The sequence below is a fragment of the Lepidochelys kempii genome, chromosome 8 (assembly GCF_965140285.1).
Source record: "Lepidochelys kempii isolate rLepKem1 chromosome 8, rLepKem1.hap1, whole genome shotgun sequence".
NCBI classification, from domain to species: Eukaryota; Metazoa; Chordata; order Testudines; family Cheloniidae; genus Lepidochelys; species Lepidochelys kempii.
Window position 1 is genome coordinate 41933217 of NC_136387.1, and position 231843 is coordinate 42165059.

Here is a 231843-nt window from a genome sequence, read left to right on the forward strand (position 1 = left end):
GTTGATGGGATCTGGAGCAGGCTACAGCCAGCCCTGCAGTCCTCACTCAAAGGGGAAGTAATGGTTTTTGCTCCCTGCTGCAAAGCACACAGGTCTCTGTGCTGGTCTCAGTCAGTGAAGGGCAGCGCATGAGAATGGGACTCCCCCCACTTACACACACACCAACGCGTGACTTGGACCATCCTGCAGTTTGCACAGACATAACACGGGCAGCAGCCTGGGTTTTTAAAGATGATTGTTATTTACAATTGATCATTTTACAGAAGTACAATTCAGAGTGTTCTTACAGAGAATAAATTAGGAACTACAGAAAACTATACATGTGTATCATGTCTCCTTTTCAAATACAGAGCACTTGTAGAGAGCAGTTTTGGTATGAGTACTGGAGTTAGACACTGTGATTAGATCAAGTACTATGTGTTAGGAATGGAAGACGCTATTTGACGTGCTCTGCACTAGGTTGAGCTATACAGCACAAGGACCCGTTAGCTCCAGCAACGGGGTCACAACGTTGTTTCAGAGACATACTTTCTGCAGTTGGGGAGGGCAGGAAAACAGACATGAAGGTTCATTAAACAGATACGCTTGGTATTTACAACACAGGCACAGAGCAATAAACCATCCACATCAGTTAGATACGGGCAACATTCTTCTCCTTCTCACCTCATTCAAGTCAGTAGATTTACACTGATGATGACTTACTGCTGGGAGAGGAAATCTGACCTGTTGCCCCTTATGGACCTGCTTTGCAAAGATACTGATCATGCTGAACTACACGTGGAGTCAATGGGAGCTACAGGTGCACCACACCTCTTAAAGGCAAGCTCTTTTATAAAACTCTCCGTGCTTCACCAATTCAAATTTGGGGCACATTGCCAAGTCGCACGAGGGAAGTCTACGGCCCAATTTCCCACTACTGTGCACCTTGTGTCAGTATTTACATCTGCAACGTATGTGCAGAATGCCACCAACTCCCAATGGTTGTATTTCACACCCTCTTTGCACACAATTAGCACTGGCGTAAGTGACAAAACAAGGTGCAGCTTTGCACCTGCTGTGTGCAATAGGCTTTTGTTCCATGTTATGAGAAAGGAGGCTTTTGCACCTGTGGTTGCTAGGAAGCTTAACAATTATCAATAATACCTACTATATCATACACTTTTATAGCATCTTTTATCCCAAAGAACCCAAAGAGTTTTACAAACATCTTTACAAACTGTATATACACATGAGTCAGGGAAAGGCAGCAAGTTCTGGGGCAGAATGCAGCCAATAATCACATCAACACTACAAAACAGTTTAGGACAATATTCAAGTGAAATTGAAGAGGGAATTTAGGGAGGCAAAATGTTAAGATTTAGCTATTAGAGAGACAAGATGGATGAGGTAATATCATAGATATTACCTCACCTTGTCTCTCTAATATCCTGGGATTGACATGTCTACAACTACACTGCACACAAGATTTAGCTATGCTATCAAATCCAGAAATCCCTTTTGTTTACTCCCTTGAAAATGCACCAATATTGCTGGTGATAGCATAGCACAACTTTTCAATTTTGGGCCCAATCCTCTTGCCATGGAGTTTTGCCATTGACTTCAATGGCCAAGATTTTTTATGAAAGGGGAGAGGGGGCTAAAGTTAGTATCTTAAATCCATATTTAGGTGCCTAAAGAAGTGGTCTGGTTTTGAGAAATGCTACACTGCAGCCAGCAGTTCCACTGTTTTCAGTGATTGCTGCTGGGTCCTTGACACTTTGGGGGGAAAAAATCCATCCACTACTTTAGGTGCCCAGAATGGATTTAGGAACTCAAGTGTGACAAGCCATTTTTAAAAACCTTAGTCCATAAGTGATGATTGGAGTCCAATGTTTGCTACTTCATGACTGGGAGCCCCAAACATTGCTTGGGCTAGGTCAGTCTGACACAGAGGGTCTGCTTGTTTTCATATTAATATTTTGCAAATAGCTCAGCGTATCGTTGATCCTGTAACAAGTTCATGGCTACTTAGCACATTACAGTAGTCACTTTGCTGCAAACCCTGGTCTCCTGCAGCTTGATGGGAACAGAACTCAGACCCTAGGAGAGGAGGAAAAGTAGACTTCCTGTTATTGGAGCTACTGGAGAGTCTCCATTAACTTTCAGCAGTGTCAAGTATATGACACCTAGTGAATCGGTTTTGATTCTAGGCAGCCGAGGGCAGTGGTGCCGCATACATACTAGCAAATTCATTATGATACTCATTTAGAATTGAGACATTCTCCAGCAATTTAAAGATGATGGAGGTCAGTTTGGGGCAGAAGTAACTGGACAGTTTCCTAATTAGCTGCTTTAACTTTATCTATTTTCTAGAAGAGTTGGTCTGAGCTGCAAGAGAAACACCAGAGGGGGAAAAATGTCATTTAATTTGCCAACATCTTATTGGTGTCAATGGAAACAACTGTACACATCTAAATCTATGCATCTAAGCATGGGACCTGACCTGGCTCTGACAGTGAAACCAGTCCTGGAGGCAGTTGCACGGGTTTGAATTCTACATCACTAACCCCCATCCAAGGTGCAGGATTTGTTGGGTCTAAACCATCCAGGACAGATGGCTCTCCAGCCTCCTTTTGAAAACCTCCAGTGAAGGAGCTTCCACAGGAAGTCTGTTCTATTGTCCGACTGTTCGTACAGCTAGGAAGTTTTTCCTGGGATTTAATCTAAATCTGCTGTGCTGTAGTTTGAACCCATTGCCTCTTTTCCGGCCCTCTGTGGCAAGAGAGAACAACTTTTCTCCATCTTTTTTATGGCAGCCTTTTAAGTATTTGAGGACCGCTGTCATATCCCCCTTAATCTCCTCTTTTCCAAACTAAACATAGCCAGTTCGTTCAGCCTCTGCTCAGCCTTTGCATTCCATCCCTTGGATCATCTTTGTCGCTCACCTCTGGATCCTTTCCAGTTTCTCTACATCCTTTCTATACATTGGTGACCAAAATTAGACACAGTACTCTGCTGGTCAGAATTTTTCAGCTCTGTTGGCAAGCTTTGCTCTTGAATACTGCTCTGCAGATGAGCTCCTTTTTCCAAAACTGGACCAAAAAAAAGCCCAGCTTGGCTTTCTGAAAGCAAACTCCAACATGATTTTGTTCCCTCTCTTTGGTTGATTTTTTTTAAGTGCCTGTAAAACTAAAGATATCTAGCTTGCTGAAACCAAATGCAATGCCCTGCTCAGAGATGGTTCCAGGCTGCAGAGTTTGAATTCCACAGCAGATTTGGAATCATAGTTCCATTGTGGGCCCTATCTTTACCTTCATCAGTCTGTGATGCAGATAGCTGTAAAAAAGGGAGTCATCAGATGTGTTAAGAGTTTCTGATATGACATTTGTCTTGTGTTTGGGTTTGTTTCACAGGTGTGCATGTGTTGGGGCGAGGTACAGACATTGAGTGGATTCCAGCGCCTTGGGCATATGGTTTGCAGAACCAAGCTTTCCCTTCTGTCCAGCCCATTCTGAATACTATAACATAAGAATGGCCATATTGGGTCAGACCAAAGGTTCATCTAGCCCAGTATCCTGTCTTCCAACAGTGGCCAATGCCAGGTGCCCCAGAGGGAATGAACAGAACAGGTAATCATCAAGTGATCCATCCCCTGCCGCCCATTCCCAGCTTCTGGCAAACAGAGGGTAGGGACATCATCCCTGACCATCCTGGCTGATAGCCATTTGTGATAAATGAAGGGGTGGGGGAAGTTTCCTTTTATGGACAACCAGCCAGCCAGTTAGCTATAAAATCCCTCTTGGTAGCTGTTCTCTACTTGCTTTACCTATAAAGAGTTTAAAAAGCCCATAGATAAAAAGAAGGGAGTGGGCACCTGACTAAAAGAGCCAATGGGAGGGCTAGAACTTTTTAAAACTGGGAAAAAACTTTCCCTTTGTCTGTCTGTTGTTGTTCGCTGGAGAGAGGAGATGCAGAACAGAAACAGGGCTGAACTATGATGTAAGAAGCTTTAAGCCAGGTATGAAGAACCATCAGATCATACCTAGAAATTGCTTATCTGAAAACCCAGATATATAAATAAGTCAGGGAAGGTCTAGGAAGACACGATTAAGGTTATTTCTTTTATTTCTTATTGGCTTGTGGACTCCTCTGTGCTAACCCCAGGTGCTTTTGTTTTGCTTGTAACCTTTAAGTTGAACCTCAAGAGAGCTACCTTGATGCTTAATTTTTGTGGTTTGGTTTTTTTCAATCTAGCAAAAAGCCTAACTTCCAGATGTATTTTCTTTCCTTTTGTTTTTAATAAAATTTACCTTTCTTAAGAAGAGGATTGAATTTTTATGTCCCTAAGAGGTTTGTGCATGTTGTTTAATTAGCTGGGGGTAACAGCTAATTTCCTTTGTTTTTCTTTCTCAGCTCTTCCCTGGAGTGGGAGTGAAAGGGTTTGAGGGTACCCCACAGGAAGGAATTCCCAAGTGCTCCTTTCTGGATTCTCAAAAGGGGTTTTTTTTTGCATTTGGGTATTGGCAGCATCTACCCATCCAAGGTTAGAGAGAAGCTGTAACGTTGGGAGTTTAATACAAGCCTGGAATGGCCAGTATTCATTTTTATAATCCTTGCGGGCCCCCACCTTCTGCATTCAAAGTGCCAGAGTAGGGAATCAGCCTTGACACCACTGATGATTGATTGATGAGCCATTGATCCCTCATGAACTTACCTAGTTCTTTTTTTAATCCTGTTATAGTCTTGGCCTTCACAACATCCTCTGGCAAGGAGTTCCACAGGTTGACAATGTTGTGTGAAAAAATACTTCCTTTTGTTTGTTTTAAACCTGATGCCTGTTAAAACCTCCTCCTCTGACCCCACACCAACCCATCCCACACCTAGTGGCCCACCAATCTGCTATCAATTCCTTCTCTGCACCATCCACTGGCTCCCCCTTCTCTATCACAGCCAAGACTGATCTCCCCACAAACTTGCACCAAAATAATCCAAAGGCTTTTAATTTACATCTTCTGTTATTTCGTGGCAGGTCACTGTGGGAACATTCATATTTCAAAAGAAAAGTGTTTTGTTAGAATTTGCTGAAGTTGATCAGAAAGGTGTGAACTGAAACGGACAGGCTATTTCGGTGCAAGTTTGTGTGAAGAAACAAAAGTCACACAAACTAGGTTAAGTCTGCTGTCATTGCCTTCAAGTTCATCTGAGCTGGGCCTGACTGCCCTGGAGACAACCACTAGGATGTGTGGTCATCACATGCCTGTTAAGTGAGTGCTAAGTGGATGTACAATCCTACCAAACCAGAATGAAAACAGTTCACATGCCCTGTGCACAGAGGCATGTAAGCAAACCAGATTTCAGCCATATGGACTCAAATAGAGGTAGAAGGGTGCCCTGCAGGCAGCCGGAGCATCCTCATCAGCCAGCTCCTTTGTGGGATCTTATTGTCACTTGGTGGTAAATGTAAGTACTCCCAAGTTACCCTCCTTATGTATTTCTCCTACACACAGACTTGTAGCCATTTAACCGTATGGTGTTAAACCAGTGCGACTGCTTGTTTCACAGGGGGGAGTGGAAGATTAAGGAATTTCCACTGATTTCACTGTGAATTTCTCCAGTCCATGTCCAGAATTGCTCTAACTCTAGATCCAGCACCAGGTGACTGTGCTGTAGCAAATCAGCATCAATGGGGGTGATGCATTTCTCAGGATTATTTCTGTAGCACTAAATGTGCAGATCAAATACAGGACAAGGTCCCTCCCCCAGAGAGCTCACAGACAGATGCACAGATCCTGGGCTGGACCTGATGGGTTCACAGTGCAGCTCAGGAGCTCGGTGCAAAGGTGGCTGGAGTCAGTGAGTACTGAGCTGGTCCCTAGGCACAACCCAGAGCACCCCTGCCTGAAAATCTAGGCTCAGCTCTGCCACACTATTTAGCAGAAATACCGGGCGGCTGAGAAACCGTCCACTAAAATGAAAAGACGTAACATGGACACAGATATGAGGTGGCATGATTAAGGCACACAAAACAATGAATGGTATAAAGAAGGTAGACCAGGCATTTCTAGTTTCCCTTTTAAACTGCAGACCTCATTGCCATAAGAGAACAAAAGCTTACAAGGAATATAAAAGGGCTGGACATTAACATAAATCTTAAGAACATCTAAAATTACATTATACGGGTTTAAAATGGCTAAGGGATAAAATGCCTCCTGTTTCAGGATATAAGCCAACCACTACCTGCGAGTGCTAGGAAGAAACTTCCCCTATAGGCACCAATACCACCTGCTTTTATCACACCTGGTGATACAGCAATTGCCTCAGTTTCCCCTTCCAACTCTGCCTTGACTTCTCTCTCACCTGGCTGAATAGTTTAACTTAGCTCTGCCTCTAAGTTAGGAAAACACCAGCCCTTCTAGAGCAAACAAGTTCAGTGAGAGTCCAAATACCAAGAGCTCCAGTAAGCTAACTGCACCTGCATGGAGCCACAGCCTTCCCTCAGGTCTCAGCTATCTCCTACTCTTGACACAGTGAAATAAGGGGAGACTTTCTCCCACCCTGACCCACAAAGCCCTCCACAACAGCATGACAAAAAGCAGATGCTCACCCTAGGCTTCCTTCAAGCCCTGTGCCAATGTTCAGCATCGATTTCTTCGCCCTCTGAAAAGCTCTCTGAACAAACTCTCAGGTAAATGAACTCCCTTGTCCTGGGGTACCTCCCTCTCACCTTTAGCCATGGCCTCCACTCTGTCCCAGAGACCCACCAGCCATTTCTGTGTTCTCCATGTTTCTTTCTTTCTCTCTGTGGCAAGGCCCACACAAGTTTGATCTCAGAGATCGTAAGGCCAGAAGAGACCACTATGAGCATCTACTCCAAACCCCAGCACATCACAAGCCGTCCATCCCCCAACCCTGGGCAATACAGAACTCCTTTATTTCCCTTTCCCAGCATACACTGCAGCCCCACTACAATTCCCATGTGCCCGTGCCCCTCCCCCTCTTCCCGACTGCCAGTCCCACAATCCCTTGGTTCTTGAGAAGGGTTGTGCCAAACCATACATTTGCTGTACATGGGGCCAGAGCGCTTTGGTAAAGGTGAAATGTCCCACTCCATGTTCCTTGCACCTTCCTCTGAAGCAGCTGGTACTGGCCCCACCTGGAGACAGGATCCTGAACTAGATGGATCCTGTTGTGCTCTAGTCTCCTGACTCCCAGGCTAGTGCCCTAAACACTGGCCCATCCCTCGTCCTTCTTCCTGCCACTGATCCTCCACCATCTTTTCTGCACCGTCCTCCCTCCATCATGTCCATCTCTCCTCTTTCCCTTTATCACATCCCTTTCTAATCTGTCCAGCCACTCTCACTATAGGACATTTTTGCACATGCCTATTGCCTTCAACTCCCACTGTTGGCCTCCCCATCTCTTCATGAGATGATTCTCCATGGCTGACTGGTGCCAGCACTTACTACATTCACCCCCACAGGTCCTTGTCCTCCTTGCACTTGGTTCAGATGCTGTCCTCTGCTCGGATTCCCTTCCCTCCATTCCCAGGAGTCACATGCAGGAAGAGATCTCACGGCCTCTTGTCTCTGCTGTGAGAGCACCTCACGAGATCACTGAGTTTGATTTGTAGAGCAGAAGCTGCTGGAGGAATTGGCTCAGTGATGGGAGAGCAGTCACACTTAAAAGCAGTGTTTGCAAATCTTTCCTAGTCCCTGAGTTACTTAGAGCTGAGGCCCGGCTATACTAATGTAAGGCAGAGTTTACAATTCAGGCCTCAGCACCATTTAAATGATGTGAGTGGGGCTCTAACACAGATTGGTGAGCCAGTGGGGATGGGAGGAAACTTCCTGAATTCTTTGATATCAAAAAATTCCCCGAGATTCCATTTTGTATTCCTACCCCCCATTCGGTGTCTCTGGCTTCCCTCTGGAATAAGCAGGTGTCACTTCACCAACTGTAAGCTGCAGGTCATTTACCATTGAACATTGTAAGTCACATGACCAGACCTGAGAGTAAAATGAGGTATGGCCACAAAGTAGGCTAGATCTGGAGTCTGGGCACTAAGGTTGAATTAAGTGATTGTGTCTCTAAGGTAGAAATAATGCAAGTGAGCATGTGCAGTATAAGGGTAAGGAACAGTCAAGCAGCGCCAGTCTGGGCTAGCTTGGGGCTACTTCTCCTGGTAGCTAAGGATGAGGGAATGTTTGATGATGAGCATGCTCAGCAGAGGTTAAAAATAAATAGTACAAAAGAAAGTTTGGATAGGACAGTATAAAAGGGAGACGATCAGCAGGCAAAGTCAGGAGCCAGCGAGAAGAGCTGCTGGAAGGACTGCTAGATAGAGAGAAGGAGAGAGAGAATTTCAAAGGAACATTCTAAACTGGCAGGTAACCAGAGCTGACCCAGCAGCATCTGACAACACAGTGGACTCAGTAGTGTAGGACTGTTAGTTTTAATTATAGTAGAGCATAAGTGTAGTTTAGTATTAGTATGTATATGCTTAAGATGTGTGTATGTGTTTTCATTGTAATTTACCTATGTAAAATGTAAAGTGTAAACTAAGAACTGCTGTCAGCGATCTGTCACAGACTGGCCATCTGTGGCAGAGTGCATCATTTAGACCAGAGGTGGGCAAACTACAGCCCGCAGACCACATGCGGCCCACGGGACCGTCCTGCGCGGCCCTTGAGCTCCCGGCTGGGGAGCTTAGCCGCCCTCCCCCACAACCTCATCTCGCCGTGCTGCCAGGACTCTGGGTGGTGGGGCTGCGAGCTCCTGTGAGAGCCACCGGTGTTGTGTATTAAATTGCTCCCCATAGGAATGCACTACTTACGGCTGCCAGTCCTGGTGCTCTGAGCAGCATGATAAGGGGGCAGGGAGCTGGGGTGGGGGCTTGGATAGGGGGCCGGGGATCCCGGGCGGCAGTCAGGGGACAGTGAGCAGGGGGCAATTGGATGGGGTGGAGGTTCTGGGGGGGGCAATCAGGGGACAGAGAGCAGGGGGCGGTTGGATAGTCATGGGAGTCCTGGGGGGCCTGTCAGGGAGCAGGTGTGTGGTTAGTGGTCGGGGCAATGAAGGGACAGGGAGCAGGGGAGGGAGGTCTTGGGGGGGCGGTTAGGGGTGGGGGATCCCGGGAGGGGGAAGGTCAGGGGACAAGGAGCAGGGGGGTTGGATGGGTCGGAGGTTCTGAAGGAGACAGTCAGGGAGCGGGAAGTGGGAGGGGACGAATAGAGGGCAAGGGCCAGGCTGTTTGGGGTGGCACAGCCTTCCCTACCCGGCCCACCATACAGTTTTGGAACCCCAATGTGACCCTCAGGCCAAAAAGTTTGCGCACCCCTGATTTAGACTGTATACTACTGCAGTTTAAATTCCCTTCAACTTGCAACAAGGGATTTGTCTCTGATTTTTATTCTTAGAATACCCTGTAGCAGGGATTATTAGTTATCTTAATAAAATAATTTAATCGGAAGGTTATATCTGTGTCCTTTAGTGTTTTCCTTAACGGCCTTGGAAACTCATACCTTGGGAGGCATAGAGTAAGGGGGTGATAAGCAGGTTATTCTTTGGGTGCCCAAATCCAACTTTCAGGGTAACACCTCCATTCCCTAGCCTAGGAAGGGCCCTGCCTATGTTACCTGACCAACCAAATCATGTTAGAATCCAATTTGGCTACAATCACATTTAAACTGTGCTTAAGCATGATTTTTAAACGATAGTTCCTACAGTATAGAAGGGGGCTAGGACACTCTGGGTCGTGTCTGGCACCAAAATGAGGGAGGTTTTTGATGAAAACTGTGAACACTTAAGCAATGAAAGAAAATACTCTATGTTAGTAGTTTAGGATGACCAACCCTTGCAGGGAAACCCTGCTAGAACTCTCGACCCAGCAAGTCAAATTAGCCTTTGACAGAAATCCGTTAAGTCTCGCCCTTTGTCATTCCTGAGCCTAGTCTCAGTCCCATGCTGATCAGAGATTCCAGAAAGGTCCTTTTCATGGGAGAGATTAAACAGCTTTTAGCATGACTAAAGCTTTGCCATTTGCCTTAACCTGCCCAAGACTGGAAGTGCTTTGTGCACAGAGACTGATTTTATGGCCATGGGGCCTGGGATCGCAGCTACGACTGAATGACAGATTTCATTTTCATAGGAAAGAAAAGTGCCAAGGAACTTCTCTATTTTTTCTGAATTTCAGGGAATACAGGAATGACAAATTCTGCTCTTGATGCAATTTGAATTATTTTCCTATCATTTCTTTGATGGTACTTACTATTTGTATGGAGAAAAATAAACAGAATATAGTGCTGAGCGCTCTTTATGTATAGGCTCAGAACCTGTCTCCTCCCATCATCATGCACAAAGGCCAGTCTATACTAGCTAAGAATATGTCACCACTAACTGTTGCTTGGAATGCATTAAGCTTGCAACAGCTTAGGACTGCAAACAACAGCCATCCCAAGTGATGGTTCTACTGGCTGTTTGCAGTGTCTGCAATGAAGCTGTTAGCTTAGCGTTGGCTGCACCAGTGCAGTCTGCAATATTTGGATCCCTGTGTAGTTGGGAATGCACAAGCACTGAACATGCCCAGGTTCAGCCCAACCTCCCCACTCCACCCCAAAATGCATAATTTCACTCAGGGAAATTACCCACACTCCCAGCAACATTGTGAGCCCCCAGAGGAATCCTAGAAAGTAAGAGTGTAACACTGGCAGACCAGGTGCCAGCTCATGGTGAGTGCCCAGGCCTCACTGAACACTGACAAATACAGAGTTGGAAACCAGTCTGGCTCACCTGTATGTTAGTATGGTTAAAACAGATATTAGAGTTATCAGAAAGTGTTTAGTTTATACTTTATGAAATGCTTGTAGGATGCTGCATGTATTATTCCACTTATAATATCTGTATCCCATGTTATAAGGTAATATTTAAGTATTTGTTCTGTAACTATGAAAGTGTTTGCTATGAAACTGGGATACGCCCACCACTGTCAGGAGAGAAGCATTACCAAAGTGTGAAATACTAGTGTACCACAAGAAGTGTCATCTCCTGCCCAACAAAAGATCTACAGACACAAGACAAGCCACTGTGGTACATCAGTGGACAAAAAACTTGTTGATTTCTCCCCCCACACCCATGAAGAGGTGACGTGCACAAATGTTTGTCCCATCAGTTTGAACTCAGGGGCAAAGGGAATAAAAATGCTGTGTGGACTTTGAGGGGCAAAGATTCCTAAACATAAGCAAAGAACATATAAAGCTTGCATATTATAGCAGCTATCATAATCTTTTGGCACCTGCTTTAACCCCGTAAATAACTCTTATTTCTTTTAATAAACCTTTCGGTAGTTTATTATAGGATTGACTACAAACATTGTCTTTAGTGAGAAATCTAGGGTGCACTTGACCTGGGCTAAGTGAGTGGTACTTTGGGACTTGTATAACCTGAATATTGCTGTGATTTTTGGTGTAAGGGACCATCTATCACAGAGGCAGGCTTGTCTGGGTGACAAGACATCCCTGAGTGCCTGAGCCACGTTAAGGCTGTTACAATGGTTGAGGAGTTCACACTTGTTACTTGGTTGGTGAAATCTAAGTACAGAACATACAACCAGTTTGGGGTTCGTGCCTCGTTTCTTAACAGCCTGCCCTGAGGTTGGCACCCACGTTCACGAGTCATTCCAGCCACCTTGGCAACTGGTACAACTGCAATTGTAAGTCTTGCTAGGTGGTGATAGCCAAGGTGGTTCTGATGCAAATAGAGCTGCTGTGTTGACATACCAGCTGCTGTCAGGATGAGTGAGGCAGCCAACTATTTCACACAGCTCACGTCCCTGCAATGGTTTGCTCACTTAGCACAGGCACAGCGCCCGTATACGCATGCCCTATCCATGCTAGGTTATAGTATACTGGAAACAGTGCTATGGGTTTGCGTATCTCAGGATGAGCATATCAGACCAACTGTGTTCTCTGTTGCATTTCAAGGGCTGATGTGTATGCAAACAACAGGCATCCTTGTAGGGAACAAAGGTGTATTCCATACTGTAAGGGTCTCACTTTCACACCCATTGCATCAGCAAGCCCCTTTGTGTACATTGACTGGAAACTGACAGAGCAAACAGGACCAGTAGGGACACTGCCCAAATCATTCATGCATGCAACAGCCAAATCTAGGGGATGCCAGGGGAGCACATTCATTCTCACAGAAGCTCCAACCATGGCTAGATTGGTCCCAAGTACTTTTGGCTGGAAATCCTGCCAGACCACAGCTGGGGGTCAGACCAAGCCCTAGAATAGAACATGACATGCCAAGAGAGCTTCTGTGTCAAGATGGGGTAGGCAGGAGAGGAGCTATCGTTAGTGGTAACTCCAGGCATTATATTCACAACAAACAATGTTATCATGGTGCTCAAGGTTACTACAAGCAGGAGTGGCAGCCCTCGGTGCTGGTGGATGTCCAGAGCAGTACAACATCCTGTTCCTTTACTTATTAAAGCTCAAGAAGGTGGGGGAGGGGGTTATACATGGGGAGGGAACTGGGTGATTATGGCCACTACCCTTTGAAATTAAATGTTTGATCTAAAACGTCTCTCTAACTCTGATTCTCAGGAAATGCAGAGCTAGCACCTACCCCACTAATCTGCTGGCTGTAGGATTTCCCTACCTTGACAACATGAACAGCAGATGCGGAATGCATTTCTCAAGGACATAAGGCCCGCTCAAGAGGCCGTGCCTGGATCAAAGGAGGGCACTTCTGCTGTCCTCTAGATGGGTGGCTTGTCATTCCTCATTGGTCCTGCAGCAGATGCAGTAAACCATATGCTCCTCAGAAAGCAATGCCTCCATGGCAGTGGGAATGTTCACCTACCAAGCAGAATGCACATTCCAGCCCAGCAGCTGGCACATTGTACTACACAATGTGTTTGGGCTTTCTCCTGTCTAACGGACTATAACCAAGCAAGGATGGGAGGAATCCTAACCAGGCGAATGCTAAATCCGTTGAGCCTGTCTGAAACCTAAAAGTGTCCAGACAGGTTCAGTTTTCACTTTGTAATTGCACAGCCCACTCTGCTTTAGTGGCAACTCCTGCATTACTGTGTTCCTTACCTGCATTCCCTGCACTAGGCACATCCCCCAACTACCCTCCTTTTACCAGGCACTTTCCTGGTGTGTGCTCCCGTCCACAGATGCATTTCCAGCACACGCTCCCTGCACAAGGAGCTTCCTCATGGAGAATATGGACCTTACATTTCCCCTTCCAAAATGGGAAAACAGAATCCTCTTTGACTGAATCCACTGATAAACAGGAACATGCCACATCTATCAGTAACCCTTGTTCATCCTTTGTCATTCCAGAGTTAGCTTGTCATATGAGCTATGGATTTGGTCTGATCTAGGCTTGCTTCCTTCTCACTTTTTTCTCCGCTTATGGTGATTATTTAATGTGCAGTAGAAGAAGCACCACTGCCCAGGTTTTGTTGTGAGTCCAGGTGAAGTGGCTTCAGTTTTTACAGGTGGATCTTCCGGGGTGGGATGAGGACCAGGACGTGTGAGGGAAGCAAAGTGTCATTCTTCGCTGGCTGGTGGTTGGAGGAGGCGGTGAATTTCCTGGAAGGAGGGGCGATCTTTCGTGTCTCGTCTCCAGCAGCTGAGCATTAGCTTGTAGACAGGATCAGGGCAGAGAGCAGGCTGAGGAAGGTATGTCTTCAAAACAAGACAGACATTACAAAAGCAGAGAGTTAATGGCATACTTAGCCTGGAAGAAGAGCAAACTCACCCCAGGGAACTTGATTTCTCATTATGGAGGGGCTGGTGCCCCATTGTAGTAAAAGAAAGCCAAAGGTCCCAGATTTATTGTGAACTGAATAATGTATTGGGCTCAAGAAATGGGACATTGAATGCAGACGTTTGATTGTATCCCATTACCCAGCTAATTACTACTGTCCTCTGAACACTGGGAGCAGTCAGAGCAGTTGGGATCATGCTAGGGCTCAATCCTGCGCAATTCAGAGGGTTCAGACCCAATCCGGCAAAGTGCCTCAAACACAGAAAACACGAGCCACCAAAAGCAGCTAGGGTACAATGGTGATGAAGCCTTTTGCTCCCCACCTATTTACCCTCCGGCTCACTCTCTAGCTCAGGCTGGGTCTGGGCTGCCAGTGCTGCAGGAGAAGGTTACACTGAATGAAAAAGTTTGCACTGGAATTTTAAAAAAATATGATGAAAGCAACTTTGCAAATGGAGCTGCAATGGGCACTCAGGAATAAAGTCGGAACCTCCCATTCCATTAGAATCCTGATTCTAATACACATACAACACAACTCCCCACACACACACACATGCTAACTTCACCAAACCTTAACCCAGTTGCCTGAAATCATCATAAGATGTATGCAGCTGCAGCAACAAAGAGCTGGGCAGAAAATGGAATTTCCATTCTGCAGGAAATTCCAACATTTCAATATTTCTTTTCTTTCCAAATTGAAATGAAAGTCTAAATTTTCCACCGAATGGAAATTCCAAAACATCAAAATGTTTTTATTAAAATGAAATAATTTTACCTTATTGAATGTCAAAACAATATAAACTATTTAATATATTATATTTAATAGCAGATAATATTACTTTTAATATAATATAAAAGTCAAAACAGTAAAGTTGAAACAAAACATTTTGACATTATTGAAATTAAATGAGAAAGCTGAAATGATTCACTTAGAGATTTTTCCAGTGAAATTTCATCAAAATCAAACACATTCCTGTGAAAAGTTCTGATTTTAATGAAACTGCATTTTCCAAAGGAAACCTATTAGTCAAAACATTTTCAAACAACTCTAGCAACAAAGTTTCACCAAAAAGATGTTTGCCTGAAGCTGCAGAGAGGCTGAAACTGACTCTGATGGGTGTGAATCATGCTGAAAATACTCAGCAATGTATGTCATGCCAATGGGTGTTTCCAACGCCAAGCCATGCTGTGCATGTCGGGTAGGAATGAAGCACACTGAATGCAGACAGAGCACATTAGCAGTGTGCCAGAATGCAGGATACGGAATTTGGGTACAATATACCTGACTGTCTAGTGATACTTTGCTACTGTAGACTGGAAACAAGGGGCATATATTTTTGACAACGAGGGGATTAACCAGTGGAACAATTTGCCAAGGGCTGTGGTAGATTCTCCACCACTGACCATTCTGAAATCAAGATGGGATGTTTTTTCTACGAGATCTGATCCAGGAATTATTGTGGGGAAGTTCTGTGGCCTGTGCTATACAGGAGATCAGACTAGACGATCAGAATGGTCCATTCTGGCCTTTGAATCTATGAAAAACTAGTGTGCCTGGCAGAGCAATGAAGTATAACTGCTCCTAGAAAAGGCACTTGGCAGTGCGGATTGCGATGGCTTTGAGAAGTCAGGAGCCAGGGGAGTTTCTATTGCCAACACAGGTGTAGCTCAGTCTAAGGAATCTGATGGGGGGAGCTGCCAAGGTTGTCTAGAAAATTGTGCTCTTGATTTTGAAAGCTACTGACGACGTAACCCTGTGTGTGCTAGAAGTAGGGTGACCAGATGTCCAGATTTTACCAGGACTGTCCCAATATTAGGGGCTTTGTCTTCTTTAGGACCCTATTACCCCCCCCCCCATCCCATCCCAATTTTTCACCCTTGCTTTCTGGTCACCCTAGCCTTTACGTTCCTCTACGTTTCTGGACATTCTCAAAGAACCTAGGCAAAGAGAGGGCTCTGCAGGAACCTGCACTGGACATTTCCAAACTCTCCTTTTTCATCTTTAAAGTGAGACCGACCTTAACGCTGAATTTTCAGCCTCTCTAACATTGTATTTCTGTTTACATTGGAAATTGAAAGTTTATGGAGCTCTTTCTTTAAAGGTTTTGATAGAAATTGCACTTTCAAGCTTAATTTATCCTTAACCAAGCTTTTCATGGGCTGATTATGTTGAATAAGTACCTCCCCACCCCACCCTGAATTAATTATTTTCTGTCTCTTCCTTGGATGTACTTTCCCACCGCTTTTCCTACCTGCTGCCCCTGATCCCTGAAGAATTCTCCAGTATTCTCAATGACCTGTTCATCTGACAGCTGGGAATATGGCTGCTCTCGGCAAAAAGTGAAGGTCTCCCATAGTGTCACCCCAAAAGCCCAGACATCACTGGCTGTAGTGAATTTGCCCTATGGGAGAAAACAGAGATAGGAAGCTCAGGATTACAGATGCGTATGCACACACTCTCTCTCCCTCCCCACCCCCACAGCCAATCCTTCTTCCCTCATCTCAGCAAAAACATTCAGATGGCAACAACAGAAACCACTGGAGGCACCAAGATATGTTTCCTGATCTTGTTCACATTCATATTTATTCATGATCTGTGTCTTGCTGTCTGGTGTAGCCACAGGCACCGACTTTCCAAAGTGCTGGGGAGTGCTCGATCCCCCGGCTCTGCCCCAGGCCCTTCCCCCTCTCCACCCCTTCCCCGCAAGGCCCCACCCTTGCCCCACCTCTTCCCCCACCTCTTCCCACCCAGTTCCGCCCCCTCCCCAAGCATGTTACATCCTCATTTCTCCCCCCGCCCTCCCAGCCTCCTGAACACCACAAAACAGCTGTTTGCAGTGGGGAGGCGGCATAGCAGGGGGTGGGGGGAAGGCGCTGATCCACAGGGCCTGCTGGCAGGTGGAAGGTGCTGGCAGGGGGAAGCTAATGGGGGGCTGCCGGTAGGTGCTCAGCAACCACCATATTTTTCCCCATTGGTGCTCCAACCCTGGAGCACCCATGGAGTTGGTGCCTATGGGCATAGCTCACAGCTGAGAGTGCTGATCTCAAGGCAGACCCCTGAACTGGTGGTTTGTTCCATAATTAGATTTCACCAAGCCAGTAACAAATGTGAACTCCCGGATCACTATCCTAGTCTTACCATGGAATCACAGACAGTCCCCTTAGACTATCCTGTCTATCTTGCCACCCAAACTGAATTTGTGATAAAAGGTCACAAACTTAAAATCCCACCACATCAGGTTTCTCCCAATCCCAAGAGGCCAGTCACTTACCCCAGATCAATTGGTACCCTGGATTTTACACCAAAGACAATGTTGGCAGTCTATTATATAGTAAACTAATTATAGGTTTATTAGCCAAGAAAAGGAAATGAGAGCTGAGAGGTTAAAGCAGGTAAAATATAATAACAGATGAGTCACAGTTTGTAATTCCAAATGGTAACAGAGATATAGTAATCTGCCAATTTCCCAAAAATTTCTCAGGGCTACCCAGAATAACTCTGGGGATCTCTGTCTTCTCGTTCAGTTATTCTGCCCTGTTAAAATCCAAACTATCCAGAGATAAAAGGATCTTTCTTTGAATCCATATTTATAGTTTCTTCACACCAGAAAGCAAGATCATAGAATCATACGACTGGAAGGAACCTTGAGAGGTCATCTAGTCCAGTCTCCTGCCCTCATGGCATGACTCAGTATTATCTAAACGATTCCTGACAGGTGTTTGTCTAACCTGCTCTTAAAAATCTCCAATGATGGAGACTCTACAACCTCCCTAAGCAAATTATTCCAGTGCTTAACCACCCTGACAGTTAGGAAGTTTTTCCTAATATCCAACCTAAACCACTGTTGCTCCAATTTAAGCCCATTGCTTCTTGTCCTATTCTCAGAGGTTAAGAAAAACAGTTTTTCTCCCTCCTCCTTGTAACAACCTTTTACGTACTTGAAAATTGTTAACATGTCCCCTCTCAGTCTTCTCTTTTCCAGACTAAACAAACCCAATTTTTTCAGTCATCCCTCATAGGCCATGTTGTCTAGATCTTTAATCATTTTTGTCGCTCTTCTCTGGACTCTCTCCAGTTTGTCCATATCTTTCCTGAAATGTGGCTACCAGAGCCGGACACAATACTTCAGTTGAGGCCTAATCAGCGCAGAGTAGAGTGGAAGAATTACTTCTTGTGTCTTGCTTGCAAGATGACAGCATCTCTACCCATGTGGGCTTTTCCTCTGATGAGGATGAGTGAAAAATGACTTAGCTTTTTGACCTCCAACCATCATGCATAATTTGCTTTGAAATTAGCATTTTCTGTTAAAGTCCTTAAATCCTTCATTAGCATTTCACAAGATTTCTTGGGTGGGTTATTTATTCTCAGGATATATACCATGTAAATGTTTGCTTTTACATTATAACAGGAACAGATAAGTGCAAATGATACACGGAACATTCCACTAGTTTTCATTAAGTTTAAAATCTGAGGACACATTTAACACTTTGATCTACTAACACACAAGTGAACTGGCCTGGGGTTCTGACCTGAGCTGACACCTGGCTTGCCAGCATCACAATCTGCATGTGGAACTCCTATTTGCAGAGGGAGAGAGAGCTTAGAGCACCTGTCTGACAGAATTATATTTTTCTCCAACTCTCAGCTCTTCCATCCCTCTCCCTCTTTTCACAGATTTTTGGGCAAGGAGGGCCCATCATGACCCAACTCATCTGAGCTTCTGCATAGCACAGGTGAGAGATCCTTGCCTGGAGTTCCATAGCCTGTGACTGAGCTACAGCAGATCTTTTGGAATGAGACCCATTTACAACAGCCCTAGGTGAGCTGCTCCAGTGGTCAATCACCCTGAGCATTAGAAATCACACCTTGTTTTGCTCCATGTCACATGAACTGGGCATCTCTCTCCTGGTCCAGAGGTTTCAGCTCTCTAGGGCTGGTGACATTAAATTGCTCAGGGAGGGCTCATGCCTTGTGAACCCACTCCCACCAGCAACTCATCAGAGCTAGGGTCTGGCGAGCTTCAGGACACGTGTTTCGCCAGGCTTTCATTAACCTTTACAATGGGGAGTGCGCGGGAACTAGAAGGTGAGTCTGCTACAGTCTCTTGAATTGTACTCGTGTTGGCAAAGGGAGCCTTATGCACAAGTCTTAATAGATAGTAGTAGGGTCTTTGATGGGCTGGCTGGCCTACTGGTTAGCATCCATTCAGTCATAGGGTAGTGATAGGGGAGCTCAGACCCACCCACTCCACTGGTCTCTGACCCAGGGCCCTAGGAGGGTCAGCTGCATTGACCCGGGAGGTGGGAGGGGGGCGCAAGTTACCCTCCCTGGGGCCACTTTCTGCCACTGCTCCCTTTGCTTCTGATCCTGGGTAAGGAAAAATAAAAAAGGAAGCTGAACTGTCAGCCCCAGCCGGGCTCAGCACACAGTCCTGTTATTTCGGGGAGGCGTCTCCAGTCCTTTTTGGCAGGCGCCAGCAGGGTAGGTCAGTACTCCTTCCCAGCTGGGCTGTCTCCAGTTGGAGGGGTGGAGCTAGCCAGGCCCAGCACTGTCCTTTATCCTCTTTCGTGCCCGTCTGGGATTTGTATACCCATCACACAGATAAACACAAGCACTGAATGAGAAATGCCAGGATCTGCCTGTCAGCCTGTGATAAATGAAGTGGGGGGTGGGGGGAAGCTCCCTTTGATGGACATCCAGGCAGCCTGTTAGCTGTAAAATCCCTCTTGGTAGCTGTTCTCTGCTTGCTTTACGTGTAAAGCATTAGGGGGAGAGAGATAGCTCAGTGGTTTGAGCATTAGCCTACTAAACCCAGGATTATGAGTTCAATCCTTGAGGGGGCCATTTAAGGATCTGGGGCAAAAACTGGGGATTGGTCCTGCTTTGAGCAGAGGGCTGGACTAGATGACCTCCTGAGGTCCCTTCCAACCCTGATATTCTATGAACAAGCCCACAGGTAAAAGAAAAGGAGTGGGCACCCGACTAAAAGAACCAATGGGAAGGCTAGAACTTTTAAATTTGGGAAAGAAACTTTCCCTTTGTCTGTTGTTCTCTGGGCTGCAGGGACACGGAGCAGCAATGCTATAAGCAGAAATGAGGTGTAAGGTTTGAACCAGGTATGAAAAAGTATCTTACATACCTAGAAGAAATAATTTGGGATAGGGAATGTTTAGACGCATGCTGTCAGGTTTATTTCTTATTTTGGCTTGTGAATCTCCTCTGTGCTAACTCCAGATGCTTTTGTTTGCTTGTAACCTTTAAGCTGAATCCCCATTCTGTCACTCTGAGTACAGGAAGTGGGGGCCCGCAAGGATTTTAAAAATTAATACTTGCCACTCCAGGCTTGTATTAAACTCCCAAGGTTACAGCGTCTCTCTGACCTTGGCTTGGTAAACACTGCCACCACCCAAATGCAAAAAAAAAAAATCCCAAACCTTTGAACCCAGGAAGGAGCACTTGGGAATTCCTCCTTGTGTGGTACCCTTTCATCCCCTCTCTTGGGAAGAACGGAGAAAGAAAACAAAGGAAATTAGCTGTCCCTATCCGCTAATCAAACAACATACATAAACCTCATAGGACTCCAAAAAGGTAAATTTTATTAAAAACAAAAAGGAAAACAATACATCTGGAATTTAGGCTTTTTGCTAGATCTTAAAAGAAACAATTACAAAAATTAAGCACCCAAAATAGCTTTCTTGGGGGTTCAGCTTAAAGGTTACAAGCAAACAAAAGCATCTGGGGTTAGCACAGAGGAGATCCACAAGCCAAAATAAGAAATAAACCTGACAGTGTTTAACTAAACATTCCCTATCCCAAATTATTTCTTCTAGGTATGTAAGATACTTTTTCATACCTCATTCAAACCTTACACAGCATTTCTGCTTATAGCATTGCTGCTCTGTGTCCCTGCAGTCCAGAGAACAACAGACAAAGGGAAAGTTTCTTTCCCAAATTTAAAAGTTCTAGCCTTCCCATTGGCTCTTTTGGTCAGGTGCCCACTCCTTTTCTTTTACCTGTGGGCTTGTTAACCCTTTACAGGTAAAGCAAGCAGAGAACAGCTACCAAAAGGGATTTTACAACTAACTGGCTGGCTCGGTGTCTATCAAAGGGTGTTCCGCCCCCCACACACTTCATTTATTACACAGGCTGAGGGGAGATTTGGATCACTTGGGCATGGGCAGCTAAAGCTTCAGGTCTGGTTGTCTGACAAAAGCGTATGGTGGCTGCCCACTTTTCAGGCTGTGCTTTTGCAATAAATACCATTGCTGCTGTTACGGTCTGCTGGGGTCAGTCTGCTCTCTCTGGTCTGGACTGGAGCACCCCAGGTCCCATTGCTGTTCTCTTGTTCAGAACACATGTCCATCTGGACTCACATGTTTACTTTTGTCCTGTTTTTATGTAAATTATAGAGCTGCTGCTGCCTCCACTCTGAGACCGTGAGTCAGAACTGAGACTTTATTTAAAATTCAAGTACCAATTTTAATCCCTTGATCCAACCCCTGATAACATCCATCTGCTTGAGATCCAGACCTGACATACAAACTACACACACCCTCCCACTAGTGCTGTGTTCTGCTGCTGCTAAGTGCTCAGTGCAGCTCTGTCCACAAGTGGGTTTGTTCCTTGTCCTCCACCAGGCAAACAGAGAATAGATGGATGGGGCTGAAAAACATCTAGGCTTGGGCCATTCATGTGTGTCTGCCTGGAGTGGGCTTTACTGCAGATGTGGGGGGGGGGGAAGGGGGGTTAGGATTAAGTACACTGGTGGGGTGGAGGGAAGAAACATTCTCCCAAAAACAGAGCCACAAAACTGACAGGATAGTTCTACCCTGAGCAAGCGGCCTAGTGGCTGGAACTTTGTTATGCATGCCTAGGTCCTGTCATTGAGGGAGGCATAGCTCAGTGGTTTGAGCATTGGCCTGCTAAACCCAGGGTTGTGAGTTCAATCCTTGAGGGGGCCATTTAGGGATGTGGGGCAAAAATTGGGGATTGGTCCTGCTTTGAGCAGGGGGTTGGACTAGATGACCTCCTGAGGTCCCTTCCAACCCTGATATTCTATGATTTGTTGTTTGTGGATGGCAGTGATGTCCCTTTTCACCCTCTGTGGCTAGTCAGAGTTCATCATTTTCTATGATGCACTTTTGTTTATTTACAAGGAATGTACAAAGTCCTGCTTCTCTGAGCACAGGAGTCAAGACTAAGAGGAGCAGTTTCTCAGCTTACAGCCCCAAGCCTCTTTAGCTAGCAGACCCAAAAGCTCCCTTGCTAGCTTTTTGCAGGTCAAATTGGGCTCACCAGCTATTGCTTGGATTTCTTGTTTTTTGCCTGTGCCTGCCTCTCTCTTTGTCCTTATTTGTTCTCAGTTTCTGTGTGTTCTGCCTTCCCTCCCACACCCAAAACAATACTTTGCAAAAGCCTCTACCCACCAGTCCAAACTCCTGTGGGGGTTCACAATCCCCTGCTGCCTTGGGGAGTGGGGCTTCTGATTAGCTCATCCTGACAGTTCTGGTAACTGCAGGCTGTGGTAACACCCCAGCTCAGAGGGGTTTGTAATCAAAGCAGTCACTGGTCCCTCTCAACATAACGCTATTGAAGTGCAGCCAATTGACCCAGGGCATTCTCCTTTTCCTCCTCACTCAGTGCCCGTATAAAGATGTCCATTTCTATGTGACACCTCCCACCCCCACCCATCAGACAGTCCCTTTCTCTCACGAGGTTGCAATATGGAGACAAAGCCATGCAAATGCAGACTGCTGTCACCCAGTAAACCTGCTGTCCACGGGCTAAACTCTCAGCAGCATTGGACACACACTCAGTGCAGCACAACTGTGTGTGGAAGGCAAATGGGACTTTATCCCAAGTTGGTGCATGTTAGAATAGCTCTTAATGAGGGGCTAATCTCCTAGGGGCCAAGAGACCAGTGAGAATGGACAGAGTGCAGTGCACTCCAGATCCCCTTCCCCCAGCACTCTCATACCTCCAACAGGCTATGGCTGGTGTAGATGCCTATTATCTTCCATTGCTTCTGGGTGACTAGAGAGGAGATCTGATTGGCTCCACATAAAATAGTCTCCACGCTTCCCAGGTAGCTGTCAGAGAGCCAAGGAGCGGGAGGGCTGGGATTAAGTGGGAGGTGACCTCAAGTAACCGAGCTCACTTGGCAAGGTCCTTGCTACAGGCAAAATGCTCCGCAGTAGGCAACTAGCTGCAGCATTCGCATGGCAGCCCAAACAGTTAAAGTACCATCGAACTGCTGTAATTATCAAGCTAGGCCTTTAGCTGCACCCACTTATTGACAATACAAATCTACAGAAAAGCAGCCCCACTCTCATTCAGATCTAAGCAACACACCAAGAGAAGATACTGAACATCTCTCACACAGGGACCCAGACGTGCTTCAGTCCTTCTGTAAAGAAACACTAGGCTCATGGGATAGGCCCAGCCACAACTCCATCTTCCCCTTTTCTGCCCCCCACTGCAGTGCCTCCCCATGCCGGGACTGTCACTAGATTACAGATGTCACTAGATTACAGCAGCAATGGAGCGAATGCCCTGGACAACGCATGTAAACACAGAGCCCCCAATTCCATCCTGCCCCTTGATCAATCAGGAGATGGCTGCAGGCAGGGAGCACTGAAACTCTTTCCCCGTGATCACCCAGTGCTACGGGAAGGGGCCAGCTCCCCACAATCTCTCTCACTGGTTCCCCTGGCAGTTGCAAAGTCTCCACTTACTAATAAAATACTTTCCCAGGACATCCAGCGAATAGGAAGCACGGCCCGCCCCTGGATTCGGTAGTAGTCTCCACTGTACAGGTTCCTGCTCATGCCGAAGTCTGCTATCTTGATGGTGTAGTTCTTACCCACCAAGCAGTTGCGTGTGGCCAGGTCCCGATGCACAAAATTCAGAGAGGACAGGTACTTCATGCCAGAGGCAATTTGAGTGGCCATGAACTTCAGGTCAGTGTAGCTGCGGAGACAGGGAAGGCCAAAGGAGGGGTGAGGCTGCTGAGCTGGCCTTGAGCCACCTGGGTGTGATGTCACCTAACCAGGAGCAGTTGGACCTCATCCTCGGCAACTCAGAGAAGCCTACCCTTGTAAGATGCAAACCCTGAGGCAACAACCTGGACACCAACAGCCTACAGCAGAAGCTCCCATGGTTACTGATGGATGTATCATGGAGTGCAGACCCTGGCTAGATACTGCTGAAAGGGCCAGTCAGGGAAGGAGTGCTCCTATAGTACGTCACTGGCATGGCAGTAAGAAACGAACATGGCATGGATGGCAGAGTGGCCTGGCCAGATTCCTACAGAGCAGCAGCTCCTGCTTGTCCAAGCCCAGCTACCCAAAGGTTTGGCACATCCCCAAAACAGGGCAACAGCACAGAATGCTGGAGACGCCAGGAGGAGCCCAAGAAATGACAATGAAATAGGCATTTCCTCCTGCTTGTGCTTTCACCACCTCTACCTGGTCACACTCGCTCTCCCTACCCCCACCCAGCCGCCCCCCACTCTGCCTCATCCCCATACAGTCCCCCTGCTCTCCTTACCTCCACCCAGACCCTCCTCTCACTGCCCCTGTCTGGTCACACCTGCTCTCATCACCCCACTCAGTCACACCTGCCTCACTTTCCTCACACCCAACCACACCCACTTTGCCCCCACACCTATCTAGCAACACCATTACTCCTCACCAAGTTGCATCCGTTCTCACAACCCCACTCCCACCCAGCCACATCTGCTCTCGTGTCCCCTCCCCCACCCATCACACCTGCTCTCCCTGCCCCTACCCAGTCATATCCTCCCCTTTCTGCATCCTCCATGAAGTCCCATATGCTCTTGGCCTTCTGCCCCACCATGCTCTGAGAGTGGTAGAGTCCTGTGTAGCTGAGGAGTCCCATGCAGGAGTGGAAGGGCTACCTGACAATGGGTCCATTGCTGGCAGGGGGGAGCTGGGGCTCGTGGCGGGATAGGAACTGGTTGAGGTCTCCGTTCTCCATGTACTCGGTAATCATACAGAGAGGGTCGTCAGTGATGCACACTGCCAGCAGCCGGATGATATTAGGGTCCTTGAGCCGTGACATGATCTTAATCTCCTTCAGAAAGTCATTCCTTTCAGAAACAAAACCACACAGACACACGTTGGCCCACAGGGACAGGTATATGACACATGTGGGCATACATGGACAACCCCAGAGACACAGACCCACAGGGATAGATGGACAGAGCCAAAACATGCAGGGCACTGGAGTTAATGATACAATGTACAACAGGGGAAAGTACCACAGAGAGCAATTTGCACAGCAAAGTACACTAATACTAGTGACAGACGTTAATGGGAAGATTTTGCTGAGCCTTTGCCACATAGAATCATAGAATATCAGGGTTGGAAGGTGTTAGGGGGCTTATTCCTTCACCCACTTATTTCCCTGGTCCTTCTCGCATGAACGGAGAGCAACAATCCCCGAAGTCCAAAGGTGTTTAATAAATAAAGGTTTCAGAGTAACAGCCGTGTTAGTCTGTATTTGCAAAAAGAAAAGGAGTACTTGTGGCACCTTAGAGACTAACCAATTTATTTGAGCATGAGCTTTCGTGAGCTACAGCTCACTTCATCGGATGCATGCCGTGGAAACTGTAGCAGACTTTATATATACACAGAGAATATGATAAAAATACCTCCTCCCACCCCACTGTCCAGCTGGTAATAGCTGGGAGGAGGTATTTTTACATACATATTCTCTGTGTATATATAAAGTCTGCTACAGTTTCCACGGCATGCATCCGATGAAGTGAGCTGTAGCTCACGAAAGCTCATGCTCAAATAAATTGGTTAGTCTCTAAGGTGCCACAAGTACTCCTTTTCTTTTTAATAAATAAAGGTGTTTAATAAATTCGATGTTTATTGGGGTGAACTTCCAGCAAGCATGATTCTAGTTTCCTTCCTTAGTGTACCCCTTCCCAGCTCTGACACCACAGAGCCTTACACCTGTGTCCCTGTTCCCATTCCTGCCCTTAGCCAAACATGATTCCAATTTCCCCACCCCCATTCTCTGTTCCCATTTCCCCCTTTAGCAGAACATGATTCCAATTTCCCCATTCCCTGTTCCCATTTCCCCTCCCCACACCACCCACTCAGTTTCTGATTGACTGCAGACCATATAGTAAAACTTGAGTTCTGCTTACTATACCTTAACCAATCATTTTCCTGAAATTTAACTAACCAATCCTAACATATTGTAACATGATCCCCAATTTGATTTAATTGGGGATTGGTCCTGCTTTGAGCAGGGGGTTGGACTAGATGACCTCCTGAGGTCCCTTCCAACCCTGATATTCTATGATTCTATGATTATGTAACCAATTATATCCCACCACCTTAATTAGTTTACACCCAGCAAAATTAATTATACAGCAGACAGGAACAATCACAGAACCAGACAGAGATTATACAGACAAACAATAGCAAAGTGGGAACTGTAATGACAAAACAATACAGAAGTGAGGATTTCACATCTCAGCTATTGATAAGTGAGTTCTTGCCAGACAGGATGCTATCAAACTAAGTTTCCTTTTACATTTTCTAGGCACTATCAGGACAGGATTGTATTCCTAACAGCCCAATAGCACCTTATTTCAATATGACTAGTTTGGTATGTGAGGATGTGACCGGTCGCTTCCAAGCTTATGGCTGCCTCTGCTGCTTAGCCAAAGATCTTAGCCTAAGAACAGGGCCTCAAACTGTCACAGTAAGAGAAGGACCTTACACCAGCAGACAGTGATTTTGATTCTTTCTTTTATACCTCTATAACTAGCCAAGTGATAAGAATACACCTAAATTCTTAGAGTACAGGCCTGAATATTTATATCCTAACAGAAGGGACCTCATGAGATCTTCTAGTCTCCCTGCTCAAAGCAGGACCAATCCCCAATTTTTGCCCCAGATCCCTAAATGGCCCCCTCAAGGATTGAACTCACAACCTTGGGTTTAGGAGGCCAATGCGCAAACCACTGAGCTATCTCTCCCTTCAGGGCCTGGCAGGTCCATCTGGAGCAGCAATCGGTGGTGCATACTTAGGGATCTTCCCATGCAAGTTGGTTATTCACAGAATGGCTCAGGTCAGAGGTGGTAACAAATGGCACACAGGCAATTTGCTCTTCCCAGAAACCTCAGCTAAAGCATCATGGTTCTGACACCAAAAGGCAGCTCTCTCAGGCTGGCGTCTCTTGTGGACTATCCTGGAGTCTCACTAACTAGCACTCTGTTCCCTGTTCCTGCCTCAGTCCCTGGGGTTTACACCTGGGAAATCACTTAGGCCTGGCTGCTCCCCTAGGATCACATGGGTTTGGAAGATGACCTGGCCATTACTCCCCAAACCCAACCCCACCCCTTCAGGCAGCTGCTCTGGAACACAAAGGAAGCTCTATACAGTTTGGCTGCCCATTGGACAAAGAAGAGTGCTCTGACCTCCACAGCCCCTCCATGGCTGCCACTGGACAGGTTCTGCATGGGTCCCATCAGTAAGGCTAAGACTGAGTCATGAGTATTTTTGGTAAAAGTCATGGACAGGTCACGGGCAATAAATAAAAATTCATGGCCCGTGATCTGTCCATGACTTTTACCCAAAATACCCATGTCTAAATCTCTACTTCTGGGGCCCTGCTGCTCCAGGGGGCCCCTGATGGGGGCGGGGGGAGTGGCCTGCTCCAGTGCTGGGGGTTGGCAGCCCCCCAGCAGCTGCTCCCAGGGACTGCTCTCTGGATGGCCTCTGGGCGCCCCTGGGGCCACTGCTCCAGCCGCCCCGGGACCACTGCTGCTTGGGCAATCCCCAGGGCACCCCCAGGACCGCTGCTCGGGAGCTTCCCAGAGCCAGCCACATAGGTCACTGTTCCAGCAGTCCCTGGAGCCAGCTGCCCAGGCTGCCCTGAAATCAGCCACACCAACCACTGTGGAAGTCACGGAGGTCCCCAAAAGTCACAGAATCTGTGACTTCTTGGACCTCCATGAAAGAATCGCAGCCGAACTCATCAGTCCCATGAGCCAAGCACTAAGAAGCCAGCCTGATCTCCGGCATATCTCCCAACATTTGCACGGGCTGAAGTGGGACAGGTGCTGCCCCCTGGGGGTTGAGAGCAAGCCTGCCTCCTACTTATCCCACACAATGGTGGCTCCTCTCCTGCAGGGCTTGTTGGGTTCAGCTCCCTATGAAGGACATTGTGAGCTGGTTCCTGGCACACAGGGTCACCATGCCACTCGCTCGTATGTGGCCTGGCCCCTCGATGAGGCGGGGAGCCAAGCCCAGCTAGACCTGTGAGACAGGAGCTGCTTCACCTGGGGCTGGAGGGTCACAGTAGGACAGTCCTGTGAAACCCAGGACTGCTGGGAGGTCTGCTGCAGAGCATTTGGGTACAGCTACGTTGAGAGGTGTAATCCCCAGCTTGGGTAGGTGTATACATGCTAGCTCTGCTCAAGCTCACTCACTAAGAGATAGCTATATGGTCATAGCAGTACAGGCAGTGCTTGAGATAGCCCCTCAAGTGTGATCCCGTCCTCAATCCTAGCCATGTACTCAGGAAGCTAGCTTGAGCTACCATCCATGCTGCCATGGCAACATTGCTACTAACACGCTAGCATGTAGCTGTCTATCTGAGCTAGGAATTTCACCTCCAGCTGCTGTGTATATGTGCCCTGAGAGCCCTCGTGATCCAAAATAACTCATTGCACAACAGAAGTGCCTGGGCCAGCAAACCTGTCTGGGCCCTAGGAACAAAAGGAACAAAGATGGGAAGAAGAGAGGCTAGCCTCACTAAGGAGGCAGAGTTAAGGTTATGTGGGTGTCTTAACTGGGCATTTCGAGACTTCCAAGTGTTTGGGAGCTTTAGAAGTTTCACCTTAACTACAAATTTCCTGGATTTCTATTTTAAAAAGTCTTTTGATTTTATTAACTACAACATTCTTGTGTTTTCCCCTTACTTGCTGATCCATGTTCTCAACCCTAAGTTCAGCTTCACAGCGTTTTGGTCTAGGTAAGATACATATGCATGCAGCAAGGACCTCACATTGCATGACCTCAGATTTTTGTCTGTTATTTGTAACACACATTTGTGGCTGCCTAGAACTACCTGGCTTTCCCTGTGTTGAAGCCCATGACTACTTGGGATTTCATGGCAACAACGGGGACAGCACTCAGGTTCACCTGCTCTAAATGCATAGCCCCCTACCACTTGAGCTAAAGGAGACTCTCCAGTTGCTGTATAAGGCCTTTGACAGGTCTGACTGCAAACTGAGCGGTCCTGATTCTAAAGTAGAAGACAATGGTGACAACCGCACACTAGTCAGATACATAATAAATAATAGTAATAAAAGTTAGTATTTGAAAAGTTCCTCTAATTCCCATGCGGTTGAATAGTCCTTCTTTGGTGAATGCTTTCAACCCAATACCATACAGGACTTGCTGTAGTGAATAAGGTCACTGGCCCAACTAGATTAGACCTCCGTCAGGTGGCAGGGGGCATTTCAAGCCACTCAGAGGTGCCCCCATCCCAGACACATGGCCAAGGATGCCATGAGCCACTCAGCCCCCCTCCCCCATGACTGAGGGTGGGGCCTGTGAACTGCTTAGAGCTTGGCCTTACCTGACCTTACCTGATTTAACTGGGAATTGGTCCTGCTTTGAGCAGGGGGTTGGACTAGATGACCTTCTGGGGTCCCTTCCAACCCTGATATTCTATGATTCTATGACCAGACTGTGCTTTTTGGCACTGAGAGCAGATCCTATTGCTGAGGGTGGCAGGGCTCTTGGCAGAAGCCCAATGGGGTGGACATGTGTAGTGTTTTAATCAAACCTGCAAATGTCGAACCATGGACAGCTAGGGAACAGCAGAGATGGGGGACCAGAGTCAGGAGCTGGGTGCAGAGAGGCAGGTGGGGCACTGACCCAGGAGTGGGTGTAACAGGAATGATTGATTCTCATAACCATGTAATCAAGTATCAGAGGGGTAGCCATGTTAGTCTGTATCCACAAAAACAACAAGGAGTCCGGTGGCACCTAAAGACTAACAGATTTATTTGGGCATAAGTGGGTAAAAAATGCCACTTCTTCAGATGCTTGGAGTGAAAATTACAGATGCAGGTATAAATATACTGAAACATGAGGAGAAGTTCTAAGCTAGTGAGGAGGGCTTTAAACTAGGTTAGCTGGGGGATAGTGACCTAAGCCCAGAGGTAAGTGGGGGAGTGGGATACCAGGAGGAAATGCAAGGAGGAGGGTACAAGACAGAAAGCCTCCTGATTCATATTGAGAAAGTAGGGCAATCGGCTAGTTTTCTTAGGTGCATGTACATGAATGCAAGAAGCCTGGGAAACAAGCAGGAAGAATTGGAAGTCCTGGCACAATCAAGGAACTATGATGTGATTGGAATAACAGAAACTTGGGTGGGGCAGTTCACATGACTGGAGCTCTGTCATGGATGGGTATAAACTGTTCAGGAAGGACAGGCATGGGCGGAAAGGTGGAGCCGTTGCATTGTATGTAAAAGAGCTGTATGATTGCTCAGAGCTCCAGTTTGAAACTGGAGAAAAGCCTGTTGAGAGTCTTTGGGTTAAGTTTAGAGGCAAGAGCAACAAGGGTGATGTCGTGGTGGGCGTGTGCTGTAGACCACCAGATCAGAAGGATGAGGTAGACGAGGCTTTCTTTGGACAACTAATTGAAGTCTCCAGATCACAGGACCTGGTTCTAATGAGGGACTTCAATCACCCTGACAACTGCTGGGAGAGCAATACAGCAATGCACAGACAATCCAGGAAGTTTTTGGAGAGTGCTGGGGACAACTTCCTGGTACAAGAGCTGGAAGAACCAACTAGGGGCTGTGCTCCTCATGACCTGTTGCTCACAAACAGGGAAGAATTAGTAGGGGAAATAGAAGTGGGTGGCAACCTAGGCAGCAGTGACCATGAGATGGTTGAGGTCAGGATCCTGACAAAAGGAAGAAAGGAGAGTAGCAAAATATGGACCCTGGACTTCAGAAAAGCAGACTCCCTTAGGGAACTGATGGGCAGGATCCCCTGGGATGCTAATATGAGGGGGAAAGGAGTCCAGGAGAGCTGGCTGTATTTTAAAGAAGCCTTATTGAGGGCGCAGGAAAAAGCCATCCCGAAGTGCAGAAAGAATAGCAAATATGGCAGGCAACCAGCTTGGCTTAGCAGGGAAATCTTTGGGTAGCTTAAACTCAAAAAGGAAGCTTACAAGAAGTGGAAATTTGGACAGATGACTAGGGAGGAGTATAAAAATATTGCAAGAGCATGCAGGGGTGTAATCAGGAAGGCCAAGGCACGATTGGAGTTGCAGCTAGCAAGGGATGTGAAGGGTAACAAGAAGGGTTTCTACAGGTATGCAGGGAAAGTGTGGGACCCTTACTGAATGGGGGAGGCAACATAGTGACAGATGATGTGGAGAAAGCTGAAGTACTCGATGCTTTTTTTGCCTCGGTCTTCACAGACAAGGTCAGCTCCCAGACTGCTGCACTGGGCAACACAGCATGGGGAGAAGGTAAGCAGCCCTTAGTGGTGAAAGAACAGGTTAAGGACTATTTAGAAAAGCTGGACATGCACAAGTCCATGGGACCAGATGCACTGCATCCAAGGGTGCTGAGGGAGTTGGCTGATCTGATTGTAGAGTCATTGGCCATTATCTTTGAAAATTTGTGGCAATCGGGGGAGGTATCCGACGATCGGAAAAAGGCAAATATAGTGCCCATATTTTAAAAAGTAAGAAGGAACCTGGGGAACTACAGACCAGTCAGCCTTACTTTCGTCCCTGGCAAAATCATGGAGCAGGTCCTCAAGGTCCTCAGGAAGTTTTTGGAAAATGTAGGGGACAATTTCCTGGTGCAAGTGCTAGAGAAGCCAACTGGGGGGGAGCTTTTCTTGACCTGCTGCTCACAAACCGGGAAGAATTAGTGGGGGAAGCAAAAGTGGATGGGACTCTCGGAGGCAGTGACCATGAGTTGGTTGAGTTCAGGATCCTGACACAGGGAAGAAAGGTAAGCAGCAGAATATGGACCCCGGACTTCAGGAAAGCAGAATTCGACTCCCTCAGGGAACTGATGGGTAGGATCCCCTGGGGGAATAACATGAAGGGGAAAGGAGTCCAGGAGAGCTGGCTGTATTTCAAGGAATCCCTATTGAGGTTACAGGGACAAACCATCCCGATGTGTCGAAAGAATAGTAAATATGGCAGGCGACCAGCTTGGCTTAACGGTGAAATCCTTGCGGATCTTAAACATAAAAAAGAAGCTTACAAGAAGTGGAAGATTGGACAAATGACCAGGGAAGAGTATAAAAATATTGCTCGGGCATGTAGGAACGAAATCAGGAGAGCCAAATCACACCTGGAGCTGCAGCTAGCAAGAGATGTTATGAGTAACAAGAAGGGTTTCTTCAGGTATGTTGGCAACAAGAAGAAAGTCAAGGAAAGTGTGGGCCCCTTACCGAATGAGGGAGGCAACCTAGTGACAGACGATGTGGAAAAAACTAATGTACTCAATGCTTTTTTTGCCTCCGTTTTCACGAACAAGGTCAGCTCCCAGACTGCTGCGCTGGGCATCACAGCATAGGGAGTAGGTGGCCAGCCCTCTGTGGAGATAGAGGTGGTTAGGGACTATTTAGAAAAGCTGGACGTGCACAAGTCCATGGGGCCGGACGCATTGCATCCGAGAGTGCTAAAGGAGTTGGCGGCTGTGATTGCAGAGCCATTGGCCATTATCTTTGAAAACTCGTGGCGAACGGGGGAAGTCCCGGATGACTGGAAAAAGGCTAATGTAGTGCCAATCTTTAAAAAAGGGAAGAAGGAGGATCCTGGGAGCTACAGGCCAGTCAGCCTCACCTCAGTCCCTGGAAAAATCATGGAGCAGGTCCTCAAGGAATCAATCCTGAAGCACTTACACGAGAGGAAAGTGATCAGGAACAGTCAGCATGGATTCACCAAGGGAAGGTCATGCCTGACTAATCTAATCGCCTTTTATGATGAGATTACTGGTTCTGTGGATGAAGGGAAAGCAGTGGATGTATTGTTTCTTGACTTTAGCAAAGCTTTTGACACGAAGTGAGCTGTAGCTCACGAAAGCTCATGCTCAAATAAATTGGTTAGTCTCTAAGGTGCCACAAGTACTCCTTTCCTTTTGACACGGTCTCCCACAGTATTCTTGTCAGCAAGTTAAAGAAGTATGGGCTGGATGAATGCACTATAAGGTGGGTAGAAAGCTGGCTAGATTGTCGGGCTCAACGGGTAGTGATCAATGGCTCCATGTCTAGTTGGCAGCCGGTATCAAGTGGAGTGCCCCAAGGGTTGGTCCTGGGGCCGTTTTTTTTTTCAATATCTTCATAAATGATCTGGAGGATGGTGTGGATTGCACTCTCAGCAAATTTGCGGATGATACTAAACTAGGAGGAGTGGTAGATATGCTGGAGGGCAGGGATAGGATACAGAGGGTCCTAGACAAATTGGAGGATTGGGCCAAAAGAAATCTGATGAGGTTCAACAAGGACAAGTGCAGAGTCCTGCACTTAGGACGGAAGAATCCCATGCTCCGCTACAGACTAGGGACCGAATGGCTCGGCAGCTGTTCTGCAGAAAAGGACCTAGGGGTGACAGTGGACAAGAAGCTGGATATGAGTCAACAGTGTGCCTTTGTTGCCAAGAAGGCCAATGGCATTTTGGGATGTATAAGTAGGGGCATAGCGAGCAGATGGAGGGACGTGATCGTTCCCCTCTATTCGACATTGGTGAGGCCTCATCTGGAGTACTGTGTCCAGTTTTGGGCCCCGCACTACAAGAAGGATGTGGAAAAATTGGAAAGATTCCACCGGAGGGCAACAAAAATGATTAGGGGTCTGGAACACATGACTTATGAGGAGAGGCTGAGGGAACTGGATTGTTTAGTCTGCAGAAGAGAAGAATTAGGGGGGATTTGATAGCTGCTTTCAACTACCTGAGAGGTGGTTCCAAAGAGGATGGTTCTAGACTATTCTCAGTGGTAGAAGAGGACAGGACAAGGAGTAAAGGTCTCAAGTTGCAGTGGGGGAGGTTTAGGTTGGATATTAGGAAAAACTTTTTCACTAGGAGGGTGGTGAAACACTGGAATGCGTTACCTAGGGAGGTGGTAGAATCTCCTTCCTTAGATGTTTTTAAGGTCAGGCTTGATGATTTAATTGGGGATTGGTCCTGCTTTGAGCAGGGGGTTGGACTAGATGACCTCCTGAGGTCCCTTCCAACCCTGATATTCTATGATTTTCTATTAATCCATTTTGAAGCACTTGGAGGAGAGGAAGGTGATCAGGAACAGTCAACATGGATTCACCAAATGCAAGTCATGCCTGACCAACCTGATTGCCTTCTATGATGAGATGACAGGAACACAATTCTAAGCAGGGCTTGTAAATACAACCAGGACCCTTCAGCCAGGTCTCTCTGGGGGGCAAGGAGCTTAGACCCCAGACTTGGGGTTCCCTGCGTTTCGCAGCCAGCCCAAAACTGAAACTCCACTCCCGCAGTCTCGCTCCTCCTCCAGCCTTTGCCCAGTTTCTCGGGCAAAGGTGTCACCTGGTCCCATCCCCCTCCTGGCTCAGGTTACAGGCTCAGGTATCGTCCCTCAAGTCAAGTCAGCCCCTGCTATTCCATCCCCCGTGCAGACAGTCCCAGTAAAATTCCCCTGCAACATTCCCAGGTCAGTCCGCCCCACTCCCTGCTTCGTCACATACCCACGAAAGCTTATGCCCAAATAAATCTGTTAGTCTTTAAGGTGCCACCGGACTCCTCATAACTATGTAATGAAAGGCTGCACAGTTACACCCACCCACAAGGGGGCCACATGCAATCCCATCTCCTGACTCCTCAGTGCATTCTCCTAATGCTGCTTTTGAATGGAATTCCCTAGAGTTTTAAAAAAGAAATATTGTTCCATATGCCGTAAGTCTTTGGTGTCACCAGAATGCCCTGTGCCATGCAAGGGGAATGCTCAGAGCAAAGCCTTTGCTGCCTCCATTGTGTCCCTTGATAAACTATGTATGGATCACATTTCAAAAGGGTCTAGGGAACACAGGAGACTTGAGTTGCTTTTGAAAATGGGACTTAGTCTCCTGTTACCCAGGGCTTGTATGAATTTTTTTGAGTGAGGCTCAAGCTTCCAGTACATACTGAGTTGTCAAACTCCACATGACCCCAATACCTGGCATTCTTGTTGGCATCTGCTCGCAGCATTTTCACAGCCACCAGGACAGGTTGGTTGGAGCTGACATCCAAAGCAAAATCTTTGTCCATGAACTTTTCCATCCCCTCCACTTCGCAGAGATGAACCTAGAGGGGGGTAATGGGTAGGGTTTACCTTTGCCATCTGGTTCTCTATTTCCAGAACCTGGGACTTCCTCGGGGGTCAAATCAGAGCAACTCATTCTTACCCTCAAACCTGAACTAAATCAGACCCTTTGAAAATTCTGTTAGTGCAATTATTTTCAGTTCTAATAATTCCCATGGCTGCTTTGCCAGCTCTAGGTCCGAACAATAATAACACCTGTCAAAGAGTTACTGATTGATTTTGTTTTATTACACTACAAGCCCCTATGCACTCACCCTGGGCACTCCCTATGCCCAGAAAAACAAGGATCTTGTACAGTGCTCTAAGCAAAAGCATGGATGACAGTAGCTGCATCTGCAAGAAAAGGCGATACAACCGTCTCAAAAGTTGACCTCTGCTGCTACCTGATCCTGAGAATGCAACCATGGAGCTAATATGACCCATAAGTTGTAAGGTGGAATAAGAAATGGTGGGAGCAGACCCGAGCCAAGGCACCACCACATATGGCAGCAGCAGCATAGTCCTCTTCTGGAAACTGGATCTGACACAATGGGGCCACCTCACTCTGCAGATCTGCTCCCCAAAAGTGTTACATGCCGACTGATGTCCAAAATAAATCTTTACTGCCTGTCACTCCTGTCTGTGCCAACACAATCAAGGCTGAGTGAGCCAGAACCAGCAACAGAACTGTTTACTCAGATCCAATCAGTGACAACTGCATCACCCTCCCTGAAAACAATGGGATTCCATAGCTGTCCCCATGGGCATAATTTAGTCTGAAGAACTAGTGATAATTTGGAAATGGAAAGAACCCAGCTTGACTGGAAGGGCCCAGGCTGAGTTTGCATGAGGTGTATGATCTCTGTGCTTCCCGATCACAAAAAGAACTCTTTTGCTAGTTTTGACAAGGCCTTGTGGGAGCTATACACTTTCAGATAGCATCGACTGTCGGTAACTCTATTGCACTGCTACATAGCTTTGTTCTGCTGAAGCAAAATGGTGTCTGTGGAACCATGTGCCTAGTACGTTCGTCTCAGCTTTCACAACATGAATTAAACACGTTTGAAATAACATCCATCTTCTGGGCTCTGTTCTGTCATTGGCACAGATGTCCTGTGCTAGGGCTGTGCAATGCAGAGAGACTACAAAGGGAGGCCATGCAGAGAGGGGCTTCAGGCCCGGTGGTGCACAGGGGATGATGTATGTGGAGTCATCAGGCTCAAATCCCATTGCAGGACATGTAAGCAGCACACAGTTCCCAAGAAATACAAAGAGGGATTCATTCCTATCTTAAATGTGTCCCACACACACTTTGGAGCAACATCAGCATTAGACATGGTCATAACTGTTAGAATCGCTACTCTAGGCATAAAGTGAAAGGAACGCGAGCCTGCCTTCCAAGTGAGATCACTGGAATTGCTCTACCTCAGGCTGAGTCTGAAGGGACGTTTTCTAATTTCCAGCAATCACAGCAATCTGTGTCAGATCAGGACAAGCCCCACCCAAGGCCCCTGCTACCAGTGTTGACAGAAGCACAGTCAAATCTTGAGAGCTCATTGGAAAATGGAATTTCTGTCCCTAGGGAAATTCCAAAATGTGTTTTGATCCTGAATCAGGACAAATAGTCAAAATTTTGACATATTCTAAAACATCAAAAGAACCTTATCAAAACATTTCATTGTGATCATATAAAAAATGAAACAGAACAAGGAAGTTGGAATGAAATGAAACGAGGAAGTTGAACAAAATGCCTCCTTTTGAGTTTGAATCATTTTGAAAATTTCTGATTGAAAAATCTCATCAGAATTGACACATTCCCTCAAAACGTTTTGATTTTGACAAAAGTGCATTTTCCAACAGAAATCTGTTCCAGCAAAACTTTTCTGATCTGCTCTGGAAATCTTGCTTTGGCAGAAGCCGTGGAGAAAATAATTTTTGGCAAATGCGCTGGAAAATAGTGCTTTGATAGAAAAGGAAGCTATTTGGGAGAAAAAAACAAAATGATGAAGTGAAATCCTAAAGAAACTTTAGCACTATTCTCATTTTTATATTTGAAATTGAATATTCATGGTATTGCTACTGAGTATAATTAGATAATTTCACAAAAAATGTGGAATTAAATGCAACATTTTATATGAGTAAAAAATGTAACAGATTCATAGATCTTAGAATCATAGGGTTAGAAGGGACGGAAAGGGTCATCTCTTAACTCCCTGCCATGATGCAGAATTTGTTGTGTCTAAACCATCCAAGACAGATAGCTATTTGGCCTCCTTTTGAAAACTTCCAGTGAAGGAGCTTCCACAATCTCCCTAGGCAGTCTGTTCCATTGTCCTGCTGCTCTTACAGATAGAAATTTTTTCCTGAGATTTAATCTAAATCTGCTGTGCTGTAATTTGAACCCATTGCCTCTTGTCCTGCCCTTGTTAGCAAGAGAAAAACTTTTCTCCATCTTTATGATAACCTTTCAAGTATCTGAAAACTAGTCATGTCCCCCCTTAATCTCCTCTTTTCCAAACTAAACATAGCCAGTTCCTTCAGCCTTTGCTCATATGACTTGCATTCCATCCCTTTGATCATCTTTGTTGCTTGCCTCTGGATCCTTTCCAGTTTCTACATCTTTTCTATACATTGGTGACCAAAATTGGACACCATACTCCAGCTGAGGCCTAACAGCATCGAGTAGAGCGGTACTATCACCTCCCGTGATTTGTATGCTATGTCTCTATTAATACACCCTAAAATTGCATTTGCTTTTTTTGCAACAGCTTCACATTGCTGACTCGTGTTGAGGTTTTGATCCACCACTACTCCCAGATCCTTCTCAGCAGTGCTGCTGCCAAGCCAGTTTTCCCCCATTCTGTATTTGTGCATTTGATATTTTTCCCTTAAGTGTATCACCTTACATTGGTCTTTGTTGAATTTCATTTTGTTGTCAACTGCCCAGTTCTCCAATTTACCAAGATCCCTCTGAATTTTAGCTCTATTCTCCAAAGTATTGGCAACCCTCCCCTCCTGCCCAGCTTTGTGTCATCTGCAAATTTGATCAGGATGCTTTCTATTCCTATATCCAGGTCATTAATAAAGATGTTAAACTACACTGGGCCCAGAACAGATCCCTGGGGAACCCCACTTGAGACCTCCCCCATCATTCCATTGATAGTTACTCTTTGTTTGCGGTTGTTTAACCAACTATGTATCCACTTAATGGTAGTTCTGTCGAACCTGCATTTCTCCAGCTTAGCTATCAGGATGTGACATGGGACCGTGTCAAAAGCCTTGCTAAAGCCCAGGTATATGATGTCCACCGCATTCCCCCTATCCACTAAATCAGTTACCCTGTCAAAGAAGGACATCAAGCTGGTTTGGCATGATTTGTTTTTGGTAAATCCTGCTGGCTGCTAGCGATCACCCTTCATCCCCCAGGTATTTGCAAATTGAATGTTTCACACATTGCTCTAGTAGTTTCGCAGGGATCAAGGTCAGGCTGACTGGTCTCTAGTTCCTCGGCACGTCTTTTCCCCCTTTTTAAAGATGGGCACTACGTTAGTTCTTCTCCAGACTTCCAGAACATCTCTTGTCATCCAAGAGTTTGTAAATATTATTGCCAGTGGCTCAGAGACTTCTTCAACTAATTCCTTCAGTACCCTCTGGCCCTGCTCATTTGAATTCATTCAAATTGGCAAGAAGATCTCTGATGTGTTCTTTACTTATCTTGATCTGCATCCCTTTCCCTTTATTGTCTATGGTAACTTGGCTAGTCATCCAGTCACATGTTATTTTCTGAGAAACAACTGAAGGCGTTGAAGCTCTGCCTTCCTATCATCTTCTGTTACCAGCTCAAGTTCTCCATTGAGCAGCAGACCAACACCATCCCTGATCTTTCTTTTTTGTCTGACATATTTGAAGAACCTCTTTCTGTTGTCTCTAACATTTTTTGCCAGCTGTAACTCATTCTTTGCCTTGGCTTTCCTGATTTTGCTCCTACATGCTCGTGCTATTCGCATGTATACTTCCTTGGTGATGTGCCCCTCCTGCCATATCCTGTATGTATCCCTTTTGGTTTTTAGACAGCTGAAAAACTTCTTGTGCAGCCACATTGGCTTCCTGTGGCTCTTATCTTTCCTCTGACCGAATAGTTCGATGTTGAGCCACTAGTATTACATCTTTTAAGAACTGCCAACCCCCTTCAACTCCTTTTCTTCCTAATTGGTCTTTCCATGGGACCTTGCTGACTATTTCTCTGAGTCAGATGAAATCCACTTTTTTGAAGTCCGGTGTCCCTGTTTTGATGTTCTCATGTCCTCCTTTCCATAGGATCTTGAATTCTATCAGATCATGATCACTTCCTCCCAACTTCCCAACCCCCTTCACGTTTGCAATTCATTCATCCCTGTTCATGAAAACCAGATAAAAAATGGATGACCCCTAGTTGTTTCTTCAGAAAGCTGTCGCCTACACACTAAGAATTTGCAGGACATACTATGTTTTGCTACAATAGTCTTCCAAGAGATATCAGGGAAGTTAAAATCCCCATACTAGGTTATGTGTGTTAGCTAATCTTATTACCTGCTTGTAAAAGGACTCATCCACTTCCTCTTCCTGATTTGATGGTCTATAATTAAAGCTAGGAGTATGTTATGGAGGTCGTGGAAGTCACGGATTCTGTGACTTTCCATGACTTCTGTGACATTGGGGCCTCAGCAGCCCAGCCGCTGGAACAGCAGGGGACCCACCCCAGCTCACCGCCCTGCAGCGGGGGTGGGGGGGGGAAAAGGATCCCCTGGACCTCCCCAGCTCCCAGACCTCCCCAGTCCCTGCAGGCAGCGGGGGATCACCGGAGCTCCCCAGTTGCCGCCTCCAGCAGGGACCCCAGAGATCCCAGCCCCAGCCGGTGAAAGGAGGGAACCCGCAGTTCCCAGTCGGTGTAAGCCATCGGGGACCCTTCCCCCAGCTCGTAGCCCCACGGTCAGGGGTACCTCCCAACTCCAGCCACTGGGCAGGGGGCCGCAGCAATGGAGAATCCACCATAACTCTTGGTAAGTTGTTCCAGTGGTTAATTCCTTTCACTGTTCCAATGTGTCTTATTTCTTCTTTGAATTTGTCTAACTTATGCTTTGAACTATGGGTTCTCATTATGTTAATTAAAGTGCTGTCTGCTGTCAGAAATCTCTTTCCCATCTCAGTACTTATAGACTGGTCATGTCACTGCCTCACTTTCTCTTGGATATGCTACTAGATTACACTTCTTTAGTCTCTCAGGCCTGGTCTACAGTACGCGGTTATTTTGGAATTAGCCGAGTTACCTCGAAATAAAACTGATTCCGTCCACACGACCAAACCAGACTTTTTGATTTAAAGGGCTCTTTACTCCAATTTCTGTACTCCACCTTGGCAAATGGAGTAGCACTAAAATCAAGATCGCAGTTCCGGGTTACAGTACTGTGGACGCAATTCGACAATATTGGCCTCCGGGAGCTATCCCAGAATGCTCCCGTGTGACCGCTCTGGACAACATTCTGAACTCCAATGCACTAGTCAGGTAGGCAGTAAAAGCCCCGGGAACTTTTGAATTTCCTGTTTGGTCACCATCAGCACAGATGACCATCAGCACAGTCCACCATCACAGGCGACCATGCAGAGTCCACCATCACAAGAGACCACGCAGTCCCGGATTCGCAGACAAGCTCCCAGCATGGTCCGAACAGGAGGTACTAGATCTCATTGCATGTTGGGGAGACGAATCTGTTATGGCAGAACTACATTCCAAAAAAAGGAACGCAAATACATATGCCAAAGTCTCCAGGGCCATGACGGAAAGAGGCTACTCCAGGGACACAGAACAGTGTCGTACAAAAATCAAGGAGCTCAGGCAAGCGTACCAAAATGCCAGGGAGGCGAATGGGCGCTCTGGGTCACAGCCCCATACATGCCGCTTCTACCGTGAGCAGCATGCAATTATGGGGGGTGATGACACCACTACCCCACCACTGCCCGTGGACACCTGAAAGGGGAGAGTAGCACGGAGCGAGGAGAATGAGTTTTTGGAGAATGAAGAGGAGGAGGAGGAGGATGAGGAGGACAGTGCACAGGTAGCAAGTGGGGAATCTGATTTCCCCCCCAGCCAGGAACTATTCTTAACGCTGGAGCTAATAGCCTCCCCCTACTCCCAAAGCATGCTCCCGAACCATGACCCTGGAGAAGGCACTTCTGGTGATTGAGAACTTGATCAGAGCCATGTGGTGGGGAGTGGAGGGAAACCCAGCTGTGCTGGGCTGTTCGTGTTTAGTTTAAAGGGCTCATCCCTGCTCAGATCCTCATTGGAGCCCCGCGGTGGGTGGGTGTGTGTATTGTGGAGGAGGGTGTTGTGTGAAGCGATCATCCCAGAGAGCCCTCAGGCTGCCTGCAAGATGAATTCTGTTGCCTGGCCACATGTGGTGGCTTACTCACACCAAAGTGGCAGGCCCTTCAGTATCGGAGGCAAAATGCGACCTTGTACAGAAAGAACATGTGCTGTGTACTATGAATTGCCTGTTTCACTGAGAAAGAGTGTCCCCTTTGTTCTCTAAAATGTATCTTTTAAAATACTACCCTCCCTTTTTCTCCTCCCACAGCAGGTGCAAATGTTTCAATGCAGCCCCTATCTACTCTGTCCCAGAGGCTGGTCCAGATTAGAAGGTAGAAAAAACGAACTTGGGACGATATGTTTGCCGAGCTCATGTAGTCCTCCCGCACTGATAGGACCCAGTTGAATGAGTGAAGGCAAACAATTGCGGATCACCATGAGTTTTCAACGATAATGGCCAATGGCTCTGCAATGACATCCGCCAACTCCTTTAGCACTCTCGGATGCAACGCATCCGGCCCCATGGACTTGTGCTCGTCCAGCTTTTCTAAATAGTCCCTAACCACTTCTTTCTCCACAGAGGGCTGGTCACCTCCTCCCCATGCTGTGCTGCCCAGTGCAGTAGTCTGGGAGCTGACCTTGTGTGTGAAGACAGAGGCAAAAAAAGCATGGAGTCCATTAGCTTTTTCACATCCTCTGTTACTAGGTTGCCTCCCTCATTCAGTAAGGGGCCCACACTTTCCTTGACTTTCTTCTTGTTGCTAACATACCTGAAAAAACCCTTCTTGTTACTCTTAACATCTCTTGCTAGCTGCAACTCCAGGTGTGATTTGGCCTTCCTGATTTCACTCCTGCATGCCCAAGCAATATTTTTATACTCTTCCCTGGTCATTTGTCCAATCTTCCACTTTTGAAAGCGTCTTTTTTGTGTTTATGATCAGCAAGGATTTCACTGTTAAGCCAAGCTGGTCACCTGCCATATTTACTATTCTTTCTACACATTGGGATGGTTTGTCCCTGTAACCTCAATAAGGATTCTTTAAAATACAGCCAGCTCTCCTGGACTCCTTTCCCCCTCATGTTATTCTCCCAAGGGATCCTGCCCATCAATTCCCTGAGGGAGTCAAAGTTTGCTTTTCTGAAGTCCAAGGTCCGTATTCTGCTGCTCTCCTTTCTTCCTTTGTGTCAGGATCCTGAACTCGACCATCTCATGGTCACTGCCTCCCAGGTTCCCATCCACTTTAGCTTCCCCTACTAAATCTTCCTGGTTTGTGAGCAGCAGGTCAAGAAGAGCTCTGCCCCTAGTTGGTTCCTCCAGCACTTGCGCCAGGAAATTGTCCCCTACACTTTCCGAAAACTTCCTGGATTTTCTGTGCACCACTGTATTGCTCTCCCAGCAGATATCAGGGTGATTGAAGTCTCCCATGAGAACCAGGGTCTGCGATCTAGTAACTTCCGTGAGTTGCCGGAAGAAAGCCTCGTCCACCTCATCCCCCTGGTCTGGGATGAGTTGCGTAAAGCGTTACATGAATTCAAAGAGAGGAGGGCATGCGCAATGAGAGCAGGCAGGATGCTATGGTCAAGCTCATGGGGAAGCAAACTGACATGCTCCATTGTATGGTGGATCTAATGCGGGAAAGGCAGCAAGACCACAGACTGCCGCTGCAGCCCCTGAATAACCACTCTCCCTCCTTCCCAAGTTCCATAGCCTCCTCACCCAGACGCCCAATAACATGAGGGGGGACCCACACAGTCAACCCCAGAGGATTGCACAAGCAGCAGAAAGCTGGCATATCCTAAATTTTGATTTGGTTTCTGGACTTGTCCTTCCCTCCTCCTCCACCCCCCTAAACCAATACCCCTCCTCCCACATCTAGCTCCTGATTTCTCTCAATGTTTTGTGCAACAAATAATAAGGAATGTTTTTTAAACAATTGTGACTTTATTTCCTTTCATATATATATAGGGGGTGGGTAACTTTAAGAGGAACAAACACAACTGTCACACCATACCTTGGCCAGGCATGAAACTGACTTTCAAAGCTTCTCTGATGTGCAGCACGCCCTGCTGCGCTCTTCTAATCGCCCCGTTGTCTGGCTGTGTGAAACTGGCCGCCAGGCGAGTTGCCTCCACCTCCCACCCTGCCATAAATGTCTCCCCTTACTCTCAGAGATATTGTGGAGCACACAACGAGCAGCAATTACAATTGGAATATTGGTTGTGCTGAGACCTAACTGAGTCAGTAAACTGCGCCAGCGCGCTTTCAAACATCCCAACACACAATCTACCACCATTCTGCACTTGCTCAGCCTATAGTTGAACTGCTCCTTACTACTGTCCAGGGTGCCTGGGTACAGCTTCATGAGCCATGGCATTAAGGGGCAGGCTGGGTCCCCGAGAATAACTATAGGCATTTCAACATCCCCAACAGTAATTTTCTGGTCTGGGAAGTAAGTCCCTTCCTGCAGCTGTTCAAACAGACCAGAGTTCCTGAAGATGCGAGCGTCATGCACCTTTCCCAGCCATCCCACGTTGATGTCAGTGAAACGTCCCTTGTGATCCACCAGTGCTTGCAGCACTTTTGAAAAGTACCCCTTGCGGTTTACGTACTCGCCGGCTTGGTGTTCCGGTGCCAAGATAGGGATATGGGTTCTGTCCATGGCCCCACCACAGTTAGGGAATCCCATTGCAGCAAAGCCATCCGCTATGACCTGCACATTTCCCAAAGTCACTACCCTTGATAGCAGCTGGTCAATCATTGCATTGGCTACTTGCAGCACAGCAGCCCCCACAGTAGATTTGCCCACTCCAAACTGGTTCCCGACTGACTGGTAGCTGTCGGGCATTGCAAGCTTCCACAGGGCTATGGCCACTCGCATCTCAACTGTAAGGGCTGCTCTCATTTTGATGTCTTTGTGCTTCTGGGCAGGGGACAGCAAGTCACAAAGTTCCATGAAAGTGGCCCTATGCATACGAAAGTTTCTCAGCCACTGGAAATCATCCAATACCTGCAACACTATGCGGTCTCACCAGTCTGTGCTTGTTTCCCGGGCCCAGAATCGGCGTTCCATGGCACGAACATGGCCCAACACCACCATGATCTCCCAATCGCCACATGCCATGCCGTCTGTGGCCATGTCCTCATCATTACCATAATCGCGTTGTTGTCGCTTCTTCGCCCGGTTTTGCAGTTTTGCACATAGTGCTGGATAATGTGCGAGGTATTTACAATGGTAAAAACTGCAGCAGAGATCTGATCAGGCTCCATGGCTATGGCGCCTGCACAGGTAATCCTGGAAAAAGGGCGCGAAACATAGGAGAGCAGAGTGGCAGCGGAAGCTGAGCTGTTCAGTTCACGGTAGCCGAACAAAGTCTGAAAATGGTTGTCTTCTGTAGCTTTCACGGAGGTGGGAGCCCAGGACAGACAGCATGGAGAAGCTTGGAAGCATGGCAATAGCGGGAGAGCAGAGTTGGCAGCAGAAGCTGTGCTGTTCGGTTCATGATGGCCGAGCAGGGTTGGCAGCGGAAGAATTCGATGAGGAAGAGAAAGAGTAGATAGTAGAGATTATATAGGAAGATGAGTGGAAATGAGAGGTGGATTCATAGTAGCAGGAGAGCAGTGGTGCACCACCTGCTGAAAGCAGTATGGCGTCTGCACGCCAAAAAGGTGCGAAACGATTGTCTGCCGTAGCTTTCTGATGACGCACACCCAGAAACACCCGCGAGAATGTTTTTGCCCAAACATACACTGGGAGTTTAACCCAGAATTCCAATGGGCGACAAGGACTGTGGGATAGCTACCCACAGTGCACCAATACGACATTCGATGCTAGCCTTGGTACTGTGGACGCACTCTGCCGAATTCACGCGCTTTAGTGGGGACACAGAAGATCGAATGTATAAAATGGCTTCCAAAAATTCGAATAGAATAATTTTTTTGAAATAATTTTGTACTGTAGACATACCCTCAATGTAAAGCATGAAGAGTTAACAGTTTTCTGCCAAAGGATGTTTATTCACCTCTCTCTGTGGGTCCACATGTAATTTAAGGATTGTAGGTTAATGCAATGGTAGTCATTGACATACCAAGTTGGGGGGAGGGGAGGGATGTGAAGTCAGCGGGAAGGCAGCACACTGGAGAGCAAGCTACAGGGGTTATCATGACTCATGGTACAAACAATGAACTTTGGGGATATAATTAGAAGGCAAAGACAACACCCCTTTATCCTGCACCTAGGAAATAATTGGGCAGCACATTTTACAGTCATGGGCATTTGTTCAGCACTTACTTAAAGGGACCAATACCACCTTTTGAACAACAATACATCACTTCTTGCAGCATCGAGCTGGGCCCTGGAGATCCCCCATCCCAGGTACTGACTGAGGCTCATTCAGCTTAGCTTTCAAGAAACAACCCCACCGCACCCCAAAGTGGTTCTGCTGCAGGCTACCTGCATACAGCAGGTGACTCACCAGAGATCCCCTTATCTCCTTCAGCACCAGGGTGTACTTTTCTCTGGTGGTGGAAGAACACTGTTGTCATTGGCTGTGTTCCAGCAGGACTCTGGTCCATCCTAACAACTGCACAAAGGAGCAGACAGGACTTGGAGAGAATGTAAGAGCCCATGACAAGACACTCACCTCCCCAAACTGGCCTTCTCCAAGCTTCTCCTTGAAGGTTAGCAGTTTTCTAGGGAACTCTTCCACAGCCACATCCTTGCCAGAGAGCAGGTCCATAGTGATGGCAGGCACGGAGTAGGTGTTGCTGCCTGTAACCCCCTGCAGATTCACAATGTCAGCCTCCGCGTAATGGGGGACTCCCTCGGGGCCACTTGGCTGGGCGGGTTTGAGGACTCCACTGCAGCCTGGGAAGAAAAGAGCACAAGAGCACCTCAGATACTCAGCACTTTTCCCCTGGAGCCCAAGTCACATAGAGAATGCTCTGGGCCATCTGCTTTCCCAGATGCCAGGTGAGGACAGACCAGGCTTTGGGGGAGCTTAAAGGGGTCTGAGACCTGTACAGTCTTCTCAGCTCCCTGAAACTTCACTCCAAGTTTCCAGGCCCAGTTATGATTGTTGCCATGGGTGACAAGGGGAGAGAGGGGAAGCCAGTAGCATCCTCATCCAGAACTTGTGCCCCGTGTTCAGAAGGCATCAGCAAACTCTTCAAATCCACGGCTGGGAGCAGTTCTAATTGTTCCTTCCTATGCAACTGACTTTGCATTTGTCAATATTAAATTTCAGTCTGACATCATGCTGCCCGTTCCCCCAGCCTGGTTAAATCCCTGGGAAGTTCCTCCTCCAGTCCTGGCTAATCTGAAAAGGGGCAGTGTGGGCTATCAGACAGGACACTGTGATGCAGGAAACATGTTCTATGCCTGGCTCTGCTGCTGGGTGATCTTGGGAGAGTCACTGCCCTACTCTGTCCCTCAGTTTCCCCAAGTGTAAAATGAAGATAATGAATGATACTGAACTGCTTGGTAAAATGCTTTGAGGTCTCCAGATGGAAAGTCCTAGCTATGAGCTATGTATTACTATTAAATAATTTTATCATTTGCACATTTTGCCACTTCACTTTTCCAGATCTTTGATAAACAGGTAACTAACCAACACAGCACAAATGTCAAATTCCATATTAAGCTGAAATACTTGCAGTCTGAACTGTCTTAGTCACAGACTTATTTCACTAAAAACAGACTGCACATGGCAAGGGCAAATTCAAATTTTGTAATGAAATAAAATACACAGCTCATCTTAACACGGCTCAGGGAGACTGGGCCTAGGACTGGGATAGGGGACTGGGACCTCTAGGCTGTTGGTTCAAATTTACCCCAGGTTGGTATTGGTCTAAAGTCACTCCCACTGGGATGGCTGTTGTGTGATACGATTCCCATGTGATGTGAAATGGTTTCACTCCATTTCCCAGTGGATGCATGACTAGTCCTGGTTGAAATGTTTCTGTCTAAACTGTTGATGTAATCCAACCAAAAAGACCACCCTATAGAGGAGGCACACTCAACAACAACTCCCATGAGGCACTACGGCAGTATTTTCAAGCCAAAATGTTTTGGCTGAAAATTTTCAATTTTTGAGTTTGCACAGAAAAAAATACACATTTTCTGCAAGGGAACTTTTTTGTTTGTGCCCAACTATACACATGACCCTAAAAATGGCTCCACCACAAGTGTCAGTGTGAGCACGTGCTCCTTGCTAGCAGATCAAGGATGGAGTGAGACTGAATGCCACTACTACCCCCGACTGAATGCCTCCGGAGCAGGCATAGCAGGGTATTGCAGGAGCACTCTGCTGCTCATTGTTTGCTCAAACAACGCTGTGTTAGCCATAGAACTTGCTTGTTAATTCTCACCTGCCTCTTCGTCTCCTGGGGCAAACTCTGGCAGTTTGCGGATCAACCGCGAGGGCTCCTGGTAGTCTGGGCCCAGGGGGAAGATACGGTCATAGGTGGAGTTGGACTCCTGCTCACTGGACGAGGAGGAGTGGTTGTGGTTGAACATACTGGATTCGCTAGGCAGGGAGAGGCTGACGGTCATTTCATCGTCCAGCATCCGACGAGACGCCTGAGAGATGGGGACGCAGAAGGAGAAAGTACAGGGACACAGCAAAGGACATTCCTCACTCTGGACAAACAGTGGACCAAAGCAGCAAGACAAATCATGTGGGCCAAAAGGTCCTGTTTGGCAGCCCTGCCTGGTTAACCTTCCTGTTAACCAGGCAGGGCTGCCGAATCCAGGGGCGGCTGGGGAACAGTCCCCTGAACCATGGGGGAGGGGAGAGGAGGAGGGAGCTGCCAGGGGACCCCACGAGGAGGGAGGCGCCCAGGGCCCAGGCCCCAGCCCAAGCCTGAATGTCTACACAACAATTTTACAGCCATGAACCCCGTGTCCTGCAAGCCCAAGTCATCTGATCTGGGCCAGCTGTGGCCATGTCATGGATCTTTTATTCCAGTGTAGAAGCACCCTCAGTGGCTAGATGAAATTAGCCTGCACAAGCAGGTCCATGCGCTTGACTGTGAGCTTCAGGGGGGATGCATGTGGTGCACATCCCCAGCTAGGCCTCACCCTGAACAAACTCCATTACTGTCAGGGCTGTGCTGACGTCACCAGAGGGGCTGATGTGCAGCCGCAAGACTGAACCTAGTACTGGCAGAGCCCTTACAAAGAAGTCTCCAGGATCTGCTCACCTTCTCCAGCATTTTTTGCCAGAACTGCCTCCACAGGATGATGACTATGATGGCCACCAGGATGAAGATGATTGCCACCAGGCAGCCAATCAGGATGCGTGTGTTGCTGTCATCCACCTTGAGGGTTGGATCTGCCAGCAGACAGGAGAGAGCAGAAGTTGGTGATGTTGGGAGGCTGGGTTTAACTTGGATTCTCATTGGAAACATATATCTCAGTCACTGGCAAGTCTATTTGGCTGTTAATTCCGGGCTCACCATCCCTACAGGGGCAATGATGAGTTTACCTCTGTCCACAGCCAGAAGCAGTGCATAACTGCACCACCCCAAAGTACTCTGCACTTCACTGCGTCCTTGGTTCCCTGTTTGCCAGCCTATCCTTGCCAGGAGCAGACAACAGCAGCACAGCTCTGTTGGCCAGCATCCTGGGGGTTACCGCCAATGCTTTGTCCATTTTCCATCCCTCTGTGCAAGAGGAGGCACAGCTGGGTGGAGCCTGCTCTCCGCCCTGTACATTGACTGGGGATGTGAGTGCAGGGATGCATAGGGCCAGAGACAGTCCTGCCCTCTAGGAGGCACTTCTGTGCTGGCCCCTGCTGCACTAGTGCAGCTCATCCCTTCTGTGGCCATGGAGCCTGGGACACGCAGGATTGCGAGACCGTAACTAACAATTCGAGACTCCCCATCACCACACTCATGTGACTCTCTCACATGGTCAAAGCCCAGGGTACACACTGCTCTTCATTTTGCAGCCACAACCCTGGACTCTGTAACATCCTGACATAACAGACTAGAAAGTCTGTGAAAACTTCATTTTAACGAAAAAGGAGGCAATTAATGAACTGACTATGGAAATAACTGCACTGACTGTGCCCATTATGCCCTGTGCTATTCTTGTTGATATTACATTCGTTGCTTCAGACGGTTCCCACATCTTTATTGTTCAACGTGCCACTGCATTAACACCACATAACTGCAGCGCAGAGGGTGTCTGAAGAAGAGCTGGAAGCAGAATGGGTTGAAACCCAGAACTTCTGTTCTGCAGGAAAATTTGACATTCAAAAAAAATTATAAACAGAAGTTGAAATGAGATTATATATAAAGAGTAGAAAAGTTGAAAATGTTTTGACTATTATGATGCCATGTCATAATAGGTCATTTGCAATATTGTTGTAGCAGCTGTGTTAGTCCCAGGAAATGAGAGAAACAAAGGGATGAGATAAGAGGAGGTTACTTACATGTAACTGGAGGTTCTTCGAGATGTGTGTGGTCCTTATCTGTATTCCAAATGTGGGTGCGTATGCGCGCCATGCACCAGAGCTGGAAGCTTTTCTTAGCAGTGTCCATTGACCCACATGTTCATTGTGCATCCCTTTGTGCTCACAGACAAGGGTCTAAGAGGCCATACAGGTCGACGCCCCTCCAGTGACCCTATTAGCTCTGAGTAGTCCAGTCCACAGCAGAGGGGATGGAGGGTGGGTATTGGAATACAAACTGGGACCACACATCCCAAAGAACCTCCAATTACAGGTAAGTAACCTCCTCTTCTTTGAGTGATGGTCCCTATATGTATTCCAACTGTGGAGGAGTAGTGATCAGTGTGGAGGTGGGTGCAAGGAAGAGAGGAAATGCAGCCTGTAGTACAGTACGGCCCACTGCAGTGTCCTCAGCCACCCTTTGAGTGATGGCACAGTGGGATGTGAACGTGTGTACAGAGCGCCATGTCACTACAGGAAATGTCTTGCCACAAGATGTCCACCAGGCAGGTTGATGTGGTTGCTTGTGCTCACACAGAGTGCGTTGTAACTCTATCAAGCAGCAGTACGATGGCTAGCAGGTGCATCCGTGAATGCTGCATGGAGACCCATTTGGAGATTCCTTAGAGGCAAGGGCTTGGCCCTTGGACTGGTCAGCGATGGCCACAAACAGTTTCATCGATTCATGAAAGGCGGAAGTCCCTGTTGAGGTAGAATGCTACTGCACAGTGGATGTCGAGGGAGTGCAGGATCCTGTCTGCATGGGAGAGAGTGGCTTGGGACAGAAGACAAGGAGGTGGACGGCCTGATTGAGGTGGAACTCCACCACCACCTTTGGGAGGAACTTAGGGTGAAGCCATAAGGACACTTTATCCTTCTGGAATACAGTGTAAGGGGGGCAGTTAGCCATCAGGGCTGCCAGTTCACTGACTCATCTAGTTGAGGTAATGGCCACTAGGAACATCACCTTCATGGAGTGATAGGAGAGGGAGCACGTTGCCATTTGTGAGGACGGACAAAACGAGATTGAGGTCCCATGTAGGTGTGGGCTGGAGTACTGGCAGGAAGGTATTGAGGAGACCCTTCATGAAATGGACAGTGGAGGGGTACATAACAGAGGTGCCATCCACAGAGGGAGAAAGACATTAAGTGCTGCCAGGTGGACCCGTGTAGAGCTGAGGGCAAGGCTCATCATTTTGAGCCCAAGGAGGTAAACGAGGATGATAGCTATGGATATCGTACTCAGTGGGTGGTGATGGCAGTAAGTTCTATGGCCCCCTTGAGGAGCAGAGCATCCACTTGTTGTTGGAGGATGGGTTCCCAGGGGAAGTCTGGCCTGGGGAGCGATGAGGGGGAAAACAAGAGGAATTCTATGGGAGTATCCATGATGGATAATCTCCAGTACCTGACTGTCCATGGTGATTTTGCATCAGTTGTGGCAGAACAGAGCAAGACAGTCCCCAAAGATAATATTGGGCACTCTGGAAGGCATCGGGGGGAGGTTCGCAGTTCTTGACCTGCATGTCAAAACTGCTGTTTTGACTGCTGCTTGTTTGGGGTCAAGGTGGTGGTTGTGGTGGAGGCGGGGAGTGTTATGTGCGGTGCTGTCTATGTGGTACCACCTGTTGGCACTGGTAGTAGGGCAGGTAGGGGGAGGGTGGTCAGGGATGGAACGGTTGCTGTAGCTGCCTGCATCTTGGGACCGGGATGTAAATGCCAAGGGACCTGAGTGTGGCCTGAGAGTCCTTCAGGGAATGGAGGGAACTGTCAATCTGGTCAGTGACTAGTTTGTGCTCCTCAAAGGGGAGGTCCTCAATAGTGTTTTGGGCCTCCCTGAAGAATCCGGACAGTTGCGGCCAGTCGTCAGAGAGTGAGAGGACATGTTGGCCACATCCACAGTGGCCTAGAGGCCCTTTGTACACCAGTCACCCCTTGTCCACCAGGCCTGGAATTGCTGCTGTTGGCGTGGTGGCAGCTTGTCCTTGAACTCTGCTAGCCTATTACAGCTGAAGTCCTATTTGGCTAGCAAAGCCTGATAACTGGCAATGCAGAACTGCAGTCCCACTGTGGAGTTGATTTTCCTGCTGCTTTGTCTGGGGGAGTAGGTTTTTGTAGGTGCTGTTGTGCCCACTTTGCTGCTGCACAAGAGAGTTGGGGAAGGCGGTAAAATCATCCGGAGCAAGTCCTGGTATTGGTCATCAATCCGGGAGAATAAGCGCCTTGTTCAATGAGGAAGCAGCAGCAGTGTGGACCAGCAGTACTGGTTCTACATCTTCCTCCTCCTCCTCATAAAAGGCCATCCTCAGTAGAGATCCCAGGGCACCCAGAATGGCCAAAACAAAGGGTCCCTGGGCATAAGTGGGTGTCATGGCTAACGGTACCAGGCCTCCGCAGGGGGATCATAAGCCAGGGGGTATGGCAGTCTTGGTTGTGATTCTGGGCTCAGATGGGGTATAAGCGAGAACAAGGGTTCTGACTCTGAGAGGCCCTCAGACTCCAAAGATGGTTCCAGGAACAGGGGGGACCATGGGTACCACAGGCCTGTGATGCACCAATGGGGTGTGTGTGACGTTATTAATATGAACTGTGACCAAATAGATCGTTGTTGCAACCAAGGTCCTATAGTGGCACCAAATCGTGTACAAAGGAGGTCAAGTAAGGTGTCTATGACAAGGCTATGATTTACTGGTTATGATGATTTACTGGCTATGATTTACTGGTTATGGGGGTTCCACGACCACCACCCCCAAGAGGAGAAGGCGGGTGGTGGTGGTCGGGGACTTTCTCCTCCGGGGGACTGAGTCATCTATCTGCCGCCCTGACCGGGAAAACCGAGAAGTCTGCTGCTTGCCAGGGGCTAAGATTCGTGATGTGACGGAGAGACTGCCGAGACTCATCAAGCCCTCGGATCGCTACCCCTTCCTGCTTCTCCACGTGGGCACCAATGATACTGCCAAGAATGACCTTGAGCGGATCACTGCGGACTATGTGGCTCTAGGAAGAAGAATAAAGGAGTTGGAGGCGCAAGTGGTGTTCTCGTCCATCCTCCCCGTGGAAGGAAAAGGCCTAGGTAGGGAGCGTCGAATCGTGGAAGTCAACGAATGGCTACGCAGATGGTGTCGGAGAGAAGGCTTTGGTTTCTTTGACCATGGGATGGTGTTCCATGAAGGAGGAGTGCTGGGTAGAGACGGGCTCCATCTTACGAAGAGAGGGAAGAGCATCTTTGCCAGCAGGCTGGCTAACCTAGTGAGGAGGGCTTTAAACTAGGTTCACCGGGGAAAGGAGACCAAAGCCCTGAGGTAAGTGGGAAAGCGGGATACCGGGAGGAAGCACAGGCAGGAATGTCTGTGAGGGGAGGGCTCCTGCCTCATACTGGCAATGAGGGGCGATCAACAGGTTATCTCAAGTGCTTATATACAAATGCACAAAGCCTTGGAAACAAGCAGGGAGAACTGGAGGTCCTGGTGATGTCAAGGAACTATGACGTGATCGGAATAACAGAGACTTGGTGGGATAACTCATATGACTGGAGTACTGTCATGGATGGTTATAAACTGTTCAGGAAGGACAGGCAGGGCAGAAAAGGTGGGGGAGTAGCACTGTATGTAAGGGAGCAGTATGACTGCTCAGAGCTCCGGTACGAAACTGCAGAAAAACCTGAGTGTCTCTGGATTAAGTTTAGAAGTGTGTGCAACAAGAGTGATGTAGTGGTAGGAGTCTGCTATAGACCACCGGACCAGGGGGATGAGGTGGATGAGGCTTTCTTCCGGCAGCTCACGGAAGCTACTAGATCGCATGCCCTGATTCTCATGGGTGACTTTAATTTTCCTGATATCTGCTGGGAGAGCAATACAGCGGTGCATAGACAATCCAGGAAGTTTTTGGAAAGCGTAGGGGACAATTTCCTGGCGCAAGTGCTAGAGGAGCCAACTAGGGGGGGTGCTTTTCTTGACCTGCTGCTCACAAACCGGGTAGAATTAGTGGGGGAAGCAAAAGTGGATGGGAATCTGGGAGGCAGTGACCATGAGTTGGTTGAGTTCAGGATCCTGACGCAGGGAAGAAAGGTAAGCAGCAGGATACGGACCCTGGACTTCAGGAAAGCAGACTTCGACTCCCTCAGGGAACGGATGGCCAGGATCCCCTGGGGGACTAACTTGAAGGGGAAAGGAGTCCAGGAGAGCTGGCTGTATTTCAAGGAATCCCTGTTGAGGTTACAGGGACAAACCATCCCGATGAGTCGAAAGAATAGTAAATATGGCAGGCGACCAACTTGGCTTAATGGTGAAATCCTAGCGGATCTTAAACATAAAAAAGAAGCTTACAAGAAGTGGAAGGTTGGACATATGACCAGGGAAGAGTATAAAAATATTGCTCGGGCATGTAGGAATGTTATCAGGAGGGCCAAATCGCACCTGGAGCTGCAGCTAGCCAGAGATGTCAAGAGTAACAAGAAGGGTTTCTTCAGGTATGTTGGCAACAAGAAGAAAGCCAAGGAATGTGTGGGCCCCTTACTGAATGAGGGAGGCAACCTAGTGACAGAGGATGTGGAAAAAGCTAAGGTACTCAATGCTTTTTTTGCCTCTGTTTTCACTAACAAGGTCAGCTCCCAGACTACTGCGCTGGGCATCACAAAATGCGGAAGAGATGGCCAGCCCTCTGTGGAGATAGAGGCGGTTAGGGACTATTTAGAAAAGCTGGACGTGCACAAGTCCATGGGGCCGGACGAGTTGCATCCGAGAGTGCTGAAGGAATTGGCGGCTGTGATTGCAGAGCCATTGGCCATTATCTTTGAAAACTCGTGGCGAACCGGGGAAGTCCCGGATGACTGGAAAAAGGCTAATGTAGTGCCAATCTTTAAAAAAGGGAAGAAGGAAGATCCTGGGAACTACAGGCCAGTCAGCCTCACCTCAGTCCCTGGAAAAATCATGGAGCAGGTCCTCAAAGAATCAATCCTGAAGCACTTGCATGAGAGGAAAGTGATCAGGAACAGCCAGCATGGATTCACCAAGGGAAGGTCATGCCTGACTAATCTAATCGCCTTTTATGATGAGATTACTGGTTCTGTGGATGAAGGGAAAGCAGTGGATGTATTGTTTCTTGACTTTAGCAAAGCTTTTGACACGGTCTCCCATAGTATTCTTGTCAGCAAGTTAAGGAAGTATGGGCTGGATGAATGCACTATAAGGTGGGTAGAAAGCTGGCTAAATTGTCGGGCTCAACGGGTAGTGATCAATGGCTCCATGTCTAGTTGGCAGCCGGTATCAAGTGGAGTGCCCCAAGGGTCGGTCCTGGGGCCGGTTTTATTCAATATCTTCATAAATGATCTGGAGGATGGTGTGGATTGCACTCTCAGCAAATTTGCGGATGATACTAAACTGGGAGGAGTGGTAGATACGCTGGAGGGGAGGGATAGGATACAGAAGGACCTAGACCAATTGGAAGATTGGGCCAAAAGGAATCTGATGAGGTTCAATAAGGATAAGTGCAGGGTCCTGCACTTAGGACGGAAGAACCCAATGCACAGCTACAGACTAGGGACCGAATGGCTAGGCAGCAGTTCTGCAGAAAAGGACCTAGGGGTGACAGTGGACGAGAAGCTGGATATGAGTCAGCAGTGTGCCCTTGTTGCCAAGAAGGCCAATGGCATTTTGGGATGTATAAGTAGGGGCATAGCGAGCAGATCGAGGGACGTGATCGTTCCCCTCTATTCGACATTGGTGAGGCCTCATCTGGAGTACTGTGTCCAGTTTTGGGCCCCACACTTCAAGAAGGATGTGGATAAATTGGAGAGAGTCCAGCGAAGGGCAACAAAAATGATTAGGGGACTGGAACACATGAGTTATGAGGAGAGGCTGAGCGAGCTGGGATTGTTTAGCCTGCAGAAGAGAAGAATGAGGGGGGATTTGATAGCTGCTTTCAACTACCTGAAAGGGGGTTCCAAAGAGGATGGCTCTAGACTGTTCTCAATGGTAGCAGATGACAGAACGAGGAGTAATGGTCTCAAGTTGCAGTGGGGGAGGTTTAGATTGGATATTAGGAAAAACTTTTTCACTAAGAGGGTGGTGAAACACTGGAATGCGTTACCTAGGGAGGTGGTAGAATCTCCTTCCTTAGAGGTTTTTAAGGTCAGGCTTGACAAAGCCCTGGCTGGGATGATTTAACTGGGAATTGGTCCTGCTTTGAGCAGGGGGTTGGACTAGATGACCTTCTGGGGTCCCTTCCAACCCTGATATTCTATGATTCTATGATTCTATGATGTTATCTGAATGCATGTATCATTTTGTATTTAAAGTACTGGCTCTACACTACCTGTATTTCAAACTTGTGCTGTGCTTCTGGGTGACACCCCGGACAATTTGGCATCAGCACAGCCTAGCCTGCTTGATGGCCTATTAAGAACCATCAGCTATACAACTGACCCATTGAGAGAAGGCAGAGACACCTTGTGACTCAGCCAGAGATGCAGAGACATGCCTATGGACAGAACTCTGAGGCTTTTCATGTCATGTGCTGGGTAGCTTGTGTTTGGAACAAAGGAAGCACAAACCACAGGGCAAAAGGACTATAAAAGGCAGCTGCATCATCTCCATTTTGTTTTCAATCCTGCTTCTTACTTCTGGAGGAACTTTGCTACAAACTGAAGCTCTGAAGAAAGGACTGAATGACCCATCCCAGCTCTGGATGTACTCCAGAGACTTGATTTGAACCTGAAGTTTATTCCATCACTGCTACAAGCCTGAACGAAGAACTTTGCCATTACTGTATGTAACGGATTCCATTTAACCAGTTTTAACTCTCATGTATATTTCTTTCTTTTTATGAATAAACCTTTAGACTCTAAAGGATTGGCAACAGCGTGATTTGTGGGTGAGCTCTGACTGGTATATTGAGCTGGGTCTAAGGCTTGGGCCTTTGGGATCGGGAGAACCTTTTTTTTTTCCCCCCCAGTTTACTGGGATATTGGTTTTCATAACCAATCATCTCCATAAGGAGTGGTGCTGGTGGTGATACTGGGAAAGAAAGAATTAGTAGGGGAAGCAAAAGTGGATGGGAACCTGGGAGGCAGGGACCATGCGATGGTCAAGTTCAGGATCCTGACACAAGGAAGAAAGGAGAGCAGCAGAATGCGGACCCTGGACTTCAGAAAAGCAGACTTTGACTCCCTCAGGGAACTGATGGGCAGGTTCCCCTGGGAGAATAACATGAGGGGGAAAAGGAGTCCAGGAGAGCTAGCTGTATTTTAAAGAATCCTTGTTGAGGTTACAGGGACAAACCATCCCGATGTGTAGAAAGAATAGTAATATGGCAGGCGACCAGCTTGGCTTAACAGTGAAATCCTTGCTGATCTTAAACACAAAAAAAGACGCTTACAAGAAGTGGAAGATTGGACAAAGGGCCAGGGAAGAGTATAAAAATATTGCTTGGGCATGCAGGAGTGATATCAGGAAGGCCAAATCAGACCTGGAGTTGCAGCTAGCAAGAGATGTTAAGAGTAACAAGAAGGGTTTCTTCAGGTATGTTGGCAACAAGAAGAAAGTCAAGGAAAGTGTGGGCCCCTTACTGAATGAGGGAGGCAACCTAGTGACAGAGGATGTGGAAAAAGCTAATGGACTCAATGCTTTTTTTGCCTCTGCTTTCATGAACAAAGTCAGCTCCCAGACTGCTGCACTGGGCAGCACAGCATGGGTAGGAGGTGACCAGCCCTCTGTGAAGAAAGAAGTGGTTCAGGACTATTTAGAAAAGCTGGACAAGCACAAGTCCATGAGGCTGGATGCGCTGCATCCAAGAGTGCTAAAGGAGTTGGCGGATGTGACTGCTTAGCCATTGGCCATTATCGTTGAAAACTCATTGTGATCGGGGGAGGTCCCGGATGACTGGAAAAAGGCTACTGTAGTGCCCATCTTTAAAAAAGGGAAGAAGGAGGATCCTGGGAACTACAGGCTAGCCAGCCTCACCTCAGTCCCTAGAAAAATCATGGAGCAGGTCCTCAAGGAATCAATTCTGAAGCACTTAAAGAAGAGGAAAGTGATCAGGAACAGTCAGCATGGATTCACCAAGGGCAAGTCATGCCTGACTAATCTAATTGCCTTCTTTGACAAGATAACTGGCTCTGTGGATGAGGGGAAAGCAGTGGACATCTTATTCCTTGACTTTAGCAAAGCTTTTGACTCAGTCTCCCACAGTATTCTTGCCAGCAAGTTAAAGAAGTATGGGCTGGATGAATGGACTATAAAGTAGATAGAAAGCTGGCTAGATTGTCGGGCTCAATGGGTAGTGATCAATGGCTCCATGTCTAGTTGGCAGCCAGTATCAATTGGAGTGCCCCAAGTGTCGGTCCTGGGGCCGGTTTTGTTCAATATCTTCATTAATGATCTGGAGGATGGTGTGGATTGCACCCTCAGCAAGTTTGCAGATGACACTAAACTGGGAGGAGAGGTAGATACGCTGGAGGGTAGGGACAGGATACAGAGGGCCCTAGACAAATTAGAGGATTTGGCTAAAAGAAATCTGATGAGGTTCAACAAGGACAAGTGCAGAGTCCTGCACTTAGGATGGAAGAATCCCATGCACCGCTACAGACTAGGGACCGAATGGCTAGGCAGCAGTTCTGCGGAAAAGGAGTTACAGTGGAAAAAAAACTGGATATGAGTCAACAGTGTGTCCTTGTTGCCAAGAAGGCCAATGGTATTTTGGGCTGTTTAAGTAGGGGCATTGCCAGCAAATCGAGGGACGTGATCGTTCCTCTCTCTTTGAGGTTGGTGAGGCCTCATCTGGAGTACTGTGTCCAGTTTTGGGCCCCACACCACAAGAAAGATGTGGAAAAATTGGAAAGCAGCCAGCGGAGAGCAACAAAAATTATTAGGGTACTGGAACACATGACTTATGAGGAGATGCCGAGGGAACTGGGATTGTTTAGTCTGCGGAAGAGAAGAATGTGGGGGGATTGGATCGCTGCTTTCAACTACCTGAAAGGGGGTTCCAAAGAGGATGGATCTAGACTATTCTCAGTAGTAGCAGACGACAGAACGAGGAGTAATGGTCTCACATTGCAGTAGGGGAGGTTTAGGTTGGATATTAGGAAAAACTTTTTCACTAGGAGGGTGGTGAAACACTGGAATGCGTTACCTAGGGAGGTGGTAGAAACTCCTTCCTTAGAAGTTTTTAGGGTCAGGCTTGACAAAGCTCTGGCTGGGATGATTTAGTTGGGGATTGGTCCTGCGTTGAGCAGGTGGTTGGACTAAATGACCTCCTGAGGTCCCTTCCAACCCTGATAGTCTATGAAACTGAGGGAATTGCTTATATGACTTCTGGTTAGCCAGTAGGGTAAAACTGAAGTCCTCTCTGTTTGGGTGGATTGGTGTGTAAAGGTCCCCCAGTCTTGGACTGTAACTGCCGTGTTCTAAGCAATTTGTCCTGAATGGATACTCTCAGCGTCCTGCCAGAGGCTGCATCGTTACAATGTGCTTCTCCAGTAGCAGCAACAAAGGCTCGTCCACCGGAGAGGGGAGTACGGTGGTGGTTGGAGGTCTGGAAAGGGGTGCAGAATGTGGGTGCGGGAGGAGCGGCTCCTTCATCAAGAGGAGCAGCTCCAAGCATCCAGGAGTGCATGACGCCCCTCTGGGCATGCCCGAGGGCCCAGGCATTGTCCGCAGTGCCAGTCAATCTGAGGAGCTCCCAGACACTGAAGGGATGGGTGGTGCATGTGCCAGCGAGGGTATCACTGGATCCTGTTTGTGTTTTGCCTTGCCCTCAACATGGGGCAGGTTGGGTGCTGGGCAGGTGGGATTCGCATGTGACCTCTCACTCTATCTGGTCTGGGGAGGAAAAGCTGCACTTATGAGTGGTCAGGGCTGGGGATCTACTCTTATACCCATGTCCATGTTTTTTACCCTCATGGCGGGGCTTGTCTGTCGCCTTTGGTACTGACGGATCCAGGGCCTGGGAGGTACGTGGAGGGGAGCTCACCGCCAGTGACCGTCTCTATACTGGTGGTTCCAGATACGAGTGTACCCTTGGGCGCATGACTGCATCCACTGAGAACTTCCTGAGGCAAAGCTCTCATGCCTTCTGCGTTCAGGGCGGAAAAGACTTACAAACCGAACAGCGGGCTGTGAGGCAGTACAGGCAACACCGGTGCTCATTGCTCGCAGAAAATAAGCATGGGCAAGGGGCACAGTTCTCAAAGCCTGGAATCCCGGCCATAGTCCCAAGGGGAGGTTCTCCAAGGGGGGGGGGGGAGAATCTACACTAACAATTATCTATGAAGAACAATTATGAAACACTAAATACAGCTACGTACAACTATATACAGGAATGGAAAGTAGATCACTCTCTTAGCAAGCTAAGAGTGCACAGGAACAGTGGTTCCAACTCAGGCCATGCAGTGGTAATAGAGACCTGGAGAGGCATCAACCCACATGGCCTATTATACCCTCTGTTGACCCCCTCATGCTCACAGCTAACACTACTAAGAAAACCTTCCAACTCCAGTGCATGGCGCACATGTGCTCCCACATTTGGAATACATACAGCGACCATCACTTGAAGAATATCTTTTAATTGGACCAACTTAGATCTTACTTGGCCAAGACCGAATGGTAGGCTCTTCAGAAGTTGGTCCAACAACAGATATTACCTCACCCACCTTTGCTCTCTCACAATGTGTGATATCATTAATATTATAACATTTATAAAATATATTGTTTTTGTAATTTGTTTGGTAACTGGTATTTCCTATGTTAATGAATATGATATAATACAATGCATTATAAAAATTTGAAATAAGTCTTTTTGAAATTAAAATGTTGAAAATTTTCTAAACTTTTTCTAAATGAAATTTACTCAAACTTGAAAAGTTCTGATAGAAAAATGAGTCCATCGGAAAATTTCCAATCTGCTTTAGCTGGAGGTTTAAGCAATTTGTGATTGTGAAACAATCACATTAGCTGGATGGTTCTGATAAAATGATCAGCCATGAAAGAGTAAACGATGTTGTGTTAAAACCCCATTGAAGTGACTAGGGCAGTTCACACCTCTCCAAGCTATTGTTTCAAGATGCCTGCAGACTCAGGAAGACATTGCTTGGTTTGGGCCTGGAAGGTTACCTTTACAACCATTAGGGATGGAAACATTTTTTTTCCCCACTGAATCTCAGACTTAGGAGGACTGGTCCACAGTACGAGGCTCGCTGCACTACACATTTTGCATCTGTGGACTTATGGACTACATGGGGCCCTGGCCATGGAAGGCATTTCGATCCCATGGCAACGGATGACATCATACACATCTAGACAGACACCAGGGACTCATAAGCCACGTAATCATGTGAAAGGTGTTTCTATGCCCATGTCATCATGAAGTAGCACTTTGCCATATCGGAGTAATCTCTGGGTACTGCAGCAGCTGTTACTCTCAGACTGGAGGTGGTTTCTGGTGCCCTTATTCTAATAGGGTGGCATGTGTTTCAGGAATTCAGGGGGTCTATAGGAGGGCTGCATTTTATCCAGTGGCCAATCCTTCTTCGCAGGAATATGCCACCTCTGCAGACCTGATGGGGACCAGGCTCTTGAGCACACAGAATGTCCACATACCACATACCGTAAGTGGTGGGTGCTATGGGTGACTCAGGAGGGGCTCCAGAGTTGTTGTACATGGCTGCATCTAAGAAACAGAATTGAGAACAAGTCAGTGACGCTCACATGCCTGTGATAGCTGTTGTGAGGGCAGAATGGATTTTTCCCTGTGGCACTTAATTCATGTCACAGAACACCTGCTCGACTCTACCTGGCCCTGAAAAAGTTCCTAGCCCTCTCCAGCCCAGGTTACCACAACTCAGCCAAGTCTGAATTCTAAAGCCTCCAAGCACAAACCCACCATTAGGGGATTCCCACTGTATGGTGCTGCTCTCCTCAAAACCCTGTTCCTCCACAGGATGAATGCTTTAGCTACTGGTACCACAGTAGTCCCAGTACCCACTTTCCTTGGGTAAATAGGAAACTACTCTTCTCACTGCCTTGTAACACAGGAACAAGTGGATATCCCATGGAATTGAAAGGTGAGAAATTCCAAGCCAATAAAAAGAAATACCTTCCCCCCCCCCACACACACACACACCACATGATTAGATTGTGGAACTCACTGCCACAGGAAATCATTGGGGCAAAAAAATTTAACAAGATTCAAAAAGAGAGACTGGACATTTATATGGCTATCAAAAATATGCAGAATTACCATAATTCATTATAAACATTTGGGAAGGGACACTGAACCTCCTGCTTCTGGGCTTAAGCCTGTCTGTTAGTGACCAGGATGAGCCCTAATGTGGGTGCACATTATCCCCCATCAGCTACTACAGGGTTCTCATACCTTCCCCTTCAGCAGCTGTTTCTGGCTACTGTCAGGTACAGGAGACTAGATTAGAACCACCTGAGGTGCGATCCAGTCTGGCAGTTCCTACATTTCTATGGTCTAGAACAAATGGCACATCGCTTGGTACTCCCTAGACCTATACCTCCCTTGCTCCCTGACATGGATGCTGTGGCTTCCAGGTCCCCCATCCTCCCGCCTTTTGCCAGTACCTGACTGGAATGTAATCTCACTGAACATCATCCAGGTGTCAGCAAAGTAATACTGGCACTTGATGGCGCTGGCCATGCGATGAAGCAAGGGCACAGTGACGAACCGCGCACTGGGGTTGACGTCATCCAGCACCAGCACTGAGGAGATGGTGTTGGGCTCCCATTCATTGGCATCGGAGCGGAAATAGCACTGAACCTCCTTGAAGATCTTCACCCCCTTGGCAAACATGTTGTTGCAGTGCACCTGCATGGCAGCAACAGAGTCCCAGGTGAGCTCGACACCAGCACAGGCTGGCAACACCCACTGCCCAGGGCAACTCCATAGGATTCAGAGACCCTGGGATAGCCATGCAGGGAACCCTGTGCTCATTGCGGCCTGCCCTTGGTGGCACCCTCACCTAGAACCCTAGCTGGTCAAGGGGGCCCAGGAGGAAGGGGTGGGGGACATTTCCTTAGCATTTCATCATAGGAAACTTGTTACTGTCTGAGGTCACAAATGGAGTGAGTCTTTGGTCTCATTCCAGTCACTGGCTGACAGGTCATAGAAATATAGTGATTACAGACAGAAGTGGCCCTTTAGTCACCCACAGGCAGGGATAGTAAGTGGGGCAGCAGAGCAGGGCTGAGCAGAGCAGGAGCTGGTGGCTAGGGCCGAGGAGGCATGGTGCAGCTGAGAGGGCAGTGTAACATGCATAGAAGCTACAGCCAACATGTCTAGCTTTTCCTCACTCATGTTCACTATCCCTGACACAGCCCCCCGCCCAAAATGTAGGGCAGACTGTGTCCTAGACCCTAAGGCCTTGCATTGGCATTTTGTAAGGCACATGACAAAGTCACAGCCCTAGTGCCTTTCTAGAACGTGCCTTCTACAGCCGGGCCCATGTTCAGAGAGACAAGGCCACAAAAAGCCCTCACTGATGTTACCAAGAAAGGTGCCCCTGGAGCCACATACCTTCATGGTGGTGAAGTTTCTGATCCGATCAAATTCGAACATGATTTCAATGTAGCCCCCAGCAGCGCTTTCATTGCGCCACCCTACGTAGTCATAGCCAGGCCACATGTGGTACTCATGGGTCTGTGTGAAGTCATCCAGGCCAGAAACACCGTCCGTCAGCTGGCCCAGTCCCTCAGTCATGCTGGAAAGATACAAGGGGGCGTGAATCTTTTTTGGAGTCCACCCAAAAATCTTCCCGCTCTCTGCCTCCCACCTGTCGCCCCATCCCACCAGCAACTGGGGAGTGTAGAATGGATGGCCATTGTTCATAAATGCTTTAAAAAACTGGAGGCCTTTTTTCATTATAGCTTCTTAAAATCATTAAACTAACTCTTTCCTCACTGAGTCCCCTGAGAGCCATTGCAGCCTGTTTTAAACACAGCACTGGGCAACCTTCAGTGGTTTAGTAGAGTACTTGGCCTCACGTGCTCGTTTGTGTGCCATTAAAGAACCTGGATGGACAGAGGGAGGCAAGAAGGGTGGGACAGACAGACTAAAATGTTCAAACCTGGAAGTCTAAAGTTAGGCCCCTAAATAAAGAGGGCCTGATTTTGCAAGGTGCTCAGCACTTGCTGCTCCCATTAGGTCCACAGATCCCACTGTTAGTGGATTTGGGGTGGTTCTGTTATTGTAGGGTTGCTGCTAAACACTGGACTGTGCATCCTGTATGCAGGAGTGGGTTCTCACTAGCATGGATGTTGATGGCACTGGTGTCTTAGCTTTAGAGAAGGGAGCACCAATGTATTGGTTGGGGCCGCAAAGAGTCCATTTCAAGAATTACACTGACTTTGTGACCTGATGAGGGCTAGGAGGTGACAAGCATCCTTTGGTATGTGGAGTAAACTCCCAGGAGGAATCACAGGAGCTGCTTGACTTTAAGGGACCCCATACTGTGGGGAAACAACTATTAACTCCACATCAGAGAGATCTCAGTGGGCTGCCTCAGTCACACAGCCCCCAACACCCCTTCCAGGGGCTTTCCACAGCATCCCAGCATGTCCGATGACCTGGGCTGAACTCATAATGTCCAGAGCAATGGCTATTTTCTCAGAAAGAGGCAGCAACTTGCCCCTTTGTTGGCCAAGTGGCTCCTTCCTTCTGTGCTTATGGCAAGGAAAACACGGTCTTGTTTAAATGGGCAAATGAGCATATCTCCAGTTCTCCTGTCTGTAGGGGCACAATCCCTGCTGGAGTGGGGTTGCTATTAGTTAGTTCGCTGAGTACTGATGATGTGCTCAGGGATGTACAGAACTGGAGGAGCTGACAAGTCAAGCAGCTTAAACAGGTGACCTTAAACTGTTTGGTAGAAACCTGGTTTAATCACAGGACAACACTGGGGGATCATTTTTGTGGAGCCCTTGGTAGAACATTGGCAGCTTGTCATTACCAAGCCCTGACCTGCCCGAAAAACCCCGCCCCCACCTTCCTAGGCAAGGAGCTCTCTGGGGACTTACCTGTAGCCAAAAGCGCCATCATACACAGAATCGTTGAGGTAAATGACTGTGCCGCTGGGAAGGACGAACTGTTGTCCAGCAGGTGCGTTGTAGGAAACCAGCCCATCTGCCAGAGCAATCGGTGTGCAATTAGTGTGGGCCCAAACAAGCATCCCCCCCAGACAGGTTTGCAGCAACTCTCCAGGATAAACAAAAAGGAGAGCACAATGCAACATCCACCTGGGCCAAGAGGCTCCAGATTGCAGCACAGACCAGGGATGAGCTCAGAAACAGACTGGGCTCCGCTGTATGAGTGTCACACAAAAATAGAGGGAGAATGGCTGGATGGAGAACTGGCCAGGCTGACAAATAGGGCAGTGAAAATGTCATGCCAGCAGAGATATGGGTATAGGCTAAGAAGTTGCAACCTGCCTTTGCCAGTCACGTCCCCTCACACACAACCATTGCTGCCATGTCCTCTCACAAACTCCCATTGCTAGCCATGGACCTTGCCACATTCCCACTTCCAGGCATGGCCTGTCACCTTCCTCCGCCCTGCTGTCAGCCATATTCTCTATCAAACCTCCATTGCTGCCCCCTCCTCACTGCCACCAATAGCCCCTCGCGAACCCCCACTGTGGGCCATGGCCCCTCACAAACACCCATCACTCTCATGGCCTCTCACAACCCCACATTGCCAGCTGACCCCATGCCAAACCCCACCACCAAACACAACCCCTAGCAACCCCCCACTGAAAGCCATAGACCCTCACAAACCAGGGCACTGACACAATGTGGCCTCACAAACTCCCACTGGCAGCCAAGGCCCCGCAAACACCTCCATTGCCGTTAAGGAGCCCTCGCAAAGCCCCATTGCCAGCCCCGTCCCCTCACACACCTCCATGGCCAGCCCTGGCCCCTTGCAAACCCGAGTTGCCAGTGACAGCCCTGTGTACACCCATATTGCCAGACATGGCCCCTCGCAAACACCCCTTGCCAGCTACAGCTCCGCACACACACCCACTGTCCCTCGGACACACCCATTACTGCCATGTTCCCAAGGCAACCAGCATTGCCAGACACAACCTTTTCCGCACCCCCACTGCTGCCACATCCCCTCATATACCCCCATTGGTACCACATCCCCTTGCGCATCCCCATGGGCAGCCGGCCCCTTGCCAACCCCCACTACCACCCATATTCCCTGTCAAACCTCTACTGTGTCATGGCTCCATTGCCGCCATGCACACCTATATTGCCAGACACGGCCTCTCGCAAACACCCCATGCCAGCCACAGCTCCGCACACAGACCCATTGCCAGCAATGGGTGCATCTGAAGGTCCATTACTGCCATGTCCTCTCCCACCCCTCATTGCCAGGCACGGCCCCTCGCAACCCTACATTGCCAGGCACGGCCTCTTCCACACTCCCATTGCTGACACAGCCCCTTGCAATGCCCCCAGCCATGGCCCCTCGCCAAGCCCCATGAACTGCCACATACCCTCAAACCCCCACTGCCAGCCATGGTCCCTCATAAACCCCCATTATGGCCATGGTCTCTCACAAACCTCCATTCCTAGACATGGCCCTTCGCATGCCCCCGTTGCTGCCACATCCCCTAGCAAACCCCCATTTCCAGTCTTGTTGCCAGCCATGTTCCCCTGCAAACCCCCAGTGCAAGCCACAGACCCATTACTGCCCTGACTCCTCACAAATCCCCACTGGCAGCCATACCCTTCACAAAGCTTCATTATATTATGGCCCCCTCACATAGCCCCACAGCCAGCCATGCCCCCCACAACCTCCCCTCCCCCACACATATCACTTTCACGGCCTCTCACAAACCCCCATTGCCAGTCAAGCCCCTGAAAAGCTCCCATTGCCAGCCAGCCCCTCACCAAACCCCACTATTAGTCACATCTCCTATCAAACCGACGTTGCCAACAGCCCCGGCAAACCCCCATGGCCACCAACAGCCCCTCGCAAACCCCCATTGCTGTCTTATTCCCTCACACAAACACATTAGCCACCATGGCCCCTCATGAACCCCCACTGCCACCAACAGCCCTTTGAGGGCCCTCACTGCCAGGCACTTGGCTGAGTGCACATGCTGGCACTGTCTCTGATTGCAGAAGGTCTTCAGTGACTCAGCCCGCCCGCCGGGCACACAGTCTGTACACGTGATAGGACCCTGTTGGACTGCTTGTTTCAATACCCCACTTTGGAACATCTCTTGCTGCAGCCCTTCCCGGGCTCAATTCCTGGAGAGACTGTGGGACTGCTTAACAGTCCCGACCCTGCAAAAGGGCTGTACCTCCACCCCTGGGCTTTTTCCCTGGAGCCAATGCTTTCACCCTGCTGGGATTTTCTGGCTCCAGCTTTCCAACTAAACTGTTCAGATCCCCTGCCAGGGGCGTATCCCAGTTCCATACTCAGGCCACTTCCCCAGTGGCAGGGACCTGGGCCTGCCCACTACTCCAGGTCCTGACCTAGGGAACCTACGAATAGCAGCCACATGCCACTGCATCCCCTTTGAGTCTGCTACCATTTTTACTGCTCCCTGGGACATTTTCCCACAGCTCCTTCATGAATATCACAGGGCATTCAGCTACCCAGCTGTCAGCCAGGAGCTCCTTCTCCCCCCCCAAGTCCCTGCCATCAATTTCTCTGTCTTGAGAGCCTGCCGCTCCTTCAGCCAGCTAGGAACAACCTCCTTGCTCCTCCAGCTCCAGGCAGCAACTAACTCCTGTTCTGTACAGCAGCCCCTTTTGTATGGGCCTGCTGGGCCCTGATTGGGCTGACTCCCGTGCAGCCTCTCTAGGCTACTTGGAGGACTCACCTTCACCGCTCCTTTTCTATCAGGGCACCTCTGGGCCTGGTATGCCCCATCATTCCTCCATTGCTTGCCTCGGCCCCTTGCAAACCCTCATTGCTTGCCACAGTTCCTCACATAGCCCCATTGCCAGAAACAGCCCCTTGCATGCCCCCATGGCCAGAAACAACCGCTCGCAAACCCCATTGTCAGCCACATACCTGACAACCCCCAATTTCCAGCCACATACCCTCACAAACTCCCATTACTGTTATGGCCTCTCACAAACCCCCATTGTAGCCAAGGGCCCTGTCAAACCCTCATTGCCAGCCACAGCCTCTTGCAAAACCCCCACTGCCAGCCAAGGGCCCTCGCAAACCCACACTGCCAGCCACGGCCTCTCTCAAACTCCCATTATGGCCATGGCCTCTCACAAACCTCCATTCCTAGACATGGCCCTACTCATGCCCCCATTGCTGCCACATCCCCTAGCAAACGCCCATTTCCAGTCATGAGCCCCCATACCATTGCTGCCCCATTCCCTCGCAAACCCCCCTTGCTACATCCACATTGCAAGCCATGGCCCCTCACACAGACCCATTAGTGCCATTTTTCACTAAGAGGGTGGTGATTTTTCACTAAGAGGGTGGTGAAACACTGGAATGCGTTACCTAGGGAGGTGGTAGAATCTCCTTCCTTAGAGGTTTTTAAGGTCAGGCTTGACAAAGCCCTGGCTGGGATGATTTAACTGGGAATTGGTCCTGCTTCGAGCAGGGGGTTGGACTAGATGACCTTCTGGGGTCCCTTCCAACCCTGATATTCTATGATTCTATGTCTCTTTGCAAATCCTCAATGCTGCCACGGATCCTCACCAACCCTATTACCCACCAGAGCCCCCTCACACCCCCACTGTGAGCCACACACCTCCATTACTGCCACAGCCACTCACAAATCCACACTGCTGGACACATCCCCTTGCACATGCTCATTGCTGTCACGGCCCTTTGCACAACCCCATTGCTGCCACTTTTCCTCGCAAACCCTAGTAGCCAGCCACGGCTCCTTGCACACACCCATTGCCAACCATGGCCCCTCACACAGCCCTGGACCCTCAAAAACCTCCATTGCCAGCCATGGCTTCTCGCAAACCCCCATTACTGAAACGGCCCCTAGCAAACCCCCATTGCCAGCCATGGATCATTGCACACCCAAGGTGCCAGACATGGCTCCTTGCAAACCTCCATTATTGCCATGTCCTCTTACAACCCCCCATTGCCAGGCACAGTTGCTTGCAACCCCCCATTGCTGACACAGCCCCTAGCAAACCCCCATTTCCAGTCTTGAGCCCTCACAAGCCCCCATTGCTGCCAAAGCCCGTCACACAATCATGTTGCCAGCCTGTGCCAGGGTGTATAAACCCCACACTGGAGAACAAGAGGTAAAGGAGCTGGCAGAAGCTGGACTGGGGGCTTAAAAGGGGAAGCAGAGCAGCTGAGTAGGGGGCAGGCAGTGGACAAGAGAAGACCTGTGGTACAAGCTCCTGGGAAGGCATCTCCCAGGAAAGCTTACAGCCTGAGGCTTGGATACTGACCTGCTCAAGCCTGCAAAGGAGGGACTGGGGACTTCTGAAGGTCACAGACTTTAATTTTGTGTTTGGTTCTTTATTTTACCCTGTGGGGAGAGGGGACACTGGTAGGCAGGGAGGCAGCCGCATAGTGCCCCAAGGTGCCAATCTCAGCTGCCTACCATTGGGCCCTGGATCCCCTACCAGCCCCTAAAGAGGGGACAATGACAGAAGCCTGTCCCTTGGTGGGGAATCTAGTTGGGAGACCCTGAAGGTGCAAGGGTCCAGACCCCAACACATGGGGGAAGCCCCGAAGCTCTTGCTGACTTCTGAAGATTTCCACATCATTGGGTTCAAACATGTGACCTAGCCGGAGGGCTGAGTCGCTAAGAGAACAGATCCCCAAACAGAGGATTTACTGTGAGAAAGGGAAACCCCTGGGAGGAAGACAACCTACCACACCCTAGCCTGATCAGAAGGCAGCACTTCTGGTGAGTGTTCCCCTTCCAAGCCCCATTGCCAGCCATAGCCCCTTGCAAGCCCCCACTGCCTAGAGATCCATGCAGACAGATGCATTTCCATGTCAGACCCCCAAACACAACACAGGGTCCCGCTGCCACAGCAAGAGCCCTTGTACTTGCAGTTCATCTGGTCCCCTGATCCATGGCACTGGAAATGGGTGTGACTGGTGCCCTTGCAGAGCCCCTGCTCACCTAGCCACGTGCAGCCGTAGAGCTCCACTCGCAAGCATACATTCATGGAGTGGTCGGTGATGGGAATAAAGCGTATGAAGCGAGCTATGATGGGAGGCTCCAGGTCCTTGAGGACAATGTCATAAGGGTTGGTGTTTCCATCCAGCACCTAAGGACGACAGATACTAGGAGCAAAGAGCGCTGATGCTGTGCAGCTGAGAGAGTCAGAGGGCAGCTCACACATCCCACAGGCCTCCAAGTGTGGCTCACGGCTGCTGCACCTCACCATACCCTGCTACCACCACCCGGCACTTCTCTGCCACCAGGGGCAGGGAGATCACTGTTTTTGCATCAGTCTCAGCATCTGTGTGGTGGGCACAATCCCCCCAGTGCATGGGGCTTTGTCATTGTTACGGGCCCAGGGCATGGCAGTAGATATGCTTGTATTCCCTGCAGTGAACTTCCATCCAGCACTACAGCTGTGGCAGCCTGGATGGTGCTAATGTGCATCTCCTGTCTACATTGCACTGGGAGAGGTGGATTGGCACGAATGGGCATGGAGGGTAAAGCCTGCACTTCAACTCACACCTCCCTGCGCACTGCATGGCAGGTATCATCAGCATCTTCACTAGCATTTTCCAATACTCCAGTGACCAAGCCCCAACTGCCCCAGAAATGGATTGCTGACACCCTTCATTGTCAGTACCCTAGCCAGGCAAAGGCATTCTCTGTCCTAGGAGCTGGTGTTCTGCTCGTTGGCCAGGCACTGCTTCAGCCCGGAATGCCTGTAACTCGAGGTGGCAGCTACAGAGATACCTGGCCCACCTGATACTGGATTTGCAGTATATGCCAGATCAGCAACACTTGGTTAGGGTGCCAGTCTGAGCATGGTGACACATCCCACATACAGGGCCCCCCTTCCCATCTCTAGGGCAGTGGGATCCTAGCAGGGAAGATTTATTAATTTCCCCACCTCCTTACCTGCTTCCCATGCCGGTTCCTCCAGGAAATCCAACGGGTGCCATCCCGGCTGTAATTGATCTTGTACATTGGTGCAAACTCATTGCCATGGCCGCCAGCGTGTCGCCCCTGGGTCCCCACCAGGGTGATAAAGTGCAGGGCGTGCAGGTCAATCTGAAGGAACTCCTTGAGGTCATCCGGCTCAACTGGGATCTCTGGACACCAAGCCCCATCACCCTCTTCTGAATCAAGCCTGGGGCAGTGCAGGGTGGGGTAGGAGTGCAGAGGAAGAGAGAGAGTCACTTCCAAAAAGACTTCCTATGAGAGCCTATTATGGCACCCTGCTCCCCAGGCGTCAGACCCCACCCTGCCTTCCCCACAGCCCACCCCACTTGCCCCTGGGCTGGCCTAGCACTGACCAGGAATCTTCTAACCAGCAGTAACAAAGTAGAAAAGTCTCAGCTCCTCAGCCTCCAACCCTTAACTCACCTGCAGCACAAGGAGGACCTGTCCTTCCCCTCACAAAGAGCTGGGATATGGGGGTGGATTCACAGATTTGGGGCCCTGCAGTAGGGAGGGCTCACCAGCCAAGCTTAGGCCTGAAGCCCTGAGGTCTCAATTCTCTCATTATAAAATGCTGGAGGAGCGTTCCCCGAGCCCCTTTGAGTTCTGAGCTTTGGCCTTGGGCCCCCCATAGGGACACCAGTCCCATGGCCAGTGTGGAGCTGGGCAAGGAGCAGCATAATCAGAATTTCTCCCTCCCACGGGCCATCTCATGTTCCCCTAGCAGCTCACACTGGATATGGAGTGCTGGTGCTGGGTGCCGTTTCTGAGCATGACCCATACCCACCCATCATGGCCACCCGGCTCTCCTTGCCTGCTGTCTTGTGGGGGTGTTTCCTTGCCTCCCCACTCACAAATTGTGTGCTCCCCTGCTCTGACCCTGGCTCCAGCAGGGGGCAGGGTCTGTATCTGACCCATCAGAAATCCCACCAGAACCAGGCCTGAGGGCCAGTGTGGGCCCTGGGGCTCTGTGGGCCCAGAGGAGGGGAATACAGCACCACTGCCCCCAGATCCTGCTCACCAGGGGCCCCTACTGCAGTCCCTGCTCTCACCAGTCCTCACTTGTGGGTACCTGTTGGGCACTAGCTACCCAAAGTGGGGGAGGGCAGAAAGCACATGGGACTGCACTGGGCCAGGCAGACGGCACCAGGATAATATATAGCAGGAGCTGGAGGGTATCACCATGGGCATGTTCCCTGGAGAGTGTTCCTCACTGCCTCTGACGTGGGGCTGGCCCTTCAACAGCAGCATGGCATGTATGCAAAACTGGCCCCTGCCTCAAGCCCGACAGGAGCCCTCACAGCTGGGTCAGGGACCAGGCACTAGAGGCAGAAACACAACGTGCAGGGCCTGCCACGTGAGAAGCTGTGGGTAACCAAGGTGGCAGGGCAGAGCCCCAGATGGAGAGGTGAGATGGGAGGGGTCAGGAGGAAACGTCTCCCTCCAATCACCAGAGATGATGCATGACTTTCCCTCAGCACCAGGTGAGGAAGAGCTGTCAGTACCACAGGAAGGAACAGTGGAAGAGCACCATGCTGTAGACTGTATCCTGCTACCAACTCCCCATGCAGAGCGACAGGCTGCCACAAGGTCAAACCCCAGCCCTGGGGCAGCCTCTGCTGGGCACATGCTGGGTGTAGCCTCTCTCTTGCAGCTGCCTCTCACACTCAGGCAACTTCCGAGGAGCGGGCTGGGCCAGCAGAGAAAGTGAGGCCAACAGGGCTGTTCTGGGTGGGTTTCTCTCGCCCTGCCTGCAGGAGTTAAGATGACCATGGGTGGGAGGAGAGGAGACCCGGCGTGAGCGCCACCCGTCAGGAACTCCTCGCTGGCTCAGGGTCACTGCTCCAGCTGAGGGAACGTTCATGACAGTGTTCCTAGCACAAGGGACCCTCCCCAGCATGCGTTCACAAATGAACACACGCATTCTTGCAGCATCCTTTACTGAGCCCAGAGTGAAGGAGGGAACTCCCAGAGAGCGCTGTGATGGCTAATGCTGGCTTCAGGGAGGCCCCTTGACATGCAGCTGAGCTCCAGGGCCACACGCCCTTCCTGGGTCTGCAGACATCACACAGCCCATTGGGTCTAGTCTCCTGGGGAAAGGTCTAGGTTAGAAAGCTCATGGCTGCATGTCTTTCACTACAAAACTCTTGGGCAAATCTGCCCTGTCTTCTGACACACAGCATGCCCTTTTCACCCCAAGAATCCCTGGGTCTGAGCCCAGGTCCCCAGCCCCATTGTCCACTTGGCACCTTCCTCATGCTCCCATCTCCGCTCTGCTCCCCTCTGTGGCTGGCTGGACTCTTCCTCACTCTGGTACCTGGCAGGAGACTGCTAGGGGCAGAGGGCTGCAGCTTCCCTCTTGCTGTTGAACATGCCCTCAGCCTGCATTTGCAGGGGCCTCAACCTGTGACCAAGCTGTCAGCCACCATGGCACCTGGCAACTGCTGCAGGGGCTGGCCCCGTGCAGGCTAGCCATGGCCCCACAAAGTTGCCCCCAGGAACACATTCCAGGAACCCTATCTTGGGCCAGCCCCAGTGGTGAGCTGGAACCGGTTCGCACCGGTTCACAAGAACCGGTGCTTAAATTTAGAAGCCCTTTTAGAACCGGTTGTCCTGCGAGGGACAACCAGTTCTAAAAGGGCTACTAAATTTAACCAGCCTAAAGTGGTGCCTTAGGTGCTGACTCCGTGGGTGCTCCGGGGCTGGAGCACCCATGGGGAAAATTTGGTGGGTGCAGAGCCCCCACCGGCAGCTCCCCGCCCCGCACCTGGCCCCAGCTCACCTCTGCTCCACCTCTGCCTCCTCCCCTGAACGCGCCACCCCACTCTGCTTCTCCGCACGCCCCCCGCCAGCTTCCCGCAAATCAGCTGTTCGCGAGGGAAGGGCTGAGAAGCAAGTGGTGGCTTCACGCTCAGGCCCAGGGAGGTGGAGGCGGAGCGGAGGTGAGCTGGGGAGGGGGGGGCGCGAGGAGGGCTGCCCGCACCGTAGCAGGTAACCCAGGGGGTGCAGGGGAGCCGCTCCCCGCCCCAGCTCACCTCTTCCTCCCTGGGCCTGAGCACGAAGTTGCCGCTTGCTTCTCAGCCCTCCCAGGCTTCCTGCGCGAACAGCTGATTCGCGGGAAGCGGGGGCAGGGGGTGGAGAAGCAGAGCGGGGTGGTGCGTTCTGGGGAGGAGGCGGAGGTGATCTGGGGCTGGGCGCGGGGTGGGAATTTTCCCCGTGGGAGCTGTAGCCCCGGACCAACCATGGAGTCGGCGCCTAGGGAACCACTTTTGATGTGATCAGTGGGGGAAGCAGCCGCTCCTCCTAGCTATGCTACCCTGCCCCTAGAAGCCAGAGGGACCTGCTGGATGCTTCCCAGGAGCGCCCCAGGTAAGCACTGCCAGGACTCCCCACCTCGCCCCCCGGCAGGTCCCTCTGGCTCTTAGGGGCTGGGCGGGGTGGGCACCCACTACAGTGGCCCATGAGACCCTCCTGCCCGGATCTGGGGGCAGTCAGGGGACAGAGGAGGGGGGTGGATGGGGCAGGGGTCCGGGGGGGGGGGGAACGGGACAGGCCACGACCCCCTCGTGGGGTGAGGAGGGAACGGGTTGTTAAGATTTTGGAAGCTCATCACTGGCCAGCCCCACAGCTGCCATGGAACCACAGCCCCACTGCTTGCTTCTGGGAAGTGCTCTCCACCTCCCTACAGCTGCAGCAGAGCCTGCCTCGTCCTGTGCTGGGCCCAGGAGCAGTGGTGGCTGGCAGAGGAGTCTGGAAGAGCGGCAGCCACTGAGGTATGCTGCACACGCAGGATGACACTGGCAGAGCGAGACTCTGCAGGTTCATGGAACACGCCCTGGGCCCCAGCACAGGATCCTCGCCCAGCAATAGCCAGTCACAAAACAGGAACACTAGTGAAATCCTGCTATGGCCATTGAGAACATCAGTGACGCAGCTCTCCCCTGCCATAGGTCAAGTGTGATACCACACAGCCAATCACCCCATGTGAAAGGCACACGGCTCCCTTGCATCGCTTGCCCTCACCTTCCATACTTGGCTGCTGTGGATTCAGACCACTGACTGGAAGCGGAGATGTCCTCGTCTGGGATGTGGCCGCCTGACATGCCCAGAGGATAACGGCATACAGCTGAAACGAGACACACCATTGGCTGCTCCTTCGGTTTGCTCCAGTGAGTGTGGAGAATGCTCAGTGCCTCCGAGGAACTCAGAACTGGCCCTCAGGAGAAGGTCAGGCATGGCGCAGGTAGCTCTGGACAAGCTCCCCCCACTTCACGCCAGCCCTGCTCCACCACACTACATGCTAGCTCAGCCCTGGAACCTCCCCAAAGCTATGCCAGTGCACCACAGATACCACAGTGATAGGCTTGGTATAAGAAAGAGGCCCATCCGCAGATCTCTAGTAGCACCTCCTGCTCTTCTAGGCTTTGGCTTCGCACCCCACACAAATACGGGTGTCTGGTATCTGGTGTAGACTCATAGACCCCCCCTGCTATGCAAACCTTGGGACCTCCACACAGCCTGGCTGATGTAGCCACTCTTGATACATCCCGGCAGCCCCTTCTCCTGCCTGTGCCCTCCACTTAGCTCCAGATACACTTCTGTCCCAGCCCGCAGCACCACCTGCTACTCTAGTGCCTGGCCCCTACCCCCACAGTAACATCTCTGCAAATGCACCTGCCGCAGCCCCTCCTGGACTCACACACAGATCTGCCAATGCCCCTCACCCAAACCCTGCTATCCCAGACCCAGACCCCATCAACACAGCTTGATCACTGCACCTCAGCAGGTCATGCCTGTGCACCTTCCATGCTGCCATCCTGCATGAGGGAAAGTGACTCCCCTCAGCAGGGTGGGGCAGGGAGGTAATTGACTTGTAGTTGGCAGCGGGGGTGTCTCTGGTATCCAGGAGGAGTCCCCAGGCTTGGCAGGAGTCCCCAGTAGCAGCCAGTGTCACACAGAGACTGCTGCAATTCTGGAGTAAGTGTCCTGAGCTCCTCTGGGCCAAAAGACTTACCATGCCCTAACGGAGAGGTTCATGCTCACTCTAGCCTTGCTCACTGAACAGGGGATGGTGACTGATGCCCAAGCCCTGTGGAAATCAGAGGGGGTGGGCACACGTGTTCCTATTGGGGTGTGTGGATTCTATTGAAAGAGTCCTAGATACCATTTGACTCTCCCACTCCCGTGGTGAAGGACACAGCTGGTCAGGCTCATTTGAGTGTCCTGGCTTCTTCCTCACATGGGCCCTGATTCCAAGAGCTGCCCCACGTTGACTCAGTCCTCCACCACCTGGCCTCCATGAGACCGGCAGGGGCCCAGCCACACAGGGCTACCTGGAGGATGAGAGCCGGAGATTGCTGTTCTCAGGGGAGGCAGAGCTCCCTCTCTGTGGAGAGTCAGTCCACACAGTGCTCTGAGGAGGCATGTGGGGGCAGCTGCAGCCTCTCACTCAGCACCGTGGAAGGGTATCTCAGCGACTGGCCAAAATGGGATGTGCCAGAGCTCTGCATGTGGCTCTCGGCTCCAGCTGCTGATGGAGGCTCCTCTTTTTGCTCACCAGACAGAGGTGGCGGGTGTGAACTGCAACCAGGAGCTACATTTCCAATGATGCATGCGGATGGATGGTTGATACCTGGGCAGCTTTGACAGCTACGAGTGCCCATAGCAGCCCAGGGCTTCATGGGGTTAGCCCCTCTCAGGGAGCCAGCCTAGGACTGTCAGGGCATACTTCCTGCAACCACCTGCCCATGATAACACAATACCATGCTTAGCAGGGTGCATTATTAACAGCAGGAATTGAACCTGGGCCCTTTAGATCCTAAAGCAGGAGCCTCTAGTGCCTGAGCTAAATGACCCAGCTCTGTTTGCTAAGGCTGTAGCAGACTCATTAAACTCCATCAGTAGAGGGGGCCAGAGCCCCACAGAGCATAGTATGGGTTACAATAGTTCACAAGAACACAGTACACTGTGCTTTAAGTGAGAAGAGACTTGGTCAGCATTCAAACCCAGCTGCTCACCCATGGTGGGGATGGGCCTTCTGGTTTCATGGGCTAACATACGTGTTGCAGATGACTGATACGGGACTCTAGCAATAAAGAGCTAAAGGCTGGAAATATAATCGATACCAGCAGACATGGTTTCATGGAAAATAGGTTGTGTCAAACAAATGTGATATTGTTCCGGGAGCAAATTACAAATCTGTCTGATAAAGGTAACTATGATGACATAATAAACTTAGATTCTGTAATGGATGTGACTTAGTCCCAAGTGACATTTTGATTTAAAAACTGGCACTATACAAATATCAATATGGCCCATGTTAGTGGCTTCAAAACTGGCTCACTGATAGATCTCACAGTATAGTTGTTAATGGGAAACTAGAATCTAATGGGATTATTTCTAGTAGGCTCTTGCAGGGATCTGTTCTCACCCTATTCTTTTATCGATAATTGGAAAGAAAATATAAAATGACTGCTGATAAAGTTTACCAATGACACAAAGTCTAGTATTGTGGCCTATAGCAAAGAGGACAGGCCATTGATACAGAGCGATCTGGGTAACTAGGTAAGCTTGGTGCACTGATCTTTCATCATACATCTACGAACAAAGAATGTGGCCACACTTATAGGATGGGGGACTCTATCCTGGAAAATAGTGACTCTGGAAGCGACATAGAGGTCATGGTGGATACCACCTGAACATAAAGTCCCAGTGCAACACTGCAGCAAAGAGGACTAGTCTACTCCTAGGATGGATAACTAGAGAAACACTGAGCAGGCAGAGAAAAGTGATGTTACCTCTTGTGATGGGGTGTGCAAACCCCACACTGGAGAACAAAGGGTTAGAGAGCAGCTCTGGGCCCAAACAACCCCATATGGAGAGAGGTAAATAGTGGTGTCCCCCAAGGGTCCATTCTGGGATCAATCCTATTCAACATATTCATAAATGATCTGTAAAAAGGGGTAAACAGTGAGGTGGCAAACTTTGCAGATGATACAAAATTACTAAAGATAGTTAAGACCCATGCAGACTGCAAAGTGCTACAAAAGGATCTCTCAGAACTGGGTGACTTGGCAACAAAATGGCAGATGATATTTAACCTTGATAAATGCAAAGTAATGCACATTGGAAAGCATAATCCCAACTATACATATAAAATGATGGGGTCTAAATTAGCTGTTACCACTCAAGAAAGAGACCTTAGAGTCATTGTGGATAATTCTCTGAAAACATCCACTCAATGTGCAGAGGCAGTCAAAAAAGTGAACAGAATGCTGGGAATAATTAAGAAAGGGATAGATAATAGGACAGAAAATATCATGTTGCCTCTATATAAATCCATGGTACGCCCACATTTTGAATACTGTGTGCAGATGTGGTCGCCCCATCTCAAAAAAGATATATTTGAATTGGAAAAGGTTCAGAAAAGGGCAACAAAAATGATTAGGGGTATGGAATGGCTTCTTTATGAGGAGAGATTAAAAAGACTGGGACTTTTCAGCTTGGAAAAGAAATGGCTAAACAGAGATATGATTGACGTCTATAAAATCATGACTGGTGTAGAGAAAGTAGATAAGGAAGTGTTGTTTACTACTTCTCATAACACAAGAACTAGGGGTCACCAAATGAAATTAATAGGCAGCAGGTTTAAAACAAATAAAAGGAAGTATTTCTTCACACAACACACAGTCAACCTGTGGAACTCCTTGCCAGAGGATGTTGTGATGTCCAAGATCATAACAGGGTTCAAAAAAGAACTAGATAAATTCATGGAGGATAGGTCCATCAATGGCTATTAGCCAGGATGGGCAGGAATGGTGTCCCTGCCCTCTGTTTGCCAGAAGCTGGGAATGAGCGACAGGGGATGGATCACTTGATGATTACCTGTTCTGTTCATTCCCTCTGGGACACCTGGCACTGGCCACTGTCAGAAGACAGGGTACTGGGCTAGCTGGACTTTTGGTCTGACCTAGTAGGGCCATTCTTATGTTCTTATGTTCTTATATGCAAAGCCAGCACAAACAGGAGGTGGAGTTTAAAAGGGGAAGCAGAGCAGGTCAGAAGGACTGAGCCACAAACAAAGGGACAGATCCCACAGGATGGAGTGGTAGAAGAAAGAGGACCATCAGGGAGGAGGACAACATAACCACTAGGCAGCACTGCTGGGGAAGGTCACCTTTCACACCTCTATATATGGCACTGGTGAGCATAGGAATTGCCATTGTGAGCCATCCAGGATCCTGTCTCTGACTGTGGCCAGTGCATCAGAGAAAGGTGCAAGAAATGTTGCAGTAGACAGTTTATAGGATACTTACCAGGGAGGAAACTTCCTTCTGAGCTCCAGTAGGTAGATGATTTAAATCCCTTTAAAAACTCTTGGAGGGTCAGCAGTTCTAACTCTGATGTTACAATTCTAACTCTGATGTTCTCTTTATCTATATAAGTGCCCAATCCTTTTTCTGAACTTTGCTAAGCTCTTGGTGTCAAAATAATCGTATGGCAGAGAACACCACAGGCTAACTGCATACTGTGCCTTTTATCAGGTTTGAATCAGCCCTGGTCCACACTAGGAGCTGAGGTCGAATTTAGCAGCGTTAAATCGATTTAACCCTGCACCCGTCCACACGATGAAGCCCTTTTTTTGACTTAAAGGGCTCTTAAAATCAATTTCCTGACTCCACCCCCAACAAGGGGATTAGCGCTGAAATCAGCCTTGCTGGGTCGAATTTGGGGTACTGTGGATGCAATTAGACAGTATTGGCCTCCGGGAGCTATCCCAGAGTGCTCCATTGTGACTGCTCTGGACAGCACTCTCAACTCAGATGCACTGGCCAGGTAGACAGGAAAAGGTCCGCAAACTTTTGAATTTCAATTTCCTGTTTGGCCAGCGTGGCAAGCTGCAGGTGACCATGCAGAGCTCATCAGCAGAGGTGACCATGATGGAGTCCCAGAATCGCAAAAGAGCTCCAGCATGGACTGAACGGGAGGTACGGGATCTGATCGCTGTATGGAGAGAGGAATCCGTGCTATCAGAACTCTGTTCCAGTTTTCGAAATGCCAAAACGTTTGTCAAAATCTCCCAGGGCATGAAGGACAGAGGCCATAACAGGGACCCGAAGAAGTGCCACGTGAAACTTAAGGAGCTGAGGCAAGCCTACCAGAAAATCAGAGAGGCGAACGGCCGCTCCGGATCAGATCCCCAAACATGCCGCTTCTATGATGAGCTGCATGCCATTTTAGGGGGTTCAGCCACCACTACCCCAGCCGTGTTCTTTGACTCCTTCAATGGAGATGGAGGCAACACGGAAGCAGGTTTTGGGGACGAGGAAGATGATGATGATGAGGTTGTAGATAGCTCACAGCAAGCAAGCAGAGAAACCATTTTTCCTGACAGCCAGGAACTGTTTCTCACCCTGGACCTGGAGCCAGTACCCCCCAAGGATCACAGGTTCTTCCCTTCCCAGAGGCTAGTGAAGATTAGAAGGCAAAAAAAATGCAATCGTGATGAAATGTTCTCTGAATCATAGAATATCAGGGTTGGAAGGGACCTCAGGAGGTCATCTAGTCCAACCCCCTGCTCAAAGCAGGACCAATCCCCAATTTTTGCCCCGATCCCTAAATGGCCCCCTCAAGGATTGAACTCACAACCCTGGGTTTAGCAGGCCAGTGCTCAAACCACTGAGCTATCCCTCCACAGCTCTGAGCTCATGCTGTCCTCCCACACTGACAGAGCACAGACGAATGCGTGGAGGCAGACAGTGTCAGAGTGCAGGAAAGCACAAAATGACCAGGAGGAGAGGTGGCAGGCTGAAGAGAGTAAGTGGTGGGCTGAAGAGAGGGGTGAAGCTGAAAGGTGGCGGTAGCGTGATGAGAGGAGGCAGGATTCAATGCTGAGGCTGCTGGAGGATCAAACCAGTACGCTCCAGCACATGGTTGAGCTGCAAGAAAGGCAGCAGGAGCACAGACTGCCGCTACAGCCCCTGTGTAACCAACTGCCCTCCTCCCCAAGTTCCATAGCCTCCTCACCCAGATGCCCAAGAACGCGGTGGGGGAGCCTCTGGCCACCCAGCCACTCCACCCCAGAGGATTGCCCAAGCAACAGAAGGCTGGCATTCAATAAGTTTTAAAGTTTTAATCTTTTAAAGTGCTGTGTGGCCTTGTCCTTCCCTCCTCCACCACCCCTCCTGGGCTACCTTGGTAGTTATCCCCCCATTTGTGTGATGAATGAATAAAGAATGCATGACTGTGAAGCAGCAATGACTTTATTGCCTCTGCAAGCAATGATTAAAGGGAGGAGGGGAGGGTGGTTAGCTTACAGGGAAGTAGAGTGAACCAAGGGGTGGGGGGTTTCATCAAGGAGAAACAAACAGAACTTTCACACCGTAGCCTGGCCAGTCATGAAACTGGTTTTCAAAGCTTCTCTGATGCGTACCGCGCCCTCCTGTGCTCTTCTAATGCCCTGGTGTCTGGCTGCGCATAACCAGCAGCCAGGCGATTTGCCTCAACCTCCCACCCTCTCATAAACGTCTCCCCCTTACTCTCACAGATATTGTGGAGCACACAGCAAGCAGTAATAACAGTGGGAATATTGGTTTCGCTGAGGTCTAAGCGAGTCAGTAAACTGCGCCAGCGCGCCTTTAAACGTCCAAATGCACATTCTACCACCATTCTGCACTTGCTCAGCCTGTAGTTGAACAGCTCCTGACTACTGTCCGGGCTGCCTGTGTACAGCTTCATGAGCCATGGCATTAAGGGGTAGGCTGGGTCCCCAAGGATACATATAGGCATTTCAACATCCCCAACGGTTATTTTCTGGTCTGGGAATAAAGTCCCTTCCTGCAGCTTTTGAAACAGACCAGAGTTCCTGAAGATGCGAGCGTCATGTACCTTTCCCGGCCATCCCACATTGATGTCAGTGAAACGTCCCTTGTGATCCACCAGAGCTTGCAGCACTATTGAAAAGTACCCCTTGCGGTTTATGTACTCGCCGGCTTGGTGCTCTGGTGCCAAGATAGGGATATGGATTCCGTCTATAGCCCCACCACAGTTAGGGAATCCCATTGCAGCAAAGCCATCCACCATGACCTGCACATTTCCCAGGGTCACTAACCTTGATGTCAGCAGATCTTTGATTGTGTTGGCTACTTTCATCACAGCAGCCCCAACAGTAGATTTGCCCACTCCAAATTGATTCCTGACTGACCAGTAGCTGTGTGATGTTGCAGGCTTCCACAGAGCTATTGCCACTCGCTTCTCAACTGTGGGGGCTGCTCTCATCTTGGTATTCATGCGCCTCAGGGCAGGGGAAGGCAAGTCACAAAGTTCCATGACAGTGCCCTTACGCATGCAAAATTTTCGTAGCCACTGGGAATCGTCCCAGACCTGCAACACTATGCGGTCCCACCAGTCCATGCTTGTTTCCTGAGTCCAGAATCGGCGTTCCACCGCATGAACCTGCCCCATTAGCACCATGATGCCCACATTGCCAGGGCCTGTGCTTTGAGAGAAGCCTGTGTCCATGTCCTGATCACTCACGTGACCGCGCTGACGTCGCCTACTCACCCGGTATCGCTTTGCCAGGTTCTGGTGCCGCATATACTGCTGGATAATGCGTGTGGTGTTTAATGTGCTCCTAATTGCCAAAGTGAGCTGAGCGGGCTCCATGCTTGCTGTGGTATGGCGTCTGCACAGAAAAAAGGCGTGGAACGATTGTCTGCCATTGCTCTGACGGAGGGAGGGGCAACTGACGACATGGCTTACAGGGAATTAAAATCAACAAAGGGGTGGCTTAACATCAAGGAGTATTTCAGGCAGGAAATTTCAGGCATTTCAAGGAGGGCTCCAATAAGAAATGGTGCACCTAAGTAATTGTTCTTATTGGAACAAGCAGGTTCGTCTGGCCTCTGACTGATACATGGCTAGATTTACCTCACTGCACCTTCTCTGTGAGTGACTGCAGTGTGACCTAGAGGAATGAGTCTCCTAGACAGGGAGGGGGAGCAAATGAGTACAAAACAAATCTGGTCTCTTTCTTGTTTTGATCCACTCCATCTATCTTTTACATCTTTGGCTGGCAGCAGACGGTGCAGAAGGACTGCAAGCCATCCACATCTCATGGCTGCTCGGCAGAAGATGGTACAATAGGACTGCTAGCCATCCTCATCTCTTGCCTGCCTGGCAGAAGATGGTACAATAGGACTGCTAGCAATCCGTATCGCCTGCCTGCTCACCATAAGATGGTTCAATAGGACTGACTGCAGGACTAAAGAGAATGACCTGGTCAAGTCACTTCTAATGTAGTCCCTAATGTGGCCAGGAGCACCTCGGACATGACGATGACGGCTACCAGTCCTACTGTACCATCTGCTGCCACAAGGCAATGGGTTACTGCTGCTGTGTAGCAATGCAGTACCACATCTGCCAGCACCCAGGAGTCATACGGTGATGGTTACCTGAGCGGGCTCCATGCTTGCCATGGTATGGCGTCTGCACAGGTAACTCAGGAAAAAAGGCGCAAAACAATTGTCTGCCCTTGCTTTCACGGAGGGAGGGAGGGAGGGAACGGGGGCCTGACAATGTGTACCCAGAACCACCGCAACAATGTTTTAGCCCCATCAGGCATTGGGATCTCAACCCAGAATTGCAATGGGCAGCAGATACTGCAGGAACTTTGGGATAGCTACCCTTAGTGCAACGCTCCGGAAGTCGACTCTAGCCTCGGTACTGTGGAAGCACTCCGCCGAGTTAATGCACTTAGAGCATTTTCTGTGGGGACACACACACTCGAATACATAAAAACGATTTCTAAAAAACCGACTTCTATAAATTCGATATAATTTCGTAGTGTAGACATACCCTTAGGCTTGAATAGAGACTGGGAGTGGATGGGTCATTACACAAAGTAAAACTATTTCCCCATGTTTATTCCCCACCCCACCCCCCACTGTTCCTCACACGTTCTTGTCAACTGCTGGAAATGGCCCACCTTGATTATCACTACAAAAGTCCCCCCCCCCGCTCTCCTGCTGGTAATAGGTCACTTTAAGTAATCACTCTTGTTACAGTGTGTATGGTAACTCCCATTGTTTCATGTTCTCTATGTATATAAATCTCCCCATTGTATTTCCCACTGAAAGTATCCGATGAAGTGAGCTGTAGCTCACGAAAGCTTATGCTCAAATAAATTTGTTAGTCTCTAAGGTGCCACAAGTACTCCTTTTCTTTTTGCGAATACAGACTAACACGGCTGCTACTCTGAAACCTGAGCGATATCAAAGCATTACAGTATCTTCTGTATTATTATCCCTCCCATTCCTTACACAGCCAAACTTTTGGTTTCCCCTTTTGAGCAGAGAGCTGTTGTGATAATTGGACCTACACATTTACTCTAACTATGAGCTCACTGGTAGAGAGTGAGTTATTGTTGCCAACCCTCCAGGATTGTCCTGGAGTCTCCAGGAATTAAAATTTAATCTTTAATTGAAGATTAAGTCATACAATGAAACCTCCAAGAATACGACCAATGAAAGTTGGTAACCCTAGAGTGAGTGTAAGGTTATTGTGATAGTTTATGAACTAGAACAATAAATGTTGATAGAAAAGGTGTGAAGGGGAGACAGCGTGACTGAGTCCAAACAGAAAGGCCTCCTAGCCCAGCTCAAGGACTGTGTTAAGATCATGCCTGGTAAACAAGAAAAATGTGGGTCTGGAAATTAATTAACCAAAGTTGGTGTGTTGAATATTAGTCTTAATTGGTGGCTGAAATAACGAGTGGCTGTTACACTCACCACTGCCTTTGGGGTCCTTACAAAGAGACTTTGAGGAGACAAATTGGCTACTGGAGTGAGCTTCACCATCATGGCTGCCACCCCCACCATCTCCTGGGCCCCAGATCTTTGTCATCCTGACCCAAACTGGTGTCCTGACCAGACCGGGCCAGAGAGAGGAACCCAGATTACATCGCCACCCCTACCAGCTCCAGCTGAATCCCAACCACCAGCTGGCATGTGAAATTTTCACTCCTCCCTGCTCCATTGTGCCCGTTTCCTTCCCTACCTTATTTCTCCTCTTTCCTATCTCTCTCCTTTTGCCTCTGTCTAATAAGAGTCTGACTTGGCCAGCCAAGACTGCCAGAAGCTGGGACTGGATGACAGGGGATGGATCACTTGATGATTACGTGTTTTGTTCATTCCCTCTGGGGCACCTGGTATTGGCCATTGTCGGAAGACAGGATATTGGACTAGATGGTCCTTTGGTCTGACCCAGTATGACTATTCTTATATTTTGCAACACTGCTGTGAGCCTGTGACCATAAAGAGGCAACTAAAAGCAGAGTCCTAAACAGCCTAACGCTGGTATAAGTTTGCCAGGTCTTGGAGTGGCTGATAAGTCCATGGGCTGGGTCTGTGTTTTTCCAACAGTGAGGCTGCAAGTGAGAGTCAGCACCAGAAGCTTCATTTTCTATCTTTTCTGTTCTTTTCTCTCCCCTTCTGTGTGTGTTTGTTTCATTTTGTCTTGTAAGAAACAGATCCGATTTTAACAATAGTTCGAGCCCATTTCAACTAACTTCTTCCCTTTTCCCCAAAAAGAACAATTATCATTTTAACACGACCTAAGAGACTGTCAAACAAGGGGATATTTCCTTTAAAAACCCTTTTCTGCTAATGGGAAAGGGAACAAGGGCTGTTGTTAAAATGAAAGCCTTAATTAATTTGAAATGTAAAGTATTAAATAACTTTTCCTTCTTTTCTGTTTCTTAATATCAGGTTTAAAGGGACATTTAATGGTGTTTGTGCCATGGTACTAAGCATGCTGAGGTCTCTGCACACCAAACCCCAAACCTTGTTTAAAACTGTTTAATGTTGGATGGTTAGTCCTGTTAACACTATTTGGCCGTGTATCTTTCCGTCTAAATTCATGCAACAGGTCTTCATTGAGTGATCCCAATGATACCCAGGTGAGATCAATACTGGATCCTGGGCCCCGTTTTAGCAGCCATACTTGAAAAAGGATGTTGAAAAATTGGAGAGGGTTCAGAGAAGCACCACAAGAATTATTTGAGATCTGGAAAACCCACCTCACAGTGAGAGGCTAAAGAAGCTCATTGAATAGGAATTAAAAGCAACTTGATCAAAGTCTAGAGTAGACATCCATATACAGGGAAGAGATTTCTGAGAGCAGAGGGCTCTTCAATTTAGCAGACAAAGGCAGAACAAGATCCAGGGGCTGGAAGCGGAAGTCAGCAGAGTTCTTTCTGGAAATATGGTGCAGATTTTTAACAGTGAGGCTAATTCACCACTGGAACAAATTCCCCAGAGGTGTGATGAATCCCCCTCACTCAAAGGGTAGGTAGGTTTTTCCAAAAGTATCTGAGTAATCATTTGCAATTTCTGAGTAAAGACCGGATACCTTAGGATCAGCTCTAGCTCCACTATCAACTTTTTGGGCTGACTACAGGAATCCCGGGGAGGGTCTCTGGCCTGTGCTATGCAGGTCAGACTCGAGGATTGCAGTGCTCCTTTATGGCGTTAAAAGCTATACACTTCTAGACCCTTGATCTGAATCAAGCCCAGGCCCATGACAAAGGCCGCTCCCATCAGATGGTCATTCAGTGGCTGGTGTGAAATGAACAGAGGGGGCAGGGTCTAATTCCCCTTCTATTGGGACAGGCATCCACCAGCACACCATTGCAGCCAGTGCTATCAGGAAAGAAGACAATGACTGAACTGGCCATGAAGTACTCGTCACTCCTTGAGGTGTAGTTTGTGTGAGAGAGAGAGAGTACGGGTAAACTGGTGCTGCTCCTGTCATGGACACACAGGCGTTTTCAGTCTCGCTCCAGCATGGTTTACCAGGGAGAAATTCACTTGGAAAAGGGAACTTGTTCCTTTTGCTTTAATGGACTCTGCGTTTCTTTCCCACCTGCCCTAAAGAAACGCAGGATAAAACCAGGCCAAGCAAGCAGCCTCCCGCATCCCCTCCCACCATAGCATTCAGTTCAAACCCCATAAACCTGCAGCAGGCAGCACCTTCAGGCTTCCCACCAAGCAGCTGATTCGTTTCCTCTCTCTTCCTTCCGCAGGCTGATTCCTCCTCAGTCTGGGAGTGGAGGAGCACCCAGTGCCGCGGCCATGGCTGTGGCTTGGCACCCGCTGTAGCCCATGTGCAGCAGCAGCTAATTCCCCAAGAGCTATTTGTCACGCCTCGCTGCCAGGCCAGCTCCTGAAAGAGTGGCTTGTTCCCTGCTGTTTACTGTCTCGCCACTGGCTCCAGCCCACTAAGCTCCATCCAAGGAAACACACACACACACACAGGCCAAAGCCAGAGGCAAGGATGCAGCAAACGGGCCAAAGTGGCCCACAGACTCCTACCACACAGCGAGCAGCTACCCCCATCTGGGGCCTGCAGGGACTACAAATTCCAGCATGCCGCGCTCCACCTGGAGCCACGGGACCATTTACAATCCCAGGACCTCTCCAGAGGAGGGAAAACCACTGAGAGGCCCAGAAGCAGGTGAACCAGGTTTTTTGCTGATTTTAGCTAGTGCATTCAAAGCAAAGCGTTGTGGGCTGGGCAGAGAAATCTATGTGTTGGTATATGGGTTATACATGCCCTGCATTCCAAAAGGAGACAACCAGGTGTTCTTCTGCAGCCTTGTCAACCCCAGATATTCAAAAATCCTCCAAAAGTCTTGAGATTTCAAAACATAAGAATGAATGTTGCAGTATCTCTTTGCCTTCCGGTCTTTGAGCTGTTAGCTAACACTCGGGTCTTGATTTCCACCTTTTCTCCACAACCTAGGGTTGCCAGGTGTCTGGTTTTCTTCCAGTTAAAAGTCTGGTTAATAGTGCTGCGGGTCTAAGACAGGTTAGTCCCTACCTGTCCTGGCTACGTGCTGCACCCCAGAAGTGGCCAGCAGCAGGTCCGGCTTCTGGCAGGGGGACCACGGGGCTCCGTGCACTGTCCCCACTCTGAGCACTGGCTCTACACTCCCATTGGCTGGGAATAGCAGCTAATGTGAGCTGTTGGGGAGGTGCCTATGGGACAAGAGAGCACACAGAGCCTCATGGACCCCCCTGCCTAGGAGCCAGACCTGCTGGCCGCTTCTGGGGAGCAGCTGACCGGGAGCCACCCAAGGTAAGCCGGCACCCCAATCCCGAGCCCCAACCCCCTGCCCTGGCCCTGAGCCCCCCCACAACCCAGAACCCCCTCCTGCATTCCAAACCCCTCATGCCCGGCCTCGCCTCAGAGCCTGCACCCCCAGCCAGAGCCCCCACCCTCTCCCACACTCCAACTCCCTGTCCAAGCCCAGAGCCCCCTCTTGCACCCTGAACCCCTCATCTGTGGTCCCACCTGAAGCCTGCACCCCCAGTTAGAGACTTCACCCCCTCCTGCATCCCAACCCCCTGCTGCAGTCCAGTGAAAGTGAGTGAGGGTGGGGGAGAGCAAGCCACCAAGGGAGGAGAAATGTAGCGAGCAGGGTCAGGGCCTTGGGGAAGGGGCAGGGCTAGGGTGTTCAATTTTGTGCGATTAGAAAGTTGGCAACCCTACCACAACCAAGAGGGATAGAAACTTAATTTTGCTAATGAAAGCTGAGATTCTCACTGAATGCCCTGAGTCCAGGAGCTGGGATCTTAAAGGAAAACACCAAATATGGCAAGACTTGTGATAAATGGTCTGACCTGGCAGCACCGTGTATGTGCCCTGTGTCCAATGGGGGTCCCCAGTAGAGTCCTATGTGGGGAGAAAGGTTTAGAAGAGGGCTTAGTTTGCAAGATAACCTGTTCTGCATGGCACCGGTAGCAGAGGGCACCTCTGTGCAGCAGGGACCTGCACCCAGAGGCATGCTCCATTAGGGATTCTCAGACATCCTCATACTGGGGACGAGACCTTCAAAGAAAGACCATTCTGTGAGTACCTCTGCTCCCCATCTAGCCCCACAACCTCCTTGGACAGCAGCAGTCTTTGTTCAGTATTAAGACAAGACAAACCAGAGTGAGTGTGGTACATGGGGGTGCTCTAACGTCACCCCACTTGGGATCTGAGCTCTTGATCTCTCCTTCTTGGTGCACAACTTTTATCTTATTGATCCTCTCTCCCTTCCTTGCCTGGCCTGCTCCTGGCTCCAGGCAGCTCCGTCTGCACTGTAGTTCTGCTCTTTGGGTGCTTGCTCCTCCTCCTGGTTTTGTGACATCTGATGCAAAGCAGCCACACAGGGCACAGAAAGAGGTTTGGCTTTAGTTTAGCTGGTGAAAAACACCCATGGGAACCCTGCCAGGCTCCTGGGCTGGACTACACGCAGCAGGAGGCGGGACTGCCTAATGGCTTACAGCCCCAGCAGTGAGCAGGAGTCAGCTGCAGCTTGTGGAGTTGGGCTGGAGACCCACTGATGTGGGGGAGCTGGGGGCCTGCAGAGACAGACAGACAATGAAGCTGGCCTCCGGGGTCTGGATATCAGTCTGTTATAGGCACATTGGAAGGCTTGGTAGCATTCTGTCTTGGGGGCATTATTCTACAGCCCATCACTACTGTATCTGAGAAAGAGCCTGCCATGTCAAATCAATAGCAAGAGTGGAGTCTCCAGCAGACCCCCATGGCATCTCTGTCTCTGCTCCCTGTCCAGCCATGCGCTGGGGCACTGGGTATAGCTAGAGTTGCCAGGTGTCTGGTTTTCGACTGGAACACCTGGTCAAAAAGATACCCTGGCGAAAAGGGACCCATTAAAAGTCTGGTTGGTGGTGCAGCAGGGGCCTGGGACTAAGGCAGGCTCCCTGACTGCCCTAGCTCCCCGTGGCTCCTGGAAGCGGCCACCAGGTACCTGCAGCCCCTAGACACATGGGCAGCCAGGAAGGCTCCACGCACTGCCCCCGCTCCAAGGGCTGGCTCCGCAGCTCCCATTGGCCGGGAACCACGACCAATGGGAGCTGTGGGGGCGGCACCTGCAAGCACAAGGGCAGCGTGCTGAGCTTACCTGTCCGCCCATTGGCCTAAGGGCTGCAGGGACCTGGCGGCCCACTTCTTGGGGGCCATCGCGGTAAGTGCTGCTGGGACCCTGCACACCAAACCCCGTCCTGCACCCCAACCCCCTGCCCCAGCCCAGAGTTCCCTCCCACACCCGAACTCCCTCCTGGAGCCCTCACCTCCCCCCAGCACCGCAACCTCCTGCCCCAGCCTGAAGCCCCTTCCTTCACCCCAAAACCCTCATCCCCAGCCCCACCCCAGAGCCTGGACCCCAGCCGGAGCCCTCACTAGTGGCAAACGCAGCTCCCCAGTGTCCTGTCTTCACCCTCAGCAACCAGCGAGATGTCAGATGGACAATGATGCCGACGGGCACCACAGCACAAAATGCTCTTGCTCCCACCTGAGCCACCACCTTACAGTGTTGCGTTCTGGGCTTTTTCACCTCCTACCTTCTGCCCATGGCTTCCTCTGCAACTTGGTCAGCTAACCTGCTTGCCTCCTATCTCATCTTCCCCTCTTACCTGCTGCTGCTCGTAGGCAGGTCAGGGTAGCTTGCTAACTGGACAGTTGAAGACATCGCCTCCCCTCCCCTGGGATGGGATGCTCTTCCCCAACAGCTCTGCCAGCCGCAGGACTGGAAGCTGAATGCAGAGCTCACCTAGACTAAGCCAATCCGTGCCCAATGAGCCACATCTCCCTCTAACGCTGGGCTCCAGACTGGCCAGCGTCTAATGCAAGTCAGCACCAGCCCATTGAGCAAAGGTGCAGTGCAGACCAAGTTGCCCAGGTCTCCAGCCACATGACCTGTTCTCCCCAGCCCGTCACCAGCCTGATCTTGGTCATGGGCTAAAGTCCATAATTCACTTACATTTTGCTGTATTTGAACATTAGACTCTGATGCCCTTTGCCCCTACACTACGCTGTCCCAGCAATGGCCCACGGGTCAGCTGAGTTCCAGCCTACACCAGCAGGGAAGACATATGGACTGGCTCTCCTCTTACAGTGGTTTTGCATCTGTGAATCACCATGAGCTTCAATGGAAATGGAAGTAATGGACTGTGATTCAGTCTGACCCAGGGCTGTTTCACCTTGATACACTGTATTTCTATACTGTAAGGTATTGCAATCCAAACGATCCCAACACAAACACTTTGCAGAACTCATTACTCACCACTGAAATACAGCCACTGCTGGGGTGGGAGGGAGCAGCTGGTTTACAGCACATAGCAATGCCACATGACTAACCACTTTTGAAAGGAAGTGAAAGTGCATCAATTCCGGGGCCAGTGTGATCATCCAGTCTGATCTCCCGTATGGCACGGACCAGAGAAATTCCTCAAAACAATTCCTAGAGCAGAGCTTTAGAAAAACACCCAATCTTGATTTAAACATTTTCAGTGACGGAGAATCCACCATGACCCTTGCTAAGTTGTTCTAATGGTTAGTTACTCTCACTGGTAAAGATTTTCACCTTATTTCCAGTCTGAATTTGTCTAGCTTCACCTTCCAGCCATAGGCTCATGTTTTACCTTCCTCTGCTAGACTGACAGCCCAGGATTAAACATTTGTTCTCTATAGAGCAGTGGTCCCCAAACTTTTGAGGGTTCCACCCCCCCCCTTATTAATGTCCATGCCCTCCCACCCCCAACCTGCTGGGGCCAGGAACAGCGCCCCAGCTCCGGGGGGGCGATGCAGACTGGAGTAAGGGGCAGAGGCTGGGGCCACAGGTGGGGGTAGGTCTGTGGCCGGAAGCGGGCCACAGCCAGGGGCCAAGGCTGAGGGCAGGGGTGGTAGCAGAGCCGCAGCTGGGCTGCCATGTGGGGCAACAGCCGGGCCCGCAGCCTGGGGTAGCTCGCTCCCAGCCTCAGCCCCAGGCTGGTAACAGAGCTGCGGCCGAGGCTGGAAGCAGGGATGGGGACGCAGCTGGGGGTGGGACTGGAGCAAAGCTGGGGGTGGGGAGGGACTGGGTGGCACTCCCTGCCCCCCATGGGGGCTGGTCCGACTCTGCTGCGCACCCTTGGACGTTCATCCATGCCCCCCTAGGGGATGCGCCCACAGTTTGGGGACCTTGGCTATAGGGACAGAGGGAATTTTGCACGGCATAATCTAATTAGTGTGTCCTGGTCTAAATGCCCAGGCTGATCTCTATAATACTTTTGATGGCCACAGGGGACTACAGATCATCAGTGTCACGTCTCGTCCAAAAGACAGCAAGCAGCACAGCTGGCCCCTAGCACCGTGTCCAGTAAAGAGCAGCATCTGCTGAATCACCAGAACCATTTCTAGTAGCCCCTGAGTTCTCCTTGGAGGTTTTCTATCCAATACTGACCAAACCTGAACCTGTTTAACTTGTGATAGCAGAGCAGATCACACTGAAAGCCAGTAGGAAGCCCTTGTAGGGTTGTTCCTTTGAGATCTGCTCAGCTACTTTGGCTCCAGTCCAGTACAATGACTGTCCAGGCCAGACAAGGCCAAACCTATGTCTGATAGAAGTCTTCCAGTGAAACGGGATCGACTCCTTTGGAATCAGTATGATGTTGTGCATAGTCCATGGAGAAATCCAGCAAACTTTTCCTTCCTGATGGCCCTGGGCCTTGAACTTGATTGGGTCACAGTGGAAACCAACTGTAACCCCTTGATATGTACCAGTTCCTCTACCACGGCCAAAGGGTCTAGAGATTCTGCTTCCATGAATGCACCAAGGGGTTGAGCAAGGGTTTTCTCCCTCCGCCCCCCACTCTCCTGCTGGTAATAGCTCATCTTAAGTGATCACTCTCCTTACAGTAAAAGAAAAGGAGTACTTGTGGCACCTTAGCGACTAACCAATTAGTACTCCTTTTCTTTTTGCGAATACAGACTAACACAGCTGTTACTCTGAAACCTCTCCTTACAGTGTGCATGATAAACACCCATTTTTTCATGTTCTGTGTGTATATAAATCTCCTCACTGTATTTTCCACTGAATGCATCCGACGAAGTGAGCTGTAGCTCACGAGAGCTTATGCTCAGATAAATTGGTTGGTCTCTGGGGTGCCACAAGTACTCCTTTTCTTTTTACTCATTAGAGTTCATGAGTTTGGGGGGGGAGGGATAGCTCAGTGGTTTGAGCATTGGCCTGCTAAACCCAGGGTTGTGAGTTCAATCCTTGAGGGGGCCATTTAGGGATCTGGGGCAAAAATTGGGGATTGGTCCTGCTTTGAGCAGGGGGTTGGACTAGATGATCTCCTGAGGTCCCTTCCAACCCTGATATTCTATGATTCTATGTGGAGAAATCACTTTTTGATGTTCTTTTCTTGCTTGTACCAATTTTTAAAAAAGACTTCAAAAGCCTCTGGCTCTGCATAAGGGCCAGGCATCTGTCAGAGATTTTATAAAGCAAGTCTTAGTTTGCTACAGCTAGGGATGGCCAAAAAAAGCACCTCGGACCAGGAAAAAAAAATAATTCCCAGTACAATTTTCCTTGCTCTCATCAAACTCAAAATAAAACTGGACCAATTGGGAACAAAACATAGAAAGGCCTCCACTCAAAGGCCCAGGTTTCACATGAAACCACAGATAATCACAAGCCAAACATGCTCAGTGAGATCAACCTCCTCCCCATGCATGCACAGATCTAACACCCCTCAGGAACAAGTGTCCCTACTTAGGAGAGCCAGGACTCTGCATTGGCAGAGCTGCAGGAGGGCCCAGGGGATGCTGCAGTTCAGGATGGATGTACTTTGGCACTAGAGTAGCACTGGATTAAAATAGCAGGCCCTTTGCAAGCTACAACCAAGGTACCCTTGCTGAACTGTTGAAGAGGCAACACTGGAATAGCTGAAACTCGTCAAGGACTGTGTAACTGTGGGTCACAGCTAAGGTACATGAGGCAGTATAGTCTAGGGGTAGAGCAGTGCACTGGGACTCAGGAGACCTGGGTTCTAGTCCCAGCTCTACCCCTAGCCTACTGGGTGACCCTGGGCAAATCACTGCCCTGCTCTATACCTCCATTTCTCCATCTGTCAAATGGGATGAGTGAATGATACTTACTCCATTTGTAAAGCACTTTGAGAGCCACTGATGACAAGAGTTAGGTGTAATTGTTGTTATCACAGTGGGTTGCAGGGCAGGACCAAGATGCACTGGGTCCTGTCTCTGACTGGCTATTGGCATCAGGCCCCTCCCTTTCAGGAACACTAAACACTCCTCACATTCCAGAGAGGAAAACCCTAGAAAGCTACTATGCTAAGTCTCCTGGTGGAAGAGGGGCTGAAATCCTGACCCCACTGTAGTCAGTGGGGGCTTTGCCATTGTCCTCAGTGGGGCCATGGTTGTAAGATTGGCTGGGAAGAAGAATCTTATAATCACTAGGGCCAGGAACACAGTGCTGTGGGATGACGGGAGACAGCAGTACTGTGAGATTAAAGGGTTACACCAGGCTTTAACAAAGCCACTGTAAACCAGCACTGCCCATCCTCATTCTGGGCAGGTGTTGATGCAGAGTTTCAAAAAGACACTTTCATTCTCTGTATTTGAAAAGTCTGAGTTCCTGGAAACGGGGTGACCCGTCTGTTATGGAGGAAGAAGATTAATGAGCCTTGGCCTCCGGCTGGCAGGAGCACAGCCAATTAAAATAACCTCTGGGGCGGCTGCTTTGCTGGAATTGCAACAGGCTGGCCTTCATTTTGCTTACCTGGATTAACCTGAGCTTTGGCAGCACTTGGGATGTGGAGCAGCAGCAGTAGGAGGGGCATCCTGGGAGTGGAGATCATCACGGCAGGTTACTTCAGCCCCAGAGCAGCAGCTGAATGGGGAGATAAAAGAAGCAGTAGAAGACATTAGCAGGACAGCGGGAGTATGAAATTGTCACTGCTGTGAAGGAGCAGTACTGTGCAGTTCAATGTACATGGAGCAGAGATGCATGGGAGAGGCCCAGATGCAGTCTGAACATCTCCAAGACTTAGAGGATTCTGATCCAGGGTTCTGGCCCTTGTCCGGTACAGTGGAGCACTCATCCTCCATTTCTCCCCCGCTGCCAGCCCTGTCTCCTTGCTCACGTCTCCTGCCAACTACCAGTTGCTCCCTTGATTTCTGCTTCCAATCAGGGCTGCCTACCCCTGGGTTCCTCCCATAAGGCAGCAGGAGATAAATCAACATTTTCCTATCTATACATGGAGTTTCTAGAGTCCGCCCCTCAGCTTCATCCCCGGTCTGAGCCAGGGAGCAGCTCCTATGCATGTGATTGGTCCATCTGTTTCCATCAGTCATAAAGCATGTCCTTTCCCACGTTGGCTGTTGCAGAAGCTACGAGTTCTGCCATAGGATATTCTGCCAGAAAACCTGTGTGATGCTGGCAGACCAGGTGTCAGCTCATACCAAGGCCCCCAGGCCTCACTGAACACTGACAAATGCATAGCTGGAAACCAGTCTGGCTCACTGTGTGTTAGCATGGTTAAAAAAGATGTTAAGTTGATAAGAATGTGTTTAGACCTTATGAAATGCTTGTAGGATGCTGCATGTATTGATCTCACTTACAACATCTGTAGCTCATGGTATACAATGCTATTGAGTGTTTGCATGTAAACCACTATAATTGTGTAATTCACCAAACAGAAAAGAAGCATTAATTAGTGTGTTCAGGGCCAGCACTTCACAAGACGGCCCACTGAAACCAAATGAGCCACTCAGAAATATCAAAGGACAAAGACACACACCCATGGAGAAGAGACAGACATGGACACTTGTTCCATCAGTTTGAACTCTGAGGGAATGGAATAAAATTCCCTGACCTGGAGGCACTGTATTGGTGTGCTGCCTGGAATTTGGAGGGGCAATATTTCTAAGCATAAGCAAGGGATGCCCAAGCTGCTTAGCTTAGGTTAGCCCTAAAGGACATACAGACCCTGCACATCACAGCAGCTTCCATTACCTTTTGCAATCTAAAACTGTAACTCATTTCTGTGTGTGTGTGTGTGTTTACCTGCTTTAAACTTGTAAATAACTCTAATTTCTTTTTCCTAGTTAATAAATCTTTAGATCGTTTATTACAGGATTGGCTACAAGCATTGTCTTTGGTAAGAGATCTAAGGTGCAATCGACTTGGGGTAAGTGACGAGTTCTTTGAGACTGGGAGTAACCTGAATATTGCTGTGATTTTTTTTGATGTAAAGGACCATCTATCACAAAGGGAAGTTTGCCTGGCAGGCAAGATAGACTGGAGTGCCCAAGGGGGATGTCTGTGACTCCTTGTTAAAGCTGTTATAAGGCTTGAAGAGTTCACACTTGTTACTTGGTTAGTGAAATCTAATTATAGTACACACAACCAGTTGTTTGTGCCCTGTTCCTTGACAGTCTGCCCTGAGGAAAATAAGAAAAGCCAAAAAGAAGTTTGAAGAACAGCTAGCCAAAAACTCAAAAGGTAATAACAAAATGTTTTTTAAGTTCATCAGAAGCAGGAAGCCTGCTAAACAACCAGTGGGGCCCCTGGACGATAGAGATACAAAAGGAGCACTTAAAGACGATAAAGTCATCACAGAGAAACTAAATGAATTCTTTGCTTCAGTCTTCACGGCTGAGGATGTTAGGGAAATTCCCAAACCTGAGTCGTCTTTTGTAGGTGACAAATCTGAGGAATTGTCACAGATTGAAGTGTGACTAGAGGAGCTTTTGGAATTAATTGAGAAACTTAACAGTAACAAGTCACCAGGACCAGATGGCATTCACCCAAGAGTTCTGAAAGAACTCAAATGTGAAATTGTGGAACTATTAACTATGGTTTGTAACCTGTCCTTTAAATCAGCTACTGTACCCAATGACTGAAAGTTAGCTAAGATAACGCCAATATTTAAGATGGGCTCTAGAGGTGATCCTGGCAATTACAGACCGGTAAGTCTAATGTCAGTACCGGGCAAATTAGTTGAAACAATAGTAAACAATAGTAAAGAATAAGAGTACTTGTGGCACCTTAGAGACTAACAAATTTATTTGAGCATAAGCTTTCTTGAGCTACAGCTCACTTCATCGGATGCATTCAGTGGCAAATTGTCAGATACGTAGAAGAACATAAATTGTTGTGCAATAGTCACCATGGTTTCTGACAAGGGAGATCATGTCTTACTAATCTATTAGAGTTCTTTGAGGGGGTCAACAAACATGTGGACAAGGGGGATCCAGTGGACATAGTGTACTTAGATTTCCGGAAAGCCTTTGACAAGGTCCCTCACCAAAGGCTCTTATGTAAATTAAGTTGTCATGGGATAAGAGGGAAGATCTTTTCATGGACTGAGAACTGGTTAAAAGACAGGGAACAAAGTGTAGGAATAAACGGTAAATTTTCAGAATGGAGAGGGGTAACTAGTGGTGTTCCCCAAGGGTCAGTCCTAGGACCAATCCTATTCAACTTATTCATAAATGAACTGGAGAAAGGTGTAAACAGTGAGGTTGCAAAGTTTGCAGATGATACTAAATTGCTGAAGATAGTCAAAATCAAAGCAGACTGTGAAGAACTTCAAAAAGATCTCACAAAACGAAGTGATTGGGCAACAAAATGGCAAATGAAATTTAATATGGTTAAATGTAAAATAATGCACTTTGGAAAAAATAACCCCAACTGTACACACAATATGATGAGGACTAATTTAGCTACAACTAATCAGGAGAAAGATCTTGGTGTCATCATGGATAGTTCTCTGAAGACGTCCACACAGTGTGCAGCGGCAGTCAAAAAAGCAAACTGGATGTTAGGAATCATTTAAAAAAGGGATAGAGAATAAGACAGAGAATATCTTACTGCCCTTATATAAATCCATGGTATGCCCACACCTTGAATACTGCATACAGATGTGGTCCCCTCATCTCAAAAAAGATATACTGGCATTAGAAAAGGTTCAGAAAAGGGCAACTAAAATGATTAGGGGTTTGGAACAGGACCCATATGAGGAGAGATTAAAGAGGCTAGGACTTTTCAGCTTGGAAAAGAGGAGACTAAGGGGGATATGATAGAGGTATATAAAATCATGAGTGGTGTGGAGAAAGTGAATAAGGAAAAGTTATTTACTTGTTCCCATAATATAAGAACTAGGGGTCACCAAATGAAATTAATGGGTAGCAGGTTTAAAACAAATAAAAGGACGTTCTTCTTCATAGAAGAATAGGGCATCTAGTCCAATGCCCTGCTCAAAGCAGGACCAATCCCCAATTTTTACCCTAGATCCCTAAATGGCCCCCTCAAGGATTGAACTCACAACCCTGGGTTTAGCAGGCTAATGCTCAAACCACTGAACTATGCCTCCTCACTCAGCACATGGTCAACCTGTGGAAGTCCTTGCCTGAGGAGGTTGTGAAGGCTAGGACTATAACAGGGTTTAAAAAAGAACTGGATAAATTCATGGAGGTTAAGTCTATTAATGGCTATTAGCCAGGATGGGTAAGGAATGGTGTCCCTAGCCTCTGTTTGTCAGAGGGTGGAGTTGGATGGCAGGAGGGAGATCACTAGATCATTACCTGTTAGGTTCATTCCCTCTGGGGTACCTGGCATTGGCCACTGTCGGTAGACAGGATACTGGGCTGGATGGACCTTTGGTCTGACCCAGTATGGCCATTCTTATGTTCTTATGAGATTGGCACTCACACTAGTGAGCTACTCTAGACAGCTTGACAACGTGTCTTAAGTTTTAAACAACATTTAACCCCTGGAATCCCCCCACCCAAAGTAAACAAAGAAATGATGGATTAAGAATGGGTCCAAGTAGTGTAACTAAAGTCCAGACCAGCCTCAGAGCCCCAATCTGGGCCAATCAGCCAAGCATGAGGAGACTAATCCACACATACAGCAAGGAAGGCATCTATTTCTCATCACTCCCCCACACCAGTCTGAAGCAATGGGTCCATTTTAGCAATGTCTCTGCCCAACACGAGCGAGGGAAGAGTGGCTTAGTGAGTACAGCACTTGGATCAGAACATTCCTTTTGAGGGTGGCATCCCAGGAGGCAGGGATGCCCCATCTGCAGTATTTTGAGAAGGAATTAAAAGATCTTCAATAGCTCTGGTGTCCATGACATGGAAACTGAACTGGGCAGGAATGGGATTTTCTGAGCAAATCTGTACAACTGGAATTTTTTCCTGTACCGAAATAGAATAAAATTTTAAAAATTCAAAATTTCCCACAAAACATTCCAGAAAAATTCTTGTTTTCAGTCCCGTGAAACACTTTGTTCTGATTTTGACTTTTAAATATGTTTGAATTCTAATCTATAAAATAAAAAATGGAAACAAGTTGTTTAGAAATGGAAAATCAGAACAACCCATTCTGCATAGGACTTTTTCTCACAATTCTGTTGCAATCAACACATTTCCACTAAACATTCTGCTTTCAATGAATCAGCATTTTCTGATGGCTAATTCCCCACTCTGGCACTTCAAATGCAGAAGGTGGGGGCCCGCAAAGATTCTAAAAATTAATACTGGCCACTCCAGGCTGATATTAAACTCCCAAGGTCACAGCTTCTCTCTGACCTTGGAGTGGTAGATGCTACCAGCACCCAAGTGCAGAACCTCTTTGAGAGCTTTGGGAATTCCTTCCTGTGGGGTACCCTCAAGCCCCTTCATGCCCCTCTCCGGGGAAGAGCTGGAGGCGGGGGGAGGAAATCAGCTGTTGCCACTAGCTAATTAAACAACATGTGCACAAACTTCTTAAGACACAAAAATCCAATTCTGTTCTAAAAAAAGGTAAATTTTATTAATTAAAAAAAAAGAAAAGAAAAGAAAATACAGCTGGGAGCTCAGGATATTGCTAGGTTTTAAAAGAGCAACTAAGCAAAACAAAAGCACCTGCGGTTAGCACAGAGGAATCCACAAGCCATAATGAAATAAAAGAGATAATCCTAATCGTGTTATCTCTGTGCTATGATACTAATGATTTTTCCATGCCTGGCCCAAGCTTCTTACAGTATAGCTGTTGCCCTGTCCGCCTCTCCCCGGGAGAACGGCGGCAGCTAGACAAAAGGGGAGTCTTTTTTTCAATTTTAAAAAGGTCTAGCCTTCCCACGGGCTCTTTTGACCAAGTGCCCACTCACTTCCTTTTACCTATGCATAGCAGTGAGACTTTTTAACCCTTTACGGGTAGAGCAATTAGAGAACAGCTACTAAGTGGGATTTTATAGCTACTGGCTGGCTGGTGTCCTTAAAAGGGAGCTCTCCGCCCCCCCCCCCCCTTCATTGTCACAAGGGTCATTGTGTCAAGACATATGGTGTGAAGGACAAAAATCTTGGTGTTAGTGTGATGATAGAACCAAGGGGCTCCAAGGCTAACAGCGGGAGTCTCCACACTGCTGGGCCTGGGCCTATGACAAACCTGCCTCCTCTGCACATTAGACAGTGGCAAATGCGTAACACATGCTGTCCAGTGGGTTACATTAGCTTCTAACAAGCTTCTGGAACCAATGACAACTAACGACAGAATAGATGGAAAATGGAAGCGTGTCAGGAGAACAGAACAAGGGAAACATTACCCCAAGAATAACAGATTCTCTAACAGCAAGAGGAAGAGATTATCAGATTCCAAAGAAAGTGAGTGGCAGCCTGCCAAAGAATCTCCAGTTAAACAGCTCCACCATCTGCAGCCAGGAAAAATGCCAAAATACCCATTGAACATCTTGTTATAAACGTCCCAGAATTTCAATTCAACAACCGAGAGATACACCAAACAATCCATAACAAGACAAAGGTTATGGTACAATTTTAGTTCTTCTAAAACTTACTCACACATGAAGTTTTTACAATTCTATCCCATCAAAATGAATGTTCTGGATGTCACCTTAACTACAGCAACAGTTAATACAGCATCAGAATACCATCTGCCCCAAAGTAGAACACCTGCACCAGCCACACTAAAGTTCAACAATTATACCACATGATACAGATGGCAACAGCTACACTATCCACACCAAGGTGAAACAACTGTACAATCTGCAGAAAGGTGTTAGAGATATACCTTGTGCATTGAGTTATAACAGATACACCAGCCGCATGAAGATGTAACAGGTACACCGTGCACACAATGCATAGCAGCTAAACCCTCTGCACTCAGCTGTAAAAGTTGTAACCTCCATACCAAGCATGGAATAGCATCCTGGTGTAATAGCTACACTATCTACAATAAGGTGTAACAGCTGCTCCATCCACACCAAAGATTAAAGGCTACACCATCAGTATTAGTGTGTAACAGCTCCCCATCTGAACAAAAGTTTTAAAACTACATAAATCAAGATACTTGCGAACAGGTTTGACACTTACCCCACCCATACCTGGGTGCAGAAGGCACCCCATCCCCACCTCTGACAAGCTGTCAGCTGTATGGTCTGCAACATAGTGTAATTCTTATAAACAGAAACACCAGGGTGAACAGCTACAGCATCCACACCAAAGTGTGACAACCATAACATCTCACATAACATAACATCTCTTCCAAGGTGAAACAGCTATACCATCCACATGAAAGAGCCACAACTCTACCCTCTTGTCCTTATCCCTCTGTAAATCTATACATATACAGTGAATTGTAATGGCTATATGAGTAGCACACAGATGTGTTAGATATGTGAGTCACACCCAGGTGAACCATTCACACCCTCCACACCAAGCAGTAATAGACATGCCACATGTACCAGGGTGTAACAGCTACACCATCCACACACTGGTGTTAAAGCTACCCCATGCACACTACAGTGTTACAGCCACTCCAACAGCACCCAGGTGTAACAGCTACACAATCCATATCCACCTATAACAGCAAGACCATCCGCCCCAAGCTGTTACATCAACTATTGCAAGATACATCACCTATACCATCCATACCAAATGTGTAACCCTCCACCATCTGCAACCAGGTTCTGTGCCACAAGCACTGTTAGGGTCAGCCACACAGCAGGAAGTGATATCTAAACAGAGGCTAGGAGGACACGGGTTGTGGTTCTGCCACTACCCAGAATGCACTGACACTGCTTGTGCACCGAGAGAAGTAACATGCCCCCACCAATCACTGACAGCAGCAGCAGCAGCAGGGAAACACTCATTACGGGGGGAGAGTCAGTTGACGCTGACCTCTATCATGTGGAGGGGTGTTTGCCTTCAGAGCCCTGACTCAGGAATTAAGCTATGCTCCTGTGTGTTAGACACCTCCGGGTTCCCTGCACTCCCCAGGCAGCCAGAGCTCCTCTCCCTGCACTGACAGGGCAGCTCGCTAGGAAGGAACCAAGCCTAAACGTTCCACACACCCCAGGCTGGCACGTCTTCCCCCAGATGAGCGGGGCCTGGGTCTCTCTTTCTCTCAGTAGCTATCTGTTCCTCCTCGCCAGACTACCTGAGACCTGCACAGTTGTTAGTGTGTTTGAGCTGCGCAACAGAAGGGAGGCGTTTTGGAGATGATGCCCAAGGCAGATTAAAAGACTAACCTAAACTCACTCAGGCCAGAAGTGGGAATGTCCTGCACGGTCTCCACAGTCGCAGTCCAGCACTACAGCACTAGCTTTACCGAGCCTGCCCAAACCCCACAGGGAGGCAGTGAGACAAATGCCCTGGGGGCAATGCCAGGATCAGAGCAGTCAGACACGAAGCTCACAGGAGCCAGCTTCTACCATGGAGTCGCTGTGCACAGCCCTGTGCTTGTGAGAAGCCCTGCAAAGCCCTGTATGCAGCCCAGCCCGAAGGCTGTGCTTCTCTAGCACCTCCTGCCTGCGGGTTGAAACACACTTTGTGACCATTAATACATGGAGCTTCACAGCACCCTGTGGGGGCAGAGCAGCAGAGTCCTTCTCTGACAGAGGGGAAGATGAAGCACACAGAGGTAATTCACTGACACTCCAGGGTGTCTGGGCAGCATGAGGATCAGCTCCCCAGGCCTTCCATCTCCTAGAGCCACATCAGCTGCAAGAACATGCTTCCTCCCTGCGCTCACGCACTATTTTACAGCAATGACCAGGGAAAATGCAGTCCAGCCCAGACCAGTGGGTGACCCCTCCCGCACCCCAGAACAACCTACCCTAATAAACCACTGGGGCCCGTCCCACCACCACCAACTCCTCCTGGTGTGCATGCACCGCACGCAGCAGCGCCGTGGTGGGAACGGTTCTGCAGTAGCGACCTCAGAAGAACCTGCCTCACACTGGCCAGTGTGTGCACAACCCCCCAGCCATGAATCATAGAATATCAGGGTTGGAAGGGACCTCAGGAGGTCATCTAGTCCAACCCCCTGCTCAAAGCAGGACAAATCCCCAACTAAATCATCCCAGACAGGGCTTTGTCAAGCCTGACCTTAAAAACTTCTAAGGAAGGAGATTCTACCACTTCCCTAGGTAACGCATTCCAGTGTTTCACCACCCTCCTACTGAGAAAGATTTTCCCAATATCCAACCTAAACCTCCCCCACTGCAATGTGAGACCATTACTCCTTGTTCGGTTGCCTGCTACCACTGAGAACAGTCTAGATCCATCCTCTTTGGAACCCCCTTTCAGGTAGCTGAAAGCAGCTATCAAACCCCAGTCATTCTTCTTTTCCGAAGACCAAACAATCCCAGTTCCCTCAGTCTCTCCTCATAAGTTATGTGTTCCAGTCCCCTAATCATTTTTGTTGCCCTCCGCTGAACTCTTTCCAATTTTTCCACATCCTTTTTGTAGTGTGGGGCCCAAAACTGGACACAGTACTCCAGATGAGGCCTCACCAATGTCGAATAGAGGGGAACGATCACGTCCCTCAATCTGCTGGCAATGCCCCTATGTATACATCCCAAAATGCCATTGGCCTTCTTGGCAACAAGGGCACACTGTTGTCTCATATCCAGCTTCTCGTCCACTGTAACCCCTAGGTCCTTTTCTGCAGAACCGCTGCCGAGCCATTCGGTCCCTACTCTGTAGCGGTGCATGGGATTCTTCCGTCCTAAGTGCAGGACTCTGCACTTGTCCTTGTTGAACCTCACCAGATTTCTTTTGGCCCAATCCTCCAATTTGTCTAGGGCCCTCTGTATCCTATCCCTAGCCTCCAGCGTATCTACCTCTCCTCCCAGTGTAGTGTCATCTGTAAACTTGCTGAGGGTGCAATCCACACCATCCTCCAGATCATTAATGAAGATATTGAACAAAAACGGCCCCAGGACCAACCCTTGGGGCACTCCACTTGATACCGTCTGCCAACTAGACATGGAGCCATTGATCACTACCCGTTGAGCCCGACAATCTAGCCAGCTTTCTACCCACCTTATAGTGCATTCATCCAGCCCATACTTCTTTAACTTGCTGGCAAGAATACTGTGGGTGACCGTATCAAAAGCTTTGCTAAAGTCAAGGAACAACACATCCACTGCTTTCCCCTCATCCACAGAGCCAGTTATCTCGTCATAGAAGGCAAGTAGATTAGTCAGACATGACTTGCCCTTGGTGAATCCATGCTGACTGTTCCTGATCACTTTCCTCTCCTCTAAGTGCTTCAGAATTGATTCCTTGAGGACCTGCTCCATGATTTTTCCAGGGACTGAGGTGAGGCTGACTGGCCTGTAGTTCCCAGGATCCTACTTCTTCCCTTTTTAAAAGATGGGCACTACATTAGCTGTTTTCCAGTCGTCCGGGTTCTCCTCTAATCGCCATGAGTTTTCAAAGATAATGGCCAATGGCTCTGCAATCACATCCACCAACTGCTTTAGCACTCTCAGATGCAGCGCATCCAGCCCCATGAACTTGTGCTCATCCAGATTTTCTAAATAGTCCCGAACCACTTCTTTCTCCACAGAGGGCTGGTCACCTCCTCCCCATGCTGTGCTGCCCAGTGCAGCAGTCTGGGAGCTGACTTTGTTCGTGAAGACAGAAGCAAAAAAAGCATTGAGTCCATTTGCTTTTTCCACATCGTCTGTCACTAGGTTGTCTCCCTCATTCAGTAAGGGGCCCACACTTTCCTTGACTTTCTTCTTGTTGCTAACATACCTGAAGAAACCCTTCTTGTTACTCTTAACATCTCTTGCTAGCTGCACCTCCAGGTGGGATTTGGCTTTCCTGATTTCACTCTTGCATGCCCAAGCAATATTTTTATACTCTTCCCTGGTCATTTGTCCAATCTTCCACTTTTTGTAAGCTTCTTTTTTGTGTTCAAGATCAGCAAGGATTTCACTGTTAAGCCAAGCCAGTCGCCTGCCATATTTACTATTCTTTCTACACATCGGGATGGTTTGTCCCTGTAACCTCAATAAGGATTCTTTAAAATACAGCCAGTTCTCCTGGACTCCTTTCCCCACCATGTTATTCTCCCAGGGGATCCTGCCCATCAGTTCCCTCAGGTTGTCAAAGTCTGCTTTTCTGAAGTCCAGGGTCCATATTCTGCTGTTCTCCTTTCTTTCCTGTGTCAGGATCCTGAACTTGACTTGCCTCAGGCAACCCCATGGAGGAGTCTGATATGAGCCCTGGGGCCAGATGAACGCCAGCGATCGTGACACGTGGGAAGAAAGGGTTTGGGGCAAAAGTTGCCCCCAGCTCCAGGCAGGCAGTGTCATTGTGGAGGCAGCTAGGGGAGGGAAGGGCCTGAGCCCTTGACTGGAGTCTACTTGGCAGGCAGTCCCAGGCTGGCCGGTGGAGAGGAGCCACTGGGCACACCCTGGGACCATGGCGTGATTACTGGCTGGCCCCAGCCATTCTCTGACCAGAAGGCCCTGTTAGGGGAGCTGGCGCAGCAGCTCAGGGAGCCAATGCCTGGAAATGAACATTTCTACCGGGGGAGAAGCGGAAGATGCTGTGCAGACTGTCTCCGAGAGAAGAATGTGAGTGACCAGGGCTCCCCAGGACCTTCCCACCACCAGCCTGCTGGACTGCGCTCCCTGCAGAGCTAGTCAGCCCCACTGCGACCCACTGCCAGACCCATCATTCCACCTGCCACAAGCTCTGCAGCACCCATGCCCCCTGGAAGCCCTACTCTGCTCAAAGCAGGAGGAACATCCCCCTGAAGGGTCAGCAATGGCCTGTGCCTCCCCAAGGAAGCTCCATAAAAGACAGCGGAGCTTCGGGCGACCCCATGGAGGAGCCTGATAAGAGCCCACTCCCTGCACAGGAGCAGGGCATACTGAGGGCAATGGGGTGCACTGGTGGGGCAGAGGGCACTGAGGGCAATGGGGGGTGCTGGCAGGGCAGAGGAGGGGGTGCTGAGGGCAATGGAGGGTGCTGATGGGGCAGAGGGCACTGAGGGCAATGGAGGGTGTTGGCGGGACAGGGGAGCAGAGGGTGCTGAGGGCAATAGGGGGTGACGGCAGAGCAGAGGAGGAAGGGGCGCTGAGGGCAATGAAGGATGCTGGTGGGGCAGAGGAGGAAGGGCATTGAGGACAATGGGGGGTGCTGGTGTGGCAGAGAAGCAGGAGGTTCTAAGGACAATGGAGGGTGCTGGCAGGGCAGAGAAGCAGTGGGTGCTGAGGGCAATGGGGGGTGCTGGCAGGGCAGAGAAGCAGGGGGTGCTGAGGACAATGGGGGTTGCTGGCATGGCAGAGAAGCAGGGCGTGCTGAGGACAACTGAGCATGCTGGAAGGGCAGAGGAGCAGAGGGTGCTGAGGGCAATGGAGGCCACTGGCGCGGCACAGGAGGAAAGGCGCTGAGGACAATGGAGGGTGCTGGCAGGGCAGAGGACGCTGAGGCTAATGGGAGGTGCTGGCGTGGCAGAGAAGCAGGGGCACTGAGGACAATGGGGGGGGCACTGGCATGGCAGAGGAGCAGGGGGTGCTGAGGACAATGGGGGGTGCTGTTAGGGCACGGGAGTAGGAAACACTTCAGGAAGATCCTGGGGCTGTGCACCTCCTCCCCCCACAGCCAAACCCAGGAGAGCTCTGTCCTAGCATCCCATCCTAGGGTGGTGTGGGGACGGGGCAGGGCAGGCCAGGGAGCAACAGTATTGGGACAGAGGATCAGCAGCTCTGCCAATCCCCCAGTCATTCTTCTCCCACACCCGGGGGGTGCTCACGGGAGCACTAAGGCAGCAGTGGTGGCCATGGAGTTGCCCTGCATGCCCTAGTGGGAAAGGAAACTCCCTTTTCCCTGGGCACCTGCATCACACCTGGCTCCTGGCACAGCATTGGCCCCTTAAAGATGATGATATTGCCCAACCCCCACACCATTCACACGGGTCCCAGCCAGACACTGAAGCCATCTTGTCCCAGAACAGAGCAAATGCGGAGTAGCAATAGCTGATGGAGGGGACACAAGTCCTAGGGAAGTATCTGAAGCAGGAAGAATTCAGAGCACCATCTAGAGCCATGGCACAAGATGTAGGCTGGGATCAGAAGGGCTCTTTCTCCAAGGGGGTAAAATAGCCTTCACTGTGTGCCATGCAGCAGGAACTGAGACCACCTGCTTACAGAGTGACTTGCTAGCTCAGGAGATATGTTCCCATGGGAGTGGGGGCAAACTGCTTTGGACAAAGAAAAAATCACAATTAATATAGATTAGGTATACATTTTTTTTGTTTCCTAATTGACCAGTTGCCATTGCTTCTATTAAAGTTAGCTTTCTGCATAAAACAGTTTTTTTCCTGTAAAGTTGAGAAACATAATGCCTAACTCGCAAGTACTGTTACCGTGAGAGAGCAGGCCAGTTAAAGTTAGGTTTGATCTCAAAATAAAATAGTAAAGTTTCGGTACTCAATAGCTGGCCATCCATGTGTATTCTATGGCTCTCTCCATCTTTAAAGCACTCTGGCTCGTGATGTGGGTTAAGATCTGGAGTATTTGCAATGGGTGTCATTGGGGAGGGAAAAGAATTGATCTCATCTCTAGTTCTATCCCAAACCCGTAGAGTAGCCTTTGCTAAAGGAGGTGTGTACATTTCTGGTGGGCATGATTTCGTATTAATCCATGGTAGCCTGGCAATGTTTACACTGCCACTATTCTCTTGTTCAATAAAGACCTAGCATTTGGCTGGGTTAGTGCGCCCCTAACACTGCTGTGAGTAGGCTGGCTTGATAGTATACCCTGTTTACTGGGGCTGTACAAAGTATCTGCACTCACTCTTGGTCTTTTCTTACTGGACATAAAGTCGAACCGTCACCTCTGTATTCCTGCTGGGGTTTTATCTTGAATGATCACAGAATGATTTTTTAAAAAAAATCACATTTTCAAACAGCTATGCCTACATTGGAACCGAAAAACCATGCCCTGACAACCAGCTAACCGGTTCCACCGAATTGATTCCCTGCCATTGCAGGGGCCTTGGGGCACCTTGGTCTCCTATTCTCTGCTTGTGGCACACAACAGTTTAGTCTCTTAAGTACTGAAATGCTTTAGTCTAACCCATGTTATTGACTCAACAGAGGGGCGAGCGGGTGAGTCTGTGCTATACAGGAGCTCAGATTAGATGATCTAACACAGGTGTTCTCAAACTTTTTCTTTCTGAGGCCCCCCCAACATGCTAAAATACTCCCCAGCCCAGGCATGCCACAACTGTTTTTCTGCATATAAAAGGCGGGGCTGGCATTAGGGTGTAGCAAGCAGGGCAGTTACCTGGGGCCCCATGCCACAAGGAGCCCAACAAAGCTAAGTTGCTCAGGTTTCAGCTTCAGCCTGGGATGATCGGGCTTGGAGTCCCAGGCTTCAGCACTGTGGCATGGCTTTGACTTTCTGCCCTGGGCCCCAGAGAGTCTAATACTGGCCCTGCTTGGCAGCCCCCCTGAAACCTGCTCGTGGCCCCCAGTGGCTGCGGACCCCTGTTTGAGAACCACTGAAATGGTCCCTTCGGGAATGGAGGTTGTTCGGAACTCAGAAATGTTCATAAGTCTGAGCAAGCCATTATGGGATGCTCCGCAGGGCAGACTGCTCAGAGCAGGGCTCACAGTTCTGCAGTGGCTGCCTGGCAAGTGGGGGTGGGGACAGGCTGGTTCTAGATCCCTGGCTGCAAGGGTGATGAGTGAGGCACCCTGGGGCACTGCAGTGTCAGTGGACACGCAGTGCAGGGTGTGGCCCTTTAAAACTGAGCTGCTCCTCCACAGTGCAGCGTGCAGGCAGGAGCTCTGGCTCTGGCTCCGGCAGCTCAGATTCCAGGCCAGGTTTCAGTAGCAGCGCGGGAAGTTTATTTCCTGAGCTCTGAGCTTACAAGCTTGTCCCCCTCCCAGCCATGGGGGATGGAGAGGCAGAAACGGCATCCTACCTGTAGGGGATGGGTGGGGGACAGGCACCCCAGATATGCCTAACTTTAAGGTGCAATACAAGCACAGTCCAGTCCTGTATTTGCTGGTTTATTTATTTGTTTGTTGTCTCCGCTGCTGCCTGATTGGTTACTTCCACTTCCCCATGATGTCTGGTTGACCAGGGAGTCCGTAACTCTGGTGTTCACGTCTTTGAGGTTCTACTGTAATGAATTGTTCATGTAATCGGAGACTTGCCAATACAAACTTCACTTTTGCATGTGCAGGAGCTATTTTTACAGCCACAAATTAGATGCAGATGTTTGAAAGCTGTAGCTGTTTCACCATTTGTAAAATGGGGCTAATAACAACCAAAATACCTCAAAGAGGTACAGCAGGGATCACTGATATTTGTAAAGGGCTCTGAGATCTTCTCATGACTAAGGCTACGATTTAGTCATGAGTGTTTTTAGTAAAAGTCATGGACAGGTCATGGGCAATAAACAAAAATTCACAGCCCGTGACCTCTCCATGACATATAAATACCTCTGACTAAATCTTGGGAGGCTGGTGTTGGTGTGGGGGTGGCTGCTCCTGAAGCGGGGGTGGGGGCAGGGGGAGCAACTGCCAGGGGCCGCCGCCAGGGATCACCCTGGCTGCCCCAGGAGCCACTGCTCAGGCTGGCCCTGGGGCCAGCCACAGTGGCCAGGGCTTGAGCAGTTCTGGGGCCAGCTGCCTGGGGACTGCCTGAGCAGTGGCCAATGCAGGTGGCCCCAGGGACTGCCTGAGCAGCAGCCAATGCAGATGGCCCCAGGGACTGCCTGAGCAGCAGCCGGTGTAGCTGGTCCCAGGGACCGCCTGAGCAGAGGCCAGTGCAGGTGGCCCCGGGGACCGCCTGAGTAGCAGCTGGTGCAGCCAGCCCAAGGGCCACCCCAGCAGCTGGCTGGCGAGCTGCTCCAGCAGCAGCCACTGTGGCTGTCCCCTGGCCCCCTGAGCAGTGGGCCCAATAGCAGGGCTGGATTAACCATTTGTGGGCCCAGCACCAAACTTATTTGTGGGACCCTATGGGGGCGATGGAGCATGGTGTGGGGAGGTCAGTCCCCAGAGCGAGGGCCCAGCCAGAGGCAATTGGGCATGGCATGGCAGGGGCGGCCCAGCTCTATTTACAAACCGGCAGTTGCCAGACACACAGTGGCCCGCACGGCCCTGTGCTGCCAGCATGCCCCTTCCCCTCAGGGGATGGGCCCATGCCATGCCACACAGCCCTCCCCCCCCCACCCAACATCCTCCCGACTCCCTATGGCCAGAGACCCCCAAGACCCACTATGCCCAGCCCCCTCCACACAAATACACAGCATCCTGCACAACAGCACCCCTGCCCAGCACCCCCCTGCCCACAGTCCCATCACAACTGCCCAGCTCCCCCCACAGAACCCCCACTCCTTAGTGCCCTAACATACACATCTTCTCTGCCCCATCACCGCCCAGCACTGCCCCTGCAAGAAATCCACTCCCACACGCCCTGCCTCCTAACTGCACTCACTGGCCCTGCTGGGTGGCAACTGTGTCTGCTAGCTGAGCCGCCAGTGCAGCCAGAGCTGGTCCCAGGGCTGGGAATCACTTCAGTCCCTTGGAAGTGGTGTCATCAGCCAGGCCAGAGCCTACCCCACCCAAGGTCCCTCAAGACGCACTTCCCCCTGCTACAGGCTGGGGACCGACTGGCTAGGCAGCAGTTCTGCAGAAAAGGACCTAGGGATTACAGTGGACGAGAAACTGGATATGAGTCAGCAGTGTGCCCTTATTGCCAAGAAGGCTAATGGCATATTGGGTTACATTAGTAGAAGCATTGCCAGCAGATTGAGGGAAGTGATTATTCCCCTCTATTCAGCACTGGTGAGGCCACATCTGGAGTACTGCATCCAGTTTTGGGCCCCCCACTACAGTAAGGATGTGCACAAATTGGAAAGAGTCCAGCGGACGGCAACGAAAATGATTAAGGGGCTGGGACACATAACTTATGAGGAGAGGCTGAGGGAACTGGGCTTATTTAGTCTGCAGAAAAGAAGACTGCGCGATGGATTTGATAGCAGCCTTCAACTACCTCAAGGGGGGTTCCATAGAGCATGGAGCTCAGCTGTTCTCAGTGGCGGCAGATGATGGACCAAGGAGCAATGGTCTCAAGTTGCAGTGGGGGAGGTTTAGGTTGGATATTAGGAAAAACTATTTCACTAAGAGGGTGCAGGTTTCAGAGGGTGGTGAAGCACAAGAGTGGGTTACCTAGGGAGGTGCTGAAATCTCCATCCTTAGAGGTTTTTAAGGCCCAGCTTGACAAAGCCCTGTCTGGATGATTTAGCTGGGGATTGGTCCTGCTGTGAGCAGGGAATTGGACTAGATGACCTCCTGAGGTCTCTTCCAACCCTAATCTTCTACAATTCTAAGATACACAAGACTGGAGTTCAGTTAGAGTCCCCAGGGCACCCGCCTGGCAAATCTCTGCCGCTGAACCACTGCCAGAGATCCTTGCAGATATGCCCTCATGCAAACTGCCCCCAGCCACTGCCCTTTGTAACAGGCACCCTCCGTAGAATTGCCATCCCACCACAATTGCTGCCATCTAGACTCTAGAATCAGGCTACCTGTTCTGGCACGCCAAAGAGACAGAGACTCTCTTGCCAAATTCCCTATGGCCTGGGGAAAGTGCACTGGGCAAGCAGACAATGAGTTCAATATTGACCTTTAGTGATTGCTGTTTATATTCCCATGCACTAAGGCCCCCTCCTACAACAATCCAGAAGGAAGTTATGTATTAGCCCTCCCTCATTTTACCAACATGATAACAGAGAGGTTGCTTCTGGCAGAGCTGGAAATAGAATCCAGATCTAATATGTGAGACAAGACTTATTCACTCAGTCACACTGCTTTTCTGACTATGACAAATATACGTGCCTTGATTATTCTCTTTAATCATTGCATCACAGTCCCCTTCCATCACAAAGGATAGACCCCAGGAGTCCTGATCGGCAGAATTCTACAGCAGTCTAGTAAATGATTGACTACGCACAAGAAAGGTGTACCTCATGCCCCTCTCTAGGGGCTGGTTCACAGAGAGGCTAGTAATTATTCCTATAGCTGCTAGAGGGCTGTCTTAGATATCTGAAAGCCCAGAGCTCCAACCCTATGATGTTGGATGGGAGCATGGTGGCTGTATGACATGCCGCTTTCCTTTTTAAAGAGTTGATTTATTTAATTCATACACAGCCTTTCAAATGGGTAGTAAAGTCAAAAGCCATCATGCTCTGTAAGTTACAGTGTGCCATACAAACTGCAGGTGTTCCCCCTTGGAGTCACTGGTATCACAGAGGCAGGTTTGAAGGCTGAGAGGCATTCTATACTCCAGTGGGGTCCTACGCCTGATCAATGCCTTCTAGAGTGATTCCCCCTTTCCTATGACTACCCTCCTTGTCACTGCCCCCAGGAGAGATCCCACCCACCATCACCCTCAATAGCGATCCCGCCCACCAATCGCCACTCCAGCCACCATATTCCAGTCTTCCAAAGAAGCTGGCCTTAGGCACCCTTACTTGGCAATTAGCATGAGGAATTGGGGGGAGGGGTGTCTCTCTGTCAGAATTGTTATTGTCTCAAATAAACACAGGGTTTTTTTCTTCTTTGTTTAGCTGCAAGGTGCCAAGTGGTGCCAAGGTGCCAAGTCCTTTCTGTATATTCCCAGAGCCAGTATAATATGGGCCTTGGGAGCTTCTCAATGCCCCCCATCAGTGACGTATTAATGCCATTGGACAAGGCACTGGTAAGATCTCTTCTGGAATACAGTGTAAATTCTGGTCACCCAAGAAAGAGGAATTCCAACTGGTGCAAAGAAGAGTTACTAGGATGCTGATGGGAACAAGGGCCCAACTTCTGAAAGGAGAAGAGCCTGGCTTGTTTAGCCAAATGCAGGCTGAGCAGGGATCTGATCACTCTCTTTCAGTACATCAGGGCGGGTAGACACCAGGGAGAGAGAGGAGCTACTGAAGCTGAAAGACAGTGCTGGCAGAAGGACGAATGGGGATAAACCAGCCAGGAGTGACTTCAGGCTGGCAATTAGAAACAGCTTTCTAACCATTAGAGGGGTGAGGTTCTGGAGCATTTTTCTTAATTGGATAGTGGGGGCTAATGACCTAGCTAATTTGAAGATGAGTTTGGTGAGTTTATGAAAGGGATCATACCATAGGGATACCTGCAATAGCAGGGGCTGGACTCAGTCACCCAGGAGGCCCTTCCCGTCCAGGTTCCTATGAAAGCACATTCAGGCTCCAGCAGCCACGTACTCTGAATTGTGGGGACAAGAGGTACCACCTGTGCAGGAAGGTGTGTGAACCAGGCATCTTCCTAGGGGGAAATGGGGTGAGAAAACCTAAGGATTGCATAGAGGCTACTATAGCTGTCACAATGGTGCAGTGCCCTGCCATCGCTTAGGTGCAGCAAACACACGAGACACTTTTATTCAGCCCCAAGGCAACACTGTCACACTCTGACTCACAGGCGAGAACACAGCTCCCCCAGCAAACAGCTACCATCCAGGGGCTGTGTGAGGCCTGAACCGATTTGCCAGTCATGGACTGGATTGCCAGCTACTTGACAGATGGAAAACATGGCCAGAAACTCCTGATCTGGGCTGGGCTAGAAGCAGCAAAAGCCTCTGTCATCCTGGCCATGACAGATTGAGCTCTGCTCCAGCAGGAAGCAGGCGAGCACTAGGATTGGTGGCTCTTTTTCCTAAGAGTTTCCATGAACATCTGTCATGATCCTAGGCCCTTCAGAAACCTAGGCTGATGGGATTTCAGCGGGTTCCCAACAAACTCCCTTATGGGCAGCAGCTAAATGTATAATAATGATTTTTTTTAGTCAGAATTTTGTGCCGTACGCAAACACTTTACAAATATTCATAGTTACTTTGATCAGTCAAACTTATGATCTCATAAAAAAAATTAGCAAGTGTATTTCACAAGATATATTTCCCATAACATTCTATTGACTGTTGGCATCGTTTATAATTCCACTCTGACTCTTTACTGATGGAATCCTGTATCAGCTGTTCCATGATTTTGCCCAGGATCAGTGGCAAGCTGCAGGACTATAGTTGCCTGGATGATTCTGTTGCCCTTTTCAAATACTGGCACAACATTAATTTTTCTCCAGTCCTCTACAGGGGTTCTCACAACGAATTTTTTGGTGACCTCAGAGTGCAGCGACCAACTCTTGCTGGTGGCCACGCTGACAATTTTTCCTAAAATACTTAATTAACTTTAGGAAAAACAAAATAAAGATGCACATACACATGTTCAAATCATTGTAATTTATTTATGTAGGGTTTTTTCAGACTCAGTAATAAAAATAATTTACATTTGTCGCTATACTTTACTGGACCTAAACAGAATAGAAAGACAAATAAGGCGCTTTGCATGTTCTTGTCTTTTTTTGTAATTGTTTCTTTTGCTTTTTTGGTTGCACTTTCCCCCCTCCACTAAGACTTACTAGCTGGTGTATGTAAGGGAGCAGTATGACTGCTCAGAGCTCAAGTTTGAAACTGCAGAAAAACCTGAGTGTCTCTGGATTAAGTTTAGAAGTGTGAGCAATAAGGGTGATGTTGTGGTGGGAGTCTGCTATAGACCACCGGACTAGGGCGATGAGGTGGACGAGGCTTTCTTCCAGCAACTCACGGAAGTTACTAGATCGCAGGCCCTGGTTATCATGGGAGACTTCAATCACCCTGATATCTGCTGGGAGACCAATACAGCAGTGCACAGACAATCCAGGAAGTTTTTGGAAAGGGTAGGGGACAATTTCCTGGTGCAAGTGCTGGAGGAACCAACGAGGGGCAGAGCTCTTCTTGACCTGCTGCTCACAAACCAGGAAGATTTAGTAGGGGAAGCTAAAGTGGATGGGAACCTGGGAGGCAGTGACCATGAGATGGTCGAGTTCAGGATCCTAAGACAGGGAAGAAAGGAGAGCAGCAGAATACGGACCCTGGACTTCAGAAAAGCAGACTTTGACTTCCTCAGGGAACTGAGGGGCAGGATCCCCTGGGAGAATAACATGAGGGGGAAAGGAGTCCAGGAGAGCTGGCTGTATTTAAAAAAATCCTTATTGAGGTTACAGGGACAAACCATCCCGATGTGTAGAAAGAATAGTAAATATGACAGGCAACCAGCTTGGCTTAACAGTGAAATCCTTGCTGATCTTGAACACAAAAAAGAAGCTTACAAGAAGTGGAAGATTGGACAAATGACCAGGGAAGAGTATAAAAATATTGCTCGGGGATGCAGGAGTGAAATCAGGAAGGCCAAAGCACACCTGGAGTTGCAGCTAGGAAGAGATGTTAAGAGTAACAAGAAGGGTTTCTTCAGGTATGTTAGCAACAAGAAGAAAGTCAAGGAAAGTGTGGGCCCCTTACTGAATGAGAGAGGCAACCTAGTGACAGAGGATGTGGAAAAAGCTAATGGACTCAACGCTTTTTTTGCCTCTGTCTTCATGAACAAGGTCAGCTCCCAGACTACCGCACTGGGCAGCACAGCATGGGGAGGAGGTGACCAGCCCTCTGTGGAGAAAGAAGTGGTTCAGGACTATTAAGAAAAGCTGGATGAGCACAAGTCCATGGGGCCAGATGCGCTGCATCCGAGAGTGCTAAAGGAGTTGGCGGATGTGATTGCAGAGCCATTGGCCATTATCTTTGAAAACTCATGGAGATTGGGGGAAGTCCCAGACGACTGGAAAACGGCTAATATAGTGTCCATCTTTAAAAAAGGAAAGAAGTAGGATCCTGGGAACTACAGGCCAGTCAGCCTCACCTCAGTCCCTGGAAAAATCATGGAGCAGGTCCTCAAGGAATCAATTCTGAAGCACTTAGAGGAGAGGAAAGTGATCAGGAACAGCCAGCATGGATTCAAAAAGGGCAAATCATGCCTGACTAATCTAATTGCCTTCTATGACGAGATAACTGGCTCTGTGGATGAGGGGAAAGCGATGGACGTGTTGTTGCTTGACTTTAGCAAAGCTTTTGACACGGTCACCCACAGTATTCTTGCCAGCAAGTTAAAGAAGTATGGGCTGGATGAATGGACTATAAGGTGGATAGAAAGCTGGCTAGATTGTCAGGCTCAACGGGTAGTGATCAATGGCTCCATGTCTAGTGGGCAGCCAGTATCAAGTGGAGTGCCCCAAGTGTCGGTCCTGGGGCCGTTTTTGTTCAATATCTTCATTAATGATCTGGAGGATGGTGCGGATTGCACTCTCAGAAAGTTTGCAGATGACACTAAACTGGGAGGAGAGGTAGATACACTGGAGGGTAGGGATAGGATACAGAGGGCCCTAGACAAATTAGAGGACTGGGCCAAAAGAAATCTGATGAGGTTCAACAAGGACAAGTGCAGAGTCCTGCACTTAGGACGGAAGAATCCCATGCACCGCTACAGACTAGGGACTGAATGGCTCGGCAGCAGTTCTGCAGAAAAGGACCTAGGGGTTACATTGGACGAGAAACTGGGTCAACAGCTTGAGTCAACAGTGTGCCCTTGTTGCCAAGAAAGCCAATGGCATTTTGGGATGTATACGTAGGGGCATTGCCAGCAGATCGAGGGACGTGATCGTTCCCCTCTATTCGACATTGGTGATGCCTCATCTGGAGTACTGTGTCCAGTTTTGGGCCCCACACTACAAGAAGGTTGTGGAAAAATTGGAAAGAGTCCAGTGGAGGGCAACAAAAATGATTAGGGGACTGGAACACATGACTTATGAGGAGAGGCTGACGGAACTGGGATTGTTTAGTCTGCGGAAGAGAAGAATGAGGGGGGGATTTGATAGCTGCTTTCAACTACCTGAAAGAGGGTTCCAAAGAGGATGGATCTAGACTGTTCTCAGTGGTAGCAGGCAACCGAACAAGGAGTAATGGTCTCACATTGCAGTGGGGGAGGTTTAGGTTGGATATTAGGAAAAACTTTTTCACTAGGAGGGTGGTGAAGCACTGGAATGCGTTACCTAGGGAGGTGGTGGAATCTCCTTCCTTAGATATTTTTAAGGTCAGGCTTGACAAAGCCCTGTCTGGGATGATTTAGTTGGGGATTGGTCCTGCTTTGAGCAGGGGGTTGGACTAGATGACCTCCTGAGGTCCCTTCCAACCGTGATATTCTATGATTCTTCTGCTGTGAAAAGTGATATTTGTATGTTTGTTAATCTCACTTTTCACAGCACACAAACTCAGCCCTGGCAAACCCTGGGACAAATTAAGCCCTGGATGGGGAGGTGGGCAAGGAGGCAGCAGGGCCCAGGGATGACGTCAGGGGTGGTGAGCCTCAGGTCAGAGCCTGGAACCAGAGCCTGCCACCACATGGATGGAGCTCGAAGCCCCGGGGCCAAAGCCTGCCTCCCCTACTCCCGGAAAAGTGTGGAATTCACCAGCTGCCTGCACCTCCAGCATTTGTGTCACCGGAGGGGGGCAGGCAGCCCTGAGAGAGGGGCCACTGCTTTGTGCCCCATCCCCAATCACAGCCCAGGAGGCTGTGGCTGCAAGAAAAGGCCCTGGTGGCTATATGGGGCCACTGTAGCCACATTTGAGAAACACTGCTCTAGAAGCACCTCAGCATTCTAAGATTTTTTCAGAGCGCTCCTTAGCCAATCTTTTAAAACACCTGGATACAACTTATCGAGACGTTGTGATTTTAAATTGTTTTCACTTTTAGTAATTGTGGTTTAACATCCTCCCTAATTACTTTGGAATGGAAAGTATTTCCTCATCATTATACCATATAGATGCCTTATGATGCTGTGCATAGGAAATATTTATTGAACACTTCAGGTTTCTTTGCCTTGTTATTAACAGTTTTACCATCTCTGTCTAGTAACAGACTTATACTATTCCTAGGATTTTGTTTATTCTTGATATATTTTTAAATTTAAATTTTATTATCCTTAAACCTCTGCTGGTCATAGATTTTTCATTAACACCTTTAGCTTCCCTTGTCAGTTGTCTGCATTTCATAATTCCTAGTTTATAAATAATTGCTGTCAACTTTTAAAATTTATTATATAGTCTTTTCATTGTTTACTGCTGTTTTCACTTCCCCTCTAAACCAGATTTTTTTTAACCCATTTAGCCTTACACATTTGTAGGTTTGTAGACATCCAGTAAAATGTTCTTAAATAACCCTAAATTATTCTTCACATTTTTCTGTTTAAATTTTTCTTTCCAGTCAATTTTGTTCATAATTATTTCCAGTTTTGGGGGAAATGGCCATTCTAAAACTCTTCAGTGGGCGAGGAGTGTTATGGTCAAGCTTCAAGATATCTGGGTTCAATTACTTAAGCACGTCACTGAATCTGAACCTAAGGGCTTGTCTACATTACCCACAGGATTGACAGGCTGCGATCGATCCAGCAGGGGTCGATTTATCGTGTCTAGACACAATAAATCAACTGCCAAGTGCTCTCCCGTCGACTCCGGTACTCCACCAGAGCGAGAGGCGCAGGCAGAGTCAATGGGGGAGCGTCAGCTGTTGACTTACCACAGTGAAGACACCACAGTAAGTAGACCTAAGTGCGTTGACTTCAGCTGTTATTCACATAGCTGAAGTTGCGTAACGTAGATCAATCTCCCCCTGCAGTGTAGACCAGGCCTCAGTTCCCCATCTATAAAATAGGATCTGGTAGGACCTCCAGCAGAGGGCCAAGAAGGCCAAGTACACCGCATCTCAGAGTTATACCAGCATAACTATAATGGGAAAAGGTTTCAGAGTGTTAGCCGTGTTAGTCTGTATCAGCAAAAAAAAACCGAGGAGTACTTATGGCACCTTAGAGACGAACAAATTTATTTGAGCATAAGCTTTCATGGGCTAAAACCCACTTCATCGGATGCATGCAGTGGAAAATACAGTAGGAAGATATATATACACAGAGAACATGAAAAAATGGGTGTTGCCATACCAACTGTAACAAGACTAATCAATTAAGGTGGGCTATTATCAGCAGGAGAAAAAAAACTTTTGTAGTGATTATCAGGATGGCCCATTTCAAACAGTTGACAAGAAGGTGTGAGTAACAGTAGGGGGAAAATTAGCACGGTGAAATAGTTTTTACTTTGTGTAATGACCCATCCACTTCCAGTCTCTATTCAAACCTAAGTTAATTGTGTCCAGTTTGCAAATTAATTCTAATTCTGCAGTTTCTCACTGGAGTCTGTTTTTGAAGTTTTTTTGTTGGAGAATTGTGACTTTTAGGTCTCAAACTGAGTGACCAGGGAGGTTGAAGTGTTCTCCGAGTGGTTTTTGAATGTTATAATTCTTGATGTCCGATTTGTGTCCATTTATTCTTTTGTATAGAGATTGTCCGGTTTGGCCAATGTACATGGCAGAAGGGCATTGCTGGCACATGATGGCATATATCACATTGGTAGATGTGCAGGTGAATGAGCCTCTGATGGTGTGGCTGATGGGATTAGGCCCTATGATGGTGTCCCTGGAATAGATATGTGGACAGAGTTGGCAATGGGCTTTGTTGCAAGGATAGGTTCCTGGGTTAGTGTAGTATTTGCTTCAGGTTGGGAGGCTGTCTGTAAGCGAGGACTGGCCTGTCTCCCAAGATCTGTGAGAGTGAGGGATCGTCCTTCAGGATAGGTTGTAGATCTTTGATGATGTGCTGGAGAGGTTTTAGTTGGGGGCTGAAGGTGACGGCTAGTGGCATTCTGTTACTTTCTTTGTTGAGCCTGTCCTGGAGTAGGTGACTTCTGAGTATTCTTCTGGCTCTGTCAGTCTGTTTCTTCACTTCAGCAGGGGGGTATTGTAGTTTTATGAATGCTTGATAGAGATCTTGTAGGCGTTTGTCTCTGTCTGAGGGATTGGAACAAATGCGGTTGTATCGTAGAGCTTGGCTGTAGACAATGGATCGTGTGATGTGGTCTGGATGAAAGCTGGAGGCATGTCAGTAAGTAAAGCAGTCAGTAGGTTTCCGGTATAGGGGGGTGTTTATGTGACCATCGCTTATTAGCACTGTAGTGTCCAGGAAGTGGATCTCTTGTGTGGACTGGTCCAGGCTGAGGTTGATGGTGGATGGAAATTGTTGAAATCATGGTGGAATTCCTCAAGGGCTTCTTTTCCATGGATCCAGATGATGATGTCATCAATGTAGCATAAGTAGAATAGGGGTGCTAGAGGATGAGAGCTGAGGAAGCGTTGTTCTAAGTCAGCCATAAAAATGTTGGCATACTGTGGGGCCATGCAGGTACCCATAGCAATGCCGCTGATTTGAAGGTATACATTGTCCCCAAATGTAAAATAGTTGTGGGTGAGGACAAAGTCACAAAGTTCAGCCACCAGGTTCGCCATGACATTATCGGGGATACTGTTCCTGATGGCTTGTAGTCCATCTTTGTGTGGAATGTTGGTGTACAAGGATTCTACATCTATAGTGGCGAGGATGGTGTTTTCTAGAAGATCACCAATGGATTGTAGTTTCCTCAGGAAGTCAGTGGTGTCTCGAAGATAGCTTGGAGTGCTGGCAGCATAGGGCCTGAGGAGAGAGTCTACATAGCCAGGCAGTCCTGATGTCAAGGTGCCAATGCCTGAGATGATGGGGTGCCCAGGATTTCCAGCTTTATGGATCTTGGGTAGCAGATAGAATACCCCTGGTCAGGGTTCTAGGGGTGTGTCTATGCAGCTTTGTTCCTGTGCTTTTTCAGGGAGTTTCTTGAGCAAATGGTGTAGATTTCTTTTGGTAACCCTCAGTGGGATCAGAGGGTAATGGCCTGTAGAATGTGGTGTTAGAGAGCTGCCTAGCAGCCTCTTGTTCATATTCTGACCTATTCATGATAACGACAGCACCTCCTTTGTCAGCCTTTTTGATTATGATGTCAGAGTTGTTCCTGAGGCTGTGGATGGCGTTGTGTTCTGCAAGGCTGAGGTTATGGGGCAAGTGATGCTGCTTTTCCACGATTTCAGCTTGTGCACATCGGCGGAAGCACTCTATGTAGAAGTCCAGTTTGTTGTTTCGACCTTCTGGAGGAGTCCACGCAGAATCCTTCTTTTTATAGTTTTGGTAGGAAGGTTTCTGTGGATTAGTGTGCTATTCAGAGGTGAGTTGGAAATGTTCTTTGAGTTGGAGACGTCGAAAGTAGGATTACAGGTCACCGCAGAACTGTATCATGTTCATGGGGGTGGAGGGGCAGAAGGAGAGGCCCCGAGATAGGATAGACTCTTCTGCCAGGCTAAGAGTATAGCTGGATAGATTAACAATATTGTTGGGTGAGTTAAGGGAACCACTGTTGTGGCCCCTTGTGGCATGTAGGAGTTTAGATAGTTTAGTGTCCTTTTTCCTTTGTAGAGAAGCAAAGTGTGTGTTGTAAATGGCTTCTCTAGTTTTTGTAAAGTCCAGCCACGAGGAAGTTTGTGTGGAAGGTTGTTTTTTATGAGAGTTTCCAGTTTTGAGAGCTCATTCTTAATCTTTCCCTGTTTGCTGCATAGGATGTTGATCAGGTGGTTCCGCAGTTTCTTTGAGACCGTGTGGCACAATCTGTCAGCATAGTCTGTGTGGTATGTAGATCGTAATGGATTTTTTACCTTCAGTCCTTTTGGTATGATGTCCATCTGTTTGCATTTGGAAAGGAAGATGATGTCTGTCTGTATCTGTACGAGTTTTTTCATGAAGTTGATGGATTTCTACTCCATACAGCTAAATTCAGTGTCTTGCATGGTGACAGGTTTCAGAGTGGCAGCCGTGTTAGTCTGTATCAGCAAAAAAAAATGAGGAGTCCTTGTAGCACCTTAGAGACTAACAAATTTATTTGAGCATAAGCTTTTGTGGGCTAAAACCCACTTCATCGGATGCATGCAGTGGAAAATACAGTAGGAAGCATGAAGAACAGTCCTTAGTCATTTGCAGAGACATCCTAGAGAAAGCTGCATTTAAAAACCAAACTGTCCATTCCCTTCCTTTGTATCTTCTCGCTCCCTTAGATTTCTTTTCCTCTTTTTATCCCCCTCACACACAAGTAGCATGGGGAGCAGTGTGGCCTAGTGGATAGCACCCTGCCTCTTAATCTAGCAGAGGAAAGCACAATGAGAACCAATGACTGGAAGTTGAAGCCAGACCAAAACCAATGAGGAATAAGGCTCACATTTCTAATAGGGAATCCAGTGGTGATTAACCACTGGAACAAATTCCCAAGGGAAGTGGGGGATTCTCCACATCTTCATATCAAGACTGGGTGCCTTTCTGGAAGACATAGTTCCTTAGTAGTCAAACTGAACTTCTTGTGTTTAAAATGTACTGGCTTGTGCTAGACAGGAGATCAGACTACATAATCTAATGACCCCTTCTGACCTTAATCTCTCTTACCCTATTTTATGCCATTCCTCACCTCCCCATAGCTGTGCCAATGCTCCCGCTGTCAATTTGTCTGTATGATGAGAAGGGCATAAATCAGTCCAAACACGGCAAATGAACTTGTCTACATGTTGAAAATTTGGCACACTCTTCTGAACTAAACACTCAGACATCCCCTTTCACCCTGTCTTTGACTTCCCATCTCCAGCCAAGACTGCTCCATAGGTTTATGTTCTCTGCTAGGGGGTCCATGCAATCAGTATTATTAATAAATTAATTCATGCATAATAATACTACCTAGCTCTTTATCAGGAGAGCTGTAGAGCTGTCAAGTGATTACAAAAATTCATTGCAATTAATCGCACTGTTAAACAATGATAGAATACCACTTTATATTTATTTTTTATTACAAATATTCGTGCTGTAAAAAAAGAAATAGTATTTTTCAGTTCACCTAATACAAGTACTATAGTGCAATCTCTTTATCATGAAAGTTGAACTTACAAATGTAGAATATGTACAAAAAAAAACTGCATTCAAAAATAAAACTATGAAAAACTTTAGAGCCTACAGGTCCACTCAGTCCTACTTCTTGTTCAGCCAATCGCTCAAACAAGTTTGTTTACATGTACAGGAGATAATGCTGTCTGCTTCTTGTTTACAATGTCACCTGAAAGTGAGAACGGGCGTTCGCATGGCACTGTTGTAGCCGGCGTTGCAAGATATTTACATGCCAGATGCACTAAAGATTAATATGTCCCTTCATGCTTCAACCACCATTCCAGAGGACATGTGTCCATGACGATGATGGGTTCTGCTCGATAATGATCCAAAGCAGAGTGGATCGACACATGTTCATTTTCATCACCTGAGTCAGATGCAACCAGCGGAAAGTCGATTTTCTTTTTTGGTGGTTCAGGTTCTGTAGTTTCTGCAGTGGAGTGTTGCACTTTTAAGAGTTCCAAAAGCATATTCCAAACCTCATCCCTCTCAGATTTTGGAAGGCACTTCAGATTCTTAAATCTTGGGTTGAGTGCCATAGCTATTTTTAGAAATCTCACATTTGACGAAACACAAAGAAGGTACCAATCTGCTGTGAAAGTGTTCTTAAAATGAACAACATGTGTTGGGTCATCATCCGAGACTGCTATAACATGAAATATATGGCAGAATGCGGGTAAAACAGAGTAGGAGACATACAATTCTCCCCCAAGGAGTTCAGTCACAAATTTAATTACCGCTTTATTTTTGTAATGAGCATCATCAGCATGTCCTCTGGAATGGTGGCCAAAGCTTGAAGAGGCATATGAATGTTAAGCACATCTGGCATGTAAATACCTTACAACGCCAGCTACAAAAGTACCATGTGAATGCCTGTTCTCACTTTCAGGTGAAATTGTAAATAAGAAGCAGGCAGCAGTATCTCCCGTAAATCTAAACAAACTTGTTTCTCTTAGCAATTGGCTGAACAAGAAGTAGGACTGAGTGGCTTTGGGGACTCAAAAGTTTTACATTGTTTTGTTTTTGAGTGCAGTTATGTAAAAAAAAATTCTACATTTGTAAGTTACACTTTCATGATGAAGAGATTGCACAACTATACTTCTATGAGGTGAATTGAAAAATCTATTTCTTTTTCATTTTATATGCAAATATTTGTAATAAAAATAATATAAAGTGAGCACTGTACACTTTGTTTTCTGTGCTGTAATAGAAATCAATATATTTGAAAATATAGAAAAACATCAAAAATATTTAATAAATTTCAATTGGTATTCTATTGTTTAACAGTGTGATTAATCACAATTAATTTTTTTGAGTTAATTACATGAATTAACTATGATTAATCAACAGCCCTATAGAGCTGTAGTCGTAGAAGGGTGTGTGTGAAGGGGAGACCAGGGCTGGGTTAGAAGCAGGAGGCTGTGGCTAAGGATCGAGGGGCACTGTTAGAGCTGCGTGTTGGGAGCTCAAGGCTGGAATAACAGGGCAGACTGAGTTGGGATTGAGGGGCATCAGCACAACTGTATGTGTGGTGAGAGCTGGGCGGGGGGCTGCAGGTCAGAGCTGAGTGCAAGGAGCTCAGAACTGGAATAGCAGGGCAGGCTTTGGGTTGGGACTGAAAAGCATCAGCAGAACTGGGGGAGAGAAAGCAGGAACTGAATTCTGGTCTAAAATAACAGGGGAGTGGTGGTTTGGAATTGAGGGGTATCAGTAGAACTGTGGGCAGCCCCTAAAGCCCAATCTGGGGCTGAGTGACATGCACATGTCCTCAGCACCCCAAGGCTGGGTTTTCCTCCAGGGCAGATTGGAAGAGGCCCTGGAGGTTTTTCGTCTTCCTTTGTAGCATGGGGCACGGGTCACTTGCTGGAGGATTCTCTGCTCCTTGAAGTCTTTAAACTACGATTTGAGGACTTCAATAGCACAGATATAGGTGTGAGGTTTTTTTTGTAGGTGTGGTGGGTGAAATTCCGTGGCCTGCGTTGTGCAGAAGGTCAGACTAGATGATCATAATGGTCCCTTCTGACCTAAATATCTATGAATCTATGAATGTTATTATGGAGTCACCAGAACTAGGTGCATGTACTACCAGCCTCTCAGTTACCTGTGTTCCTCTGAATAATTTTAATTAGCAAACAAACCTCCAGATGCTGATAGTTAAGGGCATGGCAAGACACTTTCTATCCCCACAAAGCCTTAACAGAGGGAAAACAAGAAGTTTAGGAGAAAGTCTTGTGCATTCTTTTGCACCTTCATATTGCCCATGATGCTGCCAATAGCACACTCCAGCTGTCCTTGAGGCTGCTGCTTCCATCTCCAACAGATGCTAGAAGCAATACACACCCAGTTTCAAACTCACATGCACAGTGCAAACCCTTAACAGTAAACTCCTAGGATTATATCCGTCTTCTCAAGAGATGAGCATGCTCAGCTGTCCCCCATACCACGAGAAATTATCCTGCTGTGACGCTGCTGAGGGCACTGGTAAGGGTTTGCCTTAGGCTGGGTCTGCAGCTACAGTGGCATGCCGAGTACAGGCACCACACGCGGCAGTGAAAGGCTCTGGCAGCAGGGGGGATTTGACAGCTGCTTTCAACTACCTGAAAGGGGGTTCCAAAGAGGATGAATCGCGACTGTTCTCAGTGGTAGCAGATGGGGTAGCAGGGGGGAGGGATAGCTCAGTGGTTTGAGTATTGGCCTGCTAAACCCAGGGTTGTGAGTTCAATCCTTGAGGGGGCCATTTAGAAATCTGGGGCAAAAATTGGGCATTGGTCCTCCTTTGAGCCGGGGGTTGGACTAGATGATCTCCTGAGGTCCCTTCCAACCCTGAGATTCTATGACAGAAAGAGGAGTAATAGTCTCAAGTTGCAGTGGAGGAGGTTTAGGTTGGATATTAGGAAAAACTTTTTCACTAGGAGGGTGGTGAAGCACTGGAATGTGTTACCTAGGGAGGTGGTGGAATCTCCTTCCTTAGAAGTTTTTAAGGTCAGGCTTGACAAAGCCCTGGCTGAGATGATTTAGTTGGGGATTGGTCCTGCTTTGAGCAGGGGGTTGGACTAGATGACCTCCTGAGGTCCCTTCCAACCCTGATATTCTACGATTCTATGATACTATGCTGTTAAAAGCAGCAGTCGAGCCATGGGAGGCACTGCATGGTGTGTAGAATGCCCATGCAGGAATATACCCTGGGGTTCAGGCATGTAGGGCACTCTACTTACCTAAACTGTGTCTCACTGCCTACATTGTTGTTTATACCTGTGCTAAATGGGTGGCACACCCCCATACGTGTAGAGCAAGCTGGATGAAATGGGGTCATTTTCAGATTGACACCCACCCCCACATTTACTATAATGGCTCCAAAGTTATAAAACGCTTTACAGATCAACACTGCTGATGCAGAACTGATATTCTAGAAATCTGCACACGAGGAACAACATGGCTGGGAAGGGATTTTATTTATCCTTCATTTACTACTCTGTGCTTTCAATTTATCCCTCTATTTCACCCACACCAGCAGGGAATACCTTCAAAACAAAACTTCAGAGTGCAGCGCAGAGTCTGGAGCTTCCGAAGCTGACTTGACAACCCAGGCAGAGGCCTATTTTCATATGTGTGTGTGTGGGGGGGGGGGTTATTCAGAGAGTGTATTCAGTGCTCACCCTGTCATTCGCTATATAGAATGGCTTTGTGCAAGCAAAGCAATTGCTGACTAAAAGTCACACTTTGGAAGCATACCTTTCCCCGTCTCCTTGCCAAGGAATACTTAATTGAGTTCAGTACATGGTAGAAGTGCAAACGATGTGATGTCTCAGCTTTGGACAGGTGCTTTGGGGTGCTTACCTCAACATTCGCCAAATTTTCGGACATCTTGGGGCTGCAATTTGGGCTGGGAATTCTTGTGTTTCTAGTAAAGGCCCAGAGCCAAATTAAAACAAACAACTGATTGCATGTAAGAGCTAATTTGAACCACACAAGCAGAAAGAGCTGGAGTGTTTTTGCGTCTGGAGAGACTAGTTCAGCTCAGTTCTCACAGAACTACATACACCGCCCATTGGGACATGGAATGACAATGCAGCCAGCCTGTGAAACTAAAGAAAGACGCATTGCATAGCTGCCAAGTTCTCTGCAGCTCCACACATAATACTGTATGCAAATTATTCAATGAGCTAATTTGCATGTTCACAACTTAATTGTAGATAGCAGTAAATTATGGCTTTGGTGAATTAAGCCCTTTATCTACAGGGCAGCAGGAAGGCAAGCTCCCAACACACACTGCACTGCCCTCACGCTCCAATGGGCACTTTCGCTAGGGGTTGTGGGCAGTTCAGTCTCCGTTATCCATGCAGTTCTTGGCCTCTCTGCTGAGTCTGCCAGTTAGTGCAGAGTAGCTGGTGAGTTTGAGACACAGAAGCTGGAACTGAGACCCACCAAATTCACCTTATACAGGGACCACCAAACATGCACTAGCTGGGACCACTTTTAACCTCTGCTGAGCTGGGCAGGATTCCATGTGGTGCCTTACAGACAGAAGGCTTGGACGCTCATTAGTATCACCTGCAGGCATAGAATCATAGGACTGGAAGGGACCTCGAGAGGTCATAAGAACTTATATTCATGGGGGAATTCTGCACAAAAAAATTAAAATTCAGTTCACAATATTTTAAAATTCTCCAAAATTCTGCAAATTTTGTCAAAACAACACTACATAATCACATCAGTTTCAATTATTTTGGTTATTTATTTCAAAATACCTGTCAGCAAATAGGTCTGTAACAACACAGACACACACAAAAATTCCCCCAGGAGTAGAGAGTTAAAGAAACCCCAACGACAGCCCAATTTCTGCTTCGCTGCCTCCTCCCCCACAGAGCCCAGTTGGGGGACCAGACACTCACATCCCCTCCCCTCCAGAGGCCAGCCACAGCCCCCCGGCCCAGACACTCACACCCCCTCCTCCCACAGAGCCCAGTCGCAGCCCCCCAAACTCTGACACTCACACCCTCTACCCCATATAGCTCAACGATCCAGAGGGAGAAATAGCCTGATGCTGGATCCCGGGCTTACATAGAGCTTCCTGCATTCTGCTGCCTCCTTCCTTCAGGGTGTGCTGGGAACAGCAGAGGCTGGGAACCCTCCAGTTCCCTCCCCCTCCCTTGTCTTCTATTTGCGAGCTGGACTCTGCTGGATCCAGTGGTCCCTAATGGTGGCCAACATCTCTACAGCCCATTTCTGGGGGTGGGGAAAGGAAATTCTGCACATACAACATTAATTTCTACAAAATTTTGCATTGTGCAGTGGTGCAGAATTCCCCCAGGAGTAATCATAAGAACGGCCATACTGGGTGAGATAAATAGTCCATCTAGCCCAGTATCCTGTCTTCCGACAGTATCCAATGCCAGGTGCCCCAGAGGGAATGAACAGATCAGGTAATCGTCAAGTGATCCATCCCCTGTCACCCATTCCCGGCTTCCGGCAAACAGAGGCTAGGGACACCATCCCTACCCATCCTGGCTAAAAGTCATTGATAGACCTATCCTCCATGAACTTATCTAGTTCTTTCTTGAACCCTGTTATAGTATTGGCCTTCATTAGTCCAGTCCCCTGCAACTCATGGCAAGACTAAGTATTAGACTATCCTAGTCTCCCATAGGCGCCACTGCAACACCTGCAAGAACGAGCTTCATTCTCGATAGAGATGTTTATTGAATGAAGTTCTGACTCTGCTGTAGCTGAGCCACCCGGATCTCCCACTCTTTGCACACCTGGGCAAATCTCCCACCTGTTGCGGTCAGTCACCTCCAAACAACCACTACAATAAGTGCCCCACCCTCTTCTTAAAAGGGACAGCTCTTATTAATCAAATACAAATATCCACACAACATCCAAATTCACCTCCCAGTGCAATATTTTGCCATATAAAATAATTTAATTAATTACTCAACGAGCCTCACACCGTGTATATACATTTTCCCTGGGGTTATTCAGAACACTTAAACCCACACCATTCAGACCTTCGACACCACCTGCTTCCATTCCAGCTAGCAGAGCTCTGCTGGGGATATCTGGTTTCCTGCTCTGAGGCTCAGCCCACCAAGGGTGTCTGACACACACCGTCCCACAGCTTACACAGCTACTTGTGAACTAGCTCTACCATGTAGTGTACGTACTGCTCGGGTCAGGAGGGCTGCAGGATTCCACAGGCCCAGGGAAAGTCTACAGGGCTGCATGTGCACGCTGACCTGGTGGTTGCAGGGGAACCTAGAGCGTGTAGGAGATACCGAGACCAGGATAAATTGGAGCCCACTGGTTCTCATAATGCCTGGTTGCTGCCTCCCACACTGCTCCTTTGTACACATGGCAGCCAGGGCTGGGGCACAGCAGGCACACCCCCACATCTGTCCAGTCCACTGCGAGCCCTGTCTCATCTGGTGACTCACATGGGCAAAGTTTGGAAGAGCTTTAGTGGTAACACTTTGCTTCCCCACCAGAATCCAACTTCTCCATGAATGGCAGGAACCATCAAGCTGCAAGGTAAGCAACTGAGACTCCATCCACATCAGCAGTGGGGGTGAGCAGGTCTGCGGGGCCTGACCCACCATGCACAGGAGCGCTAGAAAACCCCAACAGGGAGATGGAGAATTGTCAGGGTGCAACATCAACCCCTGCCTGTGCCAGACACAGGCACAAACTGCTGCCTTCTGCTCTTCAGCTCCTCCACCTTATGGCAGCAGGGCATGGGCAGCTCCACAGAGCAGCCATCATCCCCAGCTGTGCAGCCCTGTGGTGGGGCAAAACACATTGTCCCATGCTATGTTCAACAGATGGAGTGCCAGCTCAGGGTCCTTAGCCGACAGGTTACTCCAGCAATGGCATTCAGCCAGCCTGAGTAAACTCTGCAGGTTCAGCGGGGTTCTGTGCCCACCTTCACTCTGCGTCCTCTACGCATGGTGCTGTGCACTCTTAAGACAGATGCTGCATTCCATCTAGGAGAGGTACATTCTAGCTCTGACTGCAGGCTACGCTGACATGCTGTATGACAGCAATATGTATGAGCCAGACCCATCCACAAGCTATACCAATGGCTCAGCAAATCAGCTGCAGAGGATATTAATTCTATGATAATTTAATGAATGTTGCACTTCCCCCCCCCCCAAACCTGTTTGTGAATTGTCCATGAACAGATCATGAAAATCTCAGTTCTAATCATTATTCAGAATGATTCATCAGTTACTTAGTACCTGGAGGGAGGGGTATGGATTCTCCATCACTTAGAAGTTTAAATCAAGACTAAAATAAATGCACTAGCTCAGCCAAACATTATGGGCTTGATATAGAAATTATTGGTAGAGAGTCTCTGGCCTGTATTATGTAGATGGTCAGATCTCATCTGGCCTTAAACTCTACTAACCTATTAGCCTACTTTAGTGACCAATTCTTTGATTGCAATAATTTGATGACAAATATTCAAAATTAGCAATTGGCATTGTTCTGGTTAGCTGGATGTCTTGTGGTGTTTCTGTTCCCTGATTGTATAACTTATGCAATTAGCAAGCACCACATTGCAAACTTTACAATTATTAAATAAATCATAGTCATTCTTTGTTGGAGAGAGAGAGAGAGAGGGAGTGAGTGACTGAGTGTGTGTGTGTATTAGGGCTGTCAAACGATTAAAAAAATTAATCACGATTAATCGCACTGTTAAACAATAATAAATACCATTTATTTAAATATTTTGGATGTTTTCTACATTTCCAAATATACTGATTTCAATTACAACACAGAATACAAAGTGTACAGTGCTCACTTTATTTTTTATTACAAATATTCGTGCTGTAAAAAAAGAAATCGTATTTTTCAATTCACCTTATACAAGTACTGTAGTGCAATCTCTTTATTGTGAAAGTTGAACTTACAAACGTAGAATTATGTACAAAAAACTGCATTCAAAAATAAAACAATGAAACACTTTAGTCCACTACAAGTTCACTCAGTCCTACTTCTTGTTCAGCCACTTGCTCAGACAAACACGTTTGTTTACATGTGCAGGAGATAATGCTGCCTGCTTCTTGTTTACAATGTCACCTGAAAGGGAGAACAGGCGTTCACACGATACTTTTGTAGCCGGCGTTGCAAGGTATTTATGTGCCAGATATGCTAAAGATTCATATGTCCCTTCATGCTTGCCCACCATTCCAGAGCACACGCATCCATGCTGATGACGGGTTCTGCTCTCTAACGATCCAAAGCAGTGCAGACTGATGCATGCTCGCTTTCATCATCTGAGTCAGATGCCCCAAGCAGAAGGTCGATTTTTTTTTTGGTAGTTCACATTCTGTAGTTTCTGCATCAGAGTGATGCTCTTTTAAGACTTCCAAAAGCATACTCCACACTATGACGTTGCACCCCATAATTCTTTATAGAATTATGCTTATGAATGTAAATATGACATAACTGGAATATGTTTTATGCTAGATATGCCATGTAACATATCTTTGCAAAGTTTATGTTCTACTGCATGTATTCATCCTGTTCGTATGCATGTATCATTTTTATATCTGAAGTTGTGAGTGTTAGCTCTATGCTTGTATTTAAAGTGTTTCCTGTAGAAAGCACCTACAGCTGATTTGATCAACATGGTGTGAAGGGGTTATTCAAGTAAATGGAAGTACTTGGCGAACAATTGACATTGATAGATGCCAATTCACATCTGAGCTTTCCTGGGATCGTTCCTGTAGAGAACGAAGTCATGCATGGACATGTGACTTGTCCATGTGACTCCAAGACTCCATCTTGTAGCTGGGATTCTACTCAGAGGGACGGAGGGGTTTCCACCCACAAGAGAGAAACTATATAAAGTCCTGGGAGACCCCTCCATTTGGTCTTCAGCTGGCTCAAGAGGTAGCCTTTCCACCCCCAAGGGATACCTGAAAGAAACTGGAACAAAGGACAGTAACTATAGTAGTGCGAGTGATTGCTGGACCCAGACTAGAAGGAGACTAGTCTGTAAAAGAAGCTTACTGGAACACCTTGGAGGGTGAGATTTCATCTGTAATCACTTTCTTATTGTATTAAGCTTATACTTGCACGTTTTATTTTATTTTGCTTGGTAATTCACTTTGTTCTGTCTATTACTTGGAACCACTTAAATCCTACTTTCTGTACTTAATAAAATAACTTTTTACTTATTAATTAACCCAGAGTATGTATTAATACCTGGGGGGGGGAGAGGAATAGCAGTGCATCTCTCTCTCTCTCAGTGTTATAAAGGGTGAACAATTTATGAATTTACACTGTATAAGCTTTATACTTAGTAAAATGGATTTGTTTGGGTATCTGAGTGCTAGAGACAGGAGCACTTCTTAAGCCATTTTCAGTTAAGCCTGCAGTTTCTGGGGACGTGGTTCAGCCTTGGATCTGTGTTTGCGGCAGGCTAACGTGTCTGGCACAACCAGGCAGGGCACTGAAGTCCCAAGCTGGCAGTGAAAACAGGCTCAGAGGTAGTCTCAGCACATCAGGTGGCACGGTCAAAGGGGTTTCTGTGATCCAACCCATCACACACACACACCTCATCCCTCTCAGATTTTGGAAGGCACTTCAGATTCTTAAACCCTGGGTTGAGTGCTGTAGCTATCTTTAGAAATCTCACATTGGTACCTTCTTTATGTTTTGTCAAATCTGCTGTGAAAGTGTTCTTAAAACAAATAACATGTACTGGGTCATCATCCAAGACTGCTATAATATGAAAAATATGGCAGAATGCGGGTAAAACAGAGAAGAAGACATACTATTCTCCCCCAGAGAGTTCAGTCAAAATTTAATTAACACTTTTTTTTTTTTTTAAAACAAAGTCTTCAGCATGGAAGCATGTCCTCTGGAATGACAACCAAAGCATGAAGGGGCATAGAAATGTTTAGAGTATCTGGCACACAAATACCTTGCAACACTGGCTACAAAAGTGCCATGCAAACTCCTGTTCTCACTTTCAGGTGACATAGTATATAAGAAACCGGCAGCTTTATCTCCCATAAATGTCAACAAACTTGTTTGTCTGAGTGATTGGCTGAATAAGAAGTAGGATTGAGTAGACTTGTAGGCTCTAAAGTTTTACGTTGTTTTGGTTTTCAGTGCAGTTATGTAACACACAAACAAAAATCTACATTTGTAAGTTGCACTTTCACAATAAAGAGATTGCACTACAGTACTTGAATGAGGTTAACTGCAAAATACTATTTCTTTTGTTTATCATTTTTACAGTTTTTTTACATTTGTGATGAAAAATAATAATATAAAGTAAGCACTGTACACTTTGTATTCTGTGTTGTAATTTAAATCAAGATATTTGAAAAATGTAGAAAAACATCCAAAAATAGTTAATAAATTTCAATTGGTATTCTATTGTTTACCAGTGTGATTAAAACTGCAATTAATCCAAATTATTTTTGAGTTAATCGTGATTAATCGACAGCCCTTTGCCGTATGTATATAAATAAACAGAGAGAGAGAAAGAGAGAGAGAGCGCATTCTTTCTGCTCCCTGATTGGATAATTTATGTAATTAACACACACTGCAAATTTTAATATCAAATAGATTCATTGATTCCAAGGCCAGAAGGGACCATTGTGATCGTTTAGTCTGACCAACTGGATAACACAGGCCAGAGACCTGCCCCACAATAATTTCTATAGCAGATCTGTTGGAAAAGCAGCCAATCTTGACTGAAAAATTGCTTCATGGAGCCATACATGCCAGAAAGAATGGCTGATATTCAAGCATGTCCCACACCCTTCAGCAGAGGGCAGCAGTACTCACTACAACTAATCCTTCCATCTATCATAACCTCATGGTGCACATGACAGGCCAATGGTGATGAGGTGGTCAGAGGCCCACTGCAAAACCCAGCAACGCCCGGGGGCTTGGAAAACTGGCAAAGACTCCAGGGTCCTTGTAGCTCCCATGTGAGACATGAAGAGGAGAGGCTTAGAGGTATTAACATCTGAGGGCCAATTCTTGGGGAATTGTGGGAGCAAGGGGGCAAAGTCCAACAAATCCCTCTGTTGACTGTTTGTTGCATTGCTTCCCCCTTCCCTGACTACTCTCCATCCTACGACCCTGAACACTCGAGTTCTGAACTTTGGCCACAGCAGTGACTGCTGTGGGGACAATTGCATTGTAGGCTGGCAGTTGGAGGACTGCTGGTACAGTACAAGTACTTTTGCAACCACACAGGCATTGCGCTGGTAGAAATGGATGGGTAGGTGCTTGTGTCTCTTGGGAAACTAGTTTAACTTTGCTGGAAAAAGTGGATGATTTTGCTGGCAGGACTCCAAACAGTGCGTGGACATCTGCTGTCTGTCAGCACAGCCTTGCATGCATTGCCAGTAAAAGCCTGGAGCAGGACGATGTCATTCCAACTTGGTGTGTTCCAGTCTCCATCCTGGCAGGATTCAATCACCAACTGCAGTGCTCTGCAAAGCAAAAAACACCACCAGACTCCAGAGTGCTCCCCAAGGTACAGTGACCATTGGGTCGGGAGTCCTCCAAGTCGTTATGCTAGGGAAGGGAGTCTGTCCCTTCACTGCCACGCCTGTGCCTGGCATGCCTCTTTTGCTCCCAGTAAGGGTGATGGTCTGCCAAGCACACAGGAGAGGGCACAGATAGCCCAGTGGTTAGGGCCCTGGCTGGGACTTGGAAGACTTGCCTTTGATTTTCTCCTCCATCATATAGTCCACGTCATATTTCCTCAGCAGGGTCTGAATGAGCTCTCCCCAGCTTCTGCTGATGAATGGGGAAAGACTTCAGAAGCAGAGTGTATTTGCATAGACACACCTACTTTGCCTAGGTGATCAGCAGATAGAGTTGCTTTGCCAAACAATTCATTTTGGTTGCTTTGGGTTAAAATTCACTTTAGTCTTGGACACAGGAGCAACGAAGCGTTATCCTTATTGTGTGAGTAAAGGGCAGCAGAACTGTACTTACACCCTAGTTGAAGGGGTCTACCTACCTTGAACTGCACCCACTAAGCAGGGGATAGTGACGCCAAATCCAAGTGAAAGTTGGGGGGGAGATAGAGAGAGACCCAGACGTCGGTTCTTATGTGGTTGTATAGACTTAGTTAAAGAGTTGTACATTCCGTCTGACTTTCTCTTTCTACCATTTCAAGGCAGAGTGAATGAGACTCAGTTAAGAGTCCTTTGTTCTGCTCAGCATTTGCTAGAGTTGAAATCACTGAGGAGCAGGTTTAAGGGTTTACCTGGTGTGGGGACAGTGATGCAGGTAAAGACACTGCAGAGAACACAGCATTCAGAGGTTCCTCATTATGTGGTGAAATTGCTAAGAGCTGAAATCACCAAGCTCTGGGCTAAGCAATGGAACCTCTGAACACAGCAGGGCCGTTAAAGGCGGAGGAGACAGAGATAGCAGGGAGCAGCAGCCGCAAAGGGGGATTGCTCAACCCCCCTTCAGGGGCAGGAGGGGAACACCTGCGAACACATCCCTGAAGCTGGCACTTCACTGACTTCAGACAACCAACTGTGAGCAGGGAAGGGACAGGGGAGTGGTGTTAAAGGGACATTTGCCCTTTCACATCTCAAGGTGGGAAACTGAAGCAAAGGACACTGCTAAAGATACTGTGAGGTGGCAGTTTGCTCATGGTTTGCATCTTTTGAATATTGTTGTGGTATTTTCCCACATTAATACTGGGTTCCCTCTCCCTTTAAATAAAAGTTCTTATTCTACCCAGACTCAGTGTGCACGACAAAGGAGGAGTTGCCTCTTAGCAGCATCCAGGGGTAGGGTTTAGTTTTCCTAGATTTCTGGGTGGGAGTTCGAGCCGGTTGTTTTGCAATGTTAAGAGGAACTTCTAGATTTTGAACCTAGCCCCCCAGTGCTGCCGACACCAGCTGGCAGAAGGGTTATACCACCTGTAAACTGGGGCTCATAGCACTGGGGTGTTGTCAGGATAAATACGTGAAGAATTGAATTTGCTATGGTAATGGTCATCTAAGCTACTCATCACCCCCAGGCATGGGGTAATGGGTATCATGTCTTTGCTGGTTCATTCTGACTAAGCCCTTCAGATTGTAGCTGGCTATGAGAAAGGTACTGCCCACCTCAGAAAGGGGCACCTGGCACACACAGGGCTCCCAGGCCACACATGAAAGCCAAATGTCCAGCAACAGGCCTGTCTGCCCCAAGAGTTGGGCTGGCTCTGTGTCACACCCCCGGCATTCCCCAGTCATTACTCAGGCCCTCCACATCATGAGACTTCAAAACAATAAATACATGATGCTTTTTGCCAGTCTTCTCATGGTCTAACTTGTCAGGAAGCCAACAGCCACTGTGTGTGGGGTCACATCAGGGTCAAGATCCAGCCTTAAATACACACAACTGTGGGCTCCCTGGTCACCACCGGTGGGGACTTTATCCCCCCTCCCATCTAGGAGGGACAGTCAACTGTCCCACTCACTGCTTCTTCCCAACTCCTGCATGTCTCCTGTCCCGTACACACTCGCTACATTCACTCACCCCTCCCCAGATTTCCCTTCCTTTCCCCTCAGATTCTTTCCCACTCATTCTCCATCTCTAGCACCTCACATCCCCATGTTCCCCACAATCTGCCTTCTGCCCCCACTTAATGGCAGCACAGAGGCAGCCGCACTCCAGCACTCCCCACTCCCTAGGCCTGCACAACGGCTGAGCAGAATCAGCCAGCAGGGGGAGCCAGAGGGCAATGTCCAGCCTGCCCCCCTACTGGTGGCCCTCATGGAGGGGGAAGACGAATCCCCTTCCCGCAGGCCTGGAAAGCAGGAGGGAGGGAGAAGGGATGGCTGCCAGTGCAGGAAGGAAGGTACTGTAGTAGGAAGAGAGCCTGAAACATAAGCCCTTGTATCAGAAGCTTGAACTAAAGTAGTGGTCAAAACATAGCCAATATGAAGCAAAGTCAGGTTGCGAGCAAGAGGCAGACCCTGCTCACAGAATCTGGCAATCACAGGGCTGATATTGCAGAAACACACATTGCTAAGTAGTGCTAGCCACAAGAATATACACACACAAACACATTCCAGAAAGGTGGAACCAGAACACCTCAATACCAAACACAAACACGCTGATCCATCTTAAGGATAAGGTCAGGATGACAGCATGATGGATAGAGATGTTTTGATCGAACCTACAGGTACAAGGTAATGGGTGGCACCCAAATACGTCAGAAGGTGGCATCCTGATACGTTGGGGCAATATGTAACTTGTTTGTATTGATATGTAAAATTAAGTCTCAGAAGGAGTGTCTTTGTCTGGCCATGGGGATAATGGAAAGTCCCGCCATTGACTGAGCTAGTCCATTGCAATGGGAGTACGTGAGAGTGTACCTGTAACCATGGAGCCAGGACATTAGGACCATGCTTTGTAGACAATAAACCTGACCAAGTGCCTTCGCTACAAACCAAGTCTGTAGATTTATTGGGCAGTTCGACTGGAACCTGCTGTACGGGCTATCTGGCCAGAGTCAGCACAGCACGCAGAAAGAACACACGCACACACAGAGCGCCAAATATCTGACCACAGGTGCTACGGGGAGGAGAGCCTGGATTACTGGCCAGATTGGGTCCAGAGCGCAGAGACAGAGGAAGCGCTGCATAGGGTGGCCACCTTTCTAATGGCTTGTAACTGGATCCCCAAGGCCCAACCCCTGCTCCACCTCTTCCCCCAAGGCCCCACTCCCGTCAATTGTTGGGTCTTCACTAGCATGGCCACACAAGTAGCCTGGCCCCCAGAGGTGGCGGCTGCTGCTGTGCTGCCTCCTTCCTTCTGCTTAGGGTTGCCACCTTTTCCACAGACCAAAAAATTGGTGCCAGTGTGAGACTGCTGACTTCGCTGTATGGGAAAGGGGATGGAGTGGGAATGGGGGGCTGAATTAACTGCAGGGGGGCTGGGGGGTTGGAGATGGGAACAGCTGAACTAATGGCATTGGGACAGGGACCTCCCTCCCTCTCTCCCCAGATCTCCCTGCTGATTGTGCCCCATGAGCAGGTGAGGTGAGGACTCTTTGCACAAGCCCCCCAGCAACCTGGGCAGTGACCTCCAACCCCAACCTATAACAGGTCCCAGCACTGATTTATATTATTCCCATGTTGGGGGAACACCATGAACAAGGTTTTGCCACTCATGGCCACTGGAGGCTGTGGTCTGCTTCACAGACTGAGAAGCACTGCATATGTCAGCCACTGCCACTGGCTTGTGGCACACATTTGGGGTGGCTGGATCTCACACACACCCCTACATTGTCCCTCTGGGGCTGTGTGCAGAGGCCCTAGCACACGCACTGGTTAGCACACACTGAAAGGAAAAGCCCTGAACAGGAGAGGTCTGCAGACCTGACAGGGTCCAATTCTCACCTACCTACAAGCACAGCTCCAGTGAAACACCCCCATCCTGCAGGCCAAGGGCAGGCCTCCCAGCCTCCCTGGGAATGCAGACCGGGCTTATTGGCATTAGAGAGAGCACACGCATCCAGTCTAGGAGCATGCCCGACCCTTCCTTTGCCCACATGCCATCCCATCCAGCTCTCAGGTTAGTAAATGAGCAGGAAGTGTCCATGCAGCACCCCCAGCACTCACAAGAGAGCAGGGCCCAGCCCCTCACAGGTATTTTGATGCCTATTGAAATGGATGAGAGCTAGGCACCTAGATACCTTTGAGGCTCTGGACCCAGCTGCCTGAGGCTCAGCTCCTCAGACCCCTGTGAACCCTGGCAAGGCAATGAGGCTGGCAGTGGAGGGGCTGGTTGGAGGTGGGTTTGTTATCTCATGTCCATCTTCTCCTTACAACCCACCCGCCCTGAACAGAGCGCACAGCTCCCCTGCACTAGTGCCCAGGACAGGGCTGTGACCAAGTGGAGATTTTCCCTTCTTATGTTGTATGTGAGCCTATATGAGTCTTGCTTTTTTGCCAGCTGGCTGGGAGTCACGTCTGACTGCAGAATTGGGCTGCAGGGCCCTCTGGCTTCCCCAGGAGCCCAACCTGGGCGGACTCACTGCGGGCAGCACATGGTGAGAAAGGGGATGCTGAATGCTCCGACGTCAGACCCAGGAAGGTCAAAGCTGTGTAAGCTTCTTGCCCTGGAAACAGTATGCCCAGAGAGAGGAGGCATGCTCCCCCAGAGTCCTGACTGGCTTTGTATGGAGTAGTTCCAGAGCATCACCCCACTGACTCCGTGAAAACTGGTGGCAAAGGTGGAATAAACTACACCCTACAGACAGAGCATCCTGCAGTAAGTGACTGGGGAGCAGTAAAACAAAGGGGTGTGACGGCGAGAGACAGGTGTGCTGGAGGCGACGAGAGGTGTGGCTCCAGGAGGAGCCTACGGATTAACCCTGAGAGGTGGGCCCCCGAAAAGGGCTGGCACACTGAAGGGGTTCCTCACAGGGAGCTGAGAGAGCACAGGCCTGTGTGTCTGTGACCACTTGGGAACAGGGTGGAGATGGCCTATCACCATCTCCTTAAGAAGGACATTGTGGAGCTGTGCAGAGAAAGACAGCTGCGCATTGGAAAGCTCACTAAGGCACAGCTGATTGCTTAGTTGGAAGAGGAGGATCGCTCTAAGGAGCCGGTTCCTTACCCAGCTTGGGGCGGGAGAGAGGCTGGGAGCAGCTAGGCAGCCGCAGGCCCGCACCAGTTCCTGACCCATCTGGGGCCACAAACCAGGCTGGGAGCAGCCAGGTGTCCCGGAGACCTGTGTCCCTGACCAGCAGGGGGTCTCCACCAAGTTCCCAGTCAGTGGATCTGAGACAGATGGAATTGGAGCCGAGTTTGAAGGAGTCAGAGGACCATGAGAGACAGGGAAGGCATGAAGTAGAACAGCAGGAGAAAGAGGCAGCAGGAACTGGAGATGGCAGAGCTGAGAGGCAGAGGGACCTATCCAGAGGTGACTGGGGATGGACTCCGGGGTGCCAATTCTGCAGGGAACCTCAACCCTAAATTGCTGCCCCAGGTTAAGGAGAAGGGAGATATAGATGCCCGTCTCGCAGCCTTTGCGAAGGTTGGCAATTGGAAAGAGGCTGGACCTGCAGAAAGGCTTTGGTGTCTAGCCCCCTTCCTGGGTCCCAAGGCCATAGAGCTCTGTAGCCAGATAGGCAGGATGGCAGACTGGCTCTCACTCCTGGGCCCAGCATATATGTACTCTCCTGGGCTCAGGACCCTTGGACCCCCCAGTGGAAGTGGAAGGTGGTGGTCAATGGGGAGACATTTCTGGGGTGGAGAGACCCTGGGACAGAGAAAACTGTTGTCAGGCCCTGGGTGGTGCAGCCTCACCAGATGCTGAGGGGCTGTGTGACCTGGGTGAAGGGCCCAGGGATGAAGGCCCTCGCCCTGCCTATGGCCCAGATCCCTGCGCAGACACAGGAGGGGTCAGACTGGCTGGTAGTTGGGGTTCTCCAAGATATCGGCGGTGACCTCCTGTTGGGGAATGACTATTTGGGTCAGGATCCAGGCCCTGCTCCTGTAACAGCCAAGGATTTGAATCCAGGAAACCAATCGGCTGAGACTGAAGTGGTCAGTGAAAATGCAAATGACCTGGCTGGCAGGAGGAAGGCGCTTCTAGGCTCAGGATACCTGCCTGTCTGTAACCAGAGCCCTGGAGCTAAATGAGACAGATGGTCCCTGCCCCGCTGCACACAGGGGAGATGCTCATGCTGGCTCTGATTCTGTGAGCAAAGCAGCAGGCTTGCTGCCGGCCCTCACTGGGACAGCAGGGGCAAAGCTGAGCGTAAGGGGATCAGAGACCCCAGCTTCGTGTGGGCAACCACACCCAGATGGACAGTTACCAACCAGGGCTGTCTTGTCCATAGGTGCAAATGGCCTGGGACAAGGATAAGGCAGCCTTGTCATAGAGGAGCCTTTTCAGAAGGTGGCCCTGGACTTGGTGAGGGACGAAGGTGGGGGGGAAGGCCTCCCCCAATGGAGAATCAGTGGTGGAGTATGTACTGACTTTCCGGGCAAAGGTCACTGAGCTCATGGGTCCTGCCAGGGAGAACCTAGCCAGGGCCCAAGGGAGGCAGAAAGTCTGGTATGACCACTCAGCCTATGGCACCAGGGACCAGGTGAGGGTTTTCATCCTGGAAAGGAAGAATAAGCTGAAAGCTGCCTGGGATGGGCCCTTCAAGGTCATCAAGCAGCTGAATGAGGAGAACGATGTGGTGGAACTGCCCAACCAGGCTCACAGCCACTGAGGGGACCAAGTCAACATGATGAAGCCATACTGTGACAGGGAGAGGCTGGTACTGGCCATGTGTGGCCAGTGGGAGAAGGGGGAAGAGCCCCGGTGGGTCTTTTCCCTGAGACCGGAGCCGGCCCCTTGCTGGAATCAGTTTCACTCTGACCAGCTAACCCCTGCCCAGCAGGCAGAGATCAGAGAAACGCTGCATTTGTACCAAAAAGAAAAGGAGTACTTGTGGCACCTTAGAGACTAACCAATTTATTTGAGCATAAGCTTTCGTGAGCTACAGCTCACTTCATCGGATGCATACTGTGGAAAGTGTAGAAGATCTTTTTATACACACAAAGCATGAAAAAATACCTCCCCCCACCCCACTCTCCTGCTGGTAATAGCTTATCTATTTGTACATTTGTACCAACAGCGGTTTTCCAACCGGCCTAGGCTCACTAACTGAGCTGTCCACTGGGTGGAGATAGGAGCTGGCCTTCCCTCAGGTGTTCCCCATTCAGAGTAATGGGGAACACAGCACAGGCCCTGGAGGGAGAGGTCAGAGACATGCTGGCTTTAGGGGTGATTCAGCCATCCACCAGCCCTGGGGGCCTCTCCCGTGGTGCTGGTCCCCAGGAAAGATGGATCAATCCGATTCCATGTGGCCTATTGGAAGCTCAAGACCATCACTGTGTACACGGACCACTCACCCTGCCATGGCTGCACCAGATGAGCGGGGCCAATGTGAAGCTCCAGAGGTGGAGTCTGTCCTTCCAGGATTATGAGATGGAGGTGGTCCATGTTAAGGGGAGTGCAAATGTTATAGCTGATTCTTTGTCCCGGAGAGGGAGGCCTGAAAGTGACTGGCTAAAGTGACCCCATTCAGTTCAGTCTCAAAGGGGGGAGAGATGTGACGAAGTGGGGATTTTCCTTTGTTACACTGCATGTGAGCCTTCCTGTTTTGTATGGGTGCGGTGTGTGCCTCAGTTTCCCTGTGTATTGCACCAATGTCAGGTGTGACACTTTTGCAGGGGTTGCTCCAGCTGCCTGCACCGATGCTATACCTGCCCTTTCATAACCCAAAATCCAGAAGGGGGATGTGACCAGGTGACACTTGGCCCAGGAAGCGAGACAAAGGCCAGAGGAGGAGCAATAGGCAGGGCGGGGCCAGATAGCTGGAAGCAAGTCACTCTCAGCTGGCTTGGGGCACAGGGGAAGGACCAGAGCCCTGGCTCTGGTTTCCCTTCCCCAAGATAGACTTGGCTGGAGGTCACTGGTTTCTGTCCCGGTGGGTTCTGTCCTGTGCTGTGTGCCTGACTAATGTACCTTCTGTTCTGCCAGCTGGCTGGGAGTCATGTCTGACAGCAGAGTTGGGCTGCAGGGCCCTCTGGCTTCCCCAGGAGCCCCGCCCGGGTACACTCATGCGGGAACTGCTCTGTGAGAAAGGGGATGCTGAATGCTCTGAGGTCAGACCCAGGAAGGTCAAAGCTTCTTGCCCTGGAGACAGTATGCTCAGACAGAGGAGGCATGCTCCTATCGGAGTCCTGACTGGCTTTGTATGGAGTGACAAGGGCTGACTCCCTGACAAAGGCTCACAGTAACAGGCTAGCCAATGTTTCACAGGCCATGCCGAGGACTGGCACAGCTCCTCCATAGACCAGGCGCTTGCCCTGTTAAACGCTATGGAGACCTCAGACACGGCAGAGCTGGGGGCTGTAGAGCCCCAAAGATATTCATCGTAGAAGTGTAGGACTTGAAGGGAGGTCATCTAATCCAGTCCCTTGCACTCAGGGTAAGACTAAGTATTATACAGACCATCCCTGACAGGTGTTTGTCTAACCTGCTCTTAAAAATCTCCCATGACAGCAATTCCACAACCTCCCTAGGCAATTTATTCCAGGGTTCAACCACTTTGACAGTTATGAAATTTTTCCTAATGTCCAACCTAAACCACCCTTGCTGCAATTTAAACCCATTGCTTCTTGTCCTATCCTCAGAGGTTAACAAGAACAATTTTTCTCCCTCTGCCTTGTAAACAAACTTTTACATACTTGAAAACTTATCATGCCCCCTCTCAGTCTTCTCTTCTCCAGAGGAAACAAACCCAATTTTTTCAGTCATCCCTCACAGGTCATGTTGTCTAGACCTTTAATCATTTGTGTCGCTCTTCTCTGGACTCTCTCCAGTTTGTCCACATCTTTCCTGAAATATGGAGCCCAGGACTGGACATAGTACTGCAGTTGAGGCTATATCTGCCCGGAGTAGAGCCGCCAAATTACAGCCCCTGTCTCGCTTAGAACACTCCTGCTAATGTAGCCCAGAATGAGGTCTGGGTTTTTGCAGCAGTGTTACACTTCCACAGGACAGAGCGGTCCGAAGACCACAAGTCCCGGGAAAGCAGCGCCACAGGCGCCGTGGTCTGCAGTGGCGGGCTGGCCCGATGCATGCTGGGAGCTGTAGTCTGTTCTGGCTACAATTCGCCGTCTGCGGGAGCGGGCTCCAGCGGCCCCGTTACCCGGCGCTGCGCGGAGCATCTGGGGCCGCGGCTCGGCACCGAGCGGGCAGGGCCACGCAGCCCGCTCACCGCTAGCCTCGGCAACCCCGCTGCCCCCCTGGAGGGGCTCCGGGTACCCTGGGCTCCCCTCCACTAGGCCCGGGGGACACAGCCCGGCTCGCGGGCGGCCGTGCCCTGTCCGCGCTCCAGGCGGGGGTAGAGGCGCGGCGGGACCTTGGGGAGTTTCCGCGCGCGGCAGGCAGGGGACGCGCTGGAGCCGGGGCGGGGATCCCGCCCCCAGCCGGCCCGGCCCGCAGCGCCCCGTTCCCCCAGCAGAACGTTCCCTTGGAGGGGGCTCGTCCCGACCTCCCGCAACTTGCCCCAAAACTTCGGGGCCCGCCGGCCGGCCGCTCACGGGCTCTGCCCTCGCCCCGCCGCGCTGGGGCAGCCCGGAGTCTTGGGCGGCTGGGCTCCCGGCCCCGCAGCACTTACCCCAAGACGCGCCGGAGTGGGGCCGCAGATTCCTTTTCCCGGCCGAGCGCGAACTTCTGCCGGCTGATGCAAGACGCCGCCGAGCGCCGGGGCATTCTGCGGATTCCTGGGCCCCAGCCAACGTCCCACAATCCCACATCTTGCACATTTGGCTTCAATTAGGGGCTGGGGGAGCCAGACACCAATCAGAGCTGGCTTCTCTGACGAGGCTCGCTTGGCCCAAGGGAATGTGTGCAGAGCTGTAATTTACAGCAAAACCCATTCATAGGAAGGAAACAATCCCAAAGCAGTGAGTGGCTTTACAGACTCAGGCAGATTGTTTCAGGGTGTGTTTTACTGCTTGTTCATTTAGGTAGTAGAGCTTTATGTGAAGGAGAGAAAGGATTAAAGGCAGCTCCTTGTTAATATCCCCCAGGTGCTGGCGCTGCATCTAGCTGTATAAACCTCCCCCCTTAACACAAAGTCCAGAAGTAGCAGTTGGGATAATTTGGTCTGCAGGGATCCTGCCCCCAACCAAAGGGAGTCACTCAGCGATGCACAGACAAGGCTAGAGGGACTCCAGGGTGGCCTCACAGCTCCGAGGGGATGAAAGAATGAACCAGAACCCCCTGTTGGGCTTAACTCTTCCCATGCTGCCTGGAGCCATTCCCTGTGCACCCCTGGTGGAGGAGAACAGGGCACTCCACATCTCCAGGAGACAGCGCTAGCAGAGGGGATATGCCTATAAATCTCCCTAGCACAGAGACCTGGGCCTTGGTAGGGGTGCAGGACCATGTTTCCCTGGAGGAGGGGAGCTCCCCTGTTTTATAATCCCTTCCTTCAGAGGGTGATGCTTGGGGATTGGGTGGGGTTTTCTATCAGTGCTTGGTGGGTGGGAGGCTTCTTGGGATACCCAGGCCTGTGAGGCATCTTGCTACTGCTTCCCCTTCACATGTGGAAGCCCTGTCTGCCTCTGCCAGCGTCAGCTCACTGGCACCAGCAGCCAGTGGCGGCACCAGCCTGCCCCTCTCAGCCCACATGAGCTCCACTGCCCTCTGCAGGCTAGCAATAGGCACACCCCACCCCTGAGCATCCCCAGGAATTCCCAGGCCCTGCTCTACTGGAAGTTCACAGACTGGCTGCTCCCAAAGGAAAAGTGTACCCCAGCTTACCTGCTCTACCTCGGATTACCACTGTGCTCAACCCACAGCACTTAGGCTGGGTTCCAGAGAAAGCAAGCATATACCTACTAGCAAAGACCAGAGATTCAAATGACAACAGGCAGAGCTATTGGAAACAAAGGTTTACATACCAAAGCATAGCACACATTCTAGAGCATAGACTCAAGTAACGAGATGCCATCTTGTCTAACAAGGTGCTGCTCCGCCTTAGTCCTACCAGTGATTTGCACCCAGGCTAGCTGAGAGTCAGAACTTCCTTTCAGAAGACCAAACTGGCTGGCAGTGTCTCCCCAGGAGAAGAATGTGCATGTGTCTCTCTGCACCCCTAGATATATTAGACCAGTGCTTTGTTGTTCACCTGTAATGAGGGTCTCCCATTCCCCCCATCCCACCTCTTCCTGTACATTTCTTCTCCTGACATCCCCACAATAGCATTTGACTCAATGCTAATCAATTCCTATAGTAAGACTCAATAGGCAATGGAAAGCAGAGAGATACCTGCCTCCCACCTGCTGTCTGATGGAACTTATCTCAAGGTCTGTACCTCTGGGTGGCCTGCCTTAACTACCAGGCTTTAAGACCATAATGTTCCATATATGTACACACATCGCTGTACATATTATCCTCACATACATTTTGCAATGAGGGTGACCAGTGCGACACAGGCTTTCAGCAGAAACTTCCTTACCTGACACTCTTCGGTGAACTAATGTGTAAATGCCAGACCCATGGGATCCCTGTGACCCTGATTCATCCCTGTCTCCTCTGCCAATTGACATCAAGAGGTCCCTGGGTCACAGTAGTGGAAGTGGCCTGGTGGAACAGGAGCAGCAGGAGCCCTCCTCCAGTTAACAATGCTAAAGCAGATTTCAAAGCAAAAAGGCACTGCTTAGAGGTGCTGTTCATTTGCTATGTGCAATCCCAGTGTGGAGTGTCAGTGCATGAGATTCCAGCTGTGAGCACAAGACGGAGGAGCTTCCTACCTTGGGTGCAGAGTGTCACATATGTTAGGGCCAGCAGGGACCAGTAGATCATCTAGTCTGACCTCCTGCACAGCACAGACCAGCAATTTACACCCAGTGATTCCTGCACCCAGCCCAGAACTTCACTGTCTAGCACAGCCCGAACACCCAGGCTTGATGCAGAGACTCCAAGTGATGGGGAATCCTTCCCATCCCTAGGTGACTTGTTCCAGTGGTTACTTACTCACACTGTTAAAGATATGCCCCTTAGTTACAATCTAAATTTCTTCAGCTTCCCGCCATTGGCTCCTTTTCTGCCTTTGCCTGCTAGATTGAAGAGCTCTCTGCTCTCAGCAACCTCCTCCCCATGTAGATACTTAGATTATTTTTTCACTTCAAGGTCTAAAGGACACACAGACAAGGTTTTCATCTTGAGGCCAAAAGACCAAAAACATCAAGACACTTGATCACAGCCTTAGATAGGCCAAGAGACTACTTACACTTGATCTTAGCCAAAAGGCTGAGACTTCTACACTGTGGTCGAATCACCTCTTCCTGTTAAGAGTCAATGAATGACCAACTGAAAAGCAATGCTAAACCATCCCAGTGTGATTCCTGCTTTGCCAGGCACTGCCAGGAGTGCCTGAGAGAGCCACTCTTCTGCCCCTTGAGGCCTGGTCTCTGCCCTGCCCCCCCCCCCACTCACACACACACAGTTGGTCCTGGCTGGGTCATCTGCTGGGTTGAGCCCAGGAACCTCTGGATCTGAAAGCATGAGCCTCTACTGGTTGCACTTAAAACAAACAAATGAACAATAGGTCTATTAGCTCAAAGACAATATCAGTCAGCTCTGTGTTCTTGGGGAACCAGGGTGCAGTATCCAGCCTGACTCATGAAAGACACCCCCCTCCCAAGCCTCTGCTTGAACCAAAACCAATCAGAGAAAAGACTTGCAGAGAGCAGTGAAGGGCAGTGGAAGACACACCTAGACCCCTCCTGACAAGGGTGACAAGATTAAGGCAACTCCTCTAGCCTCATCTGCATAAAAGATGGGACAAGGAGGCATCTCCATTAGCATACAGAATGGAGAACAGAGATTCCAAGGCAAGAACCTCACTGAAGTCTGGGACCAGAAAAGCAGGGAAGCACTGCATCATGGGGGATCTCTGCTGCAAAGTTAATGAACCTACACCTGCATACACCCAGCTCAGTTAGACCAATTCTAGTAATAAATCCTTGACTGATATCCAAAATACTGAAGCAGCCTAATTGCATTGTGAGTTCCCTGGAAGAACCACGACCCATAGCCAAGAGTGATCAGCTCCTATTGTCTAGCCTAAAGAAAACCCTTGAGTCATCAATTTACCCATAAACAAATCTAGTGTTCTCCCTTGAACCATTGTTATTTCCCTACAAAAAACCCTACCCACACTCCAGTAAGCGTTCTGTTGCTTGGATCCAAACTATGCATCAGTTCCACTGGGACTCCATCTTCTCCTAACAGATCGTGATGGGGGCTCTGTCTGTCTCCAGTTTTCAGGACCCTGAACTACCATCATCACCTGGGAAACCCGACCAGTTCAAGCTTCATGGGAGTGGTGAGATCCCTCCCTCTGTTTTCTTTTCTACCTCAGGTAATAACCTTTAATAGTGTAAACTTATGTTGGTTTAGGCTCTCCTTGTGTAGTTATCACTATTATTCAATAAATAACTTTTATGGTTAAACTGGTTGTCTCTCTCTGAACTTTACTCTTTTCTGTTTTTAGCTTCCCCCATTTACTCTGCAGCAACGCTTCTTTTACCTAAGCTAAAGATCCCTGTAGCGCCCAAAAATACTGTGGGATTTGCACATCAAGTGGGTTACTACCAGTACAATTGTAACGTGAAAGTGGGGACAGGGATGTGCTGAACCTGTGACATACGAGGGTGGCAGCTTGAAAGTGCTGCTCTGCCCAGCCTATTGAGCCCAGGGACATATAAGGGTGACAGCTTGAAAGTGCTGATTGACCCGGTCCATTCAGACTTGCTCTGTTAGTGTGTGTTCGTTCATCCGGCCCTAGGGAACCATTGGAGGGGACTTACAGAAGGGAAAAGTAGAGCTCCATATGAAAACACAAGTGACACAAGCAGTACATTGATAGAATTACAGAATCCCCCCAGAAAAGTAACCCTAATAAACGAGCATACCCCAAAGTAATGGGCACATCTGGTAACACAATAGCAAACTCAGAAACATCTATACCTGGTCTTGCCAATAGGGGGCAACAATCATAGAATCATAGAATATCAGGGTTGGAAGGGACCCCAGAAGGTCATCTAGTCCAACCCCCTGCTCAAAGCAGGACCAATTCCCAGTTAAATCATCCCAGCCAGGGCTTTGTCAAGCCTGACCTTAAAAACCTCTAAGGAAGGAGATTCTACCACCTCCCTAGGTAACGCATTCCAGTGTTTCACCACCCTCTTAGTGAAAAAGTTTTTCCTAATATCCAATCTAAACCTCCCCCACTGCAACTTGAGACCATTACTCCTCGTTCTGTCATCTGCTACCATTGAGAACAGTCTAGAGCCATCCTCTTTGGAACCCCCTTTCAGGTAGTTGAAAGCAGCTATCAAATCCCCCCTCATTCTTCTCTTCTGCAGGCTAAACAATCCCAGCTCCCTCAGCCTCTCCTCATAACTCATGTGTTCCAGTCCCCTAATCATTTTTGTTGCCCTTCGCTGGACTCTCTCCAATTTATCCACATCCTTCTTGAAGTGTGGGGCCCAAAACTGGACACAGTACTCCAGATGAGGCCTCACCAATGTCGAATAGAGGGGAACGATCACGTCCCTCGATCTGCTCGCTATGCCCCATATGCCACAATGAGCCAGGCTGCCTTAGCATAGAGTAAAACTTACTTAAAGCAATCTCATGTATAGACAAGGTATTACCCCTAAGAAGAACTAGCTCACATGCAGCTATTATTTCAAGGAATTAACAGAAATGGTTTCCAGTAAAACTCCAGAGAGAATTGAAACTGCCAAGGGATAACTTGGAGCAGAAAGACTTTGAAATGACACTTTTCAGTTTTAACACAAAACATTGTTAAACAATCACTATAACCACAAAATGCCATGTAGTGATGAGTGTTGTAGTAACAAGGAATAAATCAAGTGCTAATTAATTTTTAAGATAATAGAAATGCCTATGTTTACAGTGTGTCAGTAATCAAAATATTCAAGATCCACGCTTGTGCGAGAAACTTTTACCTGTATTGTGCAATTTCTTAAAAGTTTCTTTGTACGCCCAAACCACCCATCAGGACCAATTTCAATGGCATATTATAAAAGAAAACTAGCCCACCACTAAATTAGATATTCTCTAGGAATTATTATGGGGCAGGTCTCTGGCCTGTGCTCTACAGATCAGACTAGATGATCACAATGGTTTCTTCTAGCCTTGGAATCTATGAGGTGATCCTATGTCCTATGAATTCCCAGTGGTGGAGAATCCAGCACAACCCTTGGTAAATTGCTCCAGTGGTTAATTACTAAGCCCTGGTCTACACTAGGAGTTGAGGTCGAATTTAGCAGCGTTAAATCGATTTAACCCTGTACCCGTCCACACGACGAAGCCCTTTTTTCGACTTAAAGGGCTCTTAAAATCAATTTCCTTACTCCACCCCCAACAAGGAGATTAGCGCTGAAATCGGCCTTGCTGGGTCGAATATGGGGTACTGTGGACGCAGTTAGACGGTATTGGCCTCCGGAAGCTATCCCACAGTGCTCCATTGTGACCGCTTTGGACAGGACTCCCAACTCAGATGCACTGGCCAGGTAGACAGGAAAAGGCCCGCAAACTTTTGAATTTCAATTTCCTGTTTGGCCAGCATGGCAAGCTGCAGGTGACCATGCAGAGCTCATCAGCAGAGGTGACCATGATGGAGTCCCAGAATCGCAAAAGAGCTCCAGCATGGACCGAACGGGAGGTACGGGATCTGATTGCTGTATGGAGAGAGGAATCTGTGCTATCAGAACTCTGTTCCAGTTTTCGAAATGCCAAAACATTTGTCAAAATCTCCCAGGGCATGAAGGACAGAGGCCATAACAGGGACCCGAAGCAGTGCCACGTGAAACTTAAGGAGTGAGGCAAGCCTACCAGAAAATCAGAGAGGCGAACGGCCGCTCCGGGTCTGAGCCCCAACATGCTGCTTCTATGATGAGCTGCATGCCATTTTAGGGGGTTCAGCCACCACTACCCCAGCCGTGTTGTTTGACTCCTTCAATGGAGGTGGAGGCAACACGGAAGCAGGTTTTGGGGACGAGGAAGATGATGAGGTTGTAGATAGCTCACAACAAGCAAGCGGAGAAACCGGTTTTCCTGACAGCCAGGAACTGTTTCTCATCCTGGACCTGGAGCCAGTACCCCCTGAACCCACGCAAGGCTGCTTCCTGGACCCGCCAGGCAGAGAAGGGACCTCTGGTGAGTATACCTTTTAAAATACTATACATGGTTTAAAAGCAAGCATGTTTAATGATTAATTTGCCCTAGCATTTGTGGCCCCCCTGGATATACTCCCAAAGCCTTTGCAAAAGGTTTCTGGGGAGGGCAGCCTTATTCCATCCACCATGGTAGGACACTTTACCACTCCAGGCCAGTAGCACGACTCGGGAATCATTGTAGAACAAAGCATTGCAGTGTATGTTTGTTCAAACAACATCCGTTCTTTATCTCTCTGTGTTATCCTCAGGAGAGTGATATCATTCATGGTCACCTGGTTGAAATAGGGTGCTTTTCTTAAGGGGACATTCAGAGGTGCCTGTTCCTGCTGGGATGTTTACCTGTGGCTGAACAGAAATATTCCCCACTGTTAACCATGGGGAGAGGGGAGGGGGAAGGGCTAGCCACTTGCTGGGGGGAGGCAAAATGCGACCTTGTAACGAAAGCACATGTGCTATGTATGTAATGTTAAGGTTTACTGTGAAAGTGTACCCATTGTTCTAAAATATGTGTCTTTTTAAATCACTGTCCCTTTTTTTCTCTCCACCAGCTGCATGTGTTTCAAGGATCTTCTTCCCAGAGGCTAGCGAAGATTAGAAGGAGAAAAAAACACTCATGATGAAATATTCTCTGAGCTCATGCTGTCCTCCCACACTGACAGAGCACAGACGAATGCGTGTAGGCAAATAATGTCAGAGTGAAGGAAAGCACAGAATGACCGGGAGGAGAGGTGGCGGGCTGAAGAGAGTAAGTGGTGGGCTGAAGAGAGGGCTGAAGCTGAAAGGGGCGGCAACGTGAGGAGGCAGGATTCAATGCTGAGGCTGCTGGAGGATCAAACCAATATGCTCCAGCGTATGGTTGAGCTGCAGGAAAGGCAGCAGGAGCACAGACTGCTGCTACAGCCCCTGTGTAACCAACCGCCCTCCTCCCCAAATTCCATAGCCTCCTCACCCAGATGCCCAAGAATGCGGTGGGGGGGGGCCTCCAGCCACCCAGCCACTCCACCCCAGAAGATTGCCCAAGCAACAGAAGGCTGGCATTCAATAAGTTTTAAAGTTTTAAACTTTTAAAGTGCTGTGTGGCCTTGTCCTTCCCTCCTCCACCACCCCTCCTGGGCTACCTTGGTAGTTATCCCCCTATTTGTGTGATGAATGAATAAAGAATGCATGAATGTGAAGCAACAATGACTTTATTGCCTCTGCAAGTGGTGATCGAAGGGAGGTGGGAAGGGTGGTTAGCTTACAGGGGAGTAGAGTGAACCAAGGGGTGGGGGGTTTCATCAAGGAGAAACAAACAGAACTTTCACACCATAGCCTGTCCAGGCATGAAACTGGTTTTCAAAGCTTCTCTGATGCGCACCGCACCATCCTGTGCTCTAACCACCCTGGTGTCTGGCTGTGCCTAACCAGCAGCCAGGCCATTTGCATCAACCTCCCACCCCACCATAAACGTCTCCCCCTTACTCTCACAGGTATTGCGGAGCGCACAGCAAGCAGTAATAACAGTGGGAATATTGGTTTCGGTGAGGTCTGACCGAGTCAGTAAACTGCGCCAGCGCACTTTAAACATCCAAATGCACATTCTACCACCAGCAGACTGTGCAGTACGACTGCAGCCATCATCAACACCTGGGTGCTTGGCAGAAGACGGTGCAGTATTACTACTGGCTATCATCTTCTGCTAGCTGCAGATTAAAAGACAGTGCAGGACTGAATTGCCATGAGATGAAATAAGGGAAATGACCTGGCTGAATCACTCCCATGTTTGCCCAGGCGCCCGGTTAAGAGAGCACCCAGGACTACGTCGATGACGGCTACCAGTCATACTGCACTGTCTGCTGCCAAAAGGCAATAAACTGTCTGCCAGCACCCAGGAGACATACGGTGATGGTTAGCTGAGCGGGCTCCATGCTTGCCGTGGTATGGCATCTGCACAGGTAACTCAAGAAAAAAGGCGCAAAACAATTGTCTGCCCTTGCTTTCGTGGAGGGAGAGAGGGAACGGGGGCCTGACGATATGTACCCAGAACCACCCACAACAATGTTTTAGCCCCATCAGGCACTGGGATTTCTACCCAGAATTCAAATGGGCAACGGAGACTGCAGGAAATGTGGGATACATGCACTTAGAGCATTTGTGTGGGGACACACAATCAACTGTATAAAAACGCTTTCTACAAAACCGACTTCTATAAATTCAACCTAATTTCATAGTGTAGACATACCCTCACTGTTAAAAGATTACACCTTATTTCCAGTCTGAATTTGTCTAGCTTCAACTTCCAGCCCTTGGATCTTCTTTTAACAGAAGGTTTTGTCTCGCAGGCAGGAGTGGCCCCATTCTCTAGAGAGCATCACTCAACATCTAGCCATGGCACATTCCTTTTGAAAGGTAGAGTAGCTAAGTAGATGAGGCTTGGCTTTATCTCAGTTCTGTTCTCATCTCTGCCAAAACAACCTCTGGGTCTCAGCTGTACCATCAGCAAAATGGGACAGGGATACTTGCATCCCTTGGCAGGCTGCATAGAAAAAGTAACTTTGGGCTGTGGTCTCCAGAGACAATGAGCTAACATTCTCTTTGGATGGGGTCCTAGCTGAATTCCCAGGTATTGCCTCCCCTCCCTCCCGATCCTCAGTGAGCTAGCCTGAATCCTGCTGTATAATTCAGCATACCCTGGAGCATACCATATCCACAGGCTGAAAGTGACTGAGGGGGATTCATTCAGCAACACATATGTTTAATGTTTGGCATCCAGCTACGGCAAAACACATTTCTTTGCAAAGACAGAGGAACCTGCAAAGAGCAGGACTGCAAGGAAGCCAGCAGAGCTTTAGCTACATTTAGACTTAAAAACTGCAATAAAAATTTAAATAGTCATTTCAAGCCCAACCCTTTTATTGTTAGAATGAAAGAGGGTGTATGGGATGAGGTGCATGGATCCTGTGGTGGGTGGGAATAGCTGGCACCCTGCTCCCCTCCCACAGAGAGCTGCTGCCAATCTCCACAATGGACCAATCCCTCCTCACTGGCCTTGGCAACACAGGAAAGATATGGGTCCCACTCACTGGCCAGCGCCTCCAGAGCTCCTGTGAGCAATGCTGGACTGAAAGTCAAAAAGCATCTGTCCTCCTGAGACGCTGCTTCAGGGGCCTTCTCTAGACTGGCATTTGGGGGTACCACTCATGCAGCTCTGTTTGGGACTAGCCGTGGCGGGAGCTTTGCATGGACAGTCACTGTGCTGTCTAGACCGGCTCTCTGGGCACAGCACTAAGAACAGCAGCGGCCAGTGTGCCCTCGAGACAGCAGCACCGCTGGCATTGGGAGGGTGGTGGGGCGCTGGTAGCACAGGCACTGCCTAGCAGACAGCTGTGTCCAGGCTTAATGAGATTATCTGGCACATGACAGCACTTCACAACAAGCCACCTGCCCCTTACAGTACCTAGCCTTGGCCGCACTATTGGCTACCTGCACCCAGAAGTGTTCCCCCGGGCAGTACTGCTGCGGTCACCCGCAAGTAGGCTGCCCAGCTCGCCAGCCAAAGACCAGCCCTCTCTGCTCTCCCATCCAGGCTGTTCTTTGGCTTAAGGGAAGCTGGAGCTGAAAAGGCCTATAATAGTAGTTCTGCTGGGTGGGCACCCCTGCCTATTTCCTGTCAAGAAAAGGTAGGGAGCTAACAAATGTGGAAAGCAAATTTGTGCAGCATATTGTAATAATCCAACCACAGAGCAGCACAGTTCCTTCACATTCTTAGTTTATTGAACATATAGGTTACAAATCTGCCCTTTTGGTGCACCTGTTTTTATTCTGAAAAGTTTCCCCTTTTCTACCAGCATCACTTTGGTCATGCCAGGGTTCAGCAACCATCTTCCAGAGGACAGGCCAAGCCAGAGTCTGGCCATATTTAGGAAACACTGCAAAGCTTTCCCCCTGAGACAACCTTTCCCCCACAAGTGACACTCTCAATTTGAACAATCCTTTTATTGCCAAACCCCTAACATCCTCCTGCCCCCCTCCAAAAAATCCACTATCTGCCTGTTGCGGGGCAAGTACACCAGGTCACCCTGCGGGTGGGGTAAGAGTGTGGTAGCCCTGTGGTTAAGTCAATATGGCTGTCCTCAGCCTCAGGGCTGCATGGCTGAATGGCCAGCAACACTAGGGCTGCCCTCATCTGCAGGGAAGTGCAGCCTAATGGCCAGAATCAATAGGGCTCCCCAGGGCACCAGGGGAGCACAGCCCAATGGTCAAAGTCAGCAGGACTCCCCTCATCTGCAAGGAAGTGCAGCTCAATAGCCAAAGTCAATAAGACTCCCCTTGGCTGCAGGGAAATGCAGCCTAATGGCCAAAGTCCATAGCAGGGGGTTTGGTGGGCCAGCCGCCAAAGTGGGGAGGGAGGGGGACTTGGGCCCTCCCTGCTCCACTGGGTCCCAGCCCAGGGCCCTGGTAGTAGTGAAGGGATTTACCATGAAGTTGGCAGGGAATCCACCTCCAACACACCAACTGCTGCAGGGACACTGGCTAGTCCCTCCCTGGGCTACTTCCTACCTTGACTGCTACACTTGAAGTCAGGGTATCCCCAGAGTTTCCTTGAGCAGCGCAGTCCTCGGTGGCTACAATCTCTCTGGGGTGTCTGCTGGTACCTGGGTGCCTGTCCAGGTCTCAGCATCCCCCGCTCTCACGGCCTGGGCTTCTGACTGCTCCTTGGCTGGAGCCAGAGAGGTGCATCCCTCCTTGGCAGAGGCCAGCCCAGACTAAGCTAGGCTGCTCCCTTTTATACTGCAGCAGCAGTTGGAGCATGCCTAGCAGGGTCTGGGAGCATGGCTTCTGCTAATAAGAGCGTTGCTTTAACCCCTTCCACTCCAGTACGGGGCAAGTATACCCTATCAAACCCCTGCAGAAGTCTGACCCTATAAATGGAGAAAGCCACCTATATGCCTGTGAGGATCTGGGCCTAAGTAACAGAGACTATGAAGTCTAGGGACTTTGTTATTGGTTTTACATGGAAGGTACTCAGATGCTAAGGTGATGGGCGGCAAGATAAAACTTAGATTAGGTAATTATTTGATGTTATCTTACCTGCTAGCCAATTTAACAATTAAAGTTGCCTCTTATGGAAAAGTGCTACAGAAAGACAGAAAATGATCTCCCTACTATCGAATCCTAGGTTAAAACCAAACCAGAGAAAAAGGTATCATTTTTCTATTCAATTCTATATGACTTTATGGTAATTTTTTATGGAACCCCGTACAATTTCCATAGAACAAGGATTAATAAGCATTCTCCTGCTCTGAGTGGAACATCCTCGGGTCAGTGTGTCCCCTAACTGGACTACAGAAGATCAAGAAACTGATGGTGTGATGGCTCCTCAACGGTTGTTAATATTGACTATTACTTGTAGAGTTCCCAAAGTGTGCTGTGCATGTTACATTACAACTAGACAGCAGGAACCATGTCCCAGCCAACTTAATCTAATTTAGTGTCCTATGAAACTGGGGAAATGTGACAGGGTGTACCAGGCCCTCTGAGGCCCCCTGCTGGAGGCCTTGTGGTCCTACTACACCCCTCCCCAGGAAGGAGCCACAGAGTTGGGTCCTTCAGGCCTGCCTAGAAAGGCTGCACAGCAGCAGCCAGAGTCCAGCAGACACAGATAAAAGGAGCAGCATGGCCTGAGCAACTCAGTTCCTGGCTGGGACCAGAGCTCTTTGCTGGTCAGTGGAGCTCAAGGGAGAGCCAGAAGACAGGTTCTGGTGGGACTGGCATTCAGTGAGGATGAGGAAGAAGAAGAGTTGAGATCTGTAGCCCTGAGATCAGGGTGAAGAGGATGGGGCTATGTGGGAAGCAGCCCAGGGAATACCAGCAGCAACTGTGAGAGTTATTTATAGGATTCCTTTGGTTGGGACCCCCACCAGCCACTAGCAAAGTGCCCTAAGCTCCGAGCAGGGGACAAGGCTCCTTTAAAAGCCTGAGTGAAGGGCTCAGGGATGGGGCTGAAGAACATGGGGAAGACAGACAGGCTGTCTGGTGAACCGTTGGTCACCGCTCACTGGAAGGGGATTGAAGTTACGGAGTGACCAGGCTGGAGAGCTGGGACACCACAGAAGTGCTGAGGACAGAGTCTCCAGGGACAAGCTACTTTAAAGCTGGCCTAGAACGGGGTGAGAAGTGAGCCCAGAGACAGGGCTGTGGATGCTGGGCACAGTGATAGTCCTTGATGGACCTTTGTTACCGCAGAAGGACTTTGTCCATCTTAGACTGCGTGTGACTTAGCTAGAGGGCTGAGCCACTGAAGACCCACCTGATGAGGGCAACAGCCAAGAGCAGGTGCTAAGACCAGAGGGTGCAGGATCACACCCAGCTGACAGAAGACACTCACAAGAGGTGAATGCGCTCATCACAGAATAATGTTATTTCTGCCCTTTCTGCAGCAATACTGGAGTTTATCCCCCACAGAACATTAGTACGTAAAATGCAAAGTCAAGCACTCAAGTGCCTGGATTCGGATTGCCTGTGCAGCCTGAATGCCTCTGCCTGGGATGTATGCATTATGCTACAGTCTGTAATTGTACATACTGACTGCCTCCCCAGGGCTGCCTCACTCAGTGCCCAGGATGGAACAGTTGTCAAGGCTGAATCCCCACGTTGGCACTTCGAGTGCAGAAGGTGGGGGCCTGCAAGGATTCTAAAAATTAATACTGGCCACTCCAGGCTGGTCTTAAACTCCCAAGGTCACAGCTTCTCTCTGACCTTGGATGGGTAGATGCTGCCACCACCCAAGTGCAAAAAACTCCTTTGGACCTAGGAAGGCGCACTTGGGAATTCCTCCCTGTGGGGTATCCTCAAGCCCTTTTATCCCCCTCCAGGGAAGAGCTGAGAGAAAAAAAAAAAAGGAAATCAGCTGTTGCCACCAGCTAATTAGACAACATGTGCACAAACCTCTTAAGACACAAAAATCTAAATCCTGTTTTTAAGAAAGGTAAATTTTATTAAAAACAAAAAGAAAGAAAATACATCTGGAACTTAGGTTATTGCTAGATTTAAAAAGAGCAAATATAATAATTAAGCATCAAGAATGGTTCTCTTGAGGTCCAGCTTAATGGTTACAAGCAAAACAAAAGCATTTGTGGGTTAGCACAGAGGAGTCCACAAGCCAATACAGGGGGAAAAAAAAAAAGATAAACCTAATCACGTTTTCCTAGACATTCCCTGATCTACTTACATATCTGGGGGTTTTAAATAATTTGTCTCTAGGTATGATCTGATGGTTTTTCATACCTGGCTTAAAGCTTCCTACAGCATAGTTCAGCCCTGTTCCTGTTCTGCGTCTCCTTTCTCTCCGGAGAACAAGACAGACAGACAAAAGGGGAGTCTTGTTTCAATTTTAAAAAGTTCTAGCCTTCCCACTGGCTCTTTTGGCCAGATGCCCACTCACTCCCTTTTACCTATGCATGCAGCCAGACTTTTTAATCCTTTACAGGTAAAGCAAGTAGAGAACTACCATCAAGAGGGATTCTATAGCTAACTGGCTGGCTAGGTGCCCATGAAAGGGAGCTACCCTCCACCCCCCATTTATCACAACAGTAAATGTAGCAGTGTGGTCTAATGAATAAGGACAGTCTCACTGCAGCAGCTGGAAGGGGTCTACTCAGTGAACAAGGCAGGAGGTTGCAGAAAGAGACAGGATGGTCTTGTGATTCAGGCAGTGGTCTGCGCACTACGAAAGCTGGCTTCTGTCTTTGGCTGTGCCACAGATGTCCTCTGGGAAGTTAAAGAACTTACACAGCCCACACGTCCAGAGGTCAGGACCGGCTCTAGGCACCAGCAAAGGAAGCATGTGCTAGGGGCAGCATTCCTGCCACCCCCGCCCCTGCTCTCGGAGCTTGGGGCAGCAAAACACCTAGAGCCGGTCCTGCCAGAGGTGACCATTCATTGTGTGTCGTCCATGTCATGGATCCCCCAGCAGAGCCAGGAGGGCCTCCAGGTCAGAAATGCTGGGCACTAGCTGCTCCAACTAAGCTGGGAACCCTCAGCACTTCTGACCAGTGAAGCCCAGGATGTCCCAAGTCCTTAGCCTCTCTGTGCCTCCATTCCCATCTGTACCAGGGGATAACAGCCTGCCCTGTCTCCCCAGGGTATCATGAGGGTCCGTATAGTTAAGCATGGGAGCTGCTTGCATGTTGTGGTGGTAATATGGACCAGGGAAGTGTCCACAATAGGTCAGAAGCAGGGATCACTGGGGGAGGCTCGCTGGCCTATGTTATGCTGATCAGCTCAGTAACCACCACAGCCTCCCCTGGTCTGGAAATCTCTGACCCCCTCCTGTAACTAGGGGGCAGGTGCCCTGGGGCAGGATTGCACAGCAACCTTCATTCTGCCCTTTACTAATGAGTGAGTGTTTGACTTTGCCACTTTAATACCACACTCTTAACAGTCAGGGGGCGGGGGGCGCAAAATTGAAGCATTGTGTGTATATAGGGACTGCAGGATAGGGTCAGGACATGTTTTGTCAGCATGTGTTCCAGATGAGTGGTCACTCCTTCTGCTGAAGCTATGGAATGAGCTGTCATCAGGGGCAGGGTGTGGGTTCCAGGCCAGCAGTACTGCCTAATGGCCATACTGTGGGGTATAATACCTAACAGTGTGAGTCTAACAAGGGTCTGTTTACCTGGCAGTTACAGTTTGGGGGAGTGTTCTCCACTGGGGGTAGAGAATCATAGAATATCAGGGTTGGAAGGGACCTCAGGAGGTCATCTAGTCCAACCCCCTGCTCAAAGCAGGACCAATCCCCAATTTTTGCCCCCCGATCCCTAAATGGCCCCCTCAAGGATTGAACTCACAACCCTGGGTTTAGCAGGCCAATGCTCAAACCACTGAGCTACCCGTCCCCCAAGAAGGAACCCTGGCCCATCCTACTCCACTGGGTTCTGACCCAGGGCCTGCCTGATACCCCTAAGCATGCTTCCTGGGTCACTTCCTACCCTTGTGCTTGTCCCTCCATCATCACAGGTTGGATTTGGGATCCCTCATGTGTTCCCCTCAGATCCATCCCTGGGGACTTTCCACTGGCCACAGCAAGTCATCACCCTAGCCTCTTGTGATCAACAGCCTTCCAGTGGCTTGGCTCGGAGGTTCAGTCCTAGTGGCATGGAGTGTTGGTGGCTTCCCAGCAGGAGGTAGCTGCACCTGACTGCTCTCCTCCACATCAGCCCAGATGGAACTGAGTCACTCCCTTTTAAATGCTTCCTCCACTGGGAGCATGCTCAGCAGAGGTGAGGGGGGTGTGGTCTCTTCACCCCAGAGCCGTTTTTTAACCCTCACCTCACCAGCATGGGGTTAGTACACTTGTCACAGAGATTCAGAAAATAAGAAATGGACACATATGAAATCTTTCCACTCCCCACCACATTGTGTTCCACATAGGCCACATATGTGAGTGAGAAAGGGAAATAGCAAGTCAATTATGGGATTTTTAACATTTTAATTAGGACTGTTTTGTATTCCTCTACTGGTAAAGCCAGAAGTTTTAGTTGCCATGTGTGCAACTGTACAAGGCTCAAGGGGAAAGAAATAATGTAACTGAGAACTGAAGAACACATCCAACAGTGACCCAACAGCTTTTTCTGAACATTTGCCTGTAACAAGGTGTAGCACGGCAGGCACTCACTGCCACGTCTCCTCCTGCTGGCCATCTGGGAATTAGCTCAGTTCCAGCCTCAGAGTGCTTCCTATTGGCCAGTGCCTTCCTACCTGTGCCTACTTCCTTCTGACCTCCACCACTTATAGCACTTCAGGCCCCACATCCCTCCTGGACCCCAGTACCCCTTACCTTGGGTTGCTGCCCCACAGCAGTGCCCCCACACTCTGGGTTTCCCCTCCCTAGGAAACCCCAATCCCCTAAACCCACCTCAGTGACCCACTGCCAGTCCACAGCTAGCCCCTTCTCTCAGGGACAAACTTCAGTATGAAGTGACCATTCATCATCAGCAAGGGGGTTTGTACCTGCTACTTTTCCAGCCCAGCTGCCTCCCTGCACCCCAATACCTCCCCTGGCCTTTAGCAAGGCCTCAGCCTGGGGACTCACCAAGCCAGAACTCCTCAGCCCTGCTCTACCTCAGGTACCCTACTTGCTCTCCCAGGCAGCCTGGTCCTCTCTACTCCTCAGCTACAGCAAGAGTGTCTCTCCCACCTTCAGCCTGCCCTTTCATCAGGGTCAGCTGGACCCTAGCTGGGTGTGGCCACACCTGTGGCTGTTTACTCAACCACTCAACCTTACTGCTTTTAATCCCAACCTAACCGGAGCAGGGTGACCGCCCCGCTACACAAGGTTAGAGACTAATGTTTCAAGGCTGAAAGGAAGCACATTTCGCCTCGTGGCCAAAGGGGACTCTGCCCTTTCATAGAATCATAGAATATCAGGGTTGGAAGGGACCTCAGGAAGCCATCTAGTCCAACCCCCTGCTCAAAGCAGGACTAATCCCCACCTAAATCATCCCACCAGGACTTTGTCAAGCCTGACCGTAAAAACTTCAAAGGAAGGGTATTCCACCACCTCCCTAGCTAACACATTCCAGTGCTTCACCACCCTCCTAGTGAAAAAGTTTTTCCTAATATCCAACCTAAACCTCCCCCACTGCAACTTGAGACCATTACTCCTCGTTCTGTCATCTGCTACCACTGAGAACAGTCTCAATCCATCCTCTTTGGAACCCCCTTTCAGGTAGCTGAAAGCAGCTATCAAATCCCCCCACATTCTTCTCTTCCGCAGACTAAACAATCCCAGTTCCCTCAGCCTCTCCTCATAAATCATGTGTTCCAGTCCCCTAATCATTTTCCAGTTGCCCTCCGCTGGACGTTTTCCAATTTTTTCACATCCTTCTAGTGTGGGGCCCGAAACTGGACACAGTACTCCAGATGAGGCCTCACCAGTGTCGAATAGAGGGGAACGATCACGTCCCTCGATCTGCTGGCAATGCCCCTACTTATACATCCCAAAATGCCATTGGCCTTCTTGGAAACAAGGGCACATTGTTGACTCGTATCCAGCTTCTCGTCCACTGTAACCCCTAGGTCCTTTTCTGCAGTACGGCTGCCTAGCCATTTGGTCCCTAGTCTGTAGCGGTACATGGGATTCTTCCACCCTAAGTGCAGGACTTTCCACCTCAGTTCAAAATCCTGCAGAACTAATCAAACCTTAGTCACCAATACTGGGTCTCAAGCCAATATAATTGATGTGAGAAAATCTCTACATGTGGGGGAAACAAGGAAACCTTTCTATGACAGATTTTTATTTATTTTATTTATTTATTTATTTTAAAAGCTTGTATGTGTCAAATAAGTTAAGAACATAAGAACGGCCACACTGGGTGAGACCAATGGTCCATCTAGCCCAGGATCCTGACTTCTGACAGTGGCCAATGCCAGGTGCCCAGGGGGGACTAACAGAACAGGTAATCATCAAGTGATCCATCCGCTGTCACCCATTCCCAGCTTCTGGCAAACAGAGGCTAGAGACACTTCAGAGCATGATTTTGTATCCCTGCCCCTCTTGGCTAATAGCTATTGATGGACCTATCCTCCATGAACCAAATCTAGTTCTTTTTTGAACCCTTTTATAGGCTTGGCCTTCACAACATCCTCTGGCAAAGAGTTCCACAGGTTGACTGTGCGTTGTGTGAAGAAGTATTTCCTTATGTTTGTTTTAAACCTGCTGCCTATTAATTTCATTTGGTGACCCCCTAGTTCTTGTGTTATGAAAAGGAGTAAATAACACTTCCTTATTTACTTTCTCCACACCAGTCATGATTTTATAGACCTCTATCATATCCCCCCTTAGTCGTCTCTTTTCCAAGCTGAAAAGTCGCAGTTTTATTAATCTCTCCTCATATGAAGAAAAGGAGTACTTGTGGCACCTTAGAGACTAACCAATTTATTAGAGCATAAGCTTTCGTGAGCTACAGCTCACTTCATCAGATGCATATCGTGGAAACTGTAGCAGACTTTATATATACACAGAGAATATGAACCAATACCTCCTCTCACCCCACTGTCCTGCTGGTAATAGCTTATCTAAAGCTCCTCATATGGCAGCTGTTCCATATCCCTAATCATTTCTGTTGCCCTTCTCTGTACCTTTTCAAAACCCAATATATCATTTTTGAGATGGGGCGATCAGATCTGCATGCAGTATTCAAGAGGTGGGCGTACCATGGATTTATAGAGAGGCAATATGATATTTTCTGTCTTATTATCTACCCCTTTCTTACTGATTCCCAACATTCTGTTAGCTTTTTTGACTGCCACATTGAGTGGATATTTTCAGAGAACGATCCACAATGACTCCAAGATCTCTTTCTTGAGCGGTAACAGCTAATTTAGAACCCATAATTTTATATGTATAGTTGGGATTATGTTTTACAATATGAATTACTTTGCATTTATCATAGTTGAATTTCATCTGCCATTTTATTGCCCAGTCACCCAGTTTTGTGAGATCCTTTTGTAACTTTTGTAACTGCCTGGGACTTAACTATCTTGAGTAGTTTTGTACCATCAGCAAATTTTGCCACCTCTCTGTTTACCCCTTTTTCCAGATAATTTATGAATATGTTGAATAGGACTGGTCTTAGTACAGACCCCTGGGGGACACCACTATTTACCTCTCTCCATTCTGAAAACTGACCATTTAATCCTACCCTTTGTTTCCTATCTTTTAGCCAGTTTACTGAGCCATGTCCAGTCCTGGTGGGAGGGTGTGACGTTCCCCTCTGGTGTTATCTAGACCTGTGATCTACTAGGTCACTCAAATCTTTGACTCTGGGAGCCAGCCTTACCCTGCTCTGCTGTGGTAATCCCCACTCCTGGGCAGTTCATGCACAGCCTCTGGCATGTAAGCTGCTTCCAGCTACTTGCAACCAAATTACACTAGCCAATATGGGATGTTGTTCCGGGAAGAAGGATTGCTAGGAAGAGATGGGATCCACCTAATGACGACAGGGAAGAGCACCTTTGCAAGCAGGCTTGCTAACCTAGTGAGGAGGGCTTTAAACTAGGTTCGCTGGGGGATGGTGACCTAAGCCCAGAGATAAGTGGGGAAGTGGAATATTGGGAGGAAACACAAGGAGAGGGTACAAGATGGGAAGCCTCCTGATTCATACTGAGAAAGTAGGGCAATCGGCTAATTTTCTTAGGTGCATGTACACAAACGCAAAAAGCCTGGGAAACAAGCAGGAAGAATTGGAAGTCCTGGCACAATCAAGGAACTATGATGTGAATGGAATAACAGAAACTTGGTGGGGCAGTTCACATGATTGGAGCACTGTCATGGATGGGTATAAACTGTTCAGGAAGACAGGTATGGGTGGAAAGGTGGAGGAGTTGCATTGTATGTAAGAGAGCTGTATGATTGCTCAGAGCTCCAGTTTGAAACTGGAGAAAAGCCTTTTGAGAGTCTTTGGGTTAAGTTTAGAGGCAAGAGCAACAAGGGTGATGTCATGGTGGGCGTGTGCTATAGACCACCAGATCAGAAGGATGAGGTAGACAAGGCTTTCTTCGGACAACTAACTGAAGTTTCCAGATCACAGGCCCTGGTTCTAATGAGGGACTTCAATCACCCTGACATCTGCTGGGAGAGCAATACAGCCATGCACAGACAATCCAGAAAGTTCTTGGAGAGTGTTGGGGACACCTTCCTGGTACAAGTGCTGGAGGAACCAACAAGGGACCTTGCTCCTCTTGACCTGCTGCTTACAAACAGGGGAGAATTGGTAGGGGAAGTAGAAGTGGGTGGCAACCTAGGCAGCAGTGACCACAAGATGGTTGAGTTCAGGATCCTGACAAAAGGAAGAAAGGAGAGTAGCAAAATATGGACCCTGGACTTCAGAAAAGCAGACTTAGACTCCCTTAGCTAACTGCTGGGCAGGATCCCCTGGGAGGCTAATATGAGGGGGAAAGGAGTCCACAAGAGCTGGCTGTATTTTAAAGAAGCCTTATTGAGGGCGCAGGAACAGACCATCCCGATGTGCAGAAAGAATAGCAAATATGGCAGGTGACCAGCTTGGCTTAACAGTGAAATCTTTGGTGAGCTTAAACTCAAAAAGGAAGCTTACAAGAAGTGGAAATTTGGACAGATGACTAGGGAGGAGTATAAAAATATTGCTAGAGCATGCAGGAGTGTAATCAAGAAGGCCAAGGCACAATTGGAGTTGCAGCTAGCAAAGGATGTGAAGGGTAACAAGAAGGGTTTCTACAGGTATGTTAGCAACAAGAAAGTCAGGGAACGTGTGGTACACTTAATGAATGGGGAAGGCAACTTAGTGAGAGATGATGTGGAAAAAGGTGAAGTACTCAATGCTTTTTTTGCCTCAGTCTTCACAGACAAGGGCAGCTCCCAGACTGCTGCACTGGGCAACACAGTATGGGGAGGAGGTGAGCAGCCCTCAGTGGCGAAACAACAGGTTAGGGACTATTTAGAAAAGCTGGACATGCACAAGTCTATGGTTCCAGATCTAATGCATCCAAGGATGCTGAGGGAGTTGGCTGATGTGATTGCAGAGCCATTGGCCATTATCTTTGAAAATTTGTGGTGATCGGGGGAGGTCCCAGACAATTGGAAAAAGGCAAATATAGTGCCCATATTTAAAAAAGGGAAGAATGAGAACCCAGGGAACTACAGACAGGTCAGCCTCACATCAATCCCTGGCAAAATCATGGAGCAGGTCCTCAAGGAATCAATTTTGAAGCATTTGGAGGAGAGGAAGGTGATCAGGAACAGTCAACATGGATTCACCAAGGGCAAGTCATGCCTGACCAACCTGATTGCCTTCTATGATGAGATAATTGGCTCTGTGGATATGGAGAAAGCGGTGAATGTCATATATCTTGACTTTAGCACAGCTTTTGATACGGTCTCCCACAGTATTCCTGCCAGCAAGTTAAAGAACTATGCATTGGATGAATGGATTATAAAGTGGATAGAAAGCTGGCTAGATTGTTGGGCTCAATGGGTAGTGATCAACGGCTCGATATCTACTCAAGAGAAGTGCCCCAAGGGACAGTCCTGGGGCCAGTTTTGTTCAACATCTTTATTAATGATCTGGATGATGGGATGAATTGCACCCTCAGCAAGTTCGCAGACAACACTAAAGTGGGGGGACAGATAGATACGCTGGAGGGTAGGGATAGGGTCCAGAGTGACCTAGAAAAATTGGAGGATTGGGCCAAAAGAAATCTGGTGAGGTTCAACAAGGACAAGTGCAGAGTTCTGCACTTAGGAAGGAAGAATCCCATGCACCACTACAGGCTAAGGACCGACTGGCTAAACGGCAGTTCTGCAGAAAAGGACCTGGGGATTACAGTGAATGAGAAGCTGGATATGAGTCAGAAGTGTGACCTTGTTGCCAAGAAGGCCAACAGCATATTGGGCTGTAGGAGCATTGCCAGCAGATCGAGGGAAGTGATTATTCCCCTCTATTCAGCACTGGTGAGGCCAAACCTGGAGTGTTGTGTCCAGTTTTGGATGGAGGATGGAGCTTGGCTGTTCTCAGTGGTGGCAGATGACAGAACAAGGAGCAATGGTCTCAAGTTGCAGTGGAGGAGGTCTAGGTTGGATAGTAGGAAACACTATTTCACTAGGAGGGTGGTAAAGCACTGGAATGGGTTACCTAGGGAGGTGGTGGAATCTCCATCCTTAGAGGTTTTTAAGGCCCGGCTGGGATGATTTAGTTGGTGTTGATCCTGCTTTGAGCAGGGGACTGGACTAGATGACCTCGTGAAGTCTCTTCCAACCCTAATATTTTATGATTCTATGATCTCCGGTCCCAAACACAACCCTAGGAACCTCCGTCTTGCAATGTCCAGTTATGCCCGCTGGACGCTGCACGCTTATATGAGTTCGTCAATTTAACAAAGACATTGATATGTACCAGGCTTGTTATCCCAAGGGCAGTCTCTGACACACTTCAAACCAAACGCACTGCTTCAGGTAGAATAAACAAACAAATTTATTAACTATGAAAGACAGATTTTAAGTGATTATAAGTCAAAGCATAACACGTCAAATTTGGTCAAATGAAATAAAGCAAAACTCATTCTAAGCTGATCTTAACACTTTCAATGCCCTTACCAATTTAGATGCTTCTCACCACAGGCTGGCTAGTTACCCTTTGATCAATGCTTCAGTTGCTTGGTGGTGGTGGTGTCTGTAGATGTAGATGGAAGAGAGAGGAAGAGGATGGCAAACTTCCCTCCCTTTTATCATGTCCTTTCTTCCCTTTTGGCTTTGCCCCCCCCTTCAGAGTCAGGTGAGCATTACCTCATTGCAGTCACAAACTGACCAAAGGAAGGGGGTGACTCATTTGAGTGTCCAACAGATCCTTTGTTGTTGCCTAGGCCAGTGTCCTTTGTTCCTGTGAGGCTGGGCTGGGCTGGGTTTGTCCCATACATGCCCTGATGAGGTGTGAACTGCCCCTCTGCTCTTGGAGAGTTTTTGCCTGGGCTTGCTTTAATCCATGAGGACACAGTCTCAGCCTCATAACTACATACATGAAATTACAACCTATAATGTTACTATAACAATGATTACTATAACATTACCATAACAACAATGCTCAATGCATCATGAGGCTTCCAAAGACTCCAGACATGACAAGCTTTGCATTAGATAGCACACAATCATATTATAAGGATGAACATGGGTGTGCTGGGTTTTCCCCCGAGCTACAGAACATCACAGAGCGAAGGGCAGCATGGATGCACAGTGGCACAGGAATGGCAGTGTGCACATTATGCTATTTCTCCCTTCCATAGGCTGCCTAAGGAGCCTTGCAGAGTAGAGCCTTCTGGGGCTGGGTTTAAAGGAGCAGCGAGGCATTTCCAGGAAGTCTGGAAGCACAAAGGGTATATGTTCACTGCAGCTGGGCATGAGCCTCCCAACCCAGGTAGACAGACTTGTGTTAATGGGGCTCGAGCTGGCATGCTAAAAATAGCTGTGTGGCGTGTGCAGGGCACCTTTCGAGGCTCTGACAGAGCTGCCGCATCTACACAGCTGTCTTTAGCATGCTAGCGTGAGTCTGTCTAGCAGGGCTGGGAGGCTCACACCCAGCTGCAGGGGAGACATAGCCTTTGGGCCAAGTTCTCTTCTGCACACCCAGCAGGAATGAGTGGGCCCTGTTCTGGGGAAGGTCATGGGGGGTGGGGTGAGAAGTCTTCCCTCAGCATCACTCTGAAGACACGGCACCCCACATCCACACAGCTGCATGATCCCTGCTTGCCCCAGCACTCAGCCTGTATTGAAGGGTGCAGGGCACCCCTGGGAGCACCCACTGCAGGGGCTGCCCACATAGTCCCACCACGGTCAGGGTGGTCGGTGCCAGCGAAAGGCACTGATAACTTTAAAGCTATAATCTGTCCAATAATCATTAAGGAGAGTAATGGGGTTTTCCTGGAGCAGGGGCAGCCAGGATAGGAGCAGGGCCAGAGTTACTTCTACTCAAGCTATCAGTGCTTTAATTTTGATCTTGGGTTTATTTTTTATACTGTAAAAATCAGGTAAAAATTCATGAGGAAATCAAAGCCCAAGTGGGCTGTGGGTGCAGAGTCTGATCCGTGTGTCAGGAAGGACAAAAGGGGAGGGCTATTGAGCAGTTTCTTAGAGATGTGGGACTGGAGAGAGTTGCTTTGTCCGGCCAGTTGCATCCTGCTGCAGGGACAGGCCAGACCCACTGCTAGGCCAGCAGGAGGCAGCAAGGGACTGTGGGGAGCAATAAAGCAAAACAGATCAGGAGAGAGGGATCCTTTCCTTGAGCATTGTGGGACAGCAGGCCCGACTGCTCCGTTCTAGAAGAGCACTGGCATCTCGTACCATATGCTGTTTGGGTGCATGCATATGTAACCCTTCTGCCCATCAGAGTTGGCAGCAACAAGGGCCAGGTTCAATATCTAGGGGATCCATTCCAATAACACAGTGCAAAACCGGCTCGAGCCCCCACCCAGTGACCTGGGACAAATATATACCACCCCCGCTGGGCGCCTCCAAGAGGCAATACTTCCCCTCTCCCAAGCACAGAGTCTGAGTGTAGCAAAAAGCCTTTTAATAACAGAGAGAAACAATGTGGCATTATGTTGGGGAAACACCACGAACAGGATTCATAACAAACCCATGAGCAAAAAAAACCCACCCCAAGCAAACTGGGGCATGCCCCTTTCCCTTTGATTCTTGAGTCCAGCAACCCCAAATCACCCAAAGTCCCAAAAGTCTCTGTCCCTGGTCAGGGCAGCCCCAGAGTTCAAAAGTTTATCCACAGAACTTTACCTCCCAACCTGGGTGGAGATGGGGGCAGGGGTAAGAGGCATCTTACATGATCTGAAGCTGACCGCCCCATAGCTCCATAGGCCTTCGCTCCGCTCCACTCCGCCCCGCCAGCCGCCCCACGAACTGCTTCGCTCAGCGGCCCACATGCAGCTCCCGCCGTCCCACAAACTGCTCTGCGTCCCACCAGCAGCTCCCGCCGTCCTATGAACTGCTCTACCAGCCTGTCCACAAGGCACTCCAGCCATCCCGCAAACTGCTCCACAATATATCTTCAGGCTCTCCCACTACTTAACACAACACTCAGTGATTTCAGCTCTTTGGTGAATTCAGTTTGTAGTAGGGGAGCCTAGGTGCTGGTGCACTATTAGCCCAAAGTGAGCTCAGCAGCCTGTAACTAGACTTCTAATGAAACCAAAATTAGTTCTGATATTCCACAGTGGAGAGAGGAGGAAGTGCAATTAGCATGTAAGGCCCTAACCAAGGGCCCCATACCACCAAGTATTAATACTTGTCCCCAACCTCCCTCAATTCAGAGTTTTGGAACCCATGACCCTTGCCTAGCGAGTGCTACTTAGTTGATGGTGAGTCCCTCCATCATAACAAAAGACCAAGTACAGTTCCAAGCACAGTTCCCATAATCAGGGTAATAACAATTTATTCTTCCTGCCCCAATAACAGAGACACTGTGGATCCCACAGCAGCCAAAGTGACCATTTGGGCAGCTATGGCCTCATTCTAGGTGGGGTGGGTGTGCCTATGCAAATGAGATCGGCCCCTAAAGTTCTTTTCCACAACTTGCCACACCTCACCACCAGATGTCAGGGTGGAGCTCATCCTGACACTGCTTACACATATCTGTACAGGCCAGATACACGCAGTTACACTCACACATGCACTAAACCAGCCTGGCAGTTAGCTGGAGTTTACACTAGAATTATTTGGCAGTTGTAGATTAAGCTGTGTTCAAATCCCAGCACCTGCTGCATAGCCAGCCTTGCACAACCACATCCCAAGGCAGTGACAGTGTTTCACACAACTCTCAAGGGCACAGCCCTGGGCTCCCTCAGCCCTGCCAGGGTCCACAGCACCTTGCTCCTGCTGAGCACAGCCCCCCGGAACAGTGCTGAGATTTCCACACCCTTTCCTCACCCTCGCTCTCCATTCTCTGAGCCTGGGGCCTTCCAAACATGCACTAATGTCATAGCAAACCAGCACCCCACTCCAGGCACAGACACACCCTGCCTTGCAAACAGCGCTCCCAACCAGGCACCCTTCAGCACGCACACTCGCTGTACCACACAAAGCCCTGGGCGCCCAGAGCCGCGCTCCTTCCCCTCCCTCCCCCCGACACTGCTACCACGGCCCAGCACACCCCAGATGCTGGACCAGAGAGTCGTAAATCACAAGGCCAGAAGGGACCACTGTGATCAGCTAGTCTGGAAATGGGTGTTCCCTAGGTAGGTACCCTTAGACTGATCAAGTACCCCCTTAACCTTCCCTCTTTTAAGTTAAATACACTGAGCTCCTGGAGCCTATAACCAGAGCTGGGACATAAGCAACCTTGTTGAAACCAGTCACACTCGATGCACATCTCTAGGCCAACTGGGAGTGGGGGCGGGAGTGCCCAGCCCCAGCTGCTAGGAGCAGAGCGGGGAGGAGGCACCCCCAGAACCTCTTGTGCACAAAGGAGGCTCAGTCTGGACTCAGGGCTTTCCTTGCACGCTATGATTGGCTGTTTGCACAGCCTGTGCCCCTCTCTTGGCCCCCTGAGATGCGCGTTGCTGTAGCAAACACCCCCCCAGGTACAAGCGCCCTGGGCCTGTCTGCCCTGGCCCTGGTCCCCGCTCTGCGTGCTCTCCCTGCCACTGTGTGTGGAGTGGGAGTGCCTGGCTCTTGGGAGCTACCACAACATCAACATCCAGGAACAGCCACCGCCCCTGGGCCTGGTTCCACGGAGGGCTCAGGCCACAGCGTCTCATGGGGAAGCACAAGCCAGGTGACTTTAGCTCCCTGGGAGGAAGGACCCTGGCCCAGAGCCCAACATGGCCCAGTGTACTCCCACCCACCCCAGCCCCCCACACAGACCAGGGCTCGGAGCTAGACGCAGACACTCCAAGGGTAACTGTGGGATACAGGGCCTCTGTGCACGACAAATACAGCTGGGATCCAGCTGGGATCTGCCAAGCAGACGGGCCTCACATGGACTTTAGCCATGCCCCAACCCCTGCTGAAGCCCTGGCCATCTGCCCAGCAGGCCAGACTGCGCCTTGGCCCTGAATCCCATTTGCGGCATAGATGGGAGAGCACGAAATAGGCGCTGGCTAAGAGTGGAAGCATGTACCCCATCACCTGGCTGCCGATCTAGGTGTCCTTGCCCCCACGAGGCCTCCTCTCCATCACAGTGCTCTCTCCCCCTCAACCCCACCCATCCCCATTCATTCATTCCTCTGAAGAGACACCAGAAAGGTGAGGGGGGCACAGGAACTAGCAGCTGGAGGGAGCACCAGTGAGTGCTGGGTGAGGGGGACTGCTGGGCGAAGGGGCAGTCAGCAGCCAATTACCAGTGGAGTAGGGGCAAGCCCGACGGACTCATGCCAGTGCAGGGGCCCTCGCTGTGCTCTGGGTTCTCCCCATGGGCCAGTGCTCATGGACTTCAGCAACAACTGCAGACAGGCAATAGGTGAGGGTAACCATGAGCGTGCAATGCCTGCCACTGGGACTGGGGGTGGCTGGGGTCAGTGCTTGCAAGGCGTTGGGGCCAGGGCCGTGCTGTACCACACCGTGCTGCCCACGTGGTGCTCTGGGCACTGCAACCATGCCACCCCCCCCCCACCTGGCACTCCAGGGCTGGGAGCGCTACAGCCCAGCTGCCCGGCACTACATGGCTGGGGGCAGCGGCGCTGGAGCCCTGAGGCTGGGGGGCCAGGGGCCATGGTGAGGGTGCTCTGGGCTCCTGCAGGGCGGGGGCGGGAGGGGGCAGAAAGGGAAGAGGGAGGGGCGAGGCCTCTGGCAAAAGGGGAGGGGCTGGGGGCTAGCCTCCCCCAACCACCAGTTCACCCACCGCCCATGCGCAAAGTCCCCAAGAGACGTATGGAGGTTACCCACAAAAGGAGCCAATAAGCCCTTTACTCTCCCCCAAATCAAGTATTCTCCATGTGCCACATATGGAACATTAAGAACAATCTTAGAGAGGTTTTAAAAGATACTTGTGTCTCTTGCCAAGTGCCCTAATAACACAACTCCAACACTGCAGGGCCCAGTGGGAGCCATTAAACCCTTGCAAAACTATTTGAATGGTCCTGAAAGTCAGCACAAGAATTGTGTGTGTGTGGGGGGGGTCCACTGGTTAAGCCTAGTTTCTGACACACCAGTTGTGGTTCACTAATTTCTAGCTCCAGGCTTTTATCATTTACCAGGCATGATCTTAACACAGGCCTTCAAATGTACCTGGCAGCCTTGTTTGGAGTAATTCACTCTGTTTCCCAGCGGACCTGCCCCACCAGCCTTGGTATTACAGGTTGTTGTGATGCCTTGGGAACTGCCACGTACTTTTCACAAGTGAGTCACAATTAGGATAAATTCATAGGTCCAATTATCACAGCATAATCCATCTCCTCTACCTGTTACCCCCTCGCCTTCTGCTCCTACTTCCCCCCAATCATAGCTCCCTCTTCTAATCCCCCATACCCCATCTGCCCCAATTCCCAGCCCCTACGCCTGCCTCCTCAGCCTCCTACACCCACCCAGTCCTGCCCTGCTCTGCTTCCCCCATCCTCCTGCCATCCCCATTCCCATTCTGAAGTCCTGAGGCCCCCCATGCTACAGAGCCCTCCCTCTCCGCCCCGTGCAGAGCTAGATGGGATGGGGATGGGTCTTTTGCCCCCCTCATCTCCTGGGTCCCCTGTAGTGACAGCTCCCATTCTCTGCCTCTTTTTGCCTCCTTGGTCTCCCACTCCTGCACACCCCCCAACTGCTGGTTTGCCTGGACCCCTGACCCCCTTCCTCGTGTCTCTCCTCAGCCTGTTGCTGGAGGAGGAGTGGTCAGATTGGGCTGGGCATGCCAGGGCACCAGACCACACCTCCTGCTTCCTGGAAGGCAAAGGCAGGGGAGCAGAGCAGGACATCAGAGCCTGGGACCCACCAGTGAAGCACTGAGCCTGGGGGACTCCCCTCCCCATGGAGTTGCAGTTGTGGTTCCTGATGGCTCCAGCAGTCTCAGTGCACCCCTGCTGCTCTCTCTGCAGCTTCTAGCCAGGCAAGGAGAAATGAGGGAGCTGTTGGGGACACTGGGGCATGGCCATTAGGTAACTCGAGGGGATGGAAGACCACGAGTGTCGATGAAGCCCCCTTGCACTAGGCCCAGGTGTCCTTGGCCCCCCCTCCTGCCTGGAGGCACTCGCAGCAGCTCTGCGTACTAGGCCCAAGTGTCCTTGGCCCCCCCCGCCTGGAGGCACACACAGCAGTTATGCTGAGAATCTGCAACAATATGCTGCGGAGTCCGACTGCCTGAAACTAAGCAAGGCCACACAGGGCAGATATGGAAGAACAATGCTGAATAAAGCAGCTTTATGTATAGTTTAATAAATGATACAGAGAACCAGGGAACTAGCTGGGAACTGGATTGGCTGGCTATATGGATACTTAGGGCAGCTTGCTATTGGATAAGTATGCTGGGAAAAAGGATGTATAAAAGCCTGAGTAACTTCCTGCTCTGTGTACAGGATTTGAGATTCAAATCTCCCTGTACCTATTTGAAGCTTCAAATAAACTTTTCTGCTTCTCCACCCCGTTGTGATTATTGGGTGTCGCACACCGGGTAACGAACCAACTTCAGCTGTTGTTTAGCCTCTTGGCACTGGGTGCCGGCAACAGAGCCAACCCCTCCACCTTTGAACAAGTCAGATGCAGGGGAGCCCCTAGAAGTAGTGAGGCGGCTAGTCCCCAAGCCTGATAATTTGGGCACTAACAAATGGAACGCAGCTATCTCAGACCTACCGTGGACAGACAAGTATAAAGCCCACCTGCCAGTTTTCTGTCCAGAAAACCTCCGTATCCTGCACCACTCTCACCCCACACGAACTGGGCACTAGAGTAATCATGAGATGAGGAAAGTCCCATGTTGGGGAGAGAGGAGAAGGAAGCATCTTAGTGGCTGACTGATTTCCCAGGCGTGGCTGGGAGCGTTCATCCAAGTGCTTGGCAGGAGGAGTGGTGGGGAGGAGGGGATGGACCAGAACCCTGGATACATTCGTTTAACGTGCATCTTTAGCCACCTCAGCTTTGCAAATCAATCTATCAAGAGGCGCTGCCTTCTTCAGCCATCCGACTCCCCCTCCCACACCACCTCCTCATGGTGAAACTTGGCACTGCAGCGCCTCTCCCTCCACTGCTTTATGCAACCACTCAGCCTTCTTCCAAGTCACGTATGTAATCCCACCCTTTCCAGGCTCAGTCCCTCCCCCCCCTTTTTTCCCCTCCCAGTATCTTCAGAGTCCCTCCTCACAGTTCTAGCACAGACAGAGCACGGCCTCCCAGAGGCTGTTCCCTGTGGACTCAGCTCCTCCCACACTGTACTCTCAGAGGCTCAGGGACTTCCTCCCACTTCACATTGCACTGGTATCCCTGACACAACGCTCTTCCACTCACATAGATCCCCTCCCCACACAATATCCCTTGCCTGAGGCTCTCACATACCCGCTTCCCTGTGCCCTCCGTCAGCTTCCCGACCCCAGGGTTTAGGACTATGGGGAGCCAAGGGGCAGAGGTAATTGTTGGGGTGGAGTGGATATATGCACCTACTGTGCTGGCTGCTCATGAAACTCTGGCCCTGGCTCTCAGGAGTCTTGAGACTGGGAGCACCCTCTCCCCCAGTACAGCATGGGCCAAGCTTTGCTGGCACGGCTGGACTGACTTGTCTTTACCTGCTGAGGGAAGCATGGATCTGATGACACGCTGATGGGTGAGCAGGGAAAGGGATGGATTGTTCAGCAAAACCCTAAGGGAAGCAGACAGAAACCTGCCTTCTTGCAAGAGGACATACAGGGAAATGGGCCATTCTGGAGATGGTGGCCCTCTGGCTTTCTGCTGTGATTTCCAGACACCACTTAGAATCCAGGGCAGTTAAAATACTTTAAAACAAAGTAATTGAAAATCTCCTTTGCTTATGGGGTGAGCCCTGAGCTGAGAACAGTCTCCCTTTGCAAGCTGCTGCTCTCGCTCTTGCCCGGCGCAGTGCTGCATAGATCCACTCTTAGCACAAACTTCAGCTTGAGCACAAACTGTTGCAGGGCACTACACAATGCTGCACTCCAGAAGTGACAGTTACAAGGTGCAAAAATAGATCTGAAAGGTGAATTGAGGGTCTCTGGAAGTCCCTAAATAATACATGTTCTGCTGATGCGTGGGAGCTTAGAATTCTGTACACTTTCCAATGAGTCTAGTCATTTAGCCTTTCTGGTTTGCAGAGATAACCTTGGCAGTGTTTACTCATGGGGGAATTCTGCGCCAAAAAATTAAAAACTCTGCACACGATATTTTAAAATTCTGTAAAGTTTATTTGTCAAAATAACACTATATAATCATGCCAGTTTCAATTATTTTGGCAATTTATTTCAAAATACCTGTCAGCAAGTAGTCTGTAACAATACAGACACAAAAAAATTCCACTGGAGTAAAGAGTTAAAGAAACTCCTATGACAACCCAGTTCCTGTTTCCCTGCTCCCCCCTCCCAGAGCCCAGCCGGGGGGGGGGCCAGACACACACATCCCCTTCCCTCCAGAGCCCAGCCATGGGACCGCCTCAGCCCAGACACTTACACCCTCTACCCCCCCATAGCTCAAGGATCCAGAGGGAGAAATAGCCTGATGCTGGGTCCCAGGCTTACATGGAGTTTCCTGCACACTGCTGCCTCCTTCCTTCAGGGTGTGCTAGGAATGGCTGCTGCTGGGAACCCTCTGGTTCCCTCCCCCACCTTGTCTTCTATTTGTGAGCTGGACTCTGCCAGGTGCAGCGGCCCCTACTGATGGCCAACATCTTTGCAGCCCACTTCTGTGGGGAAAAAAGGAAATTCTGTGTGCACAACATTAATTTCTGCAAAATTCTGCATTGAACATTGGTGCAGAATTTCCCCAAGAATAAGTGTTGGTTTAGCAGATATTGGCCTTAGTGATGAGAACATTCTTTATCCATCTCTTGGCTAGCTCGCTGACAGCAGAAGCTCATTTAGCTGGTACCTGTCATCCTCAGCTGACTGGAGTTTTAAACCACAGTGGCAGGCTTGAAAAGGCTGCACTCTGGGTCCTAAAAGCTGTCCCCACAGCCTTCTGGCAGGGACCCAGTATAAACCCAAGAGATACATGGACTATCAGTCACACAGTCATGCTGCACAGTGGTTAGAACTGGAAGTGAAGAACTGATGAATGTAATGGAAGTGGTGACTGTGACCCACTTTTGACCAGTGAAATATCAGCTTAGTTGCCCTGCCCTGCTACAGCAGAAGCCTCCTGCACCTGCCCTTGCACAGGATGCCTGGACACAGGTGCAGACAACCCATGTGAACAGCAGTGAGAGGGCTAAGGAGAGCTGGGGAGCCCAATTAGCGTATTGAGTGGCAGCTGGACGGGATGCAAGGAATTGAGGATTCGACCCAGGGCAGGAGAACCAGGCTGGGTAGTTCCTATAAATGAAGAACTGCAGGGCCAAGAGGTAAGGTCCAAACTCAGGTGGTGTGAACTGCATGTGGTGCTTTCATCACAACTCTGCTGTGTGGCCTGCAGGTAAAATACCTATTACTTTAAGAATGAAGCTTTTAGCTCAACCTTCTGGGCTAAAGTTATGGGAAACAGTGAAGACAGAAACACTAAGCTAAGTGTAAGCGGGGGAATGGTCCCGCTATTGTGAGGAACTTTCCTGGCTTCTGCATTACCCCAGTGAAATGGGCTAGCGGAAGGGTCTGAATCCTCGCTTCCCCCTTCCTTTACCCAGAGGCCTCCCTGCCCTCGAGGACTTTCCCCTTCCACTCTCCTGTCTGGCAGAGTCCTTGTAACCCCAGCAAAGCTGGGCCCAGGATTCCTGGGGGGTTTGAACCCCAACCTTGCTGTGGTCACCTAGGACAGGGGCTAGGGTGTCACCACTCCAGGTTGCTCTCTCTGCACTGGACACTCCCCTGACCCACTGATCATTACATACAATTTAAAGCAAATACAATTTATTTAATCAGCAATTAATTTTAAAAAGGATAAGGAAAAATGGGAAAGGTTAAAGGAAACACATCAACCCGCTCTGTGGCAGGGAACATCACAAACAGTGTCTCTGGAATGTCAGGGCAGTTCACAGTCTGTTCCTTGTAGGTCTCAGGTCCTGGCTGTGCTGCAGGGATGCTGTGGGTTGGAAACTTGCTCTGGTGGTGGCCACACACCTCCAGGCTTGGGGTGGTAGGACCCTTCTCCGAGCATCAGCCCCGCATCGGGGTAAGATCCCCCTCCCAGTCAGGCCTGCAAGGACCCTTGGCTGAGGGTGTCTTTCTGCACTGGGCCCTTTGCCCAGGATCCCCCTTTGGCTGGCCCCAGTTGCTCACCGCACCCAGCTCCAGACTGCTCCCAGCTACCACTGTTCTAGCTCTGGCTCCACTCTGCCTCAGCACTGATGCTGCTGCTCTGCCTCCAGCCCCCTGGGCTGCTTCTGTGGCTGCAGTTCTGCTCCCAGCTCAGGGTCTGCTCTCCCTGGGCTGTGGCTCTGGCTCTGGCTCTGGCTCTGGGGCTGCAGCTCTGCTCCCAGCACAGGGTCTGCTCTCTCCTTAGCTCATCCCCACTCTGTCTGTCTGACCCAGGGCGATTCCAGCTCACAGGGAGGACGGGACCCCCAGACTCTGTCATTAGCCTGCCCACCAGTCAATCAGGCTGACCTGGAGCATTGGCCTCTCCCCATTTCCCCTGGGGACTGTCAGTCTCAGGGTCCTGGTTTCCCATCGATCCTTCCCCTTCCTTTTGGTACTGGGACCTAGCCAACCAAAAACCGTCACTGAGTTTTAGTAAGGGGCCAACAGTCCCCTTACATAAGGTATGATCAACATGTAGGGGGCAAAAACTGAGAAGACCTCATGTAAAAGTAGGGTTAAAGTGTGGACAAAGGATCTTAGTGAAAAGAAGGACCTAAAGAGGTTAAAATTTGTAGCTTTGGGAAAATGCATTGTAACTGAAAATTCAACTCCTGTGATAGATATGGAATTGTATAAGGAAATTCAAAGAGGGAAAGGGGTGTGCAATGTGCAAGATAGAGCAAATCAACGTTTGTGAGAAGTGGAGAGGATATGGCAAAAGTATATTGATGACTCCAAAAATGTAATAACAGGAAGAGTGGGATCAGCATTCTGTGTTCCTTCACTGAGAATCAAGAAAGCTGCAAGGCTATCAAATTTTGTAGCAGTTTTGACAGCTGAACTGACAGGGATAATGCTGGTATTAAATGGGATCATAGATATGTGCCCAGCTGCTGTGGGCAGACTGCCAGATTCCTTATCAGGACTACTGGTGATCAGAACCAGCACTTCAGGTAGCAGGAGTGATCTACCTAATAAACTACTACTGTTAACAGAATTGACACAGTTGGGTGCAATCAGTAATCACGTGGATCCCAGCACACATAGGGGTAGTGGACAATGAACTGGCGACAAAGTGGCAAAAAAGATGTCAAATATGAGCAAGTTGATGTAGAGCCCTCTTTAAATATACTGGAGTTTTAAAAGCGAGTTGAGAGGAATGGTAGGAAATACGGGCAAAAGAAAGGGGAAAAAGATTCTGTGAACTATGTCCAAGAGTTGAAAATGCCCTGAGAGAAAGAGTGAAATGGCGGTAATTAGAATTTTAATTGGCCATTTTGGCTTAAACAGTAATTTGTGTCTAATAAACACGGATTCTGTGGGACATTCAAGGCCCAGGAAACAGCTGATCACTTCCTATGGGAGTGCAGAGTGTACCATGGAAAGGGGGTATTTATCTGAAAAACTCAGAGGACTTAAAATATCAAACTTTTTGCTGCAACCTCTCGTTAGAGCATCAGGAAAATGGAGCCCTATAAAAAAGCAATATTGCAATTCTTTAAGAATACTGGGAAAGGCAAATAACATTAATTCTTATCTATGGTGTCCAGTGCTTGGCGGTCATAGACCCAGCTCGTGAGTCTGCTTTGCCATAAAACACAAGAAGAGGTACAGGGGATCCAGGAGAGGCTTTTGTGAGTTTCTGCTCTCTGGGAAAGGAAGCCAGAGGCCCTGCAGGAAGGAGCTTGTACCCTAGGACTGTCCCTGAAGTGAGAGGGCATCTGGAGAGAAGGCGACTCTAAAAGCAGGCCTGGGAGAAGAGAGACTGCAGGAAGAGGCTCACACCGAGGGCAGTTTAAGGGTTCCTCCTGCTTCAGTTTCCCAGTATACAATTGCAGCAATGCCAGAGCGACCCTTCCAGGCACTGATGCCCAGCTAGCATGGGGCCACAGAACCTTAATGAAATCAGGGACAGCTAGGACCAAGGCATATACCAGTGAGAACACTATGTCCACTCCTGTCCCTCACACCACTGACTTCACCCGTTGCTAGAGGTTATGCAAGTGGGTGCTACATGAGTGCACTGGACTGGGATGCTCGAGCCCTGGGTTCTAGCCTGTCTCTGCGACTGGCCTGGTGGGTGACCTTGGACAAGTTGCTTCACCACTGTGTGCCTCAGTTTCTTCATCTGTAAAATGAGGATAACAATACTGACTAGTTGTTTCATAGGAAGATACAAGAAACCCCACAGTAGGAAGACAGAGGATGTCATCATCCAGTAACCTAATACTCAGAAACTGGCCTCATTACAACCTAATGAATTGCAACATCCAAGTTAGCTGCAGACAGAGAGTAGGAATTGGTTGATTTACCTGTCACACCAGCTCTCTCAGAATGCCCTATACTGTTGAACTGGTTCTAGCTACAGCCTGAATAACTGTAATAATTGTTAATAACATAGCTTGATTGTAGCCTAATATTTTCAAATTTTGTTTAAGCAGAAGATTTCAGTGAGTTATAACAATGGGAAGTTTGAAGAGTTTTATTCTGATGTTGAGACAATTTGGGACAAAAAAAGGTGTGCTAAATTCACTATGTGCTAAATTTCTTAAAGGACACATTTTAAAAATTCACTTTCACTCAAACCAATTAACAGATTCACTTATAAATCCTCAGATGATTCAAGCTGAGCTCCACAAGTGCTGTGACTGGGGGGTGAGATACAGTGTATTCTTCATATGCAATAAAGAGCAAAACTCAATTCAGCCTTCACTATGGAACTGCAACCAGCCTCTCCATAAATCACTTCCTCTCCTGCTTGAATAAGACCCCACATGACAGATCAGAGGGAGGCAGAGATTTAGGGCATGTCTACAGGTCGACAGCCACTGCAGTGATTACTGCTGTTTTTCATGTCCACACTACCCACCTTCTGTCGGTAGTGTATTCTCACCAGGAGTGCTTGCACCAACTGAAGAGGGGTGGTGTGGAGCACTGAGAGTCTGGGCTCTCAGCTCTGCTCCATCCTGGGAGCCTGGCTACTGCTGAGGCTCTCAGCTCTGCATGGAGCTCCCTGCCGGAAGCCAGGCTGCCCTGCTGGGTTCCATGCTCCCTGCACACCCTCCAGAAACCTGGGTGCCACCTGGGCTGCATAGTCCCTGCTCCCTGCCCCATTGGGAGCGGGGACCATGGGCAGCACCTGGACTCCCACCGGGGAGCCCGGTGGCAGCCGGGCTCCCTGTGGGGAGTGAGGAGCTCAGGTGGCACCCCAATGGGGAGCCTGGGCAGCAGCCCAGCTAGGAGTGCAAAGCCTGGGCAGCAGCCAGGCTCTAGTTGCAGCCCCCCAACCCACCCCAGGGTGACAGCCTGAGTGGTGAGCCCAGTGTGGGGTTCACAGCAGGGAGCCTACCAGCCTTCCTTGTCAATTCCAGGGCTCTGGCAGGGAGCCGTGAAATTAACAAGAATGACAGCGGACAGCCAACAGCTGATGTAAGTAAGGCAGTGTCTACACAGACACTGTGTTGCCCTAACTACACCAGTATAAGCCCTATGCCTCTTGTGGAGGTGGAGTTATTGTGTCGGTGTAGTAGGCCACTTACATTGGCAGGACAATGCCAAGCTCCTGAGGTGGAGTCTGTCCTTCCAGGATTGAGATAGAGGTGGTCCACATTAAGGGGAGTGCAAATGTCATAGCTGATGCTTTGTCCTGGAGAGGGGGCCCTGAACTTCCCCAGGTCACTGGCTAAAGTGACCCCGCTCAGTTCGGTCTCGAAGGGGGGAGAGATGTGATGAAGTTGGGATTTTCCCTTCTGTTGTGAATCTTACTGTTTTGCATGAATGCTGTGTGTCTCAGTTTCCCTGTGCATTGCACCAATGTCTAGGTGGTGGGAATAAGGGTGTGTGACTTTTGTGAGGGCTGATCCAGCTGCCTGCATGAATGCTATGGCCGCCCCTTCGTAACCTGAGACCCAGGAAGGGGATGCGACCAGGGTGACTTTTGGCCTAGGAAGCGAGACAAAGGCCAGAGTTGCAACGGGCAGGGGCCAGGCAGCTGGAAGTGAGTCAGTCTTGGCTGGCTTGAGGCTCAGGGGGAGGACTAGAGATTCCTTCCCCCCAAGATGGACTTGGCTGAAAGTCACTGATTTCTCTGCTAACAAGTTCTGTCCTACGTTGTGTTCCTGTCGACTAATAAACCTTCAGTTTTACTGGCTGGCTGAGAGGCACGTCTGACTGCGGAGTTGGGGTGCAGGACCCTCTGGCTTCACCAGGAGCCCTGCCCAGACAGACTCGCTGCAGGAAGCACAGTGTGGAAGGGGATGCCCTGGAGACAGTCTGCTCAGAGAGAGGAGGCATGCTCCCCCAGAGTCCTGACTAGCTTTGTATGGAGTAGTTCCAGAGCATCGCCCCAGTGACTCCATGACAGGACATAAGTTTTCAAGTACATAAAATGTTGTTACAAGGAGGGGGAAAAATGGTTGTCCTTAACCTCTGATGATAGGACAAGAAGCAATGGTCTTAAATTGCAGCTAGGGAGGTTAAGCACTGGAATAAACTGCATAGGGGGTGTGTGGAATCTCCATCATTGGAGATTTTTAAGAGCCGGTTAGACAAACACCTGTCAGGGATGGTCTTAATACTTAGTCCTGCCATGAGTGCAGGGGACTGGACTAGGTGACTTCTCAAGGTCCCTTCCAGTCCTACAATTCTGTTTGTTTTAAACCTGCTGCCTATTAATTTATTTGGGTGACCCCCTGGTTCTTCTGTTACGCGAAGGGGTAAAATAATGGTTTCTTATTCACTCTCTCCCCACCACTCATGATTTTATAGACCTCTGTCATATCACCCCTTAGTCGCCTCTTTGTCAAGCTGAACAGTCCCAGTCTTTTTAATCTCCCCACATTTTTGTTACCCTTCTCTGTACTTTTTCCATTTCTAATATCTTTAAGATGGGACCTCCAGAACTGCACACTATATTCAAGATGTGGGAGTACCATGGGTTTATATAGCGGCAGTATGATAACTGAGGTATTCTTATGCATCCTTTTCCTAACGTTCTATGTTTGACTGCCACTGCATGTTGTACGGATGTTTTCAGGGAACTATCCATGATGACTCCAAGATCTTCTTTTTTTTTTTTTTTTTTTAAAGTAGTAACAGCTAATTTAGACTTCCATTTGTATGTATAATTGGGATTATGTCTTCCAAGGTGCATTACTTAGCATTTATCAACATTTAATTTCATCTGCCATTTTGTTGGCCAGTCACCTAGTTTTGTGAGATCCCCCTGTAGCTCTTCTCAGTCGGCTTTGGACTTTCTGAGTAATTTTGTATCCTCTGCAATTTTGCTACCTCAGTTTACCCCTTTTCCCAGATGTTTTACTAATATGTTGAACAGCACTGATCCCAGTACAGATCTTTAGGGGTCCATCCATTGACCTTTCTCCTTTATATAAACTGACCTTCTGTTGCCTGTCTTTTAACCAGTTACTGATGCATGTGAGGACCTTCCATCTTATCCCGTGACTGCTTACTTTGCTTAATGACAGGTTTCGGAGTAGCAGCCGTGTTAGTCTGTATTTGCAAAAAGAAAAGGAGTACTTGTGGCACCTTAGAGACTAACCAATTTATCTGAGCATAAGCTTTCGGGAGCTACAGCTCACTCCATTAGATGCATGAAGTCTCTAAGGAGCCACAAGTACTCCTTTTTCTTTTTACTTTGCTTAAGAGTCCTTGGTGAGGAACCTTGTCAAAGACTTTTTGAAAGTCTAGATAAACTATATCCACTGGATCACCCTTGTCCACATGCTTATTGACCCTCTCAAAACAATTCTGAGATGGGGGAGGTAAGATTTTCCCTTTAAAAAGCCATGTGACTTTTTAACAAAACCTGTTCATCTATGTCTGATAATTCCATTCTGTACTATCATTTCAGTAAATTTGCCTGTAAATTTCCTCTTGTGGGTTCCAGGACTAGCTGCTCTAAGCAGCAGTTATTAATAGAGTATCTAGAAACTTTCTCTGCATCCCAGCCTGAGTTGATATGTTCCCAGTCAATATAGGGATAGTTGAAATCCCCCATTATTACTATTGAGGTTTTTTAAAAAAATTTTATAGCCTCTCTAATCTCCCTTAGCATCTCACAATCACCATCCTGGTCAGCAGTATATTCCTACTACTATACTTTTATTATTCAAGCATGGAATTTCTATCCCTAGAGATTCTATGGTACAGTTTGACTCATTTAAGATCTTTACTATATTTGACTCTATGCTTTCTTCACGTATAGTACGTCCCCTCACCCCCATCACGACCTACTCCATCATTCCTATATATTTTTTTATCCTGGTATTACCATATCCCATATATTTTTTTATCCTGGTATTACCATATCCCATATATATCTCATCCTTCCACTAAGTTTCTAGGGTGCCTAGTAGATCAATATCCTCATTTAATACCAGGCCTGCAAGTTCACTGATCTTAGTATTTAGACTTCTAGCATTTGTACACAAGCACTAATGCATTGTCACTTTTTAGTTGTCTGTCCTAGTTAGTTATAGATAGTTTAGTTGTGATGTAATTGAATGAGACTTTCATTTGACTTTCTCTTCAGTTCTCCCTGTACTTTATCAGCTTCTATCCTCGCCTCTTTACTAGAATACAAAGAATCCCCTGTACTAAATCTGCCCCAAGGGATGTCTCTGTCAGAACCATGTGCTCCTCCGTACCTGTCACCTTTCCCCCAGCCCTTAGTTTAAAAACATCTTTACAACCTTTTTAATTTTACATGCCAGAAATCTGGTTCTATTTTGGTTTAGATGGAGCCCATCCTTCCTGTATAGGCTCCCCCTTTCCCAAAAGGTTCCCAGTTCCTAATAAATCAAATCCCCTCCTCCCTACACCATAGTCTCATCCATGCAACTGGAACTGGAAGCCTTTCAGAGAATGCTCCCATGGAGGTCCTGAACTTCAATCTCTTATCTACCCCTAAATTTGGCCTCCAGGACCTCTCTCCAATCCTTCTCTATGTAATTGGTACCTACATGTTCCGTGACCACTGGCTCCTCCCCAGCACAGCACATAAATCTGTCTAGATGTCTGGGAGACGTGCAACCTTTGCACCCGGCTGGCACTTCACCATGTGGTTCTCCAAGTCATCACAAACCCAGTTATCTGTATTTCTAAAGATCAAATTTCCCCCATAACGATTACCTGTCTTCCTATTAACTGGAGTTCCCTCTCTTGGAAGGGTGTCCTCAGTGAGAGAAGATACCATGACATTATTGGGAAGAAGGGTCCCAACTACAGGGTCATTGCCTTCTGCTCCAGCTTGATGTTCTCCTTCCCTGAGACTTTCACCCTCCTGTCAGACTGGGGGTGAGACCCGCTCTACTGGGTCCTAGAAAGTCTCCTATGTACATCAGTCGTCTTCAGCTCCTCTGGTTCAGTACTCTGGTCTCTCAGAACCCCTACTTGGTCACTGAGGGCCATGAGCTGCTTGCACCAAATGCATAGTACACCACCTACCTCTATACTTAATTGCATACTCAGTTGTCTGTGTATTGTAGATTAAAGTGTAGTTGACCAGTCTAATATATAAAGCATTTTATCTTTTCTTCTCCTGATGCCCAGGGAGCTTCTTCACTGCACACTGACATATTCTGGTGGCTCCAGTCTGTGGTATGCACCCTTAAACAGCTTATGTTGGTTAATATTCCCAGTTGCTCTCTCTTTGTTAGTTATGTATCCCTGGATTACCTGTTCTATTCATTCCCTCTGGGGCACCTGGCACTGGCCACTGTCGGAAGACAGAATACTGGGCTAGACGGACCTTTAGTCTGACCCAGTATGGTCATTCTTATGTTCTTAATATGATTGACTTCTCTAAATTTTTTGGTTCCAGTAACCCAAGTTTATACACAGATGAGCTCAGTTTGTTCACAATGTGATAGGGACCAAGCCATCGCTGAAACAAGTTATGCTTCGGCCCAGGCTATGACAGACATGGGGCCTGGTTTTCTATTCTTTAATTTTTCTTTTACACATTTATTAAAATTTTTGCTGTTTGTTTTGAGTTTCCTAGTTCATTAGCGCACATACCTGTTTTAGATGCTTTTGCAGTTTTTGCATAAATGTCTTTTTTCCTTAACATGTGCATCAGTTTTCCATAATAAATATAGTGCTTCATGCCAAGATAGTGCTCACAATGTTCTGAGATTAATTGCACTCCTCCCTATCTACCACCAGAGCACTGTTTTAGCAAGAAAGTTAGCAACAATTTTTATCCAAGGTTGTTAGTTAATTTGTATGTTATAGCTATTCAACTTAATTTTAAGGCACAAAAACTTTTATAACAATTGTTAACACAGCACAAAACAGCATAAAAATTAAAGCAAAATGAAGTTTAAATGAAATTTGATAAATTCTTATGACATTTACTTGTGCTTGGGAGAGAAATCTGCTGAAATTTATTAGGCTAACATTATGCAACATAATGAGAAAATTAGTTTAAACACTTGGTTATTAAACTTAACTATTTTAATATTTAATAAAGGTGCAACTAAGTTTATAACAAAGTTATGATCTTATTAAATGTTTTTGCATTAATATTGACCTTTTCCCCACAGTTTTAAAACATTTTGTTTGCAGTTGAATTTGAGGCAGAAATATACACATTTATAAACCGACCCCATTTTGAACTTTGCAGAAAAACTGAAGTGGTATTATGAAGTGCAACCATAATATCAAAACAGTACCATTAATGTTAAACACTTTTATAATTATGTGTGCAAAATTGATTTTGTTGCAACAAAACTGAAATATATAGTAAAATAAAAGCAAGAATAGTCACATGACACACAGGATAACATGACATATAGGATTACTTACAATTAAAGACAAATAGTGCCAAAATTGTTAAATATACAAGATGAAGCATTAAAAGTTACTATAGTAAGGTATGCTACAAAATAAAAATTAGGCAGATTTTATTTAAAAACTTAATTGATTAAAATCCCATATTAATTTGTCAAGGCAACTTACATTACTTTACAATATGCTTACTTTAAGAATACTACTATACAGAAATAAGAAATCAATATGTATTCATTAGTGTCTAGTTAAAGAAAAAAAGCAGTTTTAGGATCAAAAGCAGAGTTAGCATTCTGTTGCTTGGCAACTATATTTTTAGGTATTGAATTCCAGAAGGGTTAAAATTCATTTTACTGAATTTATTTAAAGTAAAGCTTTTACCTTTGGCATTTTGGTAATTTTGTTTCTTTTTTTTTGTCTCTTTCTCCAACAGGAATTTCTGTAATAATTATCACTTAGTTTTTAAATTGCAGGAAGGGAAGTGACAGAATCGATATAGGAAAGGAAGTAAGCACAAGCCAAGGGATAACTAACTAATTCTGGTAGGGCATTTCAAAGCAGACAGCAGCAGTGAGTTCAGCAAACTGAGCCAAGTGAAGAATACAAAAGAAAAGGAAGATTTGGACAGAGAAAGGACAAAAACTAGAACCAAAAGTAAAAATATTAGAGAAATTATATCATCAGCTGGGAGAGGAGTGGTTCTGTGCATTAGAAGCAGGGGAGGGCTGAGAGCCAGGACCTGTTCTTTATCTTGGCTTCGGGAAGAGCATGGGGATTGCTACCTGTGCCTGCAAAACCTGTATTTGTTTCCCAAGTGCCTACTGCTTTTGTCTGTACTCCAAATTGTTTACAGTAGTGCCCTTTCTTGCTTTGGATAATAGACTGTGTGTCACTGTATAAATAGCCCTTCCTTTCTGCTCTTTGTCTTCTCCCTTTTTTGCCTTTTCCCTCCATCTCCAATTTAAACAAAATTACATACATGACTCAATGGATCACTTTTTGGATTGCCTTTAATGTGACCAAATCACTGCTATGGTCTTTTGTACTGTATGACAACATGCTTTAAAACATCCTGTTTCTCCCTTTCATTTGCTATGGCTTATTTTTATATGTCTACCTGGCGTTTTAGCACAAAATAGTGTTCTGTTGCAAATAGTGGCCACTTAGCCTTTGCTTCATCTGGGTATTTTGCACAGAAAACATTTTACTTAATCTTTAAATATTCTTAAAAATATGGCTTTATGCCCAGAAGGCAGTTTTTGCTTTCCATAATCTGTTAACCAGTTATTTGCCAAAGTAACAATATAATTTTTCCCTGATTTAGCGAGGACCCCCAAAGTCCAATCTCTGAGACTGATACTCCAAATCCAACTAGCTAGCTCATGACCTCAGGACAAATGGGCTTCAAAGATATGCCCTCAAACCCACTTCTGTTTACTTTCTGTTTAGTGTGATTGTTACAAGCTAAATGACCCATGCACATCCAGTTAAAGTTTAAATTTAACCTATTAGTTTGTGCCAGCTTTGTCCTTGGTACCTCCCTATACTTTTCCATATCTTGTTCTGAATATTACATTGCAAGTGTTGATGAGCCAGGAAAGTACTCCCTAACTGCACTTGGTACAAGGTATTTATGCAGCTTTGCTTTGACAGGTTTCCTATTTTCTAATGCCAAAGCTGACTTCAGCTTTGCAGTGTTGTGGGATACTTGACATAGGTGAACAGAACTGTGGGAAGAGCATAATACAATCAGTTAACATAACTTCCCAACACCCAGATACATTAATACCATGCACATAAAACCTAGTAATTTAGTGTACACAAAGCCAAAACAGATGTACTAACAAAATGATGACCCTAAAAAGGCAGAATGTGGACAGTGACATTGATCCTATTTGTTTTTAAAGATAAGATTTATGAACCTCTCCTTGTACCATTAAAAACCCTTCAGCATGTACAATTGTTTATTATTTTATACACTTAAAAAAATGCCCATGCTTCAAGTGTGGAGAGCAATACCACATCTGTACTTAACTTCAGGGGACTGACTAGATGGTCTCTATTTTAATTTAAAACAATGTGCCACAAGCCAGTAAATTCAGAGGACAAGACCAGCCCCTACCATTTACAGCTACAACCTTCATTTGTTTGGATTCACAGATGAAGTCACAAGCTATGCTGGGTCTGCTGGCTTCCTGCAGAAGAGCCTAAACACTGTTCTTCACCCGCTCATGGATTCCATTCTCATCAATGATCAACGGGGCATGAAATTCTTTGTTTTCCACATACTTTTCCAGACCCTAAAAGGAGAAAAATAGCTGCTGTTAAGAAGCAGGTGACTACAGCCCAGTAGGTTTAGCAGCATTAAGAATGGCTCTACCTGCAAACTTAACCTAGATACTTAACTAAGTGGGGTGAGCAAATTAAAGTGACATTCCAGAGCAGAAAGCTTTGGTTAAATAGTTAATGCTCTGTGCCCATCCGCATGACAACCTTTAACTAAAGATTATAATCATCATCTTAACCAGTTGTAAGATACAAGGTTCTGTTTTGTCTGAATGAGTGGCTCTCAGCCTTTCCAGATGACTGTATCCCTTCAAGAGTCCGATTTGTCTTGCATACCCCAAGTTTCACCTCACTTAAACTACGTGCTTACAAAAATAGAGATGTCACAGCACACTATTACTGACAAATTTGCTTATTTACCATATTATGAAAAATCAACTGGAATATAAACATTGTACTTACACTGAAATGTATAGTATACAGAGCAGTAGAAAAGTCATTGTCTGTATGAAATTTTAGTTTGTACTAATATCGCTAGTGCTTTTTCTGTAACCTGTTGTTAAACTAGGCAAATATCTAGATGAGTTGGAAGACTTCTGCATACCCCCATGGGTACACATACCACTGGCCTAAACAGCAGGGCTCCTAGCATCACAGCTCTGGGGGCATGTCCCATCTACCAGGCTGCCTAAGGGTGGTTTTTCAGTGATTTCTCGAGGAGTTTGAGCAGCTCTGACAAAGGGCATGTATGCAGAGCAATATCTGCAGCAAGGTATTCTGGGAAGTCTTCCTGCACAAGGAGGAACGGTCAAGCCAGAAAATGTCTTGGGGCAGTCCCCATCTGCTCTGTGCCCAGTTGACCATAGGGTACAAGTTACGTAAAGATGTGTCAACCTGGGCCACCTTGCCACCACGGTTCCCAGCCAAGTTTGGCCAATGCTGCTTAGAGCAAGCCACAGCAGTAACTGGTCACCAGCTCAGTTAAAAGGTAGGGTGGACAGGACACAAGAGGGAAGTTGTACTGAACTGATGAGTGTGTAATTCCAGCAGTCAAAGGGGCTGTCCTGTGGACTGAATTGGTTCTTTACAATAAGTACCAGCTTCCGATTCGCTGAGCTGGTCTTAATGAAACTCAAAGCAAGGGCTCTAAGCTGCACAGGGAATCCAGCAATACTCCCTTCAGCTACTAATTTGCGGCCTACGTAAGAGGCAGCACCATGTACTGCAAGATGTTGCAGAATTTTGATGCATCCAGTTACAGTAGGACATACCCGTGACCTGTAAGACTGTTCTGATAACAGACTCACTGCCATATTCACCAAGTAATAGCTGAAGGGGTGATATTTCCAGAAAGCCAAAGCATATCTGCCTGCTGAGCAGGCACACAAAGCAAACTCCCCTAGGCATGGGCAAAGTCAGGCCCTGAATAGACAAACAGTCCACCTCCAGAGCATCAAGGATGCACCTTGCCTAACTCAGTAAAGCCTGGGTAACCTCATAACAGGAGAAATTCTGGGAGTCTCTAACAAGCCAACTCTACCCTCCCGTTCTCTCTCTCCTCCCCCTTCAATTACAGAGCCTGCTCTGAGACAGATCATAACTTGCACAACCCACTCGGTCACCTGAAAACTTCATTAAGCTAGTCTACAAATGCATTTTCAGCTAGAAAGAAGGGGGTGGGGGGGGGAACTTACTTCTCCACCATAGGAGATGAGAGGAGAAATTTCACACTGAATGGGCAAGTCGTTAGCGTCCTTCAAACTATGGCAGAAAGAGAAAAGTTGTGTTAAACATGCTTTTAGTTGTGGTGACTATATCAGTAAGAGCCCTGGAGAATTCAGCCCTTAAACGCCAGCAGCCTTCCAGGTGTAAGCAGCTGCACTTTGTATAAGCAAACTGTGTGTGTTCACTAGTCCCTGATGCCAATGAAAGGGGCAAGTGCAGTATACTAAGGAATGAACATGGCTGGTACTCCGGCACTACCTTCCAATGCCTGGCTCGCTCACAGGTTCATCAAGCCTCAGCTGTGCATGCAGGATTGATGCTTGCTAAGCCTGAGACAGAGGCAGTGGCTGATTGGGGAAGACCCAGTGAAGTGACACAGTGTGATCCTGTTCTCTTGTTTCTGCATGATCAGCCCGTCCCCCATGTTGTATCAGACTGCTTGTCTGTAAGGGTGCATGAGGTGTAGCTGTTTCAGGGTGCCTCAGACTGTCTCTGGGGCATGCAGGGACTCCGGCCTAATGCCAGGGTTTTTCTTAGTCCAATTCAGAAGCTGGAGGTGTGTTTTTGGAGTCAGAAGAAGCAAACAATTGTGAGCTGCATCTAAAGTTTTGCTAACCTTTTTAAAATGAAATTTCTTCCAGGAAGTCACATGAGATGGATCTGCGAGAGCTTCCAAAGCAGATTTTAGAAGGCTTTAAAAAGTACTGATCTCCTGTCCACTGCTGTCCCATATTTAGTCACCATTGAGTGGCTCTCAGATCCAGTTTACTCAATTTGTAATTATCACCCCTGTACCTGAAGGCTAGATACTACTTGGCATGAGTCAGGTGGTAGATGTGGGACTGCTTGAGGACTGCATTTCTGTCTCGTCTACAGTTAAAATGCTATAGCTGTACCACTGTAGTGCTCCAGGGTAAACATCACCTATACCAATGGAAGCTCTTCTCCCATTGGCGTAGGTAAGCCATCTCTCTGAGAAACAGTAGCTAGGTCAACATCCATCCACCTATTGCTGTTTACACAAGGACTTCGGTCAGCTTAACAACTCTGCTCAGGTTATGCCAACCTAATTTTCTAGTGCAGACTAGACCTAAATCAGTGAGGCTACTTCCAGAGCAAAGAGCTGCTCAACATGAGTTCAATGGCCATATTCTCTGTTTTGTGTTGAACAATGCTAATTCTGGCAGTGGCAGTCATTACCGGATGCAGTGCAAGGGGGACAGAATCCCACTCTCTCTAGGAGGCAGCATGATCTGGGACTCAGGATACTCTGGCTCTATCACGAGCCGTGCCACTGGCCTGGTGGGTGACCCATGGGCAGTCCCATCATATCTGTGCCTGTCTCCTGCCCCCCTTTGTTGTCTAGTTAGACTAAGATCTGCAGCAGGGCCTGGGCTGGCTCACTACATTTGTACAGCACCTAGCACAACAGGTCCCTGATCTCAGCTGTGGTCTTCTGTTTCTGCAATACAAATACCAACTTGTACTGGTTCTGCAGGGCAACCAGAATCATTAAGGGCTTTATATGAGAGTTAAGTGGATTCTGGGTGATAGGAAACACAAGCACTAGACAGACTAAGCTCTCTGGACAGGGACGGATTTTTGGTGTTTGTACAGTACCTAGATCACATGGGTGTACCTTCTAGGTACTACTACAGTACAAACAGAAAGACCCCTCTTTAACTATACCCCATTTCAAAGCACAGCCAAGAGAGCCTCAGGAAATCTGTTTGACTCTGAAACTAGAACTCATGGCATCTCAGGACAGAAGTAGAGGGGGAAATATGCTGGAGAGGTTGGTAGAACGGGAAAAAGGATGTGGCCCTCTACATGTAAAGGGCCAGGAGATAAGCATGTCAGACTCAGCAATTCCACTCTTTATGTGGCTGGGTACATGTAGGGCTATGCTGATTATTAAATGAGACCTCAGGAAGATCTAGCAGATCTAGCAGTGTTCACAGTCATAAGCATGGCACTCTCTCCCATGCCTTAACGGTTATGTGGGAATGGAAAAGTTTGAATCCAAGCTGCTGGACAAGCTGACCAAAAAGTACTAGAGCGATGTTTTCCCTTCCTTTACTGATTTTTTATCTTGCCCAGATTCACAATGACTGATCACCCTTATCACCTGACATAGATCAAGCAGTTGGGGGGGGGGGGGGCGGGAAAGAGGGGTGTGTGTGTCTCCCTCTCTCTGTCCAGCTCTTAGCTCACAATCAAACACTCCATCTTCACTGATGGTGGAGTGTCAGACACCAGCACAATCAGCGTGTTACTCCAGAGGGAATTCTGTGCCAAAAAAATTTAAAATTCTGCACACAATATTTTAAATTCTGGATATTTTATTTGTCAAAACACAAAATCACACCACTTATTTGCTGACAAGTATTACATTGCTAAAATTAAAATGGTGTGATTGTTTTGACAAAATATGCAGAATAAAAACGTTTTGATGCAGAATTCCCTCAAGAGTATCAGGGTTCTGTGTAGCGCCATCTGGGTGCAGGCAGCTCAGTGGAGGGGATCTGGATGCACAGGGGCTCACTGGGGGGTTCTGGGTGCAGGGGGAATGGAACTCTGCAGTGGAGTCCAGGTGAAGGTAGTTATGGCTCAGTGTGGGGGGGGGAGACTGGGGAGGTGGGGGTGTCTGGGTGCAGAGGGGGCTTCTGATGCATGGGGGCTGGGCAGCCAGAGGGAGCAGCTCCCCGTACAGTGACCCCTCCCCAAGTGGCTGAGGAGTCACGGGGCCAGGAAGTAGGGGAGGGGTCACTGTATGGGGAGCTGCTCCCCCTGTCCACCCAACCCCTATGCAGCTGGACACCCCCTAAATCTCCCCCCCCAACCAAACCTTGCGCAGACCCAAACCCCCACCCCACCAAGACAGGAACGCTGTCTCAGTCGTCATACTCCTCCCCCTCTGGCAGACCCCTTCCTTCCCCTGGGTGAAGATTTACCAAACAGACAAAACCATGCTGCCAGGGAGTGGTGAGTGAGCACTGGTGCAGCTTCTTTGCTTCCCCACAGAAAATGGTTTCTGTGGAAAAGCAAAGAGAAGGGACATGTTTCTGCATGTGCGCAGTGGCGCAGAATTCCCCTAGGAATAGCATTTAAAATGAATCACAGAAGCAAGCAGCAAGTCTGAATGACCACTGTCTCCTAAAGAGTTCAAGGCAGACCTTATCTCAAACACGTACAGGACAAGGCTCCTGGGGCAAATAGCCCCAATTCCTAACATTTTAAGGAAACGGTTTTCCAGTTAGTTTCCCTAGTGTGAGGCCTGAGATGAACACTGAAGAAGATGGTCTCCATTTATGGCTTGAAATACATAGACTCTCTGGAAGTACAAGTTCAAATGCCAGCTGATGGTAGCTAGAGTTCCAACCAGCCTCTGGTGCAGGAAGAACAGTTTGACAGAAGGCCACAATGAACCCGTGCCTACTTTGCAAGGCCCTGAAGAGCTCTCATGCCATTTTCACATGGTTCGCTCTCACCTATTCCCAGTGTGTATTGGATTCAGATCCACTTACTAAAGAGAGACAGCACAGCCACAGAAGGGAGCTGAAGTCTTTCCTGGCTCCTGCATCAGCAAAACTGTAAACCCAAATTCCAACTGCCAGGCTAAGTTCTGCCTCAAGTTACACCACTCAGTCTCACCGCTGAGAGGAGCAATAGGAATGAACACACACAGGCCTGGACTTGAGATAGGTCCAGGCAAGAACACATGGAATATTATAAATCATTGATTTTGGATCTAGTGACCATGAGAAGCAACAGATACAGGATTCTTTAGCAGGACATGCTCTCAGTTTCCCCAGCATGCACCCTCGCTACCATTCTGTTAGTAGCTCCCAACCAGAAGCCAGTCACCATGAAAGCGGTGCACACCAACCAGTGCGAACTGCCACTCACCAGGCACTTGGCCTTGCAGTGAAATGCAGAGCCTGTTAGTACCTAAGTACAGCCCCATCACCATGCATGGCACACAGCCTGGCACTGGATATTTACTTGCAATTGACATCAGCTGTGATGGCATCTGGCTTTCCACTTGTGAAGCTGTTATGTGGGAATAAATAAGGGTTAAAGAGGACTGAAACAAACTGAAAGAGAACTAAACCAAGTTAGGAGGTAAAGCGGTTTGTCAGCCCCTTCCTGGAACCCCCTAGTAGTGATGGCTGTGGAGGAGAGCTGTGAGAGGGATGGCCAGCAGCAGAGAGTACAATTGGCGGTGAGGATGCATAATAACTCTAGCTGCTCCTTAGGATAGGCTGTGTGGTGGAGAACTCTACTAACCTCTTCACCATATTGAACAAACTCAGCCCAACTGCCTGAGCTGGTCAGGAGCCAGGGGAGGGCAGCTCTCACCAGCAAAGTTGCATGCAGCTACCTTTAATGCAGAGGTCGGCCTACAGGAGACTAGCAATACAACACTGATCTTCTGCCCATAGCAGTGGCCTTGGACCACATGGCAGAGCTCCACAAGCCATATTTCACTTGTGGGCGGCACTCTGACCACTATTGAGTGGTGGCCAGCTAGCCATCAGCTCCAGGTAACAAGTCTGCACAGGCTCTTGGAGGATCTGTTTGCTGGTTACTGAATGGTTGCACAGTGGCTGGAAACTATTTGCTAATATTTTCTCTGATCTGAATCCATGGGATGAAAAGAATTCTCTTATGTACAGACCAGACAGACCAGCCACTACCCCCTACTCAAGTCAGGTGCTCAGCTGAGTAACAGAACTACGTCAACTGGACAACACGAGTCAAACGCAGCCAAGCCTTTCCAGAAGGAGCCTTTAAACCCTGAGGGCAGGAAGAGTACTCTCTGGTAGGACAGCCAATGGGGCTCTCTTGTGCTACCAAGACTAGATTGCAAACTGGGAATGTGATCCGCTCCCACCAGCCATTGAGATGGTAAAGGAGACTGCTCCTTGGGGATGGAGCAGGGTAGGGCAGCTAACAGCAACTTACCGGGGAATCGCAGGGATACGGGTGCCATTTTCATCCACAAAGTGGCCCCCAGCATTGAGGACCCAGCAATGGTGCAGCGACATAAGGGCATGTCGGGCAGTGGTGGGGTTGTCTTTCCCATTCTGACTGTCTGCATTCTTCAGAGGAGAAAACTCATCTTCACGCAGCACTTCGTACACCACAAACTGCCTGGAGTGGGGATAAGGCAGGAATGGCTTGGTGTCAAAGAGAAGAGCTTTGCTACAGATTCCCTTTATTCTTGCTTGTCTGGAGTTGGAAGGAAGCCTCCCTGCTTCTCTCCATCCCAGAGACTTGCCAGCAACCAGCAGCACAGATAATGCCAGTGGCCTCACAATTAGCTCCTCTGGGCCGAGATACTGCACCCACTCAGTCTGGTAAGTCCATAGCCACCTAAGCCTTACAGCCCTGAGCCTGTCTCCTGCTCTGAGCATGGGGAGTAACACACATTTTTCTTGTTGCTGGAGGTGGCTTTTGTCAGTCCAGAGACCAATCTGCTCTGACAAGAGCTCCATGATTCAGGCTGTGCCCAACAGAGGGTGTGACCAAGATGGCTGGCAGTGCCTCAGAGGGAGAAGCTTCTCATCCCAATTCCAGGAAAATGGCCTACCTCAGAAAGAGTGTTTCTGGTCCCACTCCCCAACCTGAGGCAGGGAGTGACAGCAGCCCACAATGGGAGACCACGTGGGGGCCAGAGCAGGAAGCATAGAACTTCCCAACCCTGCCCTGCTGCTTCCTCACTTGGCTAAAGGGCAGTGCCAAGTGCACCAGACAGGTGACAGGGCAGCTGCCAGCCTGCAACGAGGCAAACGAACAAACCAGGGAACGAAGACTGGACAGAACTGGGCACCAAAACTGGCTCTTGCAGCTGGACCCAGAATCCTTATATGTACCAGCCAGAGTCACCACAGTTAGCCCTCCCCGACACTGCTGAGAGCCACATCATCTGCATGTGACAGCGCAGCTTCCTACACGGTTTGTAATGGAATCCAGAGTGTAACTCTGCACTGGGGAGGAGCCCTCTAATCAAGCCATGTTGTCCTTGTTGGGAGACCGCAGCCGCCAAGCCAGCCGGGTCCATGCTGGGTTATAGCATACCAACACCAACACAGTAATTGCCAGTAGCACCTAGCATGTCCTGCTCCTCCTTTGAGCAGCCCCGGGAAGAGGCTATTGCAGTATTCTACCACCTGAGTAACAAGCAGCAGCGCCCAGGGCATACTTGGCAAACTGGAAGATGTCAAAGACGAACTTCTCCATCTTGATGCCATTCGGTTTGTCTGGCTTGACCAACTGCCCACTGGTGATGTCCACGTATGGAATCTTCTTCTGGGCCACATGGTGCTTCAGCTGAGGTTCATAAATGCTGCCAGGGCAAGAAAGAGGAATCAAAACCTCCTACAGTTAGAAAGCACGTTCTAGCCACCACTGTCCTCCAATCATTCTGATCCAGGAGCAGCTGGGAGGGGGTGTATTGTCCTCCCAGCTGCCTCTTCTTTTGGTTGCCCAGCCACCTGCACTTTGCTTACCCTATGGCCAGAATACAAAAAACTAAACTCCCTACAACCTGCCCTCCTCCTGCTGTTGGTCCCCCATTTGATGCCCCCTGGATCAAACCATTCTGTCCCCATCTTCCCTAGTTTCTGGGAGTGTTGGCAGGCTCACAACCTCCTCTGCAGGTTGTGCAGCTGGAGTGGAGGAAGCCCAGGTACACCAGTGCTTTCACCTCCTGCTGAAAGACAGGAGAGCAGAGAAAATTGGTGGACAGAGCACGATGCTTATACTCCAGGCCCAGTGCTGTGCACATGATGTTCCTGAGGGAATTGTGGAGGGGAAGCAAGCTCATATACAGAGCCAGATCTTGGCCCTGGCCTCAATGCTTTGTTGGCTGCACATATGCATCCTAATGCCTGTTATTAACTTTGCTAGATAGTCTAGTTGGGTTTCAACCCTTGCTAATTGTGCTTTAGTTTCTAGAAGCAGTTTTTGTTGTGTTTCTTTATTTACCTGTCAGCGACCATCCCAGTCCACATATTCCCAGCCCCAGCAGCCACCTCCCAGCTGCCCCACATCCACAAAACAACATGCTCCATTTACATTAAGGAATGAAGCAATATTAACCAGTCCCAGTCTTGCCAGGGACAGAGAACATATCGGGTTGATGGAAAAGAGGATTTAGGGCATTGAGAGCAAGAGGAACTATTCTAAAGTGGTGAGACATCTGGAGAATAACAGTGTGACGCCCACTCCAAGGAGCACCAACTTTCATTCTGATGACCATGTGAATACACATGCCAGAAGGCCACCTGAGGCTACAGTAATGGCAACAATGCCTACTGCAGCTGGTCCCTAATCAGTCATGACAGCTAGGGCTGCTGCCAGTAGTGCAATACAGTCAGGGCAGGTAGGGACTGTGAGCCTGGGGGACCGGTGTTACAATTCATTCCAGACATAATGGGAGAGCGCTCATCATGTCCAGACTCTCAGCTGTAGGGTGACCAGACAGCAAGTATGAAAAATCGGGGTGGGGGAAATAGGAGCCTAAATCCCTCCTGGCCAGGGGAAAGCTCCTCTCACCTGTAAAGGGTTAAGAAGCTAAAGGTAACCTTGCTGCCACCATGTCAAGGTTCCTCCCCCACTCTGAACTCTAGGGTACAGATGTGGGGACCTGCATGAAAAACCTCCTAAGTTTATCTTTAGCAGCTTAGGTCAAAACTTCCCCAAGGTACAAAATATTCCACCCGTTGTCCTTGGACTGGCCGCTACCACCACCAAACTAATACTGGTTACTGGGGAAGAGCTGTTTGGACGCGTCCTTCCCCCCATATTCTCTGTGTGTATATAAAGTCTGCTGCAGTTTCCACGGTATGCATCCGATGAAGTGAGCTGTAGCTCACGAAAGCTTATGCTCAAATAAATTGGTTAGTCTCTAAGGTGCCACAAGTACTCCTTTTCTTTTTGCGAATACAGACTAACACGGCTGTTACTCTGAAACCCCAAAATCAGGACATCTGGTCACTCTACTCAGCCGTACTGTCTGCAAAGGTGTAAGCGGCTCTTGTTCCCAGGTGGCAGGGGGTCCCAACCTCAGTGAAGCAGGAATCTAGTGAAGACAGAGGTAGTTTGCCATTTTACCCATGCCACTTCAGGGTGGGGGTTTGGATTGCTGGTTCTGAAAGCTGGCTCTATAGTGAGAGCAACACCAGCATGGTACTTTACCTAACTTGCACATTGAGGTTGATTTCTACTTCCTGAGGGGAGCCACAAAGTTCAGAGAACAGCCTCATTCTGATCAGAGATGTCAGTCTCCTGCCTTCCACCATTAGCTTGGATTTTACTGCACATGGTGAGCATGAACACAGCCACTGGGCTGCTGCTGAGGGAAGGTGGTTGTGAAGAAAGGGGCTAGGAGGAGAAATACTAGTGCCAGAAGGAGACACTCAGGCCCCACCCCTTATCCTACTCTGCTTTGGGAAAGCTACAACCCCTGTAGTGTTTAACAGAAAGTGAGATGGGGCCCAAGAGCTTTTGCCTGATTGCAACAGGACTAGGCTAGATTTCCAAGTCATAGCTCTTCTCTTTGGCACTGCATTAATACACAGCCCGTGGCCCCAGCTTGCCCGTACTTGACAACATCTCTCAGAAAGGACACTGTGAGGTAGTGATTGGCAATGTTGCCTGCGTTGAACAGCAGCCGGCCATCGGAGCTACGTTTCTGTGCTGTGGCCAGGGAGATCTCGCTATACTCCACCACCTGGTACATGCCATCCACTCTGCATACCACGCCCACTGGCTCCATGGGGTTTGTCTTCTCAACCACCTGCCCAGAGAACACACAGGAGAACTCAGATGAAAGGGCATTTGTCCAGGAAGTCCCTGTAAGTGAAGTGGGTTACCACAGCCAGTGCAGAAAGGGGCATGAGTGGGAGCCCCTCGCACATGGGCTCACAACTTTTGCACTGCCATTTTAGGTGATGCTTTTGTCCTTGGAAAGAAAGAAAGAAAGAAAAAAAAAAAAAAAGATAAATCAACCCTCTTTGTTCCAATCTGTTCTACAGCTCTGCACCCTCCACCCAAGCCCTGTCCCCTGCATGTGCTTCCCTGGCACCTGCCCCTCTCCCTCACAGGCTACCCAGTCCTCTGCTTCCTTCTCCCAGAAACATTGTCTGCCAGGAAAGGACTTCACTCCCATAGACAGTTCCTCTCCTGTGGCAAAAAGAACGAGGAGTCCTTGTGGCACCTTAGACTAACATTTATTTGAGCATAAGCTTTCGTGGGCTAAAACCCACTTCATCAGATGCATGCAGTGGAAAATACAATAGGAAGACAGATACACACACACACTGAAAAAATGGGTGTTGCCATACACACTACAACGAGAGCGATCAATTAACTGATTCATTCACTCATTATAGTGTGTATGGCAACACCTATTTTTTTCATGTTCTCTGTGTGTGTATACACACCCCCCTCTTCCTACTGTATTTTCCACTGCATGCATCCGATGAAGTGGGTTTTAGCCCACAAAAGCTTATGCTCAAATAAATGTTAGTCTAAGGTGCCACAAGGACTCCGTTCTTTTTGCTGATACAGACTAACACGGCTACCACTCTGAAACTGGCAGCGTCTGGTGCACCAGGGGAAGGACAGAATACTGCTGTCTCCCTCCTGCTAAGGGCACTGGCTCTGCAGTTGGTAGGACACTCCATGCTCACAGTGCCCGTGGAGAATCGGAGGACATGGAGCTGGGGAGAGAAAACGGAGCCGTGAGTGGTCTGCCCTTTGGGCAGCATTGCACAGGAGCTGAATGAGACTGTCTAGCCACACTGAAACAGGCCTTGCACACAAGGGTCATTAGGGGAGGCAGCAGGTCTCTGACTGCCCTCTGTGGCAGGCTGGCTGCTCACCTTGGTGCTGAACACAAGAGAGTCTGGGCCAGCTATTGGAATTTGAAAGATTCCGCTGCCTTGGGCTTTCTGAAAACCTGGCCCTGGCTGCGGACGCTGAGCTTTCCTAGACCTGGCTTGTGGTGCTAGCTCCCCTTTGTGTTCTTCCTCAAAAGAGGCTGGATGCATACAGAAGTGGTTCCCTGGGGATGGAAGCAGGCATGTCCCGAAGGCTCTTCCACGGAGATCTTTAGTTAGAGATGGATACGGTGAGTCACGGCAGACATGGTTTTAAATCCCCAGAGTATCTGGTGTTCAGCAGTGGTGGGTGGTGCATGGGAAGCCCTGTGTGGCACTAGAGAAGAGTCTTATAGGACACCCAGCTTTACCCTATCTCCAGGGCACTCCCCACTCAGAACTACAAAGTACCAGCTCCCTCCTTGGGAAAGTCTCCTCGCCTGCATGGAATCTGAAGGCCATTCTGGTGCAAACCAAGATATCCAATCACAAGTGCTTTGGGGGGGATCATGAGGGCTAGCACTGCTGCTGGTGGGGGGAGGAGCTCCTCTTGCACCCCAGGTATATTCTGTACCTAGCAAAAACAACTGCACTAGTTACATGGAGCTGCAATCCCTGTAGGTGCCTGCAGACATATGATGTCTGGACACTGAAGTGCAACGGAATGCCAGTAATGACTGCACTACATAACAGGAGAAAGGGCTTTGACTTAATACCACTAACTCAGTGCCTTTCATGCAGGAATCACTAATGTTAAATCTCACCACATCCTGGTGAGGAAAGTCATTTTTACAGGTGGATAAGCTGAGAAATAGATGTGAAGAGACTAGGCCAAAGTCACACAACAAGGGTTTGTTTACAGAAGTGGCTCCAATTGACATTAGTTTAGTTAAACTGGTGCAACTTGTGCATTCGCACTCCTATTGTTTAAAATTAGTTAAATCTGCAAGCTAACCTATATAATGGGTTATGACTCCAAGCTAAACTTAAACCAGATTTAAAGCAGATGCAAGAATGTCTACACACAAAGTTGCAGTGGTTAAATTAAGCAGGTATAAAAATCACACATTTCCTTACAACTTTGGGTGTAGTTCTAACTCTATGGCAGAACTGGGAATAGAAACCAGGAATTGCAATTGCAGGTCCCCATCTATGCACAAGACCATGCCTCCCTACCATTCTACAATAGGAGCTTGTTGTTGAATAAACACACGTATGACAGGTATACACTCCCATTATAATATGGATGAGATGTTCAAGTGGCTGATAAAAGGCCAAGCCAGTTAGGAGTTGTCTTTTACTTGAACCAAGCTTCACTGAGACATGGGCCAGAATCAAATGACCTCAGCCAGCCAAGCAGCAGGCGGACACCCCCTCCAACAAAACAGTATGCAGCACTGTTTAGAAAAATCAGAACTCTGTAGAGGTTCACATATCCCACAGAGATAGCATATGGTACCAGGCAGCACTAGAATGTATCAGGTATTGTATTTTGTCCAGGCTTCCATTATAACCTATTATTTTCAAATGTCCATCACCTCCTGAAATATTTGCTTTTGGATGAAGTTTCCCTTGCCTGATCTCAGCCCAAACAGTGGAGTTTGAGCATAATTTCTTCCTCCTTTCAGTTTGGAAAAAAATGAGAAAAAAAACGACTGTGGTCAACCTTTGCAGACTGATACCTTTCCATCAGCTACTTCTCACACAGTGAGAGTCTCCAGCCTCACTTGCCAAACACAGTCCAATTGAAAACTGCACTGTTCAAAACCAGATGCCCAACTCTTATCCCCTGTACAGCTATGGAGTTTGTGCCGTTATTTCAGAGAGATCCCATTTTTGCACATACTTTCAACCACGCAACTGTGAAAATACCTAAAACAGGCCACAAAGGCAGCTTAACATTAAATATGGCAAAAGCAATTACAGCAAAAGCTTTTCTGCACAATAGGAACTGAAATACAAGCATCTGCTCTTCTGTAAAGCCTGAAATTGATGCTTAATGTACTTTATGATACTGACATTTATAAAATTGAACTTTTGAGATCACCTCAGAAGATGTAAAAAAGCAGCACCCTTTTTAATTCATTGAAATTTGAGAGCTCATTGATCAAGCATTTATTTAAATGGTTTTAATAGATCATAGTAGGGACTCAGACTGTCAATTTCAAGTTTAATTGTATACAAGTATGGATAATTTGGATTACTCAATGATTGCCTGTTCTGTTCATTCCCCCTGAAGCACTAGCCCCCGTCAGAAGATGGGATACTGGGCTAAATGGACCACTGGTCTGACCCAGTATGGCTGTTCTTATAGGTTTGTTTTTAATCATTTTAACCTAAGTCTAATTTTTTGCAGGTTGGCACTAACTGTGGTCCTCATTTTCTAGGAATTTGACTTGAGACTGTGGGGTCTGATTTGCAGAGTGCCGAGCACTCACAGTTGCAAATGAGGTCAATGGGAGCTATGCTTTCAACATGTAAAATGTTAAAGTTCTAAGCACTCTGAACAAAGATCAGGTCCTAGGCTCCTCAAATTGGGAGCTGAAAGTTAGCTGACACTTGGCTTTAATCTGTGTTTTTAGTTCCCCAGCTGTAAAATGGGGACATCACCCACTCATCTCACAGGGGTGAGACACCACATTCAGTAATGTCTGCACAGAAGAGCCCATGAATAACTTATTCTGAATTGGCAGGATTTGGACGGCGAACAGTAAACGCATGGGCTATGCACTGAATGAGGACAAAATCCTCAATACCCATTCAGTGCGCATCATCAATCCTGTGCGCTGAATGAGGTGGGGTGCTGCGGTGGTACTATGTGATCAAGTAATTAACAGCTGTACTACATACACAAGAGGACTGAATTAAGGGTGCACAGGCATCTCCTAATTTGAGTGATTAATTTGCAGCCCTAATATGTTCAATGTAGTTCTACACAAACAGAGGAAGTGCCATGCAGATGGCCAGTCCACTAAGGAGCGGATGCCTGAAATAGCAACAGCCGCCTACTCTACTCCCCGCTCAACGGAGAGCTCAAATAGCTCAGCCATCCAAAAGAACCAACTGGAAACAGGAACACTGAAGCAGGGGCAGGATCGGGGCAGCTCAGGGAGCCAATACTGCTCCCCTGGGGCTGAATCAGGCTCCAGAACCTAAACTTTACATTAGAGTTCGATATCTAGCACTTGAGAAAAGCTTTATAAACCACGTATAAACAAACAGAGACATTGCCGCCTGCCTGGGTGCACGGATTTTCTGAAACATAGCTCAAGAGGACTATCCATGCCTCTTAACCACAAGGCCATGCTGAAACTGAAGTCTAGGGATTATAATTTAAACAAACTGTCAGCTATTCATCTGGCCATCAAGTTATGTGATAGAGAGGTACTGTCCTATTACTGAGATGTGCAGTCTCCTGCCAGTGGCATCACATGGTGCCATGCACAGAGCTTGGAGCATACCACATCCAATCCCTGATTACAGGGGCTAACGTGTGGTGCATTTTTTTCAGGCTGCAACCAACATTCATTGTAGTGAGCTCAGTACCAACCCCCTCTCAGATCTAGAGCGCCCATGCAGACAGAGGGACCAGAAGAGCCTGGATACAGCCTTGGCGGGGAGCAAGCTGCTGATGCCAGCCAATGGTGCGATTAGGACAATTGTGCCAGTGCACTCAAGGGTGTACGAGCCAGGCCCTCTACCCTCTCCACCCCACGGCAGCCCCATTACCTTTGCCCCACACTCAGCTTCCTTCTGTATGCAGAACCCAATGAACCTGGGGTCAGCCACCTTCACTAAGATGTTGTCAACGCAGTACATATGGATGCTCCAGATGCCTCGCTGCTCCATGTCCTCCACGATGCCATGGGCGCCAAGGGCTCGGTACAGCCCCCCATTGCCATCTGGTGAGGCGAGAACACGTTACTGCACCAGAAGCAAACAGCAGGAGTGAGTATTTGAGCCAGTTCCCAGCTGGATGCCACATAGGGAGTAGCACTTCCTAGAGATTGAGGGAAGCTGCCAGGGGAACAGACTAGACTCTGGTAAGAGGGGCCAAGGTGGGACTTTGGCCTCCTGTGAGCCCACCCCAACCCAAATATCCTCTCCCCTGGTCTGCCACCTTGCTGTGTCCATTTCCCTGATGCCCTGTTCCAGGCCCAGCCTGAAAGATGGGATGGGACTGTCACCCTGCAGCAGAGGCTGGGACAAGAAGAAGCCAGCACACAGCCCTGAGTGGCCAGCACCAGTCTTTGCCTGCTCTGGGGGGGAGGAGGAAGAACAGTCCTAGCAGGAGCAGTGTATGCAGGGAATTAGAAGGAGAAGGAACTACATAAGACAGACGTGTCTATGGGGAAGGGGCTGTGCCAAGGTATGCAGGATGGAATTTTGAGGATCCTAGGGATCGTTCCAACACTGAGATGCCAAGTCAGGGCAAGGACTTGCCTCAGCTTAATAAAAATGCCATTGGGCTGCAGGGCACCAATGGTAGGAAGGATTGGACTAACAGTGGCTTTTGTTCCTATAGGACTAGGAGATACTGAGCCCCTCATCACTACTAAAGCCCTGCAAAGCCTCTCTCTCCCCCTCCGCCCCCGCCTCATTCACTAATGGGTTAAACAGTCTCTTTGGCATCTCAGTGCTAACTCCATCACCAAGATGATGGATGAGTGATAGGCCACAAGCCGCTCTGTGCAAATTCACCCCCCTCCGTCCCAGAGGGAAAACAGGAACCCAGCTGTGCTATAGCGGAGCAAACTACTACCCCTAGATAACTCGGTAGAATACCAAGAGGGTCACTCCCCAGTTTGCAGGCAAGATGCCTGGCTTTGTTAAACCCATATTTGTCTAAAGGAAAGGGACAGGCAGGCACTTATTGTTGTGATATAGATGTTTAAGGACACTAAGCCTGCAAGCTGCTTTCTGAAAGGCAAGGTCTGCCAGATATGAGGATAACTTGCGATTCTCTGCCATTTCCTAGAATCAATTTTTGCACAAGTCACCCCCAGAAGTCCCTAGAGTACGTTTTATTCCACTTATGTATTTTCTGTCCCTCAAATCTAACCTGGGAGATGTTCTGGGGTGAGGGAAGGGGTGTCCCTAGGCTGCAGTCTAACAAGCTCCTTCCCTCCCACTCAAAGCCTCTTCAGTCCAGCCATTTCTGCGACTCCCCTCTGCTCAAGATTAACCAGAGCAATACTGGAAATCCATGGGAAATTGGGGGAATGTTGCGGGATTTGGCACAGACCATGAAACGTTTTGTAAATTCTACAGGATTCCAAACAAAGCAATTCTGAATCTAAAAAACACCTGCGAGCTGCTGGCTACATGTGTCTGATGGAATTAGAATAAACTTTCAACCCACCGTGGTTTACCACACCTCCTCAAGGCTTCTTATCCCCATCACCCTCCAGATCTTACATTTGAGACCTTCCAGTCTGAATGATCTCGATGCCCTGTTCAAAGCCTTGCTGAATCTGGTCTGCTAGAGAAGTTTACTCCCTTAAACCCCCACTAATGGGATTTCAACAGCACAGACCTGGTGCCATGGAAACTTTGCTCTTCTCTTCCAGAAAAATCTTGCCATCAAACCCCATGGCAGGCAGCATCCCTTGCTGGAAAAAGATCACATTTTCCTGCTTTAAACCAAAGTAATTGTGCTTCATGAAGAACTCCTTTGTAGATTCCATTGTTCTGCCACTTGTCATGATGTACCTGCCACAGCAAGAAGAGAAAAACCCCAAGTAAATAGGGAGACAGACTCTGCTCCTGCCTGATCTTCACATAGGATTGTTTTTGAAGCCCATGTAGAGCACTCATGGGATAGAGAACAGGACCCCCTGGGATCAGGATGTATCACAGAACAGCTCTCACTCACGTGCGAATCACATGAACATTTCACCTCTGACCAATGAGCTCTCTGCAGCCACAGGTTTGGCAGCAATTGTCTGAGTGGCCATGTCAGGGTCCTAGGGAGCCCTGAGGCTGGTGCTGGTGGTCTCCATGAGCTGGGTAGAGCTCGTGGTTAGAACACATGCAGGGGGAAGCTGGATCTGCTGTGGTATGATCTACTGGCACTAGGGAGGATGAGGGCTAGCTGCACCAAGCCAGTGAGGAACCTCACAGGCCTTGAGCAACACTTCCACTGACAGTAATGGACTCTGGGACTCGCCAGCAGCAAAGCCTAATGTCTCAGGAGGGGCACTGATGCGGACATCAGGAGGAAGGATCCTTGCAAGGGTAAGAACAATACTCTTCTGATGGAAGGAAGGCTGGTGCTGCCTCCCCACTCTTCCTGGGGTCAGAGGAATCAGCTGTCTTGATCTTCCTTGAAAGGCTCATCCCCCACTGGCCATGTAATTCCATGACACCAAGGAGGAGTGTAGGGGACCTAGGGACACCAGCCTGCTCCTCTCCTTGGTGTTGGGCTTATCAATACACTTCCTCAGCCAAGCCCACACAGTTTGATACAAAGGTTTCTAACATGCTCCTTTGTGAACCTCCTTGAGCAGGGTTGGACAACGCTTTGCTGGGTAATTTGGCTGGAGGACTCTTTGTCAGCAAGCATCTAGCACTGCTGACTTACCGGCCCTTGAGCCTCCTCCAGCAGCAATGAGGCGTCTCCTGACCTTTTGGGATTCTGCTTGAATCGGCAGCACAGAGAACTAGAGGGATTATGGCTCAGGTTCTAGAAACACTAGCTATGGCTACCACGAATATGGTAAATCAGTGCTTGATGCTGGCCTCCCTGTATGCCCCAGCCAGGATACCAGAGTGTCAGACCCTAAGCAGAGACCAACTGTACAGGATGGGAGACTATCCCAGAGGCATGAGGATGCACAAGCAGCTTAAAAAGGCAGGGCCACAGTAGTGCCTGCAACCAGTGATTAGAAAAACCACTTTCAGAGAAGACTGAACTAACAAGAGGGAGCTAAACTAGATCAGTTCATCCTGTTACTTCCCTGGTCAAAGAGCAGCCACTTCAGAATGAAGGGCAACTGGTGCGATCCCCCTTTACACCCTTCAGTCCCAGCAGAAATGGTGGAAGTGCACTGTAGACCCATACACACTGCTCATTGGAAGTTTCTAACCCCCCTGGGCACGGACACTTTTAGAACATAAGAACGGCCCTACTGGGTCAGACCAAAGGTCCATCTAGCCCAGTATCCGGTCTTCCAACAGTGGCCAGTGCCAAGTGCCCCAGAGGGAATGAACAGAACAGGTAATCATAAAGTGAGTCATCCCATCGCTCATTCCCAGCTTCTGACAGACAGAGGGTAGGGACACCATCCCTGCCCATCCTGGCTAATAGCCACTGATGGACCTAACCTCCACTAATTTATCTAGTTCTTTTTTGAACCCTGTTATGGTCTTGGACATCGCAACATCCTCTGGCAAGGAGTTCCACAGGTTGACTGAACTGTGTGAAGAAATACTTCCTTTGATTTGTTTTAAACCTGCTGTCTATTAATTTCATTTGGTGACCCCTAGTTCTTGTGTTATGAGAAGTGGTAAACACTTCCTTATCTAGTTTCTCTACACTGTCATGATTTTATAGACCTCAATCATATCTCCCCTTAGCCGTCTCTTTTCCAAGCTGAAAAGTCCCTGTCTTGTTAATCTCTCTGCATACAGAAGCCATTCCATACCCCTAATCATTTTTGTTGCCCTTTTCTGAACCTTTTCCAATTTCAATATCTTTTTTGAGATGGGGCGACCACATCAGCACACAGTATTCAAGATGTGGGCATACCATGGATTTATATAGAGGCAATATGATATTTTCTGTCCTATTGTCTATCCCTTTCCTAATTATTCTCAGCATTCTGTTTGCTTTTTTGACTGCCGCTGAATACTCAGTGGATGTTTTCAGAGAACTATCCACGACTCCAAGATCTCTTTTTTGAGTGGTAGCAGCTAATTTAGACCCGCCCCATCCTCCATCATTTTATATGCATAGTTGGGATTATGCTTTCCAATGTGCATTACTTTGCATTTATAAACATTAAATTCATCCACCATTTTGTTGCCCAGTCACCCAGTTTTGAGAGATCCTTTTGTAGCTCTTTGCAGTCTGCCTGGGTCTTAACTATCTTTAGCAATTTTGTATCATCTATAAATTTGGCTACCTCACTGTTTACCCCTTTTTCCAGATCATTTATGAATATGTTGAACAGGACTGGCCCCAGAACAGACCCCTGGGGGACACCACTATTTACCTCTCTCCATTCTGAAAACTGACCATTTGTTTCATATCTTTTAAACTAGTTACCAATCCATGAGAGCACCTTCCTTCTTGTCCCGTGGCAACTTACTATGCTTAAGAGCCTTTGGTGAGGGACTTTGTCAAAGGCTTTCTGCAAAGCAAAGTACACTATATCCACTGGATCCCCTTGATCGCTGACCCCCTCAGAGAATTCTAGTATATTGGTGAGGCATGATTTCCCTTTACTAAAACTATGTTGACGCTTCCTCAACAAATTATGTTCATCTAGAAATCTGACAATATTGTTCTTTTAAAGTGTCAACCAGTTTGCCCGGTACTGAAGTCAGGCTTACAGGTCTGTAATTGCCGGGATCACCTCTGGGGCCATTTTTAAAAATTGGCATCACATTAGCTATCCTCCAGTCATCTGGTACAGAAGCTGATTTAAATGATATCTTACAGACTACGGTCAGTAGTTCTGAAGGAACTCAAATGTGAAATTGCAGAACTCTTGAGAGAATACCATCTGGTCCTGGTAACTTATTGATGTTTAATATATCAATTTGTTCCAAAACCTCCATGAATGATACCACAATCTGGGACAGTTCCTCAGATCTGTCACCTAAAAAGAATGGCTCAGGTTTGGGAAATCTCCCTCACATCCTCAGCCGTGAAGACCAATGCAAAGAATTAATTTAGTTTCTCTGCATTGGCCTTATCCTTGAGTGCTCCTTTAGCACCTCGATGGCTATTATTTTTTTGAGTCTTTGGCTAACTGTTCCTCAAATTATTTTTTGGCCTCCTAATTGTATTTGTACACTTTGTTTGCCAGTGTTTATGCTCCTTTCTATTTTCCTCACTAGGATTTAACTTCCACTTTTTAAAGGATGCCTTTTTGCTTCTCACTGCTTCTTCTACTTTGTTGTTGAGCCACAGTAGCTCTTTTTTGGTTCTCTTACTATGTTTTTTAATTTCGGGTATACATTTAAGTTGAGCCTCTATTATGGGGTCTTTAAAAAGTTTCCACGCAGCTCACAGAGATTTCACTTTTGGCACTATACCCTTTAATTTCTGTTTAATCTTCTCATTTTTGTGTAGTGCCCCTTTCTGAAATTAAATGCTACAGGGTTGGGCCACTGTGGTGTTTTTCCTGCCACAGAGATATTAAATGTAATTATATTATGGTCACTATTACCAAGAAATCCAGCTACAGTCACCTCCTGGACCAGATCCTGTGCTTCACTTAGGACTAAAACAAGAATTGCCTCTCCTCTGGTAGGTTCCAGGACCAGCTGCTCCAAGAAGCAGTCATTTAAGGTGTCTAGAAACTTTCTCTCTGCATGCCGTCCTCAGATGACATGTACCCACTCAGTATGGGGATAATTAATAATGGGGGATTTCAGTTATTATTGAGTTTTTTTAGGTTAATAGCCTCTCTAATCTGCCTGAGCATTTCAGTCACTATCACCATCCTGGTCAGGTGGTTGGTAATATAGCCCTTCCACTATATTGCCAGGAGGAAGGGGAGCTGGGGGGTACAGCAGCTGCTGTTCTCCGGCCACCAAGCTCCAAAGGCAGTGCAGCCACCAGCAGTAATACAGAAGTAAGGGTGGCAATACCATGAGTATGCTCCTGTGAGCATCTACAGTAATTTGCTATCACTTCTGGGGGGAGGTCATCACAGCCTGAAATATTGAAACCAGTTTTAAATGATACCTTACAATGCATACTTTGTAGATTGCGAACAAAGGTGTATATTCCGTCTACACTGGAATGAGATACCCATGGCTGGCCCATGCCAGCTGACTCAGGTTCATAGGGCTCAGGCTGTGGGACCATTTAATCACAATGTAGATGTTCTGGTTTGCGTTGCAGCCCAAGCTCTGGGACCATCCCATCTTGCAGGCCCGACAGCCTGAGCCAGCTAGCATGAGCCAGCCACAGGTTTTTAATTGCAGTGTAGACATACTCACATACCTCCTGAACTCAGACACCGGACATATGATTTGGAGAGCAGCTCTTTGACAAGGCTCATCATCCCCACCCATGAGAGTGATGGCCCAGAAAGGTCACAGTCCACATCCTTCTTGAGCAAGGCTAGGAGGACCAAGCTTAAAGACCAAGGCAGAAGAGAAACAATGGCAGACACCCATCTCCCCCACCCAGAGGGGAGTGGACTGAGGCCTAGGTCTACACATAAAAATTAGATTGATCTAGCTACCGCATTCAGGACTATGACGACAATTTCTCACCCTGAGCACAATGGTTAGGTCGATCGAGCTACTGCCTCTCAGAGGTGGATTTAGCTACATTGACATAGAAAGTGTCTACACTATAGCACTACAGTGGCACAGCTGTGTCGCTGTAGCACAGATATACCCTTAGAAGAAGGCTTATAATGGAAGTCTGATTGCAACCTTAACTATGGCATTACAATTCATAACTCAACACTTTGCCTGTGTATAGGGTCTTTCAGTCTCCACTGCCTTGCAGAACAACTTAGATGGGCAGACTCTGACCACAGCTACATTAAGGCAATTCACCGACATGACTGCCTCGATGCTGTATCACCAGTGCAAACCTCTAAAGCAGACATTGCACCAGTGCAGCTTAACCTGGCAATTTAATGAGAGCACAGCCTCAGCATAGGCTACTTTCTGTATGGGCACACCATGTCTTCATTAGGGCTTTGTGCTGGTGTATACCATTATACAGGTTAGACAAACACCTGTCAGGAATGATCTAGATCAGTCATTGCCAACCTTTTTAAGCACATGATCACTTTTTGAATTAAAGTGCAACCCAGGATCTACCCTGCCCTTTCCCCAAGGCCCCACCTCACTCCCTCCACCCCCCACTGCTTGCTCTCCCCCACCCTCACTCACTTTCACCAGGCTGGGGCAGAAGGTTGGGGTACAGGCTCCAGGCTGGGGCCAAGGGGTTCGGAGTGTGGGAGGGGCCTCAGAGGGGGCTCAGGCAGGGGATGAGATGCAGGAGAGGGTTTGGGGTGCTGGCTCCAGGAAGGGCTCAGGGCTGGGGCAGGGGTGTGTGGGCTCACACCAGGCAGCGCTTACCTCAGGCGGCAGCGCAATAGAGCTAAGACAGGCTCCCTGCCTGCCCAGGCCCCCACTACTCCTGGAAGCTGCCAGCACATCCCGGGGGGGGGGGGGGGGGGGGTCTGGAGGGGTGTGAACGTGGCTCTGCGTGCTGCCCCTCCCTGCAGGCACCACCACCACAGCTCCCATTGGTCGCAGTTCCCTGTTCCTGGCCAATAGGAGCTGCAGGGGCAGGGAGGCGCAGCGCCCGGAGACCCCCTTTCCCTTCACCTCCCCATCCCCCAAACGCAGGGACATGCCAGCTGCTTCTAGGAGTGGCGCTCGGCCAGTGCAAGCAGGGAGCCTGCCTCAGCCCTGTCAAACTTTTAGCAGCTGGAGACTGCAGTTGACTCGCAGAGGCTCTGTGATCGACCAGTTGATCACAATCTACCGGTTGGTGACCACTGGTCTAGGTAATACTTAGTCCTGCCATGAGTGCAGGGGACTGGACTAGATCACCTCCTGAGGTCCTTTCCAGTCCTATGATTCTATACCACTGCTGACTGCCTTCATGTAGGAAAGGCCAAGGCAAAGATTAGTTACCATGCCCAAGTTTACACAAAGGAAATAGAGCCAGGACCAGAATCTAGAACTCTCCCCCAGCCCCCTGCTGCAGACAAACCAGATTACTATCAGGATGGACTGACAATGCACACCCCTTACCATGGAATGACACACTTAGTGCCATGCTGTTTTTCAGCCAGCTGCTGCAGTTTCAGGATGCGTTCTGCTTGGATCTGGAAGAGTGTTTTGTGGGATGGCAACCCAACATCGTACATTCCCTTGGGATAAGAAACACCCAGTCTCGTTCCCTGTCCACCAGCTAGGAGGAGGACAGCTACTTTGCTCTGAGAAATCTGATGGAGACCTAAAGAAAGAAAGAAAAAAAGAATGACCAGAAGCTTTCCCCTTGCAGAGTGGAAGCCATGTGATGCCTTCCAGTTTATGAACAATATCGTTGGAACCATAATCCTCCAACACCCAAGCTGGCTGGCTCTGGGGAGGAAGGCAGCACAGCCAATCCCAGTTAAACAAAGGCTCTCTGGTTACTGGCAGGGGGACAGGATGGTCTGAGAGAACATGTGTACTGCTCTGACTGGCTCAGTCACAGCAAAGGAGCTCTGTCTGAACGAGACAAGAATGATCTGCAGAGCGGCCCCAACAGGGCTAAACTAAGTTCTGGGCATGCTTGTGGTGTTTACACCCCACCCTTCTTGAAAAACACCCCGCTCCTGTCTGCCAGGATCACACCACTCCACCCAGGAGTGGCATTGCGGAGGGGCAGAGAGATTATCCTTTGGGGTACAGAAGCTCAGCTGGCAGTTTCATGTAGTAAATGTGCTGGAGGGATCTTCAAATCATCCTGTTGCAGGAGTGTAATCCAGGCTCAGCCAAGTCTCTTTAGATTTCTATTTACCCCCAAATCATTGGGATCCACAGTGCTGGGCTTCACAGGACCAGGAAAACAGTTGTCCTCAACTCCCAGGTTTTACAGAGATCACAAGGACAGCCTAGACCACTGACACATGTGACTCACTCCGAGTGTCTCCTGCAGATCTCAGTGTTTTAACATGTGCTGCAGATTTAGTTAGCCACTGAGGATGCTTTTACTATGTTATAAGCCAACTGTAGCTAATAAAATACATGGTCAGTCATTTTGCTGTGAGACTATATCTAGATATATAAAAAGCAAATATTCTTCATACTGTTTAGCGTGTATTCACTGGTTCATTAGCGGTAGTACTATATACTCGTTTAGGGTGGCTCTTCTGAGTAATGCTGATCACCAATTTGGCTCCTGAACCACTGATGTCAGAGTACCACTAGCACAGACTAACCACATCATAAGGAGTGGCAAGAGGGGGCCAACCCAGAGTGTGTTCAAAGTATTCTACAAACATTAACTGTAACCCTCAGACCCCTTGTGAGGTACCTGGCTTTATCTTCATTGGGGATTTGCCCAAGGACAGAAAGTAGGGAGGGGAGTAGAGTCAAGATCATAATTCCCAGACTCAGATTTCTGGCCCAGACCTTAATCCCTTAGACAATGGTGCCTCATCTAAGGTAACTTGCCAGACTGCATGTAACACGGATAAGGAACCTGTGCATTCCTATTGCCCAACCTGCATTTCAGTTATGCACCCTTCTTGTTGCACCAGTGTAGATTTTTGTATTTAATGACACCCCACGCCCCCAAATACTGTATTAGTTACAGAATTGAGTAGGTAAATTAAAATAATCAAGGTTGCACAGTTAACATTGAATTTTTCCTATTTGAAAGTTTAGAAAGGAATTCAACAAACAAAAGGAAGACAGAAAGAAGGGAAAGAGTACATGTGTGTTGCATTAGAGAGAAGCATGGCCTAAACATATTAATGAATGGGAGCCACGAATGCTGGCATTCTAATCCCAGTTCCGACAGCAGCTTGGGTAAATCTGTACCTCATTTATTCCCCCCTCCATTCCCATATCCCAGTACACATCCTCTCATCTCACAAGAGTTGGTATAACTGCTGTTTTGTAGCTGCATAGTGAAAGATACTCAGCATTTAGAGTATTACAAGAATGTCAAGAATTAGGAGTGCTAGGTTGTATGTGGGGCCAAGATATGAAGCAGTTATTCACAGGGGGTTTGTATATGCCAGATGTTGCACAGCTGGACAGTTCTATCAGAATAGCTTCAGCAACAGAATGTGCTCAGTTGTATAGCATACATGTGTGGCTCCACTCCCAAGTCTGATCATTCAAGACAGTTCTGAACTCGTGCACAGAAGTTCAGATCTTCAAGCAATGTCCAAACAGGTGATGTGACAACCCAAAGAAGAGAATTTAAAGTTACAAATAACTGGAAATTTTGGGATTTATATAGTACTGTTATGAATAGTCTTTAAGTCTAAATTTTTTTTTTACTATGGGAGCCTAAATAGGTGCTTATGGCAGACTAGTTATCAACAGGATTTGTGGTGCAGGGTTCATCTTCAATAGGAGTTTCAATCTTCAGCACTTCATAAAATGTAAGCAATTAATTAGGTGCCCACCCCACGCACGAAGACATTGGCCCTTGCCTCTTTAGCTGTGCCACAATGTAATTGAAGAGTTTGGGTTTCACCTCATGTCACGAGCCTCCAAACAATGGTAAAAGTAAATTCAAATACATTTCAATTTAGAAAACTGCAACCATTTTTTCAAACCAACAGAGACTGTTTTTCATGTAGTATGCCCATTGGCTAAGCATGTTGTGATGTCTGCACCTGGATTTTCTATCTGCAAAAATGTTTGTCTCCCTCTTCGCAAACAAAGTGGTTGGACCAATTCACAGAAGTTAATTTTCCAAGAAGGTTTCAGTCAAGTTAAATTTCAGCAAAAAAGGGGGAAAAAAAGCTTTTGGAAGAGTAAAAGCATTCAAATAAGGCAAAGCTGAACCGAACCAGTCAATTTTATGCAGCTAAGTTGTGCTCTTTTCAAACTGTGCCTACATTTACAGGACAGCTACCTAGAATAGTGCACAATAAAGAATCCACAATGGCATTTTCAAACCAATTTCCACATATTTTTAGACTAGTAGCTCTCACTGAGGAACATCCATTTAAATTTCAGAGTTGTGTGTGTGACTTTTTTGTATATGATTAGTGTCCAGATTCTCCTACCTTCCTGATGGAAAAGTAGGTCACCCTCTTGATACAGCTACCCCAAACCCCAGTTTGGCCCAGAAGAGTTTAGAAAGTTGCAAGTTTCTACAGACAGGCATTTATAATGAAAAGCATTTTGCAACATTAGAGCTTTCTCCATCAGCAAAAGCGGTATGGCTGTTTTTCCTGATAGCCTTTATAGCAAACAGCTGAGAGTTTACAATGAGCCTCCAAAGGTCAAATGCTTCCTGGATAACTTCCTGCTTGGACTCATGCCTTAAACTTGTTTTAAAACATCTGTTAAGGAATGGAACAAAGGGTGCTGCACATATTGAGGTGTACATGCATAGTAACTAGCATGTCAATGAAAATTTAGTAGTCTGTTCAGTTATTCTCTCCCAACTTTACCCAGCCACACCACAGTGTCTCATCGAGAGAGCAAATAAAACAAGTAGGGCCAAAGTGTCCCCCATACTCTTTGGGCACTAGTTGTGTTTAGATACATTAATGCCAACTCTTATGGCACATTCCATCAGTCAATCTGAAAATGTGTTGCAAAGGTGACCAGTATCATGGTCCTCCTGTTACAGATGGGGATATGGAGGCACAAAGAGGGAAAAAATCAATTCACCCAGATCACCCAGCAACAGAGCTGGGACCAACACTCCGCTCCCTCAAGTCTCAGGGAAATGCTCTACCCACTACATTTAAGTGTAAGCTTTATTGTTCTATTAGGTTTCAGAGGAACAGCCGTGTTAGTCTGTATTCGCAAAAAGAAAAGGAGTACTTGTGGCACCTTAGAGACTAACCAATTTTAGTCTCTAAGGTGCCACAAGTACTCCTTTTCTTATTGTTCTATTACTGTCTTATAGCAGCTACAAGACTCATTTCACAATCACTCCTGCTGTCTCTTTATCTAATCTATCATGCCAATTCTAGCCTTACTAGGGAGGTCTACTTTCTCTGATATGCAGCGTTAATGCTGCATTTTCACACATAGGTGCAGTATTTGAAGGCAGCAGATCTTAGTAACACTCAAGTATCAGGGGTAGCAATGTTAGTCTGTATCCACAAAAACAAGGAGTCTGGTGGCACCTTAAAGGCTAACAGATTTATATGAGCATAAGCTCAGCGGCACTGCTATGGGTACCCACATGGCCCCACAGCATGCCAACATTTTTATGGCTGACTTAGAACAATGCTTCCTCAGCTCTCGTCCCCTAGCACCCCTCCTCTACTTGCGCTACATTGATGACATCATCAGATGGACCCACAGGAAGGAGGCCCTTGAAGATTTCCACCCCACCATCAATCTCAGCCTGGACCAGTCCACACAAGAGATCCACTTCCTGGATACTACAGTGCAAATAAGCGATGGTCACAACCACCACCCTATACCGGAAACTTACTGACCGTTATACTTACCTACATGCCTCCAGCTTCCATCCAGGACACATCACACGATCCATTGTCTACAGCCAAGCCCTAAAATACAACCAAATTTGCTCCAATCCCTCAGACAGAGACAAAACACCTACAAGATCTTTATCAAGCAGTCTTAAAACAATACCCACCTGGGGAAGTGAGGAAACAGATTGACAGAGCGAGACTGGTACCCAGAAATCACCTACTACAGGACAGGCCCAACAAGGAAAACAACAGACCACCACTGGCCATCACGTACAGCCCCCAGCTAAAACCTCTTCAGCACATTATCAGTGATCTACAACCTATCCTGGAAAACAATCCCTCACTCTCCCAGACCTTGGGAGACAGGCCAGTCCTTACTTACAGACAGCCCCCCAACCTGAAGCAAATACTCACCAGCAACTACACACCACAGAAATACTAACCCAGGTACCAATGCCTGTAGCAAACCTTGTTGGCTACTCTGTCCCCTTATCTGTTTTAGTAAGGCCATCAGAGGACCCAACCACATCAGCCACACCATCAGAGGTTCATTCACTTGCATGTCTACTAATGTGATATATGCCATCACGTGCCAGCAATGCCCCTCTGCCATGTACATTGGCCAAACCAGCCAGTCCCTATGTGAAAGAATAAATGGACACCAATCAGGACATTAGGAATCGTAACATACACTTCAATCTTCCTGGACATTCTATAACAGATTTGAAAGTAGCTATACTTGAACCAAAAAAAACTTCAGAAACAGACTTCAAAGAGAAACAGCAGAACTAAAATTTATTTGCAAATTTAACACCATTGATTTGGGCTTGAATAGGAACTAGGAGTGGCTGGCTCATTATAGAAGCAGCTTTGCCTCTCCTGGAATTGACACTTCCTCATCTATTGTTGGGAGTGGACTACATCTACCCTGATCGAATTGGCCCTGTCAGCACTGGTTCTTCACTTGTGAGGTAATGCCCTTCTCTTTATCATCAGTTTATTTATGTCTGCATCTGTAATTTTCACTCCATGTAGTGGAAGTGGGATTTTTACCCACAAAAGCTTATGCTCAAAGACTAACAGATCTATTTAAGGTGCCACCAGACTCCTTGTTGTTTTAGTTAATACTACAAACTCTGCTTCCATTAAAACCCTCCCCCAGTTTTCACACACCACTTCCTGAGGGTTCTGTTGTGGCTAAGATTACATGCCTGGGCTCAGTCCACAGTGATGTGTCTTCCATTGGGCCACATCCATGTGCCAGCTTGCACTACTGGTGAGGGGGAAGGATCATTAGTATCTAACCCCCCCCCCCCCCCGCCTTTACAGCACAATGTTCTTCAGTTCAGCTGGGTTTGATATTTGTGTGCAAATGCGAAGCGCCACAAGCATGTGACTGGCCCTCACGGAGAAGCAGCCACTTGAACAAGTTTAAACGTATTTAAATGAATTTAATACGTATTTAATGAAATCTGAAATCAAGAATTTAAAGAAAGCAGCTTGTGCCCAGCGCAAGCTTTTCGGGCCCCAGGGTCTGTCACTGATCGCAGTGCAGCACTCGGGAGAGGGGCTCCCAGGCACAGCGGCTGTGAAGGGTTTGCTCTGAGCGCACCGCCGGCGCGGCACCACGCAGCTGCGAGCGGGGACAGCAGAGCCCTCCGCTCCCCCCGCACCGGGCCGCGGGCAGCGCCACCCCAAGGGGCTCCCTCCCGCCAGACGCTAAGCAGCGCCCCCAGGCCAGGAGCCAGCCTGGCCCGCCGGGGGAAGGAAGCGCCCGGCGCTGCCCCCAGGGCCAGGGGCACCCGTGGCAGGCTGCTGGGGAGGAACGCCCGCCAGCCCGTACCTTCGCGCTCCCACTCGGGGAGCCGGCCCACGTCGCGGGTGGCGCTGCCCAGCACGGCCCGCGGCAGTGCCTCCATCCGCCCGTCCACCTTGTCGCGGCCGGCCGCGCCCGTGCCCTCTATGGCCCGACGGAAGCTGGAGCCCAGCGCCTCGCAGTCCAGACCCTCCAGCTCCTCGCGCAGCGCCCGCCGCTCCGCGCCGCCCAGCTCGGCCCAGAAGCGCAGCAGGTGGCTCTGCCCGGCCGCGGCCAGCCGGCGGCGCAGCACCTCGGGCTCCATGGGCAGGGAGCGCCCGGCAACCCCAGCCCGGGAACTCACGGCCCCCAACCAGCATGCACCTCCCGCCCGGCTACCGCTGCTGCTGCCGCCGCTGCCTCCGCCCCTGCCCACCAGCGACCACGCTTCCCGCTACCGCCCTCATATAGGCGGCTGTACCCTGCCCCCCAGCGCCACCAATCGCTGGGCTCAGGAGCCGCCTGTCTCGCCGCGTCCGCCAGGACCACGACGCGCCCACTGGCCCTGACGTCATGGTCGGCGGCGGAGACGCGATCCTAATGGCCGAGAGCCCGCGAAGGGCGGAGTCACAGCCACTTCCGCCCAATCTCTTTCTGGGGCACGTGGCAGGCCCCAGCGTATGCGGGTGTGGGCCACTCCAGTCCTCCGCCAACTCCGCAGCTGTTTGCCATGGTGATGTTTGTGATGTCACATACACTCTACGTAGCCGAGTCGTGGGGAAAGCAAAGGGAGAATCCTCAGCACTTTCTCCCAGCCACGTCTCCCATCACCCCTCCCGCATCCATTCCCCTCCCCCACAGCACCGCTTCCTACTCCCTCTTCCACTCCCCTCCCTCACTGCATTGCTCCCACGCAACCCTCTTCCCCGCCCCCACAGCACCTCTCCCTGCTCCCACCCAGTCCTTTCCCCCTCCACTCCCCCAACAAGACCTCTCCCTGCTCCCACCCAGCCCCTCTCTTCCCCTCTGTGCTCCCCCACAGCACCGCTTCCTACTCCCACCCAACCTCTCCCTCTTCCACTCCCCTCCCTCACTGCATTGCTCCCACGCAACCCTCTTCCCCGCCCCCACAGCACCTCTCCCTGCTCCCACCCAGTCCTTTCCCCCTCCACTCCCCCAACAAGACCTCTCCCTGCTCCCACCCAGCCCCTCTCTTCCCCTCTGTGCTCCCCCACAGCACCGCTTCCTACTCCCACCCAACCTCTCCCTCTTCCACTCCCCTCCCTCACTGCATTGCTCCCACGCAACCCTCTTCCCCGCCCCCACAGCACCTCTCCCTGCTCCCACCCAGTCCTTCCCCTCTCCACTCCCCCCACAGCACCTCTCCCTGCTCCCATCCAACCCCTCCCCCTTCCACTTCCTTCCCACCACAGCACCGCTCCCTGCCCCCACCCAACCCCTCCCTCCTCCACTCCCCATCCTTCACAGCACCACTCCCTATTCCCACCCAACCCTTCCCCTCCCGCACTGTGTCGCTCCCTGCTCCCACCCAAACCCTCCACCCTCCACTCCCCTCCCTCCACAGCACTGCTCCCTGACCCCACCACACCCTTAAAGCAGCACTCAAAGACAATAAGGCCATTGCTGAGAAACTAAATTAATTCTTTGCATCCGTCTTCACGGCTGAGAGTGTGAGGGAAATTCCCAAACCTGAGCTATTCTCTTTAGGTGACAAATCTGAGGAACTGGCCCAGATTGAGGTGCTATTAGAGGATGTTTGGAACAAATTGATAAACTAAACAAAAAGAAAAGGAGTACTTGTGGCACCTTAGAGACTAACCAATTTATTTGAGCATGAGCTTTCGTGAGCTACAGCTCACTTCATCGGATGCAACTATAGCTCACTGTAGCTCACGAAAGCTCATGCTCAAATAAATTGGTTAGTCTCTAAGGTGCCACAAGTACTCCTTTTCTTTTTGCGAATACAGACTAACACGGCTGTTACTCTGATAAACTAAACAGTAATAAGTCACCAGGACCTGATGGTATTCACCCAAGAGTTCTGAAGGAATTCAAATGTGAAACAGCAGAACTACTAACTGTAGTCTGTAACCTATCATTTAAATTAGCTTCTGTACCAAACGACTGGAGGATAGCTAATGTGACACCAATTTTTACAAAGGGCTCATAGATTAACATAATTTGTTGGGGAAGAGTCAACATGGTTTTTGTAAAGGGAAATCATGGCTCACCAATCTCCAAGAACTCTTTGAGGGGATCCGCAAGCATGTGGACAAGGGTGATCCAGTAGACATACTGTAATCAGGAAGGCCAAATCACACTTGGAGTTGCAGCTAGGAAGAGATGTTAAGAGTAACAAGAAGGGTTTCTTCAGGTATGTTAGCAACAAGAAGAAAACCAAGGAAAGTGTGGGCCCCTTACTGAATGAGGGAGACAACCTAGTGACAGAGAATGTGGAAAAAGCTAATGTACTCAATGCTTTTTTTGCCTCTGTCTTCACAAACAAGGTCAGCTCCCAGACTACTGCACTGGGCAGCACAGCATGGGGAGGAGGTGATCAGCCCTCTGTGGAGAAAGAAGTGGTTCGGGACTATTTAGAAAAGCTGGACGAGCACAAGTCCATGGGGCCAGATGTGGTGCATCCGAGGGTGCTAAAGAAATTGGCGGATGTGATTGCAGAACCATTAGCCATTATCTTTGAAAACTCATGGAGATCAGGGGAGGTCCCGGACGACTGGAAAAAGGCTAATGTAGTGCCCATCTTTAAAAAAGGGAAGAAGGAGGATACTGGGAACTACAGACCAGTCAGCCTCACCTCAGTCCCTGGAAAAATCATGGAGCAGGTCCTCAAGGAATCAATGCTGAAGCACTTAGAGGAAAGGAAAGTGATCAGGAACAGTCACCATGGATTCACCAAGGGCAAGTCATGCTTGACTAACCTAATTGCCTTCTATGACAAGATAACTGGCTCTGTGGATGAGGGGAAAGCAGTGGACGTGTTATTCCTTGACATTAGCAAAGCTTTTGATGCGGTCTCCCACAGCATTTTTGCCAGCAAGTTAAAGAAGTATGGGCTGAATGAATGGACTAAAAGGTGGATAGAAAGCTGGCTAGATCATCAGGCTCAATGGGTAGTGATCAATGGCTCCATATCTAGTTGGCAGCCGGAATCAAACGGAGTGCCCCAAGGGTCGGTCCTGGGGCCGGTTTTGTTCAATATCTTCATTAATGATCTGAAGGATGGCATGGACTGCACCCTCAGCAAGTTTGCAGATGACACTAAACTGGGAGGAGTGGTAGATTCGCTGGAGGGTAGAGACAGGATACAGAGGGACGTAGACAAATTAGAGGATTGGGCCAAAAGAAATCTGATGAGGTTCAACAAGGACAAGTGCAGAGTCCTGCACTTAGGACGGAAGAATCCCATGCACTGCTACAGACTGGGGATCGAGTGGCTAGGCAGCAGTTCTGCAGAAAAGGACCTAGGGGTTACAGTGGACGAGAAGCTGGATATGAGTCAACAGTGTGCCCTTGTTGCCAAGAGAGCTAAAGGCATGTTGGGCTGTATAAGTAGGGGCATTGCCAGCAGATCGAGGGACATGATCGTTCCCCTCTATTCGACATTGGTGAGGCCTCATCTGGAGTACTGTGTCCAGTTTTGGGCCCCACACTACAAGAAGGTTGTGGAAAAATTGGAAAACATCCAGCGGAGGGCAACTGGAAAATGATTAGGGGACTGGAACACATGACTTATGAGGAGAGGCTGAGGGAACTGGGATTGTTTAGTCTGCGGAAGAGAAGAATGTGGGGGGATTTGATAGCTGCTTTCAACAACCTGAAAGGGGATTCCATAGAGGATGCATCTAGACTGTTCTCAGTGGTAGCAGATGATAGAACAAGGAGTAGTGGTCTCAAGTTGCAGTGGGTGAGGTCTAGGTTGGATATTAGGAAAAACTTTTTCACGAGGAGGGTGGTGAAGCACTCGAATGCATTACCTAGGGAGGTGGTTGAATCTCCTTCCTTTGAGGTTTTTAAGGTCAGGCTTGACAAAGCCCTGTCTGGGATGATTTAGTTGGGGATTGGTCCTGCTTTGAGCATGGGGTTGGACTAGATGACCTCCTGAGGTCCCTTCCAACCCTGATATTCTATGATTCTATGATACTTAGATTTTCAGAAAGCCTTTGACTAGGTCCCTCATCAAAGGCTCTTATGCAAAGTAAGCTGTCATGGGATAACAGAGAAGGTCCTCTAATGGATTGGTAACTGGTTAATGTTAGGGGGCTTATTCCTTCACCCACTTACTTCCCTGGTCCTTCTCGCATGAACAGAGAGCAACAATACCCGAAGTCCAAAGGTGCAAACAATTCGATGTTTATTGGGGTGAACTTCCAGCAAGCATGATTCCAGTTTCCTTCCTTAGTTTCCTCCTTCCCAGCTCTGACACCACAGAGCCTTACACCTGTGTCCCTGTTCCCATTACTACCCTTAGCCAAACATGATTCCAATTTTCTTACCCCCATTCCCTGTTCCCATTTTCCACACCCACATGCCCATGCCCACCCCCACCCCCACCCACACCCAGTCACTTCCTCATTGACTACAGATTATATAGTAAAACTTGAGTTCTGCTTAGCTATACCTTAACCAATCATTTTCCTGAAATTTAACTAACCAATCCTAACATATTGTAACATGATTATGTAACCAATTATATCCCACCACCTTAATTAGTTTACACCCAGCAAAATTAATTATACAGCAGACAGGAACAATCACAGAACCAGACAGAGATTATACAGACAAACAATAGCAAAGTGGGAACTACAATGACAAGACAACACAGAAGTGAGGATTTCACATCCCAGCTATTGATAAGTGAGTTCTTGCCAGACAGGATGCTATCAAACTAAGTTTCCTTTTACATTTTCTAGGCACTTCCCTTTCTCTGGAGGTGATAGGAACTATCAGGACAGGATTGTATTCGTAACAGCCGAATAGCACCTTATTTCAGTGTGACTAGTTTGGAATGTGAGGATGTGACTGTTTGCTTCCCAGCTTATGGCTGCCTCTGCTGCTTAGCCAAAGGCCTTAGCCTAAGAACAGGGCCTCAGACTGTCACAGTAAGAGAAGGCCCTTACACCAGCAGGCAGTGATTTTGATTCTTTCTTTTATACCTCTATCACTAGCCTAAATTCTTAGAGTATAGGCCTTTAAAGACAGGCCTGAATATCTATATCCTAACAGTTAACAGATAGGAAACAAAGGGTAGGAATAAATTGTCAGTTTCATAATGGAGAGAGGGGGTCTGTACTGTACTGGGACCAATCCTATTCCATTTATTCATAAATAATCTGGAAAAAGGGGTAAACAATGAGGTGGCAAAATTTGCAGATGATACAAAACTACTCAAGATAGTTAAGTCCAAAGCAGACTGCGAAGAGCTACAAAAGGATCTCACAAAACTGGGTGACTAGGCAACAAAATGACAGATGAAATTCAATATTGATAAATGCAAAGTAATGCACATTGTAAAACATAATCCCAACTATACGTATAAAATGATAGAGTCTAAATTAGCTGTTACCACTCAAGAAAGAGATAGTCATTGTGATAGTTCTCTGAAAACATCCACTCAATGTGCAGTGACAGTTAAAAAAGCACGCAGAATGTTGGGAATCATTAAGAAAGGGATATATATGTACTGCAGATGTGCCCCCCCCCAACCATCTCAAAAAAGATATATTGGAATTGGAAAAGGTTCGGAAAAGGCCAACAAAAATGATTAGGGGTATGGAACGGCTTCCATATGAGGAGAGATTAATAAGACTGGGACTTTTCATCTTAGAAAAGAGGAGACTAAGTGGGGGATATGATAGAGGTGTATAAAATCATGAGCAGTGTGGAGAAAATAAATGAGGAAGTGTTACTCTATTTACTGTAACTCTTGTTCTGCTTCATTTCCCCCTGCCCTTCCATGTCCCCCACTTGGTCTACTTATGGCATGTCTGACCTTTCACTGTGAGTCTTTGGGGACTGGACCAATTCTTTACATGGACAACACCTGGCACACTTCGGGCATTCAGACAGAACTGAACACCCATTTCTGAGGAGGAGCGCATAGCCAACGGTTCTTGTCAAACAGCCTCCTTGCCGTGCTATAGGGTTACATTTAATCCAGCCACCAGGCTACAGAGTTTGGACCTGAGCTTTTCATTCTGGCCCAACTGTAACTCAGACTATTGCAGCCAAGGAACCTGCAGCAGGGCCCATTACAAACATGGGTGAGCCATGACCTCAGCCAGGGAGAGGGCGGTGGTGTCTGTGTCATGAATGAGCCATCTACAGCAGTGATCTCAGGGGAAGGATGGGTGGGGCCCTGCAATGTGCATAGCTACAAGCGGCTGTGTAACAAACAAACCCCACTGCAGCCCAGTTCCTGTCAGGGATGTGCAGCCAGTCTGGGTGTGTGGCCATACCCCATCACTGTTGGCCTGTGCCATTCCACCCAGTCCCTTCCCTTCAACTTTGTCACACTACCATTTCACATCGTGCCCCAGCACTTCATTCTCATTCACCCCCACATCCCACAGCCCAGCATTTAGTACCTAGCCCCTGCACCATCCCTGTATTTTCTGCCTCCTAATCTTTAGAAGTTGCCCCCTCTTTCTCCATCCTGCAATGTAGGGTTTGGGGGTTCCTGGAGAGTTCCTTCCTCCACAGGCATCTAGCTCCCCTGTCCCCATCAAAGTGGTCACAAGTATTGGCTGGGGGCAGTGCTGAGAACCATGCAGGAGCTGCAGAGATGGCAAGAATATCCAGGGCCCTGGGGGGTGGCAGCACACAGAAGCATTCCCAGCCCTGCAGTGCGGGCGGAGCACTAGCTACTCCATGTGCTGAAGAAACAGGAAACTTGTGAAATCCAGGAGCTCTGATTGGCTGCCCTTTCACAGGAGGTGGATGGATGGAAAAAGGACAGCCAATGGGACAGGGTGTTCCCCACACCCATAGTGGGGTCTGAATATGGAGAAAGGTCCTAGAGTGGGCAGAGCTGCAGCCTGCCCTTAGAGGGAGAACAGTGTTTGTTGCTGCGAATTCTAAGATGCTGCTCTGAAAAGTTAGCCCCACTACCAGTGCAAGATTGTGCTTGTGCTGTTAATTACACCCAGAAAAACTATATGAAAAGCATGTTAAAGTTGCAAATATTATGTGACCATATCACTACAGAAGCTATCATAGGAGGCACAGGGTTGTACACAGAGCCTATTTCTGGCATTTCCTAACTTTTGATGTCTTCACTTTGCAACATCAATGTTCTTTAATGTAAGTTTTTACATGTAATTTCCTAAATATTTCAAAAAGCAAATTGAAAAATGGAAAATCCATCCTGTGGAACCCAATTCACCTACCCATGGTCAACAGCAGGGTTCGCAAAAAGAAAAGGAGTACTAGTGGCACCTTAGAGACTAACCAATTTATTTGAGCATGAGCTTTCGTGAGCTACAGCTCACTTCATCGGATGCATTCAGTGGAAAATACTTTAACCAATTTATTTGAGCATAAGCTTTCGTGAGCTACAGCTCACTTCATCGGATGCATTCAGTGGAAAATTCAGTATTTTCCGCTGAATGCATCCGATGAAGTGAGCTGTAGCTCACAAAAGCTTATGCTCAAATAAATTGGTTAGTCTCTAAGGTGCCACTAGTACTCCTTTTCTTTTTGCGAATACAGACTAACACGGCTGCTACTCTGAAATCAGCAGGGTTGGAACCTTTAGATCCACAGCACAGACCTCTACCCTTTCAGGTAAGGAGTAACTGATAGCAGTAGTAGGTTGTCATCCCCTATATGGACCAGCAACTAGATGAGGAAGAGAGAGATATGTTGCATAGCTAGATAACAGAAGAATGGTGAGCCTCAGGTAGCAAAGGAAAGATGAGATTATTTAAAATGGTGACCTTCATGCTGCTTTACTCAGATTAAAGAGCAAATCAAGGAAACAGGGATTTTTTGGATGCTTTAATGTTTCCCATTATGATCAATCACATGGCTACAGGAGGCACAGAGCTTGGCAAAGGCTTTTGTTGGATCTTTGCCAATGAACACAATGTGACAACGGTCCACAGCATGTCTCTGCTCCAAGGTGCCACACACCCTTGGGTCCTGGACTCTGTTTGCTTGTTTGTTTTTTGGAAACCTTGCCTGTTCTTTCACTTTTTGCTCATGCCTATTTCACAAGTCAGCCAGACCTGCCTTCTAGGAGTTGCACAACAAGTCACACTGCCAGGGATCTGGCTCTAGCTTTTCTGTGGGTGTGGGCTGCAGAGCAATGACTCAGAATAGAATCATAGACTTTAAGGTCAGAAGAGACCATTATGATCGTCTAGTCTGACCTCCTGCACAACGCAGGCCACAGAATCTCACCCGCCCACTCCTGTAACAAACCCCTAACCTATGTCTGAGCTATTGAAGTTAGTGGGGGAAGCAAAAGTGGATGGGAATCTGGGAGGCAGTGACCATGAGTTGGTTGAGTTCAGGATCCTGACGCAGGGAAGAAAGGTAAGCAGCAGGATACGGACCCTGGACTTCAGGAAAGCAGACTTCGACTCCCTCAGGGAACGGATGGCCAGGATCCCCTGGGGGACTAACTTGAAGGGGAAAGGAGTCCAGGAGAGCTGGCTGTATTTCAAGGAATCCCTGTTGAGGTTACAGGGACAAACCATCCCAATGTGTCGAAAGAATAGTAAATATGGCAGGCGACCAGCTTGGCTTAATGGTGAAATCCTAGCGGATCTTAAACATAAAAAAGAAGCTTACAAGAAGTGGAAGGTTGGACTTATGACCAGGGAAGAGTATAAAAATATTGCTCGGGCATGTAGGAATGATATTAGGAGGGCCAAATCGCACCTGGAGCTGCAGCTAGCCAGAGATGTCAAGAATAACAAGAAGGGTTTCTTCAGGTATGTTGGCAACAAGAAGAAAGCCAAGGAATGTGTGGGCCCCTTACTGAATGAGGGAGGCAACCTAGTGACAGAGGATGTGGAAAAAGCTAATGTACTCAATGCTTTTTTTGCCTCTGTTTTCACTAACAAGGTCAGCTCCCAGACTGCTGCGCTGGGCATCACAAAATGGGGAAGAGATGGCCAGCCCTCTGTGGAGATAGAGGTGGTTAGGGACTATTTAGAAAAGCTGGACGTGCACAAGTCCATGGGGCCGGACGAGTTGCATCCGAGAGTGCTGAAGGAATTGGCGGCTGTGATTGCAGAGCCATTGGCCATTATCTTTGAAAACTCGTGGCGAACCGGGGAAGTCCCGGATGACTGGAAAAAGGCTAATGTAGTGCCAATCTTTAAAAAAGGGAAGAAGGAGGATCCTGGGAACTACAGGTCAGTCAGCCTCACCTCAGTCCCTGGAAAAATCATGGAGCAGGTCCTCAAAGAATCAATCCTGAAGCACTTGCATGAGAGGAAAGTGATCAGGAACAGCCAGCATGGATTCACCAAGGGAAGGTCATGCCTGACTAATCTAATCGCCTTTTATGATGAGATTACTGGTTCTGTGGATGAAGGGAAAGCAGTGGATGTATTGTTTCTAAACTTTAGCAAAGCTTTTGACACGGTCTCCCACAGTATTCTTGTCAGCACGTTAAGGAAGTATGGGCTGGAAGAATGCACTATAAGGTGGGTAGAAAGCTGGCTAGATTGTCGGGCTCAACGGGTAGTGATCAATGGCTCCATGTCTAGTTGGCAGCCGGTGTCAAGTGGAGTGCCCCAGGGGTCGGTCCTGGGGCCGGTTTTGTTCAATATCTTCATAAATGATCTGGAGGATGGTGTGGATTGCACTCTCAGCAAATTTGCGGATGATACTAAACTGGGAGGAGTGGTAGATACGCTGGAGGGGAGGGATAGGATACAGAGGGACCTAGACAAATTGGAGGATTGGGCCAAAAGAAATCTGATGAGGTTCAATAAGGATAAGTGCAGGGTCCTGCACTTAGGACGGAAGAACCCAATGCACAGCTACAGACTAGGGACCGAATGGCTAGGCAGCAGTTCTGCGGAAAAGGACCTAGGGGTGACAGTGGACGAGAAGCTGGATATGAGTCAGCGGTGTGCCCTTGTTGCCAAGAAGGCCAATGGCATTTTGGGATGTATAAGTAGGGGCATAGCGAGCAGATCGAGGGACGTGATCGTTCCCCTCTATTCGACATTGGTGAGGCCTCATCTGGAGTACTGTGTCCAGTTTTGGGCCCCACACTTCAAGAAGGATGTGGATAAATTGGAGAGAGTCCAGCGAAGGGCAACAAAAATGATTAGGGGACTGGAACACATGAGTTATGAGGAGAGGCTGAGGGAGCTGGGATTGTTTAGCCTGCAGAAGAGAAAAATGAGGGGGGATTTGATAGCTGCTTTCAACTACCTGAAAGGGGGTTCCAAAGAGGATGGCTCTAGACTGTTCTCAATGGTAGCAGATGACAGAACGAGGAGTAATGGTCTCAAGTTGCAGTGGGGGAGGTTTAGATTGGATATTAGGAAAAACTTTTTCACTAAGAGGGTGGTGAAACACTGGAATGCGTTACCTAGGGAGGTGGTAGAATCTCCTTCCTTAGAGGTTTTTAAGGTCAGGCTTGACAAAGCCCTGGCTGGGATGATTTAACTGGGAATTGGTCCTGCTTCGAGCAGGGGGTTGGACTAGATGACCTTCTGGGGTCCCTTCCAACCCTGATATTCTATGATTCTATGATTCTATGATTCCTCAGATCATGGTTTAAAAACTTCAAGGTGCAGAGAATCCTCCAGCAAGTGACTTGTCCCCCACACTGCACAGGAAGGTGAAACCCCCCCATCCCTTGCGCAGGTCCTTCCCTGCCACTTTTACAATGAGATGAAATTTGGCTTATCTGTGTTCCTATTGGGTTTGAAATTCTGCAGCACTCCAGCACCTCAGGATGTGAAGCAAGGTGCTTTAGGGAATCTGTTAATGAATGAAACCAAACAAATGCACACCTTAGTGCAGGTTACTAGCTTTGTCTGAGTTCTTGGTGCAGTCATCCTCTAGCATGTGCTGATATTTTTGGAATTTCCCCCAACTGACCACCTCCCTGGAGTAGTTACTAGCTGGAATGGCTGACTGGGCTTTTATAAATAGTCCCAATTAGTCATGTCAGGTATTTCAGAATAGGCCAGTATTGAATCATATGTTAATTGGTCCCCTCAGAGGGTATGTGTTAGCGAGAGTTACCTTAGCTCCATTGTAGCTAACACAAGTCATGGTGTCTGCATGTGATATTCACATACCTGGTCAGTGGCCTTGCTATTATACCCTGCATCCACACTCGCATCATGTTACATTGTGCTAGCATATACCCCCTGGGCACCCCTCCCAGAGTTCCTAGCACTGCTTCAGGTGGCAGTGCATTGTGGATGACTGAGCACAGCTCTCTGGGAGACCTTGCTGAAGGAAGGGGAGACTGGGAGGAGAGGTCAAACCCACACAACTCCCATGATCCCTCTGCAAAATCCCATAGTTCTCTCAGGATCTGGATGCCTATTACAATTTCCCAGCACACCAGCATAGGCCCAGTTCCTAGCTGCTTCCATGGCAACCAACTTCTACTAGCAAACTGTTTCCTGACCTCCTCTGGCTTGGGTTCTTCACAGGGTTGCAAGGTGTCCGGTTTTTGATCGGAATGGTCAAAAAGGGACCCTAGTGGCTCCCATCAGCACTGCTGACCGGGTCGTTAACAGCCCTGTTGGCAGCACAGCGGGGCTAAGGCAGGCTCTCTGCCAGCCATGGCTCCGCACAGCTCGCAGAAGCAGTGGCATATCCCCCCTGTGCGATGGTTTCTGACCAGGCCCCCCCAGCACAGACTGATAGGGTTACATTGTTCTGCAGAGCTGGGATAGCCAGCAGTGTCTGCAGAACTCCCACACAAGAAAGGCCTTATGGCTCTGGTCCCTGTTTGGGTTAATTCCCAGCTCAGCGAGTTGCTTGGAAGGCCTGTCATAGACCTTCTGACTCTGGCGGTAGGAGCAGAGGTCCTGAATGGCTGCTGCCATGGCCCAAAAGGCAATCAGGTGGGCAAGGAGGTAGCTCCAGTTGCCAGACATTAAACATCTATGCGTGGCTGATGTACATAGGCAGTGGGAAGCTGTTCACACAAAGTTGGTTGTGGTAACAGTTTATATCTGTGCCTATAGTAGGTGGTTTCTGGCTGGCCTGAGCCCTAGCCAGGGGATTGTGCTGTGCAGGGGAGACAGTGGCCAGATGATCTGACTTGGGTGTTGTAACCAGATAACCCTCCACACAGTCTGTGAGGGAGCAGATGGGACTCGGCCTCGGCTGGGATCCACTCTAGGCAGATAGCACAACTTACCCATGACCGAAGGACTCTTGTGTTTGGTTGCAGAGTGCATTAGAATGTGCTAGAGGGAAAACATACAGCTGAACACAAGCAAAAGCTCTAGTCCAGTGTAAAAGATATGTGCCATCCCCATATGCCTCCTGTGGGCAGGTGTGGCACTGCAGGTGTGCACCCCGCCCCAGTGTCTTTTATCAAGGAAGCAGCTGTAGCACTGATTTGGGGCAGGCTGACAGGATCCTTCATTTATGGGGAGCCTGCCAAACATCTGTATTTTCTTTTCTGGATGCTTTGTCCTGCCAGCAAATTCTCACTCTGCCTCAATCACGCCCTGCAACACTGGGGGAGTGGGACACGATCCCATCCAACCACCCCCTGTTCCCTGTCCCCTGACTGCCTCCTGGGATCCCTGCCCCTTTTCCAACCCCCCCACTCCCTACCCCCTTACCATGCCATTCAGAGCAGCATGTTTGGCAGCCGCTCTGCCTGGCCAGAGCCTGCCATGCTGGCCGGCACGTGCTCACAGCCCTGCTGCCCAGAGCACTGGTGGCATGGCGAGCTGAGGCTGCAGGGGAGGGAGGAACAGCAGGGGAGGGGCCGGGGGCTAACCTCCCTGGCGGGAAGCTCAAGGGCCAGGCAGGGCAGTCCCACAGGCCACATGTGGCCCGTAGGCCATAGTTTGCCTACCTCTGATCTAAAGGATTATTTATAAGGGAAAAGAAAGGTGAGAGTTAAAATTGGTTAAAGGAATCAAATACATACATACAATAATTGCAAAGTTCTTGGATCAGGCTTGTAGCAGTGATTAGCATAACCTGCTGGCTTGTTAAGTCTCTGGTTGCTTCCAACTTGTTGCCGGCACAGAGCGCCCAAGGCAAACAACAGTTGGGTTTGTTGCCCGGTATGCGTCGGGCCAATGACCACAATGGGGTGGAGAAGCAGAGAGTTTTGTTTGAAGCTTCAGATAGGGCGCAGGGAGACTGAACTGTCTCAAATTC

General features: G+C 48.6%; 2 protein-coding genes across 3 annotated transcripts; both read right to left on the reverse strand.

The window, feature by feature from the left end:
* Positions 1 to 240: 240 nt before the first annotated feature.
* On the reverse strand, positions 241 to 144276 carry DDR2 (discoidin domain receptor tyrosine kinase 2). The gene is made up of 17 exons (XM_073356221.2): positions 144124 to 144276; positions 94635 to 94745; positions 75026 to 75128; positions 70961 to 71192; positions 70001 to 70148; positions 64932 to 65037; positions 63436 to 63619; positions 62484 to 62727; positions 61504 to 61566; positions 48653 to 48783; positions 47819 to 48029; positions 46093 to 46316; positions 34980 to 35107; positions 24678 to 24869; positions 23494 to 23728; positions 16011 to 16160; positions 241 to 13676 (listed from the first exon to the last, which is right to left on the reverse strand). The coding sequence occupies exons 2-17, from the start codon at positions 94711 to 94713 to the stop codon at positions 13539 to 13541; spliced, it is 2568 nt and encodes an 855-aa protein (XP_073212322.1). The 5' UTR covers positions 94714 to 94745; positions 144124 to 144276; the 3' UTR covers positions 241 to 13538.
* Positions 144277 to 187145: 42869 nt separating this feature from the next.
* UAP1 (UDP-N-acetylglucosamine pyrophosphorylase 1) lies at positions 187146 to 219000 on the reverse strand. Of its 2 annotated transcripts, XM_073356222.2 has the most exons (10): positions 218515 to 219000; positions 212296 to 212500; positions 205871 to 206046; positions 204064 to 204236; positions 199057 to 199250; positions 196653 to 196796; positions 195413 to 195601; positions 194450 to 194497; positions 190414 to 190480; positions 187146 to 188733 (listed from the first exon to the last, which is right to left on the reverse strand). In XM_073356222.2, exons 1-10 carry the CDS (start codon positions 218789 to 218791, stop codon positions 188641 to 188643), a joined length of 1566 nt encoding a protein of 521 aa, XP_073212323.2. In that variant the 5' UTR covers positions 218792 to 219000; the 3' UTR covers positions 187146 to 188640. The 2 variants fall into 2 exon arrangements, with proteins under 2 accessions (XP_073212323.2, XP_073212324.2); XM_073356223.2 differs by lacking the exon at positions 194450 to 194497.
* Between the last annotated feature and the right edge of the window lie 12843 nt (positions 219001 to 231843).

Excerpts from the sequence above, each read along its gene's own strand:
- DDR2 (XM_073356221.2), bottom strand. The coding sequence starts at position 94,713 with ATGATCTCCACTCCCAGGATGCCCCTCCTACTGCTGCTGCTCCACATC. Across the intron at positions 62,728-63,435 it reads GAAACTTCACCACCATGAAG|GTGCACTGCAACAACATGTT; the intron begins GTATGTGGCTCC and ends GCTGCCATGCAG. Across the intron at positions 35,108-46,092 it reads GAGAAGGCCAGTTTGGGGAG|GTTCATCTCTGCGAAGTGGA; the intron begins GTGAGTGTCTTG and ends ACCCCCCTCTAG.
- UAP1 (XM_073356222.2), bottom strand. The coding sequence starts at position 218,791 with ATGGAGCCCGAGGTGCTGCGCCGCCGGCTGGCCGCGGCCGGGCAGAGC. Across the intron at positions 199,251-204,063 it reads AAGCTGAGTGTGGGGCAAAG|GTGGTTGAGAAGACAAACCC; the intron begins GTAATGGGGCTG and ends TTCTCTGGGCAG. Across the intron at positions 190,481-194,449 it reads ACAGCTGATGTCAATTGCAA|TTTGAAGGACGCTAACGACT; the intron begins GTAAATATCCAG and ends TTTCTGCCATAG.